The sequence below is a fragment of the Lolium perenne genome, chromosome 3, assembly GCF_019359855.2.
Source record: "Lolium perenne isolate Kyuss_39 chromosome 3, Kyuss_2.0, whole genome shotgun sequence".
Taxonomy (NCBI): Eukaryota; Viridiplantae; Streptophyta; class Magnoliopsida; order Poales; family Poaceae; genus Lolium; species Lolium perenne.
Window position 1 is genome coordinate 283,990,989 of NC_067246.2, and position 288,358 is coordinate 284,279,346.

The window sequence follows — 288,358 nt, forward strand, 5'->3', positions numbered from 1 at the left end:
TCTCCATTCTTTCTTTGAGCACTATCTTGAGAGCACAACTGTCATTCTTAGTATAATATGCTTGTCTCAAAATATGATTGATTGTGGTATAACTTTGATGCTTTTATCTTTGACAATCACTACTTCTAGTCTTTCTATGAACTTCAGAGGTGCCTGGGCATTTATGTTTTGTCGATCAAATACAGGCAAGCGAGATACCACTTTATCATACTCTCTTATGAACATTGCAATCCTGCTTATATACATGATTCATGATGCTTATTATTAATTGTTGGTACCTCTCCATGATTGACATAGCTGTTAGATGATCTTATTTGTATGCATCTCATTATGAACTGCTTAAGTATTAGCCATAGCATGAGAATATATACATCATAAGAGCAAATGTGTTCGTGAAAGTTCTTTTATCGCTCAGTTGTTAACTGAATTGCTTGAGGACAAGCAATAAGCTAAGCTTGGGGGGAGTTGATACGTCCAAAACGTATCTATTTTCCCGAACACTTTTGCTATTGTTTTGCCTCTAATTTGTGTATTTTGGATGCAACTAACACGGACTAACGCTGTTTTCAGCAGAATTGCTCTGGTGTCTCGTTTTTGTGCAGAAATCCAACTTTCAGGAAAATCCTCGGAATTTATGCAGAAGGCCCTATTTTCACAGAATGCGACGGAGCCGGAGAAGGACAAGTCGGTGGAGGCCCGAGGGCCCCACACCATAAGGCGGCGCGGCCCAGGGGGGCCCGCGCGGCCCTGTGGTGTGGCCCCCTCAGCCGGCCTCCGACGCCCTCCTTCGGACTATATATTGCCTTCGACCTAAAAACGCACGGGGAGAAGTCGAAGTCGCCAGAAAGCCTCCAGAACGCCGCCACATCGCGAAACTCCGTCTCGGGAGCCAGAAGTCTCCGTTCTGGCACTCCGCCGGGACGGGGAATTGGAGGAGATCATCGCCATCATCACCACCGACGCCTCTCCATCAACCAACCATGCTTCCCCATCCATGTGTGAGTAATTCCCCCGCTGTAGGCCGAAGGGGATGGTAGGGATTGGATGAGATTGGTCATGTAATAGCATAAGATTGTTAGGGCATAGTGCCTAGTGTCCGTAATTGGTACTTTGATGATATTGTTGCAACTTGCTATGCTTAATGCTTGTCACTAGGGCCCGAGTGCCATGATCTCAGATCTGAACATGTTATTATTTCATCATGATATTCATTGTTTATGGTCTTACCTGCAAGTTGTATACACATGTCGCTGTCCGGAACCAATGGCCCCGAAGTGACAAGAATCGGGACAATCGGAGGGGATGGTAGTGATGTGAGGATCACATGTGTTCACGGAGTGTTAATGCTTTGCTCCGGTACTCTATTAAAAGGAGTACCTTAATATCCAGTAGATTCCCTTGAGGCCCGGCTGCCACCGGCTGGTAGGACAAAAGATGTTGTGCAAGTTTCTCATTGCGAGCACGTACGACTATAATTGGAACAAATGCCTATTGATTGCTTTGTACTTGGACACCGTTTTATTATTATCTGCAAATGCCCTGCTATGATTGTTACATGAGTTTCTCTCATCCATGCAACGCCCGTTATCCGTCCCCGTGCCTACAGTATTTTAATCCTGCTGTTTACTATAATCACTACTGCTGTCTCATTACTCTGCTGTTATTTCACTACTGCTACTGCTATAAAACTGTTACTACTGATAAACTCTTGTGAGCAAGTCTGTTTCCAGGTGCAGCTGAATTGACAACTCCGCTGTTAAGGCCTCCAAGTATTCTTTGTCTCCCCTTGTGTCGAATCAATAAATTGGGTTATACTACCCGCGAAGACTGCTGCGATCCCCTATACTTGTGGGTCATCAATACGTCCAATTTGCATCACTATTTTATATCATAATTTGCTGTTATTCATTAATATATTTCATATTTGGAGATGATACTTATGTTATTCCATCTATTTTGCATGTTTCATGACTATTGGAGGACCGCGCACCGGAGTCAGTATTCTGCTGGAAAAAGCGCCGTCAGAATGCAATATTTTGGAAGATCAACAATTGACGAAAGTTATATGAAAAATCCTATTTTTCCAGAAGATGACGAGAGCCAGAAGGAGGAGCCGAGGAGGGCCACCATGGCCCCCCTCATAGGTCGGCGCGGGCCCTGCCCTGGCCGCGCCGCCTTGTGGGGAGGGGGCCCACGGCCCCCTCTGGCCTCCTCTCCTTCGCGTATTTCTTCGTCCCGAAATCCTAAGCTCCAGGGGGTAAGTCGCGAAGAGTCACAGCCGCCTCTGCGGGGCGGAGAACACCAGAGAGAAAAGAGCTCTCCGGCAGGCTGAGATCCGCCGGGGAAATTCCCTCCCGGAGGGGGAAATCGACGCCATCGACACCGCCATCGAGCTGGACATCATCTCCATCACCATCATCATCACCGCCGTCTCCACCGCTGCACACCATCACCGCTGTAACAATTTGGGTTTGATCTTGATTGTTTGATAGGGGAAACTCTCCCGGTGTTGATTTCTACTTGTTATTGATGCTATTGAGTGAAACCGTTGAACCAAGGTTTATGTTCAGATTGTTATTCATCATCATATCACCTCTGATCATGTTCCATATGATGTCTCGTGAGTAGTTCGTTTAGTTCTTGAGGACATGGGTGAAGTCTAAATGTTAGTAGTGAAGTATGGTTGAGTAATATTCAATGTTATGATACTTAAGTTGTGGTGTTATTCTTCTAGTGGTGTCATGTGAACGTCGACTACACGACACTTCACCTTTATGGGCCTAGGGGAATGCATCTTGTACTCGTTTGCCAATTGCGGGGTTGCCGGAGTGACAGAAACCTGAGCCCCCGTTGGTATATCGATGCAGGAGGGATAGCAGGATCTCAGAGTTTAAGGCTGTGGTTAGATTTATCTTAATTACTTTCTTGTAGTTGCGGATGCTTGCAAGGGGTATAATCACAAGTATGTATTAGTCCTAGGAAGGGCGGTACATTAGCATAGGTTCACCCACACAACACTTATCAAAACAATGAAGATTAATTAGCCGTATGTAGCGAAAGCACTAGACTAAAATCCCGTGTGTCCTCAAGAACGTTTGGTCATTATAAGTAAACAAATCGGCTTGTCCTTTGTGCTAAAAATGATTGGGCCACTCGCTGCAATTGTTACTCTCGCACTTTACTTACTCGTACTTTATTCATCTGCTACATCAAAACCCCCTGAATACTTGTCTGTGAGCATTTACAGTGAATCCTTCATCGAAACTGCTTGTCAACACCTTCTGCTCCTCGTTGGGATCGACATTCTTACTTATCGAAGATACTACGATACACCCCCTATACTTGTGGGTCATCAATAGCTTGCTGTCTACTATTGGCTTCTTTTCCTGTAGACAGTGTTGGGCCTCCAAAAGCAGAGGTTTGTAGAACAGCAGCAAGTTTTCCCTTAAGTGAATCACCCAAGGTTTATCGAACTCAGGGAGGAAGAGGCCAAAGATATCCCTCTCAAGCAACCCTGCAATCACGATACAAGAAGTCTCTTGTGTCCCCAACACACCTAATACACTTGTCAGATGTATAGGTGCACTAGTTCGGCGAATATATAGTAAAATACAAGTAGTATGAATGAATATGAGTGGTAATAGCAATCTGAATAAAAGATGGCAGCAAGCAAACATGTAACGAAACTTGTTGGAAACGGTGTTTCAATGCTTAGAAACAAGGCCTAGGGATCATACTTTCACTAGTGGACACTCTCAACATTGCAATCATAAAGGAATATAAATAAGCACTTCACTATGCTATTCTGAATTACTCTCTGGCAAGATAACGAACTCTAATTCATCATGTAGGCAAACCTTAAAGATGTATTCCCAAGTACTAATAAACACCCCACGCTGTCACTATGAGCATTCATAGGAGGTACTAACACACCACAATTTCATAGAGACATCCAACTCAAATCATAACCCAGTGAACAAGTATTCTGTGAAATATAGCCTAAGAGACCCACACGGTGCACACACTGTCACCTTTACACACGTGGGACAAGGAGTCTCCGGAGATCACATAAGTAAAATCCACTTGAATAGCATAACGACATCTAGATTACAAAGCTCATCATATGGATCTCAATCATGTAAGGCAGCTCATGAGATCATTGTATTGAAGTACATGGGAGAGAGAGATGAACCACATAGCTACCGGTATAGCCCTTAGCCTCGATGGAGAACTACTCCCTCCTCATGGGAGACAGCAGCGGTGATGAAGATGGCTGTGGTGTAGATGGAGATGCCTTCCGGGGGCACTTCCCCGTCCCGGCGGCGTGCCGGAACAGAGACTTCTGTCCCCCGAATCTTGGCTTCGCGATGGCGGCGGCTCTAGAACTTTTCTCGTACCGTGGCTTATTCTTATCGAAGATTTAGGTCAGGGAGGCTTATATAGGCGAAGAGTCGGAGTCGGAGGGGCTACGGGGCAGCCACGCAACAGGGGGGCGCCCCCCCCCCTTGGGCCGCGCCGCCACCATGTGTGGTGGCCCTGGGCCTCGCCTCTGGCCCCTCTTCGATGCTCTGGAAGCTTCCTTGAAATATAAGATACTGGGCGTTGATTTCGTCCAATTCCGATAATATTTCCTTACTAGGATTTATGAAACCAAAAACAGCAGAAAACAGGAACTGGCACTTCGGCATCTCGTCAATAGGTTAGTTCCGGAAAACGCATAAAATCATCATAAAGTGTGAACAAAACATGTAGGTATTGTCATAAAACAAGCATGGAACATCAGAAATTATAGATACGTTGGAGACATATCAGTGTGGCCCCCCCATGGCTCCATCTACCTTGCCCTTCCGCCTATTTATTCACGATCTTGGGAAAACCCCAGACACCCGAGTCTCCATTCACGAAAAGTTCCGTCGCGACCGCCATCGCAGAACCCATCTCGGGAAGGTTCTAGAGTTCTTCCCGGCACCCTGTCAGAGGGGGACGTCACCATGCCCGCCTCCGAAGTGATGTGTGATTAGTTCATCCCTGGACTATGAGTCCATAGCAGTAGCTAGATGGTTGTCTTCTCCAATTTGACCTCATGTTTAGATCTTGTGAGTTGCCCTACATGATCAAGATCATCCTTATGTAATGCTACATGTTGTGTTTGCTGGGATCCGATGAATATTAAATACTATGTTGAGATCGATTATATATTCATGTCATATGTTATTTGTGATCTTGCATGCTCTCCGTTGCTAGTAGAAACTCTGGCCAAGTAGATGCTTCTGACTCCAAGAAAGACTATTTATTCTCGACAGTAGGTTCATGTCTCTAGTTTTCTGGAAGAATGACAATAACTTCTAAGATTGTAGATGTGCTATTGCTACTAGGGAGAAAACAACAATATTTTATCCAAGGGTAATTCTATTCTTTACTTTACACACATTACTTAATGCGATAATCTGTTGCTTGCAACTTAATACTGGAAGGGGTTCGGACTTTAACCGGAAGGTGGATTATTAGTCATAGACGCAGTTGGATTATGTTCTATGTATTATGTTGTAATGCCCAAACGAATCTCATAGTAATCATCTGGTCATGTATGATCGATATTCTTTCAATTGCCCAGCTGTAATTTGTTCACCCAACATGTTATTTATCTTTATGGGGAGACACCTCTAGTGAACTGTGGACCCTGGTCCTTTCCTTTACACTGATAAATTTATCCACTGCAACCCTGCTTTGTTTACTTACTGCAAGCTCTGTTCTCTTTAATTTCTGCAAACATCTCCTTCCACTCGATACATTTAATCCTTTGTGTTCAGCAAAATCGGTGAGTTTGACAACCACACTGTAAGTTGGGGCAAAGTATTTTGGTTGTGTTGTGTGCAGGTTCCACGTTGTTGCTGACACCGGTAGTGCGCCCTGCCACAAGTCAGCTACCAACGCCTTCAGAAGTCACGCATTTCTCCTACTGGTCGATTAAACCTTGGTTTCTTACTGAGGGAAAATTTGCTGATGTGCTCATCATATCTTCCTCTTGGGGTTCCCAAACGGTGTGCAATCTGCGTTCATCAGTGCACGTGTTTCCCTTCATATCTTTAGCGGTTGATACGTCCAAAACGTATCTACTTTCCCGAACACTTTTGCTATTGTTTTACCTCTAATTTGTGTATTTTGGATACAACTAACACGGACTAACGCTGTTTTCAGCAGAATTGCCCTGGTGTCTCGTTTTTGTGCAGAAATTCAACTTTCAGGAAAATCCCCGGAATTTATGTCGAAGGGCTTATTTTTCCAGAAGATTCACGGAGCCAGAAGGGCAGGCCTGGGGGAGGCCCAGGGCCCCCACACACTAGGCCGGCGCGGCCTGGAGGGGGGGCGCGCCGCCCTACTGTGAGGCCGCCTCGGCCAGCCTCTAACGCCCCCCTATGGACTATTTAAGGGTTTCGATCTAAAAACGCGAGACGAGAAGTCGAAGTCGCCAGAAACCATCCAGTACGCCGCCACCATCGCGAAACTCCGTCTCGGGACCAGAAACTTCGTTCTGGCACTCCGCCGGGACGGGGAATTGGAGGAGATCATCGCCATCATCACCACCGACGCCTCTCCATCGACCAGCAATGTTTCCCCCATCCATGTGTGAGTAATTCCCCCGCTGTAGGCTGAAGGGGATGGTAGGGATTGGATGAGATTGGTCATGTAATAGCATAAGATTGTTAGGGCATAGTGCCTAGTGTTCGTAATTGGTACTTTGATGATATTGTTGCAACTTCTTATGCTTAATGCTTGTCACTAGGGCCCGAGTGCCATGATCTCAGATCTGAACATGTTATTGTTTCATGATGATATTCATTTTTTATGATCTTACCTGCAAGTTGTATACACATGTCGCTGTCCGGAACCCGAGGCCCCAAAGTGACAGAAATTGGGACAACCGAAGGGGAAGGCAGTGATGTGAGGATCACATGTGTTCACGGAGTGTTAATGCTTTGCTCCGGTACTCTATTAAAAGGAGTACCTTAATTTCCAGTAGATTCCCTAGAGGCCCGGCTGCCACCGGCTGGTAGGACAAAAGATGTTGTGTAAGTTTCTCATTGCGAGCATGTACGACTAAATATGGAACACATGCCTATGGATTGTTTAGTACTTGGACACCGTTTTATTACTATCTGCAAATGCCCTGCTTTGATTGTTACATGAGTTTCTCTCATCCATGCAACGCCCGTTCATCCATCCACGTGCCTACAGTATTTTAACCCTGCTGTTTACTATAATCACTACTGCTGTTTTTGTTACTCTGCTGCTGTTATTTCACTACTGCTACTGCTATAAAACTGTTACTACTGATAAACTCTTGCGAGCAAGTCTGTTTCCAGGTGCAGCTGAATTGACAACTTCGCTGTTAAGGCTTTCAAGTATTCTTTGTCTCCCCTTGTGTCGAATCAATAAATTGGGTTTTACTTCCCTCGAAGACTGTTGCGATCCCCTATACTTGTGGGTCATCAAGGCTATTTTCTGGCGCCGTTGCCGGGGAGCATAGCTTTATTTGGAAGTTCACTTGGATTGATATTGTTCGCTGCAAATTCTCCATCATGGGTAAATCTCGCGATCCTAAATTCACCATATTACCATCCACTACAAGAAAAGGTACAACTCTGAGTACCTCTGCTGCTCTTGATTCACCATCTGTGATAAGTCAACTTGTTTCACCACCACAAGCTTCACATGCTGGTACTTCTGCTGAATCTGAAAACTCTTATAATTTTGATGATGCTTCTGCTGTGCTTGATGATATTGGTTCATTGGGATCTTTTCTAGATGCTACAATTGCTAGGTCTAGACAAATTGAAAATACTGAAACTCCTAATGAAAATACTGCTACACCTGTTAATTCACCTGAGTATGTTGAATACTCTAGTGATGATCCTGATGAAGATTATGTGGAACTTGATGATGATTTTATTGATAAATGCAATGCTACTACTGATGCAAGAAAAATTAAAAAGTTGCTTGCACAACATACTGTTAGATATAAGCTATCTCCTGATCCTAAAGTTGCCACATCTCCTATAAGCATTAAGGATAAAGATTATGATTTTTCTCTTGATCTATCTCATATAGCTATTGTTGAGAAAACACCCTTTTGTGGTACTGAAAAAGAAAGTGTTGTAGAACACATGAATGAACTTTCTACTTTGAGTAGCTTGTTTTCTGATGATGTCAAGATGCGTACTTATTTTGTTGCTAAATTTTTTCCTTTCTCATTAAAGTATGATGCTAAAACTTGGTATAATATTTGCCTCCTGGTTCTATTGATAGTCCAAGTGGTTTGCTTGATGTTTTCTTTCGGAAATACTTTCCTGCTAGTGCTCAACATATTGCTTTGCAGAAAATTTATAGTTTTGACCAGGAAGATGGAGAGAAATTGCCTGAAGCTTGGGAAAGATTTTGCTCTCTTATCAGAGCTCGACCTGGACATGATCTGGAAAAGCATGATTTACTTGATATATTTTATAGTGGACTAACCATTGAGTCTAGGGCATATTTGGATAGTTGTGCTGGTTGTGTTTTCAGGAAAAGAACTCCAGACGAAGCTGAAGAATTATTGGCTAAAATAGGCCAAAATCATGATGATTGGGCTACACCTGAACCAACTCCGACGCCGATATTGAAGAAGAGGGGTTTAATTAAATTAAATGATGAAGATATGAGGGAAGCCAAGAAATCTCTTAAGGAGAAAGGTATTAAATCTGAAGATGTGAAGAACTTACCTCCCATAGAAGATTTATGTAAGATAATTCCCCCTTCATCCATGATTGAGGTAAACTCTCTTCAACGCTTTACTAGGGAAGATATTCCGTATTCGAAACCTCCTGCTCAATGCTTAGATGAGTTTGATATTGTTAAGCAAGAAAATTTTAATGTGAGAGTAGAGAATCCTTTAATGGAAAATTCTCAAGCTATTAGTAATTTGCATGATATTGTGGAGAGAACCTCCAATGATGTTAAGATGCTTGTTAAACATTTTCATATGGTTCAAACTCAAATTGATCAACTCACTAAAGTGCAAAATGACTTGTTAAAAATTAGTTCTAAAGAGAAACATGCTTATGAAGTAACAACTAGAGGCGGTGTTTGATACGTCTCAAACGTATCTATAATTTCTTATGTTCCATGCTACTTTTATGATGATACTCACATGTTTTATACACACTTTATGTCATTATTATGCATTTTCCGGAACTAACCTATTAACAAGATGCCGAAGTGCTAGTTCCTATTTTCTGCTGTTTTTGGTTTCAGAAATCTTACACAGGAAATATTCTCGGAATTGGACGAAATCAAGGCCCACGATCTTATATTTCCACGAAGCTTCCAGAACACCGAAGAGGGACCAGAGGGGAGGCCCAGGGCCCCACACAGTATGGCGGCGCGGCCAGAGGGGGGCGCCCCCTGGTGTGTGGGACCCCCAGACCCCTTCCGACTCCGTTTCTTCGCCTATATAAGTCGTCGTGACCTAAAACTTCGAGACGAATAAGCCACGATACGAGAAAAGTTCCAGAGCCGCCGCCATCGCGAAGCCAAGATTCGGGGGACAGAAGTCTCTGTTCCGGCACGCCGCCGGGACGGGGAATTGCCCCCGGAAGGCATCTCCATCGACACCACCGCCATCTTCATCACCGCTGCCGTCTCCCATGATGAGGAGGGAGTAGTTCTCCCCCGAGCCTAAGGGCTGTACCGGTAGCTATGTGGTTCATATCTCTCTCCCATGTACTTCAATACAATGATCTCATGAGCTGCTTTACATGATTGAGATCCATATGATGAGCTTTGTATCACTATCAATCTATGTGCTACTCTAGTGATGTTATTAAAGTACTCTATTCCTCCTCCATGATGTAATGTTGACAGTGTGTGCATCATGTAGTACTTGGCATAGGTTATGATTGTAATCTCTTGTAGATTATGGAGTTAACTATTACTATGATAGTATTGATGCGATCTATTCCCCCTTTCATAGCCTGATGGTGACAGTGTGCATGCTATGTTAGTAGTCGGTCTAAATTGTAATGGTCTATCATGCACTCTAAAGGTTACTTAAATATGAACACCGGATGTTGTGGAGCTTGTTAACTCCGGCTTGAGGGAGCTCTTGTAGCCCTACACAATGAATGGTGTTTGTCATCCAACAAGAGAGTGTAGAGAAAGTAGCATTTATCTATTCAGTTATGTGATCAATGTTGAGAGTGTCCACTAGTGAAAGTATGATCCCTAGGCCTTGTTTCCAAACATCAAATCTCCGCTTATTTACTGTTTAGTTGCATGTTTACTCGCTGCCATATTTATTTCAGATTGCTATTACCACTCATATACATCCATATCACTTGCATTTTACTATCTCTTCGCCGAACTAGTGTACCTATACATCTGACAAGTGTATTGGGTGTGTTGGGGACACAAGAGACTTCTTGTATCGTAATTGCAGGGTTGCTTGAGAGGGATATCTTTGACCTCTTCCTCCCTGAGTTCGATATACCTTGGGTGATTCACTTAAGGGAAACTTGCTGCTGTTCTACAAACCTCTGCTCTTGGAGGCCCAACACTATCTACAGGAATAGAAGCGTGCGTAGACATCAAGCTATTTTCTGGCGCCGTTGCCGGGGAAGGAAGAAAAGCTACACCACAGGGATTTCTACCTCCCACGTCAACCACGCGCCAGTTGTGGACAGCAAGCTATTTTCTGGCGCCGTTGCCGGGGAGGTAAGGTAAAAGGTATTCACATCCTCCGACTACTAAGCTATTTCTTAGCACTGTTGCCGGTGTGTGAGTGCTCGAAGCTATTTCCTTTAGATCCTGCAATTGCATCTTTTTGTTTCTTGTTCACTAGTTAGGCATAATGGAAAATAACAGTGAGCTTTTAATCTATTTCCTGAGTTAAGACATGGATTGTTTGATGCAAAAATTAGAAAAACCTATGGAACCTTATTTGCATGCTAGTAGCAATGTTATTAGTATGAACGCTTCGAACACCATTGTTGCTAATGCTATGGAAAATTCTAAGCTTGGGGAAGCTGGTTTTGATGAGCATGATATTTTTAGTCCCCCAAGCATGGAGGAGAAAATTTACTTTGATGATACTTTACCTCCTATATATGATGATTGCAATGATGACTATCATATTTTCAGTCCGCCTACTATTGAGGAGAAAATTAATTATGATTAAAATATGCCTCCTATATTTGATGATTATGGTGATGAGAATAATAATGATAGCTACTTTGTTGAATTTTCTCCCACTACAATTAATAAGAATGACTATGCTTATGTTGGGAGTAGTAATTATTTTATGCATGAAACTCATGATAGGAATGCTTTATGTGATAGTTATATTGTTGAGTTTGCTCATGATACTACTGAAAGTTATTATGAGAGAGGGAAACATGGTTATATGCATCTTAATAATATTAAGTTTCCCCTCTTTATGTTGAGAATCTTGAAGTCGCGCTTGTATTGCCTTCCTATGCTTGTTGCGTTATGCTTACATGATTTGTTTATTTACAAGATTCCTTTCCATAGGAAGTGGGTTAGACTTAAATGTGTTTTGAATTTGCTTCTTTAAGCTCCCTTTCGCTTCATTTTCTATCTTCCATGTGAGCATCATTAAAATTACTGAGCCCATCTTAATGGCTATAAAGAAAGCACTTCTTGGGAGATAACCCATGTTTTTATTTTGCTACTGTTTTGTTGTGTCTTGGAAGTTGTTACTAATGTAGCAACCTCTCATTATCTTTATTTTATTGCATTGTTGTGCCAAGTAAAGTCTTTGATAGTAAGGTTGATACTAGATTTGGATTACTGCGCAGAAACATATTTCTTGCTGTCACGAATTTGAGTAGTATTCTCTGTAGGTAACTCAGAAAAATCTGCCAATTTACGTGAGTGATCCTCAGATATGTATGCAACTTTCATTCAATTTGAGAATTTTCGTCTGAGCAAGTTAAGTGCCCCAGAAAAATTCTTCTTTACGGATTGTTCTGTTTTGACAGATTCTGCCTTTTATTTCGCATTGCCTGTTTTGCTATGTTTGATGGATTTCTTTATTCCATTAACTTTCAGTAGCTTTGTGCAATGTCCAGAAGTGTTAAGAATGATTATGTCACCGCTGAATATGTGAATTTTTGATTATGCACTAACCCTCTAGTGAGTTTGTTTTGAGTTTGGTGTGGAGGAAGTTTTCAAGGGTCAAGAGAGGAGGATGATACAATATGATCAAGGAGAGTGAAAGCTCTAAGCTTGGGGATGCCCCCGTGGTTCATCCCTGAATATTTCAAGAAGACTCAAGCATCTAAGCTTGGGGATGCCCAAGGCATCCCCTTCTTCATCGACAAATTATCAGGTCACCTCTAGTGAAACTATATTTTTATTCCGTCACATCTTATGTACTTTACTTGGAGCGTCTGTGTGTTTTTATTTTCGTTTTTGTTATTTTCATTCTCTGAATAAATTCATGCTTATGTGGTAGAGAGACATGCTCCGCTGGTTCATATGAACACCGGTGTTCTTAGCTTTTAATGTTCATGGCTAAGGGTGAAACTGCTTCGTTCATTGTTATTTGGTTGGAAACAGAAAATGCTGCATGTGGTAATTGGTATAATGTCTTGAATAATTTGATACTTGGAAATTGTTGTGCTCATATAGATCATGTTTAAGCTCTTGCATCATGTACTTTGCACCTATTAATGAAGAACTACATAGAGCTTGTTAAAATTTGGTTTGCATGATTGGTCTCTCTAGAGTCTAGATATTTTCTGGTGAGGTGTTTGAACAACAAGGAAGACAATGTAGAGTCTTATAATGCTTGCAATATGTTCTTATGTAAGTTTTGCTGTACCGGTTCATACTTGTGTTTGCTTCAAACAACCTTGCTAGCCAAAGCCTTGTACTGAGAGGGAATTAATCCTTGAGCCAAAACCTATGCCATGTGTGTCCACCATACCTACCTACTATGTGGTATTTCCTGCCATTCCAAGTAAATACTTCATGTGCAACCTTTAAACAATTCAAAAGTTATTACCTCTTATTTGTGTCAATGTTTTATAGCTCATGAGGAAGTATGTGGTGTTTTATCTTTCAATCTTGTTGGGCAACTTTCACCAATGGACTACTGGCTTCATCCGCTTATCCAATAATTTTGCAAAAAGAGCTGGCAATGGGGTTCCCAGCCCCAAATTAATTAACCTTAATAGACACTCCTCCATGGTATGTGATTGATGGAAGGCACCCGAGGATTCGGTTAGCCATGGCTTGAGAAAGCAAAGGTGGGGAGGAGTGTCATCTCTAAGTAAAACTAAAATAAATAGACACTCCTTCATGGTATGTGATTGTTGGAAGGCACCCGAGGATTCAGTTAGCCATGGTTTGTGAAAGCAAAGGTTGGAAGGAGTGTCACCCAAAAATAAAAATCTCATGGGAGCCGCTCTTTGAAAGTCTGTCTGGCAAGGGGGTTAGAGTGCCCACTACCATTCGTTGACAACAACAAACACCTCTCAAAGTTTTACTTTTATGCTCTCTTTATGATTTCAAAACTTGAAAAGCTCTAGCACATGATTTTATCCATGCTTCCCTTTGCGAAGGGCCATTCTTTTACTTTATGTTTGGTCAGTTTACCTACTTCTTTCTATCTTAGAAGCAAACACTTGTGTTAACTGTGCATTGATTCTTACATACTTGATTATTTGCATTCATGATATTACTTTGTGTTGACAATTATCCATGAGATATACATGTTGAAGTTGAAAGCAACTGCTGAAACTTATATCTTCCTTTGTGTTGCTTCAAAACTTTCTACTAAGAATCTATTGCTTTATGAGTTAACTCCTATGCAAGTCTTATTGATGCTTGTCTCGAAAGTACTATTCATGAAAAGTCTTTGCTATATGATTCAGTTGTTTACTCATTGTCTTTACCATTGCTTCGAATCGCTGCATTCATCTCATGTGCTTTACAATAGTATTGATCAAGATTATGATAGCATGTCACTTCAGAAATTATCTTTGTTATCGTTTACCTACTCGAGGGCGAGTAGGAACTAAGCTTGGGGATGCTTGATACGTCTCAAACGTATCTATAATTTCTTATGTTCCATGCTACTTTTATGATGATACTCACATGTTTTATACACACTTTATGTCATTATTATGCATTTTCCGGAACTAACCTATTAACAAGATGCCGAAGTGTCAGTTCCTGTTTTCTGCTGTTTTTGGTTTCAGAAATCTTACACGGGAAATATTCTCGGAATTGGACGAAATCAAGGCCCACGATCTTATATTTCCACGAAGCTTCCAGAACACCGAAGAGGGACCAGAGGGGAGGCCCAGGGCCCCCACACAGTATGGCGTCGCGGCCACAGGGGGGCGCCCCCCTGGTGTGTGGGACCCCCAGACCCCTTCCGACTCCGTTTCTTCGCCTATATAAGTCGTCGTGACCTAAAACTTCGAGACGAATAAGCCACGATACGAGAAAAGTTCCAGAGCCGCCGCCATCGCGAAGCCAAGATTCGGGGGATAGAAGTCTCTGTTCCGGCACGCCGCCGGGACGGGGAATCGTCCCCGGAAGGCATCTCCATCGACACCACCGCCATCTTCATCGCCGCTGCTGTCTCCCATGATGAGGAGGGAGTAGTTTTCCCCCGAGGCTAAGGGCTGTACCGGTAGCTATGTGGTTCATATCTCTCTCCCATGTACTTCAATACAATGATCTCATGAGCTGCTTTACATGATTGAGATCCATATGATGAGCTTTGTATCACTATCAATCTATGTGCTACTCTAGTGATGTTATTAAAGTACTCTATTCCTCCTCCATGATGTAATGTTGACTGTGTGTGCATCATGTAGTACTTGGCATAGGTTATGATTGTAATCTCTTGTAGATTATGGAGTTAACTATTACTATGATAGTATTGATGCGATCTATTCCCCCTTTCATAGCCTGATGGTGACAGTGTGCATGCTATGTTAGTACTCGGTCTAAATTGCAATGGTCTATCATGCACTCTAAAGGTTACTTAAATATGAACACCGGATGTTGTGGATCTTGTTAACTCCAGTTTGAGGGAGCTCTTGTAGCCCTACACAATGAATGGTGTTTGTCATCCAACAAGAGAGTGTAGAGAAATTAGCATTTATCTATTCAGTTATGTGATCAATGTTGAGAGTGTCCACTAGTGAAAGTATGATCCCTAGGCCTTGTTTCCAAACATCGAATCTCCGCTTATTTACTGTTTAGTTGCATGTTTACTCGCTGCCATATTTATTTCAGATTGCTATTACCACTCATATACATCCATATCACTTGCATTTTACTATCTCTTCGCCGAACTAGTGCACCTATACATCTGACAAGTGTATTGGGTGTGTTGGGGACACAAGAGACTTCTTGTATCGTAATTGCAGGGTTGCTTGAGAGGGATATCTTTGACCTCTTCCTCCCTGAGTTCGATAAACCTTGGGTGATTCACTTAAGGGAAACTTGCTGCTGTTCTACAAACCTCTGCTCTTGGAGGCCCAACACTATCTACAGGAATAGAAGCGTGCGTAGACATCAGTGTTTCTACCCAGGATCCTCTATATCCTGAGGGACATCCCAAAAGAGTTGAACAAGATTCTCAACGAATTGAACCTAGTGCTCCTTCTAAGAAAAAGAAGAAGAAACATAAAGATGTTGTAGAATCCTCTGAACCTGTTAATGATCCTAATAGTATTTCTATTTCTGATGCTGAAACTGAAAGTGGTAATGAACATGATAAAGATAATGATAAGAATGATGCTTCTGATAAAGAAGAGGTTGAAGATGAATCTGAAAAGCATGCTAAAAATAAAAAGTTCACTAAAGAAGATTTTATTGCTAAGAAACATGGTAATGAAAGGGAACCTTGGGTTCAAAAGCAAATGCCTTTTCCAGCTAAGAAACTAAAATCAAAGGAAGAAGAACACTATATTAAATTTTGTGATTGGATGAAACCTTTATTCTTGCAAATCCCTTTGACTGATGCTATTAAATTGCCTCCTTATTCAAAGTATATGAAAGATATTGTCTCTCACAAAAGGAAAATTCCTAATGAGGAGATTTCCACTATGCTTGCTAATTACTCTTTCAATGGCGAAGTTCCAAAGAAGTTGGGCGACCCAGGTATACCGACTATTCCTTGTTCTATCAAGAATAATTATGTTAGAACTGCTCTATGTGATTTGGGAGCAGGTGTTAGTGTTATGCCTTTCTCTCTTTATAAGAGACTTTATTTAGATAAGTTGATACCAACTGATATATCTTTGCAAATGGCTGATAAATCTACTGCTATTCCTGTTGGTATATGTGAGGATGTTCCTGTTCAAGTTACTAATAATTGCTTAATATTAACTGATTTTGTTGTGTTGGAAATGCCTGAAGATGATAACATGTCTATTATTCTTGGGAGACCTTTTCTTAACACCGCAGGGGCTGTTATTGATTGCAATAAAGGAAACGTTACTTTCAATGTTGATGACAAGGAGCATACCGTTTATTTTCCCAAGAGGATTGATAAAGTATGTGGAGTTAATACAATTTCTAACGTGAGAACTATCAAAGTGGGAACTATTGATTGTCCTATATATGAGCCTAAAGAAGGATATCAAAATATTATGATTGGATCCATATCAATACAATTCAAGGTAACATGATTGATTTGAGGTTTATTTCTTCTTATGCTATGTAAAATTTATTTGGTGACAAGACTTGATCAACCTTGTTAACAAATTCATTTTATATGCATAGAGGAGCTAAACAACATTTCTTTCTTCCTCCACTTGTTCTACTTGCTGTAGCACTTTTTGTTTTGCAAAGTTCTTTAGTTAATTAGAGATTTGAAAATCTTTTTCTGCCCAGTAATAATAAATTTAATACCCAGAAATGTGCATTTTTCAAAGTTTTCAAAAATTCACAAAAAATATACCGTTGGTCTTATTTTTCGAAGAGGCACCTAGGAACACCTGGGGATGACCAGTGGGGCACCCCAGGGTGGCACCCCACCAGCCGGCGCGGCCAAGGAGGGGGGCGCGCCACCCTATGGTGTGGGCCCCTCCTTGCCCCACTACTTCATCTCTTCCTCCCATCTCATTCTCTCTCCCGAAAAAACTCGCACCAGCTTTCTCTCACTCGCGTTTTTGCTCAAGAACTCGGGATTTCTCGATATCTTTGCTCAGCCCAGATATCTGTCTGAAATTTGGCACATTTGCTCTCCGGTATGTGACTCCTCCGATTATCCAAGTAGAATTTTGGTTGGTTGAGTATATCTTGAATATTTTGCTGCTGTAGGTAACATGTTTAGTGAGCTTGCATGCCTGTTCTAAGTTGTAAGAATTAGTTTTGATGCATGTTTAGTACTCTAGCAAGTTCCTATAGTAGTTTCCCTCAATTATATGTCACCAAATCAAATTTTATAATGTTTGTTGAAAAATTTCAGAAAATGGAGTGGAATAGGCATCAACTAAACCAACAAGAATTGGAGGTGCAACAAGTTATGAGAATTCACCGCGAAGAGGGAGTATACCCTTCCTACTACCCATGCACTGATTTTATGAGAAGCGCGGAAATCTCGCAAGATGTTCAAAATCTGATTTTCAATGCAGGGTTGGGAAGTTTTGTTGTTGGTGAACCATACCAATATGCAAAACTGACCATGTCTGTGGTTCAGGATTTTGAATTCAATTGGTCTCAATCTAACCCCATGGTTCGATACAAAATTTATAATAAAATTGTCAACTTTCCTTTTGATGATTTTTGTGCAGCAATTAGAGTGCCACAATGGGGATCATGCGAGAAGGTTAGGGGACAACCGCAAGATCTCTTGAGTCTCTACAAGATGATTTGTCAAGGAAGAAGCTTCTCAGAGGATAGTGGTAAAATCAGTAGTATTCAACTCCCAGCTATTCGCTACTTTGCTTATTTCATCACCAAGTGCGTTCTTGCTAGAAAGAATGCAAGTAAGTTATCTATCCAGGATTTGGCTTTCCTAGCTGCTGCATTACAAGGTGATAGGACTTATAATTTGGGTGCTTTGATAGCCTATAGACTTGCTACTAACCGTGAGAAGGGAGGAATTTGTGGAGGTCTCATCGCCTCTCGTTTATTAGCTATGCATGGTGTAGAACCTCACCATCTTGATATTCAGCTTTCCATAGAGAAACTTGACATAGTCTCCATGATTAAACATGAATTTGTTTCTGATTTGTCTAATTTGAGTAACCTGTCCTACAAGATAACATTTTACAAGAAAACTTGGTGAACAACTAAGAAAACTGAAAGACTAGTAGGATTGCCTGCACCTATTCTGTTTAACCTTGATTCCAGGAAGGATTGGTCAGTCACAGAAGATGAACTGATTGCATACATAGAGGGAGAAGGCCATCATGCAGGAGACGGCACGGAGGAGGCCGAGGAACACCTCGACTCATCATCCGATGCAGCAAGTTCTTCGCATCAACATTTTGGGCATGAGGAGCCTTCACCCTTTTCTTCTGCACCGGGACCTTATTATGACTATGCCATGTATGATCCACCGGCGTGGAATCCTGACCCTCGCTGGGGTTGATCTCCACTTAGGCCAAAAGCCTAAGCTTGGGGGGAGGTATACCGGCATCACTCATTCTTTGCATATTATAGTTGCTGGACACTTGTACATACTTGTTTAGCTTCTTAAAGTGGTTTTCTAATAAGAGGGAGATGATATTTGGGGAAGTGCTGCCTGAAAACAGATTCTGGACTGATACCAAAAAAATTCTCAAAAACAGCCAGAACCTTATTTTGCGAAGCCACTTTTTGTGCATGTTCCCCAGGTTGTTATCTAACTTTCATTAGTTGAACACTTTTCGATCTGGGCAGCGGAAGAATTTCTTAAAAATCGATTACTGTACTGCAGTCAAGTTTGACGAATTCCTGCTGCTTTGTGTTTATGTGACTCTTCTAGTTTTCATTTTCTTGTTTTTTGCTTTGTTTCTTTCCTAAAACACAAAAAGACCAAAAATATTTCTGTTGTTTCTCTTCACCATTTGTTTATTTTGGTTTCTTGCTTTTATTTTGCTTTGTTTCCTATCGTGGGTTTACTATGAGAACATCAAAAAAGATTTTGCTTTGTTTGCTTGTTTCCTTTTTGTTCTTGTTTCCAATTCGAAAACACCAAAAATATTTGTTGTTCTTCTTTGGTTTTGTAAAGTTCATTTTGGAGTTCAATGGTCCTCGGTGGCTGGAGCATGGTTTTCATTTCATATTATTCAAGCTACACAAGTGAAAGGCAATAATGACGATCTACGACAATTCGACTGTGGTGAGAGGCTGGTATGAACTCTATTTGTTTTCATTTTTGTACATATACTCTTCCATGTGAGCATGCTTGGTTGGTTCATGTGAGGTATATGTCATTTAAGAAAGTCTAGTAGTTCATGATCTCTCATGTTTAGCTCCAGTTTATTAATATGAGTAGCATGTCATGGATGTTTGCTTGCATTGTTTTATTCATAAATAGGTATGACATTGTGGTATCCTCCTTTGAATAATTCATTTGAATCGACTTGGCACATGCTCACGCATGCATATGACTGAACAAAAGTCAATTAAGCCTCGATGATTTACTTTGCCACAGAGTTCTTGTATCACTTTTATGCCTCCGTTAATTTATTTTGCCGCAAGCATGATTATGACGGCTACTGCTCTCTTGATTGTCGCTCCCCAGTCTATTGCTAGCCTTCACTTGTACTGAGCGGGAACGCTGCTCGTGCTTCCAAACCCCTGAAAACAAAGTTATTCCAAAGTGTCCACCATAAATACCTATGCATGGCATTTCAAACCATTCCAAGTAAATTCTCATGCGCTACCTTTAAACCTTCACAATGCTTCTCAATTTGTGTTGATATTTTATAGCTCATGAGGAAGTATGTGGTGTTTATCTTTCGACCTTGTCATTTACTTTTGACAGACTTTCATAATGGACTAGTGGCACATCCGCTTATCCAGTAATTTTGCAAAAAGAGCTGGCAACGGGGTTCCCAGCCCCAATTAATCAAACTTCATCAATAATTCTCTTCACATGTTTTGCCCTGATTCATCAGTAAGCAACTTAATTTTGTAAATAGACACTCCTCCATGGTATGAGATTGTTGGAAGGCACCCGAGGATTCGGTTAGCCATGGCTTGTGTAAGCAAAGGTTGGGGGGAGTGTCACCCATAATAAAACTAAAGTACGTGTGTAAACAAAAGAGAAGAGGGATGATCTACCTTGCTGGTAGAGATAACGTCCTTCATGGGAGCCGCTCTTGAAAGTCTGGTTGACGAGGTAGTTGGAATACCCATTACCATTCGTTGACAATAACAAACACCTCTCAAAATAATTTTACTCCTGTTTTAAAAATGAAAAGCTCTAGCGCATGTTAATCCCTGCTTCCCTCTGCGAAGGGTCAATCTTTTACTTTTATGTTGAGTCACCATCCTTTCTTTGAGCACTTTCTTGAGAGCACAACTCTCATTCTTAGTATAATATGCTTATCCCAAAATGTGATTAACTGTGGTATAACTTTGATGCTTTTATCTTTGACAATCTCTACTTCTAGTCTTTCCATGAACTGCAGAGGTGCCCGAGCATTTATGTTTTGCTGTATAAATACGGGCAAGCGAGATACCACTTTATCATATCCTTTTATGAACATTGCAATCCTGCTGATAGACATGATTCATGATGCTTATTATTAATTTGTTGGTACCTTTTCCATGATTAACATAGCTATTAGATGATTTTATTTGCATGTATCTTATTATGAAGTGCCTAAGTACTTGTCCATATCATGAGAATATTTACATCATATGAACAAATGTGTTCGTGAAAGTTCTTTTATCGCACTTAGTTGTTAACTGAATTGCTTGAGGACAAGCAATAAGCTAAGCTTGGGGGGAGTTGATACGTCCAAAACGTATCTACTTTTCCAGAAGATTCACGGAGCCAGAAGGGCAGGCCTGAGGGAGGCCCAGGGCCCCCACACTAGGCCGGCGCGGCCTGGAGGGGGGGCGCGCCGCCCTACTGTGAGGCCGCCTCAGCCAGCCTCTGACGCCCCCTCTGGACTATTTAGGAGTTTCGATCTAAAAACGCGAGACGAGAAGTCGAAGTCGCCAGAAACCATCCAGTACGCCGCCACCATCACGAAACTCCGTCTCGGGACCAGAAACTCCGTTCTGGCATGTAACGGCCCAGGGTAGTACCCCTATAGATTTTGTTTGTTGATTTTCTTTTGTGCATCATCATGCATCATGCATCATATCATCCACATAATTTTAACCAATAAAATTATTTTTAAATAAAAACTATTTTGTGTTTTCCTCTCATATGGTTTATAAGATAAACTTTGCCCTCTCATGTTATTTAACAAACCCTAACACAAAACTATTTTTATTTTGCTATAAATCTTTGTCTCTTATTTTAGCTCCCTCTCTACCTCTGTAATAAAATTCAAACTTTTATTTGAGCTGATTCACATTAATTTGCAAAACAGCTTTTAAAAGGAGAAAACAATTTCAAAATAAAAACTCCAAAACCCCTTACCTGGCCTCTTCCCTCTTCTCTGGCCCATCTCTCCCTCTCACCCGGCAGCCTGCTTCCCTTCCTCCACCGCGCGGCCCACCTTTCTTCTCTGGCCCGAGCCAGCCCACCTACCCATACCGCTTCGGTCTCCTTCCCCTTTTCCTTTTCTTCCCCGTCAGCGAGGATAGCGACACGAGCACGCCGATGGCTGATGTCTACGTTCCCCCTCCTTTCCTGTAGACAGTGTTGGGCCTCCAAGAGCAGAGGTTTGTAGAACAGCAGCAAGTTTTCCCTTAAGTGGATCACCCAAGGTTTATCGAACTCAGGGAGGAAGAGGTCAAAGATATCCCTCTCATGCAACCCTGCAACCACAAAGCAAGAAGTCTCTTGTGTCCCCAACACACCTAATAGGTGCACTAGTTCGGCGAAGAGATAGTGAAATACAGGTGGTATGAATATATAGTAGCAGTAGCAACGGTGCCAGAAAATAGCTTGCGGGTGTGTAGTTGATGGTGGTGGTATTGCAGCAGTAGTAACACAGTAAAACAGTAAACAAGCAGCGATAGCAGTATTTAGGAACAAGGCCTAGGGATTACACTTTCACTAGTGGACACTCTCAACATTGATCACATAACAAAATAGATAAATGCATACTCTACACTTTTGTTGGATGATGAACACATTGCGTAGGATTACACGAACCCTCAATGCCGGAGTTAACAAGCTCCACAATAATGCTCATGTTTAAGTAACCTTATAGTGTAAGATAGATCAATAGACTAAACCAAGTACTAACATAGCATGCACACTGTCACCTTCATGCATATGTAGGAGGAATAGATCACATCAATATTATCATAGCAATAGTTAACTTCGCAATCTACAAGAGATCATGATCATAGCATAAACCAAGTACTAACACGGTGCACACACTGTCACCTTTACACACGTGCAGGAGGAATAGAACTACTTTAATAACTTTGCTAGAGTAGCACATAGATAGTAGTGATACAAAACTCATATGAATCTCAATCATGTAAAGCAGCTCATGAGATTATTGTATTGAGGTACATGGGAGAGAGATGAACCACATAGCTACAGCGAAGCCCTCAGCCTCGGGGGTGGATTACTCCCTCCTCATCATGGAAGCAGCGATGGCGGTGAAGATGGCGGTGAAGACGGCGGTGGAGATGGCTCCGGGGGCAATTCCCCGTCCGGCAGGGTGCCGGAACAGAGAGTTCTGTCCCCCGAATTGGAGTTTCGCGACGGTGGCGGCGCCCCTGGAGTCTTTCTGGCGTTTCGTCAATTGGTACTGCGTTTTTAGGTCGAAAGGACTTTTATAGGCGAAGAGGCGGCGCAGGGGGGCACCTGGGGGCGCCACACCCTAGGCCGGCGCGGCCTAGGCCTGGCCCACGCCGCCATGTGGTGTGGTGGCCCCCTGGCCCCTCTCCGACTCTTCTTCGGTGTTCTGGACGCTTCCGGGAAAAATAGGAGGTTTGGCGTTGATTTCGTCCAATTCCGAGAATATTGCCCGAACAGCCTTTCTGGAACCAAAAACAGCAGAAAACAGGAACTGGCACTGTGGCATCTTGTTAATAGGTTAGTTCAGGAAAATGCATGAAAATGATATAAAGTGTGAACAAAACATGTTGGTATTGTCATAAAACAAGCATGGAACATCGGAAATTATAGATACGTTGGAGACGTATCAGCATCCCCAAGCTTAGTTCCTACTCGTCCTCGAGTAGGTAAACGATAAAAGATAATTTCTGAGGTGACATGCTACCAACATAATCTTAATCATACCATTGTAAAGCATATGAGATGAATGCAGCGATTCGAAACAATGTAAATGCAATGAGTAAACAAGTGAATCATATAGCAAAGACTTTTCATGAATAGTACTTTCGAGACAAGCATCAATAAGTCTTGCATAAGAGTTACTCATAAAGCAATAAATTCATAGTAGAGACATTGAAGCAACACAATGGAAGATTAAGTTTCAGCGGTTGCTTTCAACTTGTAACATGTATATCTCATGGATAGTTGTCAATGCAAAGCAATATAACAAATGCAATAAGCAAGTATATAAGAATCAATGCACAGTTCACACAAATGTTTGCTTCTTGAGGTGGAGAAAGATAGGTGAACTGACTCAACAATAAAAGTAAAAGAATGGTCCTTCAAAGAGGAAAGCATCGATTGCTATATTTGTGCTAGAGCTTTTATTTTGAAAACGTGAAACAATTTTGTCAACGGTAGTAATAAAGCATATGTATCATGTAAATTATATCTTACAAGTTGCAAGCCTCGTGCATAGTATACTAATAGTGCCCGCACCTTGTCCTAATTAGCTTGGACTACCGGATCATCACAATGCACATGTTTTAACCAAGTGTCACAAAGGGGTACCTCTATGCCGCCTGTACAAAGGTCTAAGGAGAAAGCTCGCATTGGATTTCTCGCTATTGATTATTCTCAACTTAGACATCCATACCGGGACAACATAGACAACAGATAATGGACTCCTCTTTTATGCATAAGCATGTAACAACAATTAATAATTTTCTCATATGAGATTGAGGATATATGTCCAAAACTGAAACTTCCACCATGGATCATGGCTTTAGTTAGCGGCCCAATGTTCTTCTCTAACAATATGCATGCTTAACCATAGGGTGGTAGATCTCTCTTACTTCAGACAAGACGGACATGCATAGCAACTCACATGAAATTCAACAATGAATAGTTGATGGCGTCCCCAGTGAACATGGTTATCGCACAACAAGCAACTTAATAAGAGATAAAGTGCATAATTACATATTCAATACCACAATAGTTTTTAAGCTATTTGTCCCATGAGCTATATATTGCAAAGGTGAATGATGGAATTTTAAAGGTAGCACTCAAGCAATTTACTTTGGAATGGCGGAAAATACCATGTAGTAGGTAGGTATGGTGGACACAAATGGCATAGTGTTGTTTGGCTCAAGGATTTGGATGCATGAGAAGTATTCCCTCTCGATACAAGGTTTAGGCTAGCAAGGTTGTTTGAAGCAAACACAAGCACGAACTAGTACAGCAAAACTCACATAAAAGACATATTACAAGCATTATAAAACTATACATCGTCTTCCTTGTTGTTCAAACATCTTACTAGAAAATATCTAGACTCTAGAGAAACCACTCATGCAAACCCAAATTTTAACAAGCTCTATGTATTTCCTCACTAATGGGTGCAAGGTATATGATGCAAGAGCTTAAACAAGAGCACAACAATTGTCAAGTATCACATTATTCAAGACATCACACCAATTTCTACATGTAGCATTTTCCAATTCCAACCATATAATAATTTAACGAAGCAGTTTCAACCTTCGCCATGAATATTATGAGCTAAGAACACATGTGTTCATACGAACCAGCGGAGCGTGTCTCTCTCCCACACAAGCATTTATTCAAACACAAACAAAAACAAAAGCATACAGACGCTCCAAGTAAAGCACATTGTCAACACCCGGATTTTTAAAGTCCGGATGCCTATTATGTCATACATCGCAATCCCAGGAAATTGTTGTTGCGAGGCATAATAGTTAAGTATCACAGTCATCATTCATTACAAACCATAATGTCTTACAAATTGGAATCACATGATCCATATTACACAAATAGTTGATCTAAAGATCAACGAACAAACACAAGTTCATAGCGGAAGCGTAAGATACAAGGACTCTCTAGTCCACAGGCCAACGCTTGACGTTAGAAGCTCCTAGTTGTGGTAGACGTCCTGCTGATCGTCCTCCTCAGATCGCTGCTCGGCTTCATAGTCTGGCCATTTGAATAGCCAGGGACAAAGCCGTGAGTACTTTATGTACTCGCAATCTAATACTAAAACAAGTACTAGCATTGACAAAAAGGTGTTCTAAGCTCTAAGTTTATTTGCATAAAGCCAATTTTATTTCATAAACACTTTTGTAAACAACTCCTCAAGTGCTAACTAACTCAAGTGGGAACATTAGTGTCATTCCCACAACTCAGTTGTGATTCACAGTCAAAGTCACTGTTCAAGTTCAAGTTCAAAAACACCAGTCACAAAGATATAAATTCTGATGACGGAAACAGAATGGCCTTTCCAATTGTCCATATCCGCGGACGCGGCTATTCGAATAGTTCTACACTCTGCAGAGGTCGCACACTTGTGCCACAACATTTGATTTCATCCGTCAGGGATAAAACCCTGAATAATCGTAACTCAAGCATGCGCGGATCATCAACCGTTAACCTTTCACTTACACACCCTAGTATAGGCACCTCTCCCCATGAGCTTGGCCTCCCGGTGAAAACCAACTGTTAACCCGGGAACTGCACAGGGCTTGGCCGTACAATTCACCTTCAATTCACATCATTTCTCAACAACGGAGGCAGCCTCAAGCATAACCCCTATGATGTGTGTTCAGAGGGAACCCATACTAAGACACATAAATTTCCAGCTAAGCCCTACCCATAATCAGGTATTGTGGGGGTACTTAAAATTGGTAAGGTATCGCATCCAACTCAATCATCAGTTTTTATCCAAAATCACCAAGTCAACTTCAGTGTCATATTCACCTTCAAAATCTGTCAATGGAAATGACTAATCATTCCAAGGTTTTCACCATCATCATTTCATCAACACATGTTCCCATCTAGAGTGGTCATTTTAAATTTAGCACTAGCCACTATGTGTGAGGGGTGCTAAGTATTTGCTTTGCTTCTAGGCTAAGTTTGATACTCTTGTACTAACTTCGTACTAACCTAGTAGAACATAAATCAAAGGTACTTTGATAAAACAAAGGTAAATAAAGCTTGTAAGTAAAACTGGGAAATAGGATCATAAGCATAAAGTAAATGGGGTAATGCCTTGCTCATGGTGAGCTTTGCACTTTGCAAGAGTATTATCTTGCCTTGGTTGGGAAACTGGTCAAAGTGGTCTTCTTCTTCCTGGAAGTAGACCTCCTCCTCCTCCTGGTACTCCTCGGTACTAGCGTCTAAAATACGAATACGGAGTACACAATCATCACACCAAACTAATCTACTAAACTATGCACAAACATGGTTCACACACCTAAACTAGCATCACATTTGGCTAATAAGTTGGTGGATGTGTTTTTCTTAGTATTTAAGAAAAATAATTTCCTCTCATACTAAACTTAAATGTTACTTTGAATTATTTAGAGAAATAATTTCCTCTCATTATCTTATTAAGATTTAATTTCTCTTATGCATAATATGTGACCTAGGTTGACCCAAGTCAACCTCTTCACACTTAGCATTTGGAGAAAAAGATTTAAATGAGGTGAGCACCTCATACCATTTAATTCTAGCATAGCAAAGATTTAATATCACCAACAATTCCTATGGGACCTAAATAACCAGAGTCTCCACTTCATTTGGAATTGGTGGTGACAAGATTTAAATGAGGGAAAACTCCCACATATGATTTCTTAATAGTTTTGGATAATATCTTTGACTAGAAAATAGCCATAAGGCATTTAAATCAACTCAACCATGATCATTCAAAGTAAGCATGGCATATTTTTGTAGAAACAATTAGTATAAGTGAAAAGTGAATTATTGGAGGTGGAATTTACTGAAAAGCATTTATGGTTAATTTTTAAGAATTATTATAAGGCAGAAAAGTCCCTGCCTTGTTTAATTTGTCATTTCATTTCTACAAAAGATCTAGGGTTCTAGTCAGTGGCATTGTGTAGACAATTTCATAAGGTTTCCAAAAATATAAAGTTTGTAAAATTTGGCCGAGTAGATTTGTCACTATTGAAATTCAAAGTTTGCAACAGATTATGCTATTTTTCTAATTTCCAAACTTGAATTCAAACGGTGGGCTTCGCGCGGGAAAGAACTTGGGCTGCGGAGAAAAAGGAAAATGGGCCGGCCCACTTCGCGTCCAGCGCGAGCAGGCCGTCTGACGGCGGGACCCACGCGTCAGTGAGTTTTACTCACCGAACCGGTACGGGGAAGTGAGGAGCGTTGGATCAGGCGATGATCCAACGGCTGGAGGTTGTCGTCGTCGACGGCGAGAGGCAGTGGCGAGCGCGGCGGCAGCAGGGGGTCGGAGGGGTCGTCGGAGCTCCGGCGGTCGTCGGAGTGGTGCGCCGCGACGTTGTCGATGATGGGGAGGCGCCTGGAAGCAGCGGCGCGTCCTGGGGTGGCCTCCTTCTCCGGCGAGCTTCGGCTAAGGTAAGCGGCGGCGAGCTAGCAATTGGGGCGAGGCAGTGGCTAATCGATGGAATTTAGGCGGCGAGGAGAACTGTGGTGAGGTGGGGAAGAGATTGGCGTGCTCAGTTTGGGGCGCGGAGTGCTCCTTTTATAGCGGCGAGAGGTGGCAGTGGGGCGGAGCTGGGTTCGCCATGGTCGCCGTCGGTCCAGGGCTGCGAAGAGCCAAGGCGTGGGCGCGTACGGTAGCTGGTGCTCTGGCGAGGATGACGCGCGTGACGGTGAGGAAAAAGAGGCACTACAGCGGCGGCGATCGTGATGGAAGCTTGCAGGTCATGGCGGGAGGGCGTGGATGCTTACGTCGGCTGCGGCGTTCCCGCGGGCCAGGGGCCATGTCCAGGCGTTGCAGACGGTCGTCGTGCGTCGACTGGCGGTGAGCGTGATGGCGGAGGTGATGCGAGGACGCGGGGCGTCGTCACGCTCTGGGCGTCCAGGGTGAGCGCCATGCGCGCTCTGGCGCGGCATGGGCGAGTCCTGGGCGCGTCTGGGCGCTCGCGTTCCGACGCGTGTGTGCTCGGTCTCGGTCAAGGGAGGGCACGAGCTCGTCCAGGGTGGTGAGAGGGAGCCAGTGGGCATGGTGGTGCAAGCTAGAAGCGACGGGTGAGGGAGATGGCACGGTGAGGCCATGCCATGCCACGGCATGGCATGTTTGAGTTGATTTAATCAAACCCTGGCCAATGCAAGTGGTGGTGATGGTGTAGTGAGGTGAAAGGGAGACTCCAGGGTGCAGAGAGGGCAAGGTTGGACCAAGTCCAAGTAGAAAATGAGGTATGGGCTCAAAAATTTACCCTGCCTGCAATGTGTTCGACAGAATGCCCGCAAGAAAAATATTTTCGAATTTTGAAATTCTTTTTGGTGGGTTGTAAACATATATTGAAAGGAGCATTTTGGTGGTGGTGGTGGTCAAAAAGGAATTGATATGCAAAATCACATTTTGCATATGATCTTGATTATGTGAGAAAGTTCCAACCTTGCTTGCTTCCCATTTGAAAATGGTGAAGAATTTGGGGTGGTGGTTTTGGGCAAAGTTGTAGTGCTTGAGTTTGTCTTGGATGAGGTGAAAAGGTTTGACAAAGTTTAGAAGTGGAAAGAAGAGAACCAGGGGCTCAAAGTGGCCATCAGACTAAAAATGGCATAAGTGACCATATTGCATGTGACTTGGAATTTGAGTTTGATTTTGGTTTGAATTGAGTTGGCTTGATTCCAAAGGTGTTAATAAGTGTTTAGTAACCCTTTACAAGTAATGGTGCAAACCAAATTGGCCTAGATTAAGTATTTGCGAAAATGGCATAGGCCTTATGTGAGAGTGAAATGGATTTTTGGGATTTCTTTTATATTTCAATTTTTATTGGCTAAGGGTGATCAAGTGATCATTGCTAGGGTTTTAGAGTGAGAGAGAACACATAAGCAAACATCATGGCAATTGCACACTCAAAATAAGTAATAAGGTGACCTATATGCATAAACCTATATGATGAGAAAAAGTTTTTGTTAACCCTGATTTTTGGATTCTTAAATTCTCTCTTGTTCATTTTGTTGAAACTTGGGATGTTACAAACCCTTCCCCCTTACAAAAGATCTCGTCCCGAGATCTAGAGAAAACTAGGTACTAAAGAGATTTGGGTATTCCTTCTTCATATCTTCCTCGCGTTCCCAAGTTGCTTCTTCTTCGGTGTGATTACTCCATTGTACTTTCAGGAACTTGATACTTCTGGTGCGGGTGGTTCTGAATGCTTCTTCAAGGATGCGAATAGGCACTTCGCGGTAGGTTAGGTCCTTGTTGATATCAATGGCTCTGTGGTCGATGTTCTTGAATACTTCGGTCTTCTCAGGCACTTCTAGGCACTTCCGAAGTAGTGAGATGTGAAACACATTGTGTACGGCAGACATCTCTTCCGGCAGTTCCAACTGATATGAGACTTCTCCTCGGCGACTCAGAATCTTGAATGGTCCGACATATCTGGGGGCGAGCTTTCCTTTGAGTTGGAATCTCTGCATTCCTTTGAGGGGTGAGACTTTGAGATACACAAAATCTCCGATCTCGAATGTCATCTCTCGGCGTCTCTTGTCGGCGTAGCTCTTTTGTCTGGACTGGGCGGTCTTGAGGTACTCGCGGATCTTGTGCACCTTTTCTTCGGCTTCGCGGAGAACGTCGGGGCCGAAGACTTGACTATCTCCGACTTCCGACCAGTTCAGAGGGGTACGGCATTTCCTTCCGTACAGGGCTTCAAAGGGGGCCATCTGTAAGCTGGCTTGATAGCTATTGTTGTAGGAGAATTCTGCATATGGTAGGCAGTCTTCCCATTTGGATCCGTACTCTAGCACACAGGCTCTTAACATATCTTCTAGGATCTGATTGACTCTCTCAGTCTGTCCGTCAGTCTGTGGGTGGTATGCGGTGCTGAAATTCAGTCGGGTTCCTAGTCCTTCATGTACTTTCTGCCAGAATCTTGAGGTGAATTGTGATCCTCTATCTGACACAATTGACTTCGGGGTTCCGTGCAGGCTGACTATTCTGGATATGTATAACTCAGCTAGCTTTGGGCCTTGGTATGTGGTCTTGACAGGGATGAAATGTGCAACCTTGGTCAACCTATCAATGACTACCCAAATGGAGTCATTTCCTCGGCTAGATTTGGGCAATCCTGTGATAAAGTCCATACCGACAGAATCCCATTTCCACTCCGGAATCTGTAAAGGTTGCAACAGTCCTGCGGGTCGTTGATGTTCTGCTTTGACTCGCTGACAGATATCACACTTGGCGATGTAACTTCCTATCTCTCGCTTCATTCCGTGCCACCAGAATTGTTCCTTCAGGTCTTGGTACATCTTGGTACCTCCGGGGTGGATTGAATAAAGGGTGTCATGGGCTTCTTGCAGAATGACTTGTTTCAAGTCAGAGTCCGACGGTACGCAGAGACGTTCTTTGTACCAAAGAACTCCGGCTTTGTCTATGGTGAATCCTGGTGCCTTTCCTGCAGCTATCTGACTCTTTATCCCGTCAATGCTGGCATTTCCCTTCTGGGCTTCTTTTATCTGGCTCATCAAGGTGGGTTGGAGTTCAATGCTGGCGAGGAATCCTTCGCTCACTAGCTCTAGTCTGAATTGTTCAAACTCTTGGTACAGGCTTGGTTGCTCTATTGCGATCATGGAGTTCAACTGACACGGCGCCGCTCAAGGCATCCGCTACCACATTGGCCTTGCCGGGGTGGTAGTGAATTTCCATGTCGTAATCCTTGATTAATTCAATCCATCTGCGCTGTCTCATGTTCAGCTCCTTCTGGGTGAAGATGTACTTCAGGCTCTTGTGATCTGAATATATCTCGCATCGATTACCCATGAGGTAATGACGCCAAACCTTCAGGGCTAACACTACGGCTGCTAACTCCAAGTCATGAGTTGGATAATTCTGTTCATGTTGCTTCAATTGCCTTGATAGGTAAGATATCACTTTGCCTTCTTGCATCAACACACATCCAAGTCCAGTCTTGGATGCATCACAATAGACATCAAAGGGCTTGGTGACATCGGGCATGATCAATATTGGGGCTGTGGTTAATCTGAGTTTGAGTAGTTGAAAACTTTCTTCACATTTGTCATTCCAGTCAAATTTCCGGTCCTTCTTCAGCAGTTGAGTCATTGGTCTTGCGATGCTTGAGAATCCTTCAACGAATCGGCGGTAATATCCCGCCAATCCTAGAAATGCTCGGACCTCAGTCTGGGTGGTTGGGGCCTTCCATTCCTCAACAGTTTTGATTTTTGTGGGATCTACAGCAATTCCTCCTGCAGACAAGATGTGTCCCAGGAATCCCACTTCTCTTAACCAAAACTCACATTTGCTAAACTTGGCGTATAACTGATGTTGCCTAAGGGTTTCTAGAACCACTTCCAAATGTTGCTCATGTTCTTCTTCTGATTTGGAGTAGATAAGAATGTCGTCGATGAAGACAACGACAAACTTATCCAGGAATTCCATAAAGATCTTATTCATGAGATTCATGAAGTAAGCGGGGGCATTGGTCAGTCCAAAGGACATGACATTGTACTCATACAGTCCATATCTGGTGGTAAAGGCAGTCTTTGGAATATCTGTTGCTCGGATCTTCAGTTGATGGTAACCTGTCCTCAGATCAATCTTTGAGAAAACTTGGGCACCGGTCAGCTGGTCAAACAGGTCTTCTATCTTTGGCAAGGGATATTTGTTCTTGATGGTGACATCGTTAAGCTTACGATAATCCGTAACCAAACGGGTGGCACCGTCCTTTTTATCCACAAACAAAACTGGTGATCTCCAAGGCGACGCACTTGGTCGAATCAGACCTTTGTACAGCATATCATCCAGTTGTTTCTTCAGTTCCATTAATTCTGCGGGGTTCATGCTGTAGGCTCTCTGGGCTATAGGTCCTGTTCCAGGGATTAACTCGATGATGAACTCGATATCCCGATCTGGGGGCATACCGGGTAGATCATCCGGAAACACATCAGGGTATCGACAGACGACCCTGATTTGATCCAGAGTTGGCTTGGCTACACTTTGGTTGCAGGTAAATTTTCTTGGTAGTTTTTCAGATAGGTGTTCTATTATTATTCCTGTGCTACTTGTCATGGTGATGGCCTTCTTGGCGCAGTCTATCAATCCATGATGTTTCGCCATCCAGTCCATACCCAGGACTACTTCCAATCCTTTTGTTCCCAGAACAATCAAGTTTGCATAAAAGTCTATTTCATGGATTCTGATGGGTACATCTTTGCAAAATTTTCTAGCTTTAGTGGTTGATCCAGGTATTTGAACTACCATGACATGTTTCAAGCTGATTGGTTGAATCTTACTAGTGCACACAAAATCTTCTGTAACGAATGCGATGCTCCAGAATCAAACAACACTCTTGCTGGTATTGAGTTAACAGAGAACATACCCAGCACCACGTCAGGTGCTTCCTGGGCTTCCTCAGCATTCATGTGGTAGAGGCGACCTCCGCGGTTGTTCGGGTTGTTGGGGGCGAACTTCTTGCCGGTGGAGACACGGCGTTGCTGCTGAGCAGGTGGTGCGGGGTTGCCTGCGAGCTTGGCGAGCCTCTTGGGACACTCATTGGAGTAATGCCCCACTACACCACACTCATAGCAAGTGATGGTGGTCTTGTCTTGCTTGTTCGCGACGGGAATTGCATTGCTCCCGGTCCTTGGTGCGGTGTTGGTGTTGTTGTTGCTGGTGTGGTTGTTGGGGGCTCTTGGCGGAGCGCGGTTGAAGTTGTTGTTGGTGTTGTAGTTGCTGTTGTTGTGGTGGCCTCCTGGCCTGGGGTTTCCTCCACTCCGGTTCTGATAAACCGGACGTGACATCTGTGCATTGGGCTTGTTGGTTCTGAAACCTCCGCCTGAGTTGGGGCGATACCTTGGGGCATTGCTGGGCCCACTCTGATTCATCATGCGGCGCTTGCGGTTCTCGCTGGCTTGGTGCAGTTTGCCTTCCATCTGGATGGCGGAGTCAACGAGGGCTTCGAGGTCGGCAAAGGGGATGTTGATCAACACAGTCTGCATCTCATCATGCAGTCCGTTCAGGAACCTTTCCTTCCTCTTCTCAGTAGTGTCTGTCTCATCCGGGGCGTACCTTGACAGTGTGAGAAACTTGTCGCGGTATTCCACCACGGACATCCGGCCTTGCTTCAGTTCACGGAATTCATCTCTCATCTTCTTTATCAGACCCGGGGGCACATGGTACTTGCTGAACTTGAGCTTGAAATCAGTCCAAGTCATGAACTGTCCCGCGTTCATGGCACGGGTGCTTGTCCACCAAGCTCTTGCTGGTCCTGCTAAGTAGTGCGTTGCAAACAGCACTTTCTCATTCTCTTCCACTCCAGCTACTTCTAGATTGTTCTCCATAGTTTGGAGCCAATCATCTGCATCAAGTGGTTCCTCAGTCTTGCTGAAAACTGGTGGGTTGGTGTTCTGGAAGTTCTTGAGCTTAGATCCTGGATGATCATGGTGGCCTTGGTTGTTGTTGACAAGCTGTTGGAGTGCTGCAATGTTGGCTTGCCTTTCAGCTCTTTCTGCTTCTCTATCTTCCAGCATAACTTGCAACATCTGCATCATAGCGTCTTGGTTCGTGTTGCGAGTTGGAGGGGCCATCTGAGTATTGAGATTGATCATGAGAAAAGAGGGAAATGTCTATGGCTTGTTTTGTGGTTGAGTTCAAAAGTTTAAAACTTGAAGTCTTTTCATGATGACACAAACATACATTCATTCATAACAATCAACACACATTACAAACTAACACACTAAGGGTTTTAAGAACCCTTCTTCTCCAAGCTACGATACATGGGGCGGGATACAACTCACACCTATGATAGTGCATAAGTGAACTACTCCTCCTCCTCATCAACATCGATGGGGGTGTGGTCATCATCCTCGTCGTCCAGGAAGTCGTAGTCTTCCCCCTCGGTGTTCTCATCTTCCTCGAAGTCGTTGTCGTCACTCAGGTAGTTGCTTCCTCCCTGAATGTCTTCTCCATCTTCCTCCATCTTCTTCATCTGCTCTTCCTGGGCCTTGACAGTGGCCTCGAGTGCGGCTATCTTCGCGCGGAGGCGGGTGATAGTGGCATCCCTCTTCGCGCGCTGCTGGCGGAGGGTCCTGCGGTCCTTGGCGAGCAGCTTGATGCAGTCACCTTGCTCGATGATGCGGGCGTGAGTCTGGTTGGCGTACTCACGGGAGTGGTCGAGATCCTGCTGAGTGTGGTACAGCATGAAGTCGAGATGCTCCACATGGTGCTTCAGCTCCGGGTGAGAGGTCATGTCCATGGGCTCTCCAGCAGAGTTACGCCTCGCAAGGTGCGAAAAGCGAGGGTGCTTGAGTGCCTCCCCGCTCATCCCGCACAGGCGTGCGAGTCCCTCCTGAAGTCCGCGAGCAAGTCCGTCCAGCCAGTTGCTCTCCATGAAGGAGAAGAGGATCCTCTCAGAAGTGGGAGGCTCCATCTTGCCCCTCAAGTCAGCGGTGATGATCCACTGCAACTCGCCTCCTGGCTGGTTCGCGATCTGCGATCCGTGGAACTCCGGGTGCGGGCGACCAAGGTGGTCGGACAGGGCGTTGAGGTCGTGCTCGAAGATCAAGCTTCCCCCATTCCCAAGCTGGTAAAACTTCGTGTTCACGGGCTCCATCTGAAAGTGAAGTAAAGGATTAAGTTAGAGAAGTGAACAAGTGTGGCAAAATTTTAGTTATATTTCTAAGGAAGAGCATGACTTCTTGTTTTTCCAAAGAGCTCAAGGAGAAGACAAAGATTAAAATTTTCAGAAGTACTTCATTTCTTTTTGAAACTCAATTTTTCAGAACGTCCATTTCTAACTAGGGTCTCCTAAGGTCAAACAATGGCTCTGATACCAACTTGTCAACACCCGGATTTTTAAAGTCCGGATGCCTATTATGTCATACATCGCAATCCCAGGAAATTGTTGTTGCGAGGCATAATAGTTAAGTATCACAGTCATCATTCATTACAAACCATAATGTCTTACAAATTGGAATCACATGATCCATATTACACAAATAGTTGATCTAAAGATCAACGAACAAACACAAGTTCATAGCGGAAGCGTAAGATACAAGGACTCTCTAGTCCACAGGCCAACGCTTGACGTTAGAAGCTCCTAGTTGTGGTAGACGTCCTGCTGATCGTCCTCCTCGTACTGCTGCTCGGCTTCATAGTCTGGCCATTTGAATAGCCAGGGACAAAGCCGTGAGTACTTTATGTACTCGCAATCTAATACTAAAACAAGTACTAGCATTGACAAAAAGGTGTTCTAAGCTCTAAGTTTATTTGCATAAAGCCAATTTTATTTCATAAACACTTTTGTAAACAACTCCTCAAGTGCTAACTAACTCAAGTGGGAACATTAGTGTCATTCCCACAACTCAGTTGTGATTCACAGTCAAAGTCACTGTTCAAGTTCAAGTTCAAAAACACCAGTCACAAAGATATAAATTCTGATGACGGAAACAGAATGGCCTTTCCAATTGTCCATATCCGCGGACGCGGCTATTCGAATAGTTCTACACTCTGCAGAGGTCGCACACTTGTGCCACAACATTTGATTTCATCCGTCAGGGATAAAACCCTGAATAATCGTAACTCAGTACGCGGATCATCAACCGTTAACCTTTCACTTACACACCCTAGTATAGGCACCTCTCCCCATGAGCTTGGCCTCCCGGTGAAAACCAACTGTTAACCCGGAATCGCACAGGCTTGGCCGTACAATTCACCTTCAATTCACATCATTTCTCAACAACGGAGGCAGCCTCAAGCATAACCCCTATGATGTGTGTTCAGAGGGAACCCATACTAAGACACATAAATTTCCAGCTAAGCCCTACCCATAATCAGGTATTGTGGGGGTACTTAAAATTGGTAAGGTATCGCATCCAACTCAATCATCAGTTTTTATCCAAAATCACCAAGTCAACTTCAGTGTCATATTCACCTTCAAAATCTGTCAATGGAAATGACTAATCATTCCAAGGTTTTCACCATCATCATTTCATCAACACATGTTCCCATCTAGAGTGGTCATTTTAAATTTAGCACTAGCCACTATGTGTGAGGGGTGCTAAGTATTTGCTTTGCTTCTAGGCTAAGTTTGATACTCTTGTACTAACTTCGTACTAACCTAGTAGAACATAAATCAAAGGTACTTTGATAAAACAAAGGTAAATAAAGCTTGTAAGTAAAACTGGGAAATAGGATCATAAGCATAAAGTAAATGGGGTAATGCCTTGCTCATGGTGAGCTTTGCACTTTGCAAGAGTATTATCTTGCCTTGGTTGGGAAACTGGTCAAAGTGGTCTTCTTCTTCTGGAAGTAGACCTCCTCCTCCTCCTGGTACTCCTCGGTACTAGCGTCTAAAATACGAATACGGAGTACACAATCATCACACCAAACTAATCTACTAAACTATGCACAAACATGGTTCACACACCTAAACTAGCATCACATTTGGCTAATAAGTTGGTGGATGTGTTTTTCTTAGTATTTAAGAAAAATAATTTCCTCTCATACTAAACTTAAATGTTACTTTGAATTATTTAGAGAAATAATTTCCTCTCATTATCTTATTAAGATTTAATTTCTCTTATGCATAATATGTGACCTAGGTTGACCCAAGTCAACCTCTTCACACTTAGCATTTGGAGAAAAAGATTTAAATGAGGTGAGCACCTCATACCATTTAATTCTAGCATAGCAAAGATTTAATATCACCAACAATTCCTATGGGACCTAAATAACCAGAGTCTCCACTTCATTTGGAATTGGTGGTGACAAGATTTAAATGAGGGAAAACTCCCACATATGATTTCTTAATAGTTTTGGATAATATCTTTGACTAGAAAATAGCCATAAGGCATTTAAATCAACTCAACCATGATCATTCAAAGTAAGCATGGCATATTTTTGTAGAAACAATTAGTATAAGTGAAAAGTGAATTATTGGAGGTGGAATTTACTGAAAAGCATTTATGGTTAATTTTTAAGAATTATTATAAGGCAGAAAAGTCCCTGCCTTGTTTAATTTGTCATTTCATTTCTACAAAAGATCTAGGGTTCTAGTCAGTGGCATTGTGTAGACAATTTCATAAGGTTTCCAAAAATATAAAGTTTGTAAAATTTGGCCGAGTAGATTTGTCACTATTGAAATTCAAAGTTTGCAACAGATTATGCTATTTTTCTAATTTCCAAACTTGAATTCAAACGGTGGGCTTCGCGCGGGAAAGAACTTGGGCTGCGGAGAAAAAGGAAAATGGGCCGGCCCACTTCGCGTCCAGCGCGAGCAGGCCGTCTGACGGCGGGACCCACGCGTCAGTGAGTTTTACTCACCGAACCGGTACGGGGAAGTGAGGAGCGTTGGATCAGGCGATGATCCAACGGCTGGAGGTTGTCGTCGTCGACGGCGAGAGGCAGTGGCGAGCGCGGCGGCAGCAGGGGGTCGGAGGGGTCGTCGGAGCTCCGGCGGTCGTCGGAGTGGTGCGCCGCGACGTTGTCGATGATGGGGAGGCGCCTGGAAGCAGCGGCGCGTCTGGGGTGGCCTCCTTCTCCGGCGAGCCGGCTAAGGTAAGCGGCGGCGAGCTAGCAATTGGGGCGAGGCGATGGCTAATCGATGGAATTTAGGCGGCGAGGAGAACTGTGGTGAGGTGGGGAAGAGATTGGCGTGCTCGGTTGGGGCGCGGAGTGCTCCTTTTATAGCGGCGAGAGGTGGCAGGGGGGCGGAGCTGGGTTCGCCATGGTCGCCGTCGGTCCAGGGCTGCGAAGAGCCAAGGCGTGGGCGCGTACGGTAGCTGGTGCTCTGGCGAGGATGACGCGCGTGACGGTGAGGAAAAAGAGGCACTACAGCGGCGGCGATCGTGATGGAAGCTTGCAGGTCATGGCGGGAGGGCGTGGATGCTTACGTCGGCTGCGGCGTTCCCGCGGGCCAGGGGCCATGTCCAGGCGTTGCAGACGGTCGTCGTGCGTCGACTGGCGGTGAGCGTGATGGCGGAGGTGATGCGAGGACGCGGGGCGTCGTCACGCTCTGGGCGTCCAGGGTGAGCGCCATGCGCGCTCTGGCGCGGCATGGGCGAGTCCTGGGCGCGTCTGGGCGCTCGCGTTCCGACGCGTGTGTGCTCGGTCTCGGTCAAGGGAGGGCACGAGCTCGTCCAGGGTGGTGAGAGGGAGCCAGTGGGCATGGTGGTGCAAGCTAGAAGCGACGGGTGAGGGAGATGGCACGGTGAGGCCATGCCATGCCACGGCATGGCATGTTTGAGTTGATTTAATCAAACCCTGGCCAATGCAAGTGGTGGTGATGGTGTAGTGAGGTGAAAGGGAGACTCGAGTGCGAGAGGGCAAGGTTGGACCAAGTCCAAGTAGAAAATGAGGTATGGGCTCAAAAATTTACCCTGCCTGCAATGTGTTCGACAGAATGCCCGCAAGAAAAATATTTTCGAATTTTGAAATTCTTTTTGGTGGGTTGTAAACATATATTGAAAGGAGCATTTTGGTGGTGGTGGTGGTCAAAAAGGAATTGATATGCAAAATCACATTTTGCATATGATCTTGATTATGTGAGAAAGTTCCAACCTTGCTTGCTTCCCATTTGAAAATGGTGAAGAATTTGGGGTGGTGGTTTTGGGCAAAGTTGTAGTGCTTGAGTTTGTCTTGGATGAGGTGAAAAGGTTTGACAAAGTTTAGAAGTGGAAAGAAGAGAACCAGGGGCTCAAAGTGGCCATCAGACTAAAAATGGCATAAGTGACCATATTGCATGTGACTTGGAATTTGAGTTTGATTTTGGTTTGAATTGAGTTGGCTTGATTCCAAAGGTGTTAATAAGTGTTTAGTAACCCTTTACAAGTAATGGTGCAAACCAAATTGGCCTAGATTAAGTATTTGCGAAAATGGCATAGGCCTTATGTGAGAGTGAAATGGATTTTTGGGATTTCTTTTATATTTCAATTTTTATTGGCTAAGGGTGATCAAGTGATCATTGCTAGGGTTTTAGAGTGAGAGAGAACACATAAGCAAACATCATGGCAATTGCACACTCAAAATAAGTAATAAGGTGACCTATATGCATAAACCTATATGATGAGAAAAAGTTTTTGTTAACCCTGATTTTTGGATTCTTAAATTCTCTCTTGTTCATTTTGTTGAAACTTGGGATGTTACACACATAAGATGTGACCGAATAAAAATATAGTTTCAAGAGAAGGAACCTGATAATTTGTCGATGAAGAAGGGGATGCCTTGGGCATCCCCAAGCTTAGACGCTTGAGTCTTCTTGAAATATGCAGGGATGAACCACCGGGGCATCCCCAAGCTTAGAGCTTTCACTCTTCTTGATCATAGTATATCATCCTCCTCTCTTGACCCTTGAAAACTTCCTTCACACCAAACTCGAAACAACTCATTAGAGGGTTAGTGCACAATAAAAATTAACATATTCAGAGGTGACACAATCATTCTTAACACTTCTGGACATTGCATAAAGCTACTGGACATTAATGGATCAAAGAAATTCATCCAACATAGCAAAAGAGGCAATGCGAAATAAAAGGCAGAATCTGTCAAAACAGAACAGTTCGTATTGACGAATTTTAAAATGGCACCACACTTGCTCAAATGAAAATGCCCAAATTGAATGAAACTTGCGTACATATCTGAGGATCATGCACGTAAATTGGCTTAATTTTCTGAGCTACCTACAGGGAGGTGGACCCAGATTCGTGACAGCAAAGAAATCTGGAACTGCGCAGTAATCCAAATCTAGTACTTACTTTTCTATCAAAGACTTTACTTGGCACAACAAAACACTAAACTAAGATAAGGAGAGGTTGCTACAGTAGTAAACAACTTCCAAGACACAAAATAAAAACAAAGTACTGTAGCAAAATAACATATGGGTTATCTCCCAAGAAGTTCTTTCTTTATAGCCGTTAAGATGGGCTCAGCAGTTTTAATGATGCACTCGCGAGAAATAGTATTTGAAGCAAAAGAGAGCATCAAGAGGCAAATTCAAAACACATTTAAGTCTAACATGCTTCCTATGCATAGGAATCTTGTAAATAAACAAGTTCATGAAAAGCAAAGTAACAAGCATAGGAAGATAAAACAAGTATAGCTTCACAAATTTCAGCACATAGAGAGGTGTTTTAGTAACATGAAAATTTCTACAACCATATTTTCCTCTCTCATAATAACTTTCAGTAGTATCATGAGCAAACTCAACAATATAACCATCACATAAAGCATTCTTATCATGAGTCTCATGCATAAAATTATTACTACTCCCAACATAAGCATAGTCATTCTTATTAATTGTAGTTGGAGCAAATTCAACAAAGTAGCTATCATCAAATATAGGAGGCATATTGTAATCATAATCAAATTCACTCTCCATAGTAGGTGGAACCAAAAGACTACTATCATTATAATCATCATAAATAGGAGGCAAAGTATCATCAAAGAAAATTTTCTCCTCAATGCTTGGGGGACTAAAAAGATCATGCTCATCAAAACCAGCTTCCCCAAGCTTAGAATTTTCCATATCATTAGCAACAATGGTGTTCAAAGCGTTCATACTAATATCATTGCTACTAGCATGCAAATAAGATTCCATGGGTTTTTTAATTTTCGCATTAAACCATTCATGTCTTGACTCAGGAAATAGAATAAAAAGCTCACAGATATTTTCCATTATGCCTTACTAGTGTAAAACAAGAAACAAAAAGATGCAATTGCAGGATCTAAAGGAAATAGCTTCGAGTACTTACAGCGCCGGGAAATAGCTTAGTAGCCGAGATCCGGAGTGTGAGTACCTTTTACCTTTCCTCCCCGGCAACGGCGCCAGAAAAGTGCTTGATGTCTACGTTCCCCCTCCTTTCCTGTAGACAGTGTTGGGCCTCCAAGAGCAGAGGTTTGTAGAACAGCAGCAAGTTTTCCCTTAAGTGGATCACCCAAGGTTTATCGAACTCAGGGAGGAAGAGGTCAAAGATATCCCTCTCATGCAACCCTGCAACCACAAAGCAAGAAGTCTCTTGTGTCCCCAACACACCTAATAGGTGCACTAGTTCGGCGAAGAGATAGTGAAATACAGGTGGTATGAATATATAGTAGCAGTAGCAACGGTGCCAGAAAATAGCTTGCGGGTGTGTAGTTGATGGTGGTGGTATTGTAGCAGTAGTAACACAGTAAAACAGTAAACAAGCAGCGATAGCAGTATTTAGGAACAAGGCCTAGGGATTACACTTTCACTAGTGGACACTCTCAACATTGATCACATAACAAAATAGATAAATGCATACTCTACACTTTTGTTGGATGATGAACACATTGCGTAGGATTACACGAACCCTCAATGCCGGAGTTAACAAGCTCCACAATAATGCTCATGTTTAAGTAACCTTATAGTGTAAGATAGATCAATAGACTAAACCAAGTACTAACATAGCATGCACACTGTCACCTTCATGCATATGTAGGAGGAATAGATCACATCAATATTATCATAGCAATAGTTAACTTCGCAATCTACAAGAGATCATGATCATAGCATAAACCAAGTACTAACACGGTGCACACACTGTCACCTTTACACACGTGCAGGAGGAATAGAACTACTTTAATAACTTTGCTAGAGTAGCACATAGATAGTAGTGATACAAAACTCATATGAATCTCAATCATGTAAAGCAGCTCATGAGATTATTGTATTGAGGTACATGGGAGAGAGATGAACCACATAGCTACAGCGAAGCCCTCAGCCTCAGGGGTGGATTACTCCCTCCTCATCATGGAAGCAGCGATGGCGGTGAAGATGGCGGTGAAGACGGCGGTGGAGATGGCTCCGGGGGCAATTCCCCGTCCGGCAGGGTGCCGGAACAGAGAGTTCTGTCCCCCGAATTGGAGTTTCGCGACGGTGGCGGCGCCCCTGGAGTCTTTCTGGCGTTTCGTCAATTGGTACTGCGTTTTTAGGTCGAAAGGACTTTTATAGGCGAAGAGGCGGCGCAGGGGGGCACCTGGGGGCGCCACACCCTAGGCCGGCGCGGCCTAGGCCTGGCCCGCGCAGCCATGTGGTGTGGTGGCCCCCTGGCCCCTCTCCGACTCTTCTTCGGTGTTCTGGACGCTTCCGGGAAAAATAGGAGGTTTGGCGTTGATTTCGTCCAATTCCGAGAATATTGCCCGAACAGCCTTTCTGGAACCAAAAACAGCAGAAAACAGGAACTGGCACTGTGGCATCTTGTTAATAGGTTAGTTCCGGAAAATGCATGAAAATGATATAAAGTGTGAACAAAACATGTTGGTATTGTCATAAAACAAGCATGGAACATCGGAAATTATAGATACGTTGGAGACGTATCAATGGCGTGACCCCGTGGTCCTCCCCACCTGCTTCCCCCTCCTCACTTTATCGCTAGAGCCAGCCCTACGTCCTCATCCACCCACCTGCCCTCCCCTTTCTTCCCCTTCCCCACGCCAAACGAAGGAGGCAGAGAAACCCCCACAGCACCGTGAGCATCTCCACCATAGCGCCGCCGCTCCCCACCTTCCCTCGCCCTTCTGAGGGCACCCAGAGATGCACCTAGATGTCCTCGTTCTCCTGGTGGCCTCAATCGAGCCGGGGACGCCCTACATCACCGCCCTCGTCCTCTTTTCTTCCTCAGCTCCGGCGGCGATATCTGTCAATTTCGTCGCTGACTGTCCTCCTCCGGCCAAACCGAGAAGACCAGCGTGTCCCTGGTATCATAGCGCTCCTCCTGGACCCCTTACTCTTCCCTGTCTCGTCCTGGTATGTTTTTCTCATCGGCGGCCTCGTTTCACCGTCGCAGATGCTCGACGCCGGCGGACCTCCGGCGGACCCTGGGCTCCGCGCCAACACCAGCAAGTTCCCGCGTCGAGGCGCTTCCCCCGACGCCAACCATCGCATCCTGGGACGCCTCCTTTCGCCCGCCCGCGCGACGCCGACCCGCAGTGATCAACGCCCCGCGCGCGGAGACCTCCTGTCGAACACCTTTCGTGCACACACGCAAGATCTGCGACGCTGGCCGCCATGTCACCTTCCGGCCCCACCGTCAGCCTCTCCGGCTCGCCTCCCCTCGGTGAGAAAACCCCATCGGATCTGGATCTGGACGGTTTTGCGTCCAGGTCCCTGCCTGTTTCTTTTCTTCAACCCGCAGCCCTTGATCTTATCATTTTCTGAAAACCCCCCCTGCAGATTCAGTGAACCAACCCGGACCCCCTGCCTCGTCAGCTCCTTTCGGGCCCGCGTGTCAGCCGCTCAGGCTAGTCTCGGCTTGGGTGAGGAAAGCTTTTCCTTTTTCTCTGTTTTCCAGAATTTCAGAAAATGTGTTATATCTCGTATAAATCATATCTTTTAAATGGTAACTCGAAATAAAAAGTGTTATATATAAAAATTGATCAGAAAAATGCAAGGAACATTAATATGCCATCCATTCATCTGTTTGCATCTTGCATCATGACGCGCGTTGATAGTAGTGCCGGTTCACCTCACATATATGCGGAGTATTTCGGATTTCCAACTAGGGATTTCCCCGCTCCGTTTAATATTGAAGTAGCGCACCCCTGCCATGTCTTGCCATGCTAATCAACACTTAAATTTGCCAGTAGAAAATGCAACTCCAACCTAATTTGTGTGTCCGGGGTTCCGACTCCGATTAAATTGGATAAGATGCATTGCACCATCTATGCCATGTCATGCATATCATCATGAACATGCTGGATCTTCTTTATCCGTAGTAGTAAGACTTGCATACGTTGTGTGTGTTCCAGCATTTGCTTCTTCCCGGATAGGATCACGAAGTGGTGTGGTGAGATACGCCAAGTTCTCCGGATGTTCCTCGGCAAGCTTTAACAGGCAAGCATTTCCCCTATACTCCTGTCCCTGCAGGAGTCGCTCACCTATTTTATTTTGCCTTCTCCCTCATGCTATCCTTAAGTTGCATTCTTGTCACGTGTCCCTTCCACTTGTTACCTCAAGCAGCCCATATTGCCACCACCACCTCCTACGGCTATTGTTTGGTTATCGAGTCTGCCCTTGCGAGTCGTAGTGCATGCTAGTGCTGTTTTATCTTGTTACCGTTGTTGTTATCTTATCGGGTTATATGTTGGGAAGAATTATGGTTACTTTAGTTGTTAACATTTGTTTAGCAGAGGCATCGGTGGGTCAGCTGCTCGTTTTGTGACGGCTCACTTATGTTTCCTAAATATCTTAGGACCCCGAGTTCTTGTTATCTGTTCCGAGACTGAGCGCTCTAACCACACGTGGGTATGCTTACCGGGTCTCCCCTCGACCACTGCTGGAATCTACATCTTTGTCCAGTGGCCACAACTAGTTTGGATGTTTGTTTTGTTTCTCTCGGGCGTGCAAGCTTGTTTCTTTGTGGTCAGATGATATGATATTACTTTTGGGGAAGCCGTGAGTGCCTTGTATCCCCGTTGTCTCTTGCACGTCCGTAGGTGCGGCACGTATTGTTAAGAGGTCATCCTCTAGTGGGCTCTGATTCTCTTAGCCGTTCTCGCAACAACTAGGTCCGGTCGGAGTTTCGATCGGGCTCCGAAACGGGTTAACTTAGTTAGGTGGCTTCCTGGACATTGTTGTAGTGAAGGAGAGTGCGTGTCGTGATGTCCACCTGTCGTAAGTGGGTTGATCGTGCGTGTGGGTACATTTGGGCACCCCTGCAGGGTGACAATCTTATCGATAAGCCGCGTCCGCGGTTATGGACGACTTGGAGCTGTATGACTCGACCATAGACAACTTACACCTGTTGTTTCAATACTATTAACTTGCATAGTAAGATAGAACAACTTAAATAATAACTGGTTAAAACTTGTCCACAGTGTGAGTGCCTTTGTAAGTACCTCTTTGCGAAGGGGGAACACATCGGCTGTGTTATGATTGCGGAGTATAGAACTGTTAGTTTTTGCGCTCTCTCATCTCCTCTGATTAGACGAATGTTGTAGAGTGTCTCTATAGGTTTTTAGTGCTTGCGCGCTGCCACTTAACCCCACCATATTGCCTATGACGTTCCTCTTGCGTCCTCTAAGTCCCCTGCGTGCCTCAAGTACAAAGGACGATTGGTTGACGAATGCTTATACGTCTTGAAGTCTTGTTAAGTACGAGCCCGTACTTATTGCTGCTTCTACGGGATATAACCGGGCAGGTATGAAGATATGTTCGATGAAGACGACGTTAGCAAGGTTACCCTTCCGGCTTGGCCTGGGCAGGGTTATGGACGCCACTGGTTATCTTCAGGACTCTTAGTCCAATTTGTATCTTGTTCGTACTCGGATGTATTCGCTCTTCTGTATGATTTGGATCTTTGTATGTATCTATTTGTATCTTGACTCGTTGGAGTTGTTGTTGTAATATATGTATCTTGTGGGCTCTATTGTAAACCTGTTGTAATGTTACGACTCGTGGTAATTCCTCTGGCATCACGTGTGCTTTGTCGCGCACGTCATGTCGGAGGGTGTGTCGGAATCGATATCGTGCGGATTTCAGCGGGTTCGCTGGGATCCTCAGGGTACTGGTTCCGGGGTGTCACATGGCACTCCGCCGGGACGGGGAATTGGAGGAGATCATCGCCATCATCACCACCGACGCCTCTCCATCGACCAGCAATGTTTCCCCCATCCATGTGTGAGTAATTTCCCCGCTATAGGCTGAAGGGGATGGTAGGGATTGGATGAGATTGGTCATGTAATAGCATAAGATTGTTAGGGCATAGTGCCTAGTGTTCGTAATTGGTACTTTGATGATATTGTTGCAACTTGTTATGCTTAATTCTTGTCACTAGGGCCCGAGTGCCATGATCTCAGATTTGAACATGTTATTGTTTCATGATGATATTCATTGTTTTATGATCTTACCTGCAAGTTGTATACACATGTCGCTGTCCGGAACCCGAGGCCCAAAAGTGACAGAAATTGGGACAACCGAAGGGGAATGCATTGATGTGAGGATCACATGTGTTCACGGAGTGTTAATGCTTTGCTCCGGTACTCTATTAAAAGGAGTACCTTAATTTCCAGTAGATTCCCTAGAGGCCCGGCTACCACCGGCTGGTAGGACAAAAGATGTTGTGCAAGTTTCTCATTGCGAGCACGTATGACTAAATATGGAACACATGCATATGGATTGTTTAGTACTTGGACACCGTTTTATTACTATCTGCAAATGCCCTGCTTTGATTGTTACATGAGTTTCTCTCATCCATGCAACGCCCGTTCATCCATCCCTGTGCCTACAGTATTTTAACCCTACTGTTTACTATAATCACTACTGCTGTTTTTGTTACTCTGCTGTTGTTATTTCACTACTGCTACTGCTATAAAACTGTTACTACTGATAAACTCTTGCGAGAAAGTCTGTTTCCAGGTGCAGCTGAATTGACAGCTCCGCTGTTAAGTGATAACCCACAAGTATAGGGGATCGCAGCAGTCTTCGCGGGAAGTAAATCCCAATTTATTGATTCGACACAAGGGGAGACAAAGATTACTTGAAAGCATTAACAACGGAGTTGTCAATTCAGCTGCACCTGGAAACAGACTTGCTCGCAAGAGTTTATCAGTAGTAACAGTTTTATAGCAGTAGCAGTAGTGAAATAACAGCAACAGAGTAACGAGACAACAGTAGTGATTACAGCAGGATTAAAATACTGTAGGCACGGGGACGGATAACGGGCGTTGCATGGATGAGAGAAACTCATGTAACAATCATAGCAGGGCATTTGCAGATAACAAAAAAAAGGGTGTCCAAGTACAAAGCAATCAATAGGCATGTGTTCCATATATAGTCGTACGTGCTCGCAATGAGAAACTTGCACAACATTTTTTGTCCTACCAGCCGGTGGCAGCCGGGCCTCAAGGAAATCTACTGGATATTAAGGTACTCCTTTTAATAGAGTACCGGAGCAAAGCATTAACACTCCGTGAACACATGTGATCCTCACATCACTACCATCCCCTCCGGTTGTCCCGATTTCTGTCACTTCGGGGCCATTGGTTCCGGACAGCGACATGTGTATACAACTTGTAGGTAAGATCATAAACAATGAATATCATGATGAAACAATAACATGTTCAGATCTGAGATCATGGCACTCGGGCCCTAGTGACAAGCATTAAGCATAACAAGTTGCAACAATATCATCAAAGTACCAATTACGGACACTAGGCACTATGCCCTAACAATCTTATGCTATTACATGACCAATCTCATCCAATCCCTACCATCCCCTTCGGCCTACAGCGGGGGAATTACTCACACATGGATGGGGGAATCATGGCTGGTTGATGGAGAGGCGTCGGTGGTGATGATGGCGATGATCTCCTCCAATTCCCCGTCCCGGCGGAGTGCCAGAACGGAGACTTCTGGCTCCCGAGACGGAGTTTCGCGATGTGGCGGCATTCTGGAGGGTTTCTGGCGACTTCGACTTCGTTCCGTGCGTTTTTAGGTCGAAGGCAATAAGTAGTCCGAAGGAGGGCGTCGGGGGCTGACCGAGGCCGCCACAGACTAGGGCCGCGCGGGCCCCTCCTAGGCCGCGCCGGCCTAGTGTGTGGGGCCCTCGGGCCCCCACCTGGCTTGCCCTTCTGGCTCCACCAATATTCTGGGAAAATAAGACCTTCTGCATAAATTCCGAGGATTTTCCTGAAAGTTGGATTTCTGCACAAAAACGAGACACCAGAACAGTTCTGCTGAAAACAGCGTTAGCCCGTGTTAGTTGCATCCAAAATACACAAATTAGAGGCAAAACAATAGCAAAAGTGTTTGGGAAAGTAGATACGTTTTGGACGTATCAACTCCCCCCAAGCTTAGCTTATTGCTTGTCCTCAAGCAATTCAGTTAACAACTGAGCGATAAAAGAACTTTCATGAACACATTTGTTCATATGATGTATATATTCTCATGCTATGGCTAACACTTAGGCAGTTCATAATGAGATGCATACAAATAAGATCATCTAACAGCTATGTCAATCATGGAGAGGTACCAACAATTAATAATAAGCATCATGAATCATGTCTATAAGCAGGATTGCAATGTTCATAAAAGAGTATGATAAAGTGGTATCTCGCTTGCCCATGTTTGATCGGCAAAACATAAATGCCCATGCACCTCTGAAGTTCATAGAAAGACTAGAAGTAGTGATTGTCAAAGATAAAAGCATCAAAGTTATACCACAATCAATCATATTTTGAGACAAGCATATTATACTAAGAATGACAGTTGTGCTCTCAAGATAGTGCTCAAAGAAAGGATGGAGACACAACATAAAAGTAAAAGATTGACCCTTCGCAGAGGGAAGCAGGGATTAACATGCGCTAGAGCTTTTCATTTTTAAAACAGGAGTAAAATTATTTTGAGAGGTGTTTGTTGTTGTCAACGAATGGTAATGGGTACACCAACTACCTCGCCAACCGGACTTCCAAGATCGGCTCCCATGAATTATTTTTATGTTTATGTGGCACTCCTTCCAACCTTTCTTTCACAAACCATGGCTAACCGAATCCTCGGGTGCCTGCCAACAATCTCATACCATGAAGGAGTGCCTTTTTATTTTAGTTTTGTTATGATGACACTCCCCGCAACCTTTGCTTACACAAGCCATGGCTAACCGAATCCTTCGGATGCCGTCCAACAATCACATACCATGGAGGAGTGTCTATTTAGGTTAATTAATTTGGGACTGGGAATCCCATTGCCAGCTCTTTTTGCAAAATTATTGGATAAGCGGATGTGCCACTAGTCCATAATGAAAGTCCGTCAAGAGTAAATGACAAGGTTGAAAGTTAAACACCACATACTTCCTCATGAGCTATGAAACATTAACACAAATTGAGAAGCATTTTGAAGGTTTTAAAGGTAGCGCATGAGAATTTACTTGGAATGGTTTGAAATGCCATGCATAGGTATTTATGGTGGACACTTTGGAACAACTTGGTTTTCAGGTGTTTGGAAGCACGAGCAGCGTTCCCGCTCAGTACAAGTGAAGGCTAGCAATAGACTGGGGAGCGACAAATCAAGAGAGCAGTAACTTTCATAATCATGCTTGCGGCAAAATAAACTAACAGAGGCATAAAAGTGATACAAGAACTCTGAAGCAATGTAAATCATAGAGGCTTAATTGACTTTTGTTCAGTCATATGCATGCGTGAGCATGTGCCAAGTCGATATAAATGAATTATTCAGAGGAGGATACCACAATGCCATACCTACTTATGAATAAAACAATGCAAGCAAACATCCATGACATGCTACTCATATTAATAAATTGGAGCTAAACATGAGAGATCATGAACTACTAGACTTTCTCAAATGACATATACCTCACATGAACCAACTAAGCATGCTCACATGGATGAGTATATGTACAAAAATGAAAACAAATAGAGTTCATACCAGCCTCTCACCACAATCCAATTGTCGTAGATCGTCATTATTGCCTTTCACTTGTGTAACTTGGATAATTATGAAATGAAAACCACGCTCCAGCCACCGAAGACCATTGAACTCATGATGAACTTTACAAACCAAATAAGAATAGCAAATATTTTTGGTATTTTTGTGTTTTAGGAAGGAAACAAAGCAAAAACAAGAATTGGCAAACTAGATAAGTCACATAAACACAAAGCAGCAGAAATTCGTCAAACTTGACAGCAGTACAGTACTCGATTTTTAATAAATTCTTCCACTGCTCAAATCGAAAAGTGTTCAACTAATGAAAGTTAGATAACAACCTGAGGAACATGCACAAAAATTGGCTTCGCAAAATATCGTTCTGGCTATTTTTGAGAATTTTTTCGGTAACAGTCCAGAATCTGTTTTCACGCAGCACTTCCCCAAATATCATCTTCCTCTCATTAGAAAACCACTCAAACAAACTAAACAAGTATATACAAGTATCCAGCAACCATAATATGCAAATAATGAGTGATGCCGGTATACCTCCCCCCAAGCTTAGGCTTTTGGCCTAAGTGGAGTTCAATCCCAGCGAGGGTCGCTGTTCCTCGCCGGTGGATAATGCATGGCGTAGTCATAGTAAGGTTCCTGTGCAGAAGAAAAGCGTGGAGGCTCCACATGCCCAAAATGTTGATGCGAGGAACTTGCTGCATCAGATGATGAGTCGAGGTGTTCCTCGGCCTCCTCTGTGTTGCCTCTTGCATGATGGCCTCCTTCCTCTATGTGTGCATTCAGTGCACCTTCTGTGACTGACCAATCCTCCCACCATCCTCTGAGAAACTCCTTCCATGACAAATCATCTCGAAGAGGCTTAAGAGCTCTCGCGGCGATCCCCTTATCTTCTCGCATGACCCCCATTGCGGTACTCTAATTGCTGTACAAAAATCATTGAATGACAAGTTGACAGTTTTATTATAAATCTTATACTGAACCATGGGGTTAGATTGCGACCAATTGAACTTAAAATCTTGCACAACAGACATAGTCAATTTTGCATATTGGCATGGTTCTCCATCAACAAAATCATTCAACCCTGCACGAGAAATTAGATTCTGATATTCTTCCAATATTCCTGCGCTTCTCATGAAATCTTTGCACGGGTAGTAAGAGGGGTATACTCCCTCTTCGCGGTTCACTCTCATGACTTGTTGCACCTCCAATTCTTGTTGGTTTAGTTGATATCTATTCCACTCCATTTTCTGAAATTTTTCAACAAACAATATAAAATTTGATTTGGTGACATATAATCAAGGGGAACTACTATAGGAACTTGCTAGAGTACTAATCATGCATCAAAACTAGTTTATACAACTTAGAACAAGAATGCAAGCTCACTAAACATGTTACCTACAGCAACAAAATATTCAAGATATACTCAACCAAACAAAATTCTACTTGGATAATCGGAGGAGTCACATACCGGAGAGCAAATGTGCCAAATTTTAGACAGAAATCTGGGCTGAGCAAAGAGATCGAAAAATCCTGAGCTCTTGAGCAAAAACGCGAGTGAGAGGAAGCTGGTGTCGATTTTTTCGGGAGAGAGAAGAGTCTGGGAGGAAGAGATGCTGAAGTGGGGTAAAGGGGGGGCCCACACGCCAGGGTGGCACGCCCCCTTCTTTGGCCGCGCCCGACAAGTGCCACCCTGGGGTGCCCCACAGGTCATCCCCAGGTGCTCCCAGGTGCATTTTCGAAAAATAGGACCAACGGTATAATTTTTGTGAATTTTTGAAAACTTTGAAAAATGCACATTTCTGGGCATTAAGTTTATTATTACTGGCCAGGAAAAATTTTGAAACCTCTAATTAACTAAGGAACTTTGCAAAACAAAAGTGCTACAGCAAGCAAAGTAAGTGGAGGAAGAAAGAGATGTTGTTTACCTCCTCTATGCATATAAAAAGTATTCGTTAACAAGGTTGATCAAGTCTTGCCACCAAATAAATTTTACATAGCATATGAAGAAATAAACCTCAAATCAATCATGTTACCTTGAATTGTATTGATATGGATCCAATCATAAGATTTTGATAGCCTTCTTTAGGCTCATATATAGGACAATCAATAGTTCCAATTTTGATAGTTCTCACATTAGAAATAGTATTGACTCCACATATTTTATCAATCCTCTTGGGGAAATAGACGGTATGCTCCTTATCATCAACATTGAAAGTAACCTTTCCTTTATTGCAATCAATAACAGCCCCTGCAGTGTTAAGAAAAGGTCTCCCAAGAATAATAGACATATTATCATCTTCAGGCATTTCCAACACAACAAAATCAGTTAATATCAAGCAGTTGTTAGTAACTTGAACAGGAACATCCTCACATATACCAACATGAATAGCAGTAGATTTATCAGCCATTTGCAAAGATATATCAGTAGGTATCAACTTGTCTAAATAAAGTCTCTTATAAAGAGAAAAAGGCATAACACTAACACCGGCTCCCAAGTCACATAGAGCAGTTTTAACATAATTATTCTTAATAGAACAAGGAATAGTAGGTATACCTGGGTTGCCCAACTTCTTTGGAACTTTGCCATTGAAAGAGTAATTAGCAAGCACAGTGGAAATTTCCTCATTTGGGATTTTCCTTATGTTAGTAACAATATCTTTCATATACTTTGAATAAGGAGGCAATTTAATAGCATCAGTCAAAGGGATTTGCAAGAATAAAGGTTTCATCCAATCGCAAAATTTATTATAATGTTCTTCTTCCTTTGATTTTAGTTTCTTAGCAGGAAAAGGCATTTACTTTTGCACCCAAGGTTCTCTTTCATTACCATGTTTCTTAGCAATAAAATCTTCTTTAGTATACTTTTTATTTTTACCATGCTTTTCAGGTTCATCTTCAACTTCTTCTTTATCAGAAGCATCATTCTTATTATTATCATTATCATTATCATGTTCATTACCACTTTCAGTTTCAGCATTGGAAATAGAAATACTATTAGGATCATTAGCAGGTTCAGAGGATTCTACAACATTTTTATGTTTCTTCTTCTTCTTTTTCTTAGAAGGAGCACTAGGTTCAATTCATTGAGAATCTTGTTCAATTCTTTTGGGATGCCCTTCAGGATATAAAGGATCCTGGGTGGAGACACCACCTCTAGTTGTTACTTCATAAGCATGTTTCTCTTTAGAATTATTTTTTAGCAAGTCACTTTGCACTTTAGTGAGTTGATCAATTTGAGTTTGAACCATTTGAAAACGTTTAACAAGCATCTTAACATCATTGGAGGTTCTCTCCACAATATCATGCAAATTACTAATAGCTTGAGAATTTTCCATTAGATGATTCTCTACTCTCATATTAAAATTTTCTTGCTTAACAATATAATTATCAAACTCATCTAAGCATTGCGCAGGAGGTTTCGAATACGGAATATCTTCCCTAGTAAAGCGTTGAAGGGAGTTTACCTCAATCATGGATGAAGGGGGAATTATCTCACCTATATCTTCTATGGGAGGTAGATTCTTCACATCTTCGGATTTAATACCTTTCTCCTTGAGAGACTTCTTAGCTTCCCTCATATCTTCATCATTCAATTCAATTAAATCCCTCTTCTTCAATATTGGCGTTGGAGTTGGTTCAGGTGTATTCCAATCATCATGATTCCGGCTTATTTTAGCCAATAATTCTTCAAATGTCGGAGTTCTTTCTGAAAACACAACCAGCACAACTATCCAAATATGCTCTAGACTCAATGGTTAGTCCACTATAAAATATATCAAGTAGATCATTCTTTTCTAAATCATGTCCAGGTCGAGCTCTGATAAGAGAACAAAATCTTGCCCACGCCTCAGGCAATTTCTGTTCATCTCCCTGGTCAAACCTATAAATTTTCTGTAAAGCAATATGTTGAGCACTAGCAGGAAAGTACTTTCGAAAGAAAACATCACGCAGCTCAGTTGGACTTTTAATAGAAACAGGAGGCAAATTATTATACCAAGTTTTAGCATCATCTTTTAATGAGAAAGGAAAAAATTTAGCGACAAAGTAAGTACGCAACTTGACATCATCAGAAAACAAGCTACTCATAGAAGAAAGTTCAATCATGTGTTCTACAGCACTTTCTTTTTCAGTACCACAAAAGGGTATTTTCTCTACAATAGCTATATGAGATAGATCAAGAGAAAAATCATAATCTTTATCCTTAATGCATATAGGAGATGTGGCAAATTTAGGATCAGGAGATAGCTTATGCCTAACAGTATATTGTGTGAGAAACTTTTTAATTTTTCTTGCATCAGCAGTAGCATTGCATCTATTAATAAAATCATCATTAAGCTCCACATAATCTTCATCAGGATCATCACTAGAATAATCAAGTTCAGGTGAATTAACAGGTGTAGTAGCATTAGGAGTTTCAGCATTTTCATTTTTTCTAGACCTAGCAATTGTAGCATCTAGAAAGGATCCCAATGAACCACTATCATCAAGCACAGCAGAAACATCATCAATATTATGAGAGTTTTCAGATTCAGCAGACGTACCAGCAAGTGAAGCTTGCGGCGGTGAAATAAGTTGACTTATCACAGATGGTGAATCAAGAGTAGCAGAGGTACTCAGAGTTGTACCTTTTCTTGTAGTGGATGGTAATATGGCGACTTTAGGATCGCGAGTTTTACCCATGATGGAGAATTTGCAGCGAACAATATCAATCCAAGTGAACTTCCAAATAAAGCTATGCTCCCCGGCAACGGCGCCAGAAAACAGTCTTGATAACCCACAAGTATAGGGGATCGCAGCAGTCTTCGCGGGAAGTAAATCCCAATTTATTGATTCGACACAAGGGGAGACAAAGATTACTTGAAAGCCTTAACAACGGAGTTGTCAATTCAGCTGCACCTGGAAACAGACTTGCTCGCAAGAGTTTATCGAGTAATGCTTTTATAGCAGTAGCAGTAGTGAAATAACAGCAGCAGAGTAACAGAGACAGCAGTAGTGATTACAGCAGGATTAAAATACTGTAGGCACGGGGACGGATAACGGGCGTTGCATGGATGAGAGAAACTCATGTAACAATCATAGCAGGGCATTTGCCGATAATAATAAAACGGTGTCCAAGTACAAAGCAATCAATAGGCATGTGTTCCATATATAGTCCTACGTGCTCGCAATGAGAAACTTGCACAACATCTTTTGTCCTACCAGCCGGTGGCAGCCGGGCCTCAAGGGAATCTACTGGATGTTAAGGTACTCCTTTTAATAGAGTACCGGAGCAAAGCATTAACACTCCGTGAACACATGTGATCCTCACATCACTACCATCCCCTCCGGTTGTCCCGATTTCTGTCACTTCGGGGTCATTGGTTCCGGACAGCGACATGTGTATACAACTTGTAGGTAAGATCATAAACAATGAATATCATGATGAAACAATAACATGTTCATATCTGAGATCATGGCACTCGGGCCCTAGTGACAAGCATTAAGCATAACAAGTTGCAACAATATCATCAAAGTACCAATTACGGACACTAGGCACTATGCCCTAACAATCTTATGCTATTACATGACCAATCTCATCCAATCCCTACCATCCCCTTCGGCCTACAGCGGGGGAATTACTCACACATGGATGGGGAAAACATGGCTGGTTGATGGAGAGGCGTCGGTGGTGATGATGGCGATGATCTCCTCCAATTCCCCGTCCCGGCGGAGTGCCAGAACGGAGACTTCTGGCTCCCGAGACGGAGTTTCGCGATGTGGCGGCGTTCTGGAGGGTTTCTGGCGACTTCGACTTCGTTCCGTGCGTTTTTAGGTCGAAGGCAATAAGTAGTCCGAAGGAGGGCGTCGGGGGCTGACCGAGGCCGCCACACACTAGGGCCGCGTGGGCCCCTCCTGGGCCGCGCCGGCCTAGTGTGTGGGGCCCTCGGGCCCCCACCTGGCTTGCCCTTCTGGCTCCGCCAATATTCTGGGAAAATAAGACCTTCTGCATAAATTCCAAGGATTTTCCTGAAAGTTGGATTTCTGCACAAAAACGAGACACCAGAACAGTTCTGCTGAAAACAGCGTTAGTCCGTGTTAGTTGCATCCAAAATACACAAATTAGAGGCAAAACAATAGCAAAAGTGTTCGGGAAAGTAGATACGTTTTGGACGTATCATTAAGGCTTTCAAGTATTCTTTATCTCCCCTTGTGTCGAATCAATAAATTGAGTTTTACTTCCCTCGAAGACTGTTGCGATCCCCTATACTTGTGGGTCATCCGCGGTCTTCCTACCAAGCACATTCCTCCGCCCATTGTTGACCGAGTGAGGAGTGGAGCTTCTCTTCTTGCCTTCATCACTTGAATCATCATCATCGATGATTGTTGCATCACCGGTTGCATTGGCCGCCATGGTTACCGCATCCAATTTCCCGCGGGTCTTCCACTTTTCTTCATTTCCTAGCACTTCATATCAATGATGCAAGGTGAATGGCTTGCCAAGAATCTTGTTGACTTTCTTGTTCTTCTTTTCCACATCCCTAAACAATCATTGAGCCATAGAGTTCTACAAAGCAAGCAAAAGAGAATAGATAAGCTATATGAACTACAACCGTATCCATCACATATGAGCCGTATGGTCAACATAGTAGTAGAATTGCTTACACTATCATTGTCATTTGTGCCACTTGGGTTAATGACATCAATGTTGGCTTGGACGCCCGCCCATTTTTGGCAATCGGTGTTGATGTCAGACCAACGAGACCGAAGAGAACGCATGGTTCACTCGTTCCCACTTGTGTTGTTGGCATCGAAGTACTCCTTCATCCTCATCCAATATGTGCCTCTTATTTGATCGGTACCGGTTGTTGGATCCATTCCAATTGTCAACCATGTCTTGCAAAACAACTTGTCCTCCGCTATGGTGTAATTCGCTGACCGACCGGCATGGCGAGGTTCAATCAACCCTTCTCCTTCCTCATCGATATCCTCATATTCCTCCCATCTATCAACAGTGTCTTCATGCATAAACGAAGATCCAACATTCATTGTCTCCATGAAAGACTCATCATCGACTCTATATTGCAATGAAATTCATTATTCTTCGGCTATGTATGCATCTAAACTAAAATTTGGATGAAAAGAAGTGTTTCTTACCTCTCCGACATTTCTCATACACCATATGTGCGCCGAATGGGTCGCCGGACGGAGGCGCCGGCGGCGGATGGTTCGTCGGTGGAGGCGGCGACGGAGGTTGCGCGGCAGGTCACGATCGCCTTCACTTTCTTCGGCGGCGCGATGGAGGCGGCGCCCGCGGACGGGCGTTTGGACGAAGGCATCTCCCTCCTCGGCGACGCCCGTGCCTTGCCGGTGGCCTGCGCGGCGGCGGCTGTGTACAGCGTCGGCGCGGTGGGACGAAGAGAGCTCGGGCAACGGCAGTTGTGTTGCCGGCTTCGGCGCCACCGCTAGGGTTTGGCGCATGGGGCGGAGACACGACGGAGGCGACGACGGCAGGTGGAATGGAGTATGGAGGCGTCGGTGGGGTGCCGGAGGACCCCGTCGATCACCGGGATTGCGCCGACGGCCGCGCGAAGGCGAGGTATTGGGCGGTGGGGCGACGAGGCGCGAGGAAAGTTTCAGGGCGGGTTTCTTCGCGCGTGCGTCGAGCGATGCCGCGCGCTATAACCGGAGCCTAAAGTTTAACGCTTGGGATAGGGCAAACCGCCCGATAATGTTGGGGCTCGCGCTGTTAAAACGCAATTTATATAGCGCAGGTCTATATAGCTGGAGATGCTCTTAGGCTCAATTCTTTTGGCGGCTTCTCCGAGAAGCTGCCCTCCTCCAGCTTCCTGGGGAAGCCACCCCCAAAATTTTGAAAGACTTCCAAAATGGTCTAGGCTAGACTAGTCCCGAAGCCTCCCTAAATTTTTTGTGCGGCTTCTCCAGCAAGGTGGGGAGAGCTTCTGAGAGGAGCCGCCAAAAAACTGAGCCTCATTCGTCTCGTCAGATTTTTGTGTGTGTCCTTCAGAACTCAGAACAAACAGAAGAGCACGTTCGCGGAACGAGAGAAGCCCCAGATCCTCTCTCCAGTCCCCAGTCCCCAGTCCCCAATCCAACAGACCGGGGGCCGAAATGAGCCACCGCCGCCGCCGGCCCTCCTCGCCGCCGCCGGTACGGGCGCATCCGCTGGAAGACGATGACCTCCTCCACGAGATCTTGCTCCGCCTCCCGCCACAGCCGACATATCTCCTGCGCGCGTCCATTGTCTCCAAGCGCTGGCGACGCCTCGCCAAAGATCCAAAGTTCCTCAGTCGCTACCGCATCCACCACCGGAAGCCTCCCCTCCTTGGCCACTTCTCTTATGAAGGAGGAAGATTCTCCTTCAGATCCTGCCTCGACCCGCCCTACCGCATCCCTCCCGAGCGCTTCTCCCTGCCACCCAGCAGCCTCGAGGTACGGCCGTGCCTCGACTGCCGCCACGGACGCGTATTCTTCGACGACTACTTGCAGAGTCGGGTCATTGTGTGGGACCCTATCACCAACGACCGCCGCGTCATAGCCCATCCGCCGCAGTTCCGCGACTCCGGGATTGAGCAAATCCACAGTGGGGCGGTGCTCTGCGCCGCCGGCGACCAGGGCCACGTGCATGGCGCCTGTCACTCGAGCCCTTTCAAACTGGTCGGGCTGAGCGCTTACCACCGCAATGATGTAGCCATCATCTTCGCAAGTGTCTACTCTTCGGACACTGGCATATGGAGCGATCTCGTACCAACAACCCTTCCGTGGAGGGGTATAAGATTTTCCACGAAAAGCGCACTTGTTGGTAACACCCTTCACTGTCTGCTTGCGATGGATACAATACTTGAGTTTGATTTGGACACACGGATGCTAGCTGTGACCAAGACACCTCCTGGTGCTCCTCCTCGCCATGACAATGTTCAGATCATCCAGTCACAGGATGGCGGTGTTGGCTTTGCTGCATTGTCTGGCTCTCGCTACCAGCCCTACTTGCAAATGTGGGACAGGAAGGTCGATTCTCATGGAGCTGTCACATGGGTGCTGCAGAAGACTCTTGAACTGCAGAAGATTCTTGGATTGGAGTCTAGGATTGACAAGGACAAATCATCTATACTGCACTACCTGGATGATGTTCAGGCAATCTTTTTGCGGGTGCAGTCATCTCTCTACATGGTTGACCTTGAATCAATGCAGTCTAAGGAACTTTCCAAAGGCATCGGCAATTCCATCTATCGTCCTTTCACAAGTTTCTTCACTGAAGGTAACTGCTTGCTCATCTTAACATTGGCGACTTCTAAATCCAATTGTTTTTCATAGGAATAACTAGTGTTCTTCTGAAGTGTGAACTACAAACTTAACATTTTTTTATTAATTTATAGCCTTGTTGTCTTTTCTGTTTTTATGCTATCATTGAACTGTGGGTGCCTATGTTACTACCATGGTAGTGTATTATTGTTCATCTGCACACAATTAAGTACACATCTTTTCAGCACGACCCACAACAAGCAAACTTCAAAGTATATTTGAATTGGAGACCATTACAAATGAGTTGGCACAATTTTTGGGGAGTAATACAGTTCTATTTGGTCAATTGGTACTTGTCTGAGATTTTTTTTTATCACTGCTGATCTTGCTATTAACCCTAAATCTGTAACAGCTATTGTACCTTATAAAATAAGTAGCACTATTCTATTTCTATCTTTTTGTTGAGGAGTTGTCCTGCAAGTGCTTGAATGGGGAGGGCTTTGAACTGGTTGTATTTGATAGAAAGTAGATGGCTGATTGCATGCCTTCAAATGTGTGGTAGCCACTTTTCTTTCTCACATTCAGTTTTTCAGTCCAGAATGTCACTGATTTTTCCACTTGCTATGATTGTTGTGGTCTTGGAAGGTGGTCGGCCTATTTGTCTGATACTGAAAGGAGCATTAGTGTGCGGCAGGAAATAGTAGCTTAGGTGATCGAACAACATTTCTGTTGTTAGCCATTTCTATGAAATTTCTGTCTCTAGCTGGACCCCACTGTTTCTCTACTTGTATCTAATATACTGTAGGGTTATATCGGATTATGTACGAAATAAACCAGTACATTAATATAATATGAGATCATTGATTTGTGTATTAGCTGATGTCACATCGTAGAACTAGGATTTACATATAAATAGATTAAATACACACATACAACAAAATTTTATCGGTGCCATCTTCTTGTACATCAGTACATGTACACCAATTGTACCATGAGCTATGTTAAATTTGAAGTAGACAACAGACACACTAAGAACTTATGTTTAAGCATCTGATGTGTCCAATTGACAACTTGATTGCAGGCTGAAGGTTATATGATTGGCCACCAGGTAGTAGCATCTGGTGTGTCTACGGAACTACCCCTGTAGTTACGATTGACCATCTTTGTACAACTAAAATACATTATATTTTCAGCATGAGTCACATAACAAGTGAAAATTGACCACAAACAATCTTTAAAGTAGAGTTGAACTGGAGCATCTTATATGTCAAATGGGAACTTTATTGGCACATTTGAGGGGAGAAATATAGTTGTGTTTATTCCGTTAATAATTGTTTCTGTAAGATGTGGTTATCTGTGGTTATCTTGCTATTAATCACACTGACGTACATTTTTCACTACATCTTTTGTTGAAGAGTTTGTCTTGCATATGACTTCATGCCTTAAAATGTACACTTGCTTCTTTATCTCTTGTTCATTCCAATGTGGTTCTGAATTTTCATGTGTTACCTATGTTGTGGTCTTAATAAGCGGTCCGCATATTTGTTAGATGCTGAGTCCAGAATCAAGTGATCTCAAGGGAGATAGAATAATATTTGTGTTGATTGCTTTTTTACATTTTTTTTGTTGTTAGCGGGACACCACAGTATATATGCCTTATTTTACTTGACGTGCTGGTTTTCGTAGGTTCATATTGGACTGTTTTAAGAGATAAACTAGTAATACTATAATAAGAGACCAATTGATTTCTGCTCCTTTCATGCCTTTCTTGTTTGTCAAGTAGCATTTAAATTTGAATTGTACAGTATTGTTTTTCTACGGTAGTGTCTCTGCAAATTGCTACATTGTGTCTACATATTGCTACATTACTTGTCTTATAGCAAGAGCTACCTTCAAGCTTTAAATCAACAATAGAGACACTGAAAACTTAGGTTAAAGCATCTGATATCTCAAGTCTGTAACTTGACTGGCACATTGAAGCTTGAAACTAGTTACAATGAGTGTGAAGCTAATGCAGCTGATTTAACTAATGATACTGGTTTGTGCACAGGTATCTTACAATAGTATGAAGCAGAAATAGCTTTACTGTTGTACTTCAACCTGGAATGCTGGCCCTTGGAGTATGGCATGACCATCTATTTTTGTTGTGAACTGAAGACATGACTTGTAGAAACTATCTAATGTGCACACTCTGGTGTTATTTTCAGCTATCTAATATGTAGTGAACTCTGAAATGCTTGGATCAGTTCGTCAGTGTTGAGCATTAGCTTTTTAATCGATTGTAATCTGCTCCAGTTTGATGGTTTAGGTTGTCCACCGCAAATATTGCTCGCCCAATGCCCATATTCATCCGCATGAACAGCCTGAGCCAACTCTTCAGTTTCAGAGTGGAGGGCTTCGGCTGCATGTTTAACCGTCCTGGTGGACGCCTGCATCTCCATCCTTGTCTTGGCGGATAAGAGCATCTCCAACGGGCGTTGTATCCAGCGCCGAAAAAGTGACTAGTTTAGCACACTTGAATTGCACATCCTCCAAGGCTCCAACTGAACTACACGCCAAGACTGCTTCAGTTTCTACCACTTTTGGAACAAATGACATGACGGTGGACAGACTATCCATGTCATAGTGCCAGGCCAGACCACTTTGCTCGTAGATGGGAATGCTCGAAATGAGTGGAAGAAGTGAAGAACCAGCTAGAGTAGATTGCTTTGGGTAGAAAAAGGTACACACAATGACACAATTCCTTCGTGTAGGTAGGGGGCTTTTAGTTAAGTTATCTGCCTATCATGAACCTTAACACCAACTTATCCAAATAAGCCTTCGGTTGGAATATGGCAACAGGGTAATGCTCATGCTTACCTGACATGAATTGATATATACACGACATACTAAACTCCTATACATCCGAGCAAAGAACAAAACCAGAAAGATGTTTTCATCATATTACATCTTTCTTTTTCCCCTGCCCCGTCGTTGCCTCCTAGGGGCGGCTCAGAGGAACCCTAGCCCACCGCGCCGCCATACCTCCTGCTCACACCGGCCGAGTGCCCGTTGGGGGAAAACCGCCGGGCGAAACCCACACGGTGGATGATGGCGGTGGGGCTTTCGTCTCGCACACGCAGCGTCACTGACGACACGAGATCTAGGTGGGGGAGGCTCGGTGTCAAGCTTTGCAGCTGGCGCACCCTGACGGCTGTCTTCGACGCCCTGCTTGTGGTTGTCTTTGGCACCAACAAGGTCTTCTTGCTCGGTGCGTCGGGGTGGGGTGGCAGCCCCCTCCTGCTTGTTGCAGCTTGGGGCGCCAAATCTCGTCGGCGCCTTGGTCTAGCCTGCTGGCTTCCGTCGGAGATGACACTAGTAGGAAAACCCTTATAGGCGGAGCTTAGTTCTGTGGCGCACCACTAAAAATGCGCCACAGAATATTATTTTGTGGCGCACCATTCTGGGTGCGCCACAGAAATAGCTTAATTTTGTGGCGCACTATGAAACACTGCGCCACAAAAACTTGGTGGGGCCCACACCCTGTCACGCCCAACCATTGGTTTTACTTTTTCTACGGCGCATTGCACTTGGTGCGCCACAGAAATAACGTATTCTGTGGCGCACTGGCCTCGGTGCGCCACAGAAATAATGTGTTCTGTGGCGCACTGGCCTCGGTGCGCCACAGAAATAACGTGTCCTATATCATGGCCGTACCCCTCTCTCACCACAGAAGTTCCTCTCTCCCCTCTCCCCTCTCCCCGCACCGCCGCCTTCCATGGCGAGCGCTGCCGTCGCCGTCGCCGCCGCCGCCGCTTTCCTCCGCGAGGGCCACATGCCGCCACGCTCCACCCATCCCCGCCACCAGCAGCACAAGCCGCTGCGGCGTGGAGGAGGAGGGGCCGGCGCGGCGTCAAGGTGGAGGAGCCGCCGCCGCGTCAAGGTGGAGGAGCCGCCGCGACCTCCACCCCTGCCGTCGTCATCGGTGAGCTCCTCCACAACTCTCCAAAACCCTCCCCTCCCCTCCCTCTTCCTCCCCCGCGCGAGCACAACGTGCTCGACGAAATGCTCGCTCGGTTGGCTCTGGATGCATTGCTGGTAGGTTTATTCCTGTTGTTGCTCTGGATGTGTTATCACCAGATTTTAACCAAATCAGAAGTGGGCCGTGATTGAGATGGGCTTAGCAAATATACGTTGAAATTATTCATGAATCGGCCTTGTATAAAGAGTTTGGGCTAAATTGCTCGTGTATCTGTAAATATAGTAGGATACGTGTCGGTTAGGATTAAAAGGTAGAGTTTAGCTCGTACACGGTTGGGATTATTCCCACGATAGGAAGTCTACGGACTATAAATATGTATCTAGGGTTATTGAAAAAGGAGGACGATCACGTTCACAACAAACCAATCTAGGCGCATCGCCACCCCTTGTTTCGAGGGTTTCTTCCGGGTAAGCGCTATGCTGCCTAGATCGCATCTTGCGATCTAGACAGAATCTCGTTTATTCGTTGTTCATGTGTTGCTCGTACTGAAGCCTTTTTGATGGCGAGCAACACCGTTATCATAGATATGTTAGGGTTAGCATTGGTGCTTTCTTGATGTATTTAATTAGTCATGCTACCCCTGGATATCTAGCCACCCTTGTACCGATCTTAGGTGCAAGGGTGGCACCTTGCTTAGTCATTGTTTAGTAGATTCGATCCGTTATGATTGCTCCTTGTTCTTCAAGGATTAGTTTGATATCTACATAGTTAGGCATTACAAACGGGTTGAAGGATCCAGTAGCACGTAAGGTGTAGTTTGCTAGTCCTAGAGAAGATGTTCCGCGAATCAACTCCACATTGGTTTTTAGGCCTTGTCTAGGGCTGGTTTATTATCATCTTTCGTGTCTGTCAGGCTCAATTACGAGTAGGACGTTCCGGTTATGTGGTGAAAACCCTAGATCATCGTAGATCGTTTTAACCTAATATTGATCAAGCAGGACCACCATGTTATCGTAGATCTCATACGAATCATGGGTGGATCGGCTCCTTGAGCCGATTCACAGGACAACCTGAGAGCCGATCGAGGCTCGTATTTAATGTTTACGTGTATGCCATGCAGGAAACTAGTCGAAGCAATCCATCACCTTCCTGACCAGGTATAGGTCAGGTGGCACGCCCTTGCACCAGCATCGGACGTGCGTGCCGGAGCTTTGCGGGCCGTCGCCCGAGGGACCAGGGCCCACCAGCAGTCCTGGGAGCCTCCCGGCTCTTCGTGTTGCCCGTCGCTACTCGCCGGTGGGTTTTGGTGGTCAACACATTCTGGCACGCCCGGTGGGACATTCTTCTACGACAACTGCATCAACATCCGCATCAGAGATGGCGGAAGATCCAGTCAAGTACGAAGATCTGAATGAGGAGTACAAGAAGAAGTATGACGAGATCAAAGCTCTCTTCGAAGCCGACCTCATCGGCTCTTTCCAGAGGACCCGTTCACATGGCCTCAGGTGGAAAGGGTTCTCAGCTGAAGGCGCTCTCGATGGAGTGGATCTGTCTACTCCTTCAGAAGAACGCACCAGGTCTCTACGTCAGGAGGTTAATCACATGGTAGCTCATTCGCTACACTGCCATTCTGAGAGCCTGGTGAACACTTTGGAGCATGTCGCGCTTCGCGTGGTCCAGGAAATCATGAAGCATCAGTACTCTCTGTCAGGACCTGCTCTAGGGACTCACCAAGGAGAGATACCGTTCCAGACCAGACCACAGCTGCCATTCGCGCTAGCAGCACCAGAACTGCCGAGTACACCGGCATACGTCGTCTACAAGATCGGTGGCGATCCTAGTGATTACCAGTTCTTGTATGAACCGCCTAAGGAGATCCCGCACGGATACATGTGCACGTATGTGCCAGACTGCAATAACTGGGCGCGCACGAACCAGGTTGCAGCAGCAGGGATTTCTGGAACAGCAGGAGGGATTGCTGGATCGGATCCCGAGAAGCAGGCGTGGCTCGCTAAATATGCCACTCCAACGAATCATCAAAGCTCAACTCCTGCAGCTAGCACCATGGATCAGATCAGTGCAATCTTGAGGGACCAGTTCAGCATGGTGCCGAAGAGGAGGGCAATCAGCTATTCCAAGCCGTACCCCAACGAGTATGATTTGATCCCACTACCAGCCAAATATCGGCTCCCTGAATTCTCCAAGTTTAGTGGATCGGAAGGCTCTAGTTCAGTTGAGCATGTGAGCCGATATTTGGCGCAGTTGGGCATGATCTCAGCATCAGACCCATTACGTGTGAGGTTTTTCGCGCAATCTCTCACAGGATCGGCTTTCGGGTGGTACACCTCGCTGCCACCAGATTCAATCCGGACTTGGAAGCAGATGGAAGAACAGTTCCACATGCAATATCACTAAGAAGATTCCGAGGCTGGCATTGCCGATCTAGCACAAGTACGACAGAAGTGCGGAGAAACGGTATCGGAATACATTCAGCGCTTCAGGACCGTCAGGAACCGATGCTATTCGGCTAGTATGAATGAAAAAGAAGCAGTCGATCTGGCAGTGGTGGGTCTCGCATCGCCGATCAAGGATATGGCTTCCCAAGCAGAGTACACTTCACTGGCGCATATGGTTCAGAAACTATCATTATATGAACAGCGCCACCCAGAGTTGTACCAGGACAAGTTCAAGCGCTCGGTAGTCCTGGTTGAGACAGAAGAAGATGAAGACTCTGCGGGAGATCAGGAGGTAGCCGTAGCTGAATGGACTCGGGGAGCAAACCCCGTGTCCTGCAAATGGGTTAAACCGCAAGGTCCTGCAAAAGGGTTTGACTTCGACGTAAGCAAAGCTGAGCAGATTTTTGACCTCTTACTCAAGGAGAAGCAGCTGAAGTTACCCGAAGGCCATAAAATCCCTACGGTGCAAGAGATGAACGGAAGGCCATACTGCAAGTGGCATAACTCGTTCACCCATACCACCAACGACTGCAGGGTGTGGCATCAGCAGATCCAAATGGCGATAGAACAAGGCCGTCTAATTTTCAGCCAATACGCCATGAAAGTTGACACGCACCCCTTCCCTGCCGTTAACATGGTGGAGTGCACTTACCCCGGGAGGTGCCATCCAGGTTTCTCGTTCAGCATTAACATGGTAGGACCTGTGCACCACCCTGGTAAGGACAAAGACGAGAGCAGCCGCTCTCGTGGCAAGGACAAAGAAGAGGCCGCTCCACGCGACCGGCCCCAACGTAATGACAAGCGCTACATCACAGAGGATCAAGTGAGGAACGTGCGATACCAGCGACCTCTCTTCGAGCACCTCCTCAACAAATATGAGCGTCAGTACGACCAACGCCGGCGATATGACATCGACGACGAAAGAGATCGTCGGTCTAGTGTGGATAACAGGAATTATCGTCGGTATGATCGAGACGACGAAAGATATGAGCGCCGCGCCAAGGAGAAGTCAAGAGAGCAGGACGACGTGGACAGACACTGGGATTGTCCTTTCTTCAAGCATTGCTGGGATTCAGGGATCAGCCGATTGCCTACAATCGGCAACTGCCCAGAGTGTAGACAGAAAAAGAGGGACGCAGGAGACGTGTCAGTGTTCAAGCGTCTAGGGCCTCTCCCATCTCGGAACAAGCAAGCTGAGTCCTCTCGGGTGGAAGATCTTGAGGAATTAGAAGATGAAGATAAAGAAGAAGAAGAAGATAGATACCACCGGCCAAGGTGGTGCCCTGATGGACTCAGCCATTCTAAAAAACGTAGGGTTCAGCGACTACGTAGCGTGGAGGAAGCCGAGAGACGATACCTACACGCGTTAAGAAAAGCGCGGCCTGATCTGGCCGCGAAAATTCAGCAAACTCTGGACGAGGAGGGTCTTCCACAGAAGAAAGAGTGGCACCCCAAACAAAAGAAAGCCGATGATAAGACATCGGCTGGCACGAACATGGTGTTCATTCTTCCATCGGAGTTTTGTGCTCCAGGAACAGAAGAGGCACCTATAGCACAGCTCGACTGCGGCCCACGGCCAGTTATCTTTGAGAAGCCACGTGAAAGGAGCTACAGGCATCTGAAGGCCCTGTACTTGAGAGGTTATATCAATGGGCAGCCTGTCAACAAGATGCTGGTTGACACGGGGGCGGCAATGCCATACTCCATGCTACGTCGCTTGGGACGCTCTAGCGCAGATTTGATCAAAACCAACGTCACATTGAACGACTTCAACGGCCAAGCATCAGAAGCACAAGGCGTTCTGAACGTGGATTTAACTATAGGCCGAAAGACCATCCCTACGTCATTCTTCATCATCGACAGCAAAAGCACCTACGCTGTCCTGCTAGGGAGAGATTGGATCCACGCTAACTGCTGCATTCCATCCATGATGCACCAATGCTTGATACAGTGGGATGGAGATGAAGTGGAGGTCGTCCATGCAGATGATTCAGCCGAAATCTCAACGGCTGGCATGAACATTTGGGAAGCGGGAGGCCAAGAGCCACTCTCCGGAATCAGTTTGGACGGCTGCGAGTTCATCGACGTGACAAAAAAACGGGGTGAGGCTGGTCTTATCCACCGGCCTGACAGTATAGCAAGAGCAAAGGCAACGGACATACGTGGCAAGGCCGATCCCTGCGATCGGCCCCAAAAAATAAAAAGTGATGATCTTGTCTCAAGTATGCCACGTAGTCGTAATAAAGCACGAGCAAGATGTAAACCTTCACTGAGCAATGCAATAAAAATGGGGGCCGATTCCAGCAATCGGCCCATACTATCCTCGCCATACGTTTTGCCTGTGTTTACAATCGATCTAGCAGGTGACGGAAAGCTAGGGTATGGGTTTACATCGGCTGATGAGCTAGAAGAGGTTGAGATTGATCCTGGGGATAAGCCACGACCAACTTTTATCAGCAAAAAGCTAGATCCGCATCTCAGGGGCCAGATGATAGCTCTGTTAAAAGAATACCCAGATTACTTTGCATGGGATTACACAGAGATGCCTGGGTTAGACAGGAGCATCATTGAGCATCGGCTCCCTCTCAAGAAAGGATTTCGGCCGTTCCAGCAACGTGCACGTCAGATGAAGGCCGACATCCTAGAAGAAGTCAAGAAAGAGGTCGAGAAAATGCTGACCGCCGGGTTCATCAGGCCGTGCAGGTACGCTGAATGGATTTCCAATATCGTGCCTGTGCAGAAAAAGGATGGCCGATGGCGCGTTGCCATAGATTTTCGAGATCTCAATAGAGCCACTCCAAAGGATGAATATCCCATGCCGGTAGCAGAGACATTGGTCAATGCAGCTGCTGGTCATAAGGTCTTAAGTTTTATGGATGGCAACGCCGGCTACAATCAGATTTTCATGGCTCCAGAAGATATACACAAGACTGCATTCAGAGTACCAGGTTCAGTGGGCTTGTTTGAATATGTAGTCATGACTTTTGGACTGAAGAATGCCGGTGCAACATACCAAAGAGCCATGAATTACATCTTTCATGATCTGATCGGCAAATTGGTGGAAATTTACATCGATGACATGGTGGTCAAGTCTGTCTCCGTAGAAGGACACCTGGAGGATTTGCGACGCATTCTGAACCGAACCAGAAAATTCGGGCTAAGAATGAATCCAAAGAAGTGTGCTTTTGGGGTGACGGCCGGTCAGTTCTTGGGCTTCTTAGTTCATGAACGTGGAATCGAGATCGGCCTGAAAAGCCAGGAGGCAGTGCGCACCATGCAACCACCTACTACGAAGAAGGAACTCCAATGCCTCATCGGCAAAATCAACTTCGTCCGAAGATTTATCTCCAATCTGTCAGGACGAATTGAGCCGTTTATGGGATTGGTGAAAATTAAATCTGATGACGAGTTTCACTGGGGGGCAGAGCAGCAGCAAGCGTTTGACGAGATTAAGGAGTATTTATCGACACCGCCTGTGCTGGTTCCGCCTCAGCAAGACAGGCCATTCTACATTTACTTATCGGTAGCTAACACTTCCATCGCGTCAGTGGTGGTGCAACTGTATGATGGTCTGGAAAAGGTGGCTTTCTACCTCAGCAGAAGGATGCTGGATGCAGAGACGAGGTATCCTGAGATCGAGAAGTTGTGCCTCTGCTTGTTTTTCACCTGCACCAAGCTTTGTCACATCTTTCTGACGGCAGAAATTATCATCATATGCATATCAGACGTCGCCAAACATATGTTGTCGGCCCCTGTTTTAAAAGGCCGACTTGGTAAATGGATGTTTGCATTATCGGAGTTTGATCTCCGGTATCAGCCCGCGAAAGCAGTCAAGGGACAAGCGTTGGCCGATCTCATTGCTGAACGAATCAATACTAATATAGCAGCACTATCTGTACGTGCATGGGCTATGTTCTTCGATGGATCGGCTTGTGACGATGGTTGTGGCATCGGCATTCTGCTCGTGTCGCCTCGGGGGGCAACATATTCCTTCTCCATCAGGTTATCTACCCCTTGCACCAACAATGTCGCTGAGTATGAAGCAATACGCAAGGGAATGGAGTTGCTTTTGGAAGCCGGGGCAGAAGCGGTGGAACTTTTTGGAGACTCTAAGTTGGTGATTTCCCAGCTCACGGACGAATACAAGTGCGAGAGTGAGTCACTCTTCCCATTATGGATGGAATGCCGTGAGCTGATGGCACAATTTCGGTACATCAACTTTAATTGGGTCCCAAGATCTCAAAATACCGAGGCCAACGATCTCGCACAGATGGCGTCAGGCTACAAGGACATACCAGACGGGTCAGAAGTTCAGGTGCAGTTCCTAGAACAGGATGACTGGAGAGCCGATATCTTCAATTACTTGAAGGATCCGGCTCGGGGGGCACCTAAACGGATAAGGTATAAGGCCATGAAATATGTCCTTATAGGAGATGACATGTTCTACAGGACGTTAGAAGGGTTACTGCTCAAATGCCTGGGACCAACCGAGTCTAATCGGCTCTTACACGAGGTGCATGAAGGCGCCTGTGGAACTCACCAATCGGCTCATAAGATGAAGTGGCTGATTAGGCGATCAGGGTTTTACTGGCCCACCATGCTTGAGGACTGCTTTAGGTACTATAAAGGGTGTCAAGCGTGTCAGATGTTTGGAAAAATTCAGATGGTGCCCGCATCAGCAATGAACCCCATCATCAAGCCTTGGCCATTTCGAGGTTGGGGCATGGATATGATCGGTAAAATCCATCCTGCATCGAGCAAAGGCCACGAGTGGATTTTGGCCATTACAGATTACTTCACTAAATGGGTGGAGGCTGTCCCTATGAAGAAGGTAAAATCGGAAGATGTTATCCATTTTGTGAAAGAACATGTCATTCATAGATTCGGGATTCCCCAGACTATCACGACCGATGGAGGATCGGTCTTTGTTTCTAAGGAATTCAGAAAGTTTTGCGATGACATGGGGATTAAGCTGATCCGATCGTCTCCGTACTATGCTCAAGCCAATGGGCAAGCTGAAGCGTCCAACCAGAGCCTTATCAAGCTGATTAAGAGGAAAGTTGACGAGAACCCTAGGCGTTGGCATGAGGTATTGTCAGAAGCTTTGTGGGCCTATCGCATGTCGTGCCATGGAGCTATAAAAACTTCGCCATACCAGCTGGTCTATGGGCAGGAAGCCGTATTGCCTTGGGAAATTACGGCTGGATCGAGACGTGTTACGTTTCAGAATGATCTAACAGCTGAAGAATATGCAGCCCTGATGAGTGATACTATTGAGGATTCAACAGAACTCAGACTTTGGTCGTTGGAGAAGATTAAAGAGGACAAAGCCAAGGTAGCCCGCGCATACAATAAGAAGGTGAGACCAAAGGAGTTTCAGGTTGGTGATCTAGTATGGGAAGCTGTGTTGCCATTAAGGACTAGGGATACAGAATATGGTAAATGGTCTCCTAATTGGCACGGTCCGTACAGAGTCGACCAGGTTTTGAAGGGTAATGCATACATGCTCGAGCAGCTGGACGGTGTTAAATTCCCAGTAGCTGTCAATGGTCAACATCTCAAGAAATATTTCCCAAGCATGTGGGATGACGGACAGTGAAACATGGGGGCCGATGCATAAAATCGGCCAGTAAAAAAAAATTTATATACAAATCATAGCCGATGCACAGACATCGACTTTAGAAATATGATACCAGTACAGCCGATGCACATACATCGACTTCAGAATAAAAAAAAGCCGATGCATAGCCATCGACTCTAGAGGAACAAGCTCGATTGAGCAGTTAACAGATTGTTTTCAGGCCAAAGACCGTGGCATTGGGATGATTCTCCCATTGGATTCGCTGAGGAGTTGAATCTGTGCGTTTGAGATCTAAGGTTGGCGTGGACACGGATTGGACCTGTTTGGACGGCAATTTGGGGGATCTGATTTTATTCTCTCAAACGAAGGTTGCAGGTTACCGTGCAAATAGGCAACTGATTTGGCCTTAATCGCGTTTTATGGAAAAGGCCGATGCGCTGCCATCGGCTCTTTGCGCGTTAACTTACTCTGGCAATCGGCAAAATTGAGGTGAAACAAAATCAACATAGGAACATTTTCTTCATTAATAGAAGGGATTTCTTACAAAGAAAGAGCCGATTGCTCAAGGGAGGAAGAACAAAAGAAAGGTCTATTGACCAATCTGCTACTACTGCTAGTCCTACTCTATGGGCCGTAGCTGCCCTCGTCGTCGCCATTGGAGCTGCCGTCGGCGCTGCTGCCGGCGGGCTCCTCGTCACTGCTCCCGTAGCCCTCAATGGGAGCCTACTCCTCCTCGTCGTCGTCGTCGTCATCATCCGATCCGGCGCGGAAGCGCTTCGCCGGCGGGTAGTCCTCGAGGGAGTCGTCGTCCTCCTCTTCTTCCTCCTCGTCGGAGGAAGTGTAGTCGTCCCAGGAGAACGAGTCATCCTCGCTCTCCGCCTCCAGTTCCCCATCGGCGAGGAACTGGAGGTCATCGTCTCCGCTGGTCAAGGACTTGTCGTCCTCAGACCAGACGGAGGAGTCGTGGTCCTCCTGGTCCCATTCCTCTGGGGCGCGTTCGTTGTGCGCTGCCATCAAATCCCACTCCGGCGTGGGTTCGTGGGAGGAGGAAGATGAGGAAGAGAAGGATTGGGAAGAAAGACCCGACGAGGCGGAGGAGGAGGAAGAGGAAGACATTGCTACAGGAGATGGGGGTTTTTTGGTGCCGATGGCTAGAACAGAGCAAGGGGATGAAGAGGCGAACTGTTCGGCGCGGTTAAATAAAAGGGGATATAGTGGAGATTTAATGCCACAACAGTTTCCGAGGAAGTGGTGCCAAAAGAAAAAAAAACTGTCAGATCACGCGGAGAAGTTGAGAAGGCAAGGCATCATGATGAAGGATACTGCGACGGTTCTGCTCTTCCACAACATGACCCGACGAAGAAAAAGCAGAGTGGTTTTGGAATTATCATTACCAAAACCAGGGGGGCATGTGTTATCACCAGATATTAACCAAATCAGAAGTGGGCCGTGATTGAGATGGGCTTAGCAAATATACGTAGAAATTATTCATGAATCGGCCTTGTATAAAGAGTTTGGGCTAAATTGCCGTGTATCTGTAAATATAGTAGGATACGTGTCGGTTAGGATTAAAAGGTAGAGTTTAGCTCGTACACGGTTGGGATTATTCCCACGATAGGAAGTCTACGGACTATAAATATGTATCTAGGGTTATTGAAAAAGGAGGACGATCACGTTCACAACAAACCAATCTAGGCGCATCGCCACCCCTTGTTTCGAGGGTTTCTTCCGGGTAAGCGCTATGCTGCCTAGATCGCATCTTGCGATCTAGGTAGAATCTCGTTTATTCGTTGTTCATGTGTTGCTCGTACTGAAGCCTTTTTGATGGCGAGCAACACCGTTATCATAGATATGTTAGGGTTAGCATTGGTTCTTTCTTGATGTATTTAATTAGTCATGCTACCCCTGGATATCTAGCCACCCTTGTACCGATCTTAGGTGCAAGGGTGGCACCTTGCTTAGTCATTGTTTAGTAGATTCGATCCGTTATGATTGCTCCTTGTTCTTCAAGGATTAGTTTGATATCTACATAGTTAGGCCTTACAAATGGGTTGAAGGATCCAGTAGCACGTAAGGTGTAGTTTGCTAGTCCTAGAGAAGATGTTCCGGGAATCAACTCCACGTTGGTTTTTAGGCCTTGTCTAGGGCTGGTTTATTATCATCTTTCGTGTCTGCCAGGCTCAATTACGAGTAGGACGTTCCGGTTATGTGGTGAAAACCCTAGATCATCGTAGATCGTTTTAACCTAATATTGATCAAGCAGGACCACCATGTTATCGTAGATCTCATACGAATCATGGGTGGATCGGCTCCTTGAGCCGATTCACAGGACAACCTGAGAGCCGATCGAGGCTCGTATTTAATGTTTACGTGTATGCCATGCAGGAAACTAGTCGAAGCAATCCATCACCTTCCTGACCAGGTATAGGTCAGGTGGCATGCCCTTGCACCAGCATCGGACGTGCGTGCCGGAGTTTTGCGGGCCGTCGCCCGAGGGACCAGGGCCCACCAGCAGTCCTGGGAGCCTCCCGGCTCTTCGTGTTGCCCGTCGCTACTCGCCGGTGGGTTTTGGTGGTCAACAGGATGCATTGCTGCTGTTGCTCTGGATGCATTGCCCCTAATCGTTGTTGTTGCTTGTTTACCATTAACTGGTGAACCATGCTACTGGTGAACCATGCATATTGCCCCTAATCCTTGCATTGACTATGCCTCTCTGTACACCAGCTACTAGCAGTGAGTATGCCTCTCTGTACTTGCTTACCATTAACTGGTGAACCATGCTACTGGTGAACCATGCATTGCCCCTAATCCTTGTTGTTGCTTGTCTTAAGCAATAGAAATTGTCTATGCCTCTATGTACTTGCTTACCATTAACTGGTGAGCTAGTGATGCTTATTGGAGTGTTCTATATCAGTGACACTTCTATGCTGCTACTACATATTGGTGTTGGTTATTGTCAACTTATATCACTTGCTATGCCTGTGTGGCTTACTAGAACATATGTACCTGTTGTTTGTGGAGGTTTATTGCCACTTGTTATTGATGAACCATGTGATGGTAATGATTCAATTTAATTCAATGATGTTAATTTGATTTGCATCCTTTGTTGGAAATAAATCCATGTCTGAACCTGTACAAGGTAATGAAGACTTGCTCACTTGGTATGCTACTATGCTACTGTGGTATCCTTGTGAAGATTTACTTGATGGATTCTTGTGAGCTTATGGTATGCTACTATGCTTATAATGCTCTGATTAGTGGGGATGCTTACTGGATCATGTGCATATAGTTCATATAGTTCCCTAAAAAGAAAGAATGCTCCCTGGCCAGATGCTTGATGTCTTGGCTCAGCCAATGATGCAAAGGCTGAGGCAAAAACTTGGATAAGAACAGATACTAAAATGTGTGACTTAAATGGAATGCTTATGATGGTATACTAAAATAGAGATATCCACAGTAGGGGATCATGTAAATGAATGCCACTGTGGTATCCTTTGAAGAAAATGGGAAGTTTCTGATGGTTTAAAAGACTAGGTGATGCTAGGTTATTAAGTTGGCTGTCAAGGTTGGTTTTATCTGGTTAACTTGGATAGGCTATGTGTTCTTGCTTACTTATGCATATCCATCTCTACTGGATTGACTAGCTCAGGCTTGGCCTCTCTCTTGCCAGCATCACTTGGTTACTACCAAGTGATGAATAATCCCTTATGGTACCCCAGCATTGTTTTGAACTCAACTGAGTAATGATAAATTTCTATTTCTTGTTGGCTTTGATGAAAATAGAGATATCCACAGTAGGGGATCATGTAAATGAATGCCACTGTGGTATCCTTTGAAGAAAAAGGACATTTTCGATGGTTTTAAAAGGCTAGGTGGTGCTAGGTGATTCGGTTGGCTACCAAGACTTGTCTCATCCAGTTAGCTGGGATATGCTATGTGTTGTTGCTTGTTTAGGCATATCTATCACTTACTTGGATTCTTGGTTCTTGATTGGCCTCTCTTTTGCCAGCATCACTTGGGGTCTATATACCAAGTGATGAATAATCCCTTTGGAGCATCTGCTCCATGCATGCTATGTGTGTTTGAGCATCTTGACTTATGTCACCATGGTTGCTGGTTTGTTGGTGTTTTTGTACTTGCCGATGATTAGATGGTTGGTCGATCACTCGTACACTCGGGGGTGGAGCAAGTGAGCGCTTGGTGTGATGACACAAATATCAACTTGTGCATCCTACTTGGCCTCACTTACTCCATCCCTGGATGTTAATATTTGTTTCGACCAACAAAGTATGAGGCATATGATATCTAGTTGAGATACCACTTGGCTCTTTCTTTCATTTTAGTGCCGATGATTAGAATGTTTGGTCACCTATACGCCGCAATATACTTTGTAGACGGGCCCCCCTTTCCCTGGCCGCCGTTCCGTGAACGAGTCCTTGACGAGACAACAACGCCGACCTGCCTCTCCGCGCAAAGACACCACTTTTCTTCTCTCGCCGTCCAGTACGTGAACGAGTCCTTAATGCTAAGACGGTGCCAGCCTCCCTAGCATCATGCCGACCCCTGTTGCCGCGCTTCAGGCCGTGTCTCACGCGCCCTGCACTCTTCGCCTTTTTGCCCGGTGAACGAATAGACTAATCGTTGGAATAAGGAAGCCGATGACGGCCGATCGCAATTTAATCTTGCGACCGGCCGTCATCGGTTTCCTTATTCCAACGATCAGCCTATTGGTTCACCGAGCAAGAAGGCGAACGATGCGGGCGCGGGACACACGTTTGAAGCGCGGCGCTGCAACCCGGCATAATCTTTGAAGCGGCCGGCACGGTCTTTGCATCAAGGACTCGTTCACTGGACAGTGAGGGACTGCCGTGGTTATGCGCCGGAGATGCAGATCGGCGTTGTTGTGTCGTCAAGCACCCGTTCACGGAACGCCGGCCGGGGAAAGGGGGCCCTTCTGCAAAGTATACGGCGGTGTATACTGCAACTATGGTTTCTGACCATAGTATTTGTGTTGACCAACAATGTATGAGGCACTTATTCCATTTTGTCATTCCATTTGCTTTGAGATTTTCAAAATGCCGATGATTAAAATGTTTGGTCACCGTACACTCGGGGGTGGCGTAAGTGAGCCTGGTAAGATAGCACAAATATCAATCTCTTGTGCATCCTACCTGGCCTCACTTACACCATCCCTGAATGTTAATATTTGTGTTGACCAACAATGTATGAGGCATTTATTCCATTTCTCTTGTGCATCGGACTTGTTGGTCTCACTTTCTTCCATTTTCATCATAGTAGGAACTGGATGAAGACCCCGATGCAAGCGAGCCTGGTGGGTAGAGATGAGGGAGCAAAGGAGGAACCAGATGAAGACTACTTTGTATCTCGAAATTGTGAATTTTGTATGAATTAAGAGTTGTATACAAAACATTTGACACTTGCCACTATATATGTATCTCGATCGGGCTCTAAGTAATGTGATGATGATGTCTATGTTATATCTGTGTAATGTACATGATATTTATATTATATCTGAATGTTGCTGTATATAACCTGTATATTGCTGTCTATAAGCTGCTGTCTATAAACTGCATGTGTATAGCAGACAGCACAAAATCGTGTATAATACAAGCAAATTCTGTGGCGCACTGAAAACCAATTCTATGGCGCACGCTTTTCGGTGGCGCACCTAAGCACAAGTGCGCCACAGAAACCTTAATTCTGTGGCGCATGGGCCGGTGCGCCACAGAAACCTTATTTTGTGGCGAAGTTTCTGTGGCGCACCTCCCATGCGCCACAGAATCCATTTTTGGTGCGCCACTGATGAGGCTTTTCCTACTAGTGTGAGGAAGGTGGCTCCTGCGCGTTGTTGACGCAGTCGTCGCATTCGGAGTTGTTTGCACCCTGACGCCTTCTTCGCCTCAGTCTGATTGCGTGGGGTTGAGGGGTCTGGGTTTCTCCGAGCCAAAGCCTAACGACGCGTTGTCCGTGGATTCCGCTTTCCTCCTTGAGGGATCGCCGTGGAGCTCCCTGTTCCCCTCAACCTCGGGTCACCTCGTGCGGTGCAGGGGTGGACGATAGCGACATCCTCTCCCGAGGGCGTCATTTTTGGAGATCGTTATTCCCTTTGTGGTTCCCCGGGGATGGGCTTGCACAACATGGCGGTTCACAGTTGGCCGGCGATGCGAGAGTTCCGTGTGGTGGCTTGTGTGGCAACGATGACGTTGAAGAGCGATGGTTTGGTCACGGAAAGACCTTGTTAGTCGGCCCTGCTCCAGCATATCCGAGTTTTTTTCATGTTGGTCTTCCCTTGCTGTGGGCGGTGCCTCCTCTCCGGAACTTAGACCCCTGAACCCCACGCACTCGGGTGAAGTTCTTCTTTCGCGCGGTCTTGCGCATCTCCTCTCTGGAACTCGTCATCGGGGTCAGAGTTGCATGTCCCTTCACGAGGAACCACCTGTTTAGCATAGGTCGTCCTGAGCTTCACAGTGCCGATGGCAATGTCTTATTTGTTGGTCGTTTCTTCGGGGAAGTCCGAGTCGTTGTTGCAGAGTTATGACGATGACGCTAGTGGTTGTGTGTGCCCTCGCATCGGCCGTGCTCGACGATGGTCGACGAGGGCGTTTGTACCAGTTTTGACTGGTTTTCTATTAATAAACTGGCCACCTATTCTTCTCTATTAATGAAAATGACAAATCTTGCCTCGTTTAAAAAAAGTAGAAGGATGTCTTCTATTTTACCAAAGGCATTGAAATTATGATGCAGATATCACCATTAGAGGCTAGACTAGGCATGCTATTCCAAGTCTAATGGCTGAGTTTGATGTTTGTTTCCAACCAGCCAGGCATAGCGTAGCCTCAATGCGAATTAGGATTCAATAATCTCATTCGTCTCGTCAGATTTTGTGTGTGTCAGAATTCAGAACAAACCATACATTTTTAAACAAACACAAGAGCACGTTCAAAGAAACTCGTAACAAACCATACCGTACTTGTTCTTGTTCGTTCGACAAAACAAAGGAGAGAGTGACCTTTGCCTCTCGCGGAAAGAGAGAGAAACCCCAAATCCCCCTCCACTCCACTCCCCAATCCAATAGACCGGGGGGCGAAATGAGCCACCGCCGCCGCCGGCCCTCCTCGCCGCCGCAGTCTCGGCACATCCGCCGGAAGACGACGACCTCCTACACGAAATCTTGCTCCGCCTCCCGCCGCAGCCTCGCCCTACCTCCTGCGCGCGTCCACCGTCTCAAGCGGCCGGCGACGCCGCCACCGACCCCAAGTTCCTCCGCCGCTTCTGCGTCCACCACGGGAAGCCTCCCCTCCTCGGCGACTTCTCGTACGAGGTAGGATCATTCTCCTTCAGATCCACCCTCGACCCGCCCTACCGCATCCCTCCCCGCCGCCTCTCCCTGCGGTCGGACGGCAGCGAGGGATGGGCGTGCCTCGACTGCCGCCACGGACGCATACTCTTCGACGACTGTAGGCGGAGACGGCTCATCGTGTGGGACCCCATCACCGACGGCCGCTGCGTCCTAGCCTACCCGCAGCAGTTCCGCGACTCCGGGATTGTGCAAATCCACAGCGGGGCGGTGCTCTGCGCCGCCGGCGACCAGGGCCACGTGCATGGCGCCTGCCACTCGAGCCCTTTCAAACTGGTCGGGCTGAGCGCTTGCCACCACAATGATGTAGCCAGCATCTTCGGAAGTGTCTACTCTTCCGACACTGGCGTGTGGAGTGATCTCGTCTCAACAACGCTTCCACGGAAGGGCATAAATCTTTTGAGTCACAGCGCACTTGTTGGTAACACCCTTCACTGGCTGATCACCACAGATAGCATACTGGAGTTTGATTTGGTCGCACAGAGGTTAGCTGTGACCAAGAGGCCTCTTGGTGCTCCTCCTCGCCATGACAATGTTCAGATCACCCGGTCAGAGGATGGCGGTGTTGGCTTCGCTGCTTTGTCCGGCTCTTGCTCCGGCTGGGGCTGGGCCTGCGCCAGGGTGAGCGCTTTCTTGATGGAGACGGCGTGGGCCAGCCTGGTGTTGATCATCCAGCAGCCGCTTCCCCAACCAGGAAAAGAGGCGCACCCTCCGTGGGGTCAAGGCCGCGCGCATTGAATGCAGAATCGACAGCCTGGCTCGGTCATGCACGCATTGCTGCATGACGCACTCCCTCCGTCTTTTAATCAGCCAGCCTGGCCTCCTCGCGTGCGTGTTCTAAGCAAGCAAGCACCCCCCTATTATGTGGAGGGATCTTTTTTCCTCACTCTCTCTCTCTCTACTATTTCCTGCAGCTATTCATTCTTTGGCAAGACTAGATCGAAACTCACAAAAACAAACTGCACCCAAGAAATCGCCGCGGAGTCAACAAGAAATCGCAAAAGAAAGATGGATCGGTTACCTTAATTAATTACATGCAGCCGGATCATCCATCCTGTCCAAGACCAAGTGTCTGCATCACACGCCACACTGACTATGCTGAGACAACGTTCGCCTCGCCTGGAGTGGAGAGGCACATGCATTTTCTCTCGCTCGCCTTTTTTCTTTTGCTCCACACTAAATATATACCCGTCCGTTCCTTTTCTCCTTCCTTCCAAAATATTGTATATATTATGTGATCGATCAATTGTGAATGAACAAGATCTGCGTGTCATCTCACGGATTCAAAACCAAACCGAGCCACGAGCGCCCAATGAGGTGCTGCAATGACAGACTCATTCATGCATTTGGTCAGCGCACAAAGCCAAACTGGTAGATTCCGCTGCTCAGCACTAGCCATTTCTTCATGCTTGTTTACCTTCCTTAATTACTACTAGTCGTCTCTCCCTGACTCTCCCTCCCTCCCTAATAAAATCATGAGCCAAATCAAATCAACCAACCGGCCGGGGCACACACAAAGCTGCATAATCAAATGTCAATTGTGAGGAAACACCTTTTTCGATAAGGAGTGAGGAAACACCTGCCTCCCGTGCCACCCGGGCGAGTGGCTCCGGAGGAACCCAAACCCAAAATAGCAAGCGCCGCTCGATCTCTCTCTACCGGCGGCCGCGCCCAACCGTTGAAGGCGGCGAGTGGATGGAGGCGCACCCCGACGGCCCCCCTTCGTGCGGAGGCGAGACATCACCGGTGCCACGAGTGCGGGGAAGCAGTCGGCAGCGTCTTGATGCATTGCTACACGGCCTTCTTCATGCAATACAGACCATATGCCCATGTTTTGAAAAGGAAATCACACATCTCAACCAGCAGCATATTCAAGTGTTCCTGCATACGAAAATAAGTCAGGTGTAGGCATGAACAAAGATGCTCATCTATGAGAGAAGCATTTCCACAAACACCGGGTGTGTAGTTTGTTCTACTCAACAAAACAAAACAAACCAGTGAGTGGATGGGGGCAGAGGTTGCAACATGGAAGCTTAAGAAGAGCATACATGTCTATGAGGCAAATTTCCAAATGGTCTTCTTAGCCACAAATACACGTTGCAACAGCAAAAAAAAAAAAAAAAAAAACTGGAGCTACATTTGGCATACATGATTGTAATTCACGGGTGGTGACAATAATCAAATGAGCTTGTTCACTTGAGTTAATGCAATATGTACAATATGACTAATACAAGGATGTTTGAGAACATGATACTCAGAACAAAAGGAAGGACCGAAGCAGCCAAAGGCGAGATGGTGGACCATGTAGATGCAATCCATCAGTTCGCTGCATTATGTCAGGACTCGGAAACATTATACATTGCATTTCTGAAAACACTCGGCTTGATGTGGCACTAAATGATTACATCACAAATAAAAATATGAAGGGCAGAGCTCACAGGGCATTTAGATGAGGAGCAACACGAAGGTCATACCAGCACTAGTGCTCTACGCATATGCAAACTAAAGAAAACAGGTGCAAAATCTGGACAAGGGCTCTCTTCTCTTGTGCAAAGTACACCCAAACGTGCCTCAAGACACAAGATATTCCTAGGCAAATTTCTGAACCAGTGACAGAATTTCACAAGAACATAATGCATACAGATGAGCGTGTGTAGTAACCATACAACATACCAAACCACCAGTGTTGGAGATTACCTTGACGTCGTACTTGATGGTGTTGCTGTCCATCATGTACACCCAGTGGCCACTGCTCAAAGAAGTCCTGGGCATCCATGGTCGAGCAACCGGGCAGATGGTGCCCACCGCTGGACAGATGGTGCCCATCAGGTACCAGGCACGAAAACCTTCCTGCCATTGAAGCCAAATCTAAATCCGTCACTTTGATATCATCTCAGTATGTACAAACATAGGAGGAAATCGATAATTCCAAGATGGAACGGCAGCAAATGATAATTGCAAGATGGAATGGCAGCAATCGGTTCCAGCTTGACCAGAGAAAAAAAATGACCTTTGGGTGCAGACACACCCACAGTCTCCTGAACGTTGGCAACCTCCACCAGAGGGGTGGGCGCCCGGCGGTACTTTTGTCAACCTGGTGTGCACAGAACAAGCAATTATAAACTTAGTGATAGTCTAAATTTTATAAACTTGACAACTTAGCTTCTTAGTGCACAATATCCAATACAAAAAGCTACTCGTGAGGCATGCAGCAAGGACAACAAAATATTCAACATAAACTCATTCTGAAAATGTGCTAAGATAAGATGTAGCCGAGGCTCACTACCACCATGTTAATCATTGAGTTGGTTTCTTACTTGTATACGGAATAAGATCGTGTCATCACAGAATCCCAAACTTTAAACAATTGTAACAGATTCAGAGTAACAGCCCAACCTTACCTATCTGCAGAGTTTGCTCAATTTTAGGGGATCACAAGAAGCTTATTCAGTTACGAAAACACACATGGGAAAAGAAATACTACAACTTTGCTTGTACATCAAAGCATTCCACCAAATCCTTTTTGGACCAATTGTCAGCACAATAACCGTACAACCATATGGTTATACAAGAGCAGATTTGCCTACATTAACTAGCCCATTAAGAGATGATAAGCCTTTAACTGAATTTTGCGTGAAATTGGACACCATTTGGAGATTTGCCTACATATGCTAGTTGGATTAAGTGGTACTTGCGTGTCCACTGTCCTCGCAGCATCCTCTGCTCCCTTTCTCTGAATTTTGAGGAGCAAAGTTGGCCACATGGGCGGAGTAGAGCACAATCTTGAGAATCAGGTGGAAGGGGCTATACCTGAACGATGGCGATGCTGGGAGACTGACAGCCCGAAGGATCATTGCTGACGATTTGGTGCCGCACAAAGTCCTGGACGCCGTCGACTTGTGTCCTGCTCAACCACCGGCGGAAGGAGGCGTTCCTCGACAGGGGAGGAGGGTATGGGGCCTTGGGTTGCGGCGCCCTCGTCGATCTGCTGGCCACCGTCTTGCCTGCACCGCGGGGGACCTTCTCCCGCCGGCCGCGGCCGTCGCCCGCGCTGCTCGTCCACAGCAGCCACCAGGACGACGGGTGCAGCTCCGCCGCTCCCCTGCCATGGTCTCGCTCGCCCCCTGCCTGCGCTCGCTCGCCACTGGGACGAGCACAACCGTGGCGGCCGGCCGGCGCATATCCACCCACGCGCGCGTCCCGCGTGTGTGAGGTGCTCCCGGTCGCCATAAGGAGGGAAGCCGAGAAAAGGCACGGGGGTGCGTCACTGCCGGCGGCGGTAGGCACCCACCTCTAGCCGCTCCAAACTACGGCCTTTTCTTGCTCCGGACGGCGGCGGCGGCGGCGAGGACCAGCGGCTCGGGTTTGCGGATGCGCTGGGAATCGGGTGGCAGTGGGGACGAAGATTAGGTGGGTTAGAGCGCCGGTGAGCAGCGACCGGCGGCAATGATCGGGAAGAAATGGGATCGAAGAGAGATTCGGTGGCTGGGACTTGGGAATCGGAGGAGACGGTGAGTTAATTGTCTAGAAATCTGTAGAGATTGGGTGTGGGTGGGGTGGCGATGTGCGTGCGTTAATTATGTGTTCGAGAAGCGAGCTGAGCTAAGTTAATTGTGAGCTAGTTAATTATGTGCAGGATTTACACGGTTCACGCCTATAACTTCGTCTCCCGCCCAATTTCGGGTTCGCTCACTCCGCTTAAAATCAAAATCATTTGGACCCTAAAACTAGGACGGGTTATGTTACGTAAGAAGGAGATATTTTCTAACCGAGATTTTGAGGGGATCCGGTGTTTGTTAGGCCGGCTCTTCCCATCTCCGCACCGCACCGCTGAGCGGATATCAAAAAAGATCCAGAGCCAGGATGAGGAGGGAAGCTCAAATCGAGCTTCGCTGCTCATCCGAGATGAGCTAATCCCGCAAAGAACTGTAGCAGCGGCACGCACCCCCAAGATCCCCACCCCGCACGTCATCCCCCCCTCACGCGGCCCGCGCGTCTCTCCTCCTCCTCACTCTCTTATCATGCAACCATCGCCGCCACTGGCGCTGTCGTGGCCGCCAGCCTCCTCCTCTCCTGTCGGTCGAGCTGGGACCGCGTCGCCGCCTCCCTCCCGTCATTCTCTCCCGTCGGCGAAGCAGAGCAGGACCAAGGGCCGCCAACCGCCGCCAGGACGAGCTTCTCTGGCTGCGCATGGTGGACATCAGGAAGGCCGACGTCCGCCCACCACTCCTCCGTCCGGCTCCACCAGCCGCTCCTCCTCCGTCCGGTGGAAGCAGCTCTCCCGACGGTGGCTTGTGCGTGCTCGACCGGCGGCCAACTGCTGCACGAGATCAACCAACCAAGGACTTGATTGCTTTTTTATTTTTTTAGTGAAGAACCCGATTGCTTTTCATTGTTCTGCTTAAGGACCTTTGTGTAAAGAACTGGACCAACACGTCTCACCCTATACAACTTTTACCAAACAACATCTGAACTCAGCATCTCTCAACTGATACAGGCTACCAAACAAACAACAAAATCTCAGTTGAGAATATATGAGATCACCATGTATGAGGGGATATAGCTTTTCTGAGTAGCCCCGGACTGTCAAACACACCCTTAGTTTATCGTGGACGTGCATGCATACTTGCCAACTTGTCAAATTTTGTACTTCCATGTTGCTAGGTCAAATGTTACATAAGTAGATATCCAGAGGAGGAAACAATTTCGTCATGCCCGCTCGGGCGAGCGGCGAGGCGAACCCTAGCCACGCTCCCGCAAGCCGCCTCCCTACCCCTCCCCTCCTCGCCGCCGCCAGAAGGCGCCACCGGGCAAAGCCCCGGGGGCGTCGGCGGCGGGGCCTCCTCCCCCTCTTGCTTTACAGTGGTGGCACGGACCGGCGCGGTTGGCAGGGGCGGCGTTTCTGCGCAGCAGGCGATGGCGCTCGACCATGGCGCGAGGTTTTCGTGGCTCCGACGGGGTGGCGGGGTGGCGGCGCGGCTGACCTCTTCCTGGCGCGCCCCGACGCCGGCGTGTCTGTGGCCATGGGTGGTGGCGGCAGGCCTAGATCTAGGCCGGCGGGCCTAGGTCTGGGCTGTTTCTAGGCAGTCTCGGGCTGGGATGGCCCGAGGTGTCTGGTCTCTGAGCAGAAGGGTGTTGCCTTTTGCCCCCGAGGGCAGAGGATTGAACTAGTTGAGGCCGTCACCGACGTCAGGCCGGGATGGCGATGCTCGGGCATCCTATGCTATCGATCTTGGTAGGGACCAAGATGCCCCTCTCTGGTATGCTCGGGGGACGGTGTGTCTCGGTTTCTGTTCCTGTAGGATTGGTGTGGCAACATTGGGTTTTTTGGCCTACAAGGACGCTTGCGTGCTCGATGGTATGTTTGCGAAAGCAAAGCAAGATGTATGCCATTGCCGGCGACGACGACGACGTCTATGGACGCCGTTCACCTCCTATGGGCCAGTGGCCATTTAGAGTGTTTGTTTTGAAAATAGTGCCCCTTTAGAGTTGGGTACTAAGTTTTCCTCTTTACACCAATATTATACTAGATTTTTTAAATATGTTTTTCTTTATTTTCACAAATATTACACGTTCTTGAATCTTTAAAAAATATTACAATCTTTAAAAAATATTACACCGTCGAGGTGGCCTAACCCTAATAGTTCCTTTCGAGCTAGACAAACCCGACCGGTCTAGATTTCGTTGGCCTCTCTATGCGACTAAGCACACTGTTGGCCACCTTTCGGGTTACTCTACCCCAACAAGTCACCTTTCGGGTTCCTCTACCCGACCAGTCACCTTTCAGGATTACCTAACCTGAGGGTGTAATATTTTTGAAAAAATGAAAAACTTGAAATATTTGTGGAACTAAAGACAAAATAACAACAATAAATGCGATTAGGACCACATCAGAAAGTGGACCCCATGTCGTCTGCCCTTAGCTTTCCTTAGGAAGTGGTTATTCCACGTGACATTGCTCTTTGTTTGTGTTAGGATAGGTAACATGACCATGATGGATAACCTAAAGGATCCCAAGTTCTTACAAGAGTTGGATCATTGGCTTCAAAGTGAGAATTTTGTACTATTTATCCAAAATATTTAAGCGGTGTACGTACATAGTCCCTTTTACGAGCAAGTGCCACTTCAAAATCGTCATTTCATGTGACTTTCCTCTTTTTTCTTAAAAGATTCATGGTCTAGGTTTTATGTATTGTTATACTTGTCTATGTAAGAGAGACTAGAGTCTCAATCTAGGGGTCTAGGTTAGGGATCTAAGATATGGGTTTAGGTTGAGGGCTTAGGTTTAGTGTTTTCGAAGGATATGCGAGTTCGATGTAGTTCATGGTCTAGGGTTATGGTATATGGTATTTGTCATAGTATAGGGATTAGGGTCTAGATCTATGGTTTATCTAGGGATTACACCCATTCCCCATCCGTCCTCAAATAAGTAGATATTTAGCCTCAAAATTTTGTCTACAAAAAAGTTTACTTCCCGATGCAACTTAAAAAGCAAGAAAAATTGCCTCTCTGTAATCACACAGAAATTAAGCCTAATAATATTCAGCACATGTTATCCTCATTTTCTACATGTTGTTAGCTCATTGGAGATGAAAGAATTAAAGTGGAGAGAGATGTTGGTTTGCATCTTTTCGATGCAATTTTTAATTCACTACATATTTTTTCATGGAATACCCACATGTTCATTTATTCAAGTACATAGGGTATCTTTTATCACTAACCTTAGGTGTAAACATTAAATTTAAAGTCTAGACCATGAACCATAACCCTAGCTACACCCTATTCGCCCTAAACCAAGACTAGAGCTCTAGATCGAGGGTCTAGATCCTAGCTAGTGGTGTGATAATAACAACACAAAAAGAATGAGCAGGAGAAAGGTTTTAGAGATAAGATTGAGAAAGATTGGTGGAGAAAAGGGCAGGGATGGAGGGGATAAAAAGGGTTAGAAGGGGGGAGAGAGAGATACGCAAAGAAAGAACGGGACCCAAACAAAACTTATTTCATTGGGCACAAAGAGCGCATGCGTATTTCAAAATGAATTTTGATAAAACAATTGAGCAACAAAATCTTGATTGTATTATACATAATTAATATCGTTGGATTTGTATCGAAAACACTTTATAATGATGCTAATTTTATATCAAGATCTTTATATATTTGAGATAGTTCTTTGTTAAAGAAAAACACGAAAACAAGGATGCCTTATTCATTAAATGGAAGAAGCAGGTGACAGTCAAAAGCAACGTGCACGATGGTAAAATGAATGCAAAGAAGTTAAGGTTGTGGTAGAAAAAATAACTCTTTGTCGGCTATTTGAAGATGTCAGAAAACATGAACCAAAATATGAACAGTGAAATGGTATGTCAGGAAAACATACACCATTGGTTTATTGTTCCACCGTTGGTATGATTCGGCTCCATCACGTGGAGTATGTTTGGTGCATGCATGGTAGGATGCATCGTGCCATGAACTCAAGAACTACATATATACATACGGCCTGGAAGCTGAACTATGCATATGTTGAATAGAACATACTACGAGTAGTAAGAGCATCTCCACCGGAGCTCCTAATAACTCCCAATAGCTATATTGGAATTCTCCTCACAAAGCGTCGGCATGCATTGGAGCCACGTAAAAGCGCCGGCGTGCCCAAAAGAATCCCTATGCGAAGGGCTTCGATCGGGGTCGTCAGCACCTCTTCAACAAGAACTCCACAACTCCACGTTGGATTCCTGGAGATTTTTAAAAATTGGCCCACCTAGTAGTGAAATAAACTCCCACTTTCCTCTCTCCTCCCCACCCACTGTCCTTCTCTCTCCACTGCTCTCCTCTGCCGGTTCTTCTCCCATAATTTCCGGCGCCTCGCCGCCTCTCCTCTACCATCATTGACGGTAGTCCCCGGCGCAGCGTCCACCGCCCCCGCCCTTTTCCGCTGTTGAGGAGGGTCACCGCGTGCAAATCCAAGCCGGAAGCATAGCCCGCGACCTCCGGCGGACGGGGCGCCGTGCTCGCCTTGCTCGCCGTCGTGCTCGGCGCATCCAGCGTGCGTGGAGTCCGTGCTCGCATTGCTCGAGCCGGAGGCCAGAGGATGACGGGGACGAAGCGCGCTGCAGCGATGGGGACGATGGCGCCCAACACCAAGTTCGGGCTCGGGTACTACGCCCTGCAGGAGGAGCCGCAGAGACGTCGAACGCGGCCGAGCACATATATCTCGGCGCGCGTGGACATCCACGATGCGCCGCAGCGTCTGGAGGTCATCGTCGCACTTCGCCAGCCCGCCCAGCAGCCTGCGCTGCTTCTCGGAGGCCATCTCCGGCGGGGGAGAGGAGGGGCGCGTCAGGAGCTGACTCGGCCGCGGCATCGATGAGCGAGAGGAGGCGGCGCGGACTCCTCCAGGCCAATGAGGCACGCGTCGATGGCGGGTGGCGGCGACCTGGGGCTATCGCAAGAGAGGATGCGGAGGAGGCCGACCATGCACCTCATGCTCTGACGGGGCCCGGTGGCGAACGCGGAGGAGGAGGAGGACCGCCATTCATGGACTCCGTTGGCTGCATCGGCACAGATGGCTCTTTTTTATTTTTATTTTTTATGTTTGAGGCTTTACCTATGGAGCTATCGGTGTGTGAACACATGAAAATTCTCGACACTTATCTGGGAAGCACCGGTTGAAATGCTCTAAGTAGTGAGTTACAATCGAGATGCACAATAAACGAAGAACGAAAAGTAAAACATTGCAGGGGACACGAGATTTTAACGTGGAAAACCCTTGCAACACACAAGGGAAAAACCACGGGCGCCAGCCAGCAAAACTTCACTATTTCGGTGGTGTTTACAAACGCCGTGGGTGTACAATGATGCGACGAAACCTAGCGGCGGCTTACATGGAAAATATATAGACGGTGGCAACGATCCGTACCGCGGGGCGAAGCGGCCTCGCTCGCTCGTCAGAAGTTAGCCTCTTCTTAGAATTTGGATCACAATATAACATAGTGGAATCAACCAACTGACAAGTGAGATACTAGTAGTGGAATGGACCGTCAGCGTGTGCAAGAGATCGATGATGCATTCAAAGCTCGATCTTTTCCAATTCCAATAAGAAAAACAAAGCTTGATGCCACCTCATGAATGCAGGACCCAAAGAAACGAATCGACCGACCTGTCTTTTGATTCCCCTCTTTGCTCCATTCTCATTGACTCTGTTCCACCAAGCGCTACCCACCCAGAGCGACCATGCCGGCGCCGCTCGCCGCCGCTCCCTTGTCCCGTTTAACCCCCATGCTCACGCCTCCCTCCGTGAAGCTCCTGGGTAGCCTGGTCTACAGCTTACCTATCGTCGCCTCACCATTGTATCTCCGACTCCGTGCGCTTCCACCGGTGCTTTGGAAGCCGGCCACGGTGAACGACGTGCCAGATTCTGTATTCGTGCTCATCTACCGCCCACCTCACCTTTCGTCCGAAGGACAACTTCAGCAACGCCTACATCCGCGAACCCTAGCGGCTACGACGACGCAGCGCCCGCTGGCGACGATGTCGATCACCGCCACCATCGGCAACCACGAAGCACGTGTCTAGAGGCATGCGTCTTCAAGGTATCGACCTCTGCCCAATCTGAACCATCTTCCTTCTCCCCCAATTCCATTTCCGTGACTTCAAAATTGATTCTTTTCCGACCAGACCGAAGAGGAGTAGCAGACGATTGGGGTTAAAGATAGCTTCTCGTAGCAGTGTGACAGCCGCTACAACAAGTGGGCAAGTCATCAAGGTAATTCCTGTCCCTAAGCGCTACCCACCCATCCGTACAACAAGTGGGCAAGTCATGAAGGAAGGAATGCAGAACCAGAATTAGCATGTCCGCCATAAGTTCAGTACTATTTGTTTCTGATTTGAGGTGTGCTCCTGTGCTTTCCGGCAGTTATTTTGCACGAAAACTGAAGCAAACTAATGGCTGTGATTAGAGGATCTAATCAACCTGATTTGTTTGGTGAAAGGGTAGTTTCGTAACTGTACACCCCTCAAATCTGGGTCCAAAGTCCAACAAACATCAAGCCCATTAAAACACATGTTCACGTGGTGCTGCCATGGTGCCTCCTTCGTCGGACTCGCCGGACGCTGAAGAGATGGCCGTAGAAAAATCACTACTCGCGGATTAGGGGAGATCGGTTGCGCCTGTATCATGATTCGAACCTAGCTAATTGCAGTTCGGTTGCGCCTGTATCATGATTCGAACCTAGCTAATTGTAGTTGAGATCCTATACTTCAGATCGATTGTGTCCTCACAAACTACGTGAGATAAGTAAAATTTTGAGACCATGGGGTATGTCTGGCGCTTCCGCACTTGGCGTGCTGCAAGCGCGGATCAGAGAGGCAACGAATTGGAGTTCAAGGTTCCGGTGCGAGATGGCGGAGGAAGAACGATGCGACGATGAAGGCCGGCAGCTCGAGGGAAGACGAAGTCAGGTGCTTTCGAGATCGTGCCATCGTGGCCTCGTGGGCTGACTTGGACTTTGGATACGGGCTACATGGCCCCTGGCTGATTATCTTTACTAATCTGCCCCTGATGTTTTAGTACTTGCGAATGCTTAGAACCCCTAATCACAGCCACTCGTTTGCTTTAAGTTTCGTGCAAAATAACTACCGGAAAGCATAGGAGCCCATCCTTTCTGATTTTTTTCCTAGTAGTCTGGATTAGTCCGAGTTCTGAATTCGTCCCCATTTCATGTTTGGACCCTGCTTCTTCTTCTCCTACCTGGTAAGAATTAGTCACAAGGAAGGAATGCAGAACCAGAATTAGCATGTTCGCGAGAAGATCCGTGCAACTTGCTTCTAATTCTTTTTCTATCAGTCTGGGTTAGTCTGGGTTCTGAATTCTGGACTTTGGTAGTATCATTACACGTCTCAAAATGGGTCTTCATGTAAGTGTCTTGCTAGTGAAATCGTGCAAATGTCATCACTCCATGGCTCCATCCATACCTGCTGCCGGCTGCCACCACGACGCAACGCCATCCATCCATACAGTGAGCTCCGCAACGGATGATGGTGCTGGAGGGGAGGACCTGCTGTTCAGCTCGGCTCGGCCACAGGCTTCCTCAAGTAGCACGAGGGACATGAATCTGTGGCGGCGAGGTAGTCTGGCTTTTAGTCTCCAACCATACCTAGTGGTTTGCTATGTATCTATGTATGTTTGCTGCACATGCTCAACATCTGCTTGGTGTCTGCATTTTTATGTATGTTCTTGCCAGTCAGATGGCAATAAAAATAGGTTATAATTTACACACAGTATTGATCTTGTGATTCTTACTGCAAATTAAGCTTGCAATTTCACAAACCGTTCAACTAGAAAACTGCTACAAGGTTGTAATTTTTTGTATTAAGAAGTTGTTCAACTGAAGAACCTGTTTCAGGATTTTACTTTATAAGGTACTGCCGTACATTTACAGTTAGTCAATCTAATTCCCACAATATAGTTAACTGGCAGGTAAAGTACCTTCTCAAAATTTTGTACACCACGCAGAACATTTGGATCGCTGCCTAAGCTGAACAACTTTAGTTTACGAAAAAACAGTACCTTGCCCAATCTTGTACTAGTAGCAGCAAAATCCATCCAAGCTGAAGGGGCAACGTTTCTATACGGGTATGTGCTGAAAGGTTGAGCTGAGCTGGCTGGAATTAAACCATTCGAATACTCCTTTTACTTTTGTTTGCAAAGGACGTACGTACGCACGAATGAACGAGAGACCTGAGTTTGCGCGCTGTGATTGATTACTACTGTATATATTTCCAACTCAAAGGCACATTAAAATAGACCGTTACTATTCTATATACTTCGTTACATTCGTGTTCAAATATTTCTAGACAATCTGGCATTTAAGATTGTGTTTGTCCATCTCTTCTATATAGTTGAATCACTGGAGGAATAATGATGTTATTTTGCATATAGTGATTTTGTAGAGTGAAACATGATTGAAAGAGCTATAATCATCACAATCATTATGATGCTTCCCTGATTGTTTTGCATGGATTTTATGGCTCGTAGTAATCAGATCAGAGTTAGATAAATCTACTTGTTATGCTACATCTTCATCGTGTAGAACTTGAGATTGAGTCCTTTGGTTTTTGTTCTCCCAATTCGGGGTTGTGTGTTGTATGTCTACCAAGACCAATTTTTCATCTTGTGTGTTGTTATTTTCAGGTAAAGAAGAAAATATGAAGAAGGAAAGGCCAGATCTAGGCGGCACACCGACGCCGCTTGTGCGTCGTGGCTCATCCAGATATGTCTCTCTTGACTACGACCGCTAGGTGCTTGGATAAATGCCCCGCAGCTGTGGCTCCCTCACAGCGCAAACTCGACACAGCGGCACACCTTAGGTAAGAACAATTCATTTATCTAATCCATCGCTTTCCGAGTCACGATCCATATGCATGTTTCTTTATCGGCAAGTTGAGATGGTTGACACCATGCATGGTCGTGTCCACAAATGGGGTCCCCTATGTTTGTTGCCTTCCTTTATGCATCTAATGGCAGCATGGTGTTATTGGTGTCATTTTCCATTGATTAATCCATTCTGGATAGCTTCCATGGACCATCTAGTTAATTAATATGGTAGTGGATAGTATGTTGTTACTGTGATGTGACTCGTGCATACGGCAATTTTTTCAAAAACTTTCCGTGTTTTAGGTGAATGTGGTATTTGTAAGATTTTCAAATGCAAGATTGATGTATTTTGGGATCATCCTTGTAACATAAAACTATTGTTATCTGTTGTAAGTCAGAGATGCCGACATTGATTGCAAGTGAATCTGATTTCACTTCCAATTATCCCGATGGTGCTCCTGATGTACTGTGCTTTGTCTAAACCTGTCCTTTTTCGGTGTCCCTTCTCAACAGTGCATTTAGTTAATTATGACCATATCAATGTATGAAGGATTCATACGCATTCTCCCATTCCAAGGTTCTTTCTTTCTTTCTCCTTGGCCAGTGACTGAAGTTGCCTTGCGTTTCACAGACACAGAGGGCGGAGTTGTACCTGCAGAGGTGCCACAAGGTGAGGATGTAGCTGCTCCTTGGGGACCAAGACCTTAGCTGCGGCGCTACGAGATCGCTAGTAAGAAAACCAGACCCTCCCCACCCCCGTTTCTTCTCTCCTGTTCGTATGTAGATCTTTCATCGATTCGTTTAAAGATAGCGGTCGTTGTGGGTTTTTTGGGGATGTTTCGTCCATTTCGGTGAAAGAATCTGACACTTGTGTAGGGGATTTAGGTAGCTAGCATCTATGCTGGGTCTGTTTCTTGTTTTGGCCCAGGTCTTGTATTTGCGGGTTTTATGCGGCTACTCACTGCCGGTTTTGTTTGACTGGTTTTTCAATCTCTGAGCGAACTTTTTATCGCCACTACTGTGAAATGTTTCATCTTTATCTGTGTTCGTTGTGAAATGCTTGAATTGGTGAAACCTTAATGCTTGACTGGTGTTTAGGGATTTATGTTTCCACTTCCTCTTGATATTGTTGCCTTTTGTTTTCAGTGAAACACAAAGATGACAACAGACAACTTGGAAGGTTTCAAAACTTGTGAAGTAGCTTTAGATGCAGAAAACGCCAAACTGGAGGTACTTGCCGGTTTGCATTACTCAGTCCTCACAAGCATGAAGTACAACTTGTCCGTCTCATGTAACTGATCTATTTTTTCTTAACTTTAGTTGTAACTGGAGGAAGCTGAAGATTTTGCCGAGCTTATCGAAAACTGTGGTACATGAGCAACATTGGACGAAATTGGACGTCTTAGACAAGGGAACTGAAGAAAGACTATAAGAACCTGAGGATCTATTGTTGATCGAGCAGCACATCAGCCACAAACATTTATTAACCGTGTTTCTTCTCTCCTTTTCATGTGTTTATCTTTCATTGATCTGGTGAGAAATGTCAGATATCTTGGCTCTTGTTGGGCATGTTTCGTCCATTTGGGCATGTATCTTTTTTGAGGGTCTTCATATGGCCAAGGGTTTTTCTGGAGCTTTATGTGGCCACTGACTGCTAGTTTTGTTTGACTGATGTTTTTTATTCTCAGGACTAACTTTTTTACTGGCACTACTGCAAAATGTTTCATATTTATCTAGGGTCCTGTGAAATCCTTGGATTGGTGTGAACTTCTTAATGCTATTTGTGTGTTTAATCTGTACACTTATATTTGTGGCACCTCTAGAGGTTAAACCAAAAGATTGACCATGTGGCACCTTTATGCAGTCTAACATGGATTGTGAATTGTGCTCCGTGGCACCTTTTTAGAGGTCAAATGACTAGATATTTGTGTTTGCACGTCAAAGTGTGGTATATTATGAATTGCAATGTTGTACGCCCTGATGGCTAAATTCATGTTATGATCTTTAACAATCTTGTTTCATTTTTAATAAAATAAGCAAATTAAGACATTTGACTGTTAGTGATGGCTACTTGTTTGAAAACCTAAAGAGATAGGTTTATCACCTCATCATCCGTTTCATGGTGGGAAGCATTAGAAACTGATGGCTAAATATTGCTATAAATAAAATATAGTGAATAAGGACATTCGGAAATGTTAATTTATTGAAATGTTAATTATTATGCGGTTGTATTTAATAGTTTGTATGATCGCTTGCTTGTTAAGTAAGTACATGGAGAAACTATTATGCGGTTGTCTTTCATGTCTTCAGTGTCCGAACAATGCAAACAATGATAGCTCCACTATTAGGCGCGGATTAAGTACATGCTTAGATAAGGAAAGTATTTACCAGTTCACTTAGGACAAACTAAATGATATACTCCGAAACATTTTTGGCCCACTGAATGTTAATGTATTATTGGGAATCGGGGCAAATTGTAAACTTTACTACCTTACAGTGCTCCATTGTTTCTCCATTTTTATTTTTTTGAGGCATTTTCTTAGTTTTTCTTGTATGGCTAATTTCTGACTATTTCAGGAATTTATTTCTTGTCTTGTTGCATCCAAATGAGGCACAAGAATCCAACATGATGACTCTACTCATGTATATATTTGCAGGGTAAGGCAGGATTGTTGAAAGAATCCAACAAAGGGTGCAATTTTTTATTTACTGATTAGTTGCATCAAAGGTATCTCTGTTTTACTTGTGTAATGTTGATGTAAAACAGATAACATCGCTCTAGCCGTTGGTGCTAATGAAGAGATTCATTTAATGAAAGACCAACAATAAGCTGATATAATCTTGTGCAGTGGCTCGAACACAGATCCACGGAGAGGTATTGTTTTTCTTGTGATCTACTGTGTTATCCCGTGACGTACACTACGGACCATCAGATTAGAGTATTTGCTTGGTTTGTTGTGGACTTGGTTCTTGCCCCTTTATCACATTCCTAGCCCCTTTGTTTGTTACCTAAGGTTCACAGGTCCTTCATGTATCATGGTCAGCTAGCAGTTGTACATCTATTTTATGTACGCACACTATGTACATATATCTATTTACCATGACATGGATGCAAGTATCAGTTTTTCAGTATGCTTGCTGATAGTATCGGTGTTTGAATCATCTTTAGTATCTATTTTCTGGCATACAAAATTCCCGAAGTTAAGAAACCTCAAGCTGGTGATGATATTCTATCTGCTCTGTGATCTGACTGTTAAAATAATAGTATATAGGTCATGCAGAAATTTCTGCATTTGTAACTAGCCATATGAAACTGGCTACACTTTCTCAGTTTCCTTTTTGTTTATGATGCCACCCATGGGTATATTTTGTTTATGATCACAATGTTTTTGCAAATATCATGAACCACAAAGGATTTATATTCCCGGTCTCTTCCTTAAATCTTGTGTGGTAGAATCCTTTGAAACTAGCTGCACTTTCTCAATTACTTTTGCTTGTGACTGTCAACATGGCTGATTTATAGAGTTGATTTGTGGGAAAGAGGTGGGTGATGGATGATGGAGCAAGTTGCCGGAGAGGTGGCGGAGAATTGATAGAGGAACAAGGAACATCTGATTTCGATGTGTGAGCACCGGAGGTGGATGTATATTGCGGTGCACATTCGTAGGAGGATGCCCACGTTCTGGCATTATTTTTGTACTAGGATCTTGGAATTGAGTGTGTAATCCGATTTCAGTGTGTATGGTGGTTTTCATTTCAAATCAATTTCAGCTCAGAATTTTCTTTGATAATTGATTATGCTTAATGATGCCCATGTACGGGCATTACCTTTGCTTGTTGATGTTCTGAATACGTAAGTATGGCCTGGGCCGGTGGGTGTTGCTTTGATTTGGATCCATCTGCTAGCTCCCATGAACCAGCGAGGTCTCGATCATCTCCTGGCATCTTGCTGCTAGCTCGGCCAAACACGGCGTGATACAAAGGCTTGCCGCCGTGGCGCAGACAGCCTTTGTAGACATGAACAAAGAGCCTTCTTCAGTTCTTGCTGATGCTTGCTTACTGTTGAACTCTACCCAGTTTCTGAATGTTGATCCAATAGACGACCTGGGCTAGTTGATGAATGATGACAAGCTAGCTCCTATCGCTCTGGTTAGGATCGAGCTACTTGCTCCCATGCACCAGCTAGGGCTGCTCTATCTTTTAATAAAAAGTTCAATTTACCCTTTCGCAAAAAAAAAGTTCAATTTACCTACTCGGAAGCATCACTTCAAGTTCTTCACGTACTCTATATGTTAACATTTTCTTCCACTAGGATGCAAAACACATCCATCTTACCGCTGGAGGAAGCAGATTACTAGGAGGCAAAAAAAAATCCATTGACAAAGAAAGCGAAGTAGGAATAGGCGCACATTTAATTAGCATTGGGAACAGGCATAGGTGAAACTGCGTTGTTCCTTGAAATACGTAGCGCCTCCCTACAGCTATGCTATTAGGGGCAGTAAATCACCATGTGCCATGTCACCAATCCGTGTGACCACTAATCTAGGCCCTCCATCCTCACGCTCAAGCAAACCAATTTGAAGATGAGAGAACCTAAATGTCATCTCCTTCATGCTTCCCGCTCTTCATCCTTTCTCCACTCACCAAAATTCAGACCTTGCCTTCTCTATAAATAGAAGGCCACCACCAGCAACCGCGTGCGGGAGCGTGTGTGACTTAGACTTTGACTTTTACTTGTCGAGGAGAGGAGAGCGGCGCCATGGCCGGCAAGCTCCAATAGCAACTTCACCGAGTGACATGACCAGCCGCGGTGCCGACCATCATCCGTGATGCGGCACCTCCTCCGGAAGACGACGACCTACTCCACGAGATCCTACTTCGCCTGCCCCCACAGCTGTCCTACCTCCTGCGTGCCTCGCTTGTCGAGGAGAGGAGAGCGAGCGCCATGGCCGGCCCGGCTACCTGATCGAAGATGTGACGGCGAGCAGGCTGAAGTAGACTGTCTTCATCGTGATGAGATCTTTCAGCAGGTAATCCATCCTATGATTCTTTTGTTTCACTTTTGTTCCATGAACCAACCAATCCATCTTCTGTGGATGAATTTCTTAGCAGCGGGAAAGGAGTCTATTTATCTGCCAATCTTTGGTATATTTCTCCCAACGCAATTCAAAAACGAAAATTCCACGAATCCCTGAGGTGGATAAGTCCGACGACTCAAAGCGGTGCGGAATTGAGTTTATAACCAAAAGGTTCGAAGAAGGAAGGCGCAGTATATAACCAACCCACCCATAGCCGGTCTAACTGCTGAGAGATAAAAGTGTTTTTCTTTCCCTAAGAGTCCTCACTGTTTCTCTACTTGTATCTAATATACTGTAGGGTTATATCGGATTATGTACGAAATAAACCAGTACATTAATATAATATGAGATCATTGATTTGTGTACTAGCTGATGTCACATCGTAGAACTAGCATTTACATATAAATAGATTAAATACGCACATACAACAAAATTTTATCGGTGCCATCTTCTTGTACATCATACATTTACACCAATTGTACCATGAGCTGTGTTAAATTTGAAGTAGACAACAGACACACTAAGAACTTATGTTTAAGCATCTGGTGTGTCAAATTGGCAACTTGACTGCAGGCTGAAGGTTATATGATTGGCCACCGGGAAGTAGCATCTGGTGTGTCTACGGAACTACCCCTGTAGTTACGATTGACCATCTTTGTACAACTAAAATACATTATATTTTCAGCATGAGTCACATAACAAGTGAAAATTGACAACAAACAATCTTTAAAGTAGAGTTGAACTGGAGCATCTTATATGTCAAACAGGAACTTTATTGGCACATTTGAGGGAAGAAATATAGTTGTGTTTATTCCGTTAATAATTGTTTCTGTAAGATAGTGGTTATCTGTGGTTATCTTGCTATTAATCACACTGACATATATTTTTCACTACTTCATCTTTTGTTGAAGAGTTTGTCTTGCATATGACTTCATGCCTTAAAATGTACACTTGCCTCTTTATCTCTTGTTCATTCCAATGTGGTTCTGAATTTTCATGTGTTACCTATGTTGTGGTCTTAATAAGCGGTCCACATATTTGTTAGATGCTGAGTCAAGAATCAAGTGAGCTCAAGGGACATAGAATAATATTTGTGTTGATAGCTTTTTTACACTATTTTTGTTGTTAGCGGGACACCACAATATATATGCCTTATTGTACTTGACGTGCTGGTTTTCGTAGGTTCATATTGGACTGTTTTAAGAGATAAACTAGTAATACTATAATAAGAGACCAATTGATTTCTGCTCCTTTCATGCCTTTCTTGTTTGTCAAGTAGCATTTACATTTGAATTATACAGTATCGTTTTTCTACGGTAGTGTCTCTGGAAATCGCTACATTGTGTCTACATATTGCTACATTACTTGTCTTATAGCATGAGCTACCTTCAAGCTTTAAATGATGTTAATTTGATTTGCATCCTTTGTTGGAAATAAATCCATGTCTGAACCTGTACAAGGTAATGAAGACTTGCTCACTTGGTATGCTACTATGCTACTGTGGTATCCTTGTGAAGATTTACTTGATGGATTCTTGTGAGCTTATGGTATGCTACTATGCTTATAATGCTCTGATTAGTGGGGATGCTTACTGGATCATGTGCATATAGTTCATATAGTTCCCTAAAAAGAAAGAATGCTCCCTGGCCAGATGCTTGATGTCTTGGCTCAGCCAATGATGCAAAGGCTGAGGCAAAAACTTGGATAAGAACAGATACTAAAATGTGTGACTTAAATGGAATGCTTATGATGGTATACTAAAATAGAGATATCCACAGTAGGGGATCATGTAAATGAATGCCACTGTGGTATCCTTTGAAGAAAATGGGAAGTTTCTGATGGTTTAAAAGACTAGGTGATGCTAGGTTATTAAGTTGGCTGTCAAGGTTGGTTTTATCTGGTTAACTTGGATAGGCTATGTGTTCTTGCTTACTTATGCATATCCATCTCTACTGGATTGACTAGCTCAGGCTTGGCCTCTCTCTTGCCAGCATCACTTGGTTACTACCAAGTGATGAATAATCCCTTATGGTACCCCAGCATTGTTTTGAACTCAACTGAGTAATGATAAATTTCTATTTCTTGTTGGCTTTGATGAAAATAGAGATATCCACAGTAGGGGATCATGTAAATGAATGCCACTGTGGTATCCTTTGAAGAAAAAGGACTGTTTCTGATGGTTTTAAAAGGCTAGGTGGTGCTAGGTGATTCAGTTGGCTACCAAGACTTGTCTCATCTGGTTAGCTGGGATATGCTATGTGTTGTTGCTTGTTTAGGCATATCTATCACTTACTGGATTTACTGGTTCTTGATTGGCCTCTCTTTTGCCAGCATCACTTGGTCTATATACCAAGTGATGAATAATCCCTTTGGAGCATCTGCTCCATGCATGCTATGTGTGTTTGAGCATCTTGACTTATGTCACCATGGTTGCTGGTTTGTTGGTGTTTTTGTACTTGCCGATGATTAGATGGTTGGTCGATCACTCGTACACTCGGGGGTGGAGCAAGTGAGCGCTTGGTGTGATGACACAAATATCAACTTGTGCATCCTACTTGGCCTCACTTACTCCATCCCTGGATGTTAATATTTGTTTCGACCAACAAAGTATGAGGCATATGATATCTAGTTGAGATACCACTTGGCTCTTTCTTTCATTTTAGTGCCGATGATTAGAATGTTTGGTCACCTATACGCCGCAATATACTTTGTAGACGGGCCCCCCTTTCCCTGGCCGCTGTTCCGTGAACGAGTCCTTGACGAGACAACAATGCCGACCTGCCTCTCCGGCGCAGCACCACTTTTCTTCTCTCGCCGTCCGATGCGTGAACGAGTCCTTAATGCTAAGACGGTGCCAGCCTCCCTAGCATCATGCCGACCTCGCTGTTGCCGCGCCAGGGCCGTGTCTCACGCGCCCTGCACTCTTCGCCTTTTTGCCCGGTGAACGAATAGACTAATCGTTGGAATAAGGAAGCCGATGACGGCCGATCGCAATTTAATCTTGCGACCGGCCGTCATCGGTTTCCTTATTCCAACGATCAGCCTATTGGTTCACCGAGCAAGAAGGCGAACAGTGCAGGCGCTGGACACACGGCTTGAAGCGCGCAACACGGCCCGGCATAATCTTGGGGCCGGCACGGTCTTTGCATCAAGGACTCGTTCATCGGGACGATGAGGGACTGCCGTGGTTATGCGCCGGAGATGCAGATCGGCGTTGTTGTGTCGTCAAGCACCCGTTCACGGAACGCCACGGGAAAGGGGGCCCTTCTGCAAAGTATACGGCGGTGTATACTGCAACTATGGTTTCTGACCATAGTATTTGTGTTGACCAACAATGTATGAGGCACTTATTCCATTTTGTCATTCCATTTGCTTTGAGATTTTCAAAATGCCGATGATTAAAATGTTTGGTCACCGTACACTCGGGGGTGGCGTAAGTGAGCCTGGTAAGATAGCACAAATATCAATCTCTTGTGCATCCTACCTGGCCTCGCTTACACCATCCCTGAATGTTAATATTTGTGTTGACCAACAATGTATGAGGCATTTATTCCATTTCTCTTGTGCATCGGACTTGTTGGTCTCACTTTCTTCCATTTTCATCATAGTAGGAACTGGATGAAGACCCCGATGCAAGCGAGCCTGGTGGGTAGAGATGAGGGAGCAAAGGAGGAACCAGATGAAGACTACTTTGTATCTCGAAATTGTGAATTTTGTATGAATTAAGAGTTGTATACAAAACATTTGACACTTGCCACTATATATGTATCTCGATCGGGCTCTAAGTAATGTGATGATGATGTCTATGTTATATCTGTGTAATGTACATGATATTTATATTATATCTGAATGTTGCTGTATATAACCTGTATATTGCTGTCTATAAGTCATTGTCTATAAACTGCATGTGTATAGCAGACAGCACAAAATCGTGTATAATACAAGCAAATTCTGTGGCGCACTGAAAACCAATTCTATGGCGCACGCTTTTCGGTGGCGCACCTAAGCACAAGTGCGCCACAGAAACCTTAATTCTGTGGCGCATGGGCCGGTGCGCCACAGAAACCTTATTTTTGTGGCGAAGTTTCTGTGGCGCACCTCCCATGCGCCACAGAATCCATTTTTGGTGCGCCACTGATGAGGCTTTTCCTACTAGTGTGAGGAAGGTGGCTCCTGCGCGTTGTTGACGCAGTCGTCGCATTCGGAGTTGTTTGCACCCTGACGCCTTCTTCGCCTCAGTCTGATTGCGTGGGGTTGAGGGGTCTGGGTTTCTCCGAGCCAAAGCCTAACGACGCGTTGTCCGTGGATTCCGCTTTCCTCCTTGAGGGATCGCCGTGGAGCTCCCTGTTCCCCTCAACCTCGGGTCACCTCGTGCGGTGCAGGGGTGGACGATAGCGACATCCTCTCCCGAGGGCGTCATTTTTGGAGATCGTTATTCCCTTTGTGGTTCCCCGGGGATGGGCTTGCACAACATGGCGGTTCACAGTTGGCCGGCGATGCGAGAGTTCCGTGTGGTGGCTTGTGTGGCAACGATGACGTTGAAGAGCGATGGTTTGGTCACGGAAAGACCTTGTTAGTCGGCCCTGCTCCAGCATATCCGAGTTTTTTTCATGTTGGTCTTCCCTTGCTGTGGGCGGTGCCTCCTCTCCGGAACTTAGACCCCTGAACCCCACGCACTCGGGTGAAGTTCTTCTTTCGCGCGGTCTTGCGCATCTCCTCTCTGGAACTCGTCATCGGGGTCAGAGTTGCATGTCCCTTCACGAGGAACCACCTGTTTAGCATAGGTCGTCCTGAGCTTCACAGTGCCGATGGCAATGTCTTATTTGTTGGTCGTTTCTTCGGGGAAGTCCGAGTCGTTGTTGCGAGTTATGACGATGACGCTAGTGGTTGTGTGTGCCCTCGCATCGGCCGTGCTCGACGATGGTCGACGAGGGCGTTTGTACCAGTTTTGACTGGTTTTCTATTAATAAACTGGCCACCTATTCTTCTCTATTAATGAAAATGACAAATCTTGCCTCGTTTAAAAAAAGTAGAAGGATGTCTTCTATTTTACCAAAGGCATTGAAATTATGATGCAGATATCACCATTAGAGGCTAGACTAGGCATGCTATTCCAAGTCTAATGGCTGAGTTTGATGTTTGTTTCCAACCAGCCAGGCATAGCGTAGCCTCAATGCGAATTAGGATTCAATAATCTCATTCGTCTCGTCAGATTTTGTGTGTGTCAGAATTCAGAACAAACCATACATTTTTAAACAAACACAAGAGCACGTTCAAAGAAACTCAGAACAAACCATACTGTACTTGTTCTTGTTCGTTCGACAAAACAAAGGAGAGAGTGACCTTTGCCTCTCGCGGAAAGAGAGAGAGAAACCCCAAATCCCCCCTCCACTCCACTCCCCAATCCAATAGACCGGGGGGCGAAATGAGCCACCGCCGCCGCCGGCCCTCCTCGCCGCCGCAGTCTGGCACATCCGCTGGAAGACGACGACCTCCTACACGAAATCTTGCTCCGCCTCCCGCCGCAGCCGCCCTACCTCCCGCGCGTCCACCGTCTCCAAGCGGCCCGGCGACGCCGCCACCGACCCCAAGTTCCTCCGCCGCTTCTGCGTCCACCACGGGAAGCCTCCCCTCCTCGGCGACTTCTCGTACGAGGTAGGATCATTCTCCTTCAGATCCACCCTCGACCCGCCCTACCGCATCCCTCCCCGCCGCCTCTCCCTGCGGTCGGACGGCAGCGAGGGATGGGCGTGCCTCGACTGCCGCCACGGACGCATACTCTTCGACGACTGTAGGCGGAGACGGCTCATCGTGTGGGACCCCATCACCGACGGCCGCTGCGTCCTAGCCTACCCGCAGCAGTTCCGCGACTCCGGGATTGTGCAAATCCACAGCGGGCGGTGCTCTGCGCCGCCGGCGACCAGGGCCACGTGCATGGCGCCTGCCACTCGAGCCCTTTCAAACTGGTCGGCTGAGCGCTTGCCACCACAATGATGTAGCCAGCATCTTCGGAAGTGTCTACTCTTCCGACACTGGCGTGTGGAGTGATCTCGTCTCAACAACGCTTCCACGGAAGGGCATAAATCTTTTGAGTCACAGCGCACTTGTTGGTAACACCCTTCACTGGCTGATCACCACAGATAGCATACTGGAGTTTGATTTGGTCGCACAGAGGTTAGCTGTGACCAAGAGGCCTCTTGGTGCTCCTCCTCGCCATGACAATGTTCAGATCACCCGGTCAGAGGATGGCGGTGTTGGCTTCGCTGCTTTGTCCGGCTCTTGCTCCGGCTGGGGCTGGGCCTGCGCCAGGGTGAGCGCTTTCTTGATGGAGACGGCGTGGGCCAGCCTGGTGTTGATCATCCAGCAGCCGCTTCCCCAACCAGGAAAAGAGGCGCACCCTCCGTGGGGTCAAGGCCGCGCGCATTGAATGCAGAATCGACAGCCTGGCTCGGTCATGCACGCATTGCTGCATGACGCACTCCTCCGTCTTTTAATCAGCCAGCCTGGCCTCCTCGCGTGCGTGTTCTAAGCAAGCAAGCACCCCCCTATTATGTGGAGGGATCTTTTTTTTTTCCTCACTCTCTCTCTCTCTACTATTTCCTGCAGCTATTCATTCTTTGGCAAGACTAGATCGAAACTCACAAAAACAAACTGCACCCAAGAAATCGCCGCGGAGTCAACAAGAAATCGCAAAAGAAAGATGGATCGGTTACCTTAATTAATTACATGCAGCCGGATCATCCATCCTGTCCAAGACCAAGTGTCTGCATCACACGCCACACTGACTATGCTGAGACAACGTTCGCCTCGCCTGGAGTGGAGAGGCACATGCATTTTCTCTCGCTCGCCTTTTTTCTTTTGCTCCACACTAAATATATACCCGTCCGTTCCTTTTCTCCTTCCTTCCAAAATATTGTATATATTATGTGATCGATCAATTGTGAATGAACAAGATCTGCGTGTCATCTCACGGATTCAAAACCAAACCGAGCCACGAGCGCCCAATGAGGTGCTGCAATGACAGACTCATTCATGCATTTGGTCAGCGCACAAAGCCAAACTGGTAGATTCCGCTGCTCAGCACTAGCCATTTCTTCATGCTTGTTTACCTTCCTTAATTACTACTAGTCGTCTCTCCCTGACTCTCCCTCCCTCCCTAATAAAATCATGAGCCAAATCAAATCAACCAACCGGCCGGGGCACACACAAAGCTGCATAATCAAATGTCAATTGTGAGGAAACACCTTTTTCGATAAGGAGTGAGGAAACACCTGCCTCCCGTGCCACCCGGGCGAGTGGCTCCGGAGGAACCCAAACCCAAAATAGCAAGCGCCGCTCGATCTCTCTCTACCGGCGGCGCCCAACCGTTGAAGGCGGCGAGTGGATGGAGGCGCACCCCGACGGCCCCCCTTCGTGCGGAGGCGAGACATCACCGGTGCCACGAGTGCGGGGAAGCAGTCGGCAGCGTCTTGATGCATTGCTACACGGCCTTCTTCATGCAATACAGACCATATGCCCATGTTTTGAAAAGGAAATCACACATCTCAACCAGCAGCATATTCAAGTGTTCCTGCATACGAAAATAAGTCAGGTGTAGGCATGAACAAAGATGCTCATCTATGAGAGAAGCATTTCCACAAACACCGGGTGTGTAGTTTGTTCTACTCAACAAAACAAAACAAACCAGTGAGTGGATGGGGGCAGAGGTTGCAACATGGAAGCTTAAGAAGAGCATACATGTCTATGAGGCAAATTTGCAAATGGTCTTCTTAGCCACAAATACACGTTGCAACAGCAAAAAAAAAAAAACTGGAGCTACATTTGGCATACATGATTGTAATTCACGGGTGGTGACAATAATCAAATGAGCTTGTTCACTTGAGTTAATGCAATATGTACAATATGACTAATACAAGGATGTTTGAGAACATGATACTCAGAACAAAAGGAAGGACCGAAGCAGCCAAAGGCGAGATGGTGGACCATGTAGATGCAATCCATCAGTTCGCTGCATTATGTCAGGACTCGGAAACATTATACATTGCATTTCTGAAAACACTCGGCTTGATGTGGCACTAAATGATTACATCACAAATAAAAATATGAAGGGCAGAGCTCACAGGGCATTTAGATGAGGAGCAACACGAAGGTCATACCAGCACTAGTGCTCTACGCATATGCAAACTAAAGAAAACAGGTGCAAAATCTGGACAAGGGCTCTCTTCTCTTGTGCAAAGTACACCCAAACGTGCCTCAAGACACAAGATATTCCTAGGCAAATTTCTGAACCAGTGACAGAATTTCACAAGAACATAATGCATACAGATGAGCGTGTGTAGTAACCATACAACATACCAAACCACCAGTGTTGGAGATTACCTTGACGTCGTACTTGATGGTGTTGCTGTCCATCATGTACACCCAGTGGCCACTGCTCAAAGAAGTCCTGGGCATCCATGGTCGAGCAACCGGGCAGATGGTGCCCACCGCTGGACAGATGGTGCCCATCAGGTACCAGGCACGAAAACCTTCCTGCCATTGAAGCCAAATCTAAATCCGTCACTTTGATATCATCTCAGTATGTACAAACATAGGAGGAAATCGATAATTCCAAGATGGAACGGCAGCAAATGATAATTGCAAGATGGAATGGCAGCAATCGGTTCCAGCTTGACCAGAGAAAAAAAATGACCTTTGGGTGCAGACACACCCACAGTCTCCTGAACGTTGGCAACCTCCACCAGAGGGGTGGGCGCCCGGCGGTACTTTTGTCAACCTGGTGTGCACAGAACAAGCAATTATAAACTTAGTGATAGTCTAAATTTTATAAACTTGACAACTTAGCTTCTTAGTGCACAATATCCAATACAAAAAGCTACTCGTGAGGCATGCAGCAAGGACAACAAAATATTCAACATAAACTCATTCTGAAAATGTGCTAAGATAAGATGTAGCCGAGGCTCACTACCACCATGTTAATCATTGAGTTGGTTTCTTACTTGTATACGGAATAAGATCGTGTCATCACAGAATCCCAAACTTTAAACAATTGTAACAGATTCAGAGTAACAGCCCAACCTTACCTATCTGCAGAGTTTGCTCAATTTTAGGGGATCACAAGAAGCTTATTCAGTTACGAAAACACACATGGGAAAAGAAATACTACAACTTTGCTTGTACATCAAAGCATTCCACCAAATCCTTTTTGGACCAATTGTCAGCACAATAACCGTACAACCATATGGTTATACAAGAGCAGATTTGCCTACATTAACTAGCCCATTAAGAGATGATAAGCCTTTAACTGAATTTTGCGTGAAATTGGACACCATTTGGAGATTTGCCTACATATGCTAGTTGGATTAAGTGGTACTTGCGTGTCCACTGTCCTCGCAGCATCCTCTGCTCCCTTTCTCTGAATTTTGAGGAGCAAAGTTGGCCACATGGGCGGAGTAGAGCACAATCTTGAGAATCAGGTGGAAGGGGCTATACCTGAACGATGGCGATGCTGGGAGACTGACAGCCCGAAGGATCATTGCTGACGATTTGGTGCCGCACAAAGTCCTGGACGCCGTCGACTTGTGTCCTGCTCAACCACCGGCGGAAGGAGGCGTTCCTCGACAGGGGAGGAGGGTATGGGGCCTTGGGTTGCGGCGCCCTCGTCGATCTGCTGGCCACCGTCTTGCCTGCACCGCGGGGGACCTTCTCCCGCCGGCCGCGGCCGTCGCCCGCGCTGCTCGTCCACAGCAGCCACCAGGACGACGGGTGCAGCTCCGCCGCTCCCCCTGCCATGGTCTCGCTCGCCCCCTGCCTGCGCTCGCTCGCCACTGGGACGAGCACAACCGTGGCGGCCGGCCGGCGCATATCCACCCACGCGCGCGTCCCGCGTGTGTGAGGTGCTCCCCGGTCGCCATAAGGAGGGAAGCCGAGAAAAGGCACGGGGGTGCGTCACTGCCGGCGGCGGTAGGCACCCACCTCTAGCCGCTCCAAACTACGGCCTTTTCTTGCTCCGGACGGCGGCGGCGGCGGCGAGGACCAGCGGCTCGGGTTTGCGGATGCGCTGGGAATCGGGTGGCAGTGGGGACGAAGATTAGGTGGGTTAGAGCGCCGGTGAGCAGCGACCGGCGGCAATGATCGGGAAGAAATGGGATCGAAGAGAGATTCGGTGGCTGGGACTTGGGAATCGGAGGAGACGGTGAGTTAATTGTCTAGAAATCTGTAGAGATTGGGTGTGGGTGGGGTGGCGATGTGCGTGCGTTAATTATGTGTTCGAGAAGCGAGCTGAGCTAAGTTAATTGTGAGCTAGTTAATTATGTGCAGGATTTACACGGTTCACGCCTATAACTTCGTCTCCCGCCCAATTTCGGGTTCGCTCACTCCGCTTAAAATCAAAATCATTTGGACCCTAAAACTAGGACGGGTTATGTTACGTAAGAAGGAGATATTTTCTAACCGAGATTTTGAGGGGATCCGGTGTTTGTTAGGCCGGCTCTTCCCATCTCCGCACCGCACCGCTGAGCGGATATCAAAAAAGATCCAGAGCCAGGATGAGGAGGGAAGCTCAAATCGAGCTTCGCTGCTCATCCGAGATGAGCTAATCCCGCAATGAAAAGTCGCAGAGGCTCGCACCCCCAAGATCCCCACCCCGCACGTCATCCCCCCCTCACGCGGCCCGCGCGTCTCTCCTCCTCCTCACTCTCTTATCATGCAACCATCGCCGCCACTGGCGCTGTCGTGGCCGCCAGCCTCCTCCTCTCCTGTCGGTCGAGCTGGGACCGCGTCGCCGCCTCCCTCCCGTCATTCTCTCCCGTCGGCGAAGCAGAGCAGGACCAAGGGCCGCCAACCGCCGCCAGGACGAGCTTCTCTGGCTGCGCATGGTGGACATCAGGAAGGCCGACGTCCGCCCACCACTCCTCCGTCCGGCTCCACCAGCCGCTCCTCCTCCGTCCGGTGGAAGCAGCTCTCCCGACGGTGGCTTGTGCGTGCTCGACCGGCGGCCAACTGCTGCACGAGATCAACCAACCAAGGACTTGATTGCTTTTTTATTTTTTTAGTGAAGAACCCGATTGCTTTTCATTGTTCTGCTTAAGGACCTTTGTGTAAAGAACTGGACCAACACGTCTCACCCTATACAACTTTTACCAAACAACATCTGAACTCAGCATCTCTCAACTGATACAGGCTACCAAACAAACAACAAAATCTCAGTTGAGAATATATGAGATCACCATGTATGAGGGGATATAGCTTTTCTGAGTAGCCCCGGACTGTCAAACACACCCTTAGTTTATCGTGGACGTGCATGCATACTTGCCAACTTGTCAAATTTTGTACTTCCATGTTGCTAGGTCAAATGTTACATAAGTAGATATCCAGAGGAGGAAACAATTTCGTCATGCCCGCTCGGGCGAGCGGCGAGGCGAACCCTAGCCACGCTCCCGCAAGCCGCCTCCCTACCCCTCCCCTCCTCGCCGCCGCCAGAAGGCGCCACCGGGCAAAGCCCCGGGGGCGTCGGCGGCGGGGCCTCCTCCCCCTCTTGCTTTACAGTGGTGGCACGGACCGGCGCGGTTGGCAGGGGCGGCGTTTCTGCGCAGCAGGCGATGGCGCTCGACCATGGCGCGAGGTTTTCGTGGCTCGGCGGGGGGGGCGGGGTGGCGGCGCGGGCCGACCTCTTCTGGCGCGCCCCGACGCCGGCGTGTACGTGGCCATGGGTGGTGGCGGCAGGCCCAGATCTAGGCCGGCGGGCCTAGGTCTGGCTGTTTCTAAGCGATCTCGGGCTGGGATGGCCCGAGGTGTCCGGTCTCTGAGCGAAGGGTGTTGCCTTTTGCCCCGAGGGCAGAGGATTGAACTAGTTGAGGCCGTCACCGACGTCGAGGCCGGGATGGCGATGCTCGGGCATCCTATGCTATCGATCTTGGTAGGGACCAAGATGCCCCTCTCTGGTATGCTCGGGGGACGGTGTGTCTCGGTTTCTGTTCCTGTAGGATTGGTGTGGCAACATTGGGTTTTTTGGCCTACAAGGACGCTTGCGTGCTCGATGGTATGTTTGCGAAAGCAAAGCAAGATGTATGCCATTGCCGGCGATTTACGACGACGTCTATGGACGCCGTTCACCTCCTATGGGCCGGTGGCCATTTAGAGTGTTTGTTTTGAAAATAGTGCCCCTTTAGAGTTGGGTACTAAGTTTTCCTCTTTACACCAATATTATACTAGATTTTTTAAATATGTTTTTCTTTATTTTCACAAATATTACACGTTCTTGAATCTTTAAAAAATATTACAATCTTTAAAAAATATTACACCGTCGAGGTGGCCTAACCCTAATAGTTCCTTTCGAGCTAGACAAACCCGACCGGTCTAGATTTCGTTGGCCTCTCTATGCGACTAAGCACACTGTTGGCCACCTTTCGGGTTACTCTACCCCAACAAGTCACCTTTCGGGTTCCTCTACCCGACCAGTCACCTTCAGGGATTACCTAACCCGAGGGTGTAATATTTTTGAAAAAATGAAAAACTTGAAATATTTGTGGAACTAAAGACAAAATAACAACAATAAATGCGATTAGGACCACATCAGAAAGTGGACCCCATGTCGTCTGCCCTTAGCTTTCCTTAGGAAGTGGTTATTCCACGTGACATTGCTCTTTGTTTGTGTTAGGATAGGTAACATGACCATGATGGATAACCTAAAGGATCCCAAGTTCTTACAAGAGTTGGATCATTGGCTTCAAAGTGAGAATTTTGTACTATTTATCCAAAATATTTAAGCGGTGTACGTACATAGTCCCTTTTCTGAGCAAGTGCCACTTCAAAATCGTCATTTCATGTGACTTTCCTCTTTTTTTCTTAAAAGATTCATGGTCTAGGTTTTATGTATTGTTATACTGTCTATGTAAGAGAGACTAGAGTCTCAATCTAGGGGTCTAGGTTAGGGATCTAAGATATGGGTTTAGGTTGAGGGCTTAGGTTTAGTGTTTTCGAAGGATATGCGAGTTCGATGTAGTTCATGGTCTAGGGTTATGGTATATGGTATTTGTCCTAGTATAGGGATTAGGGTCTAGATCTATGGTTTATCTAGGGATTACACCCATTCCCCATCCGTCCTCAAATAAGTAGATATTTAGCCTCAAAATTTTGTCTACAAAAAAGTTTACTTCCCGATGCAACTTAAAAAGCAAGAAAAATTGCCTCTCTGTAATCACACAGAAATTAAGCCTAATAATATTCAGCACATGTTATCCTCATTTTCTACATGTTGTTAGCTCATTGGAGATGAAAGAATTAAAGTGGAGAGAGATGTTGGTTTGCATCTTTTCGATGCAATTTTTAATTCACTACATATTTTTTCATGGAATACCCACATGTTCATTTATTCAAGTACATAGGGTATCTTTTATCACTAACCTTAGGTGTAAACATTAAATTTAAAGTCTAGACCATGAACCATAACCCTAGCTACACCCTATTCGCCCTAAACCAAGACTAGAGCTCTAGATCGAGGGTCTAGATCCTAGCTAGTGGTGTGATAATAACAACACAAAAAGAATGAGCAGGAGAAAGGTTTTAGAGATAAGATTGAGAAAGATTGGTGGAGAAAAGGGCAGGGATGGAGGGGATAAAAAGGGTTAGAAGGGGGGAGAGAGAGATACGCAAAGAAAGAACGGGACCCAAACAAAACTTATTTCATTGGGCACAAAGAGCGCATGCGTATTTAAAAATGAATTTTGATAAAACAATTGAGCAACAAAATCTTGATTGTATTATACATAATTAATATCGTTGGATTTGTATCGAAAACACTTTATAATGATGCTAATTTTATATCAAGATCTTTATATATTTGAGATAGTTCTTTGTTAAAGAAAAACACGAAAACAAGGATGCCTTATTCATTAAATGGAAGAAGCAGGTGACAGTCAAAAGCAACGTGCACGATGGTAAAATGAATGCAAAGAAGTTAAGGTTGTGGTAGAAAAAATAACTCTTTGTCGGCTATTTGAAGATGTCAGAAAACATGAACCAAAATATGAACAGTGAAATGGTATGTCAGGAAAACATACACCATTGGTTTATTGTTCCACCGTTGGTATGATTCGGCTCCATCACGTGGAGTATGTTTGGTGCATGCATGGTAGGATGCATCGTGCCATGAACTCAAGAACTACATATATACATACGGCCTGGAAGCTGAACTATGCATATGTTGAATAGAACATACTACGAGTAGTAAGAGCATCTCCACCGGAGCTCCTAATAACTCCCAATAGCTATATTGGAATTCTCCTCACAAAGCGTCGGCATGCATTGGAGCCACGTAAAAGCGCCGGCGTGCCCAAAAGAATCCCTATGCGAAGGGCTTCGATCGGGGTCGTCAGCACCTCTTCAACAAGAACTCCACAACTCCACGTTGGATTCCTGGAGATTTTTAAAAATTGGCCCACCTAGTAGTGAAATAAACTCCCACTTTCCTCTCTCCTCCCCACCCACTGTCCTTCTCTCTCCACTGCTCTCCTCTGCCGGTTCTTCTCCCATAATTTCCGGCGCCTCGCCGCCTCTCCTCTACCATCATTGACGGTAGTCCCCGGCGCAGCGTCCACCGCCCCCGCCCTTTTTCCGCTGTTGAGGAGGGTCACCGCGTGCAAATCCAAGCCGGAAGCATAGCCCGCGACCTCCGGCGGACGGGGCGCCGTGCTCGCCTTGCTCGCCGTCGTGCTCGGCGCATCCAGCGTGCGTGGAGTCCGTGCTCGCATTGCTCGAGCCGGAGGCCAGAGGATGACGGGGACGAAGCGCGCTGCAGCGATGGGGACGATGGCGCCCAACACCAAGTTCGGGCTCGGGTACTACGCCCTGCAGGAGGAGCCGCAGAGACGTCGAACGCGGCCGAGCACATATATCTCGGCGCGCGTGGACATCCACGATGCGCCGCAGCGTCTGGAGGTCATCGTCGCACTTCGCCAGCCCGCCCAGCAGCCTGCGCTGCTTCTCGGAGGCCATCTCCGGCGGGGGAGAGGAGGGGCGCGTCAGGAGCTGACTCGGCCGCGGCATCGATGAGCGAGAGGAGGCGGCGCGGACTCCTCCAGGCCAATGAGGCACGCGTCGATGGCGGGTGGCGGCGACCTGGGGCTATCGCAAGAGAGGATGCGGAGGAGGCCGACCATGCACCTCATGCTCTGACGGGGCCCGGTGGCGAACGCGGAGGAGGAGGAGGACCGCCATTCATGGACTCCGTTGGCTGCATCGGCACAGATGGCTCTTTTTTATTTTTATTTTTTATGTTTGAGGCTTTACCTATGGAGCTATCGGTGTGGGAACACATGAAAATTCGGCCGACACTTATCTGGGAAGCACCGGTTGAAATGCTCTAAGTAGTGAGTTACAATCGAGATGCACAATAAACGAAGAACGAAAAGTAAAACATTGCAGGGGACACGAGATTTTAACGTGGAAAACCCTTGCAACACACAAGGGAAAAACCACGGGCGCCAGCCAGCAAAACTTCACTATTTCGGTGGTGTTTACAAACGCCGTGGGTGTACAATGATGCGACGAAACCCTAGCGGCGGCTTACATGGAAAATATATAGACGGTGGCAACGATCCGTACCGCGGGGGGCGAACGGGCCTCGCTCCGCTCGTCAGAAGTTAGCCTCTTCTTAGAATTTGGATCACAATATAACATAGTGGAATCAACCAACTGACAAGTCAGATACTAGTAGTGGAATGGACCGTCAGCGTGTGCAAGAGATCGATGATGCATTCAAAGCTCGATCTTTTCCAATTCCAATAAGAAAAACAAAGCTTGATGCCACCTCATGAATGCAGGACCCAAAGAAACGAATCGACCGACCTGTCTTTTGATTCCCCTCTTTGCTCCATTCTCATTGACTCTGTTCCACCAAGCGCTACCCACCCAGAGCGACCATGCCGGCGCCGCTCGCCGCCGCTCCCTTGTCCCGTTTAACCCCCATGCTCACGCCTCCCTCCGTGAAGCTCCTGGGTAGCCTGGTCTACAGCTTACCTATCGTCGCCTCACCATTGTATCTCCGACTCCGTGCGCTTCCACCGGTGCTTTGGAAGCCGGCCACGGTGAACGACGTGCCAGATTCTGTATTCGTGCTCATCTACCGCCCACCTCACCTTTCGTCCGAAGGACAACTTCAGCAACGCCTACATCCGCGAACCCTAGCGGCTACGACGACGCAGCGCCCGCTGGCGACGATGTCGATCACCGCCACCATCGGCAACCACGAAGCACGTGTCTAGAGGCATGCGTCTTCAAGGTATCGACCTCTGCCCAATCTGAACCATCTTCCTTCTCCCCCAATTCCATTTCCGTGACTTCAAAATTGATTCTTTTCCGACCAGACCGAAGAGGAGTAGCAGACGATTGGGGTTAAAGATAGCTTCTCGTAGCAGTGTGACAGCCGCTACAACAAGTGGGCAAGTCATCAAGGTAATTCCTGTCCCTAAGCGCTACCCACCCATCCGTACAACAAGTGGGCAAGTCATGAAGGAAGGAATGCAGAACCAGAATTAGCATGTCCGCCATAAGTTCAGTACTATTTGTTTCTGATTTTTTCCTAGTAGTCTGGATTAGTCCGAGTTCTGAATTCGTCCCCATTTCATGTTTGGACCCTGCTTCTTCTTCTCCTACCTGGTAAGAATTAGTCACAAGGAAGGAATGCAGAACCAGAATTAGCATGTTCGCGAGAAGATCCGTGCAACTTGCTTCTAATTCTTTTTCTATCAGTCTGGGTTAGTCTGGGTTCTGAATTCTGGACTTTGGTAGTATCATTACACGTCTCAAAATGGGTCTTCATGTAAGTGTCTTGCTAGTGAAATCGTGCAAATGTCATCACTCCATGGCTCCATCCATACCTGCTGCCGGCTGCCACCACGACGCAACGCCATCCATCCATACAGTGAGCTCCGCAACGGATGATGGTGCTGGAGGGGAGGACCTGCTGTTCAGCTCGGCTCGGCCACAGGCTTCCTCAAGTAGCACGAGGGACATGAATCTGTGGCGGCGAGGTAGTCTGGCTTTTAGTCTCCAACCATACCTAGTGGTTTGCTATGTATCTATGTATGTTTGCTGCACATGCTCAACATCTGCTTGGTGTCTGCATTTTTATGTATGTTCTTGCCAGTCAGATGGCAATAAAAATAGGTTATAATTTACACACAGTATTGATCTTGTGATTCTTACTGCAAATTAAGCTTGCAATTTCACAAACCGTTCAACTAGAAAACTGCTACAAGGTTGTAATTTTTTGTATTAAGAAGTTGTTCAACTGAAGAACCTGTTTCAGGATTTTACTTTATAAGGTACTGCCGTACATTTACAGTTAGTCAATCTAATTCCCACAATATAGTTAACTGGCAGGTAAAGTACCTTCTCAAAATTTTGTACACCACGCAGAACATTTGGATCGCTGCCTAAGCTGAACAACTTTAGTTTACGAAAAAACAGTACCTTGCCCAATCTTGTACTAGTAGCAGCAAAATCCATCCAAGCTGAAGGGGCAACGTTTCTATACGGGTATGTGCTGAAAGGTTGAGCTGAGCTGGCTGGAATTAAACCATTCGAATACTCCTTTTACTTTTGTTTGCAAAGGACGTACGTACGCACGAATGAACGAGAGACCTGAGTTTGCGCGCTGTGATTGATTACTACTGTATATATTTCCAACTCAAAGGCACATTAAAATAGACCGTTACTATTCTATATACTTCGTTACATTCGTGTTCAAATATTTCTAGACAATCTGGCATTTAAGATTGTGTTTGTCCATCTCTTCTATATAGTTGAATCACTGGAGGAATAATGATGTTATTTTGCATATAGTGATTTTGTAGAGTGAAACATGATTGAAAGAGCTATAATCATCACAATCATTATGATGCTTCCCTGATTGTTTTGCATGGATTTTATGGCTCGTAGTAATCAGATCAGAGTTAGATAAATCTACTTGTTATGCTACATCTTCATCGTGTAGAACTTGAGATTGAGTCCTTTGGTTTTTGTTCTCCCAATTCGGGGTTGTGTGTTGTATGTCTACCAAGACCAATTTTTCATCTTGTGTGTTGTTATTTTCAGGTAAAGAAGAAAATATGAAGAAGGAAAGGCCAGATCTAGGCGGCACACCGACGCCGCTTGTGCGTCGTGGCTCATCCAGATATGTCTCTCTTGACTACGACCGCTAGGTGCTTGGATAAATGCCCCGCAGCTGTGGCTCCCTCCCTGGCGCAAACTCGACACAGCGGCACACCTTAGGTAAGAACAATTCATTTATCTAATCCATCGCTTTCCGAGTCACGATCCATATGCATGTTTCTTTATCGGCAAGTTGAGATGGTTGACACCATGCATGGTCGTGTCCACAAATGGGGTCCCCTATGTTTGTTGCCTTCCTTTATGCATCTAATGGCAGCATGGTGTTATTGGTGTCATTTTCCATTGATTAATCCATTCTGGATAGCTTCCATGGACCATCTAGTTAATTAATATGGTAGTGGATAGTATGTTGTTACTGTGATGTGACTCGTGCATACGGCAATTTTTTCAAAAACTTTCCGTGTTTTAGGTGAATGTGGTATTTGTAAGATTTTCAAATGCAAGATTGATGTATTTTGGGATCATCCTTGTAACATAAAACTATTGTTATCTCGTTGTAAGTCAGAGATGCCGACATTGATTGCAAGTGAATCTGATTTCACTTCCAATTATCCCGATGGTGCTCCTGATGTACTGTGCTTTGTCTAAACCTGTCCTTTTTCGGTGTCCCTTCTCAACAGTGCATTTAGTTAATTATGACCATATCAATGTATGAAGGATTCATACGCATTCTCCCATTCCAAGGTTCTTTCTTTCTTTCTCCTTGGCCAGTGACTGAAGTTGCCTTGCGTTTCACAGACACGAGAGGCGGAGTTGTACTGCAGAGGTGCCACACGGCGAGGAGGTAGCTGCTCCCCGGGGACCAAGACCTTAGCTGCGGCGATACGAGATCGCTAGTAAGAAAACCAGACCCTCCCCACCCCGTTTCTTCTCTCCTGTTCGTATGTAGATCTTTCATCGATTCGTTTAAAGATAGCGGTCGTTGTGGGTTTTTTGGGGATGTTTCGTCCATTTCGGTGAAAGAATCTGACACTTGTGTAGGGGATTTAGGTAGCTAGCATCTATGCTGGGTCTGTTTCTTGTTTTGGCCCAGGTCTTGTATTTGCGGGTTTTATGCGGCTACTCACTGCCGGTTTTGTTTGACTGGTTTTTCAATCTCTGAGCGAACTTTTTATCGCCACTTTGTGAAATGTTTCATCTTTATACGTGTTCGTTGTGAAATGCTTGAATTGGTGAAACCTTAATGCTTGACTCGGTGTTTAGGGATTTATGTTTCCACTTCCTCTTGATATTGTTGCCTTTTGTTTTCGGTGAAACACAAAGATGACAACAGACAACTTGGAAGGTTTCAAAACTTGTGAAGTAGCTTTAGATGCGAAAACGCCAAACGGAGGTACTTGCCGGTTTGCATTACTCAGTCCTCACAAGCATGAAGTACAACTTGTCCGTCTCATGTAACTGATCTATTTTTTCTTAACTTTAGTTGTAACTGGAGGAAGCTGAAGATTTTGCCGAGCTTATCGAAAACTGTGGTACATGAGCAACATTGGACGAAATTGGACGTCTTAGACAAGGGAAGCGAAGAAAGACTATAAGAACACGAGGATCTATTGTTGATCGAGCAGCACATCAGCCACAAACATTTATTAACCGTGTTTCTTCTCTCCTTTTCATGTGTTTATCTTTCATTGATCTGGTGAGAAATGTCAGATATCTTGGCTCTTGTTGGGCATGTTTCGTCCATTTGGGCATGTATCTTTTTTGAGGGTCTTCATATGGCCAAGGGTTTTTCTGGAGCTTTATGTGGCCACTGACTGCTAGTTTTGTTTGACTGATGTTTTTTATTCTCAGGACTAACTTTTTTACTGGCACTACTGCAAAATGTTTCATATTTATCTAGGGTCCTGTGAAATCCTTGGATTGGTGTGAACTTCTTAATGCTATTTGTGTGTTTAATCTGTACACTTATATTTGTGGCACCTCTAGAGGTTAAACCAAAAGATTGACCATGTGGCACCTTTATGCAGTCTAACATGGATTGTGAATTGTGCTCCGTGGCACCTTTTTAGAGGTCAAATGACTAGATATTTGTGTTTGCACGTCAAAGTGTGGTATATTATGAATTGCAATGTTGTACGCCTGATGGCTAAATTCATGTTATGATCTTTAACAATCTTGTTTCATTTTTAATAAAATAAGCAAATTAAGACATTTGACTGTTAGTGATGGCTACTTGTTTGAAAACCTAAAGAGATAGGTTTATCACCTCATCATCCGTTTCATGGTGGGAAGCATTAGAAACTGATGGCTAAATATTGCTATAAATAAAATATAGTGAATAAGGACATTCGGAAATGTTAATTTATTGAAATGTTAATTATTATGCGGTTGTATTTAATAGTTTGTATGATCGCTTGCTTGTTAAGTAAGTACATGGAGAAACTATTATGCGGTTGTCTTTCATGTCTTCAGTGTCCGAACAATGCAAACAATGATAGCTCCACTATTAGGCGCGGATTAAGTACATGCTTAGATAAGGAAAGTATTTACCAGTTCACTTAGGACAAACTAAATGATATACTCCGAAACATTTTTGGCCCACTGAATGTTAATGTATTATTGGGAATCGGGGCAAATTGTAAACTTTACTACCTTACAGTGCTCCATTGTTTCTCCATTTTTATTTTTTTGAGGCATTTTCTTAGTTTTTCTTGTATGGCTAATTTCTGACTATTTCAGGAATTTATTTCTTGTCTTGTTGCATCCAAATGAGGCACAAGAATCCAACATGATGACTCTACTCATGTATATATTTGCAGGGTAAGGCAGGATTGTTGAAAGAATCCAACAAAGGGTGCAATTTTTTATTTACTGATTAGTTGCATCAAAGGTATCTCTGTTTTACTTGTGTAATGTTGATGTAAAACAGATAACATCGCTCTAGCCGTTGGTGCTAATGAAGAGATTCATTTAATGAAAGACCAACAATAAGCTGATATAATCTTGTGCAGTGGCTCGAACACAGATCCACGGAGAGGTATTGTTTTTCTTGTGATCTACTGTGTTATCCCGTGACGTACACTACGGACCATCAGATTAGAGTATTTGCTTGGTTTGTTGTGGACTTGGTTCTTGCCCCTTTATCACATTCCTAGCCCCTTTGTTTGTTACCTAAGGTTCACAGGTCCTTCATGTATCATGGTCAGCTAGCAGTTGTACATCTATTTTATGTACGCACACTATGTACATATATCTATTTACCATGACATGGATGCAAGTATCAGTTTTTCAGTATGCTTGCTGATAGTATCGGTGTTTGAATCATCTTTAGTATCTATTTTCTGGCATACAAAATTCCCGAAGTTAAGAAACCTCAAGCTGGTGATGATATTCTATCTGCTCTGTGATCTGACTGTTAAAATAATAGTATATAGGTCATGCAGAAATTTCTGCATTTGTAACTAGCCATATGAAACTGGCTACACTTTCTCAGTTTCCTTTTTGTTTATGATGCCACCCATGGGTATATTTTGTTTATGATCACAATGTTTTTGCAAATATCATGAACCACAAAGGATTTATATTCCCGGTCTCTTCCTTAAATCTTGTGTGGTAGAATCCTTTGAAACTAGCTGCACTTTCTCAATTACTTTTGCTTGTGACTGTCAACATGGCTGATTTATAGAGTTGATTTGTGGGAAAGAGGTGGGTGATGGATGATGGAGCAAGTTGCCGGAGAGGTGGCGGAGAATTGATAGAGGAACAAGGAACATCTGATTTCGATGTGTGAGCACCGGAGGTGGATGTATATTGCGGTGCACATTCGTAGGAGGATGCCCACGTTCTGGCATTATTTTTGTACTAGGATCTTGGAATTGAGTGTGTAATCCGATTTCAGTGTGTATGGTGGTTTTCATTTCAAATCAATTTCAGCTCAGAATTTTCTTTGATAATTGATTATGCTTAATGATGCCCATGTACGGGCATTACCTTTGCTTGTTGATGTTCTGAATACGTAAGTATGGCCTGGGCCGGTGGGTGTTGCTTTGATTTGGATCCATCTGCTAGCTCCCATGAACCAGCGAGGTCTCGATCATCTCCTGGCATCTTGCTGCTAGCTCGGCCAAACACGGCGTGATACAAAGGCTTGCCGCCGTGGCGCAGACAGCCTTTGTAGACATGAACAAAGAGCCTTCTTCAGTTCTTGCTGATGCTTGCTTACTGTTGAACTCTACCCAGTTTCTGAATGTTGATCCAATAGACGACCTGGGCTAGTTGATGAATGATGACAAGCTAGCTCCTATCGCTCTGGTTAGGATCGAGCTACTTGCTCCCATGCACCAGCTAGGGCTGCTCTATCTTTTAATAAAAAGTTCAATTTACCCTTTCGCAAAAAAAAAAAGTTCAATTTACCTACTCGGAAGCATCACTTCAAGTTCTTCACGTACTCTATATGTTAACATTTTCTTCCACTAGGATGCAAAACACATCCATCTTACCGCTGGAGGAAGCAGATTACTAGGAGGCAAAAAAAAATCCATTGACAAAGAAAGCGAAGTAGGAATAGGCGCACATTTAATTAGCATTGGGAACAGGCATAGGTGAAACTGCGTTGTTCCTTGAAATACGTAGCGCCTCCCTACAGCTATGCTATTAGGGGCAGTAAATCACCATGTGCCATGTCACCAATCCGTGTGACCACTAATCTAGGCCCTCCATCCTCACGCTCAAGCAAACCAATTTGAAGATGAGAGAACCTAAATGTCATCTCCTTCATGCTTCCCGCTCTTCATCCTTTCTCCACTCACCAAAATTCAGACCTTGCCTTCTCTATAAATAGAAGGCCACCACCAGCAACCGCGTGCGGGGAGCGTGTGTGACTTAGACTTTGACTTTTACTTGTCGAGGAGAGGAGAGCGAGCGCCATGGCCGGCAAGCTCCAATAGCAACTTCACCGAGTGACATGACCAGCCGCCGGTGCCGACCATCATCCGTGGTACTGGCACCTCCTCTGGAAGACGACGACCTACTCCACGAGATCCTACTTCGCCTGCCCCCACAGCTGTCCTACCTCCTGCGTGCCTCGCTTGTCGAGGAGAGGAGAGCGAGCGCCATGGCCGGCCAGCTACCTGATCGAAGATGTGACGGCGAGCAGGCTGAAGTAGACTGTCTTCATCGTGATGAGATCTTTCAGCAGGTAATCCATCCTATGATTCTTTTGTTTCACTTTTGTTCCATGAACCAACCAATCCATCTTCTGTGGATGAATTTCTTAGCAGCGGGAAAGGAGTCTATTTATCTGCCAATCTTTGGTATATTTCTCCCAACGCAATTCAAAAACGAAAATTCCACGAATCCCTGAGGTGGATAAGTCCGACGACTCAGCAGCAGTGCGGAATTGAGTTTATAACCAAAAGGTTCGAAGAAGGAAGGCGCAGTATATAACCAACCCACCCATAGCCGGTCTAACTGCTGAGAGATAAAAGTGTTTTTCTTTCCCTAAGAGTCCTCACTGTTTCTCTACTTGTATCTAATATACTGTAGGGTTATATCGGATTATGTACGAAATAAACCAGTACATTAATATAATATGAGATCATTGATTTGTGTACTAGCTGATGTCACATCGTAGAACTAGCATTTACATATAAATAGATTAAATACGCACATACAACAAAATTTTATCGGTGCCATCTTCTTGTACATCATACATTTACACCAATTGTACCATGAGCTGTGTTAAATTTGAAGTAGACAACAGACACACTAAGAACTTATGTTTAAGCATCTGGTGTGTCAAATTGGCAACTTGACTGCAGGCTGAAGGTTATATGATTGGCCACCGGGAAGTAGCATCTGGTGTGTCTACGGAACTACCCCTGTAGTTACGATTGACCATCTTTGTACAACTAAAATACATTATATTTTCAGCATGAGTCACATAACAAGTGAAAATTGACAACAAACAATCTTTAAAGTAGAGTTGAACTGGAGCATCTTATATGTCAAACAGGAACTTTATTGGCACATTTGAGGGAAGAAATATAGTTGTGTTTATTCCGTTAATAATTGTTTCTGTAAGATAGTGGTTATCTTGCTATTAATCACACTGACATATATTTTTCACTACTTCATCTTTTGTTGAAGAGTTTGTCTTGCATATGACTTCATGCCTTAAAATGTACACTTGCCTCTTTATCTCTTGTTCATTCCAATGTGGTTCTGAATTTTCATGTGTTACCTATGTTGTGGTCTTAATAAGCGGTCCACATATTTGTTAGATGCTGAGTCAAGAATCAAGTGAGCTCAAGGGACATAGAATAATATTTGTGTTGATAGCTTTTTTACACTATTTTTGTTGTTAGCGGGACACCACAATATATATGCCTTATTGTACTTGACGTGCTGGTTTTCGTAGGTTCATATTGGACTGTTTTAAGAGATAAACTAGTAATACTATAATAAGAGACCAATTGATTTCTGCTCCTTTCATGCCTTTCTTGTTTGTCAAGTAGCATTTACATTTGAATTATACAGTATCGTTTTTCTACGGTAGTGTCTCTGGAAATCGCTACATTGTGTCTACATATTGCTACATTACTTGTCTTATAGCATGAGCTACCTTCAAGCTTTAAATCCACAATAGAGACACTGAAAACTTAGGTTAAAGCATCTGATATCTCAAACTGGCACATTGAGGCTTGAAACTAGTTACATTTTTTCATATAAAAATGTTGACGTTGTTTCAAGATGATTTTGTGTTTCACGTAGATTGAGTGTTTTCGGACTTACCTCATTTCACGCTCATTTTCACTTTCTTATTATGTTTTTTTTATAGTAGTGCTGTAATGATCTGGCTTAAAATATTCACAAGTTCAATGAGTGTGAAGCTAATGCAGCTGATTTAACTAATGATACTGGTTTGTGCACAGGTATCTTACAATAGTCTGAAGTAGAACTAGCTTTACTTTTGTACTTCAACCTGGAATGCTGGCCCTTGGAGTATGGCATGACCATCTATTTTTGTTGTGAACTGAAGACATGACTTGTAGAAACTATCTAATGTGCACACTCTGGTGTTATTTTCAGCTATCTAATATGTAGTGAACTCTGAAATACTTGGATCAGTTCGTCAGTGTTGAGCATTAGCTTTTTAATCGATTGTAATCTGCTCCAGTTTGATGGTTTAGGTTGTCCACCGCAAATATTGCTCGCCCAATGCCCATATTCATCTGCATGAACAGCCTGAGCCAACTCTTCAGTTTCAGAGTGGAGGGCTTCGGTTGCATGTTTAACCGTCCCGGTGGCCGCAAAAACTGCATCTCCATCCTTGTCTTGGTGGATAACCCCTCAATCTCCCTTTCTCGTTGTGTACATCCATGAGCGCGCAGTCCAGGTTATCAAATTTTCTGTGTGTGGTAATTAACTGAGGATGTTTCAGTTCAGTGGTCATCTTCGGCTTTGCTATGAAAAATACTCTTCACCAGGTCCTTCACAGCCAGGCTGCTCTCATCATGATTCTCCTTGTACCTTCGTGGAAGAGCAACAGCCAGCAAAGGTCGTTTAGATTGTGAAGAGAGGACCTGGTGGAACAAATCAACTGGAGACGACGAGCAGACCAAGAAATGACACTTGAATTGCACATCCTCCAAGGCTCCAACTGAACTACACGCCAAGACTGCTTCAGTTTCTACCACTTTTGGAACAAATGACATGATATCAACGTGCACCTTGTAGGAGGATTTGATGGTGGATAGTCTTCCCTAGTAAAGCGTTGAAGAGAGTGTACCTCAATCATGGATGAAGGGGGAGTTATCCTGCATAAATCTTCTATGGGGGGTAAATTCTTCACATCTTCGGATTTAATACCTTTCTCCTTAAGAGATTTCTTGGCTTCCCTCATATCTTCATCATTTAATTTAATCATAACCCTCTTCTTCAATATTGGTGTCGGGGTTGGTTCAGGTGTAGACCAATCATCATGATTCCGGCCTATTCTCGCCAATAATTCTTCAAATATTGCCCTGGAGTTCTTTTCCTGAAAACACAACCAGCACAACTATCTAGGTATGCCCTAGACTCAATGGTTAGTCCACTATAAAATATATCAAGTAAATCATGCTTTTCCAAATCATGTCCAGGCCGAGCTATGATAAGAGAGCAAAATCTAGCCCAAGCCTCAGGCAATTTCTCTCCATCTTCCTGATCAAAATTATAAATTCTCTGCAAAGCAATATGTTGAGCACTAGCAGGAAAGTATTTCCGAAAGAAAACATCAAGCAACTCTTTTGGACTATCAATGGAATTAGGTGGCAAGCTATTGTACCAAGTTTTAGCATCATCCTTTAATGAGAAAGGAAAAAATTTAGCAACGAAATAAGTACGCTTCTTAATATCATCAGAAAACAAGTTACTTAGAGTAGACAGCTCAATCATGTGTTCTACATCGCTTTCTTTTCCAGTACCACAAAAAGGTGTTTTCTCAACAATAGATATATGAGACAAATCAAGTGAAAAATCATAATCCTTATCCTTAATGTTTATAGGAGATGTGGCAAATTTAGGATCAGGAGACAGTTTATATCTAACAATATGTTGTGCAAGCAAATTTTTAATTTTTCTTGCATCAGTAGTAGCATTGCATTTATCAATAAAATCATCATCAAGTTCTACATAATCTTCATCAAGATCATCACTAGAGTATTCAACAGACTCAGGTGAATTAACAGGTGTAGCAGCATTTTCATTAGGAGTTTCAGTATTTTCAATTTGTCTAGACCTAGCAACTGTAGCATCTAAAGATCCTAACGAACCATAATTATCAAGTACAGTAGAAGCATCATCAAAATTATAAGAGTTCTCAGATTCAGCCGAAATACCAGCATGTGAAGCTTGTGGTGGTGAAACAAGTTTACTTATCACAGATGGTGAATCAAGAGCAGCAGAGGTACTCAGAGTTGTACCTTTTCTTGTAGTGGATGGTAATATGGTGACTTTAGTATCACGAGGTTTACCCATGATGGATAATTTGTAGCGAACAATATCAATCCAAGTGAACTTCCAAATAAAGCTACGCTCCCCGGCAACGGCGCCAGAAAATAGTCTTGATGACCCACAAGTATAGGGGATCGCAACAGTCTTCGCGGGAAGTAAAACCCAATTTATTGATTCGACACAAGGGGAGACAAAGAATACTTGAAAGCCTTAACAGCGGAGTTGTCAATTCAGCTGCACCTGGAAACAGACTTGCTCGCAAGGGTTTATCAATAGTAACAGTTTTGTAGCAGTTGCAGTAGTGAAATAACAGCAACAGAGTAACAAAGACAGCAGTAGTGATTATAGTAAACAGCAGGCTGTAGGCACATGGATGGATGAACGGGCGTTGCATGGATGAGAGAAACTCATGTAACAATCAAGGCAAGGCATTTGCAGATAATAATAAAACGGTATCCAAGTACTAATCAATCAATAGGCATGAGTTCCATATATAGTCGTACGTGCTCGCAATGAGAAACTTGCACAACATCTTTTGTCCTACCAGCCGGTGGCAGCCGGGCCTCTAGGAAATCTACTGGAAATTAAGGTACTCCTTTTAATAGAGCACCGGAGCAAAGCGTTAACACTCCGTGAACACATGTGATCCTCATATCACCGCCTTCCCCTTCGGTTGTCCCAATTTCTGTCACTTTGGGGCCTCGGGTTCCGGACAACAATACGTGTATACAACTTGCAGGTAAGATCATAAAGCAATGCATATCATCATGAATTGATAACATGTTCAGATCTGAGATCATGGCACTCGGGCCCTAGTGACAAGCATTAAGCATAACAAGTTGCAACAATATCATAAAAGTACCAATTACGGACACTAGGCACTATGCCCTAACAATCTTATGCTATTACATGACCAATCTCATCCAATCCCTACCATCCCCTTCAGCCTACAGCGGGGAAATTACTCACACATGGATGTGGGAAACATGGTTGGTCGATGGAGAGGCGTCGGTGGTGATGATGGCGATGATCTCCTCCTATTCCCCGTCCCGGCGGAGTGCCAGAACGTAGTTTCTGGTCCCGAGATGGAGTTTCGCGATGGTGGCGGCATACTGGATGTCTTCTGGCGATTTCGTCTAACCCCCCGTGCGTTTTTAGGTCGAAGGCGTTAAGTAGTCCAGAGGAGGGCATCGGGGGCCAGCCGAGGCGGCCACACAATAGGGCGGCGCGCCCCCCTCCTGGGCCGCGCCGGCCTAGCGTGTGGGGGCCTCGGGCCTCCACCTGGCTTGCCCTTCTGGCTCCGTAATTCTTCTGGAAAAATAAGACCTTTAGCATAAATTCCGAGGATTTTCCTGAAAGTTGGATTTCTGCACAAAAACGAGACACCAGAGCAGTTCTGCTGAAAACAGCGTTAGTCCGTGTTAGTTGCATCCAAAATACACAAATTAGAGGCAAAACAATAGCAAAAGTGTTCGGGAAAGTAGATACGTTTTGGACTATCAGGCCTCCAAGAGCAGAGGTTTGTAGAACAGCAGCAAGTTTCCCTTAAGTGAATCACCCAAGGTTTATTGAACTCAGGGAGGTAGAGGTCAGAGATATTCATCTCAAGCAATCCTGCAATTAAGATACAAGAAGTCTCTTGTGTCCCCAACACACCTAATACACTTGTCAGATGTATAGGTGCACTAGTTCGGCGAAGAGATATTAAAACGCAGGTGGTATAGATGGTGGTAAACGGTAATTGCGATCTGAAGTAAATATTGCAGGAAGTAAAGATGTAGTAAAACAGTAAATAAGCGATGTTTGCAGTATTTGGAAACAAGGCCTAGGGATCCTACTTTCACTAGTGGACACTCTCAACATTACAATCATAATTGAATATAAATATAAGCACTTCATCATACTACTCTCTTATTGGATAAAGAACTCAAATTCATTGGGCAAGTGTGCAAAAGCACACCTCAAAGGCGTATTCCCAAGTACTAATAAACACCCCACACTGTCACCGTGAGCATTCATAGGAGGTACTAACACACCACAATTCATAAGGGAGTTACACACGGTGCACACACTGTCACCATTACACCGAGGTCACAGTAACTCCAAAGTTCACATAATAAAACACTTGAATAGCATATGACATCTAGATTGCAAAGCCTATGATCACATAGATGAACAAATAAGTGCTACTCTCAAACACTCTCTTGTTGGATAACAAACACCATTCATTGTGTAGGGCTACAAGAGCTCCCTCAAGCCGGAGTAAACAAGCTCCACAACATCCGGAGTTCATATTTAAAGTAACCTCTAGAGTGCATAATAGACAAGAGTAACATCTACATATTCATAAAGCTCACACCATGGGAAAGAGAGATGAACCACATAGCTACCGGTAGAGCCCTCAGCCTCGGGGGAAAACTACTCCCTCCTCATCATGGGAGACAGCAACGGCGATGAAGATGGCGGTGGTGTCGATGGAGATGACTCCGGGGGCAATTCCCCGTCCCGGCGGCGTGCCGGAACAGAGACTTCTGTCCCCCGAAACGGAGTTTCGCGATGGCGGCGGTGCCCCTGGACTCTTTCTGGAGTTTCGTCAATTGTTGTAGGGTTTTCCGTCGTGAGGGAATATATAGGCGAAAGGGCGGAGTCGGGGGAGCCAGGGGGCTCCCTCCCCACATCTGGGCGCGGCCAGGGGGCCACCCGCGCCGCCTTATGGTGTGGGGGCCCTGGGCCTCCTCTCCGTCTCCCCTTCGGTGTTCTGGTCCGTCTCGGTGAAATAAGATGTTTGGCTTTTGTTTCGTCGAATTCCGAGAATATTGCCCGAACAACCTTTCTGGAACCAAAAACAGCAGAAAACAGGAACTGGCACCTCGACATCTTGTTAATAGGTTAGTTCCGGAAAATGCATCAAAACGATATAAAGTATGAATAAAACATGTATGTATTGTCATAAGACTAGCATGGAACATAAGAAATTATAGATACGTTGTAGACGTATCAATTATCCGGCCCGGTGAATCCTTTTCAGCTATCTTTTGACTCGTTTTTCCACACAAGTCACTTATATTCATGTATCTATATAATCCCTGCACCACTTCATCAAACATTAGTGTATCACATACATTGACATCAAACACACAAAACATATTATGAGAGATGTTCTTTCAGTCATGTATGATCGATATTCTTTCAATTTCCCAGCTGTAATTTGTTCAAACAGCATGTTATTTATCTTTATGGAGAGACACCTCTGGTGAACTGTGGACCCCGGTCCTTTCCTTTACACTTATAAATTCATCCACTGCAACCCTGCTTTGTTTACTTACTGCAAGCTCTGTTCTCTTTAATTTCTGCAAACATCTCCTTCCACTCGATGCATTTAATCCTTTGTGTTCAGCAAAATCGGTGAGATTGACAACCTCACTGTAAGTTGGGGCAAAGTATTTTGGTTGTGTTGTGTGCAGGTTCCACGTTGTTGCTGATAACGGTAGTGCGCCCTGCCACAAGTCAGCTAGCAACGCCTTCAGAAGTCACGCCTTTCTCCTACTGGTCGATTAAACCTTGGTTTCTTACTAAGGGAAAACTTGCTGATGTGCTCATCATATCTTCCTCTTGGGGTTCCCCAATGGTGTGCAATCTGCGTTCATCAGTGCACGTGTTTCCCTTCATATCTTTGGCGGTATTCCTACCAAGCACATTCCTCCGCCCATTGTTGACCGAGTGAGGAGTGGAGCTTCTGTTCTTGCCTTCGTCACTTGAATCATCATCATCGATGATTGTTGCATCACCGGTTGCATTGGCCGCCATGGTTACCGCATCCAATTTCCCGCGGGTCTTCCACTTTTCTTCATTCCCTAGCACTTCATATCAATGATGAAAGGTGAATGGCTTGCTAATAATCTTGTTGCCTTTCTTGTTCTTCTTTTCCACATCCCTAAACAATCCTTGAGCCATAGAGTTCTACAAAGCAAGCAAAAGAGAATAGATAAGCTATATGAACTACAACCGTATCCACCACATATGAGCCATATGGTCAACATAGTAGTAGAATTGCTTACACTATCATTCTCATTTGTGCCACTTGGGTTAATGACATCAATGTTGGCTTGGACGCCCACCCATTTTTGGCAATCGGTGTTGATGTCGGACCAACGAGACCGAAGAGAACGCATGGTTCACTCGTTCCCACTTGTGTTGTTGGCATCGGAGTACTCCTTCATCCTCATCCAATATGTGCCTCTTGTTTGATCGGTACCGGTTGTTGGATCCATTCCAATTGTCAACCATGTCTTGCAAAACAACTTGTCCTCCGCTATGGTGTAGTTCGCTGACCGACCGGCATGGCGAGGTTCAATCAACCCTTCTCCTTCCTCATCGATATCCTCATATTCCTCCCATCCATCAACAGTGTCTTCATGCATAAACGAAGATCCAACATTCATTGCATACATGAAAGACTCATCACCGACTCTACATTGCAATGAAATTCATTATTCTTCGGCTCTGTATGCATCTAAACTAAAATTTGGATGAAAAGAAGTGTTTCTTACCTCCCCGACATTTCCTCATACACCATATGTGCGCCGGATGGGTCGCCGGACGGAGGCGCCGGCGGCGGATGGTTCGTCGGTGGAGGCGGTGGCGGAGGTTGCGCGGCGGGTCACGGTCGCCTTCACTTTCTTCGGCGGCGCGATGGAGGCGGCGCCCGCGGACGGGCGTTTGGACGACGGCATCTCCCTCCTCGGCGGCGCCCGTGCCTTGCCGGTGGCCTGCACGGCGGCAGCTGTGTGCAGCGTCGCGCGCGGTGGGACGAAGAGAGCTCGGGCAACGGCAATTGTGTTGCCAGCTTCGGCGCCACCGCAAGGGTTTGGCGCATGGGGCGGCGACACGACGGAGGCGGCGACAGCAGGTGGAATGGAGTACGGAGGCGTCGGTGGGGTGCCGGAGGACCCCGTCCATCACCGGGATTGCGCCGACGGCCGCGCGGAGGCGAGGGATTGGGCGGTGGGGCGACGAGGTGCGAGGAAAGTTTCAGCGCGGGTTTCTTCGCGCTGCGTCGAGCGATGCCGCGCGCTGTAATCGGAGCCTAAAGTTTAACGCTTGGGATAGGGCAAACGGCCCGATAATGTTGGGGCTCGCGCTGTTAAAACGCAGTTTATATAGGGCGGGTCTATATAGCTGGAGATGCTCTTAATCTCATTCGTCTCGTCAGATTTTTGTGTGTGTCCCTCAGAACTCAGAACAAACAGAAGAGCACGTTCGCGGAAAGAGAGAAGCCCCAGATCCTCTCTCCACTCCCCAGTCCCCAATCCAACAGACCGGGGGCCGAAATGAGCCACCGCCGCCGCCGGCCCTCCTCGCCGGCGCCGGTACGGGCGCATCCGCTGGAAGACGACGACCTCCTCCACGAGATCTTGCTCCGCCTCCCGCCGCAGCCGACATATCTCCTGCGCGCGTCCATTGTCTCCAAGCGCTGGCGACGCCTCGCCAAAGATCCCAAGTTCCTCAGTCGCTACCGCATCCACCACCGGAAGCCTCCCCTTCTTGGCCACTTCTCTTATGAAGGAGGAAGATTCTCGTTCAGATCCTGCCTCGACCCGCCCTACCGCATCCCTCCCGAGCGCTTCTCCCTGCCACCCAGCAGCCGCGAGGTATGGCCTTGCCTCGACTGCCGCCATGGACGCATATTCTTCGACGACTACTTGAAGAGTCGGGTCATTGTGTGGGACCCTATCACCAACGACCGCCGCGTCATAGCCCATCCGCCGCAGTTCCGCGACTCCGGGGTTCAGTGAATCAACAGTGGGGCGGTGCTCTGCGCCGCCGGCGACCAGGACCACGTGCATGGCGCCTGCCACTCGAGCCCTTTCAAACTGGCCGGGATGAGCATTTGCCCTCTCGATAATGGAGCCATCATCTTCGCAAGTGTCTACTCTTCGGAGACTGGCATATGGAGCGATCTCGTATCAACAACGCTTCCGTGGTGCAGTATTATAAGATTTTCCAGGAGGAGCACACTTGTTGGTAACACCCTTCACTGGCTGATTGCAATGGATACAATACTTGAGTTTGATTTGGACACACAGATGCTAGCTGTGACCAAGAGACCTCCTGGTGCTCCTCCTCGCTATGAAAATGTTCAGATCATCCAGTCAGAGGATTGTGGTGTTGGTTTTGCTGCATTGTCTGGCTCTCGCTACCAGCCCTACTTGCAAATGTGGGACAGGAAGGTCGATTCTCATGGAGCTGTCACATGGGTGCTGCAGAAGACTCTTGAACTGCAGAAGATTCTTGGATTGGAGTCTAGGATTGACAAGGACAAATCATCTATACTGCACTATCTGGATGATGTTCAGGCAATCTTTTTGCGGGTGCAGTCATCTCTCTACATGGTTGACCTTGAATCAATGCAGTCTAAGGAACTTTCCAAAGGCATCGGCAATTTCATCTATCGTCCTTTCACAAGTTTCTTCACTGAAGGTAACTGCTTGCTCATCTTAACATTGGCGACTTCTAAATCCAATTGTTTTTCATAGGAATAACTAGTGTTCTTCTGAAGTGTGAACTACAAACTTAACATTTTTTTTATTAATTTATAGCCTTGCTGTCTTTTCTGTTTATATGCTATCATTGAACTGTGGGTGCCTATGTTACTACCATGGTAGTGTATTATTGTTCATCTGCACACAATTAAGTAAACATCTTTTCAGCACGAGCCACAACAAGCGAACTTCAAAGTATACTTGAATTGGAGACCATTACAATTGAGCAATTTAGTTGACACAATTTTTAGGGAGTAATACAGTTCTATAACAGCTATCGTACCTTATGAAATAAATAGCACTACTCTATTTCTATCTTTTTGTTGAGGAGTTGTCCTGCAAGTGCTTGAATGGGGAGGGCTTTGAACTGGTTGTATGTGATAGAAAATAGATGGCTGATTGCATGCCTTCAGATGTGTGGTAGCCACTTTTCTTTTCTCACATTCAGTTGTTCAGTCCAGAATGCTCACTGATTTTTCCACTTGTTATGATTGTTGTGGTCTTGGAAGGTGGTTGGCATATTTGTCAGATACTGAAAGGAGTATTAGTGTGCGGCAGTAAATAGTAGCTTAGGTGATCGAACAACATTTCTGTTGTTAGCCATTTCTATGAAATTTCTGTCTCTAGCTGGACCCCACTGTTTCTCTACTTGTATCTAATATACTGTAGGGTTATATCGGATTATGTACGAAATAAACCAGTACATTAATATAATATGAGATCATTGATTTGTGTACTAGCTGATGTCACATCGTAGAACTAGCATTTACATATAAATAGATTAAATACGCACATACAACAAAATTTTATCGGTGCCATCTTCTTGTACATCATACATTTACACCAATTGTACCATGAGCTGTGTTAAATTTGAAGTAGACAACAGACACACTAAGAACTTATGTTTAAGCATCTGGTGTGTCAAATTGGCAACTTGACTGCAGGCTGAAGGTTATATGATTGGCCACCGGGAAGTAGCATCTGGTGTGTCTACGGAACTACCCCTGTAGTTACGATTGACCATCTTTGTACAACTAAAATACATTATATTTTCAGCATGAGTCACATAACAAGTGAAAATTGACAACAAACAATCTTTAAAGTAGAGTTGAACTGGAGCATCTTATATGTCAAACAGGAACTTTATTGGCACATTTGAGGGAAGAAATATAGTTGTGTTTATTCCGTTAATAATTGTTTCTGTAAGATAGTGGTTATCTGTGGTTATCTTGCTATTAATCACACTGACATATATTTTTCACTACTTCATCTTTTGTTGAAGAGTTTGTCTTGCATATGACTTCATGCCTTAAAATGTACACTTGCCTCTTTATCTCTTGTTCATTCCAATGTGGTTCTGAATTTTCATGTGTTACCTATGTTGTGGTCTTAATAAGCGGTCCACATATTTGTTAGATGCTGAGTCAAGAATCAAGTGAGCTCAAGGGACATAGAATAATATTTGTGTTGATAGCTTTTTTACACTATTTTTGTTGTTAGCGGGACACCACAATATATATGCCTTATTGTACTTGACGTGCTGGTTTTCGTAGGTTCATATTGGACTGTTTTAAGAGATAAACTAGTAATACTATAATAAGAGACCAATTGATTTCTGCTCCTTTCATGCCTTTCTTGTTTGTCAAGTAGCATTTACATTTGAATTATACAGTATCGTTTTTCTACGGTAGTGTCTCTGGAAATCGCTACATTGTGTCTACATATTGCTACATTACTTGTCTTATAGCATGAGCTACCTTCAAGCTTTAAATCCACAATAGAGACACTGAAAACTTAGGTTAAAGCATCTGATATCTCAAGTCTGTAACTTGACTGGCACATTGAGGCTTGAAACTAGTTACATTTTTTCATATAAAAATGTTGACGTTGTTTCAAGATGATTTTGTGTTTCAGGTAGATTGAGTGTTTTCGGACTTACCTCATTTCACGCTCATTTTCACTTTCTTATTATGTTTTTTTTATAGTAGTGCTGTAATGATCTGGCTTAAAATATTCACAAGTTCAATGAGTGTGAAGCTAATGCAGCTGATTTAACTAATGATACTGGTTTGTGCACAGGTATCTTACAATAGTCTGAAGCAGAAATAGCTTTACTTTTGTACTTCAACCTGGAATGCTGGCCCTTGGAGTATGGCATGACCATCTATTTTTGTTGTGAACTGAAGACATGACTTGTAGAAACTATCTAATGTGCACACTCTGGTGTTATTTTCAGCTATCTAATATGTAGTGAACTCTGAAATACTTGGATCAGTTCGTCAGTGTTGAGCATTAGCTTTTTAATCGATTGTAATCTGCTCCAGTTTGATGGTTTAGGTTGTCCACCGCAAATATTGCTCGCCCAATGCCCATATTCATCTGCATGAACAGCCTGAGCCAACTCTTCAGTTTCAGAGTGGAGGGCTTCGGTTGCATGTTTAACCGTCCCGGTGGCCGCAAAAACTGCATCTCCATCCTTGTCTTGGTGGATAACCCCTCAATCTCCCTTTCTCGTTGTGTACATCCATGAGCGCGCAGTCCAGGTTATCAAATTTTCTGTGTGTGGTAATTAACTGAGGATGTTTCAGTTCAGTGGTCATCTTCGGCTTTGCTATGAAAAATACTCTTCACCAGGTCCTTCACAGCCAGGCTGCTCTCATCATGATTCTCCTTGTACCTTCGTGGAAGAGCAACAGCCAGCAAAGGTCGTTTAGATTGTGAAGAGAGGACCTGGTGGAACAAATCAACTGGAGACGACGAGCAGACCAAGAAATGACACTTGAATTGCACATCCTCCAAGGCTCCAACTGAACTACACGCCAAGACTGCTTCAGTTTTTACCACTTTTGGAACAAATGACATGATATCAACGTGCACCTTGTAGGAGGATTTGATGGTGGATAGTCTATCCATGTCATAGTGCCAGGCCAGACCACTTTGCTCGTAGATGGGAATGCTCGAAATGAGTGGAAGAAGTGAAGAACCAGCTAGAGTAGAAAAAGGTTCACACAATGACACAATTCCTTCGTGCAGGTAGGGGGCTTTTAGTTAAGTTATCTGCCTATCATGAACCTTAACACCAACTTATCAAAACCAGAAAGATGTCTTCATCATATTACATATTTATTTCTTCCCTGCCCCGTCGTCGCCTCCTAGGGGCGGCTCAGGGGAACCCTAGCCCACCACGCCGCCATACCTCCTGGCCACACCGGCCGCATGCCTGCTGGGGGAAAACCGCCGGGTGAAGCCCACACGACGGACGGTGGGCCTTTCGTCTCGCACGCGTAGCGTCCCTGACGACACGAGATATAGGTGGGGGAGGCTCGGTGTCAAGATTTGCAGTTGGCGCATCTTAACGGCTGTCTTCGACGCCCTGCTTGCGGTTGTCTTTGGCACCAACAAGGTCTTCTTGCTCGGTGCGTCGGGGGGGCGGGGGGGGGGGGGGGGAGGGGGTGGCAGCCCCTCCTGCTCTCTACCATGGGCTGCAGGCTGACCGGTGTGGTTCATCGGGTTGCTGCAGCTTGGGGCGCCAAATCTCGTCGGCGCCTTGGTCTAGCCCGCTGGCTTTCGTCGGAGATGAGGAAGGTGGCTCCTGCGCGTTGTTGACGTTGTCGTCGCGTTCGGAGGTGTTTGTACCTGTGGGGTTGCAGGTCGCCGACGCCATTGGTCTTCTCCGCCTCAGTCCGATTTGCGTGGGGTTGAGGGGTCTGGGTTTCTCCGAGCCAAATCCTAACGACACGTTGTCCGTGGATGCCGCTTTCCTCCTTGAGGGGTCGTCGTGGAGCTCCCTGTTCCCCTCAACCCCGGGTCACCTTGTGCGGTGCAGGGGTGGACGATAGCGACATCCCCTCAGGAGGAGTCATTTTTGGAGATCGTTATTCCCTTTGTGGTTCCTCGGGGATGGGCTTGCACAACATGGCGGTTCACAGTTGGCCGGCGATGCGAGAGTTCCGTGTGGTGGCTTGTGTGGCAACGATGACGTTGAAGAGCGATGGTTTGGTCACGGCAAGACCTTGTTAGTCGGCCCTGCTCCGGCATATCCGAGTTTTTTTTCATGTTGGTCTTCCCTTGCTGTGGGCGGTGCCTCCTCTCCGGAACTTAGACCCCTGAACCCCACGCACTCGGGTGAAGTTCTTCTTTCGCGCGGTCTTGCGCATCTCCTCTCTGGAACTCGTCATCGGGGTCAGAGTTGCATGTCCCTTCACGAGGAACCACCTGTTTAGCATAGGTCGTCCTGAGCTTCACAGTGCCGATGGCAATGTCTTATTTGTTGGTCGTTTCTTCGGGGAAGTCCGAGTCGTTGTTGCAGAGTTATGACGATGACGCTAGTGGTTGTGTGTGCCCTCGCATCGGCCGTGCTCGACGATGGTCGACGAGGGCGTTTGTACCAGTTTTGACTGGTTTTCTATTAATAAACTGGCCACCTATTCTTCTCTATTAATGAAAATGACAAATCTTGCCTCGTTTAAAAAAAGTAGAAGGATGTCTTCTATTTTACCAAAGGCATTGAAATTATGATGCAGATATCACCATTAGAGGCTAGACTAGGCATGCTATTCCAAGTCTAATGGCTGAGTTTGATGTTTGTTTCCAACCAGCCAGGCATAGCGTAGCCTCAATGCGAATTAGGATTCAATAATCTCATTCGTCTCGTCAGATTTTGTGTGTGTCAGAATTCAGAACAAACCATACATTTTTAAACAAACACAAGAGCACGTTCAAAGAAACTCAGAACAAACCATACTGTACTTGTTCTTGTTCGTTCGACAAAACAAAGGAGAGAGTGACCTTTGCCTCTCGCGGAAAGAGAGAGAGAAACCCCAAATCCCCCCTCCACTCCACTCCCCAATCCAATAGACCGGGGGGCGAAATGAGCCACCGCCGCCGCCGGCCCTCCTCGCCGCCGCAGGTACCGGCACATCCGCTGGAAGACGACGACCTCCTACACGAAATCTTGCTCCGCCTCCCGCCGCAGCCGCCCTACCTCCTGCGCGCGTCCACCGTCTCCAAGCGCTGGCGACGCCTCGCCACCGACCCCAAGTTCCTCCGCCGCTTCTGCGTCCACCACGGGAAGCCTCCCCTCCTCGGCGACTTCTCGTACGAGGTAGGATCATTCTCCTTCAGATCCACCCTCGACCCGCCCTACCGCATCCCTCCCCGCCGCCTCTCCCTGCGGTCGGACGGCAGCGAGGGATGGGCGTGCCTCGACTGCCGCCACGGACGCATACTCTTCGACGACTGTAGGCGGAGACGGCTCATCGTGTGGGACCCCATCACCGACGGCCGCTGCGTCCTAGCCTACCCGCAGCAGTTCCGCGACTCCGGGATTGTGCAAATCCACAGCGGGGCGGTGCTCTGCGCCGCCGGCGACCAGGGCCACGTGCATGGCGCCTGCCACTCGAGCCCTTTCAAACTGGTCGGGCTGAGCGCTTGCCACCACAATGATGTAGCCAGCATCTTCGGAAGTGTCTACTCTTCCGACACTGGCGTGTGGAGTGATCTCGTCTCAACAACGCTTCCACGGAAGGGCATAAATCTTTTGAGTCACAGCGCACTTGTTGGTAACACCCTTCACTGGCTGATCACCACAGATAGCATACTGGAGTTTGATTTGGTCGCACAGAGGTTAGCTGTGACCAAGAGGCCTCTTGGTGCTCCTCCTCGCCATGACAATGTTCAGATCACCCGGTCAGAGGATGGCGGTGTTGGCTTCGCTGCTTTGTCCGGCTCTTGCTCCGGCTGGGGCTGGGCCTGCGCCAGGGTGAGCGCTTTCTTGATGGAGACGGCGTGGGCCAGCCTGGTGTTGATCATCCAGCAGCCGCTTCCCCAACCAGGAAAAGAGGCGCACCCTCCGTGGGGTCAAGGCCGCGCGCATTGAATGCAGAATCGACAGCCTGGCTCGGTCATGCACGCATTGCTGCATGACGCACTCCCTCCGTCTTTTAATCAGCCAGCCTGGCCTCCTCGCGTGCGTGTTCTAAGCAAGCAAGCACCCCCCTATTATGTGGAGGGATCTTTTTTTTTTCCTCACTCTCTCTCTCTCTACTATTTCCTGCAGCTATTCATTCTTTGGCAAGACTAGATCGAAACTCACAAAAACAAACTGCACCCAAGAAATCGCCGCGGAGTCAACAAGAAATCGCAAAAGAAAGATGGATCGGTTACCTTAATTAATTACATGCAGCCGGATCATCCATCCTGTCCAAGACCAAGTGTCTGCATCACACGCCACACTGACTATGCTGAGACAACGTTCGCCTCGCCTGGAGTGGAGAGGCACATGCATTTTCTCTCGCTCGCCTTTTTCTTTTGCTCCACACTAAATATATACCCGTCCGTTCCTTTTCTCCTTCCTTCCAAAATATTGTATATATTATGTGATCGATCAATTGTGAATGAACAAGATCTGCGTGTCATCTCACGGATTCAAAACCAAACCGAGCCACGAGCGCCCAATGAGGTGCTGCAATGACAGACTCATTCATGCATTTGGTCAGCGCACAAAGCCAAACTGGTAGATTCCGCTGCTCAGCACTAGCCATTTCTTCATGCTTGTTTACCTTCCTTAATTACTACTAGTCGTCTCTCCCTGACTCTCCCTCCCTCCCTAATAAAATCATGAGCCAAATCAAATCAACCAACCGGCCGGGGCACACACAAAGCTGCATAATCAAATGTCAATTGTGAGGAAACACCTTTTTCGATAAGGAGTGAGGAAACACCTGCCTCCCGTGCCACCCGGGCGAGTGGCTCCGGAGGAACCCAAACCCAAAATAGCAAGCGCCGCTCGATCTCTCTCTACCGGCGGCCGCGCCCAACCGTTGAAGGCGGCGAGTGGATGGAGGCGCACCCCGACGGCCCCCCTTCGTGCGGAGGCGAGACATCACCGGTGCCACGAGTGCGGGGAAGCAGTCGGCAGCGTCTTGATGCATTGCTACACGGCCTTCTTCATGCAATACAGACCATATGCCCATGTTTTGAAAAGGAAATCACACATCTCAACCAGCAGCATATTCAAGTGTTCCTGCATACGAAAATAAGTCAGGTGTAGGCATGAACAAAGATGCTCATCTATGAGAGAAGCATTTCCACAAACACCGGGTGTGTAGTTTGTTCTACTCAACAAAACAAAACAAACCAGTGAGTGGATGGGGGCAGAGGTTGCAACATGGAAGCTTAAGAAGAGCATACATGTCTATGAGGCAAATTTGCAAATGGTCTTCTTAGCCACAAATACACGTTGCAACAGCAAAAAAAAAAAAAAACTGGAGCTACATTTGGCATACATGATTGTAATTCACGGGTGGTGACAATAATCAAATGAGCTTGTTCACTTGAGTTAATGCAATATGTACAATATGACTAATACAAGGATGTTTGAGAACATGATACTCAGAACAAAAGGAAGGACCGAAGCAGCCAAAGGCGAGATGGTGGACCATGTAGATGCAATCCATCAGTTCGCTGCATTATGTCAGGACTCGGAAACATTATACATTGCATTTCTGAAAACACTCGGCTTGATGTGGCACTAAATGATTACATCACAAATAAAAATATGAAGGGCAGAGCTCACAGGGCATTTAGATGAGGAGCAACACGAAGGTCATACCAGCACTAGTGCTCTACGCATATGCAAACTAAAGAAAACAGGTGCAAAATCTGGACAAGGGCTCTCTTCTCTTGTGCAAAGTACACCCAAACGTGCCTCAAGACACAAGATATTCCTAGGCAAATTTCTGAACCAGTGACAGAATTTCACAAGAACATAATGCATACAGATGAGCGTGTGTAGTAACCATACAACATACCAAACCACCAGTGTTGGAGATTACCTTGACGTCGTACTTGATGGTGTTGCTGTCCATCATGTACACCCAGTGGCCACTGCTCAAAGAAGTCCTGGGCATCCATGGTCGAGCAACCGGGCAGATGGTGCCCACCGCTGGACAGATGGTGCCCATCAGGTACCAGGCACGAAAACCTTCCTGCCATTGAAGCCAAATCTAAATCCGTCACTTTGATATCATCTCAGTATGTACAAACATAGGAGGAAATCGATAATTCCAAGATGGAACGGCAGCAAATGATAATTGCAAGATGGAATGGCAGCAATCGGTTCCAGCTTGACCAGAGAAAAAAAATGACCTTTGGGTGCAGACACACCCACAGTCTCCTGAACGTTGGCAACCTCCACCAGAGGGGTGGGCGCCCGGCGGTACTTTTGTCAACCTGGTGTGCACAGAACAAGCAATTATAAACTTAGTGATAGTCTAAATTTTATAAACTTGACAACTTAGCTTCTTAGTGCACAATATCCAATACAAAAAGCTACTCGTGAGGCATGCAGCAAGGACAACAAAATATTCAACATAAACTCATTCTGAAAATGTGCTAAGATAAGATGTAGCCGAGGCTCACTACCACCATGTTAATCATTGAGTTGGTTTCTTACTTGTATACGGAATAAGATCGTGTCATCACAGAATCCCAAACTTTAAACAATTGTAACAGATTCAGAGTAACAGCCCAACCTTACCTATCTGCAGAGTTTGCTCAATTTTAGGGGATCACAAGAAGCTTATTCAGTTACGAAAACACACATGGGAAAAGAAATACTACAACTTTGCTTGTACATCAAAGCATTCCACCAAATCCTTTTTGGATCAATTGTCAGCACAATAACCGTACAACCATATGGTTATACAAGAGCAGATTTGCCTACATTAACTAGCCCATTAAGAGATGATAAGCCTTTAACTGAATTTTGCGTGAAATTGGACACCATTTGGAGATTTGCCTACATATGCTAGTTGGATTAAGTGGTACTTGCGTGTCCACTGTCCTCGCAGCATCCTCTGCTCCCTTTCTCTGAATTTTGAGGAGCAAAGTTGGCCACATGGGCGGAGTAGAGCACAATCTTGAGAATCAGGTGGAAGGGGCTATACCTGAACGATGGCGATGCTGGGAGACTGACAGCCCGAAGGATCATTGCTGACGATTTGGTGCCGCACAAAGTCCTGGACGCCGTCGACTTGTGTCCTGCTCAACCACCGGCGGAAGGAGGCGTTCCTCGACAGGGGAGGAGGGTATGGGGCCTTGGGTTGCGGCGCCCTCGTCGATCTGCTGGCCACCGTCTTGCCTGCACCGCGGGGGACCTTCTCCCGCCGGCCGCGGCCGTCGCCCGCGCTGCTCGTCCACAGCAGCCACCAGGACGACGGGTGCAGCTCCGCCGCTCCCCCTGCCATGGTCTCGCTCGCCCCCTGCCTGCGCTCGCTCGCCACTGGGACGAGCACAACCGTGGCGGCCGGCCGGCGCATATCCACCCACGCGCGCGTCCCGCGTGTGTGAGGTGCTCCCCGGTCGCCATAAGGAGGGAAGCCGAGAAAAGGCACGGGGGTGCGTCACTGCCGGCGGCGGTAGGCACCCACCTCTAGCCGCTCCAAACTACGGCCTTTTCTTGCTCCGGACGGCGGCGGCGGCGGCGAGGACCAGCGGCTCGGGTTTGCGGATGCGCTGGGAATCGGGTGGCAGTGGGGACGAAGATTAGGTGGGTTAGAGCGCCGGTGAGCAGCGACCGGCGGCAATGATCGGGAAGAAATGGGATCGAAGAGAGATTCGGTGGCTGGGACTTGGGAATCGGAGGAGACGGTGAGTTAATTGTCTAGAAATCTGTAGAGATTGGGTGTGGGTGGGGTGGCGATGTGCGTGCGTTAATTATGTGTTCGAGAAGCGAGCTGAGCTAAGTTAATTGTGAGCTAGTTAATTATGTGCAGGATTTACACGGTTCACGCCTATAACTTCGTCTCCCGCCCAATTTCGGGTTCGCTCACTCCGCTTAAAATCAAAATCATTTGGACCCTAAAACTAGGACGGGTTATGTTACGTAAGAAGGAGATATTTTCTAACCGAGATTTTGAGGGGATCCGGTGTTTGTTAGGCCGGCTCTTCCCATCTCCGCACCGCACCGCTGAGCGGATATCAAAAAAGATCCAGAGCCAGGATGAGGAGGGAAGCTCAAATCGAGCTTCGCTGCTCATCCGAGATGAGCTAATCCCGCAAAGAACTGTAGCAGCGGCACGCACCCCCAAGATCCCCACCCCGCACGTCATCCCCCCCTCACGCGGCCCGCGCGTCTCTCCTCCTCCTCACTCTCTTATCATGCAACCATCGCCGCCACTGGCGCTGTCGTGGCCGCCAGCCTCCTCCTCTCCTGTCGGTCGAGCTGGGACCGCGTCGCCGCCTCCCTCCCGTCATTCTCTCCCGTCGGCGAAGCAGAGCAGGACCAAGGGCCGCCAACCGCCGCCAGGACGAGCTTCTCTGGCTGCGCATGGTGGACATCAGGAAGGCCGACGTCCGCCCACCACTCCTCCGTCCGGCTCCACCAGCCGCTCCTCCTCCGTCCGGTGGAAGCAGCTCTCCCGACGGTGGCTTGTGCGTGCTCAACCGGCGGCCAACTGCTGCACGAGATCAACCAACCAAGGACTTGATTGCTTTTTTATTTTTTTAGTGAAGAACCCGATTGCTTTTCATTGTTCTGCTTAAGGACCTTTGTGTAAAGAACTGGACCAACACGTCTCACCCTATACAACTTTTACCAAACAACATCTGAACTCAGCATCTCTCAACTGATACAGGCTACCAAACAAACAACAAAATCTCAGTTGAGAATATATGAGATCACCATGTATGAGGGGATATAGCTTTTCTGAGTAGCCCCGGACTGTCAAACACACCCTTAGTTTATCGTGGACGTGCATGCATACTTGCCAACTTGTCAAATTTTGTACTTCCATGTTGCTAGGTCAAATGTTACATAAGTAGATATCCAGAGGAGGAAACAATTTCGTCATGCCCGCTCGGGCGAGCGGCGAGGCGAACCCCAGCCACGCTCCCGCAAGCCGCCTCCCTACCCCTCCCCTCCTCGCCGCCGCCAGAAGGCGCCACCGGGCAAAGCCCCGGGGGCGTCGGCGGCGGGGCCTCCTCCCCCTCTTGCTTTACAGTGGTGGCACGGACCGGCGCGGTTGGCAGGGGCGGCGTTTCTGCGCAGCAGGCGATGGCGCTCGACCATGGCGCGAGGTTTTCGTGGCTCCGGCGGGGTGGCGGGGTGGCGGCGCGGCTGACCTCTTCCTGGCGCGCCCCGACGCCGGCGTGTCTGTGGCCATGGGTGGTGGCGGCAGGCCTAGATCTAGGCCGGCGGGCCTAGGTCTGGGCTGTTTCTAGGCAGTCTCGGGCTGGGATGGCCCGAGGTGTCTGGTCTCTGAGCAGAAGGGTGTTGCCTTTTGCCCCCGAGGGCAGAGGATTGAACTAGTTGAGGCCGTCACCGACGTCAGGCCGGGATGGCGATGCTCGGGCATCCTATGCTATCGATCTTGGTAGGGACCAAGATGCCCCTCTCTGGTATGCTCGGGGGACGGTGTGTCTCGGTTTCTGTTCCTGTAGGATTGGTGTGGCAACATTGGGTTTTTTGGCCTACAAGGACGCTTGCGTGCTCGATGGTATGTTTGCGAAAGCAAAGCAAGATGTATGCCATTGCCGGCGACGACGACGACGTCTATGGACGCCGTTCACCTCCTATGGGCCAGTGGCCATTTAGAGTGTTTGTTTTGAAAATAGTGCCCCTTTAGAGTTGGGTACTAAGTTTTCCTCTTTACACCAATATTATACTAGATTTTTTAAATATGTTTTTCTTTATTTTCACAAATATTACACGTTCTTGAATCTTTAAAAAATATTACAATCTTTAAAAAATATTACACCGTCGAGGTGGCCTAACCCTAATAGTTCCTTTCGAGCTAGACAAACCCGACCGGTCTAGATTTCGTTGGCCTCTCTATGCGACTAAGCACACTGTTGGCCACCTTTCGGGTTACTCTACCCCAACAAGTCACCTTTCGGGTTCCTCTACCCGACCAGTCACCTTTCAGGATTACCTAACCTGAGGGTGTAATATTTTTGAAAAAAATGAAAAACTTGAAATATTTGTGGAACTAAAGACAAAATAACAACAATAAATGCGATTAGGACCACATCAGAAAGTGGACCCCATGTCGTCTGCCCTTAGCTTTCCTTAGGAAGTGGTTATTCCACGTGACATTGCTCTTTGTTTGTGTTAGGATAGGTAACATGACCATGATGGATAACCTAAAGGATCCCAAGTTCTTACAAGAGTTGGATCATTGGCTTCAAAGTGAGAATTTTGTACTATTTATCCAAAATATTTAAGCGGTGTACGTACATAGTCCCTTTTCTGAGCAAGTGCCACTTCAAAATCGTCATTTCATGTGACTTTCCTCTTTTTTTCTTAAAAGATTCATGGTCTAGGTTTTATGTATTGTTATACTGTCTATGTAAGAGAGACTAGAGTCTCAATCTAGGGGTCTAGGTTAGGGATCTAAGATATGGGTTTAGGTTGAGGGCTTAGGTTTAGTGTTTTCGAAGGATATGCGAGTTCGATGTAGTTCATGGTCTAGGGTTATGGTATATGGTATTTGTCCTAGTATAGGGATTAGGGTCTAGATCTATGGTTTATCTAGGGATTACACCCATTCCCCATCCGTCCTCAAATAAGTAGATATTTAGCCTCAAAATTTTGTCTACAAAAAAGTTTACTTCTATCTTCCCGATGCAACTTAAAAAGCAAGAAAAATTGCCTCTCTGTAATCACACAGAAATTAAGCCTAATAATATTCAGCACATGTTATCCTCATTTTCTACATGTTGTTAGCTCATTGGAGATGAAAGAATTAAAGTGGAGAGAGATGTTGGTTTGCATCTTTTCGATGCAATTTTTAATTCACTACATATTTTTTCATGGAATACCCACATGTTCATTTATTCAAGTACATAGGGTATCTTTTATCACTAACCTTAGGTGTAAACATTAAATTTAAAGTCTAGACCATGAACCATAACCCTAGCTACACCCTATTCGCCCTAAACCAAGACTAGAGCTCTAGATCGAGGGTCTAGATCCTAGCTAGTGGTGTGATAATAACAACACAAAAAGAATGAGCAGGAGAAAGGTTTTAGAGATAAGATTGAGAAAGATTGGTGGAGAAAAGGGCAGGGATGGAGGGGATAAAAAGGGTTAGAAGGGGGGAGAGAGAGATACGCAAAGAAAGAACGGGACCCAAACAAAACTTATTTCATTGGGCACAAAGAGCGCATGCGTATTTCAAAATGAATTTTGATAAAACAATTGAGCAACAAAATCTTGATTGTATTATACATAATTAATATCGTTGGATTTGTATCGAAAACACTTTATAATGATGCTAATTTTATATCAAGATCTTTATATATTTGAGATAGTTCTTTGTTAAAGAAAAACACGAAAACAAGGATGCCTTATTCATTAAATGGAAGAAGCAGGTGACAGTCAAAAGCAACGTGCACGATGGTAAAATGAATGCAAAGAAGTTAAGGTTGTGGTAGAAAAAATAACTCTTTGTCGGCTATTTGAAGATGTCAGAAAACATGAACCAAAATATGAACAGTGAAATGGTATGTCAGGAAAACATACACCATTGGTTTATTGTTCCACCGTTGGTATGATTCGGCTCCATCACGTGGAGTATGTTTGGTGCATGCATGGTAGGATGCATCGTGCCATGAACTCAAGAACTACATATATACATACGGCCTGGAAGCTGAACTATGCATATGTTGAATAGAACATACTACGAGTAGTAAGAGCATCTCCACCGGAGCTCCTAATAACTCCCAATAGCTATATTGGAATTCTCCTCACAAAGCGTCGGCATGCATTGGAGCCACGTAAAAGCGCCGGCGTGCCCAAAAGAATCCCTATGCGAAGGGCTTCGATCGGGGTCGTCGGCACCTCTTCAACAAGAACTCCACAACTCCACGTTGGATTCTGGAGATTTTTAAAAATTGGCCCACCTAGTAGTGAAATAAACTCCCACTTTCCTCTCTCCTCCCCACCCACTGTCCTTCTCTCTCCACTGCTCTCCTCTGCCGGTTCTTCTCCCATAATTTCCGGCGCCTCGCCGCCTCTCCTCTACCATCATTGACGGTAGTCCCCGGCGCAGCGTCCACCGCCCCCGCCCTTTTTCCGCTGTTGAGGAGGGTCACCGCGTGCAAATCCAAGCCGGAAGCATAGCCCGCGACCTCCGGCGGACGGGGCGCCGTGCTCGCCTTGCTCGCCGTCGTGCTCGGCGCATCCAGCGTGCGTGGAGTCCGTGCTCGCATTGCTCGAGCCGGAGGCCAGAGGATGACGGGGACGAAGCGCGCTGCAGCGATGGGGACGATGGCGCCCAACACCAAGTTCGGGCTCGGGTACTACGCCCTGCAGGAGGAGCCGCAGAGACGTCGAACGCGGCCGAGCACATATATCTCGGCGCGCGTGGACATCCACGATGCGCCGCAGCGTCTGGAGGTCATCGTCGCACTTCGCCAGCCCGCCCGGCGGCTGCGCCTGCTTCTCGGAGGCCATCTCGGCGGGGAGAGGAGGGGCGCGTCAGAGCCGACTCGGCCGCGGCATCGATGAGCGAGAGGAGGCGGCGCAGACTCCTCCAGGCCAATGAGGCACGCGTCGATGGCGGGTGGCGGCGACCTGGGGCTATCGCAAGAGAGGATGCGGAGGAGGCCGACCATGCACCTCATGCTCTGACGGGGCCCGGTGGCGAACGCGGAGGAGGAGGAGGACCGCCATTCATGGACTCCGTTGGCTGCATCGGCACAGATGGCTCTTTTTTATTTTTATTTTTTATGTTTGAGGCTTTACCTATGGAGCTATCGGTGTGGGAACACATGAAAATTCGGCCGACACTTATCTGGGAAGCACCGGTTGAAATGCTCTAAGTAGTGAGTTACAATCGAGATGCACAATAAACGAAGAACGAAAAGTAAAACATTGCAGGGGACACGAGATTTTAACGTGGAAAACCCTTGCAACACACAAGGGAAAAACCACGGGCGCCAGCCAGCAAAACTTCACTATTTCGGTGGTGTTTACAAACGCCGTGGGTGTACAATGATGCGACGAAACCCTAGCGGCGGCTTACATGGAAAATATATAGACGGTGGCAACGATCCGTACCGCGGGGGGCGAACGGGCCTCGCTCCGCTCGTCAGAAGTTAGCCTCTTCTTAGAATTTGGATCACAATATAACATAGTGGAATCAACCAACTGACAAGTCAGATACTAGTAGTGGAATGGACCGTCAGCGTGTGCAAGAGATCGATGATGCATTCAAAGCTCGATCTTTTCCAATTCCAATAAGAAAAACAAAGCTTGATGCCACCTCATGAATGCAGGACCCAAAGAAACGAATCGACCGACCTGTCTTTTGATTCCCCTCTTTGCTCCATTCTCATTGACTCTGTTCCACCAAGCGCTACCCACCCAGAGCGACCATGCCGGCGCCGCTCGCCGCCGCTCCCTTGTCCCGTTTAACCCCCATGCTCACGCCTCCCTCCGTGAAGCTCCTGGGTAGCCTGGTCTACAGCTTACCTATCGTCGCCTCACCATTGTATCTCCGACTCCGTGCGCTTCCACCGGTGCTTTGGAAGCCGGCCACGGTGAACGACGTGCCAGATTCTGTATTCGTGCTCATCTACCGCCCACCTCACCTTTCGTCCGAAGGACAACTTCACCAACGCCTACATCCGCGAACCCTAGCGGCTACGACGACGCAGCGCCCGCTGGCGACGATGTCGATCACCGCCACCATCGGCAACCACGAAGCACGTGTCTAGAGGCATGCGTCTTCAAGGTATCGACCTCTGCCCAATCTGAACCATCTTCCTTCTCCCCCAATTCCATTTCCGTGACTTCAAAATTGATTCTTTTCCGACCAGACCGAAGAGGAGTAGCAGACGATTGGGGTTAAAGATAGCTTCTCGTAGCAGTGTGACAGCCGCTACAACAAGTGGGCAAGTCATCAAGGTAATTCCTGTCCCTAAGCGCTACCCACCCATCCGTACAACAAGTGGGCAAGTCATGAAGGAAGGAATGCAGAACCAGAATTAGCATGTCCGCCATAAGTTCAGTACTATTTGTTTCTGATTTTTTTCCTAGTAGTCTGGATTAGTCCGAGTTCTGAATTCGTCCCCATTTCATGTTTGGACCCTGCTTCTTCTTCTCCTACCTGGTAAGAATTAGTCACAAGGAAGGAATGCAGAACCAGAATTAGCATGTTCGCGAGAAGATCCGTGCAACTTGCTTCTAATTCTTTTTCTATCAGTCTGGGTTAGTCTGGGTTCTGAATTCTGGACTTTGGTAGTATCATTACACGTCTCAAAATGGGTCTTCATGTAAGTGTCTTGCTAGTGAAATCGTGCAAATGTCATCCCTCCATGGCTCCATCCATACCTGCTGCCGGCTGCCACCACGACGCAACGCCATCCATCCATACAGTGAGCTCCGCAACGGATGATGGTGCTGGAGGAGGACCTGCTGTTCAGCTCGGCTCGGCCACAGGCTTCCTCAAGTAGCACGAGGGACATGAATCTGTGGCGGCGAGGTAGTCTGGCTTTTAGTCTCCAACCATACCTAGTGGTTTGCTATGTATCTATGTATGTTTGCTGCACATGCTCAACATCTGCTTGGTGTCTGCATTTTTATGTATGTTCTTGCCAGTCAGATGGCAATAAAAATAGGTTATAATTTACACACAGTATTGATCTTGTGATTCTTACTGCAAATTAAGCTTGCAATTTCACAAACCGTTCAACTAGAAAACTGCTACAAGGTTGTAATTTTTTGTATTAAGAAGTTGTTCAACTGAAGAACCTGTTTCAGGATTTTACTTTATAAGGTACTGCCGTACATTTACAGTTAGTCAATCTAATTCCCACAATATAGTTAACTGGCAGGTAAAGTACCTTCTCAAAATTTTGTACACCACGCAGAACATTTGGATCGCTGCCTAAGCTGAACAACTTTAGTTTACGAAAAAACAGTACCTTGCCCAATCTTGTACTAGTAGCAGCAAAATCCATCCAAGCTGAAGGGGCAACGTTTCTATACGGGTATGTGCTGAAAGGTTGAGCTGAGCTGGCTGGAATTAAACCATTCGAATACTCCTTTTACTTTTGTTTGCAAAGGACGTACGTACGCACGAATGAACGAGAGACCTGAGTTTGCGCGCTGTGATTGATTACTACTGTATATATTTCCAACTCAAAGGCACATTAAAATAGACCGTTACTATTCTATATACTTCGTTACATTCGTGTTCAAATATTTCTAGACAATCTGGCATTTAAGATTGTGTTTGTCCATCTCTTCTATATAGTTGAATCACTGGAGGAATAATGATGTTATTTTGTATATAGTGATTTTGTAGAGTGAAACATGATTGAAAGAGCTATAATCATCACAATCATTATGATGCTTCCCTGATTGTTTTGCATGGATTTTATGGCTCGTAGTAATCAGATCAGAGTTAGATAAATCTACTTGTTATGCTACATCTTCATCGTGTAGAACTTGAGATTGAGTCCTTTGGTTTTTGTTCTCCCAATTCGGGGTTGTGTGTTGTATGTCTACCAAGACCAATTTTTCATCTTGTGTGTTGTTATTTTCAGGTAAAGAAGAAAATATGAAGAAGGAAAGGCCAGATCTAGGCGGCACACCGACGCCGCTTGTGCGTCGTGGCTCATCCAGATATGTCTCTCTTGACTACGACCGCTAGGTGCTTGGATAAATGCCCCGCAGCTGTGGCTCCCTCCCTGGCGCAAACTCGACACAGCGGCACACCTTAGGTAAGAACAATTCATTTATCTAATCCATCGCTTTCCGAGTCACGATCCATATGCATGTTTCTTTATCGGCAAGTTGAGATGGTTGACACCATGCATGGTCGTGTCCACAAATGGGGTCCCCTATGTTTGTTGCCTTCCTTTATGCATCTAATGGCAGCATGGTGTTATTGGTGTCATTTTCCATTGATTAATCCATTCTGGATAGCTTCCATGGACCATCTAGTTAATTAATATGGTAGTGGATAGTATGTTGTTACTGTGATGTGACTCGTGCATACGGCAATTTTTTCAAAAACTTTCCGTGTTTTAGGTGAATGTGGTATTTGTAAGATTTTCAAATGCAAGATTGATGTATTTTGGGATCATCCTTGTAACATAAAACTATTGTTATCTGTTGTAAGTCAGAGATGCCGACATTGATTGCAAGTGAATCTGATTTCACTTCCAATTATCCCGATGGTGCTCCCGATGTCTTGTGCTTTGTCTAAACCTGTCCTTTTTCGGTGTCCCTTCTCAACAGTGCATTTAGTTAATTATGACCATATCAATGTATGAAGGATTCATACGCATTCTCCCATTCCAAGGTTCTTTCTTTCTTTCTCCTTGGCCAGTGACTGAAGTTGCCTTGCGTTTCACAGACACAGAGGGCGGAGTTGTACCTGCAGAGGTGCCACAAGGTGAGGATGTAGCTGCTCCTTGGGGACCAAGACCTTAGCTGCGGCGCTACGAGATCGCTAGTAAGAAAACCAGACCCTCCCCACCCCCGTTTCTTCTCTCCTGTTCGTATGTAGATCTTTCATCGATTCGTTTAAAGATAGCGGTCGTTGTGGGTTTTTTGGGGATGTTTCGTCCATTTCGGTGAAAGAATCTGACACTTGTGTAGGGGATTTAGGTAGCTAGCATCTATGCTGGGTCTGTTTCTTGTTTTGGCCCAGGTCTTGTATTTGCGGGTTTTATGCGGCTACTCACTGCCGGTTTTGTTTGACTGGTTTTTCAATCTCTGAGCGAACTTTTTATCGCCACTACTGTGAAATGTTTCATCTTTATCTGTGTTCGTTGTGAAATGCTTGAATTGGTGAAACCTTAATGCTTGACTGGTGTTTAGGGATTTATGTTTCCACTTCCTCTTGATATTGTTGCCTTTTGTTTTCAGTGAAACACAAAGATGACAACAGACAACTTGGAAGGTTTCAAAACTTGTGAAGTAGCTTTAGATGCAGAAAACGCCAAACTGGAGGTACTTGCCGGTTTGCATTACTCGGTCCTCACAAGCATGAAGTACAACTTGTCCGTCTCATGTAACTGATCTATTTTTTCTTAACTTTAGTTGTAAGCTGGAGGAAGCTGAAGATTTTGCCGAGCTTATCGAAAACTGTGGTACATGAGCAACATTGGACGAAATTGGACGTCTTAGACAAGGGAATCGAAGAAAGACTATAAGAACCCGAGGATCTATTGTTGATCGAGCAGCACATCAGCCACAAACATTTATTAACCGTGTTTCTTCTCTCCTTTTCATGTGTTTATCTTTCATTGATCTGGTGAGAAATGTCAGATATCTTGGCTCTTGTTGGGCATGTTTCGTCCATTTGGGCATGTATCTTTTTTGAGGGTCTTCATATGGCCAAGGGTTTTTCTGGAGCTTTATGTGGCCACCGATCGCTAGTTTTGTTTGACTGATGTTTTTTATTCTCAGGACTAACTTTTTTACCGGCACTACCGCAAAATGTTTCATATTTATCTAGGGTCCTGTGAAATCCTTGGATTGGTGTGAACTTCTTAATGCTATTTGTGTGTTTAATCTGTACACTTATATTTGTGGCACCTCTAGAGGTTAAACCAAAAGATTGACCATGTGGCACCTTTATGCAGTCTAACATGGATTGTGAATTGTGCTCCGTGGCACCTTTTTAGAGGTCAAATGACTAGATATTTGTGTTTGCACGTCAAAGTGTGGTATATTATGAATTGCAATGTTGTACGCCCTGATGGCTAAATTCATGTTATGATCTTTAACAATCTTGTTTCATTTTTAATAAAATAAGCAAATTAAGACATTTGACTGTTAGTGATGGCTACTTGTTTGAAAACCTAAAGAGATAGGTTTATCACCTCATCATCCGTTTCATGGTGGGAAGCATTAGAAACTGATGGCTAAATATTGCTATAAATAAAATATAGTGAATAAGGACATTCGGAAATGTTAATTTATTGAAATGTTAATTATTATGCGGTTGTATTTAATAGTTTGTATGATCGCTTGCTTGTTAAGTAAGTACATGGAGAAACTATTATGCGGTTGTCTTTCATGTCTTCAGTGTCCGAACAATGCAAACAATGATAGCTCCACTATTAGGCGCGGATTAAGTACATGCTTAGATAAGGAAAGTATTTACCAGTTCACTTAGGACAAACTAAATGATATACTCCGAAACATTTTTGGCCCACTGAATGTTAATGTATTATTGGGAATCGGGGCAAATTGTAAACTTTACTACCTTACAGTGCTCCATTGTTTCTCCATTTTTATTTTTTTGAGGCATTTTCTTAGTTTTTCTTGTATGGCTAATTTCTGACTATTTCAGGAATTTATTTCTTGTCTTGTTGCATCCAAATGAGGCACAAGAATCCAACATGATGACTCTACTCATGTATATATTTGCAGGGTAAGGCAGGATTGTTGAAAGAATCCAACAAAGGGTGCAATTTTTTATTTACTGATTAGTTGCATCAAAGGTATCTCTGTTTTACTTGTGTAATGTTGATGTAAAACAGATAACATCGCTCTAGCCGTTGGTGCTAATGAAGAGATTCATTTAATGAAAGACCAACAATAAGCTGATATAATCTTGTGCAGTGGCTCGAACACAGATCCACGGAGAGGTATTGTTTTTCTTGTGATCTACTGTGTTATCCCGTGACGTACACTACGGACCATCAGATTAGAGTATTTGCTTGGTTTGTTGTGGACTTGGTTCTTGCCCCTTTATCACATTCCTAGCCCCTTTGTTTGTTACCTAAGGTTCACAGGTCCTTCATGTATCATGGTCAGCTAGCAGTTGTACATCTATTTTATGTACGCACACTATGTACATATATCTATTTACCATGACATGGATGCAAGTATCAGTTTTTCAGTATGCTTGCTGATAGTATCGGTGTTTGAATCATCTTTAGTATCTATTTTCTGGCATACAAAATTCCCGAAGTTAAGAAACCTCAAGCTGGTGATGATATTCTATCTGCTCTGTGATCTGACTGTTAAAATAATAGTATATAGGTCATGCAGAAATTTCTGCATTTGTAACTAGCCATATGAAACTGGCTACACTTTCTCAGTTTCCTTTTTGTTTATGATGCCACCCATGGGTATATTTTGTTTATGATCACAATGTTTTTGCAAATATCATGAACCACAAAGGATTTATATTCCCGGTCTCTTCCTTAAATCTTGTGTGGTAGAATCCTTTGAAACTAGCTGCACTTTCTCAATTACTTTTGCTTGTGACTGTCAACATGGCTGATTTATAGAGTTGATTTGTGGGAAAGAGGTGGGTGATGGATGATGGAGCAAGTTGCCGGAGAGGTGGCGGAGAATTGATAGAGGAACAAGGAACATCTGATTTCGATGTGTGAGCACCGGAGGTGGATGTATATTGCGGTGCACATTCGTAGGAGGATGCCCACGTTCTGGCATTATTTTTGTACTAGGATCTTGGAATTGAGTGTGTAATCCGATTTCAGTGTGTATGGTGGTTTTCATTTCAAATCAATTTCAGCTCAGAATTTTCTTTGATAATTGATTATGCTTAATGATGCCCATGTACGGGCATTACCTTTGCTTGTTGATGTTCTGAATACGTAAGTATGGCCTGGGCCGGTGGGTGTTGCTTTGATTTGGATCCATCTGCTAGCTCCCATGAACCAGCGAGGTCTCGATCATCTCCTGGCATCTTGCTGCTAGCTCGGCCAAACACGGCGTGATACAAAGGCTTGCCGCCGTGGCGCAGACAGCCTTTGTAGACATGAACAAAGAGCCTTCTTCAGTTCTTGCTGATGCTTGCTTACTGTTGAACTCTACCCAGTTTCTGAATGTTGATCCAATAGACGACCTGGGCTAGTTGATGAATGATGACAAGCTAGCTCCTATCGCTCTGGTTAGGATCGAGCTACTTGCTCCCATGCACCAGCTAGGGCTGCTCTATCTTTTAATAAAAAGTTCAATTTACCCTTTCGCAAAAAAAAAAAGTTCAATTTACCTACTCGGAAGCATCACTTCAAGTTCTTCACGTACTCTATATGTTAACATTTTCTTCCACTAGGATGCAAAACACATCCATCTTACCGCTGGAGGAAGCAGATTACTAGGAGGCAAAAAAAAATCCATTGACAAAGAAAGCGAAGTAGGAATAGGCGCACATTTAATTAGCATTGGGAACAGGCATAGGTGAAACTGCGTTGTTCCTTGAAATACGTAGCGCCTCCCTACAGCTATGCTATTAGGGGCAGTAAATCACCATGTGCCATGTCACCAATCCGTGTGACCACTAATCTAGGCCCTCCATCCTCACGCTCAAGCAAACCAATTTGAAGATGAGAGAACCTAAATGTCATCTCCTTCATGCTTCCCGCTCTTCATCCTTTCTCCACTCACCAAAATTCAGACCTTGCCTTCTCTATAAATAGAAGGCCACCACCAGCAACCGCGTGCGGGGAGCGTGTGTGACTTAGACTTTGACTTTTACTTGTCGAGGAGAGGAGAGCGAGCGCCATGGCCAGCAAGCTCCAATAGCAACTTCACCGAGTGACATGACCAGCCGCCGGTGCCGACCATCATCCGTGGTACTGGCACCTCCTCTGGAAGACGACGACCTACTCCACGAGATCCTACTTCGCCTGCCCCCACAGCTGTCCTACCTCCTGCGTGCCTCGCTTGTCGAGGAGAGGAGAGCGAGCGCCATGGCCGGCCAGCTACCTGATCGAAGATGTGACGGCGAGCAGGCTGAAGTAGACTGTCTTCATCGTGATGAGATCTTTCAGCAGGTAATCCATCCTATGATTCTTTTGTTTCACTTTTGTTCCATGAACCAACCAATCCATCTTACGTGGATGAATTTCTTAGCAGCGGGAAAGGAGTCTATTTATCTGCCAATCTTTGGTATATTTCTCCCAACGCAATTCAAAAACGAAAATTCCACGAATCCCTGAGGTGGATAAGTCCGACGACTCAGCAGCAGTGCGGAATTGAGTTTATAACCAAAAGGTTCGAAGAAGGAAGGCGCAGTATATAACCAACCCACCCATAGCCGGTCTAACTGCTGAGAGATAAAAGTGTTTTTCTTTCCCTAAGAGTCCTCACTGTTTCTCTACTTGTATCTAATATACTGTAGGGTTATATCGGATTATGTACGAAATAAACCAGTACATTAATATAATATGAGATCATTGATTTGTGTACTAGCTGATGTCACATCGTAGAACTAGCATTTACATATAAATAGATTAAATACGCACATACAACAAAATTTTATCGGTGCCATCTTCTTGTACATCATACATTTACACCAATTGTACCATGAGCTGTGTTAAATTTGAAGTAGACAACAGACACACTAAGAACTTATGTTTAAGCATCTGGTGTGTCAAATTGGCAACTTGACTGCAGGCTGAAGGTTATATGATTGGCCACCGGGAAGTAGCATCTGGTGTGTCTACGGAACTACCCCTGTAGTTACGATTGACCATCTTTGTACAACTAAAATACATTATATTTTCAGCATGAGTCACATAACAAGTGAAAATTGACAACAAACAATCTTTAAAGTAGAGTTGAACTGGAGCATCTTATATGTCAAACAGGAACTTTATTGGCACATTTGAGGGAAGAAATATAGTTGTGTTTATTCCGTTAATAATTGTTTCTGTAAGATAGTGGTTATCTGTGGTTATCTTGCTATTAATCACACTGACATATATTTTTCACTACTTCATCTTTTGTTGAAGAGTTTGTCTTGCATATGACTTCATGCCTTAAAATGTACACTTGCCTCTTTATCTCTTGTTCATTCCAATGTGGTTCTGAATTTTCATGTGTTACCTATGTTGTGGTCTTAATAAGCGGTCCACATATTTGTTAGATGCTGAGTCAAGAATCAAGTGAGCTCAAGGGACATAGAATAATATTTGTGTTGATAGCTTTTTTACACTATTTTTGTTGTTAGCGGGACACCACAATATATATGCCTTATTGTACTTGACGTGCTGGTTTTCGTAGGTTCATATTGGACTGTTTTAAGAGATAAACTAGTAATACTATAATAAGAGACCAATTGATTTCTGCTCCTTTCATGCCTTTCTTGTTTGTCAAGTAGCATTTACATTTGAATTATACAGTATCGTTTTTCTACGGTAGTGTCTCTGGAAATCGCTACATTGTGTCTACATATTGCTACATTACTTGTCTTATAGCATGAGCTACCTTCAAGCTTTAAATCCACAATAGAGACACTGAAAACTTAGGTTAAAGCATCTGATATCTCAAGTCTGTAACTTGACTGGCACATTGAGGCTTGAAACTAGTTACATTTTTTCATATAAAAATGTTGACGTTGTTTCAAGATGATTTTGTGTTTCAGGTAGATTGAGTGTTTTCGGACTTACCTCATTTCACGCTCATTTTCACTTTCTTATTATGTTTTTTATAGTAGTGCTGTAATGATCTGGCTTAAAATATTCACAAGTTCAATGAGTGTGAAGCTAATGCAGCTGATTTAACTAATGATACTGGTTTGTGCACAGGTATCTTACAATAGTCTGAAGCAGAAATAGCTTTACTTTTGTACTTCAACCTGGAATGCTGGCCCTTGGAGTATGGCATGACCATCTATTTTTGTTGTGAACTGAAGACATGACTTGTAGAAACTATCTAATGTGCACACTCTGGTGTTATTTTCAGCTATCTAATATGTAGTGAACTCTGAAATACTTGGATCAGTTCGTCAGTGTTGAGCATTAGCTTTTTAATCGATTGTAATCTGCTCCAGTTTGATGGTTTAGGTTGTCCACCGCAAATATTGCTCGCCCAATGCCCATATTCATCTGCATGAACAGCCTGAGCCAACTCTTCAGTTTCAGAGTGGAGGGCTTCGGTTGCATGTTTAACCGTCCCGGTGGCCGCAAAAACTGCATCTCCATCCTTGTCTTGGTGGATAACCCCTCAATCTCCCTTTCTCGTTGTGTACATCCATGAGCGCGCAGTCCAGGTTATCAAATTTTCTGTGTGTGGTAATTAACTGAGGATGTTTCAGTTCAGTGGTCATCTTCGGCTTTGCTATGAAAAATACTCTTCACCAGGTCCTTCACAGCCAGGCTGCTCTCATCATGATTCTCCTTGTACCTTCGTGGAAGAGCAACAGCCAGCAAAGGTCGTTTAGATTGTGAAGAGAGGACCTGGTGGAACAAATCAACTGGAGACGACGAGCAGACCAAGAAATGACACTTGAATTGCACATCCTCCAAGGCTCCAACTGAACTACACGCCAAGACTGCTTCAGTTTTTACCACTTTTGGAACAAATGACATGATATCAACGTGCACCTTGTAGGAGGATTTGATGGTGGATAGTCTATCCATGTCATAGTGCCAGGCCAGACCACTTTGCTCGTAGATGGGAATGCTCGAAATGAGTGGAAGAAGTGAAGAACCAGCTAGAGTAGAAAAAGGTTCACACAATGACACAATTCCTTCGTGCAGGTAGGGGGCTTTTAGTTAAGTTATCTGCCTATCATGAACCTTAACACCAACTTATCAAAACCAGAAAGATGTCTTCATCATATTACATATTTATTTCTTCCCTGCCCCGTCGTCGCCTCCTAGGGGCGGCTCAGGGGAACCCTAGCCCACCACGCCGCCATACCTCCTGGCCACACCGGCCGCATGCCTGCTGGGGGAAAACCGCCGGGTGAAGCCCACACGACGGACGGTGGGCCTTTCGTCTCGCACGCGTAGCGTCCCTGACGACACGAGATATAGGTGGGGGAGGCTCGGTGTCAAGATTTGCAGTTGGCGCATCTTAACGGCTGTCTTCGACGCCCTGCTTGCGGTTGTCTTTGGCACCAACAAGGTCTTCTTGCTCGGTGCGTCGGGGGGGGCGGGGGGGGGGGAGGGGGGGGGAGGGGGTGGCAGCCCCTCCTGCTCTCTACCATGGGCTGCAGGCTGACCGGTGTGGTTCATCGGGTTGCTGCAGCTTGGGGCGCCAAATCTCGTCGGCGCCTTGGTCTAGCCCGCTGGCTTTCGTCGGAGATGAGGAAGGTGGCTCCTGCGCGTTGTTGACGTTGTCGTCGCGTTCGGAGGTGTTTGTACCTGTGGGGTTGCAGGTCGCCGACGCCATTGGTCTTCTCCGCCTCAGTCCGATTTGCGTGGGGTTGAGGGGTCTGGGTTTCTCCGAGCCAAATCCTAACGACACGTTGTCCGTGGATGCCGCTTTCCTCCTTGAGGGGTCGTCGTGGAGCTCCCTGTTCCCCTCAACCCCGGGTCACCTTGTGCGGTGCAGGGGTGGACGATAGCGACATCCCCTCAGGAGGAGTCATTTTTGGAGATCGTTATTCCCTTTGTGGTTCCTCGGGGATGGGCTTGCACAACATGGCGGTTCACAGTTGGCCGGCGATGCGAGAGTTCCGTGTGGTGGCTTGTGTGGCAACGATGACGTTGAAGAGCGATGGTTTGGTCACGGCAAGACCTTGTTAGTCGGCCCTGCTCCGGCATATCCGAGTTTTTTTTCATGTTGGTCTTCCCTTGCTGTGGGCGGTGCCTCCTCTCCGGAACTTAGACCCCTGAACCCCACGCACTCGGGTGAAGTTCTTCTTTCGCGCGGTCTTGCGCATCTCCTCTCTGGAACTCGTCATCGGGGTCAGAGTTGCATGTCCCTTCACGAGGAACCACCTGTTTAGCATAGGTCGTCCTGAGCTTCACAGTGCCGATGGCAATGTCTTATTTGTTGGTCGTTTCTTCGGGGAAGTCCGAGTCGTTGTTGCAGAGTTATGACGATGACGCTAGTGGTTGTGTGTGCCCTCGCATCGGCCGTGCTCGACGATGGTCGACGAGGGCGTTTGTACCAGTTTTGACTGGTTTTCTATTAATAAACTGGCCACCTATTCTTCTCTATTAATGAAAATGACAAATCTTGCCTCGTTTAAAAAAAGTAGAAGGATGTCTTCTATTTTACCAAAGGCATTGAAATTATGATGCAGATATCACCATTAGAGGCTAGACTAGGCATGCTATTCCAAGTCTAATGGCTGAGTTTGATGTTTGTTTCCAACCAGCCAGGCATAGCGTAGCCTCAATGCGAATTAGGATTCAATAATCTCATTCGTCTCGTCAGATTTTGTGTGTGTCAGAATTCAGAACAAACCATACATTTTTAAACAAACACAAGAGCACGTTCAAAGAAACTCAGAACAAACCATACTGTACTTGTTCTTGTTCGTTCGACAAAACAAAGGAGAGAGTGACCTTTGCCTCTCGCGGAAAGAGAGAGAGAAACCCCAAATCCCCCCTCCACTCCACTCCCCAATCCAATAGACCGGGGGGCGAAATGAGCCACCGCCGCCGCCGGCCCTCCTCGCCGCCGCAGGTACCGGCACATCCGCTGGAAGACGACGACCTCCTACACGAAATCTTGCTCCGCCTCCCGCCGCAGCCGCCCTACCTCCTGCGCGCGTCCACCGTCTCCAAGCGCTGGCGACGCCTCGCCACCGACCCCAAGTTCCTCCGCCGCTTCTGCGTCCACCACGGGAAGCCTCCCCTCCTCGGCGACTTCTCGTACGAGGTAGGATCATTCTCCTTCAGATCCACCCTCGACCCGCCCTACCGCATCCCTCCCCGCCGCCTCTCCCTGCGGTCGGACGGCAGCGAGGGATGGGCGTGCCTCGACTGCCGCCACGGACGCATACTCTTCGACGACTGTAGGCGGAGACGGCTCATCGTGTGGGACCCCATCACCGACGGCCGCTGCGTCCTAGCCTACCCGCAGCAGTTCCGCGACTCCGGGATTGTGCAAATCCACAGCGGGGCGGTGCTCTGCGCCGCCGGCGACCAGGGCCACGTGCATGGCGCCTGCCACTCGAGCCCTTTCAAACTGGTCGGGCTGAGCGCTTGCCACCACAATGATGTAGCCAGCATCTTCGGAAGTGTCTACTCTTCCGACACTGGCGTGTGGAGTGATCTCGTCTCAACAACGCTTCCACGGAAGGGCATAAATCTTTTGAGTCACAGCGCACTTGTTGGTAACACCCTTCACTGGCTGATCACCACAGATAGCATACTGGAGTTTGATTTGGTCGCACAGAGGTTAGCTGTGACCAAGAGGCCTCTTGGTGCTCCTCCTCGCCATGACAATGTTCAGATCACCCGGTCAGAGGATGGCGGTGTTGGCTTCGCTGCTTTGTCCGGCTCTTGCTCCGGCTGGGGCTGGGCCTGCGCCAGGGTGAGCGCTTTCTTGATGGAGACGGCGTGGGCCAGCCTGGTGTTGATCATCCAGCAGCCGCTTCCCCAACCAGGAAAAGAGGCGCACCCTCCGTGGGGTCAAGGCCGCGCGCATTGAATGCAGAATCGACAGCCTGGCTCGGTCATGCACGCATTGCTGCATGACGCACTCCCTCCGTCTTTTAATCAGCCAGCCTGGCCTCCTCGCGTGCGTGTTCTAAGCAAGCAAGCACCCCCCTATTATGTGGAGGGATCTTTTTTTTTTCCTCACTCTCTCTCTCTCTACTATTTCCTGCAGCTATTCATTCTTTGGCAAGACTAGATCGAAACTCACAAAAACAAACTGCACCCAAGAAATCGCCGCGGAGTCAACAAGAAATCGCAAAAGAAAGATGGATCGGTTACCTTAATTAATTACATGCAGCCGGATCATCCATCCTGTCCAAGACCAAGTGTCTGCATCACACGCCACACTGACTATGCTGAGACAACGTTCGCCTCGCCTGGAGTGGAGAGGCACATGCATTTTCTCTCGCTCGCCTTTTTTCTTTTGCTCCACACTAAATATATACCCGTCCGTTCCTTTTCTCCTTCCTTCCAAAATATTGTATATATTATGTGATCGATCAATTGTGAATGAACAAGATCTGCGTGTCATCTCACGGATTCAAAACCAAACCGAGCCACGAGCGCCCAATGAGGTGCTGCAATGACAGACTCATTCATGCATTTGGTCAGCGCACAAAGCCAAACTGGTAGATTCCGCTGCTCAGCACTAGCCATTTCTTCATGCTTGTTTACCTTCCTTAATTACTACTAGTCGTCTCTCCCTGACTCTCCCTCCCTCCCTAATAAAATCATGAGCCAAATCAAATCAACCAACCGGCCGGGGCACACACAAAGCTGCATAATCAAATGTCAATTGTGAGGAAACACCTTTTTCGATAAGGAGTGAGGAAACACCTGCCTCCCGTGCCACCCGGGCGAGTGGCTCCGGAGGAACCCAAACCCAAAATAGCAAGCGCCGCTCGATCTCTCTCTACCGGCGGCCGCGCCCAACCGTTGAAGGCGGCGAGTGGATGGAGGCGCACCCCGACGGCCCCCCTTCGTGCGGAGGCGAGACATCACCGGTGCCACGAGTGCGGGGAAGCAGTCGGCAGCGTCTTGATGCATTGCTACACGGCCTTCTTCATGCAATACAGACCATATGCCCATGTTTTGAAAAGGAAATCACACATCTCAACCAGCAGCATATTCAAGTGTTCCTGCATACGAAAATAAGTCAGGTGTAGGCATGAACAAAGATGCTCATCTATGAGAGAAGCATTTCCACAAACACCGGGTGTGTAGTTTGTTCTACTCAACAAAACAAAACAAACCAGTGAGTGGATGGGGGCAGAGGTTGCAACATGGAAGCTTAAGAAGAGCATACATGTCTATGAGGCAAATTTCCAAATGGTCTTCTTAGCCACAAATACACGTTGCAACAGCAAAAAAAAAAAAAAAAAAAACTGGAGCTACATTTGGCATACATGATTGTAATTCACGGGTGGTGACAATAATCAAATGAGCTTGTTCACTTGAGTTAATGCAATATGTACAATATGACTAATACAAGGATGTTTGAGAACATGATACTCAGAACAAAAGGAAGGACCGAAGCAGCCAAAGGCGAGATGGTGGACCATGTAGATGCAATCCATCAGTTCGCTGCATTATGTCAGGACTCGGAAACATTATACATTGCATTTCTGAAAACACTCGGCTTGATGTGGCACTAAATGATTACATCACAAATAAAAATATGAAGGGCAGAGCTCACAGGGCATTTAGATGAGGAGCAACACGAAGGTCATACCAGCACTAGTGCTCTACGCATATGCAAACTAAAGAAAACAGGTGCAAAATCTGGACAAGGGCTCTCTTCTCTTGTGCAAAGTACACCCAAACGTGCCTCAAGACACAAGATATTCCTAGGCAAATTTCTGAACCAGTGACAGAATTTCACAAGAACATAATGCATACAGATGAGCGTGTGTAGTAACCATACAACATACCAAACCACCAGTGTTGGAGATTACCTTGACGTCGTACTTGATGGTGTTGCTGTCCATCATGTACACCCAGTGGCCACTGCTCAAAGAAGTCCTGGGCATCCATGGTCGAGCAACCGGGCAGATGGTGCCCACCGCTGGACAGATGGTGCCCATCAGGTACCAGGCACGAAAACCTTCCTGCCATTGAAGCCAAATCTAAATCCGTCACTTTGATATCATCTCAGTATGTACAAACATAGGAGGAAATCGATAATTCCAAGATGGAACGGCAGCAAATGATAATTGCAAGATGGAATGGCAGCAATCGGTTCCAGCTTGACCAGAGAAAAAAAATGACCTTTGGGTGCAGACACACCCACAGTCTCCTGAACGTTGGCAACCTCCACCAGAGGGGTGGGCGCCCGGCGGTACTTTTGTCAACCTGGTGTGCACAGAACAAGCAATTATAAACTTAGTGATAGTCTAAATTTATAAACTTGACAACTTAGCTTCTTAGTGCACAATATCCAATACAAAAAGCTACTCGTGAGGCATGCAGCAAGGACAACAAAATATTCAACATAAACTCATTCTGAAAATGTGCTAAGATAAGATGTAGCCGAGGCTCACTACCACCATGTTAATCATTGAGTTGGTTTCTTACTTGTATACGGAATAAGATCGTGTCATCACAGAATCCCAAACTTTAAACAATTGTAACAGATTCAGAGTAACAGCCCAACCTTACCTATCTGCAGAGTTTGCTCAATTTTAGGGGATCACAAGAAGCTTATTCAGTTACGAAAACACACATGGGAAAAGAAATACTACAACTTTGCTTGTACATCAAAGCATTCCACCAAATCCTTTTTGGATCAATTGTCAGCACAATAACCGTACAACCATATGGTTATACAAGAGCAGATTTGCCTACATTAACTAGCCCATTAAGAGATGATAAGCCTTTAACTGAATTTTGCGTGAAATTGGACACCATTTGGAGATTTGCCTACATATGCTAGTTGGATTAAGTGGTACTTGCGTGTCCACTGTCCTCGCAGCATCCTCTGCTCCCTTTCTCTGAATTTTGAGGAGCAAAGTTGGCCACATGGGCGGAGTAGAGCACAATCTTGAGAATCAGGTGGAAGGGGCTATACCTGAACGATGGCGATGCTGGGAGACTGACAGCCCGAAGGATCATTGCTGACGATTTGGTGCCGCACAAAGTCCTGGACGCCGTCGACTTGTGTCCTGCTCAACCACCGGCGGAAGGAGGCGTTCCTCGACAGGGGAGGAGGGTATGGGGCCTTGGGTTGCGGCGCCCTCGTCGATCTGCTGGCCACCGTCTTGCCTGCACCGCGGGGGACCTTCTCCCGCCGGCCGCGGCCGTCGCCCGCGCTGCTCGTCCACAGCAGCCACCAGGACGACGGGTGCAGCTCCGCCGCTCCCCCTGCCATGGTCTCGCTCGCCCCCTGCCTGCGCTCGCTCGCCACTGGGACGAGCACAACCGTGGCGGCCGGCCGGCGCATATCCACCCACGCGCGCGTCCCGCGTGTGTGAGGTGCTCCCCGGTCGCCATAAGGAGGGAAGCCGAGAAAAGGCACGGGGGTGCGTCACTGCCGGCGGCGGTAGGCACCCACCTCTAGCCGCTCCAAACTACGGCCTTTTCTTGCTCCGGACGGCGGCGGCGGCGGCGAGGACCAGCGGCTCGGGTTTGCGGATGCGCTGGGAATCGGGTGGCAGTGGGGACGAAGATTAGGTGGGTTAGAGCGCCGGTGAGCAGCGACCGGCGGCAATGATCGGGAAGAAATGGGATCGAAGAGAGATTCGGTGGCTGGGACTTGGGAATCGGAGGAGACGGTGAGTTAATTGTCTAGAAATCTGTAGAGATTGGGTGTGGGTGGGGTGGCGATGTGCGTGCGTTAATTATGTGTTCGAGAAGCGAGCTGAGCTAAGTTAATTGTGAGCTAGTTAATTATGTGCAGGATTTACACGGTTCACGCCTATAACTTCGTCTCCCGCCCAATTTCGGGTTCGCTCACTCCGCTTAAAATCAAAATCATTTGGACCCTAAAACTAGGACGGGTTATGTTACGTAAGAAGGAGATATTTTCTAACCGAGATTTTGAGGGGATCCGGTGTTTGTTAGGCCGGCTCTTCCCATCTCCGCACCGCACCGCTGAGCGGATATCAAAAAAGATCCAGAGCCAGGATGAGGAGGGAAGCTCAAATCGAGCTTCGCTGCTCATCCGAGATGAGCTAATCCCGCAAAGAACTGTAGCAGCGGCACGCACCCCCAAGATCCCCACCCCGCACGTCATCCCCCCCTCACGCGGCCCGCGCGTCTCTCCTCCTCCTCACTCTCTTATCATGCAACCATCGCCGCCACTGGCGCTGTCGTGGCCGCCAGCCTCCTCCTCTCCTGTCGGTCGAGCTGGGACCGCGTCGCCGCCTCCCTCCCGTCATTCTCTCCCGTCGGCGAAGCAGAGCAGGACCAAGGGCCGCCAACCGCCGCCAGGACGAGCTTCTCTGGCTGCGCATGGTGGACATCAGGAAGGCCGACGTCCGCCCACCACTCCTCCGTCCGGCTCCACCAGCCGCTCCTCCTCCGTCCGGTGGAAGCAGCTCTCCCGACGGTGGCTTGTGCGTGCTCAACCGGCGGCCAACTGCTGCACGAGATCAACCAACCAAGGACTTGATTGCTTTTTTATTTTTTTAGTGAAGAACCCGATTGCTTTTCATTGTTCTGCTTAAGGACCTTTGTGTAAAGAACTGGACCAACACGTCTCACCCTATACAACTTTTACCAAACAACATCTGAACTCAGCATCTCTCAACTGATACAGGCTACCAAACAAACAACAAAATCTCAGTTGAGAATATATGAGATCACCATGTATGAGGGGATATAGCTTTTCTGAGTAGCCCCGGACTGTCAAACACACCCTTAGTTTATCGTGGACGTGCATGCATACTTGCCAACTTGTCAAATTTTGTACTTCCATGTTGCTAGGTCAAATGTTACATAAGTAGATATCCAGAGGAGGAAACAATTTCGTCATGCCCGCTCGGGCGAGCGGCGAGGCGAACCCCAGCCACGCTCCCGCAAGCCGCCTCCCTACCCCTCCCCTCCTCGCCGCCGCTGAGGCGCCACCGGCAAAGCCCGGGGCGTCGGCGGCGGGGCCTCCTCCCCTCTTGCTTTACGGTGGTGGCACGGACCGGCGCGGCTGGCGAGGCGGCGTTCGCGCAGCCAGCGATGGCGCTCGACCATGGCGCGAGGTTTTCGTGGCTCCGGCGGGGTGGCGGGGTGGCGGCGCGGCTGACCTCTTCCTGGCGCGCCCCGACGCCGGCGTGTCTGTGGCCATGGGTGGTGGCGGCAGGCCTAGATCTAGGCCGGCGGGCCTAGGTCTGGGCTGTTTCTAGGCAGTCTCGGGCTGGGATGGCCCGAGGTGTCTGGTCTCTGAGCAGAAGGGTGTTGCCTTTTGCCCCCGAGGGCAGAGGATTGAACTAGTTGAGGCCGTCACCGACGTCAGGCCGGGATGGCGATGCTCGGGCATCCTATGCTATCGATCTTGGTAGGGACCAAGATGCCCCTCTCTGGTACGCTCGGGGGACGGTGTGTCTCGGTTTCTGTTCCTGTAGGATTGGTGTGGCAACATTGGGTTTTTTGGCCTACAAGGACGCTTGCGTGCTCGATGGTATGTTTGCGAAAGCAAAGCAAGATGTATGCCATTGCCGGCGACGACGACGACGTCTATGGACGCCGTTCACCTCCTATGGGCCAGTGGCCATTTAGAGTGTTTGTTTTGAAAATAGTGCCCCTTTAGAGTTGGGTACTAAGTTTTCCTCTTTACACCAATATTATACTAGATTTTTTAAATATGTTTTTCTTTATTTTCACAAATATTACACGTTCTTGAATCTTTAAAAAATATTACAATCTTTAAAAAATATTACACCGTCGAGGTGGCCTAACCCTAATAGTTCCTTTCGAGCTAGACAAACCCGACCGGTCTAGATTTCGTTGGCCTCTCTATGCGACTAAGCACACTGTTGGCCACCTTTCGGGTTACTCTACCCCAACAAGTCACCTTTCGGGTTCCTCTACCCGACCAGTCACCTTTCAGGATTACCTAACCTGAGGGTGTAATATTTTTGAAAAAATGAAAAACTTGAAATATTTGTGGAACTAAAGACAAAATAACAACAATAAATGCGATTAGGACCACATCAGAAAGTGGACCCCATGTCGTCTGCCCTTAGCTTTCCTTAGGAAGTGGTTATTCCACGTGACATTGCTCTTTGTTTGTGTTAGGATAGGTAACATGACCATGATGGATAACCTAAAGGATCCCAAGTTCTTACAAGAGTTGGATCATTGGCTTCAAAGTGAGAATTTTGTACTATTTATCCAAAATATTTAAGCGGTGTACGTACATAGTCCCTTTTCTGAGCAAGTGCCACTTCAAAATCGTCATTTCATGTGACTTTCCTCTTTTTTTCTTAAAAGATTCATGGTCTAGGTTTTATGTATTGTTATACTGTCTATGTAAGAGAGACTAGAGTCTCAATCTAGGGGTCTAGGTTAGGGATCTAAGATATGGGTTTAGGTTGAGGGCTTAGGTTTAGTGTTTTCGAAGGATATGCGAGTTCGATGTAGTTCATGGTCTAGGGTTATGGTATATGGTATTTGTCCTAGTATAGGGATTAGGGTCTAGATCTATGGTTTATCTAGGGATTACACCCATTCCCCATCCGTCCTCAAATAAGTAGATATTTAGCCTCAAAATTTTGTCTACAAAAAAGTTTACTTCTATCTTCCCGATGCAACTTAAAAAGCAAGAAAAATTGCCTCTCTGTAATCACACGTAAATTAAGCCTAATAATATTCAGCACATGTTATCCTCATTTTCTACATGTTGTTAGCTCATTGGAGATGAAAGAATTAAAGTGGAGAGAGATGTTGGTTTGCATCTTTTCGATGCAATTTTTAATTCACTACATATTTTTTCATGGAATACCCACATGTTCATTTATTCAAGTACATAGGGTATCTTTTATCACTAACCTTAGGTGTAAACATTAAATTTAAAGTCTAGACCATGAACCATAACCCTAGCTACACCCTATTCGCCCTAAACCAAGACTAGAGCTCTAGATCGAGGGTCTAGATCCTAGCTAGTGGTGTGATAATAACAACACAAAAAGAATGAGCAGGAGAAAGGTTTTAGAGATAAGATTGAGAAAGATTGGTGGAGAAAAGGGCAGGGATGGAGGGGATAAAAAGGGTTAGAAGGGGGGAGAGAGAGATACGCAAAGAAAGAACGGGACCCAAACAAAACTTATTTCATTGGGCACAAAGAGCGCATGCGTATTTCAAAATGAATTTTGATAAAACAATTGAGCAACAAAATCTTGATTGTATTATACATAATTAATATCGTTGGATTTGTATCGAAAACACTTTATAATGATGCTAATTTTATATCAAGATCTTTATATATTTGAGATAGTTCTTTGTTAAAGAAAAACACGAAAACAAGGATGCCTTATTCATTAAATGGAAGAAGCAGGTGACAGTCAAAAGCAACGTGCACGATGGTAAAATGAATGCAAAGAAGTTAAGGTTGTGGTAGAAAAAATAACTCTTTGTCGGCTATTTGAAGATGTCAGAAAACATGAACCAAAATATGAACAGTGAAATGGTATGTCAGGAAAACATACACCATTGGTTTATTGTTCCACCGTTGGTATGATTCGGCTCCATCACGTGGAGTATGTTTGGTGCATGCATGGTAGGATGCATCGTGCCATGAACTCAAGAACTACATATATACATACGGCCTGGAAGCTGAACTATGCATATGTTGAATAGAACATACTACGAGTAGTAAGAGCATCTCCACCGGAGCTCCTAATAACTCCCAATAGCTATATTGGAATTCTCCTCACAAAGCGTCGGCATGCATTGGAGCCACGTAAAAGCGCCGGCGTGCCCAAAAGAATCCCTATGCGAAGGGCTTCGATCGGGGTCGTCAGCACCTCTTCAACAAGAACTCCACAACTCCACGTTGGATTCCTGGAGATTTTTAAAAATTGGCCCACCTAGTAGTGAAATAAACTCCCACTTTCCTCTCTCCTCCCCACCCACTGTCCTTCTCTCTCCACTGCTCTCCTCTGCCGGTTCTTCTCCCATAATTTCCGGCGCCTCGCCGCCTCTCCTCTACCATCATTGACGGTAGTCCCCGGCGCAGCGTCCACCGCCCCCGCCCTTTTTCCGCTGTTGAGGAGGGTCACCGCGTGCAAATCCAAGCCGGAAGCATAGCCCGCGACCTCCGGCGGACGGGGCGCCGTGCTCGCCTTGCTCGCCGTCGTGCTCGGCGCATCCAGCGTGCGTGGAGTCCGTGCTCGCATTGCTCGAGCCGGAGGCCAGAGGATGACGGGGACGAAGCGCGCTGCAGCGATGGGGACGATGGCGCCCAACACCAAGTTCGGGCTCGGGTACTACGCCCTGCAGGAGGAGCCGCAGAGACGTCGAACGCGGCCGAGCACATATATCTCGGCGCGCGTGGACATCCACGATGCGCCGCAGCGTCTGGAGGTCATCGTCGCACTTCGCCAGCCCGCCCAGCCAGCTGCGCTGCGCCGTTTCTGAGGCCATCTCCGGCGGGGAGAGGAGGGCGCGTCAGAGGCGACTCGGCCGCGGCATCGATGAGCGAGAGGAGGCGGCGCAGACTCCTCCAGGCCAATGAGGCACGCGTCGATGGCGGGTGGCGGCGACCTGGGGCTATCGCAAGAGAGGATGCGGAGGAGGCCGACCATGCACCTCATGCTCTGACGGGGCCCGGTGGCGAACGCGGAGGAGGAGGAGGACCGCCATTCATGGACTCCGTTGGCTGCATCGGCACAGATGGCTCTTTTTTATTTTTATTTTTTATGTTTGAGGCTTTACCTATGGAGCTATCGGTGTGGGAACACATGAAAATTCGGCCGACACTTATCTGGGAAGCACCGGTTGAAATGCTCTAAGTAGTGAGTTACAATCGAGATGCACAATAAACGAAGAACGAAAAGTAAAACATTGCAGGGGACACGAGATTTTAACGTGGAAAACCCTTGCAACACACAAGGGAAAAACCACGGGCGCCAGCCAGCAAAACTTCACTATTTCGGTGGTGTTTACAAACGCCGTGGGTGTACAATGATGCGACGAAACCCTAGCGGCGGCTTACATGGAAAATATATAGACGGTGGCAACGATCCGTACCGCGGGGGGCGAACGGGCCTCGCTCCGCTCGTCAGAAGTTAGCCTCTTCTTAGAATTTGGATCACAATATAACATAGTGGAATCAACCAACTGACAAGTCAGATACTAGTAGTGGAATGGACCGTCAGCGTGTGCAAGAGATCGATGATGCATTCAAAGCTCGATCTTTTCCAATTCCAATAAGAAAAACAAAGCTTGATGCCACCTCATGAATGCAGGACCCAAAGAAACGAATCGACCGACCTGTCTTTTGATTCCCCTCTTTGCTCCATTCTCATTGACTCTGTTCCACCAAGCGCTACCCACCCAGAGCGACCATGCCGGCGCCGCTCGCCGCCGCTCCCTTGTCCCGTTTAACCCCCATGCTCACGCCTCCCTCCGTGAAGCTCCTGGGTAGCCTGGTCTACAGCTTACCTATCGTCGCCTCACCATTGTATCTCCGACTCCGTGCGCTTCCACCGGTGCTTTGGAAGCCGGCCACGGTGAACGACGTGCCAGATTCTGTATTCGTGCTCATCTACCGCCCACCTCACCTTTCGTCCGAAGGACAACTTCACCAACGCCTACATCCGCGAACCCTAGCGGCTACGACGACGCAGCGCCCGCTGGCGACGATGTCGATCACCGCCACCATCGGCAACCACGAAGCACGTGTCTAGAGGCATGCGTCTTCAAGGTATCGACCTCTGCCCAATCTGAACCATCTTCCTTCTCCCCCAATTCCATTTCCGTGACTTCAAAATTGATTCTTTTCCGACCAGACCGAAGAGGAGTAGCAGACGATTGGGGTTAAAGATAGCTTCTCGTAGCAGTGTGACAGCCGCTACAACAAGTGGGCAAGTCATCAAGGTAATTCCTGTCCCTAAGCGCTACCCACCCATCCGTACAACAAGTGGGCAAGTCATGAAGGAAGGAATGCAGAACCAGAATTAGCATGTCCGCCATAAGTTCAGTACTATTTGTTTCTGATTTTTTTCCTAGTAGTCTGGATTAGTCCGAGTTCTGAATTCGTCCCCATTTCATGTTTGGACCCTGCTTCTTCTTCTCCTACCTGGTAAGAATTAGTCACAAGGAAGGAATGCAGAACCAGAATTAGCATGTTCGCGAGAAGATCCGTGCAACTTGCTTCTAATTCTTTTTCTATCAGTCTGGGTTAGTCTGGGTTCTGAATTCTGGACTTTGGTAGTATCATTACACGTCTCAAAATGGGTCTTCATGTAAGTGTCTTGCTAGTGAAATCGTGCAAATGTCATCCCTCCATGGCTCCATCCATACCTGCTGCCGGCTGCCACCACGACGCAACGCCATCCATCCATACAGTGAGCTCCGCAACGGATGATGGTGCTGGAGGGGAGGACCTGCTGTTCAGCTCGGCTCGGCCACAGGCTTCCTCAAGTAGCACGAGGGACATGAATCTGTGGCGGCGAGGTAGTCTGGCTTTTAGTCTCCAACCATACCTAGTGGTTTGCTATGTATCTATGTATGTTTGCTGCACATGCTCAACATCTGCTTGGTGTCTGCATTTTTATGTATGTTCTTGCCAGTCAGATGGCAATAAAAATAGGTTATAATTTACACACAGTATTGATCTTGTGATTCTTACTGCAAATTAAGCTTGCAATTTCACAAACCGTTCAACTAGAAAACTGCTACAAGGTTGTAATTTTTTGTATTAAGAAGTTGTTCAACTGAAGAACCTGTTTCAGGATTTTACTTTATAAGGTACTGCCGTACATTTACAGTTAGTCAATCTAATTCCCACAATATAGTTAACTGGCAGGTAAAGTACCTTCTCAAAATTTTGTACACCACGCAGAACATTTGGATCGCTGCCTAAGCTGAACAACTTTAGTTTACGAAAAAACAGTACCTTGCCCAATCTTGTACTAGTAGCAGCAAAATCCATCCAAGCTGAAGGGGCAACGTTTCTATACGGGTATGTGCTGAAAGGTTGAGCTGAGCTGGCTGGAATTAAACCATTCGAATACTCCTTTTACTTTTGTTTGCAAAGGACGTACGTACGCACGAATGAACGAGAGACCTGAGTTTGCGCGCTGTGATTGATTACTACTGTATATATTTCCAACTCAAAGGCACATTAAAATAGACCGTTACTATTCTATATACTTCGTTACATTCGTGTTCAAATATTTCTAGACAATCTGGCATTTAAGATTGTGTTTGTCCATCTCTTCTATATAGTTGAATCACTGGAGGAATAATGATGTTATTTTGTATATAGTGATTTTGTAGAGTGAAACATGATTGAAAGAGCTATAATCATCACAATCATTATGATGCTTCCCTGATTGTTTTGCATGGATTTTATGGCTCGTAGTAATCAGATCAGAGTTAGATAAATCTACTTGTTATGCTACATCTTCATCGTGTAGAACTTGAGATTGAGTCCTTTGGTTTTTGTTCTCCCAATTCGGGGTTGTGTGTTGTATGTCTACCAAGACCAATTTTTCATCTTGTGTGTTGTTATTTTCAGGTAAAGAAGAAAATATGAAGAAGGAAAGGCCAGATCTAGGCGGCACACCGACGCCGCTTGTGCGTCGTGGCTCATCCAGATATGTCTCTCTTGACTACGACCGCTAGGTGCTTGGATAAATGCCCCGCAGCTGTGGCTCCCTCCCTGGCGCAAACTCGACACAGCGGCACACCTTAGGTAAGAACAATTCATTTATCTAATCCATCGCTTTCCGAGTCACGATCCATATGCATGTTTCTTTATCGGCAAGTTGAGATGGTTGACACCATGCATGGTCGTGTCCACAAATGGGGTCCCCTATGTTTGTTGCCTTCCTTTATGCATCTAATGGCAGCATGGTGTTATTGGTGTCATTTTCCATTGATTAATCCATTCTGGATAGCTTCCATGGACCATCTAGTTAATTAATATGGTAGTGGATAGTATGTTGTTACTGTGATGTGACTCGTGCATACGGCAATTTTTTCAAAAACTTTCCGTGTTTTAGGTGAATGTGGTATTTGTAAGATTTTCAAATGCAAGATTGATGTATTTTGGGATCATCCTTGTAACATAAAACTATTGTTATCTGTTGTAAGTCAGAGATGCCGACATTGATTGCAAGTGAATCTGATTTCACTTCCAATTATCCCGATGGTGCTCCTGATGTACTGTGCTTTGTCTAAACCTGTCCTTTTTCGGTGTCCCTTCTCAACAGTGCATTTAGTTAATTATGACCATATCAATGTATGAAGGATTCATACGCATTCTCCCATTCCAAGGTTCTTTCTTTCTTTCTCCTTGGCCGTGATCAAGTTGCCTTGCGTTTCACACGAGACACGAGAGGGCGGAGTTGTACCTGCAGAGGTGCCACAAGGTGAGGATGTAGCTGCTCCTTGGGGACCAAGACCTTAGCTGCGGCGCTACGAGATCGCTAGTAAGAAAACCAGACCCTCCCCACCCCCGTTTCTTCTCTCCTGTTCGTATGTAGATCTTTCATCGATTCGTTTAAAGATAGCGGTCGTTGTGGGTTTTTTGGGGATGTTTCGTCCATTTCGGTGAAAGAATCTGACACTTGTGTAGGGGATTTAGGTAGCTAGCATCTATGCTGGGTCTGTTTCTTGTTTTGGCCCAGGTCTTGTATTTGCGGGTTTTATGCGGCTACTCACTGCCGGTTTTGTTTGACTGGTTTTTCAATCTCTGAGCGAACTTTTTATCGCCACTACTGTGAAATGTTTCATCTTTATCTGTGTTCGTTGTGAAATGCTTGAATTGGTGAAACCTTAATGCTTGACTGGTGTTTAGGGATTTATGTTTCCACTTCCTCTTGATATTGTTGCCTTTTGTTTTCGTGAAACACAAAGATGACAACAGACAACTTGGAAGGTTTCAAAACTTGTGAAGTAGCTTTAGATGCAGAAAACGCCAAACTGGAGGTACTTGCCGGTTTGCATTACTCAGTCCTCACAAGCATGAAGTACAACTTGTCCGTCTCATGTAACTGATCTATTTTTTCTTAACTTTAGTTGTAACTGGAGGAAGCTGAAGATTTTGCCGAGCTTATCGAAAACTGTGGTACATGAGCAACATTGGACGAAATTGGACGTCTTAGACAAGGGAACTGAAGAAAGACTATAAGAACCTGAGGATCTATTGTTGATCGAGCAGCACATCAGCCACAAACATTTATTAACCGTGTTTCTTCTCTCCTTTTCATGTGTTTATCTTTCATTGATCTGGTGAGAAATGTCAGATATCTTGGCTCTTGTTGGGCATGTTTCGTCCATTTGGGCATGTATCTTTTTTGAGGGTCTTCATATGGCCAAGGGTTTTTCTGGAGCTTTATGTGGCCTTGATCGCTAGTTTTGTTTGACTGATGTTTTTTATTCTCAGGACTAACTTTTTTACTGGCACTACTGCAAAATGTTTCATATTTATCTAGGGTCCTGTGAAATCCTTGGATTGGTGTGAACTTCTTAATGCTATTTGTGTGTTTAATCTGTACACTTATATTTGTGGCACCTCTAGAGGTTAAACCAAAAGATTGACCATGTGGCACCTTTATGCAGTCTAACATGGATTGTGAATTGTGCTCCGTGGCACCTTTTTAGAGGTCAAATGACTAGATATTTGTGTTTGCACGTCAAAGTGTGGTATATTATGAATTGCAATGTTGTACGCCCTGATGGCTAAATTCATGTTATGATCTTTAACAATCTTGTTTCATTTTTAATAAAATAAGCAAATTAAGACATTTGACTGTTAGTGATGGCTACTTGTTTGAAAACCTAAAGAGATAGGTTTATCACCTCATCATCCGTTTCATGGTGGGAAGCATTAGAAACTGATGGCTAAATATTGCTATAAATAAAATATAGTGAATAAGGACATTCGGAAATGTTAATTTATTGAAATGTTAATTATTATGCGGTTGTATTTAATAGTTTGTATGATCGCTTGCTTGTTAAGTAAGTACATGGAGAAACTATTATGCGGTTGTCTTTCATGTCTTCAGTGTCCGAACAATGCAAACAATGATAGCTCCACTATTAGGCGCGGATTAAGTACATGCTTAGATAAGGAAAGTATTTACCAGTTCACTTAGGACAAACTAAATGATATACTCCGAAACATTTTTGGCCCACTGAATGTTAATGTATTATTGGGAATCGGGGCAAATTGTAAACTTTACTACCTTACAGTGCTCCATTGTTTCTCCATTTTTATTTTTTTGAGGCATTTTCTTAGTTTTTCTTGTATGGCTAATTTCTGACTATTTCAGGAATTTATTTCTTGTCTTGTTGCATCCAAATGAGGCACAAGAATCCAACATGATGACTCTACTCATGTATATATTTGCAGGGTAAGGCAGGATTGTTGAAAGAATCCAACAAAGGGTGCAATTTTTTATTTACTGATTAGTTGCATCAAAGGTATCTCTGTTTTACTTGTGTAATGTTGATGTAAAACAGATAACATCGCTCTAGCCGTTGGTGCTAATGAAGAGATTCATTTAATGAAAGACCAACAATAAGCTGATATAATCTTGTGCAGTGGCTCGAACACAGATCCACGGAGAGGTATTGTTTTTCTTGTGATCTACTGTGTTATCCCGTGACGTACACTACGGACCATCAGATTAGAGTATTTGCTTGGTTTGTTGTGGACTTGGTTCTTGCCCCTTTATCACATTCCTAGCCCCTTTGTTTGTTACCTAAGGTTCACAGGTCCTTCATGTATCATGGTCAGCTAGCAGTTGTACATCTATTTTATGTACGCACACTATGTACATATATCTATTTACCATGACATGGATGCAAGTATCAGTTTTTCAGTATGCTTGCTGATAGTATCGGTGTTTGAATCATCTTTAGTATCTATTTTCTGGCATACAAAATTCCCGAAGTTAAGAAACCTCAAGCTGGTGATGATATTCTATCTGCTCTGTGATCTGACTGTTAAAATAATAGTATATAGGTCATGCAGAAATTTCTGCATTTGTAACTAGCCATATGAAACTGGCTACACTTTCTCAGTTTCCTTTTTGTTTATGATGCCACCCATGGGTATATTTTGTTTATGATCACAATGTTTTTGCAAATATCATGAACCACAAAGGATTTATATTCCCGGTCTCTTCCTTAAATCTTGTGTGGTAGAATCCTTTGAAACTAGCTGCACTTTCTCAATTACTTTTGCTTGTGACTGTCAACATGGCTGATTTATAGAGTTGATTTGTGGGAAAGAGGTGGGTGATGGATGATGGAGCAAGTTGCCGGAGAGGTGGCGGAGAATTGATAGAGGAACAAGGAACATCTGATTTCGATGTGTGAGCACCGGAGGTGGATGTATATTGCGGTGCACATTCGTAGGAGGATGCCCACGTTCTGGCATTATTTTTGTACTAGGATCTTGGAATTGAGTGTGTAATCCGATTTCAGTGTGTATGGTGGTTTTCATTTCAAATCAATTTCAGCTCAGAATTTTCTTTGATAATTGATTATGCTTAATGATGCCCATGTACGGGCATTACCTTTGCTTGTTGATGTTCTGAATACGTAAGTATGGCCTGGGCCGGTGGGTGTTGCTTTGATTTGGATCCATCTGCTAGCTCCCATGAACCAGCGAGGTCTCGATCATCTCCTGGCATCTTGCTGCTAGCTCGGCCAAACACGGCGTGATACAAAGGCTTGCCGCCGTGGCGCAGACAGCCTTTGTAGACATGAACAAAGAGCCTTCTTCAGTTCTTGCTGATGCTTGCTTACTGTTGAACTCTACCCAGTTTCTGAATGTTGATCCAATAGACGACCTGGGCTAGTTGATGAATGATGACAAGCTAGCTCCTATCGCTCTGGTTAGGATCGAGCTACTTGCTCCCATGCACCAGCTAGGGCTGCTCTATCTTTTAATAAAAAGTTCAATTTACCCTTTCGCAAAAAAAAAAAGTTCAATTTACCTACTCGGAAGCATCACTTCAAGTTCTTCACGTACTCTATATGTTAACATTTTCTTCCACTAGGATGCAAAACACATCCATCTTACCGCTGGAGGAAGCAGATTACTAGGAGGCAAAAAAAAATCCATTGACAAAGAAAGCGAAGTAGGAATAGGCGCACATTTAATTAGCATTGGGAACAGGCATAGGTGAAACTGCGTTGTTCCTTGAAATACGTAGCGCCTCCCTACAGCTATGCTATTAGGGGCAGTAAATCACCATGTGCCATGTCACCAATCCGTGTGACCACTAATCTAGGCCCTCCATCCTCACGCTCAAGCAAACCAATTTGAAGATGAGAGAACCTAAATGTCATCTCCTTCATGCTTCCCGCTCTTCATCCTTTCTCCACTCACCAAAATTCAGACCTTGCCTTCTCTATAAATAGAAGGCCACCACCAGCAACCGCGTGCGGGAGCGTGTGTGACTTAGACTTTGACTTTTACTTGTCGAGGAGAGGAGAGCGAGCGCCATGGCCAGCAAGCTCCAATAGCAACTTCACCGAGTGACATGACCAGCCGCCGGTGCCGACCATCATCCGTGGTACTGGCACCTCCTCTGGAAGACGACGACCTACTCCACGAGATCCTACTTCGCCTGCCCCCACAGCTGTCCTACCTCCTGCGTGCCTCGCTTGTCGAGGAGAGGAGAGCGAGCGCCATGGCCGGCCAGCTACCTGATCGAAGATGTGACGGCGAGCAGGCTGAAGTAGACTGTCTTCATCGTGATGAGATCTTTCAGCAGGTAATCCATCCTATGATTCTTTTGTTTCACTTTTGTTCCATGAACCAACCAATCCATCTTCTGTGGATGAATTTCTTAGCAGCGGGAAAGGAGTCTATTTATCTGCCAATCTTTGGTATATTTCTCCCAACGCAATTCAAAAACGAAAATTCCACGAATCCCTGAGGTGGATAAGTCCGACGACTCAGCAGCAGTGCGGAATTGAGTTTATAACCAAAAGGTTCGAAGAAGGAAGGCGCAGTATATAACCAACCCACCCATAGCCGGTCTAACTGCTGAGAGATAAAAGTGTTTTTCTTTCCCTAAGAGTCCTCACTGTTTCTCTACTTGTATCTAATATACTGTAGGGTTATATCGGATTATGTACGAAATAAACCAGTACATTAATATAATATGAGATCATTGATTTGTGTACTAGCTGATGTCACATCGTAGAACTAGCATTTACATATAAATAGATTAAATACGCACATACAACAAAATTTTATCGGTGCCATCTTCTTGTACATCATACATTTACACCAATTGTACCATGAGCTGTGTTAAATTTGAAGTAGACAACAGACACACTAAGAACTTATGTTTAAGCATCTGGTGTGTCAAATTGGCAACTTGACTGCAGGCTGAAGGTTATATGATTGGCCACCGGGAAGTAGCATCTGGTGTGTCTACGGAACTACCCCTGTAGTTACGATTGACCATCTTTGTACAACTAAAATACATTATATTTTCAGCATGAGTCACATAACAAGTGAAAATTGACAACAAACAATCTTTAAAGTAGAGTTGAACTGGAGCATCTTATATGTCAAACAGGAACTTTATTGGCACATTTGAGGGAAGAAATATAGTTGTGTTTATTCCGTTAATAATTGTTTCTGTAAGATAGTGGTTATCTGTGGTTATCTTGCTATTAATCACACTGACATATATTTTTCACTACTTCATCTTTTGTTGAAGAGTTTGTCTTGCATATGACTTCATGCCTTAAAATGTACACTTGCCTCTTTATCTCTTGTTCATTCCAATGTGGTTCTGAATTTTCATGTGTTACCTATGTTGTGGTCTTAATAAGCGGTCCACATATTTGTTAGATGCTGAGTCAAGAATCAAGTGAGCTCAAGGGACATAGAATAATATTTGTGTTGATAGCTTTTTTACACTATTTTTGTTGTTAGCGGGACACCACAATATATATGCCTTATTGTACTTGACGTGCTGGTTTTCGTAGGTTCATATTGGACTGTTTTAAGAGATAAACTAGTAATACTATAATAAGAGACCAATTGATTTCTGCTCCTTTCATGCCTTTCTTGTTTGTCAAGTAGCATTTACATTTGAATTATACAGTATCGTTTTTCTACGGTAGTGTCTCTGGAAATCGCTACATTGTGTCTACATATTGCTACATTACTTGTCTTATAGCATGAGCTACCTTCAAGCTTTAAATCCACAATAGAGACACTGAAAACTTAGGTTAAAGCATCTGATATCTCAAACTGGCACATTGAGGCTTGAAACTAGTTACATTTTTTCATATAAAAATGTTGACATTGTTTCAAGATGATTTTGTGTTTCACGTAGATTGAGTGTTTTCGGACTTACCTCATTTCACGCTCATTTTCACGTAGAGAGGAGGATGATACAATATGATCAAGGAGAGTGAAAGCTCTAATCTTGGGGATGCCCCAGTGGTTCACCCCTGCATATTTCAAGAAGACTCAAGCGTCTAAGCTTGGGGATGCCTTGGGCATCCCCTTCTTCATCGACAACATTATCAGGTTCCTCTAGTGAAACTATATTTTTATTCCATCACATCTTATGCGCTTTACTTGGAGCGTCTGTATGTTTTTGTTTTTGTTTTGTTTGAATAAAGTTGGATCCTAGCATTCATTGTGTGGGAGAGAGACACGCTCCGCTGTTGCATATGGACATATATGTCCTTAAGCTTTACTCATAATATTCATGGCGAAGGTTGAACTGCTTCGTTAAATTGTTATATGGTTGGAAACGGGAAATGCTACATGTGGTAATTGGTATAATATTGAATAATGTGATACTTGGCAATTGTTGTGCTCATGTTTAAGCTCTTGCATCATGTACTTTGCACCTATTAGTGAAGAAATACATAGAGCTTGCTAAAATTTGGTTTGCATAATTGGTCTCTCTAAGGTCTAGATATTTTCTAGTAAGAGTCGAACAACAAGGAAGACGATATAGAGTCTTATAATGCTTACAATATGTCTTTTATGTGAGTTTTGCTGTTCCGGTTCATACTTGTGTTTGCTTTAAATAACCTTGCTAGCCTAAACCTTGTATCGAGAGGGAATACTTCTCATGCATCCAAAATGCTTGAGCCAAAAACTATGCCACTTGTGTCCACCATACCTACCTACTACATGGTATTTCTCCGCCATTCCAAAGTAAATTGCTTGAGTGCTACCTTTAAAATTTCTATTCTTTATCTTTGCAATATATAGCTCATGGGACAAATAGCCTAAAAACTATTGTGGTATTGAATATGTACTTATGCGTCTTATCTCTTATAAGTTGCTTGTTGAGCGATAACCATGTTCCTGGGGACGCCATCAACTATTTCTTTGTTGAATATCATGTGATTTGATATGCATGTTCGTCTTGTCTGAAGTAAGGGTGATTTATCATGATCAAATGGTTTGAGTATACATATTGTTAGAGAAGAACATTGGGCCGCTAACTAAAGCCATGATCCATGGTGGAAGTTTCAATTTGGACAACAAACCTCAATCTCTTATGAGAATATTATTTGTTGTTGAATGCTTATGCATTAAAGAGGAGTCCATTATCTATTGTCTATGTTGTCCCGGTATGGATGTCTAAGTTGAGAATAATCAAAAGCGAGAAATCCAATGCGAACTTTCTCCTTAGACCTTTGTACAGGCGGCATAGAGGTACCCCTTTGTGACACTTGGTTAAAACATATTCTATGCTATGATAATCCATGTAAATCCAAGCTAATTAGGACAAGGTGCGGGCACTATTGGTATACTATGCATGAGGCTTGCAACTTGTAGGATATAATTTACATAACTCATATGCTTTATTACTACCGTTGACAAAATTGTTTCTTGTTTCCAAAATAAAAGCTCTAGCACAAATACAACAATCAATGCTTCCCTCTGCGAAGGGCCTTTCTTCTACTTTTATTGTTGAGTCAGTTTATCCATTTCCTTCTATCTCAAAAAGCAAACACTTGTGTTAACTGTGCATTGATTCCTACATGCTTGCATATTGCACTTGTTATATTACTTTATGTTGACAATATCCATAAGATATACATGTTATAAGTTGAAAGCAACCGCTGAAACTTAATCTTCCCTTGTGTTGCTTCAATGCCTTTACTATGAACTTATTGCTTTATGAGTTAACTCTTATGCAAGACTTATTGATGCTTGTCTTGAAAGTACTATTAATGAAAAGTCTTTGCTATATGATTCAATTGTTTACTCATTACATTTACCATTGCTTCGAATCGCTGCATTCATTACATGTGCTTACAATAGTATTGATCAAGATTATGTTGGTAGCATTGTCACTTAAGAAATTATCTTTGTTATCGTTTACCTACTCGGGACGAGTAGAAACTAAGCTTGGGGATGCTTGATACGTCTCAAACGTATCTATAATGTCTTATGTTCCATGCTACTTTTATGATGATACTCACATGTTTTATACACATTACATGTCATTATTATGCATTTTCCGGCACTAACCTATTAACGAGATGCGGAAGAGCCAGTTGCTGTTTTCTGCTGTTTTTGGTTTCAGAAATCCTAGTAAGGAAATATTCTCGGAATTGGACGAAATCAATGCCCAGGGTCCTATTTTTCCACGAAGCTTCCAAAACACCGGGGGAGAAACGAAGTGGGGCCACGAGGCGCCGACACAGCAGGACCGCGCGGCCAGGGCTGGGGCCGCGCCGCCCTGGCGTGTGGGGCCCTCGTGAGGCCCCCTGACCTACCTCTTCGCCTACTTAAGCCTTCGTCGATAATAGCCCCAGTACCGAGAGCCACGATACGAAAAACCTTCCAGAGACGCCGCCGCCGCCAATCCCATCTCGGGGGATTCAGGAGATCGCCTCCGGCACCCTGCCGGAGAGGGGAATCATCTCCCGGAGGACTCTACACCGCCATGGTCGCCTCCGGATTGATGTGTGAGTAGTTCACCCCTGGACTATGGGTCCATAGCAGTAGCTAGATGGTCGTCTTCTCCCCATTGTGCTATCATTGTCTGATCTTGTGAGCTGCCTAACATGATCAAGATCATCTATCTGTAAAGCTACATGTGCGTTTGTTGGGATCCGATGAATAATGAATACTATGCTATGTTGATTATCAATCTATCATCTATGTGTTGTTTATGATCTTGCATGCTCTCCGTTGCTAGTAGAGGCTCTGACCAAGTCATTGCTTGTAACTCCAAGAGGGAGTATTTATGCTCGATAGTGGGTTCATGCCTCCATTAAATCTGGGGGAGTGACAACAACCTCTAAGGTTGTGGATGTGCTGTTGCCACTAGGGATAAAACATCAATTCTATATCTAAGGATGTATTTGTTGATTACATTACGCACCATACTTAATGCAATTGTCTGTTGTTTGCAACTTAATACTGGAAGGGGTTCGGATGATAACCTGAAGGTGGACTTTTTAGGCATAGATGCATGCTGGATAGCGGTCTATGTACTTTGTCGTAATGCCCAATTAAATCTCACACTACTCATCATAACATGTATGTGCATTATTATGCTCTCTTTATTTGTCAATTGCCCAACTGTAATTTGTTCACCCAATATGCTATTTCTTATGGGAGAGACACCTCTAGTGAACTGTGGACCCCGGTCCATTCTTTTACATCGAATACAATCTACTGCAATACTCGTTTTACTGTTCTTGCAAATATCATCTTCCACACTATACATCTAATCCTTTGTTACAACAAGCCGGTGAGATTGAGAACCTCACTGTCACGTTGGGACAAAGTAATTTGGTTGTGTTGTGCAGGTTCCACGTTGGCGCCGGAATCCCTGGTGTTGCGCCGCGCTATACTCCGCCGTCATCAACCTTCAACGTGCTTGTTGGCTCCTACTGGTTCGATAAACCTTGGTTTCTTACTGAGGGAAAACTTGCTGCTATACGACATCATACCTTCCTCTTGGGGTTCCCAACGGACGAGTGCTTTACCGTCACAAGGAAGCTACTTTCTGGTGCTGTTGCAATCCAACACCCACGTCAGCAAGCATCTCCAGCCATGTTCCTGGGAAGGCCCCCATGACCTCTTTTTTTCATCCGGATGGACGAAAATGGCCCAGTCACGCCTCTAGCTTCTCGTTTTCGTTCGGATTTAGGCCGAAATCCGTTCGGACTCCCTAGGCCATCCTCGGTTTCCTGGGGTGCTGCCGGGGACTCCGAATGGAGCAAATTCCGCGCTCTGGCCCGCGTGTCAGTGAAGATTTCGCGATCTGGCCCGCGCAAATTCTCCGGGACGGCTGGAAAATTGTTGCTCTCCACGCAAAAAATGGATCCAATCCGGACGAATTTTCATCCGGATTTTGCCCGGGGGACTCCAACGGCTGGGGATGCTCTTACATTCGTGGTAGAACAACAAAACAGCCACCAAACTTTGTTCAGATTGTGAAGAGGGGAACATCCTCCAACTGAATTCCATCGCAAGTGCTATTGCTCGTCCAACCAAATAGCTGCTTGTTTCCAACAGAGAACAGACATAGCGTAGCATCAATTTGAATTAAGATTTAGTTCTGCTGCATTAATCTCATTCGTCTCGTCATAATTTTTGCGTGTGTCAGAACTTGGAACAAACCACATTTTTAAACAAACACGTTCACAAACTCAGAACAAACCATTCTTGTTCTTTTACATTGTCACGTTCGACAAAACAAAGGAGAGAGAGACCTTTGCCTCTCGGGGAAAGAGAGAGAGAAACCCCAAATCCTCTCCAGTCCCCAGTCCCCAATCCAATCGACCGGGGGGCGAAATGAGCCACCGCCGCCGCCGGCCCTCCTCGCCGCCACCACTACCGGCGCATCCGCTGGAAGACAACGCCCTCCTCCACGACATCTTGCTCCGCCTCCCGCCGCAGCCGCCCTACCTCCTGCGCGCGTCCATCGTCTCCAAGCGCTGGCGACGCCTCGCCACCGACCCCAAGTTCCTCCGCCGCTTCCGCGCCCACCACGGGAAGCCTCCCCTCCTGGGCGACTTCTCGTACGAAGTAGGATCATTCTCCTTCAGATCCACCCTCGACCCGCCCTACCGCATCCCTCCCCGCCGCCTCTCCCTGCGGCCGGACGGCAGCGAGGGATGGGCGTGCCTCGACTGCCGCCACGGACGCATACTCTTCGACGACTGCAGGCGGAGGCGGGTCATCGTGTGGGACCCCATCACCGACGGCCGCTGCGTCCTAGCCTACCCGCAGCAGTTCCGCGACTCCGGGATTGTGCAAATCCACAGCGGGGCGGTGCTCTGCGCCGCCGGCGACCAGGGCCACGTGCATGGCGCCTGCCAGTCGATCCCTTTCAAACTGGTCGGGCTCAGCGCTTGGCACCACAATGATGTAGCCAGCATCTTCGCAAGTGTCTACTCTTCCGAGACTGGCGTATGGAGTGATCTCGTCTCAACAACGCTCCCACGGAAGGGTATAAATCTTTTGAGTCACAGCGCACTTGTTGGTAACACCCTTCACTGGCTGGTCACCACAAATAGCATACTGGAGTTTGATTTGGTCGCACAGACGTTAGCTGTGACCAAGAGGCCTCTTGGTGCTCCTCCTCGCCATGACAATGTTCAGATCACCCGGTCAGAGGATGGCGGTGTTGGCTTCGCTGCTTTGTCCGGCTCTCGCTATGACCCTTGCTTGCAAATGTGGGACAGGAAGGTCGATCCGGATGGAGCTGCCACATGGGTGTTGCGCAAGACTGTTGAACTGCAGAAGATTCTTGGATTGGACTCTATGATTGAGAAGAACAAGGCATCTATACTGCACTACTTGGATGATGCTCATGCAATCTTTTTGAGGGTATATTCATCTGTCTACATGGTTCAGCTTGAGTCAATGCAGTCTAAGGAACTTTTCAAAAGCATCCATAATTGCATCTATCGTCCTTTCACAAGTTTCTGGACCGAAGGTAACTGCTTGATCATCTTAACATTGGGCAACTCCTAAATCCAATTGTTTTTCATAGGAATAACTACTGTACTTCTGAAGTGCTAATTACAAAGTTGACATTTTTCTATTAACTTATAGCCATATTGTCTTTTATGTTATCAGTGAACTGTGGGTGCCTATGTTACATTATTGTTCATCTGCACACACTTATGTACACCTCTTTTCAGCATGAACCACACACAAGGTGGAAAATTGACAACAAGCGAACTACAAAGTAGACTTGAATTGGAGACCGTGGCAAATGACTAATTTAGTTGGCACATTTTGGGGAGTAAATACAATTCTATTTGGTCAGTCCGTAATTGTCTCTGAGAAAAATTATCACTGCTGATCTTGCTATTAACCATAAATCTAACTCAGCTATTGTACCTTAGGAAATATAGGTAGTACTATTCTATTTCTATCTTTTGTTGAGGAGTTGTCCTGCAAGTGTTTGCATGGGAGAGGTTTAAAATAGTTGTATTTGACAGAAAGTACATGACCGATTGCATGCCTTAAATTGTGCAGCAGCCACTTTTTTCTCATTGTCAGTTGTTCAGTGCAGTTTGGTTACTGTTTTTTTCCACATGTTATGCTTGTTTTGGTCTAAGAAGCTGGTCTGCGTATTCATCAGTTCCTGAAAGGATCATTATTGGTGTTAGGAAGCAGCACCTTGCATGAGATGGAATAATATTTCTGCTGTTAGACATTTTTATGAAGTTTCTGTTGTGAACTTGGCGCCACTGTTTTATTTCTACTAGTACGTTCTGATTGTGGTATCCTCTACTTGTGTCCGGTACTGTAGGGTTATAACGGACTTTTTGCGAGAAGACCAGTAATATAATATGAGACCATTGATCTGTGTACTAGCTGATAGCATATCCTAGACTTTGGATTTATATATCAATACACACCAGCAATATTATTTTTCATATGAAACATGTATTTTGTGGTTGCTGATGCCTATTAAGGTGTCATGTGGGATCCCACCAAAATCCCACATATAGTTCATTTTCGATTTTTAGTACAAATTTGGTCTTAAAATTTACACTAGAAAAGGCAAAATGAACTATAAGTTGGACTTTGGCGGGATCCCACTTGCATTGCCTATAGGTATAAAATAATAATGCTTATTGATACAAGAAAGGTTTACTGATGTCCTCTTCCTCAAATTTGCAGTAGAGAACAAACACACTGAAGGTGTGTCAAATTGGCATCTTGATTTGCACTTGTAGCTTAAAATTTGTTGCATGTTTTCATCTAAAAAATCTGACGGCACATGATTATTTTGTATTTCAGGTTGCTAGTGTGTGCATACTCATCTTCCTCTTCATGCTCTTTTATCACTTTCTAATGCAGTGCTATTTTAGCAAGCAGTCTTCAAATGTTATGGCTAAAAATATTGAACTAATGTAAGATGAGTTTGTCACAGGTGTCTTTAGCAGTTTGAAGCCGAATCAGCTTATCACTCAATGATGTGCAGCCTGGAATGCGACTCTTGTCTATTATGTCCATGTGTCTATGGCTCTGCTACATCTACTGCAGCTGTCTTGCGGAAATCATCTAGTAATATGTTAATTGTGGTGTAGTACTTTATCTGTCTGTCTAATAGTATGTACTTGTCAACTGAAGCCAGAAATGTTTGGGTTGATTCGGTAGTGTTGCCCTTCATAATGGATTGCAATCCATCTCCAGTTTGACACTTTGACTTAGTGCTGACGCCAGATTTTGGTTGCCAATACCTGGTGTTGACCTCTTATATGTTTTACCTTGTCTGTTGTCAGTGCCGTGCTTGCCTTTGTTAGAGAAGGACACGAATTCCAGGGAGTCCGGGTTGCACACGTGTTTATCATTGTTGATCTTGCTATTAATCACGTACACGCTTTACTATTTCACCTTTAGTTGAAGAGTTTGTCCTGTATGTGACTGCATGCCTTAAAAAGTAAAAAAAAAAGTGCACTTGCTGCTTTTTTTGCATTTTCAGTTGTTCAGTCCATTGTGGTTCTGAATTGTCATATGTTATGAATGTTGTGGTCTTAATAAGTGCTCCACATATTTGTCACACGCTGAGTCAAGAATCAAGTGAGCTCACGGGAGATGGAATACTATTTGTGTTGTTAGTTTTTTTTACAATATTTTTGTTGTTGGCGTGATGCTACGGTATATATATGCCTTATTTTTCTTGATGTACTAATTTTAGTGGGGTCATATTGGACTTTTTAAGAGATATAAACTAGTAATAATACAAATATGAGACCAATTAATTTCTGCTCCTTTCATGCCTTTCTTCTTTGTTAACTAGCATATACATTTAAATTGCATCATTTTTCTCTGGTTGTGTCTGAGCATACTGCTACTACATTTACTTGTCTTATAGCATGAGCTACCTTCAAGCTTTAAACCCACAATAGGCACACTGAGAACTTAGGATAAATCATCTGATATGTCAAATCTGTAACTTGACCACACCGAAGCTTAAAACTAGTTACATTTTTCCATCTAAAAAAGCTAATGTTGTTTTAAGATGATTTTGTATTTCAGATAGATTGACTGTTCAGATTTACCTTTCTTCATTTGCGCTCTTCGCTTTCTTATTCTGTTTAGTATGGTGCTGTAATGACCGGGCTTAAAATATCAACAGTTCAATGAGTGTGTAGCCAATGCAGCTGATTTAACAACTGTGATGGGTTTGTGCACAGTAGTCTGAAGCAGAAGTAGCTTTGCTAGTGTACTTCAACCTGGAATGCTGGCCTTTGGAGTATGCCATGACCATCTATATTGCAGTTGTGAATTGAAAACTGGACCTGTAGAAATTATCTCATGTGCCCACTCTGGTGTTATTTTGAGCTATTGTGCTGAACTCTGAAATGCTTGGATTAGTTTGTCATTGTTCATGTTGGAATTTGTTCATATCACCCCTGCCCTCTCCATCGCAAATATTGCTCGCCCAATACCCATACTCATCTGCATGACGAACAGCCTGAGCCAACTCCTGAGTCTCAGAGTGGAGGAATTCGCTAGGCTGTTTGCAAATTAGCCGTTGTTTCAGTGACCATGTATTGCGAGACAAACGTCGCACTGTCTCCTGGCGCCATGAAGCTATCTGAATACCTTCTTCCCTCGCTGCATCTCAGAGATAGTCCCTCCATGTCTGGAACTTTGCTCGCAGATGGGAAAGCTCAAAATGACTGAAAAAAATCATCAGGAGCAAAGGTGATTACCGAACTAGTTACATTGTACCATCATTATTAGCTTATTACTTGGCAAGAAACCAGTCTGTGACGGTCTTGTTTTGGATTACACGCATATAAACAAACACAGAGCCGTTAACGCTTCTTGGTTCCTTGCACGGTGTCACATTTTTTACAATGAAGAAAGGAGAGCCACATGATCCTTTGGCTCTTGGGGAGGCGGTGCGCTGGAATTGGGGGCGCTCGCTGGCTACAGTGGTTGCAGGAAACCCTAGAAATCCTTTTGTATTTCTTGTTTTTTTTTAGATTTCTATAAATTCTGGATAATCATTTTATCCCCTTGTTTAGTTTCCACATATAACTTAGTTTTCGATTAATGAAATATGTGGTTGCTCTCAAGAATTTTTTTTCCTTATGTGATAATACCTAAAAAAAACTGCTTCCCCATTTGATCCTGTAGAAAAGACTTTCCCTATTTGACACTTAGTCAAAATTTCTTGCCTATTCCCTAATATGACATCGCCGTGCACCCCGTTACACTGCCGTCGGTTTTTCTTTTCATGGACAAAAATATCCCTCCCTTAGTCATTACGCAACGCTGGGAAAAAAAGATCTAACCCGTTTACTGTCTGTCCCCGACTCGAGCCGCCGGCGGCGGCGCATAGAAGCAGCGGCGAGACGCGATAGCTATGTGAGACTAGGGGGTGGCTGTGGAGGGCGGCCAGGTTGGATTCAATCAAGGCTATGGATGGCCATCCCAGCGTGCCGGCGGTGGGCTGGCAAGGCGCAGCGGCGCCGTCGTCGTGGTCGGCGACGAGGAGCTCGGCCGGTGCACCCTCGAGCCAGCGTTCCAGCACTGCCTCCTCCGCCAGCGTCGTCGCGGAAGCCTTGGGTGGAGCTGCGTCGACATCACCATCTCCGCGAGCGCGAGCGCCTGCTCCTCCAATTATGCCCACGTTCCAGATAAGTTTGTACGATTAGTTTTTTTGTGATTTGTTTCTGTGGTTAACTTTTCGATCTGAATTCATACAATTACGTCCATGTTCCATTTTTTTAATGAATAGTGAACGAATCTTCCGATTTGCTCCTATGCGAAATTACTTTTGCTTTTATCTGTTGGATCTTTCATGTATCAAGTTTCTTCAAAGATTATCGCTAGGATCTTTGTATGAATATTTCTGTGGTGGATCTTCACCTCTATGATCTGGGACGGTAAGGGAATGAATGGAAATGAAAAAATATTTGATACCTTCGTAAATACTCAGCTAATTGTGCCATTTCCATAAAAAAATAATACTACAAGAGAAAATACTCGCAATGTCGTGAAGGAGAAACTATGTGCTGTACCTGAACCTATATGTGGTGAATGTGAACATGGATGTGACATGTGTGAACCTGGATGCTTATGACACTTGTAGATGTTGTGCGGTCTATTCTCTATATACGTATGAACTGTGTGTGGGAATATGGTGTGGGGAGATTTTGCCCGACTTTTGAGCCTTCTGAATTAAAATCTTAGGAGGAATTTTTTCAGTTATCATATGTAACGCGGTTCTGTAACCAAATGTACGGGTTTTATTTGGTTGTTTAACCATGAGCAAATATGCCACAGTATTCTTGCTTGTCTTTACAAAGAAAATTTGGTCACGTTGTGCACCAAGGGCAAATGCGTCTTTTCATGTTGCTCTTTAGCACCGTTAGTACTCAAAAAATGAACTAGAGTGTCATATTATTAGGTAACAAGTTCTGGCCAGGTGTCAAATAGTGAAGAAACATTTCCGGGGTCAAATAGGGAAGCAGATTTTTAGGTTGTGTAAAATAAGGAATTATCTGAAAACCTAAAATCCTCTCTCCATTCCCCATTCCCAGATCCAATAGCCCACCAAGGGGTGAGGGCGACATGAGCCACCGCCGCCGCCACCAACTCTCGTCGTCGTTGCCAGAACTGGCGCATCCGCTGGATATCGATGACCTCCTCCATGAGATCATGTTGCGCCTCCCGCCGCAGCCGCCTTACCTCTTACGTGCGTCCATCGTCTCCAAGCGATGGCGCCGCCTCGCCACCGACCGCAAGTTCCTTCGCCGCTTCAGCATCCACCACCGGAAGCCTCCCCTCCTTGGTGATTTCTCGTACCAACGCGGAAAATTCTCCTTCAGATCCTACCTTGATCCGCCCTACTGCATCCCTCCCAAGCGCTTCACCCTGCGACCCAGCGGCAGCGAACAATGGACGTGCCTCGACTGCCGCCACGGATTCCTACTCTTTGATGACTGGATATCGAGGCAGGTAATCGTGTGGGACCCCATCACTGATGACCTCCACATCTTTCCCTATCCACCCTATCCACTGCAGTTCCACGAATCTAGGATTGAGCTTGGGGCGGTGCTCTGTGCTGCTGCCGACCAGGGCCATGTTCATGGCGCCTGCCACTCGAGCCCTTTCAAAGTGGTCGTGCTGAGCAGCTACCTGCACAAAGATGAAGCCGTCAATGAAATTATCACCTTCGCAAGCGTTTACTCTTCAGACACTGTTGGCATATGGAGTGATCTCGTATCAACAACACTTTCGTGGAGCGCTATAATGTTTCCATTTCGCAGCACACTTGTCGGTAACACCCTTCACTGGCTGCTTGGGATGAATATCAATGGTATACTTGAGTTTGATTTGGATGCACAGAGGCTCTCTGTGACCAAGACGCCTCTTTGTGCTCCTCCTTGCAATCACAGTGTTGGGATCATCCAGTCAGAGGATGGCGGTGTTGGCTTCGCTGCATTGTCTGGCCCTCGCTACTGCCCCTGTTTGCAAATGTGGGACAGGAAGGTTGATCCTCATGGAGTTATCACATGGGTGTTGCGGAAGACTCTTGAACTGCAGAAGATTCTTGGATTGGAGTCTAGGATTGAGAATAAAAATTTATCTATAATGTACTATCTGAATGATGTTCATGCCATCTTTTTGCGGGTGCAGTCATCTATCTACATGGTTCAACTTGAATCTATGCAGTCTAAGGAACTTGTTAAAAGCTTCCATAGTTGCATCTATCTGCCTTTCACAAGTTTCTGGGCCGAAGGTAACTGCTTGCGCATCTTTATATTGCACGACTCCTACATCAAAATGTTTTTCATAGGAATAAAGCATGTACTTCTGAAGTGTTAACTTCAAACTTAACATTTTTTTATTAACTTATAGCCATATTGTCTTTTAAGTTTTTATGTTATCATTGAACTGTGGGTGCCTATGTTACCAAACTGCAGTTTTCTTATGAACCCTACCAACTCTAGTTAGTTCATGGCTTACCATGTTAGCATCCCTACTGATCTTAGCTAGTCTAGTACCTTTTCCCTAAACAACTCACGAAGAACGCATAAATAGACGTATTATGTGTGCTCTCTTTTGTTGGCTCAATTGCCTCCGCGCAATCAGTTTCGATTATGAAGTCTGATGGGGACCAATGCAGAGCAAGTTGCATTCCTTCCTCGATCACCACCAGTTCAGCTTCTGTCGCGTCTCGACACTGCTTCAGTTCTCGACAAGCTGCGTAAATAACCTGTCCTTCATGGTCACGTAGTACCATCCCTGTACCAGCTCCGTGGGGAGAGAAAGTGCCATCAACATTCAGTTTTGCAGTGCCTCCTGGCATCATCCATTTCTTTCTGACTTTCTGTCATCCATCCTCATGATCACACTGCCTAGTGCCTACTGTCTTTGTTTTCAGATGTTATGATTATTGTGGTCTTAGAAGGTGGTGTGCATATTCGTCAGTTGCTGAAAGGAGCATTAATTAGTCGGCGTCAGGAAACAGCAGCTTACAGGAGATGGAATAACATTTCTGTTGTTAGCCATTTTTATGAAGTTTCTGTTGTTAGATTGGCGCTGCTATTTTATTTCTACGAGTTCTGATTGTGGTATCCTCTATGTGTGAACTACTGTAGGGTGTAGGGTTATATCGGACTATTTATAAGATAAACCAGTAATATAATATGAGGCCATACTAGCTGATGTCACATCCTAAACTAGGATTTTACGTATCAATGTACACCAACTTTATTATTTTCCGTATGAACATGAATTTTGTGGTTGCTGCCTTGTATATAAAATCATTATGCCTATAAACACTAGGATTTTACGTATCAATGTACACCAGCAATATTATTTTTCGTATGAAACATGAATTTTGTGGTTGCTGATGCCTATGGATATAAAATCATAATGCCTATAGATACAAGAAAATTCCACTGCTGTCCTCTTCTTGTACATGTGCATACTCCAATGGTACTGATTTTATGGCATAAGCAGTAGAAAACAAACACACTGAAGGTGTGTCAAATAGGCAACTTGATTTGCACATTGAAGCTTAAAACTAATTTCATGTTCTCATCTAAGTAATCTGACGGTGCATGATTATTTTGTTTTTCAGGCAAGCAGGTTGCTAGAGCTAGAGCGGTCCCTCCGCAAAAGAGAAAAGGAAAAGGTTTGTAGTGTGTTCATACTGATCTTCCTGGTTTAGGACTTTCTTATACTATTTTACCTAGTAGTGTTCAGATGTTCTGGCTAAATATATTGAGCCACAAGTTCCTTTACTGTGAAGTTAATACTGCAGAATTAAGTAATGTAAGATGGGTTTTTGCACAGGTGTTTTTAGCAGTTCGAAGCAGAAGCAGCTTATCACTGGATGATGTGCAGCCTGGGATGCGACTGAAGTCTGATTATGTCTATGTTTATGGCTACATCTACTGTAGCTGTCTCGCCGAAATCATCAACTATGTTGAACTGTGGTGTAGTACTTCATTTGTCTGTCTGTCTAATGGAGTCGTATGTACTTGTCAACTGAAGTCTGAAATATTTGGGCTAATTAGGCAGTGTTGGCCTTGATAATCGATTGTAATCCGCCGCCAGTTTGACTTGGTGGTGACGCCAAATTATGGATGCCAATTGCCTGGTGTTGAGTACCTCTGATATGTTTTGCTTGCTAATGTTGTGGTGGCCCTTGTTATGGGCGTTGTTAGAGCATCTCTAGCCGTTGGGGCTCCATGCCGAAATCCGGCCCTATTTAGCGCCGGATGGATGTATTTTCTGGCCTGGGGAGGCCCATTTTCCCAGCGGCGAGACTAGGATGGGCGAAAGTTTTTGACAAAATACGGGGAATTTAGAAAAAATTAGGCGAAACTCGTTCAAACATAAGCGAAATTTAATGATATTTAACATATATAGGCTAGTTCAGAATTCGTACATATATTTGAATTCGGTGACAGGGAAACTTAACCTCAAACTAAAAGCGGCCTTCTACATGCTGAAATGGCGGTAGAAGACCGTGTAGTCGCCGCCGCCGTCGTCGTCGTCGTCGTTGGAGTTCCCGGCGTCCTCGGGCGGCGGCGCCTCGTACCATCGGCTTTAACCCTGGCCAGGGTCGCCGGCGCGTGGCGGCGTCGGTCGATACAGGTCGTCGTCGCTGCTCTCCTCCAGTTTTATCAGCGGCGTGGTCCTGGGCGCGTTTGACACAAACCTCTGGGCCCGTATCGGAGTACGTCAGAACTTCGTCATGGGTAGCTTAGTGGGGGACTTAAACTTTCTCTTGCATTGGGAACGGTCTTGTTGTGAGACTCCACCTGTAGTAAGTGGGTTCGAGCATGCGTATGGTTACATTTGGGCAACCCCTGCAGGGTGTACATCTTATCGATAAGCCGTGTCCCCGGTTATGGACGACTTGGAAATGTATAGCTTGATCATAGAACAACTTACACCGTTATCTGTTGTTAATAATCTGATAATAACTTGTGTAGTAATATATAGCATTACTACAACCGATACCTAATAAAACTTATCAACCGTGGAGTGCCTTTTACATTGCCTCTTCGTTTTGTTGAAGGGGATATGTGTAATCGGCTGGGTTATGTTTGTGTAGTATTTATCTGTTACCTTGTGCGCTCTCTTATCTTCTCTGAGTAGACAGATGTTGTAGCGTGTCTCTATTGGTTATAGTTTTGTTGCCGCTAAACCTACCATATAGCCCCAGGTGATATATTCGCCCGGCGAGCATAGCCATTTCTAGTCTCGCTAAGTACGTGCCGGAGTTCGTTCCTTGGTACTTACCCTCGCCTTTTCTCTTTCTCTTTTGTTTCCTCCCTTTTGTCGGCAACCGATGGCCCAACTTCGACAGGTACAAGATGACGACGTTAGCAAGGTTACCCTTCCGGCTTGGCCTGGGCAGGGTTATGGACGCCGCTGGTTATCTTCAGGACTCTTAGTCCAATTTGTATCTTGTCCGTACTCGGACGTATTTGATCTTCTGTATGATTTGGATCTTTGTATGTATCTATTTGTATCTTGACTCGTTGGAGTCGTTGTTGTAATATGTGTTTCTTGTGGGCTCTATTGTAATCCCGTTGTAATGTTACCGTTCGTGTTAATTCCTCTAGCATCACGTGTGTGATTCATCGCGCACGTCGTGTCGGAGGGCGTCTCTGAATCGATAACGTGCGGATTTCGGCGGGATCGCTGGAATCCTCATGGTACCGGTTCCGGGGCGTCACAAGTTGGTATCACAGGCGAGCCCGCCTCCTGGCGCTCCTAGTCCCGCCTAGACCACTCCAACATGGCGTCGATGGGGAGGGTGTTGTCGGCGGGCACCAGGTCCTTCAGCGACTTGGCGATCGCCTCCTCCACGGCGGCGTCCTCCGCGCGCTTTGCCTCCTCCTCGGCGAGCTGGTTGGCGGCGGCGGTGGCGGCGGCCTCCTTCTTCGTGATCTTACTCTTCCGCCCGCGCGATGGAGAAGCCGGCTGGTCGCGGATGATGAGGGCGCCGCTGCTGCGCCCTCGTGTCGGCGGTGGAAACGCTGAAAGTGCATGGAGCCCCCATGTGTGGTTTTGGTAATTAATGACAATCCCTATGGACTAATGTTTGCATTGAGTTATATTTGTAGGAGTTGTCCATAGGCAATGCTTGAACCATATGTTGGCTTCAAGATTGCAATAAGGAGCAAATGAAGAAGATCAAGTGTCAAGTATGTCTTGAAGATGAAGATGAAGTGAGCTCTCAAAGTTAACTTCAAGACATCAACGAAATGAAGTGCAAGTTCAAGATGAGCCAACTCAAAGAGATCATATGCTTGAAGCTTGCCATGAAGAAATGAAGTGCAAGTTCAAGATGAGCCATCTCGAAGAGATCCTTTGCTTGACTCTTGTCATCCATATGGTGATCATGGATATGTGAAGATGCGCCGAAGAAGAAGCTCTCCCATTGTGGATTATGGGGGAGCAATCCATATGGTGACCATGGATATGTGAAGATGCGCGGAACAAGAAGCTCTCCCATGGTGGATTATGGGGGAGCAATCCGCAAGACTTCGTCAAGAAAGCACAATCAAGAAAGGCGTTCCATCTTGTTGCGGTCAAGATCATCATCATCGAACTCAAGTGGAATGCGCAAGTATAAGGTTTGATCTTGATAGGGTTTCTTTCTTACCGGTCTCATAGTGTAGTTGGAGACCGATTTATAGTTTAGTTGCCGTACTATCAAGAGGGCTCTCGAGTGAGTAACTCGATCGTATCCTTCGGAGAGCTCAAACATGTGCATCCTTGCATCATCTTTCTTGGTTGTTATTTGGATCTTATCCATGTGATGTCTTAGAGCTTGTGCTTATTCTCATGACAAGCTCTAGTTCATCAAGAATGGTTTTTGCACGGGCAACTTGTTGCATTTTCATGGTTGGAGGTTTTACCGGTTTGTCTTTTATAGATAGGTCAAACATTTTATCATTTGTTTCTATCCTCCCTTTCTGTACTATGATGGTTCCCTGCATGATCTTGTAGAGCTTGTTACTAGCTTTGAAACGAGCCCAAGATCATCAAAATCGGAGTCCGGATGCTCAAGTCATGCTCATTCTTGTTTTGTTGTTTCTACCAGTTTTCAGGGGGCGGATATTCCGGCCCAAGTTGGGGGCGGATTATCCGGCCTCCGGAATATCCGGCCCAAACGAAATATCCGGCCCCCATCCGGGGGCACGTTTTTTCTGGTCCTTTGCCGTTTTTCGGGGGCTGGATTTTTCCAAATATCCGGCCCCGGATAATCCGGTCTGAGCATACCCAAACGGTCATATTTCGATGTGAGTGGTATTTAAGCACCCCTTCTTCCTCCTTGGGCTGGTTGGTTCACTCTCTCTCTCTCTCCTCCATTGTTGTCCATCAAAGCTCGCCCTAGTTCTTGATTCCTCCTATGATTCTTGCATATTCTTGAGGGAAAAGAGAGAGCAGATCTAGATCTACATCTTCACCAATCAAATCCCTCTCTTTGTGAGGGGAACCCACTAGATCTAGATCTTGGAGGATTTTGTGTTCTCCTCTTTGTTCTTCCTCTCTTATTCCCCCAATAGCTTTTGTAGCTTTGTTGGAATTTGAGAGAGAAGGACTTGAGCCTCTTTGTGGTGTTCTTGCCATTGCATTTGGTGCATCGGTTTGAGTTCTCCACGGTGATTCGTGGTGGTGAAAGCAAGAAGGTTGTTACTCTTGGGTTCTTGGAACCCTAGACGGATTCTAGACCTTTTGTGGTGATTTGTTGGGAGCCTCCAATTAAGTTGTGGATGTGTGCCCCAACCTTTGTGTAAGGCCCAGTTTCCGCCTTGAAGGAAATCCCTTATTGGAATCGTGACCTAAGCCTTTGTGGCAAGGGTCACCGGAGATTTAGGTGAGGCGCCTTCGTGGCGTTCGGTGTGTGGTGTGAGTACCGCATCTTGGGGTGAGGCCTTTGTGGCGTTGGTGTGCATCGAGCAACCACACCTCAAGGTGAGCCTCTTGTGGCGTTCGGGAGCACTAAGCCACCGCACCTCTCCACCGGAGATTAGCACTCGCAAGAGTGTGAACTTCAGGATAAATCATCGTCTCCCGCGTGCCTCGGTTATCTCTATACCCGAGCTCTTTACTTATGCACTTTACCTTGTGATAGCCATCGTGCTTGAAGTTATATATATCTTGATATCACATAAGTTGCTTGTCTTGCTTAGCATAAGTTGTTGGTGCACATAGGTGAACTATTGCTTAGAATAAGTTGTTGGTGCACATAGGTGAACCATAGTATATAGGCTTTGGGCTTGACAAAGTAAACGCTAGTTTTATTCCGCATTTGTTAAGCCCATCTCGTAAATGTTTTAAACCGCCTATTCACCCCCCCCCCCCTCTAGGCGACATCCGTGTCCTTTCAATTGGTATCAGAGCAAGGTCTCTCATTCTTAGGCTTCACCGCCTTGAGAGTAAAGATTTCGGTTAGAGGATTAGCGCACAATAACTTGTTTATATTTGACGGTACAAATTATGATCTATGGAAAATTTATGTGCTTAATATTTTGCGGGGTATTTCCCCGGACATGGAGCGAATTATTTACATGGGTTTTTCTTCTCCTAAGGATCCTCAAAATTTATCTCTTGAGGAGAAGAAAAACTCTTGCCTCGATGCTCTTGCTTCTCATGTGTTTTCCATTGTTGTGAGCAATATAGTAACATCTTCAATCATGCCTTTTGGGAGCGCTCATGAATTATGGACAAATCTTCAAGATAAATATGATGTGTCCAATATTATTGAGGATGATTGTATTGCTTCCACTTCTGGCCGTGATGAGTTCTCATCTTCATCCACTTCACCAAAGTGTGGCAAGACACAAGGTAATGATATGGTGAGTGGTGATGAAAATTGCAATGTTGATATTGAGCTCACTATTGATGATTCTTCATCTCTATCTCATTGCAATGCTTCATCTATGGACATAAACACATCTAGCACTATAAATCATATACATGCTTGTGTTGATAGTCCTTGCATATCATGTGTAAGTTGCTTGAATAAATCTCATGATGATATGCTTGATTTGTCTTGTGGCCATGATAAAAATGCTTCTATTTCCTCTAGTTGTTGTGTGACTAACAATGTAGAGGAAACCAAAGATTCTATTGGTCAAGACAAGATCTTGAAAGGGGCCTCAAGTAACTCCTCATCTTTATCTCACGGTTCTCATGTATGCCTTATGGCCAAGAGTTCCACGGTATCTCCTACCGTGGAACCTAATATTCTCGTGGTGATAAGGATGAGGATGATTATGAAGAAGATGATTGGGTTGTCTCTCTACGTGATAAGGGTAAGAATGTATTCAAGGTTATTTGCAAAGATAAAATTGCTAGCTCTCACTTTATTGAAATCTTGACTACCACTATTGAGAGCCAAAAACTTATTTGGATTCGTGAGAACACCATTGATAAAATGGGTGCTCTTGAACGAGAGTATGCCAATGATGTAGCATCCTTAAAGAATGATCTTGAAGAAGAACAAGATACCGTAGCCTCTCTTGAGGAGCAACTTGAAACCCTTGAGGTGTCTCAAAATGAAATATTTGCTAAACTCACTAAAGAAAGAGACCATGCTAAAGCTAAATTAAAATTGCTTAAAAAGGAAAAGTCCAAAGTTGGTGTTGGTCATGATAAACTTGTTAAGGATCTAGATGATCTAGACAAGGCCCACAAGGCCTTGGAGAGCGAACACTCTATCCTCACCAAGTCATATGAGAAACTACAAGCTTCATATTTAAAAGAGCATGCTATGTTACCCTCTCTTCTTGATATGTCTTGTGATGATGCTTGTGCTACTAATTCTACTTCTTGTGAAGCATCTATCTTGAAGGAGAATGTTGAGCTAAGGGCTCAACTTGATTTGCTAACTTGCAATTTTGGGAAATTGGAAGAAAATCATGGAAAGCTTTCTAGCTCCCATGAGGATCTTCTAGCCTCTCATGATAGGCTAAAGTTAGCTCATGAGGCTATCATATCTAAGGCAACACCTTGTGAGCCTCATGTGGATACTAGCACTACTACTCAAAATGCTATATTGCCATGTGCTAGTCCTAGTAATTCATCCACTCATAGTATTGCTAAATCTTGTGATGAATTATCTTCCTTGCCTTATTGCTCTAACAATGAAGGTTCTACTTCCTCTAGTACTTGTGTTGTTACTAACCATGTAGAGGAAATCAAAGAGCTCAAGGCCCAAGTCACTTCTTTGAAGAACGACTTGGTAAAGAGTCATGAAGGGAAATGCAAACTTGACACGATGTTAAGTGTGCAACAATCCCCCAATGACAAGAGTGGACTTGGATTCAAATCCAACAACAACAAGAACAAGTCCAAGAACAACAACAACAAGAAGAAGGGCCAAGTACAAGTCAAAGACCCGACCAAGATTGTTTGCTTCAAGTGCAAAATTGAAGGGCACCATGTTAGATCTTGCCCTTTGAAGAAGAAGCAAAAAGGGAAGCGGCCTCAAGTTCAAACTCATATTCAACCTCAAGTTGAAGAAATGCCACTTCCCAAGAAGAAACAAGCCAATGGTCCCATTGTGGAGAAATCTAGTGAGAAGAAGGAGAAGAAAAGAACTTGCTACATATGCCGTGAGAAGGGCCACATCTCCTCCTTTTGCACTATTGGTACCTCATCCAACTCTATCACCATTGATGATGTTTATTCTCTTCGTAAGGATGAGGGTGGCAATGTGTTTGCCAAATATGTTGGTGCTCAAAGTGGTGTCAAGAAAAGAACCATTTGGGTTGCCAAGCCTATTGTAACTAACCTCTTAGGACCCAACTTAGTTGGGGACCAACAATCCAAAACTTGATCAATATGTGATTGTTGGAGGACATTGGAGACTTGGCTACATCATGAAGAATTAAGGGATCTTCATCATTTATACTATCTCAAGCCAAGTCTTTTGGTTATCTTGCTTCTATCATATATTCAATGTTCCTTCTTGCGGCAACATGTGCTCAACTCATTTATATTGAAAGTTACTCGCCCCTTTGCATGTGTGTTAGTTTTGTTCCTAACATGTTTTTGTATATGTTGTGCTTCCTACTTGCTTTTCTTGAGAAATCAAGTCTATGCATGTTGGGTTGCACACCATGTATTTGTGTTTGTGTTGGAGCCTCTTTGCATCTTGTTGTATCTTATATGGCTCTTATGAGCGATTAATGGACTATCCCATTTTGGGGGAGTGATATTCCTTTGGGAATTTCATGATCCTAACAATGTGTGTACATGAGGAATATCACTTAGAATTGATATTGCAAGATTATCTAGTCTCTATGTGGTATGTCATCTTCATGAGAAATTCAAATTCTAATGTCCATTAATATCTCTAGTTGGATCTTATTTGTCTCTTGTGAAATTAAATTCCTTATCACATTATGGGGGAGTAATAAGCTTTGTGTATATTACAACCCTAGAAAATGTGAACATTTGAGGTTGTGTCACATAGAATTGATATTGTAAATTATCTCTCTCATATGTGGCATGTTTGCTCAAACAAGTTCCAATTTGCTTAAATGGCTTCATTGCTAATATCTTTGTGGATCTTATTTGTGATAGTTTTTCTTGGCATAGTTTTTCACAACGTGTCCCTTAATACACTTTATGGAAAACCATGTGCTTCAAGTCATACTATTAATTGCTTTGCATGTTGGTATGAATACTATTAATTACTTTGCATGTTGGTATGAATATTATTAATTGCTTTGCATGTTGTATGACTAATTGAAGCTATCAAGAAACTCTCTTTGCATGATGGTTAAATCTTATCTTTTACCATATGCTTTATTTGTTGTAAATATGATCTTATGTATACTTGCAAACTACCACCGGGAAATATTTCCTAATACCTCTTGTCCTGAGGTAGAAATTTATTGATCATATTTACATTGGCTCGTGTGTTTAAATTGTCTTATTTATTGCCATGAATGTGTTGTGCTTTGACTCCCATGTGTCTTCCTTGCATCTTATGGATCTAATTTGTCTTTTCAAACTTTCTTAGCATTTTTACTAGATATAGGTAGCGTGATGATCTTAGTTTTGTGTATTTTGTATTCATATGCAAAATCCTAGATAATGCACTAATCTTGGGGGAGCTCTCCTATATTTGTTAGAATGCTTAACATCTCTTGATCATTATCAAAAATTTGGTTTTGGGAGACATAATTTTTTGGGGTACTTTGTGCCATCATAAAATGTTTTGAGGGTTTGGTTTATTTGTTGGAACCTTGCTCTCTTGGGAGGTGGTTATCTCATTCCTTTGTGTTTAGGTTTAATTAGCTTCTTATAATGAGATAATTCTTTGGAGTCAATCTTGTGTTGATTTGATTCATTGGTATAATTTGGACAACCATTGTCTCTTGATTTATTTGGTGCTTTGTCCAAATTATATCTTTCTTTCGTTCTTGAAAGTATTGTGCATGCATCTTTAATATATGTCTATCTTATGGCATGTGTTACTTTCTTTGATCCAATATATAGGGTAAACTCCATCAAATCCTAATTTGGCTAAGATGTGCATGAAATTCAATTTCATATCTATATGTACATAGTATTGTGGAGTTTGTCCTATATGTTGTAGTGTGTCTAACTACTTCGGACCCAATTAGTTCGGGGACCATTTTATACTTACCTTTGTGTTAGGTACAAGGAGATACATTGGATGCTTGTATCACACTTAGGAAGAAGTGGTGACTCAATGGTAACTTGAGGCAAGCTAGGATGGTCAACATACACATATCTACTACATCCACACCAATGCTATCTCGGTAACAAGTATCTTCTCATGCATATTTTTCTAGCATCTAACCATGTGGTTGCATCTTGGCATGAATCTCTTGATTTGCAAATATTGTGCTTCGTGCAAAAGTCTTAATGAAACCTCTTTATTGTGAATGTGAGTAATTTGAGATGAGTGCATTTGTTGGGAAGTATATTAAATCATGCTCATGATTCATCCATCCCAACTATGCCTATCTAGCAATTTTATTGCATATCAATTCATCAAGGCTCTCACGTGTGCAATATAGATGAAAGTGCAAATTTAGTTATTTCTTTTGGTATCCTCGTTTGTGATACTTGTTGCCTTTCTCAATGCATCCCAACTATCTTCCTTCCCTTGTTGATATTTGTGATGTATTTTAGATGTTTGTGGTTGAAGTTCATGAATGTACAATAAGATAAAATGTTGGCCATGCTATTAAGCAAAAAATTCTTATTGGTACGTTGCATGACTTCGTCTTGGATATCATGCTATATTTCTTCTGTATCTATTTTGTGTGTGCATGTTTCTTTGTGGATAAATATCTTTGTGATATTGCTCACCTAGAGAAACTTATACACGTAAGAGATGATACATCTCCATTTGATATCTTATTTATTTGTTGCGTGTTGATCGGTCATGCTAAGCAATATAATTCATTGAAGACTACGATGATGCATTTTTCTCATCCTTGTAATAGTCTTATAATATGCTTTATCATGCCTTTCACATATCCTCTTAGTTGAGCCTTTTATTATGGTGCCTCTTACTTGTTGCTCAACCATTTATTTGTTGCAAGTGTTAAGCTTAATTTTCTATCTTTGATCTATTGCAAATGTTTGTGTTTTAAATAGTAAGGACAGAGTAAGGATTCCATGTTATGCATATTGTATTCAAATGCAACATTTTAATTTATACATGTACCTTGGGGAGCTTCCTCATTTTATTTAAGGCACTATTTTGTGGTGACCACTAGAGTTTGATTCACTTGGTATCTTTTGTTTTGAATGATATTATGGGAGTGATGATTCCATGTTTGTGCACTTTATACTCCAATGCAAATTGTCTAGTTTTGTGCACAAACCTTGGGGAGCTTCCTCATATTATTTAGAGCAATATTCTTAATCTTATCATAATATCTATCTTTCTTTTGGTATCTTCTTTGTGGTTCATTTGGTTGATTGCTTCATTTTTTGAAGCTTCTTGACTTTGTTATCTTTTTTCAATCTTTGATCCTATCTATGGTGTGATTCCTTCCGAATATTTGTTATTGGATACATGCATTTGATTCCACTCAAATTATGAGAAATGCACACGCTATGGAGGAACTCTCACTATATTGGCCTTCTAATTTTTTCACCCATTTCGGCAATTGGTGCCAATGGGGGAGAAGTTTGGAGGGTTTAAGAGAATTTGGTTATGTATTTGCTTTGTGCTTAAGCATGTGCCTTTATTGCATTGCATCTTGTTGCTTTGCATAGTTGAATATTTAGAGGAAACTCCACTAGGCTTTGAATGCCAATATATGCAATGTAAGTCAAGATCATTCACACATGCATATATTATGGAGGAGTTTGCTCTATATATTCAACTTGTTTGTTACTTAAATTCCTTATATAAACCCTCTCAAAGAGATTGTCATCAATTACCAAAATGGGGGAGATTGAAAGTGCATGGAGCCCCCATGTGTGGTTTTGGTAATTAATGAAATCCCTATGGAATAATGTTTGCATTGAGTTATATTTGTAGGAGTTGTCCATAGGCAATGCTTGAACCATATGTTGGCTTCAAGATTGCAATAAGGAGAAAATGAAGAAGATCAAGTGTCAAGTATGTCTTGAAGATGAAGATGAAGTGAGATCTCAAAGTTAACTTCAAGACATCAACGAAATGAAGTGCAAGTTCAAGATGAGACAACTCAAAGAGATCATATGCTTGAAGCTTGCCATGAAGAAATGAAGTGCAAGTTCAAGATGAGCCATCTCGAAGAGATCCTTTGCTTGACTCTTGCCATCCATATGGTGATCATGGATATGTGAAGATGCGCCGAAGAAGAAGCTCTCCCATTGTGGATTATGGGGGAGCAATCCATATGGTGACCATGGATATGTGAAGATGCGCGGAACAAGAAGCTCTCCCATGGTGGATTATGGGGGAGCAATCCACAAGACTTCGTCAAGCAAGCACAATCAAAAAAGGCGTTCCATCTTGTTGCGGTCAAGATCGTCATCATCGAGCTCAAGTGGAATGCGCAAGTATAATGTTTGCTCTTGATAGGGTTTCTTTCTCACCGGTCTCATAGTGTAGTTGGAGATCGGTTTATAGTTTAGTTGCCGTACTATCAAGAGGGCTCTCGAGTGAGTAACTCGATCGTATCATTCGGAGAGCTCAAACATGTGCATCCTTGCATCATATTTCTTGGTTGTTATTTAGATCTTATCCATGTGATGTTTTAGAGCTTGTGCTTATTCTCATGACAAGCTCTAGTTCATGGTTTTTGCACGGGCAACTTGTTGCATTTTCATGGTTGGAGGTTTTACCGGTTTGTCTTTTATAGATAGGTCAAACCTTTTATTATTTGTTTCTACCCTCCCTTTCTGGACTATGATGGTTCCCTGCATGATCTTGTAGAGCTTGTTACTAGCTTCGAAACGAGCCCAAGATCATCAAAATCGGAGTCTGGATGCTCAAGTTATGCTCATTCTCGTTTTGTTGTTTCTGCCAGTTTTCAGGGGGGCGGATATTCCGGCCCAAGTTGGTGGCGGATTATCCGGCCCCCGGAATATTCGGCCCAAACAAAATATCCGGCCAAATATTCGGGCCCCATCTAGGGGCACGTTTTTTCTGGTCCTTAGCCGTTTTTCGGGGGCCGGATTTTTCCAAATATCCGGGCCCGGATAATCCAGTCTGAGCATACCCAAACGGTCATATTTTGATGCGAGGGGTATTTAAGCACCCCTTCTTCCTCCTTGGGCTGGTTGGTTCACTCTCTCTCTCTCTCTCCCCTCCATTGTTGTCCTTCAAAGCTTGCCCTAGTTCTTGATTCCTCCCATGATTCTTGCATATTCTTGAGGGAAAAGAGAGAGCAGATCTAGATCTACATCTTCACCAATCAAATCTCTCTCTTTGTGAGGGGAACCCACTAGATCTAGATCTTGGAGGATTTTGTGTTCTCCTCTTTGTTCTTCCTCTCTTATTCCCCCAATATATTTTGTAGCTTTGTTGGAATTTGAGAGAGAAAGACTTGAGCATCTTTGTGGTGTTCTTGCCATTGAATTTGGTGCATCGGTTTGAGTTCTCCACGGTGATTCGTGGTGGTGAAAGCAAGAAGGTTGTTACTCTTGGGTTCTTGAAACCCTAGACGGATTCTAGACCTTTGTGGTGATTTATTGGGAGCCTCCAATTAAGTTGTGGATGTGTGCACCAACCTTTGTGTAAGGCCCGGTTTCCGCCTTGAAGGAAATCCCTTAGTGGAACCGTGACCTAAGCCTTTGTGGCGAGGGTCACCGGAGATTTAGGTGAGGCGCCTTCGTGGCGTTCGGTGTGTGGTGTTAGTACCGCATCTTGAGGTTAGGCCTTTGTGGCGCTGGTGTGCATCCAGCAACCACACCTCAAGGTGAACCTCTTGTGGCGTTCGGGAGCACTAAGCCACCGCACCTCGCAAGAGTGTGAACTTCGGGATAAATCATCGTCTCCCGCGTGTCTCGGTTATCTCTATACCCGAGCTCTTTACTTATGCACTTTACCTTGTGATAGCCATCGTGCTTGAAGTTATATATATCTTGATATCACATAAGTTGCTTGTCTTGCTTAGCATAAGTTGTTGGTGCACATAGGTGAACCATTGCTTAGAATAAGTTGTTGGTGCACATAGGTGAACCATAGTATATAGGCTTTGGGCTTGACAAAGTAAACGCTAGTTTTATTCCGCATTTGTTAAGCCCATCTCGTAAAAGTTTTAAACCGCCTATTCACCCCCCCTCTAGGCGACATTTGTGTCCTTTCAGACGCCGCCTCCTGCTTGACGGGGTAGCGCGGAGTCGCCGGCGGAGGCGCCGATCCGCCGGACTTGGAGGCGGACCTCGATCCTGACGAGGAGGAGGACGGCGCCATCCTCCTCGGCATCCAGGAACTACCGTGTCGACGCGACACGGTAGCCGCCTCCGGCGGCGGCATCCCCAGAACTGGGGAGTTCCCACCCTCGATGTGCGCACGACCCTAGGAGGCCTAGCATGGGCCGAGGGGATGCACCCTAGCCTAATGGGCCAGGGGCACATGCCCCTCAAGGCCCAGGCCGGCCAACCCTAGGGTTTTCCCCAAAACCCTAGGGGGGATCAACTTGGGGGGGAGAATTCCCCCTCCCCCCTTTGGCCGCCGGCCCTAGATGGGTTTGGGGCATTGGGGGGCCACCCAAACCGACCTCCCCCCTATATAAAGAGGGGAGGGGGCAGGGGGGACGTTCACCCCTTCAGACCTAGCTCTGGCCGCCCCCCTCTCTCCTCCATAGTGCTGTACCGGCTTGGTGAAGCACTGCACCTTTTCTCCTCCACCACCACCACCACGCCATCGTGCTGCTGGGATTCCAAGGAGATATACCACACCTGTTGGGGGGATGACCCCCGGTATGCCAAAGGCATGCCAAACCGGATGGTTTGAGCCATCAAGATACCGGTTTAATGTTTATTTCGGAATGCGAAGTTAAATGTTTGGCTAAGTAAATCTATACCGGTATCCCCAAGAGGGGTATACCGGAATGAGCTAAGAAGACACCGGGTTACCGGTAAGATGTGTACTGTAGCACGTCGGCGAGACTGGTCAAAGATTCTCTCAAGGGCTAGAGGACAAAGATTAGCTAAGCAAAGTAGCTTTAAACGAAGCCGTGACGATAAAGAAGGGGGTGACGCTGAAAGCATCCGGAGGACGTCAGCCTCCTTGATTAAAGAAGATACCGGCGTCATCTATGATTAAAGTAGCTTTGTAAAGTAGTTTGTCTGTTCAAAGATGCCATTAGGGTTTCCTAGGGTTTCTTCCCCTGTAAGCCACCCTCTCCCCTATATAAGGAGAGGGGGCACACCCCATCGCGGGCATAAAAGGTACGAGCCAGACGACGAACCTTGTATGCACAAACCGGTAATCTGTTGAGATCAATGAACAAAGAGATCTAGAGCAGAGTTCTTCCTTGTGTCTTTCTTCTTCTACCTCTGGCTTAGGCCAAGTTCTTGAGGAAAGCATCCGGAAGTTCATCCAATCTAATCAAAAACCCTCCCCCGAATCCTCTAGCGCCCATTCGGCCCCAACTTAAGCCATCCTATGGCATCTGTCTGTTCACCACGACGACAGTTGGCGCCCACCGTGGGGCATGAAGCGGCGCTTGCTGGAGTTAACATTCGGGCGGGTCTCCTTGATGTCGCCGGCGAGCGGACGGTGTCTGCGCTCGTGCAGCGCATCTACTCCATGGACTTCATCAACGACAATGCGGGCTGCTTCACCAACGGCGGCGTCTTCCCCAAGAACGGCCGCACCATCGAGTTCGGCAGCCACCGCATCTACTTCGGCACCGTCCCTGTGCGCCAGCGCCTCTCGCCGGTGCTGGTGGCACCGGATCCGCCAAGGTGGCTATGTGCTGGCCGCGCCGCTGGTAGCGTGGAGGTCATGATGGCTGGCGCGGCTGGTGCTGGAAAGGAAGCTATCGAAGAAGGTGCTGGGCGTACGGCATCGACCCGTCCGGCCAAGCCACCGCTGGAGCGCGACGCAGGCGCTGCGGGAACATCTTCCGCACCACCGGAGACACCACTTCAAGCGGCGATGAACGTGCTGGCGACACCCATCGCGCAGAACATCGACCTGGCAGCGGCTCAGGCGGAGCTGGAGGCGACGCGCAAGAAGCTGCTTTCCGGAGGCGCAGACATCATCCGGGCGCAGCGCGAGCTGAACCTAACCCTACGTGAGTATAACGCTGCCCATGGCTTTGCTTCACTTAGCGCTCAGGCTGCTAGGGTGCCGGAAAACAGGCTTAAGGCTCGCAATCTAGATCAGGATTTGCGTAAGGAAGTTCTTACCAACAAGAGTGCTTCTGTTTCTTTGAGCATCGTAGAGAAACCTAAATACAGTAGCCCGGATAAAACTATAAAAGCTGCTAGGGCTGCTATGGAGCTGTGTGAATCGCTTAGCGGAGATGCTTTAGCAAAACATCAAGATCGTGTTAGAGAACTGCTTGATGTGATTCAGGAGCAAAATGCTGAGCTTGCTAGAGAAAACAAAGCAGCTGCGGCATCAAAATCTGTGCGTTCGGCAAGAAACGCCGGAAGCAAGTCCCAGGGGAAGGCATCGTCCCCCCATCCGGACAGAAGAAGAGAAAAAGAAGGAAATGCGCGGCAGATGACCGTGTATGGTCCGGTTCTTACCGGAAAACAACAAGCCGGGCAATATGAGGCCGGAAGAAAAAATCAAAGGGCAGGTCACGGCTATGCCGGAGATGACTATGCCGGAGAAGCTTATGCTGGGAACGCCTATGCCGGTAGAGATGAAACCGGGCAAAATTATCGAGCGCCCAGAGCAGCTTATGCGAATGAGATACCACCACCAAGGTACCGGCAGGCAAGAGCCGCGGTACCTGTAAGATATGATGAAGAAGATTCTGGAGTGGAACGAACCAGAGCCCACCGGAACTATTTAGGGGAACGCGTGGGGGAAAGATGCTTACCGGAACGGGATGCGAGGCACCGTCTGGACAGAGTGCACCTTTCTGAAATAATTGAAGTTGAGGGTCCACCAGGTCCGCAATGTTTTGGTCCACGCATCATGGGAGAAGAACCACCAGTACGCAACTTCCAGTTGCCCCGGGATACAAAAACATATGATGGCACGACTAAGCCGGAAGATTGGCTAGCAGATTATGTCACAGCTATGTACGTCGCTGGTGGCGGGGAAACTGGCGCTGGGCCGTGAGAATCATACCGTCCTTCCTAGTGGGACCGGCAAGAATTTGGCTTAACAATTTGCCAAGGGGAAGTATCAACGGATGGCTGGACTTTGAGGAAGCTTTTGTGAGCAACTTCAGCAGCACTTACAAAAGGCCAAACAGGCCGCAACAACTCGCTCTATGCTTGCAGCGTCCTAATGAAACAGACCGGGATTACCTGACCCGGTGGAACTCACAAGAAATACGTGCGAAGGTGTGATAGAAGCACAAGCGATTGCTTGGTTCTGTCACGGATGCCGGAGAGGGTCACCGCTGTGGCAAAGGCTACAAAGGAACATGCCAACCACATTGGCTGAAATGATGCGGGTGGCTGATAATTATGCGTTGGGAGACCCAATGCAACCGGAAGTGCAAGCCGAACCGGCACAAACAAGCCAACCACGCCAAGATCAATACCGGGATAACCGGCACAACAAAAGAAGAGAAGATTTTCCGGATAGAAGATATGGTCCGCAGCAAGTAGCCGCGGTACAGGAACATTCCGGCCCTAGCGGGAGCCAGAGGCAAAAAACCGGATCGCAGCCATGGGCGGGTCCTAAAAAACAATGGGTTGAGAAGAAGAAGTGGGGAGAGAAAAAAGATTGGCAAGAACATATGAGATACACCATGGAAGCAGCAATGGAGCAACCATGCCGGTTTCACACTCCGAATCCGACGAGGCCGGCAAACCATTTGACAAAAGATTGTTCTTGGATCAAGCACTTGATGCTGAGAGGTGCGGCGAAAGATGCGCAAGCACAAGGGTGTTCCACAGTACTGCCACCCTCACATGACATGTTGCATCAGCATCCATTACCACCACCACCACCGCTTACCGGAGCCAATACCATACCGGTACAGCAGCACCAGCAAGTTTATCAGGTGGAGGATGGCCATGATCAGCCGCCACCACCGGCACCTTTGGGCAGGAACGTTTACAAGGACCCACACCTATGCTGTGTTGTGTTCGTTACTGAGCCAACCGACAGGCAAAGCATGCATCGTCGTTCCATGGAAGTGAACGCAGTGATGCCGGCAGTTCCCAAATACATGTTGTGGTCAGATCAGGAAATCACCTGGTCATTCAAGGATCACCCCAAGATCATGCCGAATCCGGGTGGTTATGCTCTTGTAGTGGACCCAATCATGCATGGGCCAACGACTCGAGTCAAGTTCAGCAAAGTGTTGATAGACAATGGAAGCAGCATAAATATCATGTACCGACACACCATGCATACACTAGGGATAACAGAAAACATGCTGCAGCCAACTCACACAACATTCCACGGAATCGTTCCGGGCTTGTCCTGCGCACCGGTAGGAAAAATCCGGGTGGATGTGTCATTCGGAGGACGTGACAACTGCCGGGTTGAAAACATTCTGTTTGAAGTGGTGGACCTAGATAGTCCTTATCACACATTGCTGGGGAGGCCAGCATTGGCAGCCTTCATGGCCTCAACTCATACGGCCTATCTCAAGATGAAGATGCCGGCACCTCGTGGACCCTTAACTGTGGTGGGAAACTACAAGATTTCGCTGGAAACTGCTTCCGCCGGATCAAACCTGGCAGAATCGCTGGTGATTGCAGAGGAAAAGAGGAGGATGCAAACTGCGGTTGCGCTGGCTCAGTCCTCACAGTTGAGCTTAGTGGCAATGAGTGGAAACTTGGGCACACCGGCATTCAAGCCGACAAAAGAAACAAAGGACATTATGCTGGATCCGGCTTACCCTGAGCGTACCGTTCGTATCGGTGCGGCCTAAGTGAGGCATAGGAAAGCGCGCTCGTCAGCTTCCTCCGTGAGAATCGGAATATCTTTGCCTGGTCTACTGATGACTTGGTAGGTGTTCCGAGGGAGCTGGCTGAGCACTGTTTAAATGTCCGGAAGGATACTAAGCCGGTAAGGCAGCCCTTGCGCCGGTTTGCTGAGGATAGGAGAAAAATCATTGGAGAAGAAGTGACAAAGTTGCTGGTTGCCGGTTTCATCGTGGAAGTACTGCATACTGAGTGGCTAGCCAATCCGGTGCTGGTCGAAAAGAAGAAAGAAGAGAACCTTGAAGCAAAAGCTCCAAAGGTGTGGCGCATGTGCATCGACTACACCAACCTGAACAAATCTTGCCCAAAAGATCCTTTCCCTTTACCGCGGATCGATCAAGTGATTGATTCCACTGCTGGGTGTGAGTTGTTGTCTTTCCTGGATGCTTATTCCGGTTTCCACCAAATTCCCCTGAAAAAGGAAGATCAAATAAAAACTGCGTTCATTACCCCGCACGGGGCTTATTGCTATGTCACCATGCCTTTCGGTTTGCGCAACGCTGGTGCAACGTACCAGCGATGTATGCAAAAATGCTTGTTTGATCAAATCGGAAAGAATGTGCAAGTCTATGTGGACGATGTCGTGATAAAAACTAAGGTAAAAGAAACCTTGATCGATGATATCCGGCAAACTTTTGACAACTTAAGAAGGTTCCGGATGAAACTCAATCCGGCAAAATGCACCTTCGGTGTCCCTGCCGGTAAACTGCTTGGCTTTCTTGTATCAAGCCGGGGCATTGAGGTGAATCCGGTAAAAATCCGTGCCATCGAAAGAATGACTATACCACAAGATCTCAAGGACGTGCAGAAGTTTACCGGAAGCTTGGCGTCGCTAAGCCGGTTCATAAGCAGGTTGGGAGAAAAGGCTCTGCCACTCTATGCTCTGATGAAAAAATCCACGTTCATCTGGACCCCTCAGGCAGACGCAGCATTTAAAGAGCTAAAAACAATGCTAGCCACCACACCAGTATTGGCTTCGCCTCTGGAAAGAGAACCCATGTTGTTGTACATAGCAGCAACCAACCGGGTTGTAAGTGTTGTGGTTGTAGTGGAAAGAGAGGAGGAAGAAAAAGTCGTGCAGAGGCCGGTATACTACTTGAGCGAGGTGCTCTCCCTCTCAAAACAAAATTACCCCCACTTCCAGAAGATGACCTATGGCGTGTTCATGGCCGCTACGAAGCTTAAGCATTATTTCGAGGAGCATCCCATGAAAGTGGTAAGTGAGGCACCCATTTCAGATATCATGGGTAACAAAGATGCTAGCGGCAGGATTGCAAAATGGGCAATTCAGATGTCACCATACGTGCCGGTATACGAGAGAAGAGATGCCGTAAAATCACAAGCCTTGGCCGATTTCTTGGTCGATTGGGCGGAAATGCAATATAAGCCGCCGGAACAGAAAGTAGAATATTGGAAGATGCACTTCGATGGATCCAAGCTCAAAGAAGGTCTGGGTGCCGGTGTAGTACTCACCTCACCAAAGGGAGATCATCTCCGGTATGTTTTACAAGTGCATTTCAGGGCATCAAACAATGTCGCTGAGTATGAGGCTCTGATCCATGGGCTTAAGGTCGCAAAGGAAATCGGTGCATGATACGTCGCAAACGTATCTATAATTTTTGATGTTCCATGTTTGTTTTACACCAATTACTATATCTTTTAAGGGACTAACCTATTAATAGTTGCAAAAGTGCACAAGTTCTTGGTTTCAACTTTGTTGTGCAGAAAATAGGCAAATATGGAAGAAAATAGCTCATTATGGTGAAATCTGCAATTTCCCGGAATCTGTCCCTGCTGAACACTTTTCAAAGATCTCTTCGAAACTCCATCAAAACGACGTCCAATGGAAAAGTCGTAAACTACAAAGTTGTAGAGAATTTCAAACCAAACAATTTGGGCATCTTATTCGTCTAGAACGGACGACACATGCATCCGGCAGAGCAGAATTACTGCGGAGGTTCGTGCAGTCTCGGGACTCCGAAAGTTGGTGACGTATTTGACACAAACTCTTTCTATACCTGGATATTTCGGCCCAGCCACGAGTTGTGAGGCTCATGAAGGACAGAGGGGAGTCCTAGGAAGGTTCTAGAGGTGCCCAAGAGCCCTTGGATCAAAGGGGCATCCATCCCATGGCCTAGATTGCATCTCCAACACTAAATATTGATGGGAAACCCTATTTTTGGAGGCCCCCAAGCATTGTCACGAAAATCCTTCTCCTTGGCTGCAGCCAAGGAGGGAGAAACACTCATCTACACCAGCACCAACTCAAGGAAGAAGAAGGCTAAGGGGCGGCGCTCCCCCATGATACCGGCGGCGGGGAAGGAGTCCCCCGCGCCGCCGCCGCCGCCCACGCCTCCGCCTCCCGGCGCTCCTCGCTGAGCCCTCCAACGTCTTCACCGCCATCTCCATCACCAAATCCTCATTGTATTCAGTGGTCCATCCTCTCACAAACCTCTGTACCGCCCTATGTAAACATGGTGTTTGATGCTATAAGTTATAATCCTATGATCTATGTCATGTTGCCATAGTTTATTTGTTCTTTGATTGATTGGTTGTTTCTCTTTGGTTCATTAGAGTTGTATGTTGATATGTTACCGTCTTTGGTGCCCATTATATTTGTGCACACATGGATCAAGCACCATAGGGTTGGTAGTACTTGTATACTAGAAGGGAGAAGTTCTGCCGGAGTGACAGAAACCTAAGGACGCGAACCGGATAGTTGCATGTATGGGAGTAAGAGGACCATTTACTTAAGGCTATGGTTGGGGAAACCTTAATGCTTGCTAGTATTTACGGATGTTTGCTACCAAGCCAATCATATAGTACTTGTAATCCCGGAGGGAGAGCATGTATATTTAGCCTCTCCTACATAGAAAGCTGCATCGAAGACATTGAACCCAAGATCTTCACTAATTGATCTTGGACAAAGCCACCACTATTACCACCGCCTTTCCACACTCATGGTACTGTTAGTTTAGTTTATTTTATTGCTGCAGCACTAACATTTATTCCGTGTATTTTATTGTTCTGCAAAGTCACCTCTCATACCCGTTATCGCTCTAGTTTTATTTCCTAGATATTGCAAACGTTTAGTGTGCATAGAGTTGTATCAGTGGTTGATAGAACTTGAGAGAATGTTTATCCTACCTTTAACTCCTCGTTGGGTTCGACACTCTTACTTATCGAAAAGGCTACACACGATCCCCTATACTTGTGGGACATCAAGACCTTTTCTGGCGCCGTTGCCGGGGAGCCATAGCGTAGGTGAATATTTTCGTGTGCACTTGTTTGCTTTATCTCTAAGTAGTTTTACTTCCTGTACCTAGTTGTTCTCTATCTCTTGTATGGATAGGGAATGCGAATTACAAAAAAAATTAGTTTTACTTCTTATATAAAAAAATAAAAAAATGTTTTTAGAAAAGAAAAGTTATTGGAAAGATGAGTAATGGTGAAGTGGGGGTCGACCTTGAACACTTGTGTTCATGCCTGCGAAACCAAAACAATTCTTTCCATGGAAGCTTTTCATTAAAAACTTGTAAATAGTGTATATAGTGTACATATCCCGTTGTAAATAGAATGTATAGATAACCCCTAGTTTGTTATGCAAGTTTGTCACTATGCTGCCTAGAAAACATATTTCTTGTGCTCCACTGTAGAAAATTTTAAAAATCATCAGAACGTGATCTTGATCTGAAATTTCTTGAGTACATATTAGTGCTTGCTATCTAACTTTTGTTAGTTCTGACTTTTCTGATTTGAGGTACGTAGACAGATCTAATAATTCAATCTTTACAGACTGATTCTGTTGAGACAGATTTTCTGTGCTGTGCTTCAAAAGTTCGTGAAAAATCTCAGTATGGAATTTGGATCTGAAATTTTTTGTGCATAGACCTGATGTTATGATCTATCTTTCATTAATCATGAGTTTTTCGATTTAAGCTACGTAACTATCTCATTGAGTGACATCTTTACAGAGTGTTCAGTTTTGACAGATTTCTATTCCCTTTGTTTAAATATTGTACTTAGGATTCAAAAGTTTCCTTCGTTTTCGACGTACGATTGAAATAATAAGAAACCTCAGTATTACAGTGGCTAAATATTTGATATATTTTATAGAAATTAGGGTTACTTGAACACTTGTGGATTTTATTTAATGAGTACTAACCTACTAATGAGTTTTGTGAAGCTTTATGTTGATGCAGTTTTTAAGTTCCAATCAATATGGTGATATGAGATGAGCAAGAGGATGCAAGAGCTCAAGCTTGGGGATGTGCAGATGGATCCCAAGAGAATATTCAAGAAGATGCAAATATCTAAGCTTAGGGATGCCCAAGGCATCCCCCTATTCATCAACCAACATGAGGTTGTCTCCTTCAAACTCAATATTACCCATCCACATGTAAGCATTGTATATAGTTCTTTTATTATCTTTGGTTTTATCCTATTTAGTTTTATTAGGTTTTTTATTTGGTTCTTGTTTCTTTTTTTTAGTTTCACTTATAATTGGAAAACAACAACAAAAAAAGGGGGTTTGAGAGCTCCATCAAATAATCATGCCCATCTTAAATGGCTATAAAGAAAGAGCTTTATGGGAGACAACCCAATATGTTTATATTTCTGTTATTTACTGCTTTGTTGAGTCTTGGAAGTCATTACTACTGTAATGACCTCTCCTTATCATGTTTGTTTTGTTTTTGTGCCAAGAATTGCCTCTAATGGTAAGAAAGTGGTATTTGGGAGATTTGCAATCTTGTTTGCTGTTTCTGGTTCGTCACGAGAAAAATCGCCAAAAATCACAAGAACGTAAGTTTGAGCTGCCAATTTATGAGCATCTTCCCCAGGTATTTATCTAACTTTCATTTGTTCAGAGTTTTTTTAGTTACGCAGCGTAACTATTTTTCAAAAATCAATTTTTACGAACTATTCTGTTTTGACAGATTCTTGCACTGTTTTGCATTTGCATCTTTTTGCCCACCTTTTTGAGTTCTCTTGATCAAAGAACCTTATTAAAGTTGTGCTACAGTAGCTAATGCTTATTAAAATGCTTTTCATACGTCATACTGAACTTTGTAGATTTGATTAATATTATCATTGCACTAACGCTGCTAATGAGATTTGTGATGAGTTTTGTATGAAGGAAGTTTTCAAGTGTAGGAAAGAAGAATGATGAGATGAGATGAAGACTGGACAAAAGCTCAAGCTTGGGGATTCCCATGTCACCCCAAGATATATATTCAAGAAGTACAAGCGTCAAAGCTTGGGGATGCCCAAGGCATCCCCTTCTTCATCAATAAAAATATCAGGTCCTGTTTCTGTTCACTATATTTTTATTGCTTCATATACTATGTGTTATTCTTGGAGCGTCTTTATTTTATGTTGTGTATTTTATTTTCAATAAAGTGGGAACCATCATACCATGTTTGTTTGGGAGAGAGACACGCTCCGTTTTAATTGTATGAACGCTCTAGTTTTCACTCTTATTGTTCAACGAGCGTTTTATTTTTGCTAGTACTGCGTTTAGCTCTGGTTTTTCACTCCTATTTTGTTCAGAGCTTGTTAGTATGCTTCAGTTATATATGATTATCTCTCCGATCTTTAATGAATATTATAAATGAGAGTTGTTTCAAATAAGTTGATTGGTGTTGGATACGAGTAAAAAGGTTTCATATTAATAGTGATGCAAATGGAAGATCTCCTCTGATGTTTCAATTGGGTTGAATTGATCATTTAGTTTAGACTTTTAATATCACCATATGCTTTAATTAATAAGTTTTGTCGCTATGCATGATTATGACCATTATTGCTCTCTTAGTTGGTCGCTATCTTTCTTTTTGCTAGCCTTCATTCTGTACTGAGTATGATCTCTACTCGTGCATCCAACCACCAAAAACCAAAATATGCCAAAAGTGTCCATCATACCTACCTATATGTGGTATTTCACCGCCACTCCAAGTAAATTTACATGTGTTACCTTTAAAACCTTCAAATAATTCCTTGTTTTTGCAATACATAGCTCATGGGAAAGTAGCCTAAAAAAATATTGTGGTGAGGAATATGTCACTTATGTATCTTAGTTCTTATAAGCTGCTTGTTGTGTGGCAACCATGCTGACATGGGGACACCATCATCATATTTTTGATAAATATCATGTGAGTTACTATGCATGTCCGTCTTGTCTGAAGTAAAGGAGATAACCGTGATAAAAGGTTAGAGTATGCATATTGTTAGAGAAGAACATTTGGCCGCTAACCAAAGCCATGTTTACATGGTGGAAGTTTCAGCATGGACATTAAAACCTCAAAAATCTCTTATGAGAAATTTATGTTGCCAAAAGCTTTAAGCTTAAAGAGGAGTCCATTTGTCTGTTGTCCATGTTGTCCCGGTATGGATGTCTAAGTTGAGAATAATCAAAAGCGAGAAATCCAATGCGAACTTTCTCCTTAGACCTTTGTACATGTGGCATGGAGGTACACCTTTGTGAAACTTGGTTGAAACATATGTAATGTGATGATAATCCATGGATATCCGAGCTAATTAGGACAAGGTGCGGGCACTATTAGTATTCGATGCATGAGGCTTGCAACTTATAGGAAGTTTATACATAACCTATATTACTTATTGCTACCGTTGACACAATTGCCTCTCTTAAAATTTTATATCTCTATGTTTTCAAAATAAAAAGCTCTAGCACATGTTTAATCTCTGCTTCCCTCTGCGAAGGGCCATTGTTTTACTTTTATGTTGAGTCTTCATCTTCTAAGTTATATGCACCGTCTTATGAGAGCTTAGTTGTCATTCTTAGTTCTATGTGCATGGTCCGAAAATTATTATTGATTGAATTATGAATGTGTTATTAATTGTTCTTAAATTATTTGTATCTAGTCATCCTTTGAACTTTGAAGGTGCATGTCACCTCAAAAATTATTCTTTTTTATCACTTACCTACTCGAGGACTAGCAGGAGTTAAGCTTGGGGATGTTGATACGTCGCAAACGTATCTATAATTTTTGATGTTCCATGCTTGTTTTACACCAATTACTATATGTTTTAAGGGACTAACCTATTAATAGTTGCAAAAGTGCACAAGTTCTTGGTTTCAACTTTGTTGTGCAGGAAATAGGCAAATATGGAAGGAAATAGCTCATTATGGTGAAATCTGGAATTTCCCGGAATCTGTCCCTGCTGAACACTTTTCAAATATCTCTTCGAAACTCCATCAAAACGACGTCCAATGGAAAAGTCACAAACTACAAAGTTGTAGAGAATTTCAAACCAAACAATTTGGACATCTTATTCGTCTAGAACGGACGACGCATGCATCCGGCAGAGCAGAATTACTGCGGAGGTTCATGCAGTCTCGGGACTCCGAAAGTTGGTGACGTATTTGACACAAACTCTTTCCATACCTGGATATTTCGGCCCAGCCACGAGTTGTGAGGCTCATGAAGGACAGAGGGGAGTCCTAGGAAGGTTCTAGAGGTGCCCAAGAGCCCTTGGATCAAAGGGGCATCCATCCCATGGCCTAGATTGCATCTCCAACACTAAATATTGATGGGAAACCCTATTTTTGGAGGCCCCCAAGCATTGTCAGGAAAATCCTCCTCCTTGGCAGCAGCCAAGGAGGGAGAAACACTCATCTACACCAGCACCAACTCAAGGAAGAAGAAGGCTAAGGGGCGACGCTCCCCCATGATACCGGCGGCGGGGAAGGAGTCCCCCGCGCCGCCGCCGCCGCCCACGCCTCCGCCTCCCGGCGCTCCTCGCTGAGCCCTCCAACGTCTTCACCGCCATCTCCATCACCAAATCCTCATTGTATTCAGTGGTCCATCCTCTCACAAACCTCTGTACCGCCCTATGTAAACATGGTGTTTGATGCTATAAGTTATAATCCTATGATCTATGTCATGTTGCCATAGTTTATTTGTTCTTTGATTGATTGGTTGTTTCTCTTTGGTTCATTAGAGTTGTATGTTGATATGTTACCGTCTTTGGTGCCCATTATATTTGTGCGCGCATGGATCAAGCACCATAGGGTTGGTAGTACTTGTATACTAGAAGGGGGGAGTTCTGCCGGAGTGACAGAAACCTAAGGACGCGAACCGGATAGTTGCATGTATGGGAGTAAGAGGACCATTTACTTAAGGCTATGGTTGGGGAAACCTTAATGCTTGCTAGTATTTACGGATGTTTGCTACCAAGCCAATCATATAGTACTTGTAATCCCGGAGGGAGAGCATGTATATTTAGCCTCTCCTACATAGAAAGCTGCATCGAAGACATTGAACCCAAGATCTTCACTAATTGATCTTGGACAAAGCCACCACTATTACGACCGCCTTTCCACACTCATGGTACTATTAGTTTAGTTTATTTTATTGCTGCAGCACTAACATTTATTCCGTGTATTTTATTGTTCTGCAAAGTCACCTCTCATACCCGTTATCGCTCTAGTTTTATTTCCTAGATATTGCAAACGTTTAGTGTGCGTAGAGTTGTATCAGTGGTTGATAGAACTTGAGAGAATGTTTATCCTACCTTTAGCTCCTCGTTGGGTTCGATACTCTTACTTATCGAAAAGGCTACACACGATCCCCTATACTTGTGGGACATCAGTGCAGACCGGATCATTTGCTACGGCGATTCAGATCTTGTGGTGCAACTGTGTTCCGGAGATTGGGATGCAAAAGATGCCAACATGGCCTTATACCGGTTTCACGTGCAAAAGATTGCCGGCTTCTTTGAAGGATGTGAGTTTCACCATGTGCCGCGGGCTGAAAATGAAGCTGCGGATGCTTTGTCCAAGCTGAGCTCATCTAGGCAGGAAATTCCTCCCGGTATAGCCTTGTCTCATTTAAGGGTACCATCGATCAAGCCAAGTCCGGAGTCGGAGTCAATTTTCGTACCGGAATCGCATGTGGTACCAATGGATATTGATGAAGGAAACCCGGGGACTATACCGGTACACCCGGGGACTGCTCCGGTAAACCCGGGGACTGCGGAATCTATACCGGAAGAAGCAATGATGGTGGATAGTATGGAGATAGACGTGCCGGTGTTTGTGATTAGAGAAGCACCATCTTAGGTTAAACCTATTAAGGAATTCCTGATCAACGGCACCTTGCCAGTTGACGAAACTGAATCGAGAAGGATCCAGCGGAGAGCCAAAGCATACACCTTCATCAATGGCGAGGTGTACAAAAGAAGTGTTACCGGTGTCCTTCAAAGATGTGTGGAACCGGAAGAGGGAAAAGAGATGCTTGTGGAGATCCACCAAGGAGAGTGTGGGCATCATGATTCATCAAGGGCGCTGGTGGCGAAAGTGTTCCGGCATGGGTTCTACTGGCCTACTGCGCTGGAGAATGCTGAAGATCTGGTACGAAAATGCAATGGGTGCCAGAGGTACGCCAAGCAAAATCATACCCCAGCATCCGGTTTAGAAACTATACCGCTAATTGGCCATTTGCTGTTTGCTGCCTTGACATGGTTGGCCCATTCAAAACTGCAAGGGGAAACATGACCCACATCTTAGTAATGGTGGATAAATTCACCAAATGGCTCGAAGTAAAGCCCATTGCAAAATGCGATGGGCACACAATGGTGAAATTTCTAAAAGATGTCATCTTGCGGTGTGGATACCCGCATAGTATCATAACTGACAATGGCTCAAACTTTGCCCAAGGTGAGTTCAAGCGATTCTGTGAGGATAACAACATCCGGTTGGATTTGTGCTCAGTGGCACACCCGCAAGGCAATTGCCAAGTGGAAAGAACAAATGTGTTGGTGCTTTCCGGTATAAAACCAAGGCTCATTGAACCACTCGAAAACACACCGGGCTGTTGGCTTGATGAACTGCCATCAGTATTGTGGAGCATAAGAACGACTCCGAACTGGTCTACCGGATACACTCCATTCTTTATGGTTTACGGAGCAGAAACGGTCATACCAACCGACATTCTCCATGAGTCACCAAGGGTGCAACTCTATACCGAACAAGAGGTAAAAGAGGCCCGAGAAAACGATGTGGACTTGCTAGAAGAAGCAAGAGAGTTGGCGTTGGCAAGAACAGCCATTTACCAGCAAAACCTCAGACGCTATCACAACCAGAAGGTTAACCCGAGGGTATTCCGGGAAGGAGATCTGGTGTTGCGCCTAGTGCAACGCACTGAAGGCCGGCATAAGCTTTCACCCCCATGGGAGGGACCTTTCATTGTGAGCAAAGCTCTTCACAATGATGCCTATTACCTAATCGATGCACAGGAATGGAAAGAAGGAAAGGCGGACAGATCCGGAGATGAGACCAAGCGTACATGGAACATAGCTCTGTTGCGTCCTTTCTACTCATGAAGTTGTGGTGTGAGAAGTTCTTTTTTGTACCTTATTTGCTATGAATAAAAGATGTCGGAACCTCAAATGAATCTCGGGGACTACCCCTACTGAAATTGCATGCAATATGTTTATTTTTTCAGTTTACCGGTTGCTTGTTGAACATTTTTTCTTTCCGGTTTAGTAACGTGCTAAACCTACCGGAGTCTTCGACTCTGCTGCTGTCCGCAACCCGGCTTCATGGCAAGCAAGATAAACTGGTAAGAATTACGCACGTGAACTACGAAAAGAGAGAGTGGGAACGAACAATCCGGAAAAGTTTAACTAACCCCGGTTATACCGGTTTTTTGTGAAAATTTCGAGTTATCTCTAAGTTCAAGAAAGTGCTTGCTTGGCAAAAGAACTTTGTGCCTCATACGCCAAAACACCCAAAAGAGGTAGGCAGAGCCAAAGCAAAAGAGCCAAGTGTGCATCAAATTCGATGCGGAAACAATTCCGGAATCTTTGCAGTGCAAGATAAAAGCGAAACAATGAGCAAAATGCTAAGATAATATGCAAACATAACTTGATAACCTACCGGTAAAACATACCGGCAGAAAATATGGTAACACAGCCAAAAGAACGGCTAAGTATTATCTTACATCATAAACCCCGGCATACCCGGGTAGAATTTGATAAGCATTGTTTTTGAGATAAGCAGGGCAGGCAAATGCACCACAAGAAATGTTTAGGCAGCCGGAGGCTGAGGGCCAGCTGCGGGAGCTTCAGGAGGAGCAGAACCGGCCTCAGGGGCTTCCGGGGCATGCTCTGGAGGCACCTGGTCTTCTCCGGCATCTTCATCCTTTTCCTCCTCGATGTCTTCTTCTTCGTCAGAAAGTGCATCTTGGACATCGGAGGGAGGAGGGATAAAAGTGCTGGTAGAGGCAAACTACGCGATCCGGTACGCTCGGTCCTGCCGCTTCGCGGTAAGGACCGGATCTGTATCAGTGGGCGCGTCGCCACGAAGACTGTGGAGGGCATCCAGGTCGAGCTCCTCGTACCAGGAGCAGGCAATGCGCAGTGCAGCATCCGCTCCGGCACGGGCCGCCGAGCACTTCCATTCACGAATCCGGCGCCCTGCCTCCTTTAGCCAGTCGGCGGTGAGCGTGACGTTGGCTGGCACTGCCTCTCCAGGCCACAGCACTTTGAAGATTTGGATGGCGACCTCCGGAAGATCAGCAAGGTGCCGATCCACGGAGCGCATGTGCTGGAATCGGGCTGGCGACCTCCGGAAGATCAGCAAGGTACCGATCCACGGAGCGTATGTGCTGGACTCGGGCGGAAAGTGCGACCAGATAGTCGTACCCGTCCCAAGGCACGTCGAGGTTGGGCATTTCCCGCGCCACCCTGTCGTCCATCACCTTCTTCAGCGCGTGCGTCTGGGAGGCCGGGAAGAGCCCTACGGGAGGCAAGAAAAGAGATGAGGATAAGTTACCGAAAAAGATAATCTACCGGAAGGAAAAAGGATACAGACATGCTACCGGAAAGAAAAAGCTTGTAAGCGAAGAAAGGGACAAAACAAAGGCTTACTGAGAGCCAGCGCGTCGATCTGCATGACCAGCCGGTCATATTTCCTATGATCAGTGGTCATAAGATCAATCCGATGCTCCGCAGCTTTCCGCGCCTTGCTCTCCTCCTCCAGCTCTGCCCGCAGCACCGCAGTGTTGTTGGTGTACTCCTCTAGCGACTCAGCGAGTTTGGCTTCAGCCGCAGCGTGGGCCTCCTCGAGCTCGCGCGCGTGCCGGAGCCCAGCTTGCATGGCCTGCTCTTTCACTTCGCGATGCGCAGTGATGAGCTGCTCCTTTTCAGCTGGAGTCCGGAAAAAAGACATGTTAGCAAAAAGATAACCGGTAGGATGTAGAGAAGTAAGTTAACCGGAAAAGAAAGAGTACTTTGGAGTGCAGCGAGCTGAGTCTTGAGGGCTTCGATGGAGGCTTCCGGGATAGCTGTTATGCAAAAAAAATTATAAGTAACAAAAAGGAAAAACTAACCGGTGAAAAGAAGCCGGAGATAAAAGAGCTCACCTTGGCAGTGGCTGTGGGCCTCGGCAAGATCCCGGTGCTCCCACAGAAGCTTCTCAAAGAGGCGCTTCCGGGCGTCCGCCGTGATCTGTTCAAATAAAAATGACTATAAGAAGATGCCGGTATTGGGAATTTTTAAGGAAGTTTCGCGCTCAGAGCTATGCTCTCAACCCGAAACTCGGGGACTGGGGAGATATACATAATCCGGAAAGAATGAAACCGGCATGAGCTGAGAAATTGCAAAGGGTTTGGTGTAACTTACCACCACGTTGTTGGTGGCATCGTGCCACGCGTTGTCAAGCTCCTTGACCGCGCGCCGCAGCCGTATGAAGTGCTGCTCAGTACATCGGGGGCCAGCGGGGTCAATCGCCGGAAGCCGGTCTTTCCCCAGGCCGTGCGTAGCCGCGGACACATCCGCTCAATTCCACTTCTCAATGTATTCGAGCAAATGCCCCAGCTCGTTGCCTCCGCACGCCAGCTCCGTGATTTGGCCCAGCTGACCGGAAGCCGTTTCTCCGGCCACGATAGCGGCGCGGCCGGCGTGCAGCACCAAGGGCTGTGGGCCGGAGGTAGGAGTGCCGGAAGCCGTGGCCTTCGCCTTGGAAGGTTCCGGCTTGAGGGGCTTGGTGCCTTCTGGCGGCGGCGGCTTGGCCGCAGTGGGTCCTTGGCTTGGAGGCGGCATGAGCTCGGCCGCGGTGGGTCCTTTGCTGGGCGGCGGCGTTGGCTTGGGCCCAGTTGGCTCGCCGGTGGGAGCTTCTGGTGGAGGCGCGGGCATAGTCTTGGGCGACGAGCGGGCGTCGGGTGCGTCCTGGCCTGGAGCTGAGCCTGCCGGCGCGGAAGAGTCCGGCACGGACTTGGAGGGGGAAGAATCCGCAATCTTCTTCTTCTTTCTTTTCGGGACGGGAGGAACCTGAGGTTCCGCCCTCCCGGTAGCTTCAGAATCGGCGCCGATGTTGCTGGCGCCGGTGTCTTGTGTTTCTGGAGGGGAGGCGTGGTCCTCCTCCGCGCGGTGATCTGGATGTGTAGGGGCCGCGCGCCCCGCACTTGAAGTGCCTCCCAGAGGGGAGGCAGAAGGGTTGCCGGTACCAGATGGTACCGGGCTTGAGTGAGGAGGAGGTGAGGTCCTTGCGGCTCCCTCGGAGCTCTCCGGCCTCATGCCGCTGGCGCTCTTGGAGAGCTTGAGCGCAGGGCTGAACAAGAAAAAGAGAAAGGATCAGAAAGAGCAACCAGAAGGAAAAGTTTGCAAAACAAAGCAAACAGAGAAACAAGAACTTACCCGGAAGAAACCAGCATCTGCCGCTTCTTGTACTGCTTCTTGGAGACCGTCTTCCCGCCGACAACTTCTTGCCGGGGGCGCTTGGCGGGAGGAGCCTCGCTGGGGCCGGCTTCAGATGCCGGCGCCTTCTTTTTCTTGCCCTGGGAGGTGAGTTTCTCCAGGAACTCGCGGCCAACCTCGGCCTGCAGCGGCGTAGCGTGGCCCGGACCTGTGGGTTGGTGCTGGCTGAGGGAGCATCTACAGCAAGAAAGCATATGAGGAGGTGAAAGAATAAGATACCTCAAGTATAGTAACGTCATCGTCGGAACCGGAAGCTTCGGATGAGAAGTTACCGGGGCGCGAGGTGTGGGTGCGGCCCATCTTGAGGTCGGTCCAGTGCACGTATGGATCCGGGTCCACCGTGTCCAGAGCCCGCTTCCGGCAAGGGCCTCGCTTCTCCGCAGCAATGCGAGGGAAACGCTCCTTTGCCTGAAAAAGAATGGAAAAACAGTTAGCCACAACATGAAAGCTACCGGTAAAACAACTTGGATTGCATAATCTCTTACTTCGTCAGTTGGGGGGTTGGTGGAGCTAAGAGGCAGGAAGCCCCACTCCCAGTCCATCGGCATGGAGGTTTGGCAGATCTGCCTAGCCTTAAGGACTACATCCTACTTGCTTAGAGGGAGGCCGGTGATCTTGGTGGGATCGCCAGGGCCGTACATTTTGTTTATCTTATGGGCCCGGCGCTGGAGGGGAAGCACCCGGCGGGAGATGAAGGTGTGGATAATGTCGTTAGAACAAATATATGTCTCCCTCATCAGCTGATCCATGAAGTGAACAATCCGGTTCGTTTCAATATGATTGGTCCCAGGATTGTAGCCCCAATTGGCCTTCGTGGGTACCCCCGGATTGAAAGCCGGCAGATTGATGAGATCTGTGGCGCCGATGTTCTTCACATAGAAAAAGGTCTCTTTCCATGCCCGGCATGACTCGAGACCGGAAAATTTTAAAAAGGGGCTCCCTTGGCGGGAGCCGATGATACAAGACCCGCATTGAACGGAGGGTTTGGGCTTAGGAATTTCCTTGCCCTGGACGGAATTGATCCGAAGAGAAAATAAGCGAGCAAAAGTCTCGCGAGTGGGGCGGAGGCCTATGTAGCCCTCCATGAATGAAACGTAACAAGAAAGGTAGAAGATGGCGTTGCCAGGAAGGTGGTGAGGCTGGAATTGGTAGAAATCCAAGAACTCGCGAAAGAAGTTGGAAGCGGGAAGGCCGAAGCCGCGCTCAAAATGAGCAAGGAAAACGACGGACTCACCGGGTTCGAGTACCGGTTCGATCTCGTCGCGCGGAAGCCGGCAAGATACTTCTGCCGGTATCCTCCTAGACCGGTACAGCCAGTCAATTTCGTGCTGCGTGACATCGGAGCCCTTCTAGGCTCCACGGGTGATACCGGATAGATCCACCCCAGAACCTTGGCCGGAGTTGCCGGCCTCTTGACCTCTTCCGGTGTCAGACTCCATCCGGGAGAGTTCAGCTGACAGCCCTTCGGAAGCCTCGCTTCGCTGGCTACTGGAGGATGATTCGGAAAGATACTCTTCACTAGACATACGAGTCTGAAAGACGCCGGATTCTACCCAAAAACTGATTTCCCAAGATCTACCCTTGCGCGAAGATCTACGAGTAAGAGAAAAAGCAAAAGAAAAGAAAGAGTAAATACTCTACCGGCCCAAGAACTGGAAGACGAGAAAGAAGAGGGCAAATGAGCATTGGGGTTCACCTGAGGCAGCGGGAGACGCGAAGAAGAGGCTCGCTGGAGGTGCGGCGAACTCGTGGTCATCGACGAAGGCCGGCGACTAAGAGAGGCAAAAGCCGCCGAAGAAAGATCGAAGCAGTGGCAACAAAGGAGCGTCGGAGGATCTCTGCGCGACGGAGACCTTCAGCGTAGCGGAAGCAACGGCGCTGGTTCGTCGAGAGCAACGCTCTGGCGGCGACCGGCGGCGGTGAGAACGCAAAGGGTGAGGAGCTCTGTGCGCTGGAAAGGGGGCAAGTGCGGAGAAGAAGATGAAGTGGAACCGCACCCCCATTATATGGAAGAAGAAGTAGTGGGCTGGCAACCGCTGGGCCGCGGTGGTTCGGTTCGTGGGCCGCCACGTGGCGCAAGGATACACACGCGGAAAACGAAATGCCACAGGGAGGCCGCACGGATTCGGAACGGCAGCGGGGATCCGGTGCAGCGCCATAAATGCTGGCGTAGAAGCTGAAGGGAAGTGACCCCTGGCACTGGCGCGTCAGATACAGTGCGCATGTCTCTGACAGGCACTGTACCCGAGAAATTCTCGACTTCACTGAGGAGGAATTTAATGGCATAGATACCGGAAGGGAAGATACCGGAAATACTCCGTAAAGAGAGAAAGATATGAGTCCGGCAAAGATGCCAGGAAATCTAAACTGACCACCGGAAAGATTAAACCGGTACCTTAAGATATGGGAACCTGGCATGGTCCGTCGGATAAAATCCACCGGACTATACCAGCTTCGGGGACTAATGTTGGGGGGATGACCCCCGGTATGCCAAAGGCATGCCAAACCGGATGGTTTGAGCCATCAAGATACCGGTTTAATGTTTATTCCGGAATGCGAAGTTAAACATTTGGCTAAGTAAATCTATACCGGTATCCCCAAGAGGGGTATACCGGAATGAGCTAAGAAGACACCGGGTTACCGGTAAGATGTGTACTGTAGCACGTCGGCGAGACTGGTCAAAGATTCTCTCAAGGGCTAGAGGACAAAGATTAGCTAAGCAAAGTAGCTTTAAACGAAGCCGTGACGATAAAGAAGGGGGTGACGCTGAAAGCATCCGGAGGACGTCAGCCTCCCTGATTAAAGAAGATACCGGCGTCATCTATGATTAAAGTAGCTTTGTAAAGTAGTTTGTCTGTTCAAAGATGCCACTAGGGTTTCCTAGGGTTTCTTCCCCTGTAAGCCACCCTCTCCCCTATATAAGGAGAGGGGGCACACCCCATCGCGGGCATAAAAGGTACGAGCCAGACGACGAACCTTGTATGCACAAACCGGTAATCTGTTGAGATCAATGAACAAAGAGATCTAGAGCAGAGTTCTTCCTTGTGTCTTTCTTCTTCTACCTCTGGCTTAGGCCAAGTTCTTGAGGAAAGCATCCGGAAGTTCATCCAATCTAATCAAAAACCCTCCCCCGAATCCTCTAGCGCCCATTCGGCCCCAACTTAAGCCATCCTATGGCATCTGTCTGTTCACCACGACGACAGTTGGCGCCCACCGTGGGGCATGAAGCGGCGCTTGCTGGAGTTAACATTCGGGCGGGTCTCCTTGATGTCGCCGGCGAGCGGACGGTGTCTGCGCTCGTGCAGCGCATCTACTCCATGGACTTCATCAACGACAATGCGGGCTGCTTCACCAACGGCGGCGTCTTCCCCAAGAACGGCCGCACCATCGAGTTCGGCAGCCACCGCATCTACTTCGGCACCGTCCCTGTGCGCCAGCGCCTCTCGCCGGTGCTGGTGGCACCGGATCCGCCAAGGTGGCTATGTGCTGGCCGCGCCGCTGGTAGCGTGGAGGTCATGATGGCTGGCGCGGCTGGTGCTGGAAAGGAAGCTATCGAAGAAGGTCTTTGGGCGTACGGCATCGACCCGTCCGGCCAAGCCACCGCTGGAGCGCGACGCAGGCGCTGCGGGAACATCTTCCGCACCACCGGAGACACCACTTCAAGCGGCGATGAACGTGCTGGCGACACCCATCGCGCAGAACATCGACCTGGCAGCGGCTCAGGCGGAGCTGGAGGCGACGCGCAAGAAGCTGCTTTCCGGAGGCGCAGACATCATCCGGGCGCAGCGCGAGCTGAACCTAACCCTACGTGAGTATAACGCTGCCCATGGCTTTGCTTCACTTAGCGCTCAGGCTGCTAGGGTGCCGGAAAACAGGCTTAAGGCTCGCAATCTAGATCAGGATTTGCGTAAGGAAGTTCTTACCAACAAGAGTGCTTCTGTTTCTTTGAGCATCGTAGAGAAACCTAAATACAGTAGCCCGGATAAAACTATAAAAGCTGCTAGGGCTGCTATGGAGCTGTGTGAATCGCTTAGCAGAGATGCTTTAGCAAAACATCAAGATCGTGTTAGAGAACTGCTTGCTGTGATTCAGGAGCAAAATGCTGAGCTTGTTAGAGAAAACAAAGCAGCTGCGGCATCAAAATCTGTGCGTTCGGCAAGAAACGCCGGAAGCAAGTCCCAGGGGAAGGCATCGTCCCCCCATCCGGACAGAAGAAGAGAAAAAGAAGGAAATGCGCGGCAGATGACCGTGTATGGTCCGGTTCTTACCGGAAAACAACAAGCCGGGCAATATGAGGCCGGAAGAAAAAATCAAAGGGCAGGTCACGGCTATGCCGGAGATGACTATGCCGGAGAAGCTTATGCTGGGAACGCCTATGCCGGTAGAGATGAAACCGGGCAAAATTATCGAGCGCCCAGAGCAGCTTATGCGAATGAGATACCACCACCAAGGTACCGGCAGGCAAGAGCCGCGGTACCTGTAAGATATGATGAAGAAGATTCTGGAGTGGAACGAACCAGAGCCCACCGGAACTATTTAGGGGAACGCGTGGGGGAAAGATGCTTACCGGAACGGGATGCGAGGCACCGTCTGGACAGAGTGCACCTTTCTGAAATAATTGAAGTTGAGGGTCCACCAGGTCCGCAATGTTTTGGTCCACGCATCATGGGAGAAGAACCACCAGTACGCAACTTCCAGTTGCCCCGGGATACAAAAACATATGATGGCACGACTAAGCCGGAAGATTGGCTAGCAGATTATGTCACAGCTATGTACGTCGCTGGTGGCGGGGGAAACTGGCGCTGGGCCGTGAGAATCATACCGTCCTTCCTAGTGGGACCGGCAAGAATTTGGCTTAACAATTTGCCAAGGGGAAGTATCAACGGATGGCTGGACTTTGAGGAAGCTTTTGTGAGCAACTTCAGCAGCACTTACAAAAGGCCAAACAGGCCGCAACAACTCGCTCTATGCTTGCAGCGTCCTAATGAAACAGACCGGGATTACCTGACCCGGTGGAACTCACAAGAAATACGTGCGAAGGTGTGATAGAAGCACAAGCGATTGCTTGGTTCTGTCAAAGGGGGATGACCCCCGGTATGCCAAAGGCATGCCAAACCGGATGGTTTGAGCCATCAAGATACCGGTTTAATGTTTATTCCGGAATGCGAAGTGAAATGTTTGGCTAAGTAAATCTTTACCGGTATCCCCAAGAGGTGTATACCGGAATGAGCTAAGAAGACACCGGGTTACCGGTAAGATGTGTACTGTAGCACGTCGGCGAGACTGGTCAAAGATTCTCTCAAGGGCTAGAGGACAAAGATTAGCTAAGCAAAGTAGCTTTAAACGAAGCCGTGACGATAAAGAAGGGGGTGACGCTGAAAGCATCCGGAGGACGTCAGCCTCCCTGATTAAAGAAGATACCGGCGTCATCTATGATTAAAGTAGCTTTGTAAAGTAGTTTGTCTGTTCAAAGATGCCATTAGGGTTTCCTAGGGTTTCTTCCCCTGTAAGCCACCCTCTCCCCTATATAAGGAGAGGGGGCACACCCCATCGCGGGCATAAAAGGTACGAGCCAGACGACGAACCTTGTATGCACAAACCTGTAATTTGTTGAGATCAATGAAGAGAGAGATCTAGAGCAGAGTTCTTCCTTGTGTCTTTCTTCTTCTACCTCTGGCTTAGGCCAAGTTCTTGAGGAAAGCATCCGGAAGTTCATCCAATCTAATAAAAAACCCTCCTCCGAATCCTCTAGCGCCCATTCGGACCCAACTTAAGCCATCCTATGGCATCTGTCTATTCACCACGACGACAACACCTCCGCTGCCCGCTGGAACGGGGAGAGGACGGGCTTCATCGACACCGCACGCACGACCGAGTACGGAAGTGCTGCCGGATTGCAGCACTGGATGATCGACTACATCAACAACGAGATCTAATCTCGTAGGCTTTGGAATCTTCAAGGGTTAGTCTCACATACATCTCGTTGCTTCGATCTTGATAGATTAGATCTTGCCTCTTCCTAGATTGGATCTTGGTTTTGTTCTTATTCACGGTAGGAAATTTTTTGTTTTCCATACAACGAACCCATTAGTGGTATCAGAGCCGTGTCTATGCATAGATCTGTTGCACGAGTAGAACACAATGGTTTTGTGGGCGTTGATGCTTTTGTTGTCTTTAGTTATGTGTACTTTGATCTTGCGGGATGGTGGGATGAAGCGCCCCGGGCTAACTTTACATGACCGCGTCTCATGAGACTTGCTCCACGCTTGACATGCAACTTGTATTGCATAAGTGGCTTTGCGGGTGTTTGTCTCTCTCACCATAGTTAAGATTCAATTTACTATTTCTATTGACAACACTAGTATCACCGTTGTGGTTCATGTTCGTAGGTAGATTGAATCTTACTCGAAAACCCTAAACCACGTAAAATATGCAAACCAAATTAGAGGCGTCTAACTTGTTTTTGCAGGGTTTGGTGATGTGATATGGCCATGATGTGATGATGATTATATTTGATGTATGAGATGTTCATTATTGTATTATGGCAACCGGCAGGAGCCTATTGGTTGTCTTTAAATTTGTTAAGACATGCGTGTCTATTCATCATGTAATAGATTTATTTCAAGTAGTTGTTATAGTAGCTATAAGTGATGGACAACCATGAAGCGGCGCCATGGACCTTGGTGCAATGCTGGTGATGATGGAGATCATGCTCGTGTGTTTTGGCGATGGAGATCAAAAGCACAAGAAGAAAGGCCATATCATATCACATATTATGAATTGCATGTGATGTTAATCCTTTATGCATCTTATCTTGCTTAGATCACGACGGTAGCATTATAAGATGATCCCTCACATTAATATCAAGATAATAAAGTGTTCTCCCCTCGTATGCACCGTTGCTACAGTTCGTCGTCTCGAAACATCTCGTGATGATCGGATGTGATAGATTCTACGTTCACATACAACGGGTGTAAGCCATGTTGCACACGCGGAAATACTTGGGTTTGCTTGACGAGCCTAGCATGTACAGACATGCCCTCGGGACAACGGAAACCGAAAGGTTGAACACGAGTCATATGGATGATATGATCAACATGTTGATGTTCACCATTGATGCTACATCGTCATCTCACGTGATGATCGGTTGTAGCACCCTACCTTTTAAATAAAGGTAAGATACCTGTGTATAGTGCTATTCCCGGGATCACTGATAGCACACACATTACAAAATATAGTAATCATTGCAATAGTATCAAATTACTACATCTTTGATCCAAAGGGTAAAGTAAAACCTTACAAATTGCATAGTCACATGGACTAGCTCAACAATATTCAGAACATACACAGCAGAAGGTAAGTCATCAATGAGCCTTTATCTTCTTCATGTGCCACAGGCAGTCATGTTGGAATGTAGACTCGAGATCCTACCACGTACTTCTCCTCAGAAAATCCTGCACGTTTGAATATGCAGCCCCACGAATGGAGGTCAGTACAATGATGTACTGGCAAATGACACTTGTATGGTGGCAGTTTTGGGCATGACTATCTATATGATATTTGGCAAGTGGAGTTTAGGCAAATTTGCATAAAGCCAATTTTATCCTACATTTTATTTCAAAACAAAATATTTTACAAAACTCATAATGATGTCATAAACAGTATCATGGTTACATCTCCCATGTACTATCCGACAGTTGCTACTCAAATTTTAACTTATTCAGAAAAGATGATGAGATTCTTCCGTACATTCCCTGCCTAGAAAGCTCAAATTGTCCGTAACCGGGGACACGGCTAAGATCTTAGGTTTAACTCTCGAGAGGTTGTGCACTTTCACCTTACGACCCACCCTTCCCAAGAGAAGAAATGAGACAAGATCTTTCAGAAGGAGGCTTCGACCATAACTAGCTAGACCCGTTCCCGTTGGGTTGCAAGCCCCATCATCATGTCTAGCAACAAGTTTGGCCTCACAACTTACTTAATCCCGGCAGAGCCCATAATACCATAAGGCTGCACTGGAAGCTATCTAAAACATGGACGACATAGTAATCTCTTTAATCCTGGGTGGCCATCCACAAGTGAAACTCACAGGCTTAGAACCATTACAGATAATAAACCCCCGCACGATCCCCTGGTGAAAACCAGAGGTGCAGTCTAGGGCAACCACTATTCAACTGTGCACTCTCAGGCACCCACCTGCCACTGGTTACTCCAGGGTCGGAGCCCTGAGCAGCCGCCCACCACACAAACAATCCACCCAGGTGATTCTTTAAAGCTGTTAATTTTAATTCCCAATACTCACAATCCAAATTAGATCAAAACAGCAGTGGCACTTTGTTATTGCTAGGCAACTAAAAATCCTAGCAAGGGTTCATGGATGGCTACACACTACTAGGATTAATAAGCATAGCATAACTTTCGAAAACAAAAACCTACCATGCATACTAATTTATAAAACACTAATGCTTAACAAAATAGTAGGTAATTGAGTGTCACTTGCCTTTTTGGTAGTCGAAGCTCGTTCACTTCTCTTAATCAAAATACGTGTCTCTCCGTACAAACTATAACATAGAATATAGCACAACATAAACACACCATTCAACAACAACAACAAAAATAAACAAACATTCGATATGAACAATCATAGACATGCATGCATGCTATGCACCAATTACTTTCACCAGATAAGTAGTGTGTAAGTGTTGTATTAGGTGTTCTCTGATATGTGCAATGTTAATAAAGTATTCTGGACATTTAATTTGATTTAGAAAAACCATTAATCGAGTATCTACTTAACATACACAATCTTATTAATTAGCTACCGCAAGATTTACGTTTAGTAAAAATATAAACTTGAGTTCCCTGGATATGTTACAGTAGTACAAGATTAGAGCAATTGGAATTATCCAAAAACGATTTATAGAATTTGAATTATCTTCGAATTACTGATTCGGATAGATTTTACTAAAGCAAGTTTGTGCACGTATCAAAGTTGTACAACTCCTATACCAAGTTGAAGTACATGTTCTGAGGATTCCAGAAAGTACAAAATCATCAAATTTGGACCAGTAGATTATTTTATACAATTTTTATAGTGCAAAAAAAAGTCAATTTCTCTATTTGAATTACAATGCGAAATCTAACACAGTACCTACACCATATTACTGCATAAACGTGTAGTACATACTGTAAGCTTTCCAAAACTATAAAGTTTGTAAAATTTGGCCCTACGGTTGATTTTATACGGATTTTTCAACGTGTGCAACAAATCTGAGATTTAAATTTCGAATTTAAAACGTGTTTGACTAAAGCTGACTGTATAGTTGACCGCTGACTGTACTGCTGACTGTACCGCTGACTGTACTGCTGATCGTACCGCTGACTGCAGTTTGACTTTGACCAGACTGAGTTGACTATGCTGATGTCATGATGATGTCATAAAGTTGACAGAAAAATTTGCTTAGATGGAAAAACTTTCTACATCAAAGTTGTATAGAATTAGTAGATCTATCTAACGCACAAATTACTTTTCACAACGGAATAATGAGTTTGACAAGATCTGAGTTATACCTTATAAGATCTGAATCTTGTAACACGATTTTCTCCTTGCTCGGTGAACGAAACAAGGTGAGACTCGCGGCAATGGAAAGATCTTGACGAGAGGAACAACTTCCGTGTTGAAGTCATGATGATTCGAGATAGTTTTGAAACTCGATTTGGCTCCTGTTGACTCGAAATAGATCTATAGATGAGTGACAAATTAGTACTTCAGATCGAAAAACTTTCAACATGAAAGTTGTAGAGGATGATCAGATCTACATACTCACCAAAGGAATTTGGATTTCGTGGAACTAGCACGAACTAATTGAAGATTCCCTTTGTCAGGTCTGACACCTTGCGATGCGAAATTATCCGTGTATGGTGGATGAAAAGAGATGAGATTGGTCGGGATTGAAAGATCTCGACGAGATCTACAACTTTCGTGTAGAGCCCGAAACGATTTGAAGTGGTTTAGGGGGTCAAAGCAACGAGTTAAGATTCGTTGATCTAGGATTTCGAGAGATTTCGAGAGGTGGAAAGGGAAAACGAAACTGCGACGTGGTGGTGGTTTTATATAGGCCATACGTCGGTGGAAAAGGTGGGACTCGAAGTTAGGAACGCGTAGAAATAAACGGATCTGAAATCGAAGTTGTGTAGCTCAAGAAAAGTTGATTTAAGTGGAGATAAGTTTTGTCAAAATGAATTTCAGATCGTGGTCTGGAGAGATAGGACCGACTCGGTTGTTCGGTCCGCCTGGGCTGGTCGGCTGAGTGGGCCTGGCTCGGCCGCCTGCTGGGCCGGTCGGTCCGGCTGGCCGGCCTGTTTGTTTTTTTTTTCTATTACTTGTTTCTTTTATAAAATGAGTTTCGTAACTCCGATTTGAGTGAAACGAAATTCTACGAGTTTGTAAAACTATTTTGCTCAGCATAGGACAATAAAAGGATTCAGATTTTATAAATTTTTATTTTATATTATTTTATTACTATTATGCCATTATGACTATGTGTGAATAGTTTTAACATACGCATACCAAATAAGTTTATAAAAATTTGTAAAAATCAAAATAATGTTTTAGGACAACAAAGAACCTATTTAAAATCCATTTGTGAAAATAAATAATAATTACATGCACTTGGCCTAATTGCTACTTTGGCAATATTTTCCAAATATAGTTTTCAATAGTTTGATTTTCTTAAATAGAAACCCATTAAGGATTTGAAAACTTTGAAAGCAAGGATATGTTTGATTTTGAAAATACTTTAAAATCAAAAGTCTTTAAAAATACTATTTTGGAATTAACTTGTAAATAACCTATGAAAAGTTTTAATTCTTTGTAAATTTTCAATCAATTTCAAACAATCAAGCATCAAATGTATTTTTATTTTACATTCCAAAATTTAGGAAATTTCGGGATGTGACAGACTACCACCCTTAAAAGAAATCTCGTCCTCGAGATTTGAGAAAGGCTAGAAAGAAAAGGTTTTGGATCCAGATCTTCTAATAGGTTCATGCTCACTATTGCTTCCTTTTCAAACATCTCCGAGGAGATTTCGAAAGTTAACCTTGGGCTTTGAAAACGTTGCACTAAACCATATACGGTTATATCCATCAATGGTATCCATTCTTATGAGAGTACTCATCCCATGGGTATTTATCTTTTACAGGACTATACTCAGGGAGAACTCCTTGTGATTCCTTCTCCAAATACCATCTCATGCAGCACCAGGCGTAAAAATCATAATCCAAGGATACGGCTTCTACCACCCTTAAAAGAGACTTTTGTTAGGTGGTCTTAGGTCTTGGGTTTAGGCTAAGCTCATCTTGGATATGACTTGGCACATCCGAGGATAAGACTTGACAATAGGTCATATTTTGAAAACATCTATGGTTCGGGGCTTCTGAGTTAAAATCGAATAGGAGAATGTTTATTCACATATAGTGAACAACATATCTCTCCAAGGTGAGTCAAAAAGGTTCATTCATAGTACGGCTTCTAATCCAAATGGTTGGTTGAACTAATTTTTGATACTGATGGGTCACTCTTTGAGTCAATCAGGAGATCAAGATGAGAAAACATCATGACATCTTTCTTCTTTTTCTTCTTGGTGTCTTCGACTGTCTTCCACTACCCCTAAACCAGTGGTTGGTTCTTCAATCTCGTTGTAGTCCTACGCTTGGCAGCACTTGCCTACTACAAGGGTATAATATTTATCCACTCTAAGGTTCAGGCTTATCAGCGACGTCTCACTTGTAGGTACGTCTCTCTAGATTCGCAAAGTCAATATTACGAAAACGAATAATACGAGTAGTAGGAATGGTGATCAATCCATCCTCACCCAGATTATTACTCCGTATTTGATTTATTGAATCTCGCATTCTAACACTTGGTCAACCTCGCAAGTTTGATAAAATTTCTATGGAGAATTGAATCAATGTTTCAATCCCCATTATTGAATTGTTTTGAAAACACCTCTATCGATTCCTAGCTAGAGTTTTGCGTGTCTCCCACTCTATGCTTCTTCATCTTGATAGGAAACATCAAGGGTGTTTGGCTAATGTCGTCTTCATGGCGGCTTGCCGAGAAAACATTCTCTGGGTTGGGTATAGATGAGAATAGATGGAAAGGCCTAAAGGAGATTTCCTACCCAAACACATCAGATCAAAGCAAATCATCTTACAAGCAACATCTAACAAGCATCAAGCAATATGGTTCAAGCACAAACAAACTAGTATGGTCATACCTCAATTTGGTAAGATCAATACTTTCTAATGCTAGCGTTGTTTCAACAAAAAGATAGCTAATGGTGGTCTGGTCTATTTCTGCTTTGGATGTTTCAAGTTCCTGTTCTACTCCTTCGGTGTATCTTCATGTGTTGTGCAGTCTGCATCGAAGTCTTACTTCAAGTTCTTTATTGGTCTTCCATGAAACACTTCTTGCGGAGTTGAAGAATATCAGGAGAAGCATTTGTCCCGCACTTCAGGCACAAGGTCATCATCTCTACTTTCTTGATAGTTTTCATGAAGTGGGTCATATAAGGTGAGAGGAAATTTTTTTTTGAAGATGGAATAGATGAGAATACAAGAGGTTCATAAAGCAAACATCCTTTTGATTAAAATAGGATTAGACAAAATTTTCATCCTAGGGTCTTCCTAATTTCCAATCCTAACCTAGGGTCTCGATCCTACAGGCAACACTATGCTCTGATACCATTTTGTAGCACCCTACCTTTTAAATAAAGGTAAGATACCTGTGTATAGTGCTATTCCCGGGATCACTGATAGCACACACATTACAAAATATAGTAATCATTGCAATAGTATCAAATTACTACATCTTTGATCCAAAGGGTAAAGTAAAACCTTACAAATTGCATAGTCACATGGACTAGCTCAACAATATTCAGAACATACACAGCAGAAGGTAAGTCATCAATGAGCCTTTATCTTCTTCATGTGCCACAGGCAGTCATGTTGGAATGTAGACTCGAGATCCTACCACGTACTTCTCCTCAGAAAATCCTGCACGTTTGAATATGCAGCCCCACGAATGGAGGTCAGTACAATGATGTACTGGCAAATGACACTTGTATGGTGGCAGTTTTGGGCATGACTATCTATATGATATTTGGCAAGTGGAGTTTAGGCAAATTTGCATAAAGCCAATTTTATCCTACATTTTATTTCAAAACAAAATATTTTACAAAACTCATAATGATGTCATAAACAGTATCATGGTTACATCTCTCATGTACTATCCGACAGTTGCTACTCAAATTTTAACTTATTCAGAAAAGATGATGAGATTCTTCCGTACATTCCCTGCCTAGAAAGCTCAAATTGTCCGTAACCGGGGACACGGCTAAGATCTTAGGTTTAACTCTCGAGAGGTTGTGCACTTTCACCTTACGACCCACCCTTCCCAAGAGAAGAAATGAGACAAGATCTTTCAGAAGGAGGCTTCGACCATAACTAGCTAGACCCGTTCCCGTTGGGTTGCAAGCCCCATCATCATGTCTAGCAACAAGTTTGGCCTCACAACTTACTTAATCCCGGCAGAGCCCATAATACCATAAGGCTGCACTGGAAGCTATCTAAAACATGGACGACATAGTAATCTCTTTAATCCTGGGTGGCCATCCACAAGTGAAACTCACAGGCTTAGAACCATTACAGATAATAAACCCCCGCACGATCCCTGGTGAAAACCAGAGGTGCGATCTAGGGCAACCACTATTCAACTGCGCACTCTCAGGCACCCACCTGCCACTGGTTACTCCAGGGTCGGAGCCCTGAGCAGCCGCCCACCACACAAACAATCCACCCAGGTGATTCTTAAAGTTGTTAATTTTAATTCCCAATACTCACAATCCAAATTAGATCAAAACAGCAGTGGCACTTTGTTATTGCTAGGCAACTAAAAATCCTAGCAAGGGTTCATGGATGGCTACACACTACTAGGATTAATAAGCATAGCATAACTTTCGAAAACAAAAACCTACCATGCATACTAATTTATAAAACACTAATGCTTAACAAAATAGTAGGTAATTGAGTGTCACTTGCCTTTTTGGTAGTCGAAGCTCGTTCACTTCTCTTAATCAAAATACGTGTCTCTCCGTACAAACTATAACATAGAATATAGCACAACATAAACACACCATTCAACAACAACAACAAAAATAAACAAACATTCGATATGAACAATCATAGACATGCATGCATGCTATGCACCAATTACTTTCACCAGATAAGTAGTGTGTAAGTGTTGTATTAGGTGTTCTCTGATATGTTTAATGTTAATAAAGTATTCTGGACATTTAATTTGATTTAGAAAAACCATTAATCGAGTATCTACTTAACATACACAATCTTATTAATTAGCTACCGCAAGATTTACGTTTAGTAAAAATATAAACTTGAGTTCCCTGGATATGTTACAGTAGTACAAGATTAGAGCAATTGGAATTATCCAAAAACGATTTATAGAATTTGAATTATCTTCGAATTACTGATTCGGATAGATTTTACTAAAGCAAGTTTGTGCACGTATCAAAGTTGTACAACTCCTATACCAAGTTGAAGTACATGTTCTGAGGATTCCAGAAAGTACAAAATCATCAAATTTGGACCAGTAGATTATTTTATACAATTTTTATAGTGCAAAAAAAAGTCAATTTCTCTATTTGAATTACAATGCGAAATCTAACACAGTACCTACACCATATTACTGCATAAACGTGTAGTACATACTGTAAGCTTTCCAAAACTATAAAGTTTGTAAAATTTGGCCCTACGGTTGATTTTATACGGATTTTTCAACGTGTGCAACAAATCTGAGATTTAAATTTCGAATTTAAAACGTGTTTGACTAAAGCTGACTGTATAGTTGACCGCTGACTGTACTGCTGACTGTACCGCTGACTGTACTGCTGATCGTACCGCTGACTGCAGTTTGACTTTGACCAGACTGAGTTGACTATGCTGATGTCATGATGATGTCATAAAGTTGACAGAAAAATTTGCTTAGATGGAAAAACTTTCTACATCAAAGTTGTATAGAATTAGTAGATCTATCTAACGCACAAATTACTTTTCACAACGGAATAATGAGTTTGACAAGATCTGAGTTATAACTTATAAGATCTGAATCTTGTAACACGATTTTCTCCTTGCTCGGTGAACGAAACAAGGTGAGACTCGCGGCAATGGAAAGATCTTGATGAGAGGAACAACTTCCGTGTTGAAGTCATGATGATTCGAGATAGTTTTGAAACTCGATTTGGCTCCTGTTGACTCGAAATAGATCTGTAGATGAGTGACAAATTGGTACTTCAAATCGAAAAACTTTCGACATGAAAGTTGTAGAGGATGATCAGATCTACATACTCACCAAAGGAATTTGGATTTCGTGGAACTAGCACGAACTAATTGAAGATTCCCTTTGTCAGGTCTGACACCTTGCGATGCGAAATTATCCGTGTATGGTGGATGAAAAGAGATGAGATTGGTCGGGATTGAAAGATCTCGACGAGATCTACAACTTTCGTGTAGAGCCCGAAACGATTTGAAGTGGTTTAGGGGGTCAAAGCAACGAGTTAAGATTCGTTGATCTAGGATTTCGAGAGATTTCGAGAGGAGGAAAGGGAAAACGAAACTGCGACGTGGTGGTGGTTTTATATAGGCCATACGTCGGTGGAAAAGGTGGGACTCGAAGTTAGGAACGCGTAGAAATAAACGGATCTGAAATCGAAGTTGTGTAGCTCAAGAAAAGTTGATTTAAGTGGAGATAAGTTTTGTCAAAATGAATTTCAGATGGTGCTCTGGAGAGATAGGACCGACTCGGTTGTTCGGTCCGCCTGGGCTGGTCGGCTGAGTGGGCCTGGCTCGGCCGCCTGCTGGGCCGGTCGGTCCGGCTGGCCGGCCTGTTTTTTTTTTTTCTATTACTTGTTTCTTTTATAAAATGAGTTTCGTAACTCCGATTTGAGTGAAACGAAATTTTACGAGTTTGTAAAACTATTTTGCTCAGCATAGGACAATAAAAGGATTCAGATTTTATAAATTTTTATTTTATATTATTTTATTACTATTATGCCATTATGACTATGTGTGAATAGTTTTAACATACGCATACCAAATAAGTTTATAAAAATTTGTAAAAATCAAAATAATGTTTTAGGACAACAAAGAACCTATTTAAAATCCATTTGTGAAAATAAATAATAATTACATGCACTTGGCCTAATTGCTACTTTGGCAATATTTTCCAAATATAGTTTTCAATAGTTTGATTTTCTTAAATAGAAACCCATTAAGGATTTGAAAACTTTGAAAGCAAGGATATGTTTGATTTTGAAAATACTTTAAAATCAAAAGTCTTTAAAAATACTATTTTGGAATTAACTTGTAAATAACCTATGAAAAGTTTTAATTCTTTGTAAATTTTCAATCAATTTCAAACAATCAAGCATCAAATGTATTTTTATTTTACATTCCAAAATTTAGGAAATTTCGGGATGTGACATCGGTTTTGGTGTAGTGGATGTGGATCGTGTGCCACTTAACAACTATGAGGGATGTTGTATTAAGTGGGAGTTCATTAGTAATTGGATTAAAACTTGAACTAATTATCATGAACATAGTCTGAATGGTATTTTAAATTAAATTTGTAGAATTGGCAACCGTTTTCTACCATGCGCTAGTCTTGTAATTGAGATAGAAATACTGTTGAGTTTGACAAGTAACTTTACGGACTGGTACCGTATTGTTATGGAATCAAGAAATGATTAAGTCCTATTGCAAACTTTAGTAAACCTCACATTGTTGATTCAAAGAACAATGGTTTCAATTAGTACCTAAAATCATCTTGTCTCCATGAAACTTGAAGTTCAAATCCGTTTAAAAAGTAAGGAGCTGGAAATTTTGTTTTTAAAAATTAGCAAGGTATGAGATATATGTGATATCTAAGACCTTATTGCAAGATGATAGAATATAATCTAGTGAGACTACATAAACTCATAAGTTTTATGGGAAATGTACGAAGGTTGAAGACGCTAGACGTCCCAATCCTCCAACTATTTGGGCACTAACGATATTCGCATATCCATGAAGTGATCGTCCTTAGTATGCACCGTTGCTAAGACTCATCGTTTCGAAGCATCACGTGATGATCGGGTGTTATAGATTCTACGAGTGCATACAACGGGTGCAAGCCAGATTTGTACATGCGAACACTAAGGTTAAACTTTACGAGCCTAGCATGTACAGACATGGTCTCGGAAAGTCATCATGATTTGATGGATAAAAATTATGAGTGAAATTGTTCATCACGTTAAAAGGTTACTAATAGTGAAATCTGGAACACTTGTCATGTGATGATCAACTTCAAAGTAAGAACCTCAAGGTTATTGGTATTTGACCAATGGACCTAGAAGTTATTGAAGGTGAAGTGTTTTCTGAGAATGAGGAAATCTAAAAGAGAAACTACAAAAGATTTTTGGCAGAAAAAAAGAAAAGACTAGAAAGTCTAGCTCAGGTGTATATAGATGATATACATGTTATGAATGTACTCCTTGTTTTGGTCACACAATGAAATTCTTGGGTATTAGTACCATATTGGTTGGTATGAGGTGTCATACAAAACAACGCAATACAAGAATACAATGGCCCAAGTGACTGAAAAGGAATGTGATAGGAATGCACGTCTGGAACAAAAATAAAGTGTTATTATGTTCGTCGTTGGCATTCTGTCTAGCCAGTCAGATTTATAATAAAGAACTTTATAATTGTTGTTTTGTTCTGGTTAAATGAAAACAATGAGTTGTTCAAATTGTAACAACATTCCATGTACGATGGATAAGTTATTATAAATCTTTATGGTGAAGTACACATACATAACATTGACGCTAAAATGCCATAAGGCAAATGATATGAATTCCACTCATTAGTGGAACCGCCATTTAGGTCTTGGTAGAAAGGAACGCATGAAGGAACTCCATTTGAATGGTTTTTTGGAATCATATGATTTTTGAATCATTTGGCGCTTACAAATCTCTTCTAAAGAGAATGACTTAAATACCGTTCATAGGCCAAGAGTTGAACGGGCAACTAACTTAGTGGAAACATACATGGTGATGTATAGGTTCACTGGGCATAGTTGTGTGCGGGAGATTCTTCTACTTCATGAAAACTTCTAACAATGAATTGAGTATATATATGTGGATATATTCGATAAGGAAGAAGTTTGAAACATTTGAATGGATTCAAATAAATTTCAGCATGAAGTGGAAATCATCATAATAGAAAAGTCAAATATCTATGATTGGATCATGGTGTAAATATTTGAATTACGAGTTTTAGCGAACATCTAAGAGATTTATGAAATTGTTCTACAACTCAGTTTCTTGGAGTATCATACTGATGATGGAGTATCCAAGAGACGTATCCAAACCTTGTTGGATTAATGATGAGATAATATAAAATGACGCCATTATATTTTTGTGGATTATGCTTTAGAGACTGCCGCTTTTACACTGAATAGAGCATCATCATGATCCATTGAAATGACGTCATACGAGTTATGGCATGGGTATAAACCCTAAATAGTCCTTTCTTAAATTTTGGTATGCATAGCATAAGTAAATGAGTTTACAACTAAAATCGGATAAATGTCTTTGTTGATTATCCCATAAAATTGACTGGGAATTCTTTCCACTATAAAGTCAAAGACAAAAGTTTTTGTCGATGTTTCTTACTTATTTCAAAGAAATTGTTTCTAGCGAACTATTTGAGTGGGAGGACAATGAAACTTGATAAGGTTCATGAACCTGAGCATGATGATCCGAGTAGCACAGCATCGGAAATGGTTCCGGAAGCAGCTACGAAGATCATGGCTCCCATGTCTACAAAGTGTTATATTCATGGAGATCAAAGTACTTATTGAACCTTGTAGATGTGGTTTATTTTGTGATCAAATAAATGATTTGTGGACAAAGGATTGTTTTTGAACAATGATAAACCAACTACATACAAAGAAGTTATGATGGGCCCTGACTCCGTTAAAATGGTTGCGCACCATGAAATACAAGATAGGTGAATACTTTTTGAAAGTAAATGGATCTATAAAATAGATGGACTTGGATGGAATATCCTTAAAGAAGCTTGACTTATTGAAAAGTTGTTTACGACAAAGTTCAAAGAGTTAACTACGATAAGATTAGATCTTCTGTAGCGATGCTTAAGGTCTATGTGGATTATTCTAGTAATTGCTACATATTTCTTTTATGAGATATGCTAGTAGGATGGCAAAATATATTACTTAATAGAAGTGTGTATTAAAGGTGTATACAAGATACAACCAAGAGTTTTGCTAGTCCGTGGAATACTAGATAGGTATACGAACTTCAATTAGATGAAGTGAGTATCGCGGAGTTGGAATCTTCACCAGATGAAATAGTCAAAGAGTTTTTGATTTCATCAGAAACGATGAAGATGTTTGCATTTGCAAGAAATTAAGTGGGAGCGCTGAGACATATTTATAATACTTTATGTAGATGACATATAGTTGGTTATAAATGATGTAATTATATACTGATTATAAAAGGTTTCATTGAGAATTAACTTCAATGAAAGGATATGGACTGAAACATATTTAGTGTCAAGATCTATGAAGATAGATTGAAACACATAATAAGTTTAAGTCAAAGTACATAAAATGAATATTGAAGTGGTTCAATATAAAAATATTAAGAATGTGTTCTTTTCCATGTGAAGGTTTAACAAAACTTGAGTGTATTTGACACTCGATGAGTAAAAACACATGAGTGATTTTAGATCACGAATAATATGTACAAAGTCAGATGTCCTGTGCTCTAAAGTGTTACGAGCATATACCATAATGATTCATGTAATGATCATTGGACAACAGTAAGAATGTCCCTGAGTGCTTTAGAAGAACCAAGGATATATATATATAGTTTTTGTATGGGGTAATGACAAACAAATCGCTGTAAGGTGTTGCACCGATATTTGTTTGATCACATATAAAAATAAAATTTCAATCTTAATTAGGCTAAGTGTTGTTTAAAAGGTAGCACAATGAGCTAGAAGAAGTCTATGCTAGATTTAGATCAGTTCTAAATATTGTGACGGATTCTACAAACGAAGGCAGAGTATGTCATTGTTTTGACAATGACCGAGGATGTTAAGTCGAGGATTTCTTTGAGAACTTGGTGTAGTTCTGATAGTGTCAGAACTTTGAAGCTATATTGTGTATGACAATATTAGTGACTTATTTTCAGACCGCGGAATTAAGGTTCCACCAGAGGACTAAGCATATACAATTAATGCAGACTCATTTGGAAAATGAGTGATGCGTAGAGACGCAAATGAATTTCAAAATACATACATTTCTAAACAGTCAGATCCGTTGACTAAAAACCTCTCCCGTGAGCAAAACATGATAAGCACCAGAAGGCCAAGGTGTTATATCTTTTCAAATATAAACTATATTATTGACTCTAGTGCAAGTGGGAGACTGTTGGAGATATGCCCAAGAGGCAATAATAAATTAGTTATTGTTATATCTTACTGTTCATGATAAATGTTTACATCCCATGCTATAATTGTATTAACCGAAACATTGATACATGTGTGTTATGTAAACAACAAGGAGTCCCTAGTAAGCCTCTTGTATAACTAGCTTGTTGATTAATGGATGATCATGGTTTCGTGATCATGAACATTGGATGTTATTAATAACAAGGTTATGTCATTAGGTGAATTATATAATGGACACACACCCAAATGAGCGTAGCATAAGATCAAGTCATTAAGTTCAACTTGCTATAAGCTTTCGATATATAGTTACCTAGTCCTTCGACCATGAGATCATGTAAATCACTTATACCGGAAGGGTACTTTGATTACATCAAACGCCATTGCGTAAATGGGTGGTTATAAAGATGGGATTAAGTATTCCGAAAGTGTGAGTTGAGGCATATGGATCAATAGTGGGATTTGTCCATCCTGATGACGGATAGATATACTCTGGGCCCTCTCGGTGGAATATCGTCTGATTAGCTTGCAAGCATGTGATTGGATCACAAGAGATGACATACCACGGTACGAGTAAAGAGTACTTGTCGGTAACGAGGTTGAACAAGGTATGGAGATACCGATGATCGAACCTCGGACAAGTAAAGTATCGCGTGACAAAGGGAATCGATATCGTATGTAAATGGTTCAATCGATCACTAAGTTATCGTTGAATATGTGGGAGCCATTATGGATCTCCAGATCCCGCTATTGGTTATTGCTCGGAGAGGTGTCTCGACCATGTCTGCATAGTTCGCGAACCGTAGGGTGACGCGCTTAAGGTTCGATGTCGCATTAGTAGATTTGGAATATGAGACGAAGTTTGTTCGGAGTCTCGGATGGGATCTAGGACATCACGAGGAGGTCCGGAATGGTCCGGAGAATAAGATTCATATAAGGAAAGTTGATTTCTAGGTTTCGGAAAAGTTCGGGATTTTTCCGGTGAAAGACCGGGAAGGTTCTAGAAGGTTCCGAGGGTCCCACAAGTGGGACCACGACCCTAGGAGGCCTAGCAGGGGCCGAGGGGATGCACCCTAGCCTAATGGGCCAGGGGCACATGCCCCTCAAGGCCCAGGCCGGCCAACCCTAGGGTTTTCCCCAAAACCCTAGGGGGATCAACTTGGGGGGGAAGAATTCCCCCTCCCCCCTTTGGCCGCCGGCCCTAGTTGGGTTTGGGGCATTGGGGGGACACCCAAACCGACCTCCCCCCCTATATAAAGAGGGGAGGGGCAGGGGGACGTTCACCCCTTCAGACCTAGCTCTGGCCGCCCCCCTCTCTCCTCCATAGTGCTGTACCGGCTTGGCGAAGCCCTGCAGCTTTTCTCCTCCACCACCACCACCACGCCGTCGTGCTGCTGGGATTCCAAGGAGATCTACCACACCTCCGCTGCCCGCTGGAACGGGGAGAGGACGGGCTTCATCGACACCGTACGCACGACCGAGTACAGAAGTGCTGCCGGATTGCAGCACTGGATGATCGACAACATCAACAACGAGATCTAATCTCGTAGGCTTTGGAATCTTCGAGGGTTAGTCTCACATACATCTTGTTGCTTCGATCTTGATAGATTAGATCTTGCCTCTTCCTAGATTGGATCTTGGTTTTGTTCTTATTCGCGGTAGGAAATTTTTTGTTTTCCATGCAACGAACCCATCATTCTCCTCCGACGGCTTCGCAGCGCCTACCAGGCGACTCCGACGCGGAAAATCAACGACGTGCCCTTCCCTGCAGTCGCTGCGCATCCAGACGTCTGAATCGCCGATCCGCCATCGCCAAATTGCCGCTGTGACTTCCCTGCATCCGGAGCGCCTGCAAGGTGCTCGAAGGTATGCGCCCGACCCCCGCCTTCTTTGAATTAGATTTTTTAGTTCGTTTGTTGAATTCGTTGCGCTTCATGGATAGATGAGCTCTTCATATGATTCATCCGATGAAGAATAGGACATTCAAGAAGAAGAAGAGATGACAATGCTATGGGCTATGCGCGCAAAAAAGAGGCCGAAGCATGGTGGTTCCGTTCTTGGTCGACATAAATTTTGGCATGACAGGATAGAAGCACACAAGAAGCTGCTGATGCATAGCTATTTTGCGGAGAATGCCACATTTCCATAGAGCTATTTTGCGGATGGTCCAATCGAAGAGTGGTTTATAGTTGTTATATTTTATTTATTCACGATTTGTTGTATTAACAATAAATTATTATTTAATAGTGTCATAATAAACTATTTATATTTGATTTATTTGATTGTGTTTGATCTTCATAGCGCTTTCTAGTTGTTGATTTTTGTTTGTGCATGCGCCAGCGCGCTGCATTTTACAGCGCCTAAAAAAGACGTGTTTTGCGCGCCCTGTATTTTACAACTCCTGGTGAAGCGCAACGCAACTGACACGCTCTAATTGGAAAAATGTCGCTATAATTTTTTTAGCGCACGTCTGTTGAAGATGCTCTAAGTATAAATACGATACATACTTACATAGCGTAGCCCTTCTTTTTTCATTAGTAATTCAGCGTTGAAAGATGCATGATGTTAACAACCCTGCATTTGATTTTGAAACTTGGGACACTAACATGCGGCAAATTGTGATTTGTGAGAGACAGCAATCTCATTGTTCTTCTATTTTCTGATGATGAGAACTGTTTCAAACCATACGGAATTACGAATACAGTTAACACAATAGAAGAACAGCTTTCGCACTTTCCCTTTGGCTCCTGACGAAGAAAAAATAGAAACCGCCAGTCCCCACTCCTGTTCCGCAATGGCCAGCAGCAGCCGCCGCCGCCCCCGACCCTCCTCGCCGTCGCCGGTATCGGCGCATCCGCTGGAAGACGACAACCTCCTCCACGAGATCATGCTCCGCCTCCCACCGCAACCACCCTATCTCCTCCGCACCTCCATCGTCTCCAAGCGCTGGCGACTCCTCGCCACCGACCCCAAGTTTCTCCGCGGCTTCCGTATCCACCACCGGAAGCCTCCCCTCCTCGGCGTCTTCTCATGTTCCTGCGGCCACATTTCGTTCAGATCCACTCTGGACCCGCCCTACCGCATCCCTCCCGAGCGCTTCTCCCTGAGCCCACCTATCAGATCCATTCAGATGTGCCTCGACGTCCGCCACGGGCGCGTACTCATCGACGACGGCATGTGTAGTCGGGTCATTGTGTGGGATCCCATAACCGACGACCGCCGCGTCGTGGCCTTTCCGCCGCAGCAATGGACCCTGAGTTCTTAAAAACAATGACCATCGTCAATGAATTCCACTCTGTTCCAGGCCTAGGGGAGGCGAGTCTGCAGGTTGGGCAAACTTTCCCAGACAAGGACTCGGCTGACCAAGCAATGAAGAGGTATGCGTTGGCCATATCTCGGCAACACAGAGTGAAGTAGTCTGATCGAAGGCAGCTGAAAGTCATATGCGTAAAATTGAATGAGGATTGCAGGGGGAGAGTTATCGCTCGGGTGAGCCCTGGGGTATGTCAGCCATGGCATATCTCAAAAATAGAACCCCATAGCTGCGAGCAATTGGGGGCTCTTGACAAACACCGCAACGTCACTGCAAAATATGTATCACATATCATGCAAGTGGCGGTGGAAGAAGATATAACTCTTGGTACAAAGAAGCTGCAAAAAATCGCGGAAGATCTGATTGGCTTCCCAGTCAGCTTTAGTAAGGCAAGGCGGACGAAGGAGGAGATTTTTCAGAGATTGTATGGCACCTATGAGGAGGCATATGACCTTGCCCCGAGACTACTCCATCAGATAGCAACAACTAACCAGGGGACTCAAGTGGTCAGGAGAGCTCGTCAACACCCTTTGGAGGAAAACCAAGAAATCCTTGATCGTTTATTCAGGGCATTCCCCCAGACTATACGGGCATTCCATCACTACCGCCCGGTGTTGTCAGTAGATGGTACCTTTCTCACAGGAAAGTACAAGGGCACACTCTTGGTGGTGATCGCAGCTGACGCAAATAATCAGCTCTTGCCTATTGCCTATGCACTTGTCGAGAGTGAAAACAAAGATAGCTGGTTATGGTTCCTCAGCTGCTTGAAGATGGGAGTCATGAGAGATCGGCCCGATGTTTGCATCATATCAGATTGCAACACAGGCCTTTTGAGCGCTCTCGAATTAATCAAGAATTCATCAGACTCTGATGATACGTCTCCAACGTATCTATAATTTCTGATGTTCCATGCTTATATTATACCAATTGCTACATGTTTTATATACACTTTATATCATTTTTATGCATTTTCCGGGACTAACCTATTAACAAGATGCCGAAGTGCCAGTTCTTGTTTTCTGCCGTTTTTGGTTCCAGAAAATTACTTCTGCGAATATTCTCGGAATTGCACGAAACAAAAGGCCAAGTCCCTATTTTTCCAGAAGCTTCACGGAGTCCGAAGGAGAGACGAAGGGGGGGCCACGAGCTGGCCACACCATAGGGGGCGCGGCCCCACCTTCTGCCGCGCTGCCATATGGGGTGGGCCCCTCGGGACTCCACCGACGCCGCCCCTCCGCCTATATATTGCGTCAGACGCGAAAACCCTAAAGAATCAAGCCAATTTCCACGAAGAGTTCCGCAGCGCCGCTGCCATCGACGACAAGTTTCGGGGGACAGAATCTCTGTTCCGGCACACCGCCGGGACGGGGAATTGCCCCCGGAGTCATCTCCATCGACATCACCGCCATCTTCATCGTCGCTACTGACTCCCATGATGAGGAGGGAGTAGTTCTCCCCCGAGGTTGAGGGCTCTACCGGTAGCTATGTGGTTCATCTCTCTCTCCCATGGTGTGATCTTTATGTGATCATGAGCTTTGTAATCTAGTTGAATATGTAGATGTTACTCTTGTCTATTATGCACTCTAGAGGTTACTTTAATATGAACTCCGGAGTCACTCTCCACGGTATGATGGTGACAGTGTGCACATCGTGTGTGATTCCTTTATGACATTGTGGAGCTTGTTTACTTCGGCTTGAGGTGTGCTTTTGCAGCCCTACACAATGAATGGTGTTTGTTATCCAACAAGAGAGTGTTTGAGAGTAGCATTTATTTATTCAATTATGTGATCATTGTTGAGAGTGTCCACTAGTGAAAGTACGAGCCCTAGGCCTTGTTTCTAAGCATTGAAACACCGTTTCCAACAAGTTCTGCTACATGTTCGCTTGCTGCCATTTTTATTTCAGATTGCAATTACTACTTATAATCATCCATATTACTTGTATTTCACTATCTCTTCGCCGAACTAGTGCACCTATACATCTGACAAGTGTATTAGGTGTGTTGGGGACACAAGAGAGTTCTTGTATCTTAATTGCAGGGTTGCTTGAGAGGGATATCTTTGACCTCTACCTCCCTGAGTTCGATAAACCTTGGGTGATTCACTTAAGGGAAACTTGTTGCTGTTTACAAACCTCTGCTCTTGGAGGCCCAACACTGTCTACAGGAATAGAAGCGTGCGTCAACATCACCTGACTGGGGGTGGCCCGACCTGGAGACAAGGTGGTGCATGAGGCACTTGGCAGCCAATTTTTACTCAAAGTTCAAGAACAAGGACTGGTTCAAGCTATTTAAGAGGATGTGCATGCAGAAGACTGAGGCGAAGATGAATGCTATTTGGGCTGGAATCAACAAAGAAATCGAGAGTGCTGCCTTGCCGCCGACACAATCCCAGAGGGGCCGGAGGACTGAAATAAATTTGAGAACATGGATTAATAAGAACTGCCCGGATTTAAGTAAGTGGGCGCAAGCTCACGACTCAGGGGCTCGGTACGGAATAATGACCAGCAACATGTCAGAGGTTTACAATGGTGTGCTGAAAGGTGTGCGAGCCCTCCCTATCACAGCCCTGATTACTGAAACTTGGAACCGGACTCTGTCATACTTTGCAGACAGAGTGCAGGTCGCAAACACACGTTACGTGATGAACAAGCAATGGTCTGAAAAGATGCAACGACATTTGGATAAGAAAGCTGAAAAATCCAAAAGTCATGGGTTTCGTCAAATTGATGCACTTAATAATAAGTGGGAAATCCACGTACGAGCCAAGTTTGTGAGCGGCCACCATAGAGGATCGAGAAAGCAAGCTGTTCAACTCGGCCCCAACACGTGTGAATGCACTTGCAACAAGCCCAAACTTTTAGGATACCCATGTAGTCATGTCCTGAGGGCGGCAACAGTGCAGAACATCAGCGTGGAGAACTACATATCTCCCTACTTCAACATACAGAACCTACTCGGAACTTGGAACGGTGAGTTCTGGAGCTGGGTACTCGACGGACACTATAGGTACGAGTTTCCAGAAAGAACTACCAAATGGGTTCCGGACCCGACATTGAAGAGAACCACGAGGGGACGACGCCAATCTCGACGTCACAGGAATGACATGGATCATAGCCAGGCAGGAGAACCTCGCTGTTGTCGCCTTTGCAGATCGATGCCCCGGTCATGCGCGAAGGGAATACCCTTACTGCACCAACAATAACCCTGCGTGATGTAATTTTTTTTGTTTTCAAATATTTGTATGTCTGGCGTGCTGTAATAAAGACATATGTATTAATGTATTATTGTATGATTATCGCATCGCTGCATGCATACATATTTAATTTAATTTTTTAGTCTGATTAATGTATTAATGTATGATTATACCATCGATGGATGCAGGTTATGATGTCGGATTTGCCAGACCTTTTGCGAAGATCCTGCGATGTCGGACACCGTTGCCACCTCTGGTTGAACCTGGACGCCCACTCAAACCCACCTCCGACCTTCAGGGTACGAACCATTAAGAACAGGTTTCTTGTTAACAATGTTTATGAGGAACATCTCAGGGCCCATGGACTTCTGCCATTTTCTAAGATGACATCAAGCAGGGAGAAGTTCACGTTAGACCCATCTCTTCTATCGGCCCTTGTTGATCGTTGGAGACCTGAAACCCACACCTTCCACTTAAGTTGTGGGGAGTTGACACCTATGTTCAAAGATGTTTCCATGATCACTTGTCTGCCAATCAAGGGTACTCCTTTGGTCCCTGTCTCTTATTCTAGTATTTGGCCGACTGAGGTACAGGACCGTCTTGGTGTGGCAATGCCTGCTACGAGCCGCGGAGGTTCACGTCCTAGGGGGGTCCCTCTAAGCTGGTTGGTCAATAATTTTCAAGAGTTACCAGCTAATGCAGATAATGCGATCATGAGTCGACATCTTTTTGCGTATTTATTGTACCTACTTGGTATAGTGTTTCCTTCGTCCAATGGTGATATTGTTCTCCCGGGTCTAATTAAGATAGCCGAGAACATAGTAGATTCGCCTCCACCTCCTAGCCCGATATACAGCTTTGGTTCTGCAATGCTCGCGTATACCTATAGGGGATTGTGTGATGCAACAAAGAAAACAATGCATCTTCGAAGGGACATATACTTGTTGTAAGCGCAGAGTTTCTTCAGTTATGGTCGTGGGAGTACCTACCAGTTGGGCGTCCCCACATAATGAAACCAATTCACCCCTACGGCGGTGAGAGCGAACAATATGCCCCTCTTACTTTCGGAAGTCGATGGGTACATGCTAAAAAACGGTGGTCCAATAATGTGGCACACGGTTGCTACCCAGAATACCACCAACAATTTGAGGAGCTGCAGGAGACCATGGTCAAATGGGACCCATATACGGAATATGATGTGTACATTATCTGGGGTCTTGTTAAACCACCACCAGATATGCTGCAAGACAGACGGTTGTGGTTCACACGATGCAACCTACTCTTTATTCGGATGGTTGAGCCATACAACCCAGAGCGTGTCATGCGGCAGTTTGGTCTGCATCAGGATATTCCCCCACCATCACCAAGACGACTTGTTGCTGATATTCATACGTAAGTTCGGTCACTCTAATAGAAAAAATGAATTGCATTTCAATTAATCTGTTTCATTATTCAATAAAACTTATTGGATTGTAGACAAGACAACAAAGGCATGAGTTGTTTCGACTGGAGTCACCGTAATCAAACATGGACTACGAAATGGATTGATGAAGCAGAGTCCGATGGAGTACGCGAAAATAGGTAATTATATATTTTAATTCATCCTATCATCATGTACCTTCTAATGTAATTTATCACTAATGCAGACGGTACAATGGTGAGATATTGCCAATGTATAATGAATGGTACTGCGCTAGCACACGGACTCTGCTCACCGGTCCCCCACCATCGAGTCCGACACACGTCACACATGGGCATCAGTTTACCACCGTGACACTTCGGTACTTGTTATATAAATGTAATTAAGAAAATATGTGTTTATAGCCAATATTAATTTTTTTTATTTCATTCAGATTGACGAGTTTAGGCAGATCGCACGGGACGCCCAGGACACTTTGAACTTGCGCAACATGGATAGTTCAGAGGGAAAATCCATGGTAAAAAGTATTTTTAATATTGCCATTCACTACAAGAAAAGTTCTGATAGACAACGTCTCAAAATCGTCCGCTAAGGGGTATTTTTCGTCGCCTATGGGCCTAACCCGACGATATGGGTTCTGTTGTGGAAACTGCGTCAGGCAAAGTCCTACGACGATTTTTTCGGTCCGTCGCGCTTGGGCGCCCTTCCGCCACGGAAAATCGGACCGTTGCGCAAGTGTTTCCGGGAGCCCATTGACTGCTGACGTCATGCAAACTGCCACGTGGCAGACGCCGTTAACTGGCAGTTAACGGCGTTAACCGGCTGAAACCCCGTGGTAGATGGTAGGCCCACATGTGGCCTGCCACGTCTTAAGCGGGCCGGCCCATTAAGTTTGCGGGCCGGGCCAGCTGACTTAGTTTGACCGGTCAACTATATAGCTGGGTTGGTCCATTAGTTACGTGGGCCGGGCCTAACCTGTAAGGTTGACTGGTCAAAACTTTAATGGGCCGGCCACTAAGCATGTGGGACGGGCCGAATGCACTCATTTGACCGGTCAACAGGCAAAAGGGCCGGCCCACAAGACACGTGGGACCCACTTTCCTGTTATCGGGCCGGCCCATTTACCTAGTGGGGTCCACCTTAAAACAACTGGGCCGGCCCAAGAAGTTATTGGGCCGGCCCAATTAGCATATGGGTCCCACTTTCCTGCTATCGGGCCGGCCCATTTAGTACGTGGGGTCCACAATAGATCAAATGGGCTGGCCCAACAAGAAAGTGGGCCGGGCCAAAAACACAGGTGGGTCCCACTTTCCTGTTAAAGGGCCGGCCCATTTAGTATGTGGGGTCCACCATATAGCAAGTGGGCCGGCCCAGCAAGATAGTGGGCCGGGCCAAAAACACAGGTGGGTCCCAAATTTCCAGTTAAAGGGCCGGCCCATTTAGTATGTGGGGTCCACCATATAGCAATTGGGCTGGCCCAACAAGAAAGTGGGCCGGGCCAAAAACACAGGTGGGTCCCACTTTCCTGTTAAAGGGCCGGCCCATTTAGTATGTGGGGTCCACCATATAGCAAGTGGGCCGGCCCAGCAAGATAGTGGGCCCGGCCAAAAACACAGGTGGGTCCCACTTTCCTGTTGAAGGGCCGGCCCATTTAGTATGTGGGGTCCACAATATAGCAAGTGGGCTGGTCCAACAAGACAGTGGGCCGGCCCAATAAGCTGGTGGGGCCCACTTCCCTGTTAACGGGCCGGCCCAATAAGTAGGTGGGCCGACCCAAAATGAAAGTGGGTCCCACACTACTGTAAGTGGGCCGGCCCAATCAGTTGTAGGGCCCTGGTTGTTTGACTAGTTGCTGTCCACCACTGGCGCGTAGTTGACGTGGGAGGTTTAATGGCGGTTGACGGGCTTGGTGGAGTGTCTTGATTCGTCCCCGGCAACGGCGCCAGAAAATAGCTTGATGTCTACGCCCCCTCCTTTTCCTGTAGACAGTGTTGGGCCTCCAAGAGCAGAGGTTTGTAGAACAGCAGCAAGTTTTCCCTTAAGTGGATCACCCAAGGTTTATCGAACTCAGGGAGGAAGAGGTCAAAGATATCCCTCTCATGCAACCCTGCAACCACAAAGCAAGAAGTCTCTTGTGTCCCCAACACACCTAATAGGTGCACTAGTTCGGCGAAGAGATAGTGAAATACAGGTGGTATGAATATATATGAGCAGTGGCAACGGCACTTAAAAGTGTTTTGCCCAGGACGATAAACAAGCGTAGTAACGCCAGTAGTAACGCAAAGAAACAAAGAAACAAGCAGCGATAGCAGTATTTAGGAACAAGGCCTAGGGATCAGACTTTCACTAGTGGACACTCTCAACATTGATCACATAACAGAATAGATAAATGCATACTCTACACTCTTGTTGGATGATGAACACCATTGCGTAGGATTACACGAATCCTCAATGCCGGAGTTAACAAGCTCCACAATTCAATGTTCATATTTAAATAACCTTAGAGTGCATGAAAGATCAATACGACTAAACCAAGTACTAACATAGCATGTACTAACATAGCATGCACACTGTCACCTTCATGCTAAGAAAGGAGGAATAGATCATATCAATACTATCATAGCAATAGTTAACTTCATAATCTACAAGAGATCATAATCATAGCATAAACCAAGTACTAACACGGATGCACACACTGTCACCATTACACCGTGCAGGAGGAATAAAACTACTTTAATAACATTGCTAGAGTAGCACATAGATAAATTGTGATACAAAACACATTGCAATCATAAAGGGATATAAATAAGCACTTCACTATGCCATTCATAACAGTGAATAAGTATTCTGTGAAATATAGCCTAAGAGACCCACACGGTGCACACACTGTCACCTTTACACACGTGGGACAAGGAGTCTCCGGAGATCACATAAGTAAAACTCACTTGACTAGCATAATGACATCTAGATTACAAGCATCATCATATGAATCTCAATCATGTAAGGCAGCTCATGAGATTATTGTATTGAAGTACATAGGAGAGAGATGAACCACATAGCTACCGGTACAGCCCCGAGCCTCGATGGAGAACTACTCCCTCCTCATGGGAGACAGCAGCGGTGATGAAGATGGCGGTGGTGTTGATGGAGAAGCCTTCCGGGGGCACTTCCCTGTCCCGGCGGCGTGCCGGAACAGAGACTCCTGTCCCCCAGATCTTGGCTTCGCGATGGCGGCGGCTCTGGAAGGTTTCTGTGGGTTTCGTCGAACGTATCAGGGTTTTCGCGACGGAGGCTTTAAATAGGCGAAGAGGCGGCGCAGGAGGGCTGACAGGGTGGCCACACTATAGGGGGGCTCGGGCCCCCCTTGGCCACGCCGGCCTAGGGTTTGGTGGCCCTGTGCCCCCTCTCTGGCGGTTCTCGTGTGTTCTGGATGCTTCCGGGCAAAATAGGAACCTGGGCGTTGATTTCGTCCGATTTCGAGAATATTTCGTTACTAGGATTTCTGAAACCAAAAACAGCAGAAAACAGGAACTGGCACTTCGGCATCTTGTTAATAGGTTAGTTCCAGAAAATGCACGAATATGTCATAAAGTGTGCATAAAACATGTAGATAACATCAATAATGTGGCATGGAACATAAGAAATTATCGATACGTTGGAGACGTATCACTAGTCAACTTGCATTAAATTTCATGAGCCTAAAATCTGGTATCAATGATACACACAATTACATACACAAATAAAATAACTAGGAAAATTACAAGGCAATTAATGTGCCCAAATAAAAAATCACATAGAATCATTGAGGACTTCTATTAGCATCATCAATAACACGTTGACATTTGGCAATCGCCTTGATTGAATCTTGTGTACTCTTGGTCAACATATAAGCTACAGATCTTAAAGCAGCAATACCATGTCTTTTATAAAGTACAGCCTTGAGATATTTACTGTTTGATGAAAGGAATGGTCTAGGTTGACGGCTATGAGAGGATGCATCAGAAGAAAGATCAGAACTTTTTGTGGGCCTCTCTTCTGATGAAGATTGCTTCATCACAACTGCATTCTGATAATAATGCAAAAAGAGTTAAACGATGAACTATGCAAACATGTATTAAGCATTGTCGATATGAGATAGTCACAAGTACTAAGCACAGACTTACATTATATCGTTGCATAGGCTCACCCCGGAACCTTTTTTGCGCTCTATCTTCTACTAAGGACTTCTTCATTACACCTGCATTCTAGTATTATTGCAACATAGTTACAAGAGTGAACTATTCAAACATTTATTATGCAATGTAGATATAAGATAATAACAAGTTGCATAAATAAGACAATGTATGGAACTTGTACTAAGCACAGACTTACATCATAATGTTGCACAGGGTCGCTTTGGCGACTATCTTCTAATGATGACTGCTTCATTAAAACTGCATTCTGGTAATATTGCAAACATAGTTACAACAATTAACTATTCAAACATGTATTACGCAATGTAGAGATCAGATAATAGCATGTAGCAAAAATAAGCACAAGATAAGATAAGATGCATGTACTAAGCACATACTGGCTCGCTGCAGGTCCTTCTCTTGCGTGCACTAGTCGCGGTCGACATGCCTGTCATTTTAGGTTCAGCCATCAAGTGAAATGCTAATCCTCCTGCTCCATTGTCCTTAATCTGTGTTTAGATATCACATTTAAGACCAAGTCAGCTGGTTTCAAATAACAAAAAACTTGACTTGCCAAATGAATAAGCCAATATTTACCAGATATCAGATTAAAACCAACTATATGTTGCTTTTCATGAGATACGAATTTCAGACATTCAGATTTAGAGTAGGGTAATGCCAAGGTTTTCCACATAAAGTAAACTGGCATTAAGAATGACCAAATGTCAGGTTCAAATCACCTTCGCAGTTGCTCCAAGACAAGCATATCAAATAGGCAGAAACATAGTAAAGCATGAATGGCATTGCTATGGCAGGGTTCCAAGTGTTAATCTCTTGCATAAGGAACAATGCATATAGGTTATAGATAATGACCGAAGTAAACTGCCAAAATTACCAACCAAGAACTCAGATTCCAACCTTCCCTAGCGTCCCCGCTGTTAATGTTGGATATTCTAATAAGTGGTTCGCATGATCAATCCCTAGGAAAAATAACATTGATAGGTTAGTCTACGATAATACAAAGACCAGACATGCACGCAGCAATAACTATACAAGCTGTGCGACAGGAGCATTCATGGAAAAAAATAGCTATAAGCTAAAGACGAGGTATAAGAGCAAGCAGATTGGAAATGCACATAGCATGATTATAAAAGCAGTGTGAGAATAGCAGGCACGAGAAAACAGCTAGCGGCTAGCGGTGAGCTAATGACGTGGTATAAGAACAACCAGATTGGAAATGCCCATAGCATGACTATAAAAGGAATAGCATGCAGTACAAAAATAGTTGGCAGCAAATGAATGGGTATAAGGCTATAAGTATGTGTATGCACACAGGTGTCAGTAGAATGAACAGGATGGTAGCGACCGGATAATGCTTTTGTAGTGTACAATATTTAAACGAACATCATGCGAAGTAACAAATAAAGAAAGTTAATGGCATATGAGATCTGCAAATAACTACACAAAACATGGCTAAAGAAACACCGCGATCTAACGGGCCAGCGTATTAACCAAGCTGCAGCGAGGTGGACGGGGGCGGCAACTTGCATTCCAGCGGCGGCGAACGCGGGAGACGATGAGTCGACCCTGTTTCAGTAGAAGCGGGCGTTAGTGAAGCAGATCTGGTTGGCTGGCAAGGGATTCGGTGAAGTTGATACAGCCGGTGCGCCGAGCTAGTCGGTGGAATAGAGCGGCTTCTGTGGAGGGGGGCCGCGGTGAAGTAGACCCGGTTCCGTTGGAGAGGATCCGGTGCGTCGACAGGAAAAGGCGTTGATTTCTATGCTGTGGATGAGGTCGGCGGTGAAGCAGATCCGTCGGTGGCGAGGTCGGCGTTGAAGCAGATCCGTCGGTGGCGAGGTCGGCGGTGAAGCAGATCCGTCGGTGGCGAGGGCGGCGGGGGAGCGGATCAGGTGGGTGGACAGCCAAAACGATAAGGCTACGCTGTGGAGGAGTATGCCGGCGGCGAAGCAGATCTAGTACTGTAGAGAGTCAGAGCTTTGGCGTGTGAGAGTATTTTTGAGCTAATGGGGGCGAATGGTTGGTGGGTGGGTGTGGGCCTGTGGGAAGGGTTCGGGATCTAGGCAAGATATTTCATTGTTACCGAATGAGCCCTCCATGGTCGGTGGGTTGTAACTTCCGGACCAGGGTTAAAAGGGTAAAACTGGTCACGGGATTTTCGAATGGATTCGGCGGGATGATTTGGCGCGGGGCCGAAATTTTCAGTTTCATGCTACGAGCAGAACGACAAAAATAATGTTCTTCCCCAGGGAGCTCTCCTCTTCTCTTTCTCTCTCGAGTCTCTCTCACTCCCCCGGCTCCTCTCCCCCTTCTCTCCGGCGGCCTCGCCGGCCGGAGACGAGGCCGACTTCTCTCTGTATATCGTACACCCTCCGAACTAAATTAATTGATTCAACTTTCCTTAGACGTGTATGTATCTAGAGTAAAAACATGTGTGGATACATCCATATTTAGATAAGCAAAGTTGAGTCAGCTAATTTGGATCCGAGGGAGTTAGTGTTGTTGTAAGCTTAGATCCAGTGTTTCCCATGAGCAAAATGGCGCAATGGAGTCGGGGATCTCGTCATCGGCTTTAGATCTGGCCTATGGTGAATCTGGCGGATCAGATCTGGCGGATCTTGCCGGCCAAACCCCGATCTGGTGCCATCAAGGTGATGGCGCTAACGGTGAGGCTTGCTTTGGTCAGTGCTTCAGATCTGGCCAACGGGGAAGTCAAGCTGCTAACGTTCACAAGCTCGGGGCATACGACGGCGTCATCCGTCTTGCCCGTGAACATCTTGGCCTTTCAGCGGCCCTTCTCAGAGCCAATATGCCGTTGCTGAGGCCATTCTTCTCCTTCGTCCTGGCGACTACCGGCGACACCATCCCAAGTGGTGCGTCCCCGGCGACGTAGTTGCTGGAAAGGATGCGGAGCAGAGATCTGATGTGCGGTCCAGAAGGACTCGATTGATTTTCTTCTATATGTTTTGGGGTCCTTTTTGTAAAGTTGTAGGTCCTATTAGTTATTGTCTAGTTCTTTTGGACCTCTATGTAATTTTTTGGACTAGTTTCCATTTGCAACGATAAACTTGAATTTTGACAAGTTCATGGGAAAAAAAATTCTTTGCACATATGGCCTATCATGTATGAACATTCTTAAGATTTAAACTACTATATGTAATGGCCAACACTTGCGCAAGGGGATCGTCTAGTGCGCACTAGTTTCCATTAGCACCGATAAATTTGAATCTTGACAAGTTCTTGGAAGAAAAAAATGATTCACATATAGCCTATCATGTATGAACATTATTGGGATTCAAACTATACATAGATGGCCAACACGTGTGCAAGGGGGTCCTCTAATGTGCACTAGTTTCCATTTGCACTGATAAATTTGAATCTTTACAAGTTCTCAGAAAAAAATTGCTTCACACATATGCCCTATCATGTATGAACATTATTGGGATTCATAATATATATAGATGGCCAACACTTGTGCAAGGGGGTCCTCTAATTCTTGGGGATTTCAATCTCTCTCTCTCTCGATCTATCGTTGGTGGCCAGAACAACACACATAAGCATGCACTTTATGCGCAAAGGCGCGGGTGCCTCTAGTAATTCATGTGTGTGCGTATAGTTGAACATATTCTTGGGGATTTCAATCTCTATCTCTCGATCAATATATCGTTGGTGGCCAAGAAACACACTTATATATATACGCATGCACTTTATGCGCAAAGGCGCGGGTGCCTCTAATAATGTGTGTGTGCACTCGATCGATGATCCCTAAACCTTAAACCCTAAAACCCTAATCCCTAATTATACCCTAAACATACACCCTAAACACCCTAAACACTAAACCCTAAACCCTAGACCCTAAACCCTAAACACTACACCCTAAACCCTAAACCCTAAACCCTAAACCCTAACCCTAGACCCTAAACACTAAACCCCAAACCCCAAACCCTAAACCCTAAACCCTAATTAACCCTAACCCTAACCCTAAAACCCTAGCTAGATAACCCTAAACCCTAAACCCTAATTAAACCCTAGATATATATAGGCCAACGACACTTCATTGCGCATCAAGCAGGCGACCAACTAATTAGCGCTGATAAATTAATTAACTTGAATTTTGACAAGTTCTCTAGAATGAAAACACATTTGATTAAGTTGCCTCGTAATATATATACAATTAGTGTGTGCATGCGCGCATGTCATACCTTGCACATATCATTCGTGCATATATTTCAATATATATCTGAATATATTCTTGGGGATATATATATTTCAATCTCTCTCTCGATCTATATATCGTTGGTGGCCAAAAAACACACTTTTATACGCATGCACTTTATGCGCAAAGGCGCGGGTGCCACTAATATGTGTGCACTCGATCGATGATCCCTAAACCTTAAACCCTAAAACCCTAATCCCTAATCCCTAATCCCTAATTATACCCTAAACGTACACCCTAAACACTAAACCCTAAACCCTAGACCCTAAACCCTAAACACTACACCCTAAATCCTAAACCCTAAACCCTAAACACTAAACACTAAACCCTAAACCCTAACCCTAGACCCTAAACCCTAAACCCTAAACCCCAAACCCCAAACCCTAAACCCTAAACCCTAGACCCTAAACCCTAAACCCTAATTAACCCTAAACCTAAAACCCTAGCTAGATAACCCTAAACCCAAAACCCTAATTAAACCCAACATATATATAGGCCAACGACACTTCATTGCGCATCAAGCAGGCGACCAACTAATTAGCGCTGATAAATTAATTAACTTGAATTTTGACAAGTTCTCTCGAATGAAAACACATTTGATTAAGTTGCCTCATAATATATATACAATTAGTGTGCATGCGCGCATGTCATACCTTGCACATATCATTCGTGCATATATTTCAATATATATCTGAACATATTCTTGGGGATATATATACATTTCAATCTCTCTCTCGATCTATATATCGTTGGTGGCCAAAAAACACACTTATATACGCATGCACTTTATGCGCAAAGGCGCGGGTGCCTCTAATAATGTGTGTGTGCACTCGATCGATCGTTGATCCCTAAACCTTCAACCCTAAACCCTAATCCCCAATCCCTAATTATACCCTAAACGTACACCCTAAACACCCTAAACACTAAACCCTAAACCCTAGACCCTAAACCCTAAACACTACACCCTAAACCCTAAACCACTACACCCTAAACCCTAAACCCTAATTAAACCCTACATATAAATATAGGCCAACGACACTTCATTGCGCATCAAGCAGGCGACCAACTACTTAGCGCTGATAAATTAATTAACTTGAATTTTGACAAGTTCTCTCGAATGAAAATACATTTGATTAAGTTGCCTCATAATATATATACAATTAGTGTGCATGCGCGCATGTCATACCTTGCACATATCATTCGTGCATATATTTCAATATATATCTGAACATATTCTTGGGGATATATATATACACATTTCAATCTCTCTCTCGATCTATATATCGTTGGTGGCCAAAAAGCACACATATATACGCATGCACTTTATGCGCAAAGGCGCGGGTGCCTCTAATAATGTGTGTGTGCACTCGATCGATGATCCCTAAACCTTTAAACCCTAAAACCCTAGTCCCTAATCCCTAATTATACCCTAAACGTACACCTGAAACACCCTAAACACTAAACCCTAAACCCTAGACCCTACACCCTAAACACTACACCCTAAACACTAAACACCCTAAACCCTAAACCCTAAACATTAAACACTAAAACTAAACCCCAAACCCTAAACCCTAAACCCTAAACCCTAAACCCTAATTAACCCTAACCCTAAAACCGTAGCTAGATAACCCTAAACCCAAAACCCTAATTAAACCCAACATATATATAGGCCAACGACACTTCATTGCGCATCAAGCAGGCGACCAACTAATTAGCGCTGATAAATTAATTAACTTGAATTTTGACAAGTTCTCTCGAATGAAAACACATTTGATTAAGTTGCCTCATAATATATATACAATTAGTGTGCATGCGCGCATGTCATACCTTGCACATATCATTCGTGCATATATTTCAATATATATCTGAACATATTCTTGGGGATATATATACATTTCAATCTCTCTCTCGATCTATATATCGTTGGTGGCCAAAAAACACACTTATATACGCATGCACTTTATGCGCAAAGGTGCGGGTGCCTCTAATAATATGTGTGTGCACTCGATCGATCGTTGATCCCTAAACCTTCAACCCTAAAACCCTAATCCCTAATCCCTAATATATTATACCCTAAACGTACACCCTAAACACCCTAAACACTAAACCCTAAACCCTAGACCCTAAACCCTAAACAGTACACCCTAAACCCTAAACCACGTACTACACCCTAAACCCTAAACCCTAATTAAACCCTACATATAAATATAGGCCAACGACACTTCATTGCGCATCAAGCAGGCGACCAACTAATTAGCGCTGATAAATTAATTAACTTGAATTTTGACAAGTTCTCTCGAATGAAAATACATTTGATTAAGTTGCCTCATAATATATATACAATTAGTGTGCATGCGCGCATGTCATACCTTGCACATATCATTCGTGCATATATTTCAATATATATCTGAACATATTCTTGGGGATATATATATATACACATTTCAATCTCTCTCTCGATATATATATCGTTGGTGGCCAAAAAACACACTTATATACGCATGCACTTTATGCGCAAAGGCGCGGGCGCCTCTAATAATGTGTGTGTGCACTCGATCGATGATCCCTAAACCTTTAAACCCTAAAACCCTAGTCCCTAATCCCTAATTATACCCTAAACGTACACCCGAAACACCCTAAACACTAAACCCTAAACCCTAGACCCTACACCCTAAACACTACACCCCAAACCCTAAACCCTAAACACTATACACCCTAAACCCTAAACCCTAAACCCTAAAACTAAACCCCAAACCCTAAACCCTAAACCCTAATTAACCCTAACCCTAACCCTAAAACACCCTAGCTAGATAACCCTAAACCCTAATTAAACCCAACATATATATAGGCCAACGACACTTCATTGCGCATCAAGCAGGCGACCAACTAATTAGCGCTGATAAATTAATTAACTTGAATTTTGACAAGTTCTCTCGAATGAAAACACATTTGATTAAGTTGCCTCATAATATATATACAATTAGTGTGCATGCGCGCATGTCATACCTTGCACATATCATTCGTGCATTTATTTCAATATATATCTGAACATATTCTTGGGGATATATATATATATACACATTTCAATCTCTCTCTCGATCTATATATCGTTGGTGGCCAAAAAAACACACTTATATACGCATGCACTTTATGCGCAAAGGCGCGGGTGCCTCTAATAATGTGTGTGTGTGCACTCGATCGATGATCGCTAAACCTTTAAACCCTAAAACCCTAGTCCCTAATCCCTAATTATACCCTAAACGTACACCCGAAACACCCTAAACACTAAACCCTAAACCCTAGACCCTACACCCTAAACACTACACCCTAAACCCTAAACCCTAAACACTATACACCCTAAACCCTAAACCCTAGACCCTAAACCCTAAAGCTAAACCCCAAACCCTAAACCCTAAACCCTAATTAACCCTAACCCTAACCCTAAAACACCCTAGCTAGATAACCCTAAACCCTAAACCCTAATTAAACCCAACATATATATAGGCCAACGACACTTCATTGCGCATCAAGCAGGCGACCAACTGATTAGCGCTGATAAATTAATTAACTTCAATTTTGACAAGTTCTCTCGAATGAAAACACATTTGATTAAGTTGCCTCATAATATATATACAATTAGTGTGCATGCGCGCATGTCATACCTTGCACATATCATTCGTGCATATATTTCAATATATATCTGAACATATTCTTGGGGATATATATACATTTCAATCTCTCTCTCTCGATCTATATATCGTTGGTGGCCAAAAAACACACTTATATATATACGCATGCACTTTATGCGCAAAGGCGCGGGTGCCTCTAATAATGTGTGTGTGCACTCGATCGATCGTTGATCCCTAAACCTTCACCCCTAAAACCCTAATCCCTAATCCCTAATTAGACCCTAAACGTACACCCTAAACCCTAAACCCTAAACCCTAAACACTACACCCTAAACCCTAAACCACTACACCCTAAACCCTAAACCCTAATTAAACCCTACATATAAATATAGGCAATGACACTTCATTGCGCATCAAGAAGGCGACCAACTAATTAGCGCTGATAAATTAATTAACTTGAATTTTGACAAGTTCTCTCGAATGAAAACACATTTGATTAAGTTGCCTCATAATATATATACAATTAGTGTGCATGCGCGCATGTCATACCTTGCACATATCATTCGTGCATATATTTCAATATATATCTGAACATATTCTTGGGGATATATATATACACATTTCAATCTCTCTCTCGATCTATATATCGTTGGTGGCCAAAAAACACACTTATATACGCATGCACTTTATGCGCAAAGGCGAGGGTGCCTCTAATAATGTGTGTGTGCACTCGGTCGATCGTTGATCCCTAAACCTTCAACCCTAAAACCCTAATCCCTAAGCCCTAATTATACCCTAAACGTACACCCTAAACACCTTAAACACTAAACCCTAGACCCTACACCCTAAACACTACACCCTAAACCCTAAACCCTAAACACTATACACCCTAAACCCTAAACCCTAGACCCTAAACCCAAAACTAATCCCTAAACCCTAAACCCTAAACCCTAATTAACCCTAACCCTAACCCTAAAACCCTAGCTAGAGATAACCCTAAACCCTAAACCCTAATTATACCCTACATATATATAGGCCAACGACACTTCATTGCGCATCAAGTAGGCGACCAACTAATTAGCGCTGATAAATTAATTAACTTGAATTTTGACAAGTTCTCTCGAATGAAAACACATTTGATTAATTAGTTGCCTCATATAATATATATATATATATACAATTAATGTGCATGCGCGCATGTCATACCTTGCACATATCATTCGTGCATATATTTCAATATATATCTAAACATATTCTTGGGGATATATATACATTTCAATCTCTCTCGATCTATATATCGTTGGTGGCCAAAAAACACACTTATATACGCGTGCACTAATTTATGCGCGAATTGGCGCGGGTGCCTCTAATAATGTGTGTGTGCACTCGATCGATGATCCCTAAACCTTAAACCCTAAAACCCTAATCCTTAAGCCCTAATTATACCCTAAACGTACACCCTAAACACCCTAAACACACTAAACCCTAAACACTACACCCTAAACCCTAAACACCAAACACTAAACCCAAAACCCTAACCCTAGACCCTAAACCCTAAACCCTAAACCCCAAACCCTAAACCCTAAACCCTAGACCCTAAACCCTAATTAACCCTAACCCTAACGTACACCCAAAAACCCTAGCTAGATAACCCTAAACCCTAATTAAACCCTACATATATATAGGCCAACGACACTTCATTGCGCATCAAGCAGGCGACCAACTAATTAATTAGCGCTGATAAATTAATTAACTTGAATTTTGACAAGTTCTCTTGAATGAAAACACATTTGATTAATTAGTTGCCTCATAATATATATATACAATTAGTGTGCATGCATGCGCGCATGTCATACCTTGCACATATCATTCGTGCATATATTTCAATATATATCTGAACATATACTTGGGGATATATATACATTTCAATCTCTCTCTCGATCTATATATCGTTGGTGGCCAAAATTAAACACACACTTATATACGCATGCACTTTATGCGCAAAGGCGCGGGTGCCTCTAATAATGTGTGTGTGCACTCGATCGATGATCCCTAAACCTTAAACCCTAACACCCTAATCCCTAATCCCTAATTATACCCTAAACATACACCCTAAACACCCTAAACACTAAACCCTAAACCCTAGACCCTAAACCCTAAACACTACACCCTAAACACTAAACACTAAACCCTAACCCTAGACCCTAAACCCTAAACCCTAAACCCCAAACCCTAAACCCTAGACCCTAAACCCTAATTAACCCTAACCCTAACCCTAAAACCCTAGCTAGATAACCCTAAAACCTAATTAAACCCTACATATATATAGGCCAACCGACACTTCATTGCGCATCAAGCAGGCGACCAACTAATTATCGCTGATAAATTAATTAACTTGATTTTTTGACAAGTTCTCTCGAATGAAAACACATTTGATTAAGTTGCCTCATAATATATATACAATTAGTGTGCATGCGTGCATGTCATACCTTGCACATATCATTCGTGCATATATTTCAATATATATCTGAACATATTCTTTGGGATATATATATATTTCAATCTCTCTCTCGATATATATATCGTTGGTGGCCAAAAAACACACTTATATACGCATGCACTTAATTTATGCGCAAAGGCGCGGGTGCCTCTAATAATGTGTGTGTGCACTCGATCGATGATCCCTAAACCTTAAACCCTAAAACCCTAATCCCCAATCCCTAATTATACCCTAAACGTACACCCTAAACACTAAACCCTAAACCCTAGACCTAAACCCTAAACACTACACCCTAAACCCTAAACCCTAAAACTAAACCCCAAACCCTAAACCCTAAACCCTAATTAACTCTAACCCTAACCCTAAAACCCTAGCTAGATAACCCTAAACCCTAAACCCTAATAAACCCTACATATATATATAGGCCAATGACACTTCATTGCGCATCAAGCAGGCGACCAACTAATTAGTGCTGATAAATTAATTAACTTGAATTTTGACAAGTTCTCTCGAATATATGAAAACACATTTTATTAAGTTGCCTCATAATATATATATATACAATTAGTGTGTGCATGCGCGCATGTCATACCTTGCACATATCATTCGTGCATATATTTCAATATATATCTGAACATATTCTTGGGGATATATATTTTTTTAATCTCTCTCTCGATCTATATATCGTTGGTGGCCAAAACTGTCAACACCCGGATTTTTAAAGTCCGGATGCCTATTATGTCATACATCGCAATCCCAGGAAAATGTTGTTGCGAGGCATAATAGTTAAGTATCACAGTCATCATTCATTACAACCCATAATGTCTTACAACTTGGAATCACATGATCCATATTACACAAATAGTTGATCTAATGATCAACGAACAAACACAAGTTCATAGCGGAAGCGTAAGATACAAGGACTCTCTAGTCCACAGGCCAACGCTTGACGTTAGAAGCTCCTAGTTGTGGTAGACGTCCTGCTGATCGTCCTCCTCATACTGCTGCTCGGCTTCATAGTCTGGCCATTTGAATAGCCAGGGACAAAGCCGTGAGTACTTTATGTACTCGCAATCTAATACTAAAGTAAGTACTAATGGTGTTCTAAGCTCTAAGTTTATTTGCATAAAGCCAATTTTATTTCATAAACACTTTTGTAAACAACTCCCCAAGTGCTAACTAACTCAAGTGGGAACATTAGTGTCATTCCCACAACTCTGTTGTAAATCAAAGTCACAGTCACCGTTCAAGTTCAAGTTCAAAAACACCAGTCACATAGATATAAAATTCTGATGACGGAAACAGAATGGCCTTTCCAATTGTCCATATCATGGACGCGGCTATTCGAATAGTTCTACACTCTGCAGAGGTCGCACACTTGTGCCACAACATTTGATTACATCCGTCGAGGATAAAACCCTGAATAATCGTACTCAGTACGCGGATCATCAACCGTTAACCTTTCATTTACACACCCTAGTATAGGCACCTCTCCCCATGAGCTTGGCCTCCCGGTGAAAACCAACTGTTAACCCGGGAACTGCACAGGGCTTGGGCCGGACATTCACCTCATATTCACGTCATATCACATCATCTCTTTTGTTGTAGAGGCAGCTTTCGGCATAACCCCGATGACACTTGTTTAGAGGGAACCCATACTAAGACACATAAATTTCCAGCTAAGCCCTACCCATAATCAGGTATTGTGGGGGTACTCAAAAATTGGGAAGGTATCGCATCCACTCAATCATCAGTTTTTAGCCAAAGTCACCAAGTCAACTTCAGTGTCATATTCACCTTCAAAATCTTTCAATGGAAATGACTAATCATTCCAAGGTTTTCACCATCATCATTTCATCAACACAAGTTCCCATCTAGAGTAGTCATTTTAAATTTAGCACTAGCCACTATGTGTGAGGGGTGCTCAGTATTTGCTTTGCTTCTAGGCTAAGTTTGATACTCTTGTACTAACTCCATACTAACCCAGTAAATCATAAATCAAAAAGTACTTTGATAAAACAAAGGTAAATAAAGCTTGTAAAGTAAAACTGGGAAATAGGATCATAAGCATAAAGTAAATGGGGTAATGCCTTGCTCATGGTGAGCTTTGCACTTTGCAAGAGTATTATCTTGCCTTGGTTGGGAAACTGGTCAAAGTGGTCTTCTTCTTCTTGGAAGTAGACCTCCTCCTCCTCCTGGTACTCCTCGGTACTAGCGTCTAAAATACGAATACGGGGTACACAATCATCACACCAAACTAATCTACTAAACTATGCACAAACATGGTTCACACACTTAAACTAGCATCACATTTGACTATTAAGTTGGTGGATGTGTTTTTCTTATTATTTAAGAAAAATAAATTCCTCTCATTCTAAACTTAATTGTTACTTTGCATATTTCAGAGAAATTAATTTCCTCTCATTATCTTATTAAGATTTAAAAATTCTCTTATGCATAATATGTGACCTAGGTTGACCCAGGTCAACCTCTTCACACTTATCATTTGGAGAAAAAGATTTAAATGAGGTGAGCACCTCATACCATTTAATTCTAGCATAACAAAGATTTAATATCACCAACAATTCCTATGGGACCTAAATAACCAGAGTCTCCACTTCATTTGGAATTGGTGGTGACAAGATTTAAATGAGGGAAACTCCCACATAAGATTTATTAATAGTTTTGGACAATATCTTTGACTAGAAAATAGCCATAAAAGCATTTAAATCAACTAAACCATGATCATTCAAAGTAGGCATGGCATATTTTTGTAGAAACAATTAGTATAAGTGAAAAGTGAATTATTGGAGGTGGAAGTAACTGAAAAGCATTTTTGGTTGATTTTTAAGAATTATTACAAGGCAGAAAAGTCCCTGCCTTGTTTATTTTGTCACTTTAATTCTACAAAAGATCTAGGGTTCTATCCAGTGGCATTTTGTAGATAAATTCCTAAGGTTTCCAAAAATATAAAGTTTGTAAAATTTGGCCGAGTAGATTTGTCACAATTGAATTTCAAAGTTTGCATCAGATTGTATATTTCATCTAATTTCCAAATTTGAATTCAAATCGGTGGGCTTGCGCGGGAAAGGAACTTGGGCTGCGGAGAGAAAAAGAGTTGGGCCGGCCCACTTTGCGTCCAGCGCGAGCAGGCCGTCTGACGGCGGGTCCCACTTGTCAGTGTGATTTACTCACCGAACCGGTACGGGGAAGGAGAGGCGTTGGATCAGGCGATGATCTAACGGCCAGGGGTTGTCGTCGTCGACGGCGAGAAGCAGAGGCGAGCGCGGCGGCAGCAGGGGGTCGGAGAGGTCATCGGAGCTCCGGCGGTGGTTGGAGTGGTGCGCCGCGATGTTGTCGACGATGGTGAAGCGCCTGGAAGCAGCGGCGCGTCCTGGGGCGGCCTCCTTCTCCGGCGAGCTTCGGCTACGGGCGGCGGTAGCGAGCTAGCAATTGCGGCGGTGCGGTGGCTAATAGATGAAATTGAGGCGGCGAGGAGAACTGTGGTGAGGTGGGGAAGAGATTGGCGTGCTCAGTTTGGGGCGCGGAGTGCTCCTTTTATAGCGGCGAGAGGTGGCAGTGGGGCGGAGCTGGGTTCGCCATGGTCGCCGTCGGTCCAGGGCTGCGAAGAGCCAAGGCGTGGGCGCGTACGGTAGCTGGTGCTCTGGCGAGGATGACGCGCGTGACGGTGATGAAAAAGAGGCACTACAGCGGCGGCGAGCGTGATGGAAGCTTGCAGGTCATGGCGGAAGGGCGTGGATGCTCACGTCGTCTGCGGCGTTCCCGCGGGCCAGGGGCCATGTCCAGGCGTTGCAGACGGTCGTCGTGCGTCGACTGGTGGTGAGTGTGAGGGCGGAGGTGATGCGAGGACGCGGGGCGTCGTCACGCTCTGGGCGTCCAGGGTGAGCGCCATGCGCGCTCTGGCGCGGCATGGGCGAGTCCTGGGCACGTCTGGGCGCTCGTGTTCTGACGCGTGTGAGCTTGGTCTCGGTCAAGGGAGGGCACGAGCTCGTCCAGGGTGGTGAGAGGGAGCCAGTGGGCATGGTGGTGCAGGTTAGAAGTGAAGGGTGAGGGAGATGGCACGGTGAGGCCATGCCATGCCACGGCATGGCATGTTTGAGTTGATTTAATCAAACCCTGGCCAATGCAAGTGGTGGTGATGGTGTAGTGAGGTGAAAGGGAGACTCCAGGGTGCAGAGAGGGCAAGGTTGGACCAAGTCCAAGTAGAAAATGAGGTATGGGCTCAAAATTTTACCCTGCCTGCAATGTGTTCGACAGAATGCCCGCAAGAAAAATATTTTTGAATTTTGAAATTCTTTTTGGTGGGTTGTAATCAAATAATAAATGGAGCATTTTGGTGGTGGTGGTGGTCAAAATGGAATTGAGATGCAAAATCACATTTTGCATATGATCTTGTTTATGTGAAAAAGTTCCAACTTTGCTTGCTTCCCATTTGAAAGTGGTGATGAATTTGGGGTGGTGGTTTTGGGCAAAGTTGTAGTGCTTGATGTTGTCTTGGATGAGGTGTAGAGAGTTGACAAAGTTTAGAAGTGGAAAGAAGAAAACCAGGGGCTCAAAGTGGCCATCAGACTAAAAATGGCACAAGTGACCATATTGCATGTGACTTGGAATTTGAATTTGATTTTGGTTTGAGTTGAGTTTCTTCACTTCCAAAAGTATTTAAAAGTGTTTAGTAACCATCTACAACCAATGGTGCAAGCCAAAGTGGTCTAGGTTAGGTATTTACAAAAATGGCATAGGCCTTATGTGAGGGTGAAATGGATTTCTAGAATTTCTTTTATATTGCAATTTTAATTGGCTAAGGGTGATCAAGTGATCATTGCTAAGGTTTTAGGATGAGAGTAACACATAAGCAAACATCATGGCAATTGCACACTCAAAATAAGTAATAAGGTGATCTATATGCATAAACCTATATGATGAGAAAAAGTTTTTGTTAACCCCAAATTTTGGATTCTTGAATTCTCTCTTTTGTTCATTTTAATGAAACTTGGGATGTTACAAAAACACACACTTTTATATACGCATGCACTTTATGCGCAAAGGCGCGGGTGCATCTAATAATGTGTGTGTGCACTCGATCGATGATCCCTAAACCTTAAACTCTAAAACCCTAATATCCCTAATCCCGAATTATACCCTAAACGTACACCCTAAACACCCTAAACACTAAACCCTAAACCCTAGACCCTAAACCCTAAACACTACACCCTAAACCCTAAACACTAAACCCTAAACCCTAACCTGTACTTTGTGCGCGCAAAGGCATGTGCCTCTAATAATGTGTGCGCATTCGATCGATTTAGTTTTGATTAATCATAGCACACAAATAAAGAAGTTGTATTTGAATCCACATAACCCTAATCTAAAACACATAGCCCCTAACATGCATGGCCTAATTAATTGACCCCTTCTCTCTAGCTAATTAGTGGAAATTGCACAAAATCAAAAGGGGTCCCTCACTAATTATACATATATATCTAGATTGTGATAAACTTTTGCCCCATATTTGGTGGATGGGTGCATCTTGGCATGTAAAACAATTAATGTTTGCAAATGGCGTTGTCAAAATTTATGTACAAATGATTTCTTTCCATCCAAAGTGCATAAAATGGGAGTTTCAATGAAGAAAGTACAAATAAAACAGCTCAACATGCCTCCACACCCCAATTTTCACACGAAGTAGAGCATATTTAAAGGATAATTCCGGAGTTTTAATATTTTTCAAGCAACTTTGCTAATTTCCACCCACTCACATGACTTTATGTCGATTTAATGAAAATAGGGCGAATTTAAACTACATGGGCGGGATAGTTTGAATTGTGCGCGCGGCAAAGGGAACCGCCTATTCCTCAACCTTGTGCACGGCAAATTACACACGCAACTCCATTAAACACCACCTACCGGGCGGCCCGGCCGCATGACCCCCCACCCACCCCTACACAACTTATCCCCGTCCGTGCGAAGAGCTTCCCCTCCCCGTCCCGTCCGTGCGAAGAAGAAGCTTCCCATCCCCGTCGTTCTTCTCGAGACGCACCGGCGGTCAAGTTGATCCACGGTAGGGCTGCTATCTCTAGCTCAATCATGCATCGGGCAAGACGGCCTAACGATTTATATTTTCTTGATGCTGCTAAAAAAATCGTCAGTATGCTCGAACTAATTGGCACTTTATAGTTTTCCGCTCGATTTGTCCTCGATCAATTTGTTCATTTGCGTGGGCATATAGAGTCAGTTCTGCACTCGATCCGTTAATTTGCTGAAATGCCATGGCAGAGTTTTGTACACGATCTGTTTGCTAAAATGTCGATGGGCATTTTTTGTTTTGTACTCGACATGATTGCTGAAATGCATAATCATGTAGTATAGTTTTGTACTCGATGGATATACATTTCCTACTTCGCCTTAAAAATTAATCACCAACCATTGTATCTCATAATTAAACAGAGATGGACCAGAACTTGGATCTTTGCATGGACACTTATGTTACCCTTCATATATAAATGGTGTTCAACCCTTTATGGTGTTTATTATAGATCATGAAGGTCACAACCTGGACGTGTATGCCCGCGCTGCACATGTATGAATGGTGAGAAGAGGCCTCACCATGTAGTGGAAGATCATTTACACATTTTTGGGATGGACCGCACATATGTTAGGTGGGTTTATCATGGTGAACCATATAATGATCCTTCAGCGGGAGAAGCAGATCTTGCTCACACTGTACGTGTGCTGGCATATGTAGTTAATTATTTATATTGATGCTATCGCTGTTTCGATCAATAGTTTGCATTGCTGTGCAAGGTTCTGTACTCAAATTTAACTTGTTGCAGATGGATGGACGGGAAGGAGAGAAAAAGCGCTTGCTTCAGGAAACGGGTTTCAGCTCTGGGACATGTGCTGTGCCAGATGAGAAGGTAAATATGTAAAACGACATTTGTTCAGGTTGCATCCCTTAGATGTTTGTCTAATCTGTTGATGTACTAATTGCAGAAGCATAGAGTTGAACAGGTCTCTCAGTTTGATGGGAGATTTGAAGACGAATCTCAATTTGATGCACCTGTGGATGGTACTGATGACGAGCCTTTCATAGAAGAAGGTCCTGCACCTGAGATTATCCAGCCTACAGAAGGAGGCCATGGACCGAGTACACAGCTTTGCGTTGAAGTGGATGCACGCCCAGAGATCATCAGGGGCATCCGGTAGTCTCAAGACCACCCAGCCCTGATGCACCTGTGGATGGTACTGATGATGAGTCTTTCATAGACGAAGGTCCTGCACCTGAGATTATCTAGCCTACAGAAGGAGGCCGTGGACCGAGTACACAGTTTTGCGTTGAAGTGGATGCACGCCCGGAGATCATCAGGGGCATCCCGGTAGTCTCAGGACCACCCAGCCCTGATGCAAAACGTTGAGCTACTTTATGATTCGTACTCTTATGTTCTGGTGCTGTAGTATGTACTATCTTTGTTATGATTTGTACGCCTTTGGCGCTAGAACTATAATTAAGCATTCAGTGGATGATCGCGTTGCAAAATTTGACACCCACACAATCAGTTCATCGTATGAGTAGTAGCACAATTACTTCTACAGCCAGTCCTGCCAGCGCATTAATTGGTAGCATGAAACACTTTCAGGCACTCCCCTCTGATTCATATCAATTGACTCAATTTTGTCTAGATATGGATGTATCTAGATGCATTTTTTAACTAGACTAACAAACTTGAGTCAGTTAATATGAATCGGTATAAACCGCCCAAGTCCTCGAGCAGCTAGTTTATTGACTCTGGACTCCAAGCCTCTCGCGGCAAGCCATCGACGAAGCTTTGACCAGATCTTGGCCCTTTTTTTTTGCGAATAGCAAAGCTTTGACCAGTTCCTCTCGGGATACGGCACGCCGGTGAGCTTGCACGGTTGCCATGAGCACTTTCCGGCGGAACTTCCTCTGCAGCGCCCTCAAGCCGCCGCTGCGAGACAGCACGCAGTGCCTCGAGGTTGACGGAACGGACGAACTCGGGATCTCAGGGCGGGGGGTCTGCCTCGTCCCGGAACGATCTCCAGCGGGTTAACGAGGACATGCATGGCGGCCAGGGGATTTGGTTTTTTTTGTTGTTGTTTGAGCTTGGGATTTGGGGTTTTTTCGGATAGGGGAGGAGGAACCGAGGAAGAGGAAGGAACAGCCCGCGTGCTTGGCGCGTGGCAGTGTGCTTGAATTTCGAATTTTCGTGAAATGTTTCATTTCCCCGCTACAATTCGGGGGGTTTGTTGACGCGCCAATGTGTCTCGCCGGGGAGGTTCAAGTGAATTTGGGGTGCCACACTATGGGCCCCAGTTTCAGTGAGACATGTAATGACTAGTCACATCAGTAAGTTCACTGTGTAATAAAATATGTTACCCCTCCCCTTTATGTAGCCCCCCTTGTCTCTCCCGATCGAGTGCCGACAGCTGACGGATGCAAGCCGCTAGCTCGATCCCCTCCTTTCGCCTCCACCGTCCAGGCATCCAGCTTGGAGGGGCAAGCTGCATCTAGACCAAGCGGATTAGGTAGTACTCTACTAGTAATGTTCTATCCTTTCTCGATATCGGTTCCTTTTTCCTCACCTCGATATCTTGCGCATCTATTTCCTATTCTGGGCGAAGGGGTGTCTTTCTGGTCACCCTCGCGCTGGGAGTGATTGATGGGGATGGGGGTGGGGGCGGGGGCTACCTTTGCTTGGATTGGGGTGTTCTTCCTTTATTTGTCGACATTTGCAACTCTTGTAGTCTCTGCTGATCCTCAATGTATCTTTTGTCAGCTTGTACAGGAAAGGGAAGACCTCGATCGGTGGTGGTGGTGGTGGGGGGGCAATGGAGCGTAAGGCCACCATGCATGTGGGCAGTTGGCTGAGCCTGAGTTGCGTCCCCAGCCCCGCAAAGCAGGTACTCCGTTTGCTTATCCACTATGTTTGTCTGCATCCTCAATCTGTTCCTGTTCTGGAAAATGCTTAAAGTAGCACATGTCTTCAGCTGTTTGTGCGTAAAGCCTCTGTGACACCATGCTCTATATTCTCTGTATCAGGTTGGTACCTCTAGGTTCCGTGCTGAGGCTATGGGGAACGATAGCGCCCCACCTGCTGCAGGAGCATGGCCAGATCTGCAGCACAAGAAGCGAAATGCCACTGCCGAGCTGGGCAGGGACCGCCCAGGGGTAAATGTTTTTTAACCAACTTACCATGTAGTCTGAATCTGATACTCCCTCAGATCCAAATTAATTGACTCAACTATCTATAGATACGGATGTATCTAGATGTGTTTTAGCTCTAGATACTACTACCACCATCCCAAAGCTTAGGGCTTATATTATTTTTAGAAAGTCAAACTATACCATGTTTGACTAAGCTTTTACCAAAAATCATTAACATGCAAAATACAAAATTAATATCATTAAATAGGTTGTGAAATATATTTTCCTACGGTATCTACACAATATTATATTTGTTGATAGAATGTTCTAAAATTTTGGTCAAACTTTACTTGTTTTGATTTCTCAAAAATAAATAAGCCTTAAGCTTTGGGATGGAGGTATCTAGACAAAGCTGAGTCAACTAGTTTTTTTGTCTCATTCCATATAGCTAGTGTTCATGGTGCAAAAGGCTAAGAGGATCCACTATATGCATCAGTCTATCTCATACAGTAATTCAATATCACTGCTGAGGTCTACCTTTTGTTTTGCTATTCATATGCAGACTGAAACTTTAGGGCCTTTACTCAAAAGGAAGATCAAAACTGCGGCTGATCAGGCTGCCAGTATGTTGATGCCGCCCCCATCTTCTAAATGCCTCTACAAGCACAAGGCCACGCGTCAGCTGGGTGGTGATCTTTTAATGAATATGGTATATTTTCTTAATCAACAAAACATGCCTTGATTTTTGTCTGTTTATTGTCGTTTTTTTCTAATGCTTGCCAAAAGTTTACAACAACAACAACAACCAAGCCTTTCAGTCCCAAACAAGTTGGGGTAGGCTAGAGTTGAAGCCCATAAGATCTCGAAGCCAAAAGTTTAGAAACACCAAATTCGTTTGCTTACAATCATCATACAGTAATGTTCATCTACTCTCCAGTTCCCCTAACCCAACAAAAAACGATGTTAATTACGATTTTTAGATTAAAAGAGCACCATTAGGCGCTGTTAATTATGACTTTGAGATTAAAATGTCATTTACAATTGCTAATTACAATTTTGAGACAAATGATTAGTTTAACTCGACCTGTTCTGCTCTCCATTTTTCCCAACCGAACAAAAATGTAACCATTCCATTCCTCTGAAATGGAATCATTCCATTCCATGCTGTTTCAGAACCGAACACACCCTTGCATTGTTGTGAACGGTTGTCCATACACAGCCATACCCTTCCACTTACATCCAGCACTATATGCATCAGTCTGTCTCAGAGTCATTCAATATCACTGCTGAGATCTGTTCCCATTCTTATGCAGGCTGAAACTGCTGCGCCTTTACTCAAGTGGATGCAAAATGAGGCTGCTGTGAGGACGATGGTGCCGGCACCATCATCCGAAAACCTCTACAAGCACGAGGCCATGGGCCAGTTGGGTGGTAACCTTTTAATGAACCTGGTATATTTTCTTAATCCACATACATGATTTTATTATTATCTGTTTAATTACTGTTGGCTTTGCCTAATGCTTACCAAAAGTTCAGAAACACTGCGTTTGCTTACAATCATCATGCACTAATTTTTCACTTTTCACTGTCTCATCCAAGATATAAACTGTTGAGTTCCGTTGGCTTCTTTTGTAATCATTTGCATTGTTGTCAACTGTTGTCTATGCACAACCCTATTCTTCCACTTACATCCCGCACTATTTGCATCAGTCTATCTCATAGATTTATTAAATATCAATGATGAGTTCTGTTGCTATTCATATGCAGGATGAAGCTTCTGTGCCTCTACTCAAATGGAAAAAAAATGATCCTGATGAGGCTGCTGTGAAGACGATGGTGCCGCTACCATCTTCTGAAAACCTCCTCAAGCACAAGGCCACGGGCCAGCTGGGTGGTATCCTTTTTAGTAAGCAGGTATATTTTCTTAATCCTCATACATGATTTGATTTGTCTGATGCTTACCAATAGTTCAGAAACACACACAACCCTATTCTTCCACTTACATCCAGCACTATATGCATCAGTGTCTCATAGATTCATTTTATATATCACTGCTGATGTCTGTTGCTCTTCAATTTTCATATGCAGACTGAAACTGCTAAGCCTTCATTGGTCAAAAGGATTGCAACTGCTGCTGATGAGGCATCTGCAGAGGCTGCCACCAAGTTACTGTCAGCCCCACCTTCTGGATGCTTATATAAGCTCAAGTCTAAGGACCAGCCGGGCCGTAACCATCCAAGGGTTCGGGTATATTTTCTTAAGCCACATTTACATGCCATGATTTATGTCTGATATTATCACCGGCTCTGTCTAATGCTTTTTGGAATTCGGAAATGCCAAATTAGCATGCTTATATTCATCATACACTAAATTTTGACTGTTCAGTTTGTAACATAGTGTTATGCACTCGCTTGTCAACATTTGCATTGCTCTGAACTATGCACTTTACACAACCTAATTCTTCCACTTACATTCAGCGCTACGCACCAGTAGTACCTCCCATGTTTCCTTCACCATCCCGATGCCGAGCTTGCGGGAATATGGCGGGCCCATGTACATACCCCACATATAACACCTCCTATGGCTCTATCTACCTTTCTAATAACTCCTTCACAGAGTTACAGGTATGAATTCTCAGTGGTTTAGCATGAATTGGCATATAGTAAAGTCTTGTTTTTAGTCTTCCTGCTTCTTACATTAGTATCAATTTTCACCTGCAGACTGTACCTTGTGAACTTCGTCCAATGATTAACCAGATGTGTCCGCATGAAGGGTCTTTCACTATGCATGGCAATGGCAAATTGATGAACACCTACACGGTCTATGAGGTGTATGTCTACAAGACGCAGGCCATCACATATTTGTATGAACATGATTGGAGAAAGTTTGCTTTTGACTATGGTCTGAAGAAGGGCGACGAGCTGAGGATCAGAAACTCAAACAGGCAGATATACGTAACTGCTTACAGAGTTGGAGACACTTCGAAATATATATTATGTAACTTTTTTGTACTCATATCCTTTGATTACTGCATTCTGAGCAGTTGTTCTAAACCTTTCCCTCTGTTCTAGCTTGCTGGGTTTAACATGATCAAAGTTACAGATCCCCTGATGGAACAGGAGCGGATGTCACAAAGGGCACCCACACCAGCACCGGCACCGGCTTCCCACTCCTGCATCAGCACCGGTTCCTGTACCAGCTCCGTTTACTGCATCTACCCAGCAGGCTCCTGCATCAGCACTGGTTCCTCTAGCTGCACCGCGATCGCACTCGCCCAACAGCCTCTGCATCAGCACCGGTTCCTCTAGAGGCACCGTTTATTGCACCTGCCCAGTCTCTCCGCATCGCACCAGCTCGTGTACTAGCCTGTGCTCCCGCACCTGCCCTGCCAGATCACCGAGGTCTCAGCTCATTGCTGTGGCCACCCGTGTGGTGACCAGGACGCATCTGAAGGCTATGTTCGTGAGTATATGACAGCATAACTGCTCTTATCTTGATGTCTTCTCTACTCAAAGTCTCACATGGTTCAGTCTTCAGTGCATTGGTGCCATTGACTAATTTTTGGTGGTATCTCTTGCTTTGAATCAGAAATTGCCTAAAAGTATCTCCAAGGATCTCAATGCTGGCCGAAGGGGCAAGATTGCCCTCGTCTTGGAGAGTGAAGGTCTCACCGTGGAGGGACGGTACTCCGTCAGTCCCACAGAAGGCCGCTTGGATGTTACTTCCAGGTGGAAAAAGTTCATTGACGGTGCCAAACTTCGCATTGGATCAAAGTTGAAGGTCAAGATCTTTCGATGCCGCTGTGACATGCTGGTCATAAAGTTTGCGGTTGTCTAGTTCTGTTGTCCCATGAGCCCTTAGCAAATGCATTTGTAGTTATACTTATATAAGGTTATCTTATCTCGAATCGCTAATTAATTGTATGGGTGGTAAAACTCTGGCAAGCTTTTGCTCTTAGCAAGTATGTATGTATGATCAGCTATTATGATAACTAATGTTTGTGTTCATCTTAATTTGCATTTCCGTTTTAGAAAAAAACTTAATTTCTATTTTGGCTGACCTGTTAGAGAACTATCAGATTGAATCCACAACATGATTCAAATAGATTCATTACACCGAGCCACATGTCTTGACCTTGCTATACACTAGTTCCATTAATCAGTGCAAGAAGGCTTACCTGAGCTGACTGAACCACGGCAGATTCGAATCCACCTTAGCTATCTAGCTAGAAATACAACCTTTGCAGAAAGAGGATTCGCAGTATGGGGAGGCTGACATTGGGGACCCATGAGGCAGCATCGTTGTCAATGTTTTAAAGGCGGCAGGAGATCGAAACAAAAAAAATAAGCCAAAAATCAGTTGGTAAACAAAATCCAAGAAATGAAACATTTACCTTTCTGAGAGGATGACATGCGGGACCCATGAGGCAGCAGCATCCTCAACTATTCCAAGGCGGCAGGGGATCAAAATAAAAAAAGGAAATAGCCAGAAATTAATTAGGGTCAAAAATAAATCTATCAAAGGAAACCTTTATTGTTCATAGAGGATGACATGTGGGACCGACCTACCAGCTGCGCCGTCATCGTTTCAAAGGGCCGGGGCAGGGGATCAAAAGAAAAAGGCAAATAGCCAGAAATTAGGGGTAAAAAATAAATCCAACAAAGGAAACTTTTATTGTTCACAGAGGATGACATGCGGGACCCATGAGCCAGCAGCTTCCTCAACGTTTCAAAGTCGGCATGAGATTGAAAGAAAAAGGAAAGTGACCAAATATCAGGAGCCAAAAATAATCCAAGAAAAGAAATTTTATTGTACATAGAGGATGACATGCGGGTCCTATTTTGCAGCAGCGATCTCAACGTTTTCAAGGTGGCACAGGACCAAAAGAAAAATGAAGTAGCCAGAAACCAGGGGGTGAAAAAAATCCAAGAAAAGAAAGATTTCAACTGGGCTGCATCTGGACATCTGGGCCTTCGAACTATCCTGCTGGGCCTTTTGACTCGTACAATTTCAGCCCACTCCAAAACAGGAAAGTTCAGATTTTTCTAAAAAAAACAGGAAAGTCCTATGCTTCGCAAAAACACAAAACAAGGAGATTCAACATATAAGTTTGTTTATGTAAAAATAAAGATTTAATTTATCCGTTTGCAATAGCTCAGAGCGAAATACACTGTTTATTGTCTGCAAAATAATCAAGATATCACATGTTTCTTGTACGAGGAGGCTGACATCGGGGACCTATGAGCCAGCAGCGTCGTCAACGTTTTAAAGGCGGCAGGGGATGGAAAGAAAAAATAAACCAAAAATCTGTTGGTAAAAAATCCAAGAAAAGAAACATTTTCGTTCTGAGAGGATGACATGCGGGACCCATGAGGCAGCAGCATCCTCAACGTTTATTGTTCATAGAGGTTGACATGTGGGACCCGTGAGCCAGCAGCGTCCTCAACGTTTTAAAGGCTGCAGGTGATCGAAAGAAAAAATAAGCAAAAAATCGTTTGGTCAACAAAATCCAAGAAAATAAACATTTACCGTTCTGAGAGGATGACATGGGGGACCCATGAGGCAGCAGCATCCTCAACGATTCCAAGGCGGCAGGGGAAATATCCAGAAATTAATTAGGGGTTCAAAATAAATCCATCAAAGGAAACTTTTATTGTTCATAGAGGATGACATGTGGGACCGACCTGCCAACAGCGTCCTCATCGTTTCAGAGGGGGCAGGAGATCAAAAGAAAAAGGCAAATAGCCAGAAATTAGGGGTCAAAAATAACTCCAAGAAAGAAAACTTTTATTGTTCGTAGAGGATGACATGCGGGACCCATGAGCCAGCAGCTTACTCAACGTTTCAAAGGCGGCATGAGATCGAAAGAAAAAGGAAAGTGACAAAATATCAGGAGCCAAAGATAATCCAAGAAAAGAAACTTTATTGTACATAGAGGATGACATGCGGGTCCCATTTAGTAGCAGCGGTCTCAACGTTTCAAATGCGGCTTGAGATCAAAAGAAAAAGAAAGTTGATTGTACATAGAGGATGACATGCGGGTCCCATGAGCCAGCAGCGTTTCAAACGTGGCATGAGATCGAAAGAAAAAGGTAAGTGACCAAATATCAGGATCCAAAAATAATTCAAGAAAAGAAACTTGATTGTACATAGAGGCTGACATGTGGGACCTATGAGCCAGCAGAGTCCTCAACGTTTCAAAGGTGGAAGGGGATCAAAAGAAAAAGGAAATAGCCAAAAATCAGAGGGTGAAAAAAAACCAAGAAAATGAACTTTTATAGTACATAGAGGATGACATGCGGGTCCCATGAGCCAGCAGGTTCCTCAACGTTTCAAACGTGGCATGAGATCGAAAGGAAAAGGCAAGTGACCAAATATGAGGAGCCAAAAATAATTCAAGAAAAGAAAGTTTTATAGTACATAGAGGATGACATGCGGGTCCCATTTAGCAGCATCGGTATCACCATTTGAGAGGCTGCACGAGGTCGAAAGGAAAAGGCAAGTGACCAAATATGAGGAGCCAAAAATAATTCAAGAAAAGAAAGTTTTATAGTACATAGAGGATGACATGCGGGTCCCATTTAGCAGCAGCGGTATCACCGTTTGAGAGGCGGGACGGGATTGAAAGAAAAAGGCAAGTGACCAAATATGAGGTGCCAAAAATAATTCAAGAAAAGAAAGTTTTACAGTACATAGAGGATGACATGCGGGTCCCATTTAGCAGCAGCGGTATCACCGTTTGAGAGGCGGCAAGGGATCGAAAAAAAAAGGCAAGTGACCAAATATGAGGTGCCAAAAAAAACTCCAAGAAAAGAAAGTTGATTGCACATAGAGGATGACATGCGGGTCCCATTTAGCAGCAGCGGTCTCAACGTTTCCAAGGCGGCAAGGGATCAAAAGAAAAAGGAAGTAGCCAGAAATCAGGGGGTCAAAAAAAATCCAAGAATAGAAAGAATTTTGGTTCATAGAGGATGACATGCGGGACCCATGATCCTGCATCGTAAACGGCTCGATCGGAGAACGTTGAACGAGATGGCGCGATCGAGAAAAAAAACAATGCCAGAGAGGCTGCCATCTGGGCCCTACATCCCTCGGCGGTGCGGATTTGCGTTGACTCGGCCGGTGAACCCGAGATTTCGAGATGCACCACGTCCCGGGCCACCATACGCCACGTTTTGGCCATTTTCGTCGGGCTAGGTGGCCTCAAAAACGAGAGAAAAAACGTTTTCACATGCACAACGGAGAGACCAAAAATCGTCGGCCATGGTCACCAGCAACCACGGCGCGACTTCAACTTCGTCGGCCATGGAAACTTTTCTTGTAGTGATTAAAGGGCTTAGGCGTCTTGGTTGCAGCCGTCACGATGATGTTGTCAGCCGAGCATTCGACATGCCGGAGGCACCGTCGAACAGACCGAGTATGGTACGTGTTAGCCAGCCATCAGCCACACCGACCGTACCAGTTCCCTCTACCTCGCATACATCTAATCCACGACGAGACTCATCTCTACTTGACCGATCACAGTCCGCACACATATCTCAACGCCATGGCGCCACACAAGTAATCAACTTGCGTACATACATTCCTCCTGAACTTACAACAATAACACATTTTTTCACAATTGTTGGGGGGATAACCCCCTGTATGCCAAAGGCATGCCAAACCGGATGGTTTTGGCCATCAAGATACCGGTTTAATGTTCATACCGGAGCACAAAGATAAGAGCTTGGCTAAGTGAGGCCAAGCCGGTATCCCCAAGAGGGGTATGCCGGAACCGGGTAAAGAAGATACCGGGCTACCGGAAGGAAGAGCAAGTCGGCAGGACTGGTCAAAGATCCTCTCCAGAGCTACAAGACAGCGATGAGCTAAGCAAAGTAGCTTTAAACGAAGGGCTGACGATAAAGAGGAGGATGACGATCAAAGAAGCCGGAGGATGTCAGCCTCCCTGATTAAAGAAGACCCCGGTGTCATCTATGTTTAAAGTAGCTTTGTAAAGTAGTTTGTCTAGTCAAAGATGCCATTAGGGTTTCTTGCCTTGTAAGCCACCCTCTCCCCTATATAAGGAGAGGGGGCAGCCCTCTTCACGGGCGACGAACACTTGTACTGAGAAACTTGTAACCTGTGGAGATCAATAAAGAAGATGATCTAGAGCGAGTTCTTCCTTGTGTCTTCCTTCTTCAACCTCTAGCCTTGGCTAAGTTCTTGAGGGAACCATCCGGAAGTTCATCCCATCTAATCACAAACCCTCCCCCGAATCCTCTAGCGTCCATTCGGCCCCAACTCAAGCCATCCTATGGCATCTGTCTGTTCACCACGACGACAGTTGGCGCCCACCGTGGGGCATGAAGTGGCGCTTGCAAGAGTTCACATTCGGGCGGGCATCCTCGAGGTCGCCGGCGAGCGGACAGTGTCTGCGCTCGTCCAGCGCCTCTACTCCATGGACTTCATGAACGACAACGCGGGCTGCTTCGCCAACGGCGGCATCTTCCCCAAGAACGGCCGCATCATCGAGTTCGGCAGCCACCGAGTCTACTTCGGCACCGTCCCTATGCGCCAGCGCCTCTCGCCGGTGCTGGTGGCACCGGACCCGCCAAGGTGGCTTTGTGCAGGCCGCGCCGCCGGCAGCGTCGAGGTAATGATGACCGGTGTGGTTGGTGCAGGCAAAGAAGCTGTGGATGAAGGTGCTGGTCGTGCGGCTTCGACCCGTGCGGCCAAGCCTCCGCTGGAGCGCGACGCTGGTGCTGCGGGAGCATCTTCCGCACCACCGGCAACACCACTCCAAGCGGCGATGAACGTGCTGGCAACGCCCGTCGCGCAGAACATCGACCCGGCAGCGGCTCAAGCGGAGCTGGAGGCACAACGCCAGAAGCTGCTCGCGAACGGCGCCGACATCCTCCGGGCGCAGCGCGAGCTGAACCTAACCCTACGTGAGTACAACGCTGCCCATGGCTTTGCTTCTGTTAGCGCTCATGCTGCTAGGATACCGGAGAACCGGCTTAAGGCTCGCAATCTAGATCAGGATTTGCGTAAGGAAGTTCTTGCCGGCAAAAGCACCTCTGCATCTGTTAGCATCGTAGAGAAACCTAAGTACAGTAGCCCGGATAAAACCATAAAAGCTGCTAAGGCTGCGGTAGTGCTATGTGAATCGCTTTCCGGAGATGCTTTGGCAAAACAGCAAGAGCGTGTTAGAGAGCTGCTTGAAACTATCGAGCAGCAGAATGCTGAGCAGCTGGCTAAGCTGAACAAGGCTGCGGCCTCAAGATCTGCGCGTTCAACAAAGAATGCTAGAAGCAAGTCCCATGGGCAGGCCTCGTCCCCCCATCCGGACAGAAGGAGAGAAAAAGATATGAACGCACAGCAGATGACTGTGTATGATCCGGTTCTTGCCGGAAAACAACAAGCCGGGCAACACGATGCCGGTAGAAAAAGCCAAGCGGCAGATCGAGGCTACGCCAAAGGAGGCTATGCCGGAAACAATCATGCCGGTAAATATGAAACCGGGCAAAGCTATCCAGCTGCAAGGGCAGCGTATGATGATGAGGAGATGCCTCCACCAAGGTACCGGCAGGCAAGGGCCGCAGTACCGGAGCGTTACGATGAGGCTGACTCGACAAGACTCACCGCTTACCGGAATCCTTTGGGAGAGCGCGTGGGAGAAAGACACCTCCCAGAACGGGATGCGAGGCACCGTCTGGACAGAGTGTACCTGTCTGAAATGATAGAGGCAGAGGGTCCTCCAGGCCCCAAGTGTTTTGGCCCTAGGATCATGAGAGAGCAGCCACCAGTTCGCAACTTCCAGCTGCCCCGTGACACCAAAACATACGATGGTACCACTAAGCCGGAAGATTGGCTCGCGGATTATGTGACCGCGGTATACGTCGCTGGCGGCGGAGGAAGCGTAGCTGGAGGAGGAAACCGGCGTTGGGCCGTGAGAATTGTACCATCGTTCTTGGTAGGACCGGCAAGAATCTGGCTAAACAACTTGCCGGCAGGAAGCATAAAAGGCTGGTTGGACTTTGAGGAAGCCTTTGTGAGCAACTTCAGTAGCACCTACCGAAGGCCAAACAGGCCTCAGCAGCTCGCTTTGTGCGTGCAGCGCCCGCAGGAAACAGACCGGGATTACCTGACCCGGTGGAACTCCAGTAGAAACTCTTGTGAAGGAGTGATAGAAGCACAAGCCATTGCTTGGTTTAGCCAGGGATGCCGGCGAGGTTCGCCTTTGTGGCAAAGGCTGCAGCGAAATATGCCAACAACTTTGGCGGAAATGATACGTGTGGCGGATAACTATGCGTTGGGAGACCCAATGCAACCGGCGGTACAAGCTGAGCTGGAACAGGCAAACCCGCCTTAGCAGCGCCAGGAACAATACCGGGACAACCGGAACAACAAAAGAAGGGAAGATTTTCCGGATCGAAGGTACGCTCCGCAACAAGTTGCTGCTGTGCAAGAAAACTCTGATGCCAGCGGCAGCCAGAGGCAAAAAACCGGATCGCAGCCATGGGCGGGTCCTAAGAAGCAATGGGTTGAAAAGAAACCCCGGGGCCAGAAAAAGAATTGGCAGGAACCCGTAAAATACACCATGGAAGCCGCCATGGACCAACCTTGCCGGTGGCACACGCCGAACCCGGCTCACCCATCAAACCACCTGACGAAAGATTGTTTCTGGACCAAGTACTTGATGCAAAAGGGACTAGTAAAAGATGCGCAGGCACAAGGGTGCACCACAATGTTGCCACTGTCACAAGATATGCTGCGCCAGCAACAACTACCACCACCACCACCACTAACTGGAGCAAATGCTTTACCGGTACAGCCTCAGCAAAACAGGCAGCAATATCAGCAAGTCAATCAGGTGGGAGAGGGCCATGGCCAACCACCTCCACCGGCACCTTTGGGCCGGAACATTTATGAGGATCCAGACGTGTGCTGTGTCGTGTTCGTCACTGAGCCGACAGACAAGCAAAGCCTGCATCGCCGTTCCATGGAAGTGAACGCGGTGATGCCGCCAGTACCAAAATACATGCTGTGGTCAGATCAGGAACTCACCTGGTCGTTCAAGGATCACCCCAGAATCATGCCGAACCCAGGTGGTTACGCTCTCGTGGTGGACCCAATCATGAAAGGGCCAGCGACTAGCGTCAAGTTCAGCAAGGTGCTGATAGACAATGGGAGCAGCATAAACATAATGTACCGGCACACCATGCATACGCTGGGCATAACAGAAAACATGCTTCAACCTACTCGTACAACGTTCCACGGAATCGTTCCGGGTTTGTCCTGCGCACCGGTTGGAAAAGTCCGGGTGGATGTGTTGTTTGGAGGACGTGACAATTGCCGGGTTGAAAACGTTGAGTTCGAAGTGGTGGACCTAGACAGTCCGTACCATGCACTGCTGGGGAGACCAGCACTGGCGGCCTTCATGGCCTCGACCCACACGGCATATCTCAAGATGAAGATGCCGGCACCTCGAGGACCCTTAACTGTGGTGGGAAACTATAAAGTCTCACTGGAAACAGCATCTGCCGGATCAAACCTAGCGGAATCACTGGTGATCGCGGAGGAGAAAAGGAGGATGCAAACCGCGGTTGCGCTGGCTCAGTCTTCACAATTAAGCTTAGCGGCAATGAGTGAAAGTTTGAGCGCTCCAGCGTTCAAGCCAACAAAGGAAACAAAGGACATCGTGCTGGATCCGGCTTACCCAGAGCGCACCGTTCGTATCGGTGCTGGCCTCGATCAGGCATAGGAAAGCGCGCTCGTCAGCTTCCTCTGTGAGAATCGGAATATCTTTGCCTGGTCTACTGTTGACTTGGTAGGTGTTCCGAGGGAGCTGGCTGAGCACTCTTTGAACGTCCGGAAGGATGCCAAGCCAGTGCGACAACCCTTGCGCCGGTTCGTTGAAGATAGGAGGAAGATTATTGGAGAAGAGGTGACAAAACTGCTGGTTGCCGGATTCATTGTGGAAGTCACGCACACTGAGTGGCTGGCCAATCCGGTTATGGTCGAAAAGAAAAAATATGAGAACCTGGAGGCAAAAGCTCCGAAGGTGTGGCGCATGTGCATCGACTACACCAACCTCAACAAGGCTTGCCCAAGAGATCCCTTCCCTTTACCGCGGATCGATCAAGTGATTGATTCCACTGCTGGGTGTGAGTTGTTGTCTTTTCTGGATGCGTATTCCGGTTTCCACCAAATTCCCCTGAAAAAGGAAGATCAAATAAAAATTGCGTTCATTACCCCGCACGGGGCTTATTGCTATGTCACTATGCCTTTTGGTTTGTGCAACGCTGGTGCAACGTACCAGCGCTGTATGCAAAAATGCTTGTTTGATCAAATTGGAAAGAATGTGCAAGTCTATGTGGACGATATTGTGATAAAAACTAAGGTAAAAATACCTTAATTGACGATATCCGGCAAACATTTGATAATCTAAGACGCTTCCGGATGAAACTCAATCCGGCAAAATGTACCTTCGGTGTCCCTGCCGGTAAGCTGCTTGGTTTTCTCGTGTCAAGCCGGGGCATTGAAGTGAATCCGGTAAAGATCCGGGCAATCAAGAGAATGACGATACCGCGATAGCTCAAGGATGTACAAAAGTTTACCGGAAGCTTAGCATCGCTAAGCCGGTTCATAAGCAGGTTGGGAGAGAAAGCCTTGCCGCTCTACGCTCTGATGAGAAAATCCGATACATTCGTCTGGACCCCTCAGGCAGACGCAGCGTTTAAAGAGCTAAAAACGATGCTAGCCACTGCGCCAATACTGGCTTCGCCACTGGAAAGAGAGCCCATGTTGTTATACATAGCAGCAACTAACCGGGTTGTGAGTGTTGTTGTGGTAGTAGAAAGAGAAGAGAAAGGAAAAACCGTCCAGAGGCCGGTATACTACCTGAGCGAGGTGCTCTCCCTCTCAAAGCAAAACTACCCGCACTTCCAGAAAATGACTTATGGCGTGTTCATGGCCGCCACAAAGCTCAAGCACTACTTTGAGGAGCACCCTATGAAGGTGGTGAGTGAGGCACCCATCTCCGATATCATGAGCAACAAAGACGCTAGCGGCAGGATTGCAAAATGGGCAATCCAGATATCACCGTATGTACCGGTGTGTGAAAGAAGAGATGCCATCAAATCACAAGCTTTAGCTGATTTCTTGGTTGATTGGGCGGAAATGCAATACAAGCCCCCAGACCAGAGAGTAGAGTACTGGAAAATGCACTTTGACGGATCCAAACTCAAAGAGGGTCTAGGTGCCGGTGTGGTGCTCACCTCACCAAAGGGAGATCATCTCCGGTATGTTTTACAGGTACATTTCAGGGCATCAAATAATGTCGCTGAATATGAGGCTTTGATCAATGGGCTTAAGGTCGCAAAAGAAATCGGTGCACACCGGATCATTTGCTATGGAGATTCTGATCTTGTAGTACAACAATGTTCCGGAGATTGGGACGCAAAAGATGCCAACATGGCCTCATACCGTTTTCATGTGCAAAAGATTGCCGGCTTCTTCGAGGGGTGTGAGTTTCACCATGTGCCGCGTGCAGAAAATGAAGCCGCGGATGCTTTGTCCAAGCTGGGCTCGTCTAGGCAAGAAATTCCTCCCGGAATAGCCTTGGCACACTTGAGAATACCATCAATCAAGCCGAGTCCGGAGTCGGAGTCAATTTTTGTACCGGAATCACATGTGGTACCAATGGATATCGACGAAGGAAACCCGGGGACTGTTCCGGTAAACTCGGGGACTGTACCGGTAAGCTCGGGGACTGCAGCGCCGGTACCGGAAGAAACAATGCTGGTGGACAACATGGACATAGACGCACCAGTGTTCCTAGTTCGGGAGGCACCATCATGGGTTGAACCTATTAAGGAATTCCTGATCAACGGCACCTTG

General features: G+C 45.2%; 11 protein-coding genes and 12 long non-coding RNA genes across 32 annotated transcripts; 15 read left to right on the top strand and 8 right to left on the bottom strand.

Annotated features, from left to right (window-relative positions):
* The first annotated feature begins 43,820 nt into the window (after positions 1-43,820).
* Positions 43,821-45,809, top strand: LOC139837677 (uncharacterized). The gene is made up of 2 exons (XR_011754293.1): positions 43,821-44,253; positions 45,560-45,809. It is a non-coding gene; the product is annotated as an uncharacterized lncRNA (long non-coding RNA).
* Positions 45,810-57,732: 11,923 nt separating this feature from the next.
* On the top strand, positions 57,733-122,366 carry LOC127344274 (F-box protein ETP1). 2 transcript variants are annotated; one of them, XM_051370512.2, is made up of 2 exons: positions 57,733-59,068; positions 121,925-122,366. In XM_051370512.2, exons 1-2 carry the CDS (start codon positions 57,922-57,924, stop codon positions 121,936-121,938), a joined length of 1,161 nt encoding a protein of 386 aa, XP_051226472.1. In that variant the 5' UTR covers positions 57,733-57,921; the 3' UTR covers positions 121,939-122,366. The 2 variants fall into 2 exon arrangements, with proteins under 2 accessions (XP_051226472.1, XP_051226471.1); XM_051370511.2 differs by lacking the exon at positions 121,925-122,366 and adding an exon at positions 61,103-61,297 and having other exon boundaries at positions 57,734-59,068.
* On the bottom strand, positions 79,370-82,658 carry LOC127344279 (uncharacterized). The gene is made up of 4 exons (XM_051370517.2): positions 82,239-82,658; positions 81,439-81,522; positions 81,126-81,278; positions 79,370-80,309 (listed from the first exon to the last, which is right to left on the bottom strand). Exons 1-4 carry the CDS (start codon positions 82,656-82,658, stop codon positions 80,220-80,222), a joined length of 747 nt encoding a protein of 248 aa, XP_051226477.2. The 3' UTR covers positions 79,370-80,219.
* LOC127344282 (uncharacterized) lies at positions 88,606-95,595 on the top strand. The gene is made up of 8 exons (XR_011756092.1): positions 88,606-89,017; positions 89,103-89,190; positions 91,618-91,793; positions 92,432-92,530; positions 92,947-93,030; positions 93,121-94,458; positions 94,568-94,675; positions 95,324-95,595. It is a non-coding gene; the product is annotated as an uncharacterized lncRNA (long non-coding RNA).
* On the bottom strand, positions 103,512-104,232 carry LOC139838605 (uncharacterized). The gene is made up of 2 exons (XR_011756093.1): positions 104,123-104,232; positions 103,512-104,034 (listed from the first exon to the last, which is right to left on the bottom strand). It is a non-coding gene; the product is annotated as an uncharacterized lncRNA (long non-coding RNA).
* LOC127344280 (uncharacterized) lies at positions 104,242-107,219 on the bottom strand. 2 transcript variants are annotated; one of them, XM_051370518.2, is made up of 4 exons: positions 106,371-107,216; positions 105,571-105,654; positions 105,258-105,410; positions 104,242-104,448 (listed from the first exon to the last, which is right to left on the bottom strand). In XM_051370518.2, the coding sequence occupies exons 1-4, from the start codon at positions 106,740-106,742 to the stop codon at positions 104,359-104,361; spliced, it is 699 nt and encodes a 232-aa protein (XP_051226478.1). In that variant the 5' UTR covers positions 106,743-107,216; the 3' UTR covers positions 104,242-104,358. The 2 variants fall into 2 exon arrangements, with proteins under 2 accessions (XP_051226478.1, XP_071684612.1); XM_071828511.1 differs by lacking the exon at positions 104,242-104,448 and having other exon boundaries at positions 104,699-105,410; positions 106,371-107,219.
* On the top strand, positions 112,745-115,145 carry LOC127344287 (uncharacterized). The gene is made up of 3 exons (XR_007877885.2): positions 112,745-113,157; positions 113,243-113,330; positions 114,975-115,145. It is a non-coding gene; the product is annotated as an uncharacterized lncRNA (long non-coding RNA).
* On the top strand, positions 117,146-118,949 carry LOC127344284 (uncharacterized). Its single transcript, XR_007877883.2, has 3 exons — positions 117,146-117,812; positions 117,922-118,029; positions 118,678-118,949. It is a non-coding gene; the product is annotated as an uncharacterized lncRNA (long non-coding RNA).
* A 6,864-nt stretch (positions 122,367-129,230) lies between the features above and the next one.
* LOC127344273 (uncharacterized) lies at positions 129,231-132,832 on the top strand. The gene is made up of 2 exons (XM_071828512.1): positions 129,231-130,466; positions 132,608-132,832. The coding sequence occupies exons 1-2, from the start codon at positions 129,869-129,871 to the stop codon at positions 132,619-132,621; spliced, it is 612 nt and encodes a 203-aa protein (XP_071684613.1). The 5' UTR covers positions 129,231-129,868; the 3' UTR covers positions 132,622-132,832.
* On the top strand, positions 129,317-129,781 carry LOC139838197 (uncharacterized). The gene has a single exon (XM_071827571.1). The coding sequence runs from the start codon at positions 129,317-129,319 to the stop codon at positions 129,779-129,781; it is 465 nt and encodes a 154-aa protein (XP_071683672.1).
* A 2,566-nt stretch (positions 132,833-135,398) lies between the features above and the next one.
* Positions 135,399-136,406, top strand: LOC127344275 (uncharacterized). The gene has a single exon (XM_051370513.2). It carries the CDS (start codon positions 135,399-135,401, stop codon positions 136,404-136,406), a length of 1,008 nt encoding a protein of 335 aa, XP_051226473.1.
* A 435-nt stretch (positions 136,407-136,841) lies between these two features.
* On the bottom strand, positions 136,842-140,325 carry LOC127344288 (uncharacterized). 3 transcript variants are annotated; one of them, XR_011756094.1, is made up of 5 exons: positions 139,477-140,320; positions 138,677-138,760; positions 138,364-138,516; positions 137,224-137,552; positions 136,842-137,135 (listed from the first exon to the last, which is right to left on the bottom strand). XR_011756094.1 is itself a non-coding variant. In XM_071828514.1 (4 exons), the coding sequence occupies exons 1-4, from the start codon at positions 139,846-139,848 to the stop codon at positions 137,463-137,465; spliced, it is 699 nt and encodes a 232-aa protein (XP_071684615.1). In that variant the 5' UTR covers positions 139,849-140,320; the 3' UTR covers positions 137,162-137,462. The 3 variants fall into 3 exon arrangements, 2 of the variants coding, with proteins under 2 accessions (XP_071684615.1, XP_071684614.1); XM_071828514.1 differs by lacking the exon at positions 136,842-137,135 and having other exon boundaries at positions 137,162-137,552; XM_071828513.1 differs by lacking the exons at positions 136,842-137,135; positions 137,224-137,552 and having other exon boundaries at positions 137,805-138,516; positions 139,477-140,325.
* A 5,530-nt stretch (positions 140,326-145,855) lies between these two features.
* Positions 145,856-149,498, top strand: LOC139837678 (uncharacterized). The gene is made up of 5 exons (XR_011754294.1): positions 145,856-146,268; positions 146,354-146,441; positions 148,085-148,261; positions 148,900-148,998; positions 149,415-149,498. It is a non-coding gene; the product is annotated as an uncharacterized lncRNA (long non-coding RNA).
* A 493-nt stretch (positions 149,499-149,991) lies between these two features.
* LOC127344285 (uncharacterized) lies at positions 149,992-152,064 on the top strand. Its single transcript, XR_007877884.2, has 3 exons — positions 149,992-150,927; positions 151,037-151,144; positions 151,793-152,064. It is a non-coding gene; the product is annotated as an uncharacterized lncRNA (long non-coding RNA).
* A 5,792-nt stretch (positions 152,065-157,856) lies between these two features.
* Positions 157,857-158,864, top strand: LOC139838198 (uncharacterized). The gene has a single exon (XM_071827572.1). It carries the CDS (start codon positions 157,857-157,859, stop codon positions 158,862-158,864), a length of 1,008 nt encoding a protein of 335 aa, XP_071683673.1.
* A 207-nt stretch (positions 158,865-159,071) lies between these two features.
* On the bottom strand, positions 159,072-162,788 carry LOC127344277 (uncharacterized). Of its 3 annotated transcripts, XR_007877877.2 has the most exons (5): positions 161,940-162,784; positions 161,141-161,224; positions 160,828-160,980; positions 159,683-160,011; positions 159,072-159,594 (listed from the first exon to the last, which is right to left on the bottom strand). XR_007877877.2 is itself a non-coding variant. In XM_051370514.2 (4 exons), exons 1-4 carry the CDS (start codon positions 162,309-162,311, stop codon positions 159,922-159,924), a joined length of 699 nt encoding a protein of 232 aa, XP_051226474.1. In that variant the 5' UTR covers positions 162,312-162,784; the 3' UTR covers positions 159,072-159,921. The 3 variants fall into 3 exon arrangements, 2 of the variants coding, with proteins under 2 accessions (XP_051226474.1, XP_071684616.1); XM_051370514.2 differs by having other exon boundaries at positions 159,072-160,011; XM_071828515.1 differs by lacking the exons at positions 159,072-159,594; positions 159,683-160,011 and having other exon boundaries at positions 160,269-160,980; positions 161,940-162,788.
* A 5,524-nt stretch (positions 162,789-168,312) lies between these two features.
* Positions 168,313-170,714, top strand: LOC127344281 (uncharacterized). Its single transcript, XR_011754295.1, has 3 exons — positions 168,313-168,725; positions 168,811-169,477; positions 170,544-170,714. It is a non-coding gene; the product is annotated as an uncharacterized lncRNA (long non-coding RNA).
* A 1,694-nt stretch (positions 170,715-172,408) lies between these two features.
* Positions 172,409-174,522, top strand: LOC139837679 (uncharacterized). Its single transcript, XR_011754296.1, has 3 exons — positions 172,409-173,385; positions 173,495-173,602; positions 174,251-174,522. It is a non-coding gene; the product is annotated as an uncharacterized lncRNA (long non-coding RNA).
* Positions 174,523-181,718: 7,196 nt separating this feature from the next.
* Positions 181,719-191,101, top strand: LOC127344272 (uncharacterized). 4 transcript variants are annotated; one of them, XM_051370506.2, is made up of 4 exons: positions 181,721-182,940; positions 184,393-187,122; positions 190,570-190,623; positions 190,785-191,101. In XM_051370506.2, exons 1-2 carry the CDS (start codon positions 181,794-181,796, stop codon positions 184,434-184,436), a joined length of 1,191 nt encoding a protein of 396 aa, XP_051226466.1. In that variant the 5' UTR covers positions 181,721-181,793; the 3' UTR covers positions 184,437-187,122; positions 190,570-190,623; positions 190,785-191,101. The 4 variants fall into 4 exon arrangements, with proteins under 4 accessions (XP_051226468.1, XP_051226466.1, XP_051226467.1 ...); XM_051370507.2 differs by having other exon boundaries at positions 184,393-187,118; XM_051370505.2 differs by lacking the exon at positions 181,721-182,940 and having other exon boundaries at positions 186,713-189,222.
* Positions 191,102-229,432: 38,331 nt separating this feature from the next.
* On the bottom strand, positions 229,433-232,377 carry LOC127344271 (uncharacterized). Its single transcript, XR_011756095.1, has 4 exons — positions 232,070-232,377; positions 231,813-231,984; positions 230,743-230,803; positions 229,433-229,696 (listed from the first exon to the last, which is right to left on the bottom strand). It is a non-coding gene; the product is annotated as an uncharacterized lncRNA (long non-coding RNA).
* A 3,764-nt stretch (positions 232,378-236,141) lies between these two features.
* On the bottom strand, positions 236,142-237,933 carry LOC139837680 (uncharacterized). Its single transcript, XR_011754297.1, has 3 exons — positions 237,673-237,933; positions 237,417-237,587; positions 236,142-236,406 (listed from the first exon to the last, which is right to left on the bottom strand). It is a non-coding gene; the product is annotated as an uncharacterized lncRNA (long non-coding RNA).
* Positions 237,934-245,628: 7,695 nt separating this feature from the next.
* On the top strand, positions 245,629-246,099 carry LOC127339980 (uncharacterized). Its single transcript, XM_051365766.1, has one exon. The coding sequence runs from the start codon at positions 245,629-245,631 to the stop codon at positions 246,097-246,099; it is 471 nt and encodes a 156-aa protein (XP_051221726.1).
* Positions 246,100-254,662: 8,563 nt separating this feature from the next.
* LOC127338664 (uncharacterized) lies at positions 254,663-255,215 on the bottom strand. The gene is made up of 3 exons (XR_011754298.1): positions 255,133-255,215; positions 254,925-255,005; positions 254,663-254,827 (listed from the first exon to the last, which is right to left on the bottom strand). It is a non-coding gene; the product is annotated as an uncharacterized lncRNA (long non-coding RNA).
* Between the last annotated feature and the right edge of the window lie 33,143 nt (positions 255,216-288,358).

Bases quoted from the DNA above. Each gene is read 5' to 3' on its own strand.
- LOC127344274 (XM_051370512.2), top strand. From the start codon at position 57,922: ATGAGCCACCGCCGCCGCCGGCCCTCCTCGCCGCCGCCGGTACGGGCG.
- LOC127344279 (XM_051370517.2), bottom strand. From the start codon at position 82,658: ATGGCGACCGGGAGCACCTCACACACGCGGGACGCGCGCGTGGGTGGA. The intron at 81,279-81,438 runs GTCATTTTTTTT...CTTCAATGGCAG, and splicing joins GGGTGTGTCTGCACCCAAAG to GAAGGTTTTCGTGCCTGGTA. The intron at 80,310-81,125 runs GTAATCTCCAAC...TTTCGTATGCAG, and splicing joins CCATCAAGTACGACGTCAAG to GAACACTTGAATATGCTGCT.
- LOC127344280 (XM_071828511.1), bottom strand. From the start codon at position 106,742: ATGCGCCGGCCGGCCGCCACGGTTGTGCTCGTCCCAGTGGCGAGCGAG. The intron at 105,655-106,370 runs GTATAGCCCCTT...TGTGCACACCAG, and splicing joins CCAGCATCGCCATCGTTCAG to GTTGACAAAAGTACCGCCGG. The intron at 105,411-105,570 runs GTCATTTTTTTT...CTTCAATGGCAG, and splicing joins GGGTGTGTCTGCACCCAAAG to GAAGGTTTTCGTGCCTGGTA.
- LOC139838197 (XM_071827571.1), top strand. From the start codon at position 129,317: ATGAGCCACCGCCGCCGCCGGCCCTCCTCGCCGGCGCCGGTACGGGCG.
- LOC127344273 (XM_071828512.1), top strand. From the start codon at position 129,869: ATGAGCATTTGCCCTCTCGATAATGGAGCCATCATCTTCGCAAGTGTC.
- LOC127344275 (XM_051370513.2), top strand. From the start codon at position 135,399: ATGAGCCACCGCCGCCGCCGGCCCTCCTCGCCGCCGCAGGTACCGGCA.
- LOC127344288 (XM_071828513.1), bottom strand. From the start codon at position 139,848: ATGCGCCGGCCGGCCGCCACGGTTGTGCTCGTCCCAGTGGCGAGCGAG. The intron at 138,761-139,476 runs GTATAGCCCCTT...TGTGCACACCAG, and splicing joins CCAGCATCGCCATCGTTCAG to GTTGACAAAAGTACCGCCGG. The intron at 138,517-138,676 runs GTCATTTTTTTT...CTTCAATGGCAG, and splicing joins GGGTGTGTCTGCACCCAAAG to GAAGGTTTTCGTGCCTGGTA.
- LOC139838198 (XM_071827572.1), top strand. From the start codon at position 157,857: ATGAGCCACCGCCGCCGCCGGCCCTCCTCGCCGCCGCAGGTACCGGCA.
- LOC127344277 (XM_071828515.1), bottom strand. From the start codon at position 162,311: ATGCGCCGGCCGGCCGCCACGGTTGTGCTCGTCCCAGTGGCGAGCGAG. The intron at 161,225-161,939 runs GTATAGCCCCTT...TGTGCACACCAG, and splicing joins CCAGCATCGCCATCGTTCAG to GTTGACAAAAGTACCGCCGG. The intron at 160,981-161,140 runs GTCATTTTTTTT...CTTCAATGGCAG, and splicing joins GGGTGTGTCTGCACCCAAAG to GAAGGTTTTCGTGCCTGGTA.
- LOC127344272 (XM_051370505.2), top strand. From the start codon at position 188,052: ATGAGCCACCGCCGCCGCCACCAACTCTCGTCGTCGTTGCCAGAACTG. The intron at 189,223-190,569 runs GTAACTGCTTGC...TTTGTTTTTCAG, and splicing joins CACAAGTTTCTGGGCCGAAG to GCAAGCAGGTTGCTAGAGCT. The intron at 190,624-190,784 runs GTTTGTAGTGTG...GTTTTTGCACAG, and splicing joins GCAAAAGAGAAAAGGAAAAG to GTGTTTTTAGCAGTTCGAAG.
- LOC127339980 (XM_051365766.1), top strand. From the start codon at position 245,629: ATGGCCAGCAGCAGCCGCCGCCGCCCCCGACCCTCCTCGCCGTCGCCG.